We start from the raw sequence: 288,358 nt of genomic DNA on the forward strand, positions 1-288,358 counted from the left end.
CGTGATACAAGGCAGAGGATTGTTTTGACATGTAACAATTTATTTAGTCAAAGGTTCTTTAAAGAACCATTTCTTTATACATAATCTGAAGAACTTTTTTTCACCTTAAAGAACCTTTTCTAAAAAAAGGAAGGTTCATCAGATGTTAAAGGTTACTTTAAAGAACAGAAGAGGTTCTTCTATGGCATTGTGAAGCACCTTTATTTTTAAGAGTGTAGGACTGGGGAGGAGGAGGGATGCCGGATGAATCATCAGTGACAGTGGCGGCTCGTGACTGCTCTTCTGAGGGGCGCAAATTCAAAATATATGTTTGTAGTGTCATTTGTGTTGCTCATGTTTTCAAAATATGTGTTTGTTGCGTCATGTAAACCATGTGCATCACGTGTTTTGTCAAAATAAGTGCCTGCTGCACACGCCTCAAAACCATTTATGATAAAAGGTTCACAAAATACACACAAGACAGTAAACTGTGATTACGCATGAGATTATACTAGTATCTGACAAACGTGAGCATCTCTTTTATCATAAACCCTTTAGACTCTTCTGCAGTAGGCACTTGATGCACATAGGATCACTCGACGCGACAAACACATATTTTGAAATTACACATGATCAGCTACATAACCTGTTGTGAAGAACTTCGCATCGTGCTCCCTCGAAAAAAGAAGTCACCGGCTGCCACTGGTCAGTGGGAAGGCGTAGAGACTGACTTGCTTATATAAGCTCTCAAAGTGATTGACAGGACTGAATGTTTATTGTAGGTTTCTCCCAAATCCTATCCTTGGCATTCCACCACTTAAACATCCCCTCTTATAACTTTATTTGTGACTATCACTTTATTGATTTTCTTACCAAAAATAAGTATGAGGGGCCATGCGGCTAAAAAAAACATACTTCACTTATGAATACATATATAAAAGCATGCATACACATATATAAACACTCGCATATACATGCATACTGTTGCATGTTTAAGCAAATACCTATGAAATACATGTGCACACTAATATGAAATTCATACAAATACATCTTAAGTTAGTAATGCATACATATACACTTGTGAATAACTTGCATATACATGTAAACTTAATGCACGCATACACCTATAAAAACTGGAATATACATTTAAACTTAATACACACATACACATATAAACACTCGCACATAAATATAAACTTGATGCACGCAAACATATATAAACATTCGCACATACATATAAACTCTGTCCATGCATATACACCCATTAACCACTTGCATATATATATAAACTTGATGCACGCATACATATAAAAACACTCGCACATACATATAAACTTGATGCCAGCATACACCTATTAAACACTCGCATATACATACAAACTTTCAGTTTAAAAGGAAGTCATTTCAGAATAAAAGTCTCGATGGAGGGGAGGAGCTAAGGTGACTGCAGCTACCATGAAGCAAGCGCACCGCTATATTTGATGTAACTTGCAGTAATTAACAAAAAACCGAGCCTTATTTGACAGCAGCACTAATTGAACTATTTGACCGGATTTGATATAAAGACCGTGACCGGAATGCACTCACAAATCGCGCTGTTATTAGAAATCTTTAACTGTTTCCAGACTGAGCATGGACACAAACAAGCAGAAGACGTTTATAAAAGCAGCTGCCTATCAGCGTGTATGGAATCAAATCAAAACTTGACTTTTAGACCCGCAGTCTGCCTGTGCCATTCCACCCTAACCCGGACTGCAAATGAAATGTTAATATTATTCTACCCGTTACAATAAATATTAACAGCTCACTCGCTGGATACCCGTATCCACCTGCCTGCCCGCGTGCAGGACTCTGCCATGGAGTATGCCTAAATAAAAAAATCCCTGCCACCCATCTAACAGACTCTTGTAACTCTTGTAATAGATTTAGAAGGAACTTGATCATAGTCTATCACATTCCGTCCTGTAGGTTCGTTTGGCACAGCTCCAGTCAGGACAGATCAGCCACCAGCGAGATTAAAAGGTGGGCTTTGTTTAAAAAAAAAATATGTAATGCATTTCTTTATATTACAATAAATATGATGAACAAGTCACCCATTTATCAAATATCGATTAATTATTTTAGCTTTTTACAAAAAGTAGAATAGGCACGCATATTCTAAATTCTAGCCTCCTTCTCCAAGGATGTCTCCTCTGCAAAGACCCTATACTACCATTCAAAGATTAACAACTCACCTGACTCTCACACTCTCTTCAAGACCTTCTCTACCCTTCTTTGTCCCCCTGCCCCTCCACCTTCGTCCGACCTAACGGCTGATGATTTTGCTTCCTTCTTTGTGAAGAAAACGAAAACTATTAGCAGTCAGTTCTCCGAGCCGCCGCTTCTTGCGCATTCTCAAATCCCTGAGACATGCTCCCTTCCCTCCTTCTCTCTCCTATCCGAAGCAGATGTTTCCAAGGTCTTGGCTTCTAATCATCCGACTACCTGCCCGCTAGATCCCATACCCACCCATCTCCTCCAGGCCATCTCTCCGTCTGTTATCCCTGCTCTCACTCACATTATCAATTCATCCCTTTCCACTGGCACCTTCCCTGTAGCATTTAAAGAGGCCCGGATAACCCCGTTGCTGAAGAAACCCACTCTCAATCCTGCTATGCTAGAGAACTACAGACCCGTTTCTCTTCTTCCCTTCATTTCCAAGACTCTTGAACGCATTGTGTTCAACCAGCTCTCCACTTTCTTCACACAAAATAACCTCCTGGATAGCAATCAGTCTGGATTCAAAAGTGGTCACTCCACTGAGACTGCGCTGCTATCAGTCATTGAGGCCCTAAGGCAGGCAAGGGCAGCCTCCAAATCATCTGTGCTGATCTTACTGGATCTATCTGCAGCTTTTGACACCGTCAATCACCGCATCCTCCTGTCGACTCTCATGTCTATGGGTGTCACTGACACAGCGCTTTTATGGTTCAAGTCGTACCTCTCAGATAGGTCATTTCGGGTATCCTGGAGAGGTGACGTCTCCGAACCCCAACGTCTAGATACCGGGGTCCCTCAAGGCTCTGTGCTTGGACCGCTGCTCTTTTCGATATACATGACATCCCTGGGCTCTGTCATTCGGAAACATGGCTTTTCCTACCACTGCTATGCAGACGACACTCAACTCCACTTGTCGTTCCACCCTGATGATCCTACGGTTTCTGCCCGCATCTCGGCATGCCTGAGGGACATCTCACTCTGGATGAAGGATCACCATCTCCAGCTTAACCTTGCGAAGACAGAACTGCTTGTCATATCATCCGAACCAAAGATTCAGCACAACTTTTCCATTCAGCTAGGTTCCTCGACCATCACGCCTTCCAAGACGGCCAAAAACCTGGGAGTGGTCATTGATGATCGGCTTAGCTTCACGGAGCATGTTGCCAGCACCGCTCGCTCTTGTAGATTCATCCTCTACAATATTAGGAAAATTAGACCTTTCCTAGATGAGCATGCTACGCAGGTCCTGGTCCAAGCTCTTGTCCTGTCCAGGCTGGACTACTGCAATGCGCTACTGGCAGGACTTCCAGCCTGCACGACCAAACCCTTACAGATGATTCAGAACGCAGCGGCAAGAGTGGTCTTCAATGAGCCAAAGAGGGCGCACGTCACTCCTCTCTTTGTCAAGTTACACTGGCTTCCTATAGCAGCCCGCATCAAATTTAAGGCTCTGCTCCTGGCCTTTAAAACCACCACTGGGTCAGCACCCCCTTACCTTCGCTTGCTTATAGAGCCTTATGTACCCTCTCGATCACTGCGCTCTGCCACCGAGCGACGACTTGTGGTACCATCTCAAAAAGGGAAGAAAACACTAACGCGTACCTTCTCAGGAACTGTCCCACAACTGTGGAATGATCTGCCGGTCGTGACACGATCAGCTGACACTGTAGCTGTCTTTAAGACTCGGCTAAAAACCCATCTCTTCCACCATTACCTAACTTCCTAATTACAGATTTACTATCTTTATTTAGTTACCCTTCTCTTTATCTCTTTCTCTATCTACCTTCCTCTTTATCAAAAAAAAAAAAAAAAAAAAACTACTAACATACCCTTGGCTATGTATATTGTGTTGGACTTGATGAGACTATTTCCAGTGCACTTATGTATTGCTGTCTTATGTTGCCATAATTGCTTCTATTGTTTACCTCACTTGTAAGTCGCTTTGGACAAAAGCGTCTGCTAAATGACTAAATGTAAATGTAAATTTAACCAAAATAATGGCTGTGGCGTTGAAAGATTTTTCCTGTTTTATTGAAAAAAAAAAGAAATTCTATTGCTGTTATTATGTAGCATATATTGGTGATTTTTTGATAACAAATATGACAGTTTTAAACAAACTGTAGCCTATTTATTTATTTATTTATTGGCAAATGCAGAACAACGAGGAACAAGTAGCCTAGAACAAAAGGTAGGCACAACATGCCTTTCTACCTTGCGACAAAAAGACTAATCATAGCCAACTTAGGCTAAATATAATTTTAACATTTCGTTAATTAAAAAAAAAATTAAACCGAAAGCCCATTGTTTATGCTTGTCAAATTTATGCTGACTCCGTCACAAAATTTCGTCACGCAGTATTTGATATACAGTATTTGTTATATATTATATTATATACAGTATACTTTCCTAAACAATTATGATTTTTGCCATAATCGTGCAGCCCTAGGTATTTTAATATTATTTATGTAAACTTATTCAAAAATACTAAAAGGGAACAAATGTGTTTTTCCCTATATTTCTGCATTGTAAAAAATCCAATTAATAAAATGTTCGACGGGGAAAAGTATATAAGTTAACTCAATTTTCTTGTTTGGGCTTAGTTGAGAAGACATATTATTTTAAGTCTAGATAAATCTGTGTTTAAAACATTAAATGAAGGGTTATTTTCAAAATGGCTAGTGTTGACTGAACTAATTAAGACAAATCTGGTAAATATGTGGACTTATGACAGCTATGTTTCCTGACCACAAAATGCTCAAAATATTACTGTTATGTGGTAACAAAATGTAATTGTAAGAGTTGTTCAGGTGTGAATGTATGTGCTTAAAGTTTAAATATGCAGTCGGTAAATAAAGATAGCGTCTATAAAAATGTGCTCGGACACTTTCGGACGGAGATGAGCTCCAGAAAATCACCAGCGCTTAAGCGCTCACACCCCGCCCAGTGCAGCCTCTCCTCGGCAAGCCCATCAGAAATCGACTGCTGGCTCTGATATCTCTTTGCCGTTTAAACGTGATTTAATTCATTTTAATTTCTTATACTTAACAATGAAAGGGTTATGTTTTAAATCATATTTTAGGATTGCACTTAATTGATATCGCTGTTAAGTGATGTTTCATATCTTTTACATTTGTTATAACCGGGCTGCCTGCGAATTTGAACTTCAGAGCTGAAGGAGCGGGTGGAGAAATAGTCCCAATATCATAACTAGGGGTGTGCAGCGGAGTCATTATTTGTATCTGTAACAATCTCAAAATTATTTGTATTCGGATGGAACCGGAAGTGGGCGGGTCTTAAACCGGAAGTTTGTCATATTACATGAAAATGGCAATTTTTGCTTTATTATAAATATAACTTAAATAACTGTAAATATTTATTAAAAATAATATTACAAAATTTTAATCAAAAAGACAAATAACTTGATTCTCATTTATAATAGGCATGGAAAACAAACTTCTTATTTTCAAAGCCTCATACAGCTTGTGCCTATGTGCGTTGAACTTGAGAGCGTTGACTGTACATCACCTTTAAGTGTTTATTGTGTCTTTTAGCACAGTTACATATCTGTCCCATTCTGTCTAAATGACTGGAAGGATTTCAGGAAAAATAAGTAGCCTACATTAATCCCTCATCTAGCGATTCAAATACTCTAGTAATTAAACATCTTTCTGAGAGTGAAATTATTAATACTAAGATGCGTGTCATGTCTGACATCTTGGTTTCGGTTTAAAAACATGCAGGAATTTGAAAATAAAATGCAGGACTTGCTTGATGTTTAAAGAGTTATTAAGAGAGATAAATTCGGGACTGATTTATGTTAAAAAGTTATTAAGATTGACAAGACTCGCGCTGACTGACAGATCCGAAACACAACGCACAGACACACAAGTACGTGCACTGTCAGAATAGTTCAAAAATAAAGGTTTTGACAAGAATTTACGAAAAGCATAATAAGCATTACAACAACTTGGTGAGAATATTAACTATGTCCATAGCCTACAGCGTTTGCGTGAACAGAACGAATTGTTTAAAAAAAACTCTCATTAATCTTCATCTAAATTAATAAATAATCAGATATTCGTTTAAAATGTCAAATAACAGTATGCTCTATTATTAAAAAATAATAGTTATTATTTATTAGTTTAAAACAAGCAATATGATTTTAAACAAAAAGGTAATTAGAAAAATTTAATTCAAATGTTTCAGTTGTTATTTACTTACTTTATTACAGAAATACCTTGCTTACTTTGACTTTGATCATCTCTGTATTCACTATAGCTATAGAAACACCTGTATACACCTTATATTATTATTTCAGGAATTTATTTTCTATAATTTGAAAGTGAACACCAACCCTATACCTTTTTTGCTTTCAATACAAGTAGTGTACTATGACTATCAGATGAAGAAATGATTACTTTGAACCTAAACTGTGTCACACAATTAAAGTATTATAACAGAATGAATGGATCTATACTAGAACAACAGCATCCCTGTCATCAGATATCATCACTGAACGTCTGTTGTTTCTGTGTTAAAGTCACAATATAAGACATCTTCCCCAAGAACAAAACTAAAGGTATTGATTTCTGTGGCCTGAACGATTAGACGTATATAATCCGCTCTGATCTCGGCTGCTATATGCGGTCAAGTAATGCGGTCAGTATAGATTTGTGGACTTATTTAAGATTTTATCTTTTTAAAATCTATTTAGGGCCCAAGCAGCGAGGAGGAGGCCAAAATGCCCCTATTGTTTTCCTAATTTTTTTTTTCAACACGCTTAACATGCTTGAAAATGTTTGAAATTTGGCACACACACGTCAGAGTCGTGTGCCACTAGGCCCGTTTGCCATTATGGCGAAATCAGAAAAACAGGAAGTGTCCAATATCTAAGGCAACAAAATGTATTGTGAAGACACGCGTGGTGTTTGTTTGGCTCATGATTCCGATCGCATCGATGTGCCTATTGTGCTGCCAACAGGAGGGGTGGCACATCAAAATAACATTGCCCTATTCCTCCTATATTTACTCACTTAAATGCATATCGCCCACTGTTCACTGCTTTCCTAAAGCCATCGGCTGGCGGTGGCCATACAAAGGCCCTTTCATCACTGCTTGCATCTTTAATTATTATATTTCATCTTATTGCAAATTTGGAGATACAGGCTGCCGCATGTTAATATGCTAAGACGACATACAGCTGAAATATGAAAATCATAGTTCCTGAAGAAATGCACAAATGATGGGAGATGTTTAAGATAAGATACAGTATAATATAAACATCAAGTCAGAACTTTCCAAGAAATCTAACTGTGTATTATACATTGTTCTTCAGAGGGGAAAACAACAATGACCTTCCCTAAACACTGAGCTGTAAGGTAGAAATTCACAAATAAGAAAGAAATGAAATATGAAAATGAGTTTTTCAAAACAAAAATAAACAAAATATATCTGCAAGCAGCGATACGGGGCCAAGCTTTAAAGGTCCTGCATGAAGCCGAAAAGAATGCAATTTAGCAGATATGTATGAAAATTTCAGCACATGGGATTCAGAAATGAGAATCAACATAATGAATAAATGAAAATATTGAAGTATATGCATGCTGAAAGATGGACGGATAAGTCTAATGCTGACCTAGAAAACAATTGAACCGCCACAACATCATGGGCTCTATCTTACACCCGGCGCAATGCAGCCCAATGCGCGACGCAAGTGTCTTTTGCTAGTTTCCACCCTGCGCAATTATCGTTTTCACGTTGTTTAAAAAGCAAATGCATTTGCGCCCCCTTTTGCGCCCATGGGCGTTCTGGTCTGAAAACGAGGTGTGTTCAGGCGCATTGTTGGTGTGTTGCTATTTTGAGTCAACTAAAATAGACTACGCCATTGACCAACAAAAACCTGCTCTAAAGTCTAAAGTCAATGGCGCAATGTGTTTTATTGTTATTTAAAGAGCGCATTAGTAATATGCACCTATAAATGGGAGGACAACGCGGGTTTGCTTATCAGAAACATGAATGTGCAGCAGCACAAAAACGCTTTTAAATATGAAAGATTAAAGGATTGAATGTAAAAGATTATTATTGAGTCTCTTGGACATAAATGAGGACTGATTATCAGACGTTAGAAGGCGCAAAGAGTTGCTTCACCTGCAGCCTGGTAAGTAAATAAATGCTTTGCTTTAAACAAATGCGTCTGTTTTTTTAATGCTACCTCACGGATTTATTGTATATGATGACTCTGGACCTGTGGATGTGGTAAGATGAGAAACATTTTTATGTAATGCTTAAAAAAAACTCAGGACGCTGCCCAAGTGCTGAAACGGCTTTGTTTATAAATTCTTTATCTCCTATTTGTGTCATAGCTGGTTTCTGGGGTGATGATGTAAGGACGCATGTGCAAAGTTCTTGGATAAATAAATAACATTTAATAATGACACTGAAAATCAAACACGAGAAAACAAGACAACGGAATCAGGTGAGTAAAACTTGAACACTAAACACACACAGGAACAGACAGGGTTGGAGTGAAAATCATCCGGCACAGGCTGACGGAACAAAGGCGTATAAATACAAACACAATCAAACATACAACAGGTGTGGTGTGTTGGCTTAATTAGTCCATGAGAGTCCAGGTGAAACGGATAAGTGCGAAACACAAAACATGTCACGGACTAGCCGTGACAGTTTGTTACAAATAAAGTATTTTTAAAGTACAAACCTTTTCTTACTTGTAAATTAATTTTTTATGATATTGGATAGCCATACATTTAAAGCAATTAAAAGCCTGCTTTTTTACTTTTTACTTTTTTACTTGTGAATAAAATATAAGTTTATGAGATCTGTAAATTCCATTCCTTTTTTACTCCCACTGTAGTGTCCCACTGTAGTGTCCCATTATATGTATATAATTTTTGTTATTATTTTTGTTTGATTAGCTCACTGATATATACTGCATAAGAAATGAGCATGTAGGCTAATTATTCATATAAATATTACATCAAAACAGTGCCATTAAGCCATAGCCTGTAACTTAAAAAAAATTGCTTAAATTACTATGCAACTAATACAACAGTAACAAAAGATAAGAAATTGTCACATAGTAAATACCATTTTTAGTGACCAGCAAACTAAAAGCTTTTCCAGTGCTTTTCCAGTTTTTTTCCAATAGTTTTATCAGTCAAAGACTTAAATAAAAATTCAGAAAAGAAAAAGAATCAAACTACTTAAATTACTCTGTTTCCTTATTTAGGATGAAGATATTATGGCACTGCATAACAGTGTATTATACTCATACATACAGTTGGCATCTAGTCATAGTTGAGGGCGTGGTCTGGCGTGGAACATTGTGCGTATTTGAATGACAAAAATGTCATATTGTGAGTCATCGATGCCTGCAGACCGGCAACGATACATTGCAAAATTAACTGCAATAGCTTATGATTGCTCTTATTTAATTAAAAACTGGGTCAATGACCCAAACAAATGGCCAGAGGTGTCGTTTTCAGACATATTCTGTTATCTGGTTGTAAAACGTCGCTGTAGCGTTAACATTAGCCTATAACTCAGTCAACTTTCGTATTCACCTTATTCCGCCACGCCCCTTTTCAATTCTTCGCTCTTCCGCATTTTGTCAACCGACTTCCGCTGCTAATATGGCACAGTGCATTCGGTAGCTAGTTTGGTGTTTAGAAGATTGTTTGTAGTTCACTATAACTTTAGCGAAATGACAAATATCGCAACTGCTGTAAATGTTTTAAATTAGGAGCACGGAGAAAACTTCATACGAGGCTCGAATAGTCTTATAATGTCCCATCAATCGTCTCGTGGTTAGACGATATGAAGCAGCCGCGGCAAGTAACCTATGGGACATAATTTATTACCTTGTCGTGTCAGGGGCCGTATTCACAAAGCATTTTATCTTATCACTAAGAGTACTCCTAAATCGCACTAAAAGATTTTAGCTAGGAGTTTTCTCTTAAAAGTTATTCACAACGCCTTTCAGACCTACTTTTAGTAAGGAAAAATTATTACTCCTAAACTAATGCTGCGTTCCAGGCAACCCGTAACCCGTAACTCACGAGTTCAAAACCACGCCTCACGACTCTGAACTGGGAGTACATCGATCTAGTACGAGTTCACGGGTGGGAAGTCACGGGTTTGACTGCCGTTCCAGTGCACTTTCACCGGTAGAAGGTTGTAAAAACACGAGTTACGGGCTGCCTGGAACGCATAAGGTCGTGAGTCGTGGTTTTGAAGTCGTAACTCACGGGTTTAAAAACCTGCCTGGAACGCACCATAAGAGTGAGTCTTCGTTGCTACGGATGACGTCAGTTCTCATGCACGAGCTGCCTCGCAATGACCACGGTGATTGGTTGTAAGATGACAGCTGTCATGCGTAACATAACACAGACGCACCAAATCATGGAATTACAACATTGAAATATGTCTGTGTCCTACACAAAATAATAATAGTAATGCCATCAAAATGCATATATTAAAGAAAAGTCGTGAATGAAATTAAATTAAATCAAGGTAGCCTAATACCCAAATGAAAACCGCCAATTGCCTAATAATAAAAAACGACATTACATTAACACTTGCTTGATTAATTGACATCCTATTAGCCTAAATAGACTACTTAAAGCAAGGAAATGTTGCCCATATTGAAGAATCCTAATGTAATAAATAAATGACGGTGGATTATGAACTCGCCAAAACGGAAAAGAAAAGCCCAACTGGATGCAGGATCAGTTACTGCTGCTGTTCCAGTTGGTGCTGGAAAAAGAAACGTAATAAAAGGGGAAAATTCGGCACTGATATAGCAAGCAAAACTAAGCGTGAGACATGCGATACAATGATGCGCGGGTCAATGTACAAAACAACCGGCACCCGACCAACGTTTTCAACTAACCCGCCCGCAACTCGGACCGCAAAAAATCCGCGGGTGACCTCAGGCATCCGCTCATTTCGGATCAACCCGCGCATCACTGATGGGAGAGGATTTGTTGCAGATCAATGCAGCATTCCCGCTTATGTCGCGGACCCTGGACGACTGCGAGAGGCGGTGGTATATGCATTACAATCGCAGTAGAGGGTTGAGATTGCAGCATTTAAACAGACTAGCATGGCAACAGGTATGCCTATAATATTAAATATTTAATTTCATTATTGTTTCATGTAATTCTAAAAAACTTCCTGCTTGCCATGAATGTAATGAATTATGAAACAAATGTTATAAACAATATTCTTACATTAAAGTGTGCTTTTAAGTATGTGCAATGCTTTTGAGTTGGTGAAACTGTCCATGTTAAGGAGGATCAGCACCTAAGACATTTTAAGATCCTTTGTGAATAGGTCTTAGTGAGTTAGGAGTCCTCTCGACTTCTTTTAAGCTGTCCCAGACTTAGGTGCTACTTTTAGGGCTAAAATGCTTTGTGAATTACTCTTAGTGAAAAAAATTAGGAGTCCTAAATTTAGGAGTGACACACCCAGTATTTTTAGGAGTTGCTCCTAAATTCGCCAGTTAGGAGCTACTTTTAGCCTTAAAATTCTTTGTGAATACGGCCCCAGAAGTTGATGGAGCAGCATTGGAAATTATTACAGTACTTATGCCTACCAATATTTACACAGTGATTTCGTCTTTTTTAAAGCAAATGTGCACCTTTGCCAGTCCAATAACTATTTCGTTTTTATGTGGTAATGTACCATGATAGAATTCATTTGCAAACTTGCCAACACTTATTCCTTCAAATCAGGAGACTTAAATCCTTTTAAGTGGAATCTACAAAGCTCACACATGGTTTAAGAAATTCCTTACAGATAATATCTGATCACACTGTAAATGTTTAATATAACTGCACAACATCTGATCACACTGTAAATGTTTAATATCACTGCATGACATCAGGGGCCGTATTCACAAAGAATTTTAAGGCTAAAAGTAGCTCCTAACTGGCGAATTTAGGAGCAACTCCTAAAAATAATGGGCGTGTCACTCCTAAATTTAGGACTCCTAATTTTTTTCACTAAGAGTAATTCACAAAGCATTTTAGCCCTAAAAGTAGCACCTAAGTCTGGGACAGCTTAAAAGAAGTCGAGAGGACTCCTAACTCCCTAAGACCTATTCACAAAGGATCTTAAAATGCCTTAGGTGCTGATCCTCCTTAACATGGACAGTTTCACCAACTCAAAAGCATTGCACATACTTAAAAGCACACTTTAATGTAAGAATATTGTTTATAACATTTGTTTCATAATTCATTACATTCATGGCAAGCAGGAAGTTTTTTAGAATTACATGAAACAATAATGAAATTAAATATTTAATATTATAGGCATACCTGTTGCCATGCTAGTCTGTTTAAAGGCTGCAATCTCAACCCTCTACTGCGATTATAATGCATATACCACCGCCTCTCGCATTCGTCCGGGGTCCGCGACATAAGCGGGAATGCTGCATTGATCTGCAACAAATCCTCTCCCCAGTGATGCGCGGGTTGATCCGAAATGAGCGGATGCATGCGGTCACCCGCGGTTACGAGTCATCCAAAAATATTTTTTATGATATTCGGGTCGCGTTCGGTCGGGTCGTTTGAAATAAAGATGGCAATTAACTATTAAACAATTACTACTTAAAAAAAATGCTGGCCAGGGAGCGGGTCGGGTACACTATTTTTATTTTTTGCGGTCCGAGTTGCGGGCGGGTTAGTTGAAAACGATGGTCGGGTGCCAGTTGTTTTGTACATTGACCCGCGCATCATTTTCTCGCATGTCTCACGCTTAGTTTTGCTTGATATCTCAGTGCCGAATTTCCCTTTTATTACGTTTCTTTTGTCCAGCACCAACTGGGCCAGCAGCAGTAACTGATCCTGCATCCATTTGGGCTTTCTTTTCCGTTTTGGCGAGTTCCACCATCATTTATTTATAACATTAGGCAGGCTTCTTTAATATGGGCAACATTTCCTTGCTTTAAGTAGTCTATTTAGGCTAATAGGATGTACATTAATCAAGCAAGTGTTAATGCAAAGTCGTTTTATTATTAGGCAATTGGCGGTTTTCATTTGTATTAGGCTTGATTTAATTTAATTTAATTCACGACTTTTCTTTTATATATGCATTTCGATGGCATTACTATTATTATTATTTTGTAAAGGACACAGACATATTTCGATATTGTAATTCCATGATTTGGTGCGTCTGTGTTATGTTCCGCATGACAGCCCTGTCATCTAACAACCAATCACCGTGGTCATTGCGAGGCAGCTCGTGCATGAGAATTGACGTCATCCGTAGCAACGAAGACTCACTCTTAGTTTAGGAGTAATAATTTTTCCTTACTAAAAGTAGGTCTGAAAGGCGTTGTGAATAACTTTTAAGAGAAAACTCCTAGCTAAAATCTTTTAGTGCGATTTAGGAGTACTCTTAGTGATAAGATAAAATGCTACGGCCCCTGATCACATATGAAGGTTTAATGTAACTTTACAACAGGTAAAATCAGGTCACATTGTAAAGGTTTATAAAAATAACTATGGACTAAGAAACAACTAACTTTTCAGCAAGACCACCCTGCAATGAATTAAGACCCAATTTAATCATCATATCAGGAGCTGATCCCAAGTGTTTATCTGGAAGCTGTTGGTGTATGTACTGGTGATGTGCTTAGCGACTGTGTAATGGATGCAATATCAACCCTGTGTAAAGCTGACAAAGATGGTTGTTTCTCAGCAGAGATATGTACATTTGTGCCAGCTCAACACATGAAGCAGGTTGTCATTCAAAATAATTGCATTTTATAAACTAACATTGCTGATCTTAAGTGTATTCGTAGAACGGACTTCACAAGCACATTTAGCTAAGATAGCTTACCTGACACTGACCACCTTTTCAACACCCGGCGTGGTTTAAAGTTACCGGAACATCGTAGTCGAACCATTACTTGGGATAAGGGTGTTCCTCAGTCGACTTCCCGTCCGTATAAATTGGTAAGAAACAAACATAAAGGCGCTTGAGTGAGCTTTTAAAGTTTAATGCGTCGCCTTCAGCCACTGCCTCAGCTGCTCATCATATGCAGCCGGAAGTACGTTGACAAAATGAGCGCAATGGCGCCACCCTTGTTGTCGTGAAAAATAAGGTGAATAGACCCCTTAATCTCCTACGTCACTGTGACGTCACCGCTCTAGCTGGAGGCAAAAACATAAGTAGGAAATCATAGCAGGCGTGCTAAAAGTTTTACATTTATTTACTTTAAAATGTCATCTTGTTGTTTCTTTGACTGCCAGAATAGAAGGAACAGCACTTTTGGTTCAAAACTTAAGTTTTACCGGATCCCGGCAGACATTCCTTCACAGAAATCAAGACAATTGTGTTGGATACAATACGGCGTACAGACTAGACGGAGACGATCATAAATAATGCTTCTGTTTGCAGTGCACACTTCATAATCTATGCATAATAATCTATGTACATACATATGTACTGGTGTGTTGGTTTTATCTCTGTAAGCATATTAACATTTAGTAATATTTAGTTTGTTTGCCATGACACACAAAAGGTGTTTTCTCCTATGCAACAATAATTACACAAAAACACAACATAAATTCACAAAATATGTACATTTTATTTATTCACTGTTATTCACATCTTTAAAATTCATATGATTGCGAGGAACCGATCCAAATTCAGCCCTTTATCCAACGATCTTGATCAGTTCTCGTACCGTAAATGTAAAATCAAATTATTGCATTCATTATGAATTTAAATTCAAATATCGTGCCTCAAGAAGTTTTATGACACGTTGCTTTACAGCAGTGATAACCAAAAGCTCATTGCTCTTAACACATTTATGTTGGTTACATTAAAAAAAGATATAATTATAAACATTAAAATACATTATGTATTTTAAAATTTTGGTATAAAAAGGTTTTGTGGTTAGATTAAGGTTTGGTGATAAAACCATTTTATTGATAAAATGGTTTAAGGGAAATTATCCAGCAATTCTTATATGAAAGATTTGTAAATGTTTTACGTTTTTAGCTGTAAAAACTGAATATTGCTATGATTAAATGTTGCATGTGTCCACATTGTACACTTCAGCATCAATTTAAACATACATAAAAGTTTTATGTTTTTGAAACTAGCTTTCTTTGTACGTCGCTTACTACATCCGAGATCAAATGAGACATCTAAGGCTTTGTCCACACGAAGCCGGTGCATTCCCTATCCGATTAGGGTTAGGGTTAGGATTTTTCCTCGTCCTAAAAAAATAATCCGTAAACACGGTGTCGTCTCAAGAAATATCTGCGCACAAACGAAACCACTGAAACCGACTGAAAGCGGTGTAGTATATATGCCAGACCAGTATGGGGCGCTGTAATTCTGCCACAGATATACACTATACACGGAGAAGAAGACTTTGAGCATGCGCATAACCTTGCGCGCTGTATACGAACCAAGAAGAAGAAGTGATGGCAAACGCAACAACTTCAAGGGCAAAAGCCTCTTTTTGTCTTTCTCCTGGTTGTCTTCCGCGGTGGATCAAAGAGCATGTGGCGTATGGTGTTGACCTTTATCGCTTGTTGGTCACCACAATTGCATAGAAGCAATAGATTTTGCTGTAATAAAGCTAGTAGGCTTAGTAGCTTCTGTAGCACGAACACAATCATGTAGTCCGCCGTTATTGTTGTTGCTGTTACGTGTGATGCTGCCGACACGTGATGTGATGACGTTTTCGCTTCACAAAATATACGGATAGGCTGTACACACGAAACCGCAAGGGTGTCGATTTCAGATTTATCCACTTAAGGACCCGGTTTCAAAAAATAGCGGATTCAGTCTCCCAAAATGCCAGATCCGTGTGGACTAAATGCCAATACGATAAAAAATGTATATGTATACAGTGAAAAGCGTCTCCGTGTGGACAGTCCCTAAAATAAACGTTGCAGGCCTGATCGCAGCTGGGGTGCGTTGCAATAACAAAAAGAAAACCTCTTCACTCCGTGGAGCATTAAATGGGAAAATGTACCTTAAATCCTCTTTTAAGAGAAGCGTGCTTCACCTCCCGAGGTCCGGTATACCGTTATCACCGTGATGTTCTCACTCAGCGATCTAATGGTGTCACCTTTCACGCGAATTACCATGAATCTCCATGACGACGATTCGTAATGTGAACAAATAGTCCACCTGATTAAGCTATGTTCAAGTCTCCGTCTCTGTAGTAAATATATAGTTCTCAGGTAGACAACCATTAACAACAGACACAAACAGTAAATCAATACAGCATTATTTATGCCACATTTATGCCATATTTACACCAGTGAGTCACACGCTTCTCTACCTCGTGCGCTCAGAATTTACCTTCCTACTTCCGCTATACCTCCGCCCCTTTCACCTTGACTTCAACACGGATTGGACCCCCTCCCATGAGTGAGCACATGAGTAAAATAAAGAAATTTGTCATTGATAAACATTATTTAAAGAACCAAAAATACAAATAAAATTAACAACATCATGGTGTTTATATATAATAACAATTATAACAAATACAACAACAGAACAAATCCAAAAGAGCATTGAAACTTTACACCGGGTTACACTAGGACGGGTGTATGCAAGTTCGGTCCTACAGAGCCGCAGTCCTGCAGAGTTTAGTTCCAACCCTAATCAAACACACCTGAACAAGCTAATCAATGTCTTTAGGAATTAGAAATCAGGTTAGATTATCAGTGCTGAGGCTAAAATATGCAGGACTGCGGCTCTCTAGGACCGAACTTGCCTACCCCTGCACTAGGATCAGCTTCAAAGAACCAAATAATCCAAGATCAAGCCAAGTCGTCAACAATACAATCCTGCTAATTGAGTAATCCATCTATGAAGAACGGACCCCAGGCTGAAAATAATAACGTTGACCCTGTTTCCAGATGACAGGTGTGGGCAGGTTTGAGAGACTTGCTGTGCTCTTGATAAACTGGCAGTTATACAAATCATTGGTTTGACCAAAAAAAAAAAAAAACTAGAAACAGCCTGGACCTGAAAGAAACACTCATGTTACACTCATCTCTAATGACAATGCAGATGGCGCACTTACAACATAGACATAGCACATATTAATCAGTTTCTCTTTAATTTGTTGTGATGAAATAAATTGAAATGTGAACAAAACGTTCATGGTATCAATCAAATGAATGGAGCTCTGTTCTCAATGTCATGTTATTATTCAGATTAGGAGTTTAAGAAAAGCTATTACCTGAAGCGAGCTGTATGAGAAGCATACTTTACAATGATCTGAGTTTCATCAATGTAAAATCATTGTAGTCATGAAAGAAATAATTTTAACTGCTAGTTATGTTTAGGGTGACTTTATGTTCTTATTATACTCTTGTTGCAATAATGTTTAGTTAGTTAAGTTATAACAGATGTGAAAGATGTTATGTTGTGTGAAGTAGATAAAGTAATGATGACGACATTACAAGTGTTAGGATCTGGGTTTTACTCTGTTCTTTATTACAGCGTATTGCAGATACAGTTATGTTTGTATTGCGTGCGTGTTTTGATCTATATCTGGATTTGATGCAAATGTTGATTTGTTTGCGTGTGACACCAGGAAAAACATCGCTGAAAAACCCTGCATCAGTCCTGAGTGTCATCCACACAAACTCACCTCTTGTCTGTTCTCATCTTTATCTTTATATCAAAGCTAAACAATGATAGTTATTTATTATGACTTAACTTTGACAGTAGGTTACAAATCTATCATACTCAGAGTTTAACATGATGGCGCCTCAACAAAATTTGCAATCAAAGTTTTTGTCAAGAATGTGGCAAGTAGCTATAAATCAATCTTTCATTCTTATGCTATACAGGTGGCATGAATGACATGACTGACCACCTTTAGTTCATCTCCTCTTCAGTCCACTGATGTGCTGCTGCTGACTCTTCTCACTGTCAGTTAACTTCAGTCTTCTTTAAGCAGCTGAAATAATAATAAACTTCATGAGAAAAGACTGTTAGAGCATTAAACTGGTTATGTTTGAATTACGAACAATAACAACAATATTGTTATTTTTATTGTCACCACATTTTCTCCCCACTCAAATAGCTGCTTTTTAAATAAAAAATAAAGTGAAATGTATTAATATCATATTATACTGAATTTAATTTAATATAGCCTACTCAGATCAACTCGACTAAAGGCAATTCAGTAAGTTTAACTAAATACATTTATCTAAAATCATCTTTAATTCATTTAATTCAACCACTTACCTTACAAAATTAAGGAAGTTTAATAAATCATTATTTTCTGACCTGAGTTTGAGACCTGTGCTCTATATCAGTAGCTGGGTTTCCATTGAAATGTGAAGCGAATCTTTTCAAAATTCGCAAAAAAAGAAAAACAAACAAATGTGAATTAGGAGCGATTCCATCAAGTTGAGCACTCAAAAAAAATGTTTGTTCAATCAACATAATTGAATTAAGGAAAACTTTTCCACGAAATTAGATTAGGCTTGTACAACAAGAATACAATAAGTTAATTTAAACAAATAATCTGGTAACACTTTATTTCGATAGTCCACTTTAGACATTTTACTAATTATAAGTAACTTTGCAACTACATATAAACTACCAATCTTTAGAGAATTAGTAGACTGTCTGCTTAATATCTACTGACACTTTATTGTGATGATATCTCAACAGACATTCAACTGTCTATAAGTATCTTTTCAGGTGCATGTCAACTTATTCCACTAACCCAAACCTCTTCCCTAACCCCAACCCTTACAGTCTACTAATACTCTAATGACAGTTAGTTGGCATGTAGTTGCAAAGTTATTTATAGTTAGTAAAATGTCTAAAGTGGACTATCAAAATAAAGTGTAACCAATAATCTTTTGTTGCACCAACTTAACAAATATATTTATATTGGTCATAAAAATATCTTGTTCAATAAACTAAATTCAGTTAAGGAAAACTTTTCCACGCAATTATTTCTGGTCTGTTCAACAAAAACAAAACAAGTTCATTCAAGCAAAAAAGTCTAGTTAAACCAATTGTCAGTTTCTATATAGTACTAATTAGCATAAGCACACGTTAGCATGCTAATGACACATTGGATGAACATGTGAAAAGAGACTGATCTTCAAACAGTCATTAACACAGTTAGTGCTTTTTAAAATCAGTACGTATGTCACATCCACAACTTAACCACAAGCGCCACTCTTCTGTACGATGGTAACCAAACAATTCGTAAAAATATAACACAAAATCTTCTAAATCAATAAGATAAACCAACATTAAACACTATAAAGTGTTTCTCTTTACCTAAAAATGCATATAATAACACTTGATTAAAAAAATTACTCTCCAAAGGCAGTTGCATGCAAAGCATGCTGGGAAATACAGATTCACGGCCCAGTAAGTAATAGCAACAAAAATCATTAATGTGGTCCCAATATAAAATTATTGAGTTCATGTAATTTTTTTTAAATTTAAGCAGATTGAACATTATAAAAATAGGTTGAGACAAAAAAAATAAAAAATTGTGTTGTATTAACTTGTTTCATTTAAGTAAATTAGACAAGGTGCAAAACATTTTTTTTTTGAGTCAGACTTACAGACATGCAAATAAGAAAACTGACACCTGAAATATGAAAATGAGTCTTTTTAAAGAAATATGCAAATGATGTGAGGTGTTGAAGATTAGATATAATATAATAACATCTAAACACACAGACAGAGAAACAGAAGATTCAGGAGAGAAACACAAAAACTCAACAGTAAGAACTTGATTTACTTTCTCATTCCTATTAATTAAAATAATAATATTACAACTTTATAAAGAATTAATAAAGGCTTACTGAAGAGATACACTTGTGAAAGTGAACAAGTGCATTTGCTGCTTTAAGGAGTTATTTTTTACCTGATTTAACCTACAAAAACCAATGTTGCTGTTGTAACTGAATATACTCAAACCCATGTCATTTTTGTTTTAATTTAGGTTAAATTGCTGAAACTGTCAGGATCCTGTCAGAATCTTGTTTTGAATTATATCTAATCTGTGTGACGGGGTCCTGGCAGTACCTTGTTTTATGTGGGAGATGCGTGGTTTTAGGATTGGTTTATTTAGACCACGCATTTCCCGGGTCACTTTTTGGTAACACTTTATTTTACGACCCGCAAAGTACCGCGTAATTAAACCGAATTTACAGCGTACCTATTTGTAACAACAGGGTAGGTAACCTGTAGGTATAAGGAAATAATATTTTAAGTTTGGGGTAATAAGGGGGTAAGAATATGAAGAATTATAAATTATTTATACTCTAAGTATTTTATAACAACAGGGTACCTATTGTAATATTACGTGGTATGTATGACTTAGTCAAGTCTATGGGGAAATTATGTTTTATTTATTTTTTATTGTGAATTTTTCATATTGACTACTGAATGTTGTATACAGTCAATGTCTACGAGCCACATCGGCAAATAAATATAACAGCATATCACTTTTATTTTAGTAGCCTATATTACTTGCTTTTAATAACAAAAGTCAAGCTGATTTAATGTGGTTATCTTTTTTTTAAGATAAGTACAATAAAAATAGCAACTTATTCCCTATTTACCAGGAAACTCCTACATTTGCGGACATATTTGAAGTGGTGCTTTGCAATTTATTTACTGTAAATACAAGTATTTTAGCCAAATATAATTTATGCAATGGCAAACCAGAATGAAACAACAGCAGATGGTTCCAGCTCGCGCTAAATCAAAAGACGACTACATGCGGACTGCGCAGGTGTAGAACGCGCGGCCGTCTGCAGGAGGTTTGCTGGAACGCGATCCTGAGGTGAAATTTCTTTAAGAGGTTTTAAAAACGTTCTACACTGTGGAGTACGGCTGCGAGTGATGTTAGCAGGATCCGCATGCTGGATAAGGTGACTGGTTTTGTTAATACATGACTCAAGCATTTCAAACAATGTTTTTCAAGAAAGTTGCTAGCTAACGGTAGCAGGTTAGCTAGCACATAAGTAAGCCTGAAGTTATTAACGTAACTGGCTCAGAAAACTCTGTTTCTGTCAAGGCACAGTGAAGAAACATTTACTGAAGGCTTTCATTTATGTTTTTTATATGTAATGCAGAACAGCATTTGTGAGACGACATCAACTCAACATCCGAGTGGACAAGAACACCAACAGAGGAAGCCAAGCCGCAAAAACAATGAAAAATTGTCATGACTTTTTATTTTAAATAAAAGTTATGTGATATAAACATTAAGTGTTGGCTTAATTATAGTGTTTTAAAGATGTTTTGAAATAAGTTGTTTTAAAATAAAAATAACAATATTCTGTATGTTTATGGTATTTACCCTATAACATTTATTAACAAGAGGTGAACAAAGCACCACTTTAGTTTACAGCCCGCAAATATGAGAGTTACCTGGTACATACACAGAACAAGCGGGGAATAAGCCCCACTTCAATTTACAGCCCGCAAATATAAGAGTTACCTGGTACATACACAGAACAATCAGGGAATAAGCCCCACTTCAATTTACAGCCCGCAAATATAAGAGTTACCTGGTACATACACAGAACAATCAGGGAATAAGCCCCACTTCAATTTACAGCCCGCAAATATAAGAGTTACCTGGTAACTCCTGTATACATATACAGATCAAAGAGGTACAAGTTGCTATTATCTTTATTGTGTGTTATATTTTATTTGCCGACGTGGCTTGTAGACATCAACTGTAGGCTATACAAAACACTTCATCAGGTAAGTAGCATATATGAAAAAAAAAAACTATTACACATAGACCATATTACCCATAGACGTAAGTCATACATACCACGTAATATTACAGTAGGTACCCTGTAGTTATGAAATACTTAGAGAATAATTTTCCATATTCTTACCCCCTTATTACCCCAAACTTAAAATATTATTCCCTTATAACTACAAGTACGTACTGTAGAGGTACTCTGTTGTTACAAATAGGTACGCTGTAAATTCGGTTTAATTACGCGGTACTTTGCGGGTCGTAAAATAAAGTGTTACCCACTTTTTCCCCGATCCCTTACTTGTAATGATTTCCAGGTGTATGTAATTTATTTTGTCCCTATTTAAAGTCCTTGTGTTTGATGTTCTTCACTCGTGCGTTTTGGTTTCTCTCTAGTTCCTGTCCTGTTTCCCGTGAGTTAATATCGAATAGTGTTTTTGTGCCTTGAGTATCTTGTCTTGTCTTGTTAATTGTGTAGCTTGGTGTTATTTATCTTGTCTAAGTTTAGTGTCCTGTTCTTAGTGTTCTGTTTTGCCCCCTCGTGGGTTTTTGTTTTCTTGTTATTTGTTTAATAAATTATCTGTTAAACGTCATCCGCTGTCTGCGTCTGGGTTCGTCCTTTTCAAAATCCTCACATCCAACATCCACAGTAAAGACATGAGTGTTAAATGAATACTGTTTACTACAGAGAGTTAAAGTAACACTGATTCACTCTTTCGGTTCATTAAATCATTAAATATAATCGATACAGTAGATAACACTTTGGTAAAGTTAGGGCTTGTATTGTGAAGAGCAGATACAGTCTGTGAACTTCATTGTTTAAGTAGAATAAAATAATAAGGTCTGTGTCTAAAATAACACCAGTTATGGAGCAGTCTGGGCTTTTTCTCTACTGTCAGAGGACCATCTCATGCTAATTTGTGCACATGTTTTGATGTGTTACTGGGCATAGAGTTTTTTTGAGGCATGAAAGTAAATTTCTCCATCTTATGTTTTTGTTGATGTCTGCGTTGGGTGTCGCAATCTAATCTTATATTATTTTAATCACTATCTTTACCTACCTAAAACATAACACCATTTTGAAACCTGTCAGCTAAAGTAACTGATAGCTTGAATTGAAATAAGTTTTGCACAGCACAGGGGTTTACAGCAACACAACAGCGCTAAAACTAATTGCCATTTCACACGGTACGCGGCTTCAGCTTTTCTCTTTTCTATTGGAAGCGTTTTGTGCAGCATTTAGTGTAAATATGTTTATCTTCAACGGCGCCTTTCATGAAATACCATGTCTGGAGAAGGGACAGAATTTTGGGTGCATGAGCAAGGCGTGTGGACCAACTCCGCTTCACCTCTGTAACCGCCCCCGTCTTCTATTGAAAAAGAACTAAACACTCGTGGTTGACGCGTACCGTGTGAAACGGCCTTAAGCCCCAAGTACAGTTAGGGTTAGAACGAGACTGTAATGAAATCAATGTAAATACCAATAATCAAAATGATAACTGTTAATACAATATCAGAGAGAAAAAAATGATAATTATGTTTGTATTGATTTTGAGGTCCTTTCAAAAGGGTTACAACTGTCAGGAACGAGTCAGGAAAACAAAAATTGAAGAATAAAAAAACAGGACTAGAGAAGAGGCGAGGACTAAGAACAAAATCAAACAGTCACGCACAGAACAAGAGATGGAGGGGAGCTCAATAGTGAACTAATGAGGTGATGGAAAGCAGGTGTGCAAGAAGACGCGCTGCAACCAATTAATGGAATGACAAGAGTAAGGAGAGAACGCAATGACAGATACCCATGAGGAGATCTGTCAAAACATAAATGCACACACAGAAAGAAAAAGCATTAGTAACATTAGCACTTCTGTCACTTTGTTTTGGTGTAATGGTACAACAAAAGTGTGTGTGTGTGTGTGTGTGTGCGTGCGTGCGTGCGTGCGTGCGTGCATGCGTACAAAAGGTGGGTCTGAAGGATGGGGGTGATGTCCAACATATCCAAAGTCTTCTCTCTTTGAAAACCACATTCTGCTAATTCAGTAATAAAAACGATAAGAGGGCAGAACCGTAATAAAACCAATCTTTGTTTTGATTCTCCCTCATGTTGTTTGTTTATTCATGGCCATGGCTATAAGTATGAGCAGTATGTCAGGAGTAGTGGCAAGGCATTACAGCATATATAAGGCTCTAGAAATAATCATGCACTCTCAGAGCGATTATGGCTCCTCATCTTCCTCCGAGGATTCTGAGGCTGACACGAAGGAGGGCTCCGAGGGGAAAGTACCCTTCCAAAATCACTCTTAGCCAACTATGGTCGCAAGTTTCATTGTTTCAGCATAGTTTAACGATTTGGGTGCTGTTCTAGTAGACATTCGCAAACTGCATCGCAAACTTGTGCGGTTACAGTTGCTGAGCTGTGGTTAGTAGCATAGTTCCTTCTTATTATGACAAGTAAACTGGAATTAATCATGCTTTTAAACTAAATAAACAAGCAATGTGCAGTGCATTCTATAGCCATCATTCTAAATATACAAAAGTCAGTTTTATGTTTTTAAGTTTGTAAACAGAATTAAAGTGCTGTTTTTAAAACTGAAACTTGAGCATGAATTAAATATCTTGAAAATAAACAACAGAGGACTAAATCACAATAACAAAATCAGTCTTGTAAGGAACCACCCATTGGCCCAATGACAGAATCCAATGGTGTAGGTGAAGGGATCTCGTGTTCTTGTCTTGGCACTTCTCAAATAATAATTCCATTTATCAGGATTAAATTTAAATTATTTGACCTCTGTGTTTAAATTATAATCTGACTCCAATTTAATATAGTAAGAATTTAGTGCATTATATTAATTATCTGTTGATCATAATTTAGATTATAATTTAAATAGTTTGATTATTTATAAATTCTCATAATCTTAATTATTAGTTCATTAGGGACCTGATATCGCACCAGATATATGCCGGCCGTTGCGTACATCTCACAGACACAAAATTGCCAGTCTGATCTTAGTAAGAGGTTGCCGTGTAAACTAATACTTTATGTCTGGCCGCCCCATGCTTGCTCCGATCATAAAAATAGTTACTTTAGTCACGATCATGCAACTTGCTAAGTCAGGTGATAGACATAAATCTGAGAGTCTTGATGAATGTGCCCCATGCTCCATTCAACATCAAAACACCAGTGTGATCATATCCTGACAGAATAATCTTGCGGTAATACCAGACTCCTTCTAATCTACTAGTCATAATAATTTCTGAAAGAATTAAAATGAATCAATAATAACAATTTATTGTGCCAGGCAGGTTACACCTTATTCAGTCATTTAGTTTTTCAAATGAATCAATCAAAAACATCAACATTCACATCTAAAATAACAGTAGTAAATAAAATAAAAATCACACAGTCAAATCATACATGGCAATTAAAGTGACACACAGCAGTGCGGGAAGTACTGAATAGAGATGCTTTCATGATGTTTTAATACACAGAGTGTGGGAGCTTCTGGTTACAGAATGAATCCCTTGCCAATGTACCTTAAATACTGACCAGAACAAAGACATCGTAAAACTACAAAGAAATCCAGTTTGACCTGTATCAAGTGACCTTAAAGTACACCTGGTCAAACTAGCCAGAAGTATCCTGGCAAAACCGCACCTCTACAAGAAATGCATCTTCTATCCTAAGTTCTAAAACCTTGATCCCTCTTATCTTAGATTTATAGAAATGAGACTTTTTACTCATCGCACCATGACCTTAAAAATAATACTAAACATGAATATAAAATTGCAATCTCAGAACAACATAATATATATATACTTAATATCATATATATTCAGCAGATACCCAGTGATGTGAGCCTGAAGGCTAACAGTGCAAAAGCCTTTGTCATGAAGAGATTAGGAGCACAAAGAGATTCATGACCAGTTCAACTTGAGGGTCAAATTTGGGTTAACAACACCACTTGAGGTTTAATTGTTTTACAGTGTCTCTTCTTAAATAAACTTAACGTTTATTGTATACCAGCTGTACTACAGTCTTCTGATGCAATATACATTATTTACAGCAGTAATCTGGCCTTAAATCGATTTAAACAGATTAATTAGTACTTCACCTTCCACGTGACATCATCAACTTTGTTGTCTTCAAACAATGAATGTTCAACAAAGTTACTATGTTTTCAGGAAACAGTCTTGACTAGGTAGTTAGTTTCTTTAACTGGTGGTTCAGCAGCGAGTTACATTGTTGTTCAGGAAACGCACACCTGGTCGTCAGGTTCCTCAGGGGCGAGGAGATTAAATCCACCTTGTCCTTCCTCTATACCCTCTTGGCACCTGTCTCTGCTGCTGAAATCACTCCATGTGCTTCTATTTATACTCCACGGTGGGGCCTGGCTGGCAGATACAAAAATTGTATGCCAATATTCATTGGCTTTTTATACTTACACTCCAAGCAGATTGGTCTCTCTAGGGAGTTTTCAATTCGTCTGTGTATTGGTTGCTATTTTTTATTATTATTTTTTTGCTGTAGTAAAACAATGGTTATTTTTCATAAGGGTATAACTGAATTCATCTAAACTGATAATTGATAAAGATTTGATTGAACATCTGACATCTGATTGAACATTTCTGTTTGTTTGTTTTTCAGGAATGACTCAAACTTTATATTTCAGCGTTCTTCTCATCGGTGAGTTTGTGTTTGTGGTTTTATGTTTGTTTTATAATCTCATGAGATTTGACTCAAACTCTTTCTTTCATAGCTCTCTGTTCATTATCTGAATGCATTCAGCGCCGCTATCACCACATAAACATGAATAAGACCTGGACTGAAGCTCAGAAATACTGCAGAGAAAACTACACAGATCTGGCCACAGTCAACAACATCAATGACATGAAACAACTGATCATGAGTGTGAATAACAGCCTGTTGACTAACATTAAGGATTTGTTTGTCTGGATTGGATTGATGAATACAGGTGTTTATAAATGGAAGTGGTCTCTGGGTGATCCTGTGAATTATGTAAACTGGTCTAATGGAGACTCAAATGGTCCAGGTCATTGTGTTTATATGAGAGATGGATCATGGCGTCATCAGGACTGTAGTGTGAACAAGAGATTCATCTGCTACAATGGTGAGTGAAGCTTCATAAAATAACATCAAACCTTTATTTTAGATTAAGCTCTTATTGTTGGTGACTTTAATATCCACAATGATAAAAGACGCCTTAAGATTAGTGCTGCCACTAACGACTAACTTTCTAACAACTAATCTTTCGACAAATTTTTTGAATAGTCGACTATTCTAAATGACTAATTATAAACAATATAAATAACTTAAATGTTACCAATTAAAAAAATTACAATGTAAACAATATAAATAATAATAATCAAAAATTCCAGTGCAAAGTAGTTGCTTAACAGAAATATGAAATGTTTCACTACTCTTTGATCTATAACTGTTGCCCTTCTCATAAGTGTTGTTGTGTTTTGAGCCATTTTTGATTTTAAATGCGAGTGATATAGTGCATACAATTCAGTGCAAATTCAGAAATATAAGAGAATACACTGTTTTTGTTGTGTAACAGACTACAGAACACGTGCACGGGCGTATCGCATCATAGAGAGGGAGAAAGCTCGCACACAGACTCACACTACTGCTAATCTTTCTTCAAGTCATGTTAACCAATCAGTCATCATTAACATCCGTGAATGTTGATGTTTACGCAAAAAAGAAAGTATACTGAGGAACATACATTAAAAACACTTTCACTGTCACGTGAGAGAGATGCACGCGCTGTCGAGGCGCTGCACCCAGCATGAGTGAGAGAGAGAGAGAGAGAGAGAGGGCGCTGAGCACTCGCAACAATAAATTGAGCAATTTAAAATAGTAAAATAAAAATGTAAATGGGAATCATGAAAAATCTATTTATGGCGGCCAGTGTTGATTTTGTGGCGGAATCACGAACAAATCAATGTATGGGAAACACCGATCACCTTTAACATCCAAAGACAGAGTCATTGTACTTCTCAAAAGAGTTAATAAACAGTACAGACTAGCTCGCGGTTTCATTAATAATCATATAACAGTTACTTACGTTGTCCTGTTCTCTGTGGGTGCATCGTCAAGAACTCCCGAGTGTTTTCATTTAAGATGCTCGTGCATCGTCGTTGTGCTCCAGTGATAAGCCAGCGACGTTTGGCACAGTGTACAGACCACTCTTTTATCACAACTTGGCTTAAAATACTTTCATACTTTGGAAGTTTCAGACGCCTAATTCCATAGACTCACCTGCCACTGCCAATGTTTCAAAATTAAAGCAGTAAAGGCAGGGAGAGAGGGAAGAAAGATGTTAGCGTAGCAGATTAACCAACAGGGCGCGCACAGACTGGTGTGGAGGTGAATTACATTGAGCCACTTGAGACAGGAGACTAGACTAGAATAGTGGGCCGTTGGAGAAAAAATTTGCCTAATTTTAATTATGTCGACTATTCACGGCAGCACTAGTTAGCATTAGCTGTTATGGATGTTCTCAACTTTCTTGGTATTAGGCAAAACGTGACAGGACCCACACATATTTGTAAACATACATTAGACTTAATTCTGTCACTTGGGCTCAATATTAGTAACATAGAAATATTACCTTAGAGCGATGCTGTTTCATTGCCTTATCTCATAGACGGTACTTCTAGATAGAATGGCCCAGTCCACACCACGCTACCTTATTAGGCAGAACAATAATTTGCACTACTAAAGATAGCTTTATTAGTAATCTCCCAGATCTGTCACAAATTAAACATGTAGCAGATAACTTTAAAAACCTGAATGCTGTGGTCAAAACCTTGAACAATGTTTATTCTAGCACACTGGAAGCTGTTGCTCCCATTAGATCAAAAAGAAACAAGATGGCCATCATACCGCAGCCCTTAAAAAGGCAGCAAGAAAAATGGAGCGTAATTGGAGGAGCACAAAGTTAGAGGTATTGTGTGCTGCATGGAAAGAGAGTGTTCAACACTACAGACAGGTTATAAAAAACGCCAGATCTACCCATCTCAACAAGCTCATCGAAAAAATATCATAATTATCCTTGTTTCCTCTTTAACACAGTTGCAAAACTGACTAGAAACAGAGAACAAACAAAAACAGATACTAAACTACAACACAGTGGTAACGAATTTTAATTTGCGTAAAGTCTACGTCAGCTGGCTGCAGAAGTAAACTGTTGCCTACAATCCTTGTGTTCACTGTAGTCCAAGAAAAGAGATTTCAGTTGGAGCCGATAACTTCTGTCATTGTTTACTTTAGGATTTTTAACTTTGCATATCGTTAACGTACTAACACACACTTACAGTACGAAGGAAATGTAATCGTGATTCAGATAATAGGTGCGCTTTAAACAATCTTTAATTTGTCAAACAGAGAACAGTAAAGGATTCATCATTGAAACATCTGTTAAAACATGGAGAAACGCTCAGATCTTCTGCAGACAGCATCATACTGATCTGACCAGTGTGAGGAATCAGACTGAGAATCAACAGATTCAGAAGATCATGAATGACACAAACATATCTGAAGTCTGGATTGGTCTGTTCAGTGACTCATGGGAGTGGTCAGATAAGAGCGACTCCACATTCAGATACTGGAACTTTGGTGAACCTAATGGAGGAAAGAGACCACAATGTACATCAGTCAATGTAAAAAGGCAGAAAAAAATGTATGATGCAGGTTGTTATAAACCCGTCACATTTGTGTGTTATGAAGGTAAGTAAAAAAAGTAAATGTTTGTTTTATTATCCATAGCATTTTCTTTAAGCTTTATAATATGTGAAAATTTCATTTACAAGCTCTTTCTACACCTTCTGGATTGGAAATAAACACCTCTTTGGGAACGACCCCTCATGCTGAAGATCTTTGGGAGGAAGAGGTGGTGACACAGTTACCCGAGGCAGACGGTGAACTTTATAGAAAATAAGATTTATTGATGTTTAAATTGACTGAATACAATTCAATAGTTTAATTGGTGTGGAGTTGTACAGATGTGGTGATTAGGAATGCATGTTTATATGTATTACTGCAGGCACGTTTTCTTAGAATTTAAATAAATTTGTTATCGCACAATAACAAACAAAGCCAGGCAAGGGCGTAGTTTGGATTTTGACATTGATGGGGACGCAAATAATTTTATTATATTAAAGGTGCCATAGATGAAAAACTGTATTTACCTAGGCATAGATGAATAATAAGAGCTCTGTACATGGTAATGACATATCTTGAGCCTGAAACGTATTTGTTTCCTCATTTTTATATGAACCGCGTGCACACAAAAGACTGCTGGAAAACAGAACAATCTCAACATAGCACCAACTGTGACCTCACAGTCGAGATGTACACCCTAACATTAAATTACACATTAAATTAAAGGAGCATTTCACCCATAGAAACATTAATCTTTATTGAAAGTGTGTTATATTTGTGGTCGAAATGTAACATACATTTAGAATTTGGTGCCTATTTGACCGAGAAAAGGGGTGTTTGTAGTCTCACTCCCTCAACAAAGACATTGCACTTCCTTCTTTCAATGATGCAAAATGATGATTTTTACATCATTGAAAGAAGGAAGTGCAACACTGAAATCTGTATTTCTCCTGTCTCACTGGCGACTGAGAAAATGATGCATGACCATACAAAAACATGACTGGGGTTCTAACTATACAAAGCTTAATGCTAATGGGTGAAGTGTCCCTTTAAGAACAAAGTTGTTGAAATGCTAAAAACAAACTTGTGACTGCTGAGTTAGCGCTACATGCCAATAAATGCTATATGCTAGCGTTTAACTGAAGTTCTATTAGTTAACAATAAGTTGTTCCTCAAAATCTGTATTTACGTCTGATACTGGCTCTGTTATGTCGTGGAGTGAATGACACGCGTGTAAATACATCATACACCGACACCGTCTTGTAGCAACATAACTCTTTACTGTTGTTAGCAGTAGCAAGCATTACAGACACACTGCGCATGCGCACAGCACATGCGGGAACACATAAGGTCCTTAAAGGGGTAACACCAGCATAAAGAAATACATAACATATTCCTCCCCTTTTACTTTGAACAACAACCATAACAATTTTCATTATTATTATTTAACATTTTCCTACTATTTGAGAAAGAGGGTAGACTACCTCATTTCTCAGGCTAAACCCTGGGGATTATTCTGCCCCAATGCTGTGGGTTAGCCACTAAACTAAAGATCTAACCTCTGCGGTGCTTTCCGCATTCTTGTGGGATAACGTGGAGACACAGGCACCTGTGGTGTTTTTACTGGAGGCTTGATAACAGTTTCTGGGACAGGAGATGTGTCTTCAAGCGGGATGATTTCAGTATCCGTCACCACTGGTTTGCTGGTAAGTTGTGTAGGAGACATTTCAGGTACTCCTTCCTGGCCAGAATTTAAGGATGTTTTTGGTAGGTGAATCTGGGTTTTACACGGAACATCACTGGAGACCGCTGCAGACAACATCTGATCAACATGTCTCTTCCAGGTCACATTGTCCTTCGTTTCGACTGCATAGGAAACAGGGCCTGTTTGCGCGATCACTGTAGCAGGGACCCATTTGGCTCCTTTTCCATAGTTACGAACAAGGACATTGTCACCTCTGTTAAAGCTCCTGAATTTTGCCTTGCATCTCCTCTCCACCTGCTTTTGCTGTTGTAACAGTACAGTCTGTTTAGTTTTCACAGGTCTCAATAAATCCAGTCGGCTGCGGAGTTGTCGTTTCAGCAATGCCGTAGCTGGAGAGACTTTGGTGATGGCATGAGGTGTGTTTCTATATGCCAAAAGAAAAGCGTTTAGTCTTTGGTTCAAAGAGCCCTTGCCCTGGGATGCCTTTATGGCTTTCTTCAGAGTCTGCACAAATCGCTCTGCAAGGCCATTAGTCGATGGGTGATAAGGCGCGGACCTGATGTGCTGAATCCCATTTAAGCTTAAGAAAGACTGAAACTCATCAGACACCAGTTGGGGACCGTTATCACTTACAATCTGTTGTGGCAACCCAAAACGACTGAAAACAGATCTGAGCTCCTCAATAGTTTTCTCTGAAGTGGTGTTTTTCATGATGGCAACTTCAGGCCATTTACTGTGAGCATCGACCATCACAAAGAACATGTTATTCTCCAGTGGACCGGCGAAGTCGATATGCACCCTTTGCCATGGCTCCTCTGGAAACTCCCATGGATGTAAGGGGGCTGTCTGGGGCATTTTTCGCAGATTCTGACAGTCTGGACAGATTTTGGCTTCCTCTTCAATCTCAGCATCTAACCCAGGCCACCAGAAGTAGCTGCGTGCAATTTCTTTCATCCTCACTACGCCAGAGTGGCTGGTATGCAGTTCCTTAAGCAAGGGTTTTCTCAGTGGTGGGGGTATAATGACCCGATAACCCCAAAGTAAGCAGCCAGATTGTACCGTCAGCTCATTTTGGCGATTCATATAAGGTCTAAGATGGTCAGACATCTTTCCTCTCTTACCCTGTGAAATCCAGTCCATAACTTCAGACAAGACTGGGTCATTTCTTGTAAAACGTTTCACTTGTGCAGCCGTGACCGGTGCATTATGCACTTCTTTGAAGTAGAAGATATCAGCTTGTGAACGTTCTGGAGGTGTATCTGGCAGGGGCAATCTGGACAAACCATCCGCGTTGCAGTGTTGCTCGGATCTCCTATACCTGATGTCATATTGGTGAGCTGACAGCAAAAGAGCCCAACGCTGCATGCGACTTGCGGCCAGTGAGGGGATGCCAGATTTTGGACCAAAAATTGAGGTAAGTGGTCTGTGGTCTGTCAGTAGCGTAAATTTGCGCCCAAAAAGGTACTGGTGAAATTTCTTGACGCCAAATACAATTGCCAAGGCTTCTCGTTCGATTTGGGCGTAGTTACTCTCCGCTTTGTTCAGGGTCCTTGAAGCAAATGCAATTGGTCTCTCATCACCGGACGGCATCACATGAGAAAGTACAGCGCCAACACCATACGGTGAGGCATCGCATGCCAACTGTACTGGCAGTGATGGATTAAAATGTGTGAGTACCTCCGATTGGGTTAATGTGCACTTCACATCTTTGAAAGCCTTCTCGCATTTTTCAGTCCATTTCCATTGTTTGGACTTATTCAACAGCTCATGTAGGGGCCGTAGCTTACTCGCAAGATTTGGCATGAACTTTGCATAGTATGTCAATAGACCCAGAAATGAGCGAAGCTGGCTTACATTCTGTGGATATGGTGCTTCGATGATAGCCTTTACCTTGGATGGTGCTTTGTGAAGGCCAGCGCTGTCGATGACGTGTCCTAGGTATTCGACAGTTGGACAAAAGAATTCGCACTTGCCTTTCTTTACCCGCAGACCGTATTCACTCAGTCTCTGCAGTGTTGCATTCAAGTTTCTGAGATGATCTTCATCATCTTTTCCTGTGATGAGCAGGTCATCGAGATAGCACTGTACTCCATTTAAGCCACTTAAGATCTGGTCCATGGCCCGCTGGAACAAAGCCGGAGCCGAAGTTATGCCAAATGGGAGCCTCTGGTACCTGTATAGGCCTTTGTGGGTTACAATGGTCAGCAGTTCCTGGGAAACAGGATCGACATGCATTTGAAGGTAAGCTTGACATAAGTCTATTTTGCTGAATTTTTTACCGCCTGCTAAACCAGCAAAAAGATCGTCAATTAGCGGCAGAGGGTACTGTTCCACGGTTAAGACAGGGTTGATAGTGACTTTAAAGTCACCGCAGATTCTGACTGATCCGTCTTTTTTCATTACAGGAACAATTGGTGTTGCCCATTCGCTAACACTCACCTTCTTTAAAACTCCTGTTTTCTCCAGACGGTCAAGTTCCATTTCCACCTTTGGCTTAATCGCGTATGGAACAGGGCGGGCTTTTAAGCACTTTGGTGTGCTGTCCGACTTAATGGTCAGCTTTACTGTAATGTCTTTCATGCTGCCAAGTTCCTCAGAAAATACCTCTGCATGTTTCCTTAGGATGTTTTCTAGGCTGGCTGACTCTTTCACAACCAAATGTACTTCTTGCCAATTTATTTTTATTTTCTCCAGCCATGATCTGCCCATCAATGTTGCGTGACTGCTACCTTTCACAATGTAGATTGGTAGTTTTACATTTTGCCTGTTAAGCTCCACAGTCACGTCCATGACTCCTACTAGAGGTACCAGCTCTCCTGTATATGTCTTTAGGGTCAGCTTAGGCTTCTTTGGAGACAGATCCGGCCAGTTCTCTTTGTATGTTGATTCTGCCATGAGCGAAACGGTGGCTCCTGTATCCACTTGCATGGGAATGGCCTTACCATCCAGCAGTGGTGTCACCCAGTATCCATCTGAATTTGAAGGCACAGACATTACATGTGCCAATTCATTTTCATCTGAATCATCTGATTGCTGCATTGCAGTATAATCCACTTGATGAATGTGTTTCTTTTTTACTTTTCTGGCATAGACTTTCTTTGCTTCCATAGGCTTGCTTGCGTTCACTTTTTCACTTACATTCAACTTTTTGCTTTGACATGCCCGTTCAATGTGTCCTTTTCTTCCACAGTTATTACAGTCTTTGTCTTTAAACCAGCATTCTTGTGGCAGATGCCCACTCTTTCCACACCGATAACAAGTTCTCTTGCTGTCTTGTTTCGGTTTTTTCCTGTATACTTTGTTCACTTGGGTGAAAGTGCTCAACTCTTGTGCTTCTTTTGCAGCCATCTCCATGGAAACGCTGATTTCCATTGCTCGTTCCAATGTCAAATTACTTTCGCACAAAAGACGTTTCTGGATGGTTTCACTTCGCAGTCCGCACACAAATCGGTCTCTTATAGTGTCGTTCAGCGTTGCTCCGAACTCACAATGTTCAGAGAGACGTTTCAGAACAGCAACAAACTGCGCGATTGATTCTCCCTCTAACTGGTTGCGTTTATGAAAGCGAAATCTTTCGGCAATAATGAGGGGTTTTGGTGCGAAATGTTCTTTGAGCAATGTTACAACGTCCCTGAATGAGCAATCACTAGGCTTATTGGGCTGGACCAGGCTACGCAGTAGATTGTATGTTTTGCTTCCCATTACACTCAGAAAGGTCGGTACGAGAACTTCGTCTTTAATTCCGTTAGCCTTAACAAAACAATCAAACCGCTCCGTGTACGAGCTCCATTGCTCCGTATTTTCGTCATATGGTCCAATTTGTCCCACTAATCCAGCCATCTTACAAGTTAATGCACTTTTCACTCACTGTTTGTGTATGTTGATTTTCCTTTCGCCGAGCATGTGTCGATCGTCCCTGACGTCGTGCCCTTTTTAACTTTCTCTATTTCACTCGGCGGTGTCACAATGACACAATATCGCGTTCATCCTCGTCGCCAGTTTACTTTGTTATGTCGTGGAGTGAATGACACGCGTGTAAATACATCATACACCGACACCGTCTTGTAGCAACATAACTCTTTACTGTTGTTAGCAGTAGCAAGCATTACAGACACACTGCGCATGCGCACAGCACATGCGGGAACACATAAGGTCCTTAAAGGGGTAACACCAGCATAAAGAAATACATAACAGGCTCAAAATATGAATGGAAGAGTTAAAGTCATGTCAAAGATACGCTCATATATTACTATGTAACTTGTGTAAATACATCATTTATTTTACATTGTGTTTGTTTTGTGTTCACGCAGCACATTTGACAGATATCTGTTTTTGGATCATTATAATTCATTATATCATTATAAATTTGGTTAAAGTGCATTCTGCATAATAATTTGGAACAGCATATTTTGCATATTTTTCAAAGTATTAAAGTATCTTTTGACATATTTCATTAAAATGAAATAACATCCACACTGTCATATAAGTGTTGAGGGTAAAATAAAATGTGTAAACTAACCCAAACTGACTGTATTGGAAAAATATAAAAAAATAACATGTGCATAATAATTTGGAACGCGGTTTAATATCCCCTCAAGAATACTCAAGAAGCCAGGTGCAGATCCTACTAACTACAATAACTTCAGACCTATTTCTAATCTACCATTTCTCTCAAAAATTGTAGAATATTAAATGTAGATTTTTTTAATGTTGCGGCTTAGATCTACGATCACTTATCTGTTAAAGTGCCCGTATTATGAAAAACTCTGGGTTTTGGGGTGTTATTTTGTGTCTCTGATGCTCCCACACGCATACAAACTTGGAAAAAAATCCATCCATGCTGTTTTGAGTGAGATACAGGTTTCTGAATGTCCTCTGCCTTGAGTCTCAGATTGTGCCAGTTAAAACTCAGCTCCGTTGTGACGTAACAAAAAGTTTCGTCACATTCAGTTTGAATTTTCCCGCCCACCACCCCACTCGCAGGTCTCCACCCACCAGGTAGCTAGAGAGCATAGAGCAGTCACTTGAATGAGACCCTCTGTGCTGTTATCATGTCTCACGGAAAGAACAGCGCTATTTGGATATTATGGATTATACTCCCACCTACTTTTAAAAACAAAGTTTTAACGTGTGATTATTGGAACCCGGAGTAATCTTATATACAGTGTGTTACGACGTAAACAGTCCTCAGATTGTAGGCAATAAGACCTTCATGCGAAATCTGATGTAAACAACAGACTATGTATCTATATTTCACGGATTATAAGCATTTGTGGACAAAAATGGTAATTGGATGTATTTTATTGGACTTTCATGGATCATTCACACATCTGAAACAGACTGGATTCGATTCGCGATCTTTGTATATCAACAAAAAAAGGTAAGAAGTCACGTTATATTTTGCATGTTGTCATCTTCTGTCACAAAATACTACATTTATGATGTTAGAGCTAAAAGCTTTTTGCCAAACTAACCGAGACCGTACGCCCCGGCTTTTCTGACAAGGTGAGCCTCTAATAACTTTACGGTCCGCATAGATATATACACGGTCCGGACCTCCCGCTAGCTTCTAGCAATTAGCATGCGGTCCACAAGCAGTATACATCCCCCGCCAGGTCTTAATTTCTGTAATTTGCGAAAATAATGCGTTTGAAAATGTTTATAACGGGAATATGTTAGTATTGTCCAGGGAAAACGAGTGTATTGTTCAGACTGCTACATCACAATTTACACTGGAATCTTTGTGTGTCATGATGAGTTTGACACACTGAGACCGTGCCTTACAGCCCCGGCTTTTCTGACGATGCTAACCCCCGAGCCTCTTAAAACTTTACGGTCCGGACCTCCCGCTAGCTTCTAGCAATTAGCACGCGGTCCACAAGCAGTATACATCCCCCGCCGGGTCTTAATTTATGTAATTTGCGAAAATAATGTGTTTGAAAATGTTTTATAATGGGAATATGTTAGCATTGTCCAGGGAAAACGAGTTTGTTGTTGTGACTGCTAACGTAACATCACAATTTACTCAGGAATCATTGTGTGTCATGAGTTTCTTCTCCTGTAGTGTACTTATTAGTGATACTTTTCTGTATGATTTGTCTGTTGGCAACATAAACCGTTAATAATAATAATAATAATATATAAAATAATAACACAGTATGGTCTGTACTGCTCACGAGACCACTGAGCATGCGCACGGGCACATGACGTTAGTAGTGGGGCGTGATCAAAGGAGCAGCAGCTCATAAATATGTAATGACTAGCTCAAAACGGCACAATCTGAAATGCCCTAAAAACAGAGGCTACTAGAGATGGGTAACAATCTTTTCCTACAAGCTATTTCGAGCAAACAACTTTTGAAACATGCTTCATGGAACTCATACACCTATATAACTTGTGGAAAAGCAGTCATAAGATGGGCACTTTAAAAACCTATATGAAGGATTTCAATCAGGATTTCATACTCAGCACAGCACGGAGACGGCGCTTGTCAGGATCACTAATTACCTCCTGGTAGCATTTGACACTATATCACACAACATCCTTTTACATCAACTCCTGTCCATTGTAATAATTGACACTCCTCTGGCCTAGTTTACATCTTATCTAGCTGAGCATACCCATACTGTTCAGCTAGATATATTTAAATCTAGTCCCTTACAAATTGCTACTGGTGTTCCACAGGGCTCAGTTTTGGGTCCTTTACTTTTCATTATTTATCTGTTATCGCTCGGTATTATTTTATGAAAGCACGGAATCCAATTTCATTGTTATGCTGATGACACCCAACTCTATCTATCTTCAAAACCTGCTGCTCATCTCCCTACAGTAAGTTTACTTAATTGTTCATCTGATGTTACAGCTTGGTTTTCAAAAAAAATTCTCAAACTTAACAGTAGCAAAACTAAAATTCTTCTTGTTGATACAAAAACCAATCTTACTAAGGCTGGTGGTTTTTCCATGTGTATTGATGGCTCGATAATTGTTCCTTCAGATCATATTAAGAGCTTGGGGGTCATCCTCGATAATACTCTATCCTTCAAAGCCCATATAAACAAGATCACTCGGACAACATATTACCATATTCAAAATAAAAATTGTCTGCGTCTTGCCGTCTCTACAAACAGTACTGCTATTTTTGTCCACGCTCTTGTCACCTCGTGCTTGGACTACTGCAATGCTCTTTTTGCTCAAACTCCTATGAGTGACCACATATCTCCAGTTCTTTAATATCTGAACTGGCTTCCTGTCAAGGAGCTTATTGAGTTTAAAATCTTACTCCTAGCATACAAGGCACTTCATAACCTGGCCCGACTTATCTAAGATATACTCCCTCTTGTTCTTTAAAATGTGGAACAGAGTTTAATTTATTAGGGCATTTCTATCTAGTAGAATGAATTTGACTGATGCCGCCCATGTATTGCTCCTGTTTCTAATAACATCTGTGCCAACTCTGTAAACATGGGTGTTTCAAACATGCTAAAGGCCCTTAAATCCTTTGCGCAGACTTTTGTGCATTTTTCCAAAATAGCATCCTTTGCTTTTTTTGGAAATACACCCAATCTAACAAATGATGCTGTCACAGGTCTTAGACAGGGACTCCCAACGTATCGTGACACAGTCCCTCATCAAAGCAGAGCCCTTGGCTCGAAACTAAGGATTTGCAGCAACACACACAGAGCTTTATAAGCGATGACAATACTTCAGTGAGCAGGTAAATACGAATACATCACCACTGGACTCGGCCCAAGGGAGCAGGTGGAAGTAAAAGGCAGGTTGCTGTATGTCGGGCCTCACACGGCCACAGATAGGATCTCTCAGGCGGGTATCCCAGATTGAAGCACCGCACCAAGGATGTACTATATGAGTCGGCCTAATGCTTCCCTCTCCTCTCTTCCACAGCGTGACCAGAGATCTAGATGGGGCGGGCATCTGAAACACTCACAGCGTGTAATCACACACAATACAGCACGTCCACTTCTCCACACAGTAGTTGATCTAATTTTTACGCCTTAGTACTTCACACAATACTCACAGCAAACTCCTCTCCTTACAGAGTTCACAGCACCAACAGTTGGAAGGGATGGATTATAGATCGCCGCCTGGGTTAGCCGTCAGTTCCCCGTCACACAACCGAAGCCTTGTCCACTGACCCAGCAGTTTGCGCCCCAGCCCATATTGGGCTTGTTTTTCCGCTGGGGTCGGCTCCCGGCCTTGTTCCAGCCAGTAACTCAGTGCTCTCACTCAATTGTCTTGCTGTTGCCGCTCTCTCCAGCGACTGGGGTCCCAGCCCCAACTTGACGGCACTGTCTCTTGCTGGCCTCCCGGCGCCTCTACAATGCCCACCATGTATCCTTCCTCCTGGTCGGGCATTTGCTCCACTGGGTCCCTCCGGCCCCTCTCCTCAGGGAGCCGGGATAAAGCCTCCGCATTGGTGTGCTCTTTTCCAGGCCGGTACTGTAGCTGGTAATCATAATTGGCCAGCTGGGCCACCCACCGCTGTTCTACCGCCCCTAGTTTGGCCGTCTGTAAGTGCAAGAGAGGATTATTGTCTGTAATGACTTGTACCTTGGCACCCCACAAATAATCCTTGAATTTTTCACTGAGTGCCCACTTCAACGCCAGCAACTCAAGCTTAAAGGAGCTGTATTTGGCGTCGTTCCTCTACGCTGGATGGAGGCTCCTGCTAGCATAAGCTATTACGCGCTCCCCTCCTTCCTGTCGCTGGGCCAGCACTGCCCCCAGGCCAAGGTTACTAGTGTCTGTGTACAAGACAAAAGGTTGGTTAAAATCGGCATATGCCAGAATCATGGCTTGTAGCAGCCTTGCTTTAGCTGCTGGAAGCCTGTCTCACACTTGGAGTCCCAAACTATCGACGGGGACCCCCTGCCTCGAGGACGTCCCGTTCCAGCCAAGAGTTGGGGGTAGGGGCTTTGCAATTTTCGAAAAGTCTTTGATAAAGCGCCGATAGTATCCCATAAATCCCAAGAATGATCTAACCTGTCTCACCGTCTTCGGGGCATCCCATTCCCGTACTGCCGACACTTTTTCTGGGTCCACCACCACCCTAGCGGCACTAACACAATGGCCCAGGAACATAACTCCCCTACGCAGTAAATGGAATTTGTCAGGCTGTAGCTTTAAGCCATATTTCTCCATGGCCTGGAAGACTTTTTCGAGATGTTGCAAATGGGACTCAAAGTCAGGTGAGTAGACTATGACATCGTCGAGGTACACTAGTGTGGATTCCATTTGTTGACCTCCTAAACAGCGCTGCATGAGCCGCTGGAACGTGGCGGGAGAATTGCAAAGGCCAATCCCGCTCTCCCTGGCCCGGAGAGTTATATTTTTAGTGTCCCCGTTCCCCTGCCCTTTCTTAATTTTAAATAATTTAATAAAGTTTGTTTTAATTGTTACTTACTCTCTCGTGTGTCTGGTCATTGGGGTGCTTTTGGGACCTCCTCGAGGTGGAAACTAGGGAGGGGCGAGACTCACAACATCTGTGGTCCGCTCCGACCCACTGAAGACTGGGTCAAAACTTTTTTCCACATGACCTGGAATGCTTTAAAAAGATGCAACGTGCCTGTTTTTGCCGAGTCAAACTTTAACAATGTATCACAGCCAGTAGACTTAACCGTGCCTACTTTTTTCTCGCCTTTTTCCACAATTTGCATACAGGAGGCCCAGACAGAAGAGGTGCCGGTTGGTTTAACCTCTTTATATTAATTTTCTTCTAGCTTTTTCCTCAAATCACTCATGAAGGTATACATTATCAACGTGCATGTGCATTAACACCTCTAGTGTCCTGTGTATGGCATACTACCCAATTGGTGCCCCGTGTAAAAAGAAAATTCTAGTGTTCTTGATGCGTTTTCTGGTTTTAAATGTAATTAGAATGTGATGTATTTGGGCATGGGTGTGGCTTCTAATGACACACTTGAATGTGGGCAGGGGTTGGATGTCCTCCGGAGGCTGCAGCAAAACGCTACACTCTACACTAATCAGTCTTGTGCAATACTGCATAAAGTTGAACACATCTATTCTTTCTTTATTTGTTTCTTCTTCATCCATTCCATCATTTATGGCTATGTTCATGGCGAGAACTGGTTAATTCATACACAAGTTGATCCACACAAGTTAATCCACACACAAATTCACCTAACTTGCATGTTTTTGGCCTGTGGGGGTAAACCCATGCTGACACTGGAAGAACATGCAAATGCCACACAGAGTGTCCACCTGACCCAGCCGGGGATTGAACCGGAAACATTCTTACTGTGAGGAAACAGTGCTACCCACTAAGACACTGTGCCGCTCACCTACGCATCTACTGACTTCAGTATTGCAGGATCGTTGTCCGTCAGGTGCATTCTCAATGACCACATCTGTACTGTCATTCTTTCAAATAAGCAATTATGCATAATGAATGTTGTAATAAAGATAATACAATTGGAAAGTGAGTTTCTTCCTAAACTCAGTTTATCCAAGGAAATGTTTCTGCATATTTACTTTGACTGATCTGATGTGTAGCTTGTGTTTGTGGTTTGTTGTGTCTTCAGATCATCTGATATTGATCCAGAAGAATCTGAGCTGGTCTGAAGCTCTGAGATACTGCAGAGAGAATCATGTGGATCTGGTTTCAGTTGATTCAGAAGAGATTCAGCGCTGGGTGACAGACGTGATTGATGAGTCCTCTACTGACGCCGTGTGGATGGGGTTACGTCACTCCTGTGCTGTTGGTCTTTGGTTCTGGGTGAATGGAGAGATGGTCTGCTATCAGAATTGGGCTCCAGGGAACGAAACCGCAGTGGACGACTGTGACCATGAAGTGAAATCTGGAGCAGTACAGGCCAGTGATGACGATCTTCGCTGGATCGGCATTCCTGAATCTGGCAAACTCAACTTCATCTGCAGCAGAAAATGATCAAATCATTTGTGTCTATCACTTCACGTGAAACAAGTTTTTGTTCCTGATATATTTTCTGTTTTAGAGTTTGTATTTAGATTTGTTGTTAAAGTTGAAGAATTTTACAGGCATTTGTAGATTAAATACAATTTTGCATTGTGCCATCTCAAGCTAATTTAGTATATTTTTATTTTGGGATAAAACTTATTTTCTATGATCATTTTGTAATCAAGTTTGTAATCTTTACAGTTCCTGACCATTTTGTGAACTGTTGAATTAAGTAAAATTAATGTGTAAGTTGTATTTTGGAGTTAACTCATCAATTAAGAGAAAACGCTTCCCTGCCAATGACAAGAATTTCCGGCTTTCCGCAACTTATACAACCCGGAAGTAGCTCCTCGAGTGAAAGAGAAAGAACTCTGTGTATCTTTTAAAGATCGCTCTGCATCTGATCGCTATCAAAAGTCCTTCACAAAAATTATCTCAGCTTTTTGTTCAAAATTTTGTGTTTTTGAAGAAACCTACCCATATTTGAGAGGTGATAAAAAAAGAACTACTTAAGGTGGGATGAAATGTGTTTTTTTTTTTTTTTTTTGAAAGCAGAGGGTCTGTTCTTTCATTTGATATATTGTTTGTTTATATATTTAAAGAAAAACATTTTCTGGAAGGCATTAAACTTTTGTGAAAATCATGAAAAATGCTGTCGCTGGCTGGCAACTTTTTTAAAAACAATGGCGGGGAAAATATGGGTATTTTTCTTCAAAAATACAAAATTTTGAGCAAAAAGTTGAAATATTGCATTTTTGTGAAGGTATTTTGTTAGAGATCAGAACGATTTCAAAACATACACAGAGTGTAACATTAATAAAAAAAATTGCTTTAGTTTTTTTTTTATAAATTGGGTAAGTGGATAATCGCGGTATTACAGATTAAAGGGGCAATGAAGCTGTTGGTTTTATTGTTTAATACCGTTGTCTGAGGTCTACTTATGATGTTCGCATGGTTTTCACAATCAAAAATATTAAAAGCAATAAGTAATAGGCTATTTTGTAACATGGTTCTGATGCTGTCTGGCAAAATAGTTTGTTTGAAGGGGCGGGCCGCATTGAAGACCTGGACGTAAACGCCCACAGCTATGATTGGACAGCTTCATTTCCCGTCATTACATGTGGGGAAATGTTTTAAAAACATTAATGTGTGAAAATAGCAGCCGAACACATATATGTTTGAGCCACAAAAGATTCTGTGTGCTAAAGATGATACATATACATAACAATACGTATAGTAAACAGAACTTTAAACTCGACGTGACTAAATTACCCTACACAACACAGTAAGCGCGCATCAGAATCTAAACCGTGGCTGGTAAGTCCTTATCACTAACTTTGTATAATATCATTATATTCCAGTTGTATTATTAAGTGTTGCACCTTTATTAATCGTTTAATGTTTTAGTAAATTAAAACAGTCAAACATACGTGTTTAGAGACGGATGTTACAATCAGGACATATCAAGCGATCTCTTCTAACAAAGCAATAGTGAAACGCAGTAACTTATTGATGGTACAACGTTAATGGTACATCTCTGCGAAAAATTTTGATTAATTTATTCGTGTTTGATGACACGAATTTCCGCTGTTTTTCATGTCTCTGGAGAAGAATGTCTTTTTTCGTCCTTCCCAGCACGAATTTCTATCAATGGCTGTTCATGTCTGTGGCACGACTTTCTTTATCGTGTCATTTTATATGTTGTTTTCTCATCGTTCTTTTCTATTTTTAAATCATTGTCGCTTGGGGTTAGGGTTAGATTCGGGGTTTGCGTTATGATGTAATTTTATGTATTGGTTTCTACATGTTTTTCGTTTGCTTTTAAAACTATTCTCACCTAGGGTTGGTGTTAGAGTTGGGGTTTGGGTTAGGAAGTCGCAGAAAGTGATTCTAACCCAAACCCCAAGCGACAATGGTCAAAAAATAGAAAACAACTATGAGAAAACAAAATATAAAATGACACGATAAAGAAAGTCCTGACACAGACACGAACAGCCATTGATAGAAATTCGTGCTGGAAAGGACGAAAAAGACATTCGTCTCCAGAGACACGAAAAACAGTGGAAATTCGTGTCATCAAACACGAAAATAAATTAATCAAAATTTTCGTTACTATAACACGACTTGCCTTGAGACTGGGTTGGAATCTGCGGCACACAAAGTAAACAAGCACTTCAAGTAACAACTATGCATTCCTAATGTTAGCTTCCGAAGGAGGGTTATACAGCGATTGTTTTCTTCCACAACCGAACACTCCATTTCCATGGGTACTTATAACAGATCACTGCGTCAAAATAAAAGTCTCTCAGGAAAAATGTATTTAAAAGTCATTTTGGTTACATTTGGCAATCTTTAAAGACATGTTTACTGATTGTTGAGACACTGCATACGGTTTGCTTTGCCCCTGGCCAACACGTGTGTCAGGCGAACCTGTGGGCGGGGTTACAAAAGCAGTTCTTGCAATTTGAATTTGAAGGTGGGGATAAAATCTCTACAACATCGCATATTGGCACATTCCTGAACCAACTGTTTTCTTGGCTTGGTGCCAAAAACTATATTTCAGTAATGAGGACGTTAAAATTGATTCTTTGATTCACCGCTCCTTTAACATAAAAACCTTTAAGAAACACGTTTTTTCATGCAAATGTTTTCTTGTAATTAACGAGATAACTCGTCAATGGCGGGAAAGTTTTTTCAGTCTTCCTTCCTGGAAAAAACAACAAGAGAAGCAGGTGGAGGAGCTGATGAAAAGACAAGGGTGGCGTGGTTTGCCCATTCAGGAGAAAAAAATTACTTTTCAAAACATCCCTGCATCAGCGAGAGTTGATTAATGCTTTTATTTATTTGATTAATAAAAGCAGTACTAACCACCTAAACTATCTTGTTTTCATGCTAACACTGTCAAACTAACTTGTACATGTAAATGATGTATTTCAAAGTAAAAATAATGTAATGTAAAGTATTGATTGTAAATTGTGTATTCATTAATTTCTAATAAACATAACCACATGAGTTGTCCACAAGCAAAATAAAACTGGGTTTTTAGACAATTTTTGACAATTATAACAAAAGCTTTTTTATTAAATGCAACTACTCAAACCCACTACTTATGACTCTTTAAAATAACATAACTTTAGCTGAATTTTTAGCATTTTGTTTGGCCAATCAAATTGCATCTCATTTACATTCACACAATAAATGAAACAATCAAATGCTTTGTAGAGTCTTGATGCTTTACTACTAGCCAATATATTCTTTCTAATCACAGTCTGGCCTAATTCAGAGCTGTTGTAGTTTGTATAAATGTGGAAACCATCTTTAGCTATTTCTATACAGAATAATAAATGAGCAGTATGAAACATGTTTATCTCTAATAAAATACTGCATGAATTCTGTCCTGTAAATATAGGGAATCATTCAAAAGAGCAAACGATCAGATGATGATATTTAAGTGGCTGCTGTGATTGTAAGGAGCATTAGATGAACAGCACTGTGTTTATGTCTATGTGATGATCTTTGACGTTGGAGAAAGATGAGCGAACCCCACGCGATTATGACCTCTGTCATAGATGCTGTAAAACTGAGACAGGAAAACATCTCCCAGAATCCACATGGGTCCGGCTGGAGACGGGACGTCTATGGACTGAAACCCACTGATGCAAATCTCATTATTGTTCAGGATCTCCTGCAGACAAAATCACGGAGTTTATTTAAGCATTTCTCTGTGTGTATATCATCTATACCTGTAGTGTTTACTTACTCTCCTGACATACTGCTCCCCAGTCAGTGAATACTCAACATCATTCAACAGGAAGGACACCACAGGCAGACTACTGATCCTGGCACAGTCTAACAAATACTGAAACACAGAAATAAAAACACTTAAGGTTGTAGATTAAAGCCTAATAATATTACTGCATAAAGAGCTTAAAGGAAAACATTAGTCATTCAATAATGTCTTGTAAAATGAGTAAAAAACCTGCAGATAATCATTTTGTCTGAGTTAGCAGTGCTGTGATGTTTCTTGTCTAATCTCTGGCCATCAAGTCAGCGTGACCAAGTCTTTACAAATGATCCAGAATGCACCAGTATGTCGGTTTTAAATAAACTAGATCATTCCTGGTCCTGGAGGGCCACTGTCCTGCAAAGTTTAGCTCCAACCTTAATCAAACACACCTGAATAATCGAATCAAAGGCTGCAGGGTGAACTGATAATGACTTTCAGTAGTGTTTAATTTAGGGTTCCCACACCTCAGTTAACGTCAAATTCAAAGACCTTTCAAGGATTTTTCAGGTCCAATACAATCAAATTCAAGGACTAAATGTGGGGACACATTTCAAGTGAGAGCAAGGTTACATCGTGTTATTTTTTAAGATACATTGTAACAGTTTCCTTTTGAGGGAACTCGCGCTGCATCACTGCGGTGACACTTTGGGGACGCCTCCAGGGGTAAGTGCGTCAATGTGTATATCAAATTCAACCAATGGTGAGGCTTAATGACAAAGACAGGGTGATGCAGGAGTCAGGAAGTATATCGCTATATGAAATATTGCCAAAGATGGCTTTACAGGGACGCAGGAGGTATGGCAAGTGAGACGCAGCGTCTCGTTCCCTTCTCAGGGAACAACAGTTTTTGAGACATTTTTTTTTCAAACACAACTATACAAAAAAACGTTTTGGTATGAATCAACATTCACATACAGAAGATATAAGCATTTAAACAGTTTAGCACATGTGCTTAAAAAGTCTACAATTTTTATGATATTATCCTAAACTACACAGGGAATAATATGGATTATTTTCCAGAAAACTTCTTGCATAAAACATATACGGGTCATTGAAAGTGCTTGAATCTATGTATGAATATTTTCAAAAACTTCCCATGGCCTTGAATTTTTTCCCCAAAATTCACAAACTTTCAAGGATTTTAAGGACTCGTGGGAACCCTGTTAATTAGGGTTGCAGCAAGAATGCCCACCCCAGAACTAGACAGGGCTCCAATCAAACCCCTCCTGATCTCACTTCACTAGTTACCACTAGTGACCACCTGAATCAATTTCAAGCTTTCAGTACCTTCAGAACTCAATCTCACAGGTTTATCAAACATCTTAAATGAGGTTGGCCCTCACCTCTCCAATGGCAGTGGGTGTGGCTCCGATGAACTGCTGAAGCATCAGAATGTCTCTGCTTGGGCCGCCAATCAGTGAAGTTCCTGTGTCTACTACAGCTTGACATCCATGAGAACTACGATAGCAGAAACTCAGAGCTCCCTGGACCTTCACACTAAACACAACACAATTACACAAATATCTGTCTGTCTGTGAGAGTGAAAGTTTGTAAGATGAACTCACCCATCCATTTTGATTTGCCAGTAGCCCTTCTGCGTGACGGAAACCCAGTTAATAGGAGGAACAAACAGAGTTTCATCTACACCTCCAAACAAAAGCTCTCCACCAAACCCAGAGCCGTTGTTCCTGTGATTGAGATACAAGAATCATCTGTGAGAGTTTTCAACATCTACAGTGGGATTACAGAAGTCGGACTCTGGTTCTGAATGGTGTATGTTTATTAAATGTCCTACATCATGTATCTGTAGTGTTATCTTACCTGAGGTAGAAGGAGAACACCGGCTCATCCACGCTGTTCTGCGCTATCATGCTGTCAAACACTGGAGAACCCATCTCTTCTGCCAACTGAGGGAAACCCAAACCCAAAACCCCATCAAAGTGGGCCATGACGAAAGCAAACCCGGGCTCATACACAGCCTCTCCAAAGATCTGATTCTGAACCGTCAAAGAGCCCACCTGAGTCAAAACAAACCCAACACTGATGAAGACGAGGAAGATGAAGAGTGAAGCAGTGATGAATGGTCTTTACTTTAACTGTAGATGTGCTGCTGACAGTAAAATGAACGCATTGATCTGACTGAGGGTTGTAAAAAGCAGAGATAAAGATACACATGGTTAAAGAAAACCTGATCCAGACCACATTAAACCCACCTGCTATCTATTTATTTCTGTGTGTGTTGGGTTAACGTTTGATGTCAGAAGTGAGTTTTATTTCTGGTTTTGAGCTCTTTACAAACTAATCATTGAGTTATTTAATAGAAATGCAGAAGAAACATTACTTGATAAGATTACCATGAGTTGTTCTCTGGCCATGACCCCCAGCAGGTGTCCAGAGCCGTAATGAATGCCAAACACTCGTCCGTCATGCGTGTAAGTGCTGGACTTGAAGGCCTTGAACTTGTGATGCATCGCTGTGCCAACAGAAGAACAAAATGACCCAGCAGCACAAATAAATCAAATAATCTCCACGTCATTTCATCCACATCATTCGTTCAGTCTCAGCATTCAGAAAGACACAAGAAATAAATAATGAAGATGAAAGTTACCACACGCTTGACTGACGCAGTATGATGAAGGGACCCAGAGATCAGAGGAGCCGGTGTCAAAGATTACTGTGAAGTTCTGCTGTGGGTTTCCCAGACTGATCTCACCAAAAAACTGAGCCTTTACACACAATATCACATCATCACATCAATCATTATCTATCCATCCATCCATCTGTCCATCATATACATGACCAATCAATGACTTCAACAGGTTAACAGTAGATTCAGCAGTTTGGCTGAACAATAATCTGGATCAAATCACTAAAATACATCTCTCATCTGTAAATTCATAAATACAGAAACTGTTAAACTAAGTTAATATAAATCAGTCATGATATGAAGAGATTAATGTTCATTTTTAAGTGCGGATGCTGGAGATTAATGATATTTGTATTTTCATTTTGCTTAACCCTGTTAATATGTATAATTAATAGCAGTTTATAATTACGATAATTAAAACAAACTTTAATGTGTTAATAACTATTAGTATTTTTAGACAAACCTTTGCATTCATGGAAACATATTGCAAAACCCCTAAATAATTACTAGAGAAGTTATTTAGGTTGCAAAACCACATTTTATAAAGTAGTTTAGATATTAATTTATCTATTTGTTACGTGTTGTTTGGAATAATTTAATAAAATACTGGAGAATTATCTCTTTATAACCAGAATAAGAGATAAAGAGAATAAAAGAATCAATTTCATCCCCCTACTGAAAAACTGGCATAAGCTGGTGAGCTGGTTTTAACTGGTCTCGTAGCTTGGTATTAGCTGGTCTAGCAGTATTTTGGTCACTTTTTAGCTGGTCAGGCTTGAAGACCATCTGACCCACCAGCTTTGCCAGGCTGTGAGGACTATCTTAAACCGGTTCATGCTGGTCTTGTGTGTATTTTTCAGTATTCGTGTGTTTAAAGAACATTAGAAGTCATTATCGCTCTTTAGCGGATTTAATCTTTAAACCTCACATCCATGAAGCTGTAAAGTCGCTCCACAGATTTTCCCGGCAGTCGAATGAAGTCACGCGCGGGAGGGAAACACTGCGCGTAGCGGCGCGAGTAGAAGTCCGGCTCGTGCTCGCGCATGAACTCCTGCAGCTGCTCGGCGGCGCGCAGTTTACTCCGCACTGAAGGCGCGCGACTCAACGGCACCCTGAGAGAAATAAGAAGAGCGCATGAGAGGAGGACACTTACATTTAATGCGGAATAAATGATTTCATTAAAGATTTTACCTTATTAGACTTTCAACAAAGCCCAAACTAAACAGGATCAGAAACGTCCTCATGCTGGTGTGCGCGTGTGTAAAGTGCTGGTCAATGCACTGACCACAGTAACTAACCTCCTTATCTGAGAGTAAACCAGGTCACGGTTAACATCAGGTCAGGTCAAGAACAACCCATCTGAAATTTATCATCAGCCAGGACAGTAAATAAATAAAGCGAAGACCAACAGATCCAGAAAACGTTTGATTTACTGTAGTTAATGTATTAAATGTTAAAAGAATGATTTAACTTGACAGATATCAGGTCAGTTTGACCCTTTTCATGTGCTGTGTTGATTTAACACTTAAAGTTACACTAACACATCTTAGGACAACATGCATTAAAGCATAAACTGTGTGGCGGTTCTCACGTAAAAGTTGTCATCATGATGCAGTTGTGTTTGATTTGAGTTTTATTTTTGTCTCTTTAGAGAAATTGACTGGGTTCTCAGTTTTCATACAGTGAGTCTGAAATATCTGCACAACACAAACTACAAGATCTGAGAAATCACATCTGTATTACAAACCACTCAGCATAAACACTAAACTCCAATACTTGGTTTGTTCAGTTAAAGGGGCCATGGTAGTGGTGGGCAGAGCGAGGCTTCGTGAAACACTGAAACAGTTGAATCAATTGTGCCGTATGTTTCGAGGCTTCGAAACATCAATCCGAAACCGCCTCCACAGTGACACCTAGCGGTCGTTTGCATGTCTTTACATGAAGCAGCCTTGACAAGATTGTAGACGAGCGCTAACAAATTGTATCCCACATGTTGTTTGATTGACACACAAGTGATCGAATGGGAGAGTGGATAGTGCTCTCGACTCTCATGCGTAGATCTTAGGATCGAGCCCGAGAAATACATGCGCTACGTCATCATAAAAAAATGTTTTTTGTTGTTGTTTTAACATCTGTTTGACAACTACATGAGCTTTTAGGCTCACAATTGTTGATAACTATAAGCTATTCGGGTCTATTTAATGAAAAAAAAAAATAGAATAGAGATATACCAAATAAATAATAAGATATTCATAAAATATATCAAGCCATAATATGCCACATTGTTTACATATAAAGATCTTTATTTAAATATATAAATTGTTCTGTGTTGATAAACTCAACCAGCTTCTTTTTTACATATAATTTCTCCAGCCTTTGAAAACATTCTCACACAAGGGACACTTGTTGCTGGCATGCATTTTTTGTAAGTAGCCTAAGTGTTACATACCTATGAGGAAAAAAGCTTCTTTTCAGTAATTTATAGTATTTGATCTTGCCAAAAACGCATCTATGAGGTATTGTCAGTTTTGTTTCCTACCCTGTCAGTTTAAGATTCGACGCAGATTCGACAGGTACGCCACCTTAAAAAATACTTGTGAAATGCACCGCTTGGTGTTTCGAATCACTTCATCACGTGACATGGGTGTTTCGAATCACATTTTGGAGCAGTGTTTCGAAACATTTACGCTTCGGGATCTCGACACAGTGTCGAAACGTCAGTTTCGCGGGAGCCATCCCTAGGCCATGGCAGAAAAATCTGACTTCATGTTTAAGTGCTATAATTGAGTCCCCAGTGCTTCTGTCCACCTAGAAAATGTGAAAAAGATCAGCCCTGTAACTTAGTTTTGGTAAACCATTCTCTACAAGCACATGAAAAAATAGGTCTTTAAAATTTGGCTCTCCTTATGTCGTCATAAGGAGCTCTTATTATAAAAATACCACCCCTTAATCTCTGGGGACACAACTATGACTGAAAGTAATTGTGTGGCCTGACTTAAAGGTGTAGCGGAGGATTTTCTCGAATTTTAGAAAGGAACCGCCTTATCCACTTTTTTAAAAAATGCAATTGTGCAACACTCCTGATTGACAACTAGGAGGACCAATAGTCTTGATGATCCACCCGGAAAAAGAAAATCCTCTGCAATACCTTTAACACCACCAACAGCAATCAAGTTCCATTTTGTTTTCATACACATTCAAATGCAATAAAAACAAACACAACATTGAGTTGTTTAATGTCTGTAATGTTTTATTCAGTAAACAAAAGAGCAAGCCGTCATTATGCTGAATCATGTAGCGAGACACATTCAACACTTGTCAAGTGCGACTACACAAAAACTACAAACTGAAGCGCTAACAGAGGCCAAACTTCCTTCCTGTTAATAAATACACAAGATCAATCTGTGTTTAGCAGGGATGATGATCAGGTACACGTTTCCTGTAACACACAACATGACAAACATGTAAACATCTGACATCACTGATATTATACATGTGTAGTGTCTGTGGTGCATGTATTTTGGCCGGTCACCAGTGTGAGGCAGTCTGTACACAAATGATTTATAAACCGGTGTTTCATTCATGTGAAAGAGAGGCTTGATGGAGGGTAACACACAGGTTTTACTTTTCTTACAGCAACTATTTTGGGATAAACGTAAGCTTGTGCACATTTCACCATCTCATCATTAAGATGTTTGTATTGTTTTCATCAATAACTTATCAACGTGTTTAACAGACACAAGACTGGATTTGTGTGCATACAGCTTTACTGAAACAACATTCATAGAGCAGTCGTCTTGTGTGATATGTGTGTGTGTGTGTGTGTGTGTGTGTGTGTGTGTGTGTGTGTGTGTGTGTGTGTGTGTGTGTGTGTATGATGCTGATGTCATGATGATGTTTACCTGGGAGCAGCTTTAATGATGTTGTCCACACGCAGGATCATCTCAGCTGCTTCTGCCGCGCTCAGCAACACCTGTCTCTTCACCTGAAAGCTTTCTGTGATGCCCAGAGACGCCATATCACCGATTGTGCCCTGCATCATATCTGTAAACCACACAGGTCAAAGGTCACTTGGGAGGAAACTCTAGTGAGAGTGTTGTGATGCACATTTGTCATTTAAAGCAGACACAGAAGGTTATGAGATGTGATTGGTGTTCGTTACCCAGTCCAAACGTGTTCTTGTTCTCCTGGTGAGCCGCTCTCAGTTGAGACACCAGCTCTGCGCTGTCATATCCGGCGTTATCTGCAATGATGGTGGGCAGCTGAAACACAAACAGTCCTGCAGCTTTAACAAACACCGAAACGTCTCTGTGTTCTTAGTGGTAAAATAATGATCTTTAGATTATAAACAGGAATGGTTCTTCTCAATGGCATCACTGTGAAAAACCTTTAAACATCATCATATTTAAACGTGTGTTTGACTGGAATCTTTGATATGTCTTTATGTATTTGACAGATGTATTTACAACAACACAAAGATACACAAACATTTACTCAGTTTACTGAAAACACATTTGTATAGTATATCTATTGAGAAGAGATGTTGGAGTATTGACAATCTGATGTCATACCATCCTCAGAGCTTTAGCAAACGACTCCATGGCAACCGCCTCTTTACCAGCCGTCCTGTTAGCCAAATCTGACACCACTTTAGCCATCAACATCTCAGAGCATCCTGAAACACAACAGATCACATTTAAAACTAGGGTGTGCAGTTTACTAGCAGTTAGCAACAGTAAGATAAAACCGGGAAAGCATAAATGGGGAAAGATCCCACACTCCTATTTGACCTCTCTCTCTAAAGCCACACCCACTCCCATGAGACATCATTACAGTGAAGCCATACCTACCCTAGTTTTAATGTTATCGCTACACATCACACATTAATACACAACATTACATGAAATAAAGTTGACAGAGCTGTACATCTTTCATGTGATTGTAGAATAAACTGACCTCCACCATAGACGGTGCGCGTCTCTTTAACGGTCTGAGCGAGGACACAGAGAGCATCATGAAGGGAACGCTCCGCCTCGTCCAGGATCTGCTGAGTCGCTCCACGCAGGACAATAGTACACGCTTCACCTACACAAAACACCACAACATATGTTTAGCAAACAGAAAAATATATCATCACAGGCTTTGATATGATGTAAAGTAATGTATTGTGTTAAAACAGCAGTTTGTTTCACTTAAAGAGATGTAATTTTAACTGAATAACTACTGAAGTCTGATTGATTCATTTTATTTATATGCACAAATCTAATGCTTTGTAATAAGCAGCAATATTAACATGTTAGAGGCAATTCAATGAAATCGACTGTATGAAAATTCATTAAAACGAATCACATGTTATTTAAAGACATGTCAAAATCAGCAGAAATGTACTTTGAATATTGACTAGTGCCAGTATAAGTCAGATGTTTATTTACCCATGGTGACTCCAGAGAAATGGATGAGGAGATCTTCACCGATCATCACCTCCTCTATGAGCTTACAGTGACCGATCTTCACCAGCTCTGGATGATCAAAGGTGGAGGTGATTTCACCTCCTGCAAGAGTAAAGGAAAAACAGAGCTTACCATACAAATCAACATCTCAAAGGAGGCGTCGCATCTGCAAACTGTCATAGCTAGATATTCTCTCATCATGTGCACACAGAATATAACTAATAATACTTAATACTACACAACAATAAACATTTCAGTTTTGTGTTATATCATCACATGACGTCGATATGAGCATGTTAATGTACGTCGCTTAAACATCTGAACACAGCTGATTGAATGTTTCTCATGATCTTATAAACAGCTTGTATGGTATATTCACGCTATATAGTGCAGATAGAGTAATACTGAAGTATTTCAAACACAAGTGTGGTGTTTGTGCGATCATACCTGTAACCAGAGCCAGACGCTCAACTCCTACAAAGTCAGCGTGTTCAATGGCCATCACACCAGCCGCACCAAACAGCTGCTCAGGATAGTTATAGATCAACTGCCTGGTGATCAAAAACATCACATGCTTTAACCCTACATCACATACATGACAGTGTGGATTAATTATAATTATCACCAAAAACCTTTAGCCCGTGTTCACGCAAGAATCTCACTGTGAAATAAACCATGCGTTGACACCTGTTGATGAAGCAGTTGATGCCGTGTTTGAGGATCCGCTCCACCTTCTCCTTCATCTTCTCCTTCTCAGCCATCTCGATCTCAGCCACTTTAGCCGTGGAGTCCACACGAACCCTGGAGCCGAAGATCTGCGGGTGGATGAGGTCAGCTGTTAAACACTGATAAAAAACATCACGAGAGAGAGGAAATCACTTCATGTACCTTGATCTTATCTGTGTCCATCCCAGTGTTAGCGATGAGAATATTGGCGTTCTCGATCCTCTTGGGTTGATTGACACCGATCTTTTTGTCCAATAGAAACCCTGTGCACACATTCATAGCCAAATACACAAGAGTAAGATGAGTACACACGAACATCCCACATACGCAGGGTAATGGAGAAAATTAAATCTTGCCAATAAAAATTTCAAATTAATTACCTTTCAAAACTCTAATAAGTTTTTTTATTACTAAATGAATAAATGTAAAATATAATAATGCTTCATTGTTTAATTTCAATCAAACATAAGCACCTTCATCAAGGTAGGAGTCGGTCAAACTGCCTCCGAGTTTCTTGATGACGTGAATGGCCTCCAGATTTCCTGACCCCTTCAGTCTGAGCACAGCTTCAACGGCCAGTTTAGAGAAGTGATTCTTATGATGGGTGAGCAGCTTTGATGAAAGAGTCGTGCGGGCGATGTTCAACAGATCCTCCTGGAATTTAGCTTCATCATTCCTACAGACAAACTCAAGAGATTTAATATTTCACACAAACCACCAGCAGCGTATGCGCCACAGGACAACACACTTATATCGTTACCCATGATCCACTGCTGCCTCTCTGAGGGCATCACGGGCGGCTTGAGTCGCCTTTCTCCATCCAGAGATGATGATCTGAGGATGAATCTTCTTGGCGATCAGAAGCTCGGCTTCCTAAGGCACAGACAAAACAAGAAAACATCAGTAATGATCATCACAGACGTCCTGAGGATTCATTATATGACACGTGTGTGGTGATGTACCCGCAACAGCTCAGCGGCCAGCACAGTAACTGATGTCGTACCATCACCGACTTCATCGTCCTGAACTTTAGACATGTCTGAGATATAAACACACACACACACTTATAAGAAACTCACAAACAGCAAAGCAGGAAATAATATCAATATATATAAATAGTGGTGTACACACCCACGAGCACTTTAGCGGCAGGGTTATCCACACCGATGGCTTTCAGGATGGTCGCTCCGTCATTCGTCACCGTGACGTTACCTTCCTTACCGCCGCCCAATAGGATCTTGTCCTGTAAAGTTGCACAGTTAACATCATGAATGATCACAAACCGTATTCACAACAGCATATGTGATGATGACTCTTACCATTCCTTTAGGACCCAGCGTGCTCTTCACCAGATCTCCAATAGCGATCGCACCAATGAAAGAAGACTGAAACACATCATAAATTAACCATTAATTATCTGAAACATTTAATGATGATGATGATTGAATCTGTTTGAAAGCAGTGTACGCACCAGTCGAGCAGTCTCAGCTTTTTCTTCATCAGCTCCATGTCTGAAGATGTTCACTGGGGCCATTGATAAAGACGCCTGAAATAATTACATCATAACATTATTTATCATCAGTAATCTCATATTCTGACACCACAAACATAAAGGTTTGCATTTTGGTATTGTAAGATGTTTCTGAATGTTTTCTGATGTTAAACTATGAATATTAATGTATAAGAGTGGTAATATATGAAGAGGACAGTGTGATGCTCATATATAGATGTGTACTGATGTCAGGGCGTTTAGACTCCTCCCTCAGAAAACACTAGAAACATCTGATGACACTACTGAAGCATCACACAAACACACATCTGACATGAAAATGTTTTAATAACATAAACACTCTCAAACATTATAATACTCATCATACAGGGATCATTTATAGATAATATTAAAGATTTAGAGCGCATGCGCATCTCACTGTCGCACAAAGGCAGAGCCGTTAGCCGGTTAGCGCACATGAGAGTTTAATGATGAATATTTATAATATTTACACTTGTACAATTCCTACTGTAACAAACTGTTTAATCATCTGCATTTTGTGAAGTAACGCTACTGACGTTTGTATATTAACTTTTTCATTGTTCACGCGCATATGACGCGCCGGGCATGCACGCATTCACAATGAATCAGCTCTATATGATTAAAGTCCTCGTAAACCCGCTACATGTGTCCTATAACACGATATCATTTCTAGTTCGGTTAAATTAAACATTTTAATGCTATTTAACTCAATATATCGCTCACCATGGTGATTCTGGGGTGTGCTGTAAAGCCGCACGCGACCGGAAGAGTTGGAACAGGGAAGCGTGAGACCGACGATCCGCTTCCGCCCGATGATCTTCTGACAGACTTTTTAAAATAAAAGTCTCTTTAGTAAACGTACAAGTTTATTGGACGTTTAAAGATAGCTTCTGTTTCAGTTTAGGTGTTTGTTAGTAATACTAATGTAATAAAAAACACGTTACAAACGCATGCTTATAATTAATGATGCTTGCTGGGTTAGTGGTTCTTCATCTGTTGAGAAAATGATGTAGCATATGCATGTACCACATACTGTGATCTTTTCCCTCAAAGAGACTTTTGATATACCCTTAGGGTTAGGTTTAACATACGTATTATATTATGTAAATATATAAGTATGCATGTTATTACATATTTACAGTAATGTTACTAATGTTATGTATCCACACAATAATATTTACTGTACACATACTTAGTGCACAACATTTTTATTATATGATTTCACCCAATTACATCAAACGTTTATGCAAACATTATTTTCATTTTGTTAAGCTCATTCAACCCTAGCTGCTACCACAGTGTTTTATTTATGAATATACGTATGTTGGTGTAGTTATATATGTATTATTGTTAGGATGTGTTTTGTGTCATGAATGGATGCCATTATCACTTCACTGCAAAACAAATTTACTTATGGATATCAATAAAATAATCTAAACAAACCTAATTTTCTTTAATTTACAGGACATTTAAGTTTATTACCAGCTGCCAGGCCAGGTAGCTAAATCTGTCACTTTAAATGGGGCAGGTTTTTGAGTTTATAATTATTTTCTTCATTCAAATGTGATATATTAACATCAGGAAGATATTTCTGAACACTAAACATTAAGAATGAACTGAAATGAGTTGATGGAGAGTTTCATGTATGGACAGAGCTGTGTATAACATTTAATGTGAGGCAGTGTTGATGACTACATTTCCCACAATGCAGTAGGTGAACAGGTGGCCCTTTCACCTGCTAAACCTTGCTGTGAAGGAAAAGTGAGAGATCACGAGACTCAGAGAGACCGAACACAGAGACAGAGACTGTGTGAGCGACTGTAGAGATCTTCAGATGGAAAAACTTTAACACCAGCAGAAGTTTGACCTCTAAAAGCAAATATCAGTGAGAGCTGATCTCAGTTCAGTGGTTTGCTGGGGAAAATACAGATGGGAAAAGCTGAAGGTCTCAGGGGAAGTTTAATATGTGAGGAGGGTTTGTTAAGAGCAGCACCTGAGCACCAGATCAACACTTTGAACTATGGGATCTCAGATGAAGATTGATTCATGGAGTCTTTTACACACAGGATTATATTAAGAGAAGAACATCAGGAAGAAGATGGAAGAACAGGATCAGACGTGGAGTGATCAGATTTCTGGATCAGAGTCTGAAGACTCCTTTGATTTCCTTTTTAAGATTATTCTCATTGGAGATTCAAACGTGGGGAAGACGTGCGTGATACAGAGATTTAAATCTGGGATCTTCTCAGAGAGACAACAGAACACGATTGGAGTGGACTTCACTGTTCGGACCATCAACATCGAGGGCAAGAGAGTCAAGGTCTTCCTTCTTTACATTCATTTATTACTACAACATAAATCATTTCTCACATTTATACGCTCATTTTATTTGGCAGAACTCAACTTGTATGTGATAAAGCTGGTTATACACGAGGTTATTTTGATTACATCTCAACGTCACACTGAACTAGTTTAACCAGCAGGAGTTCTGCAGGACCGGTTGTGCAGGTTTATCCAGGCTCACGCATAATCATCAAATATGTCGTACATCACGACTCAACAGGATCTGATGATTTAAATACACACAGTACTACTCTGTTAACATCAGAAAGAAAGACAGAGAGAGAGAGAGAGAGAGAGAGAGAGAGAGAGAGAGAGAGAGAGAGAGAGAGAGAGAGAGAGAGAAAGAGAGAGAGAAACTCAGACTGCAAACAAGAGATTAGACAAAACCCTTTCTTTAGTTTCCTGAGGGGATGAAAACCGTCACCCAAACCTTTCCTTCAAGAGTAGCTTTTAGTTTCTTTAGTTGTCTTTCAAGTTTTACATGGAAATCAATAAGATGTAGGTAAGGGGCTAGTTGTCAGATACAGATCCTCAGATACAGTAACATAGAGTCATATTATATTCACTTTTTGAGAGAAAAAATCCATCAGAGTCATCTAAAACTTTAAAAAGAAATGAAAAACCTCAAAAATGTAACTAGAATAAGTATCATAATAAAGCTGATGGGTAAAAGTAAACAAAATAAAACCACAAAAAATCAAAGATACATGAGATTTAAACTATCAATAAAAAAAATAAATGTGATTTTAATAAAAACTGTTTAAATGTGTGAAAAAGAATAAAACAAGAATAAAAGTCACAATATATAAGATATCTTCTTCCCCTGCTCTGCTTTCACCGACTCTTTCACAATTACTGCCGTGTTAGTCTAAACACCCTGGACACAGGGGCATCAGTTTGTGTTGAAAAGTGGTGGGGACAAAAGATCAGATGAAAAAACATTACAGCAGGACAAGAAAAAATATTGAATAACGGCGCATCAAAAATGGGCATAGCGTAGGCCAGTCAACAACACAAAAATACTCAAAAATACATAAATCCCTCAGTAACAGTCCCTGCAACACCAGCTCAACCGAACAGTGCCAAAGCACCAGACTGTAGAAAACAGCAGCACATTAAGTCAATACAACGCTACATATGTGACCCTGGACCACAAAACTAGTTGTAAGTCGCATAAGCATCACTATCATTTTAACCAAATGCATTCAAAAATTGGTTTGGACAAAATCAAACATTTCAAAAAGTGGTGGGGACATGTCCCCAGCGTCCCCAGTGTAAATGACACCTATGCCTGGACATGAATTACAATTAAAAGAAGATCAAGAAAAGGAAACATTAGAATATAAAACAGTTAAAAATAAGAATAAAATCAAGAGAAATAAAAAGAATTAAAATAGTGCATACAAAATATAGTGCAATCAGTTCGGACGCAGCATAGTGCTCATTCAGTAAATGTATAGCTAAACAGATGTGTTTTGAGTCTGGATTTGAATGTGGCTACTGTTGGAGCACATCTGATCTCTTCTGGAAGCTGGTTCCAGCTACGACTGGCATAATAGCTCAAAGCTGACTCTCCTTGCTTTGAGTGAACCCTTGGTATTTCTAGCTGATGTGATCCTAATGATCTGAGTGATCTGTTGGGTTTATATTCAATGAGCATATCAGCAATGTATTGAGGTCCTAGTCCACTGAGTGATTTATATACCATTAATAATACTTTAAAATCAATCCTAAATGTAACTGGGAGCCAGTGTAGAGACCTGAGGACTGGTGTGATATGTTCATATTTTCTGGTTCTGCTCAGAATCCTGGCAGCAGCGTTCTGAATGAGCTGGAGCTGTCTTATGGTCTTTTTGGGAAGGCCAGTGAGGAGGCCATTACAATAATCCACCCTGCTGGTGATGAAAGCATGCACAAGTTTCTCTAAGTCTTGTCTGGAAACAAAGCATCTAATTCTTGCGATATTTTTGAGATGATAGTATGCTGATTTAGTTATTGCTTTGACATGACTACTGAAACTAAGGTCAGACTCCAGAATCACACCAAGATTCCTGACATGATTTTTAGTTGTTTGACCCCTAGCGTCAAGGTATGCATTCACCTTGAGAACTTCATCTTTGTTTCCAAACGCAATGACTTCAGTTTTCTCTTTGTTTAACTGAAGAAAGTTTTGGCACATCCAACTGTTAACTTCATCAATGCATTTGCACAGCGAGTCAATGGGGCTGAAGTCATAGTAGATCTGAGTGTCGTCTCCATAACTGTGATTTTGTTCTCTCTCATTATTTGGCTCAGTGGGAGCATATACAGGTTGAACAGGAGTGGCGCAAGAATTGAGCCTTGTGGGACTCCACATGTCATGGATGTCCACTCAGATTTATGGTCACCTATACTCACATAATAACCTCTCCCTTCTAAGTATGACCTGAACCATTTTAGGACCACCCCAGAAAGCCCGACCCAGTTTTTTTGGCTTAAACCAAAGCTTTATATTTTTATTATCATTTCTGCACTTTAATAAATTTATTTGTGTGTTATAATAATTTTTAGATTAAAAAGTTATTTTAATAGCAGGGGATACTGTGATGACTTGCCCCAAACAGTGGGGCATGTTGTCACAAAAGTTTAACACATGATAAAGAAACAGAAATTTTCTTCCTAGGCATTAATGGTAGAAAAGTTCAAATCAGAGAGGTAGTGACTGGAGTAAAAACTGCTCACCAGGTTTTGAATAACAAGTTGATATTTGAGAGAAAACATTGTTATGGGTAAAAAGACATTCGAGAGAGAGAGAGAGAGAGAGAGAGAGAGAGAGAGAGAGAGAGAGAGAGAGAGAGAGAGAGAGAGCGAGAGAGAGAGAGAGAGAGAGAGAGAGAGGAGAGAGAGAGAGAGATGAGAGAGGAGAGATGAGAGAGAGAGAGAGAGAGAGAGAGCAAGAAAAACAAACAGTGATAGAGAGAGATATGTGGTGAGCAGTGCACCTGTTACTATGATGATGAATTAAAGTTATCACAGTAGTGGACACCTCAGTGGAGCTTCACAGGAACAACCAGACCTGTCAGCAGAAACATAATCAACATCTCTACACAACAATACAGAGAGATCATATCATATCTTACATTCATATTTTATTAAAGTTTTATCCTTCCATCCATCCATCCATGCATTCATCCATCCTTCATGTTGATGTGAATGATTTGAATTCGAGTCATGATAGTTTTTGTCTTTTGTCTTTGTGTCTTACAGATGCAGGTTTGGGATACGGCCGGACAGGAGCGTTTCCGCACCATCACACAGAGTTACTATCGCAGTGCACATGGAGCCATGATCGCCTATGACATCACCCGCCGGGCCACGTTTGATTCTGTCCCCCGCTGGATTCATGAGGTTCAGAAATTTGGAGCAACAAACGTTCTGATGGCTTTGATAGGTAAAACAATACACATAAAATAAACTCAGATGATTATCTCAATACACTTGATAATAAATCCTGAAAATAAAAAAGATAAAATCTGCTGCAGGGACCCTCGTGACCCCGTAGCCTCTCAGTAATACAAGATCAGCACTTTTATATTCATACCATTAAAAATAAAGGTGCTGTAAAGATTCTTCCTAAATCGTGTTAAATAATTATGTGACATCTACACATCATTTTAATATCAAGATAACATTTACACATCCATACGGGTGTGACAACATACCACAGGGTATACACACTGTATGGAAGGAATAAAGCTCAACATTTATTTCATGAATATGATCTTGTTTTTCAGTGTTATAAATGTTCTCTGACCTATGATTTTACTTAATAATGGATTAAATCTTTAAACTGTTGTTCACAGGTAACAAGTGTGATCTGGAGGCCGAGGCGGCAGGTTGAGTTTAAAGATGCTTGTAAACTAGCAGATGAGAGAGAGATGGTGGGCAGCGCTGGAGACTTCAGCTAAAGAGTCTCAGGGCGTAGATGAAGCGTTTGTGATGATGGCACGAGAACTGATGATGATGAATGGGATGAAGGTCACACAGGAGGATATCTGTCATGATTCACACACCGTAACACTGAAAACAAACTCAAGATCCATCGATCATTCAAACGCATTTACTGCTGACAGAAAGAGCTGTGACTGCTAACCCTAAGATATATGAACTTCTCTTCTGAGATTATCAACACTGTGACGGTTGTGAATTGTTTTTTTCTTTTTACAGTATTGTTTCAGTCGATTTATCTGTGAGGTGCTTTAAATAAGAATATATGCTAAAAAAAATGAATGAGCTTTGAAACATTAGCATATGCATTTACTGTACGAGAATCTATATGAAGTGATTATGTCTAGAATTAAATCATAATAAAACCCAGAACGCAATCATTTTACAAAGCATTTAGTGATTTTTTTGGCTTTTAACTTTAAGTTAGTGATTTAACTAAAGCTATTTAATAACGCAAAACAATATTCCAAAGTCTTATTTTGCATCAACATTTAGGTTTTCTATTTTTTGATAAAAAGCTCAATTCTTGATGTATAAACAGTGTTTAGATTGCTTTATTGTGCTGTAAGAGATTTAATGTTATTATATCACAGTCTAGATACCAAGATTGCTGGAAAACTGTCACTGTTTCTCATATTTTTGGTTATCTGCTTGAATTTTAGTGCTGTGACCAGCAGATTTGTAAGATATTAAACAACAGGTGTAGCTGAAGTCAAACACAACCTGGAGTTAAGATGATGTGCGTTTCCACCTGACTGACAGGGATGAATTTTTTATGTGTGATGAAGTGTCACAGACGACACAGATTCTTCTGCTTGTATAAATACACATAAAGTACATTTACATTTGCGTTGATTGTCATTTTCTTGCAAAGTTGCACACAAACTGTTGAACTTCCAGAAATGAGATGTGTAACTTTATTTACATACTACACCAGTTAAATGTGAATGTTCAGTTTTAATTAAACACTAATTCTTAAAACGCTGTCAAAACAACATCGTTGCACAAATGTGTCAAACGTTTAATACAAAAAAGAAAAAAAGTAAAACTTTTTTAAAATAGCATTTAGGAACAATTTACAAATGTTTTTTTATAAAAAGGTATATTCCAGTATTTTTTTAACCCAGTGAAAAGTTAAGAGCTTGACAGCAAATCAGCTGTTACACAAGTTTGAGTTTTTTCATGGTTCTCCAGCGGTCCTTCAGGTTTACGGGTGTGCGGTCTTTAAATGGGAACGCCGAGTGAATTTTTCCCCATCGGCCCTCGCCGAAACGCAGCACGCCGTCCTTTAACCAGTTTGACTCTTCAACCGTCCACTTCTGCAACAACACCACACAAAACACAATTAAACATCCCTCATAACTTTAACCAGAAATCAAATTCAATTTATCTCTGAAAGAATTAATGACAACAAATTAGGGCTGTCACTTTTTATTCGATATTCGAATATGCATTCGAACATGACGTGAAATATCCGTATTCGAACTATAAATAAACCATCCGTTTTTTTAAATGCCATGTGTAGCGCATTTTTTACAGTAACACCTCGTAATAGGAAGGAGGCTGAGAGTGAGACCGACGACAGCAACTGTGCGCACGAGAGGGAATCAAATGGGACTAAAATGAACCTCATGTGCATGTCAAGATAGAATTATAGTTTGTATATAAAATGACATATTGTTTATAGTGTTAAATATTATAGCAGAATACCTTGTGTTAATACGTTCGCATTATGAAATTAGCATGTATGAAGATAATTTCATCATTTTTACAACGCAATGTAAACTTTATATTAAACAACAACAGCATTTGTCTTGTAAACGGATTTTAAATGATCATGTGCTGACTGTCGCGCGTCACATAGACGACAGATTCAAGTGAGATCTGATTAACTCATCTATAAGTTTAATTTCATCTTAAGTATCAAAGGGTTTGTGCTCTCTATAATTGAAAACGGGCAAGCAAACAGCACGCGCAGGGTTAATGTACTTGTGAATGATGGCTCACAAACGCGGGGGATAGGCTTTGTATAAGTGTGCTTGTTGTCAATGACAGTTCTGGTCACAAACACGCTCAAGCGTGGGATATGTGTGCTTGTAAATGATGGGCATTAAATCCGCGAAATTCCGCGGAGTTTTCTGCCGAAATCTGTGGGCGCGAATTCCGTTTGCGTCTGCATATACTCCTGCTCCTATTTAAGTTGTCACGTTATTGTTTGTAACTGTTCTGAATCATTTTTTTTATATATATAAGTTTGTTATTCATAAGTTGATAACCTGCTGTTTAAAACATTAAGTAAAAAGTAATCCAGACAACCCTGTGTATGACTGTCACTGTTAATAATTTTGTGATTGAATCTCCATTACGGTGGGTTTTTGATGCGCGTGGGGGGCGGCGCCTAGATATTCGAATATATTCGGATACATTGCATGATATTCGAAATCCGTTCGAATTAGATTTTTCTCAAAAGTGACAGCCCTACAACAAATATTCATTCTCACCTTTCTGGTTTGTTTCTCTTTACGTGATGAACCTTGAAACAGAGAAAGAGATGCAGGATGAAGAGATAAGCTTGCATTCACATCTTGAAATATTAGGAATGCACCACAGACTGTAAAAAATATGCAGTCGCCATCTTGGTAGCGTGTCCCCGCACATCACTCACGGATAACCAAAAATGGTTAAAGAGGCGGGACGTGAGTGAAGCTGAGGGGGCTGGTTGCTGAAACCACACCCACTAGCGCGACTCTTAATGACAGAAGGGAAGTTCACCCGTCACTCAAGTGGCCACGCCTTTAATTATGCAGAACTTTAAAGCGTAATATAATTTAAACCCATGACTTACAAAGAAGTTCACCGCCCTCACAGTTGTCATGATGGGCAAAAAACACATTTTGTACCAGGCTGTAAACAGATTATTTTCTGCTGTAAATGGGTTTGTGGGTATTGACTGACTTTTGGAGTGACCAGGGATGAATTGCAGTTTAAGTCACTTCTGTATTGGCTTCATCAGAGAGATCTATAGGTTGCCCCTCGGGATGCACTGATTTATCACCATATAATCACTTTCAGCAGCAATGTTTCAGGTGATGATCAGGGCAGATTATATCCTTATGATTAAATCAGAGCTCATGATGTGAGATTATTAGGAATTGAGTCAACAGAACTGCAGTTTGTACGCTCTGGACTCTTAGTTTTCATCATCATAATTTGAACATAATTTTGCACATATATGTAGTTTGTGTTCATCCCTTATAAACACAGCAACATCATCAGCAGCAGCACAAACTTCTGATCAGTGTTGTGTTTCTAATGGATAACCCATCTAACTAACTAACTACACATCACCTAAAGGATTACACATGAAAACATGATCAGTTAATAATACTGAAAGATTTACCTGCAGCGGGGCCAAACAACGACTCCTCATCACTCCAATCCTCACGAGTCCCTGAGATGTTCAGCCATCTTTTGGTCCTGTCACAAACATCAGAGTCCACACGCTTCATTCATTTATATGACATATGACACACACACACGCACGCACGCACGCACGCACGCACGCACGCACGCACGCACGCACGCACGCACGCACGCACGCACGCACGCACGCACGCACGCGCGCACACACACACACACACACACACACACACACACACACACACAATAAAACATCTAAGACAGATCAATGACCTCTCACGCTGTTTCTCTGTGTGTGTTTCTATGATGGAGGACAGATGTGAGTTCGTCTCTCGCTGTGAATCAGAATCTGAATCACTCACAATCCTCGGCCTGAAATACAGAAGATTCATGTAGAGAAGTCTTTAAAACAAACGACACTGATATAAACCCAGGTCAAAAAGACGTAGTATTTAATGTATTAAAAATATACTTAAAATACAAATAGTATGTTTATAATACATTTGTATTTCCAACATACTTATTTGAAGTGTATTAAAAATACGTTAAATTGCATTTAAACATATTTTTTAAAAGTATACTAGAAGTACACTTGTAATAAATATATACTTAAGTACATTTTTAAGAAATATGCTAAACTTAAGAATATTTTAAATGTATTTATATTAAGTGTACTAGAAGTACATTGGTAATAAATATATACTTAATTACATTTTAAAGAAATATGCTAAACTTAAGAATATTTTTAATGTATTTGTATTAAGTGTACTAGAAGTACATTGGTAATAAATATATACTTAATTACATTTTAAAGAAATATGCTAAACTTAAGAATATTTTTAATGTATTTATATTAAGTGTACTAAAAGTATGCTGGTAATAAATATATGCATAATTACACTTTTAAGAAATATGCTAAACACAAATGTACTTCTAGTGAAGTTTTAGTATATTTGAATAAACATACTTTTTTCAAAACATGATTCATTAATTGTAATAAGCTAACATTGAACTTTCCTCAAGCATTTCAACATTATATCATTCCGATTGCACAATAAACTATTTTTTCAAAGATTTGCTTAAAATCTTACGTTTGCTAGTGTTTAATTTCAAACAACACACGTGACACACGTGACTAAACCTGATTGGTTGTTGTCATAGTAACACGTCACGGTGCTATTTGAAACTTGTTCAGTTTAGTTCAGTTGTTCACGGTGCATGCGGTTGCTTGCATTAAACGTATAAACTGTTAAATTAGATGCCGACTCTGCATTAAACGTATTTATTTAATTAATCGGCGATCATATTTCACCAGAGGACTAAGATAAAACAACTCGATTTAAAATATGAGCAGTTTTAGTGGATCTGACGTTGAGGGAAAAAGTATTTCGCTTTTTGTTTGGAGATGAACGAGACAACACGAGGGTAAGTGATGACAGATTTTCACATTTCTTTATTTAGTTAACTATTAAATAAGTAAAACATTACATTACATTTAACCCAGCTTCTTTATGTTACGTTATGGTTGCGTGTGGAACATCTTTATTTTCTGACTAACGTTAGGCATTTCTCTTAAGCATTTCAGAAATCATTAAAACCTTTCATTTTTTTTAGCACAGCGACATAAATATGACCAACCAGATCCCAAGTAGACAGGAACAAATGAAGATATAGCGCATAGAAAGACTTATTCTTGGTGGTAAGTTTGTTGTTGCTATTTGATTTCACGTTTAAGTTTTTCTAATGTTTCTCTTGCAACGCTAACGTTAGTTTAAAATGAATGTTTGAGCTGTCTTACCTGAAAATACCATGATATGACCATATGGTTATTAGAACTCCAGTAATGTTCAATGGCTAATGTTTATATCAGTTCAATCTTGACAACCTTATTGTCTTTTTTGTTTATTTTTAAATGTATTTCTAATTACATATGGACACAAAAATGACATTGTAAGAAGGGATACTTTTATGAGAGATTGTAAAACTGCAGAGGCTGGGTTTGATTATATTATATTGTCTTAATATATTGTACTCGGGGTAAGTAAATCTTAAAACGAAAACAAATCATTATAATCATCATTTACCTGCCTGTTGTTTTTCAGATCAACTGCTATTGAAATTTTTGAATCGGGGCAAATGTGGAGTGAAGAAAAACGTTTGCAACACATCCATTCCAGATGGCTAATTTCTGTCCTTTTGAATTATTCTTATAAAAAAAAACGTTTTTTACTGTAAAGCTGTAAGGGACTTGGCCTAGTCATCATTGCACCATTTGGCAGGGCACCAGACTAACTTTTTTTACTAGGAGCACAGTGGCCCCCAACTGAAAATTTTAGGGGCGCAACCAGAAAATTTAGGGGCACACACGGTAAAACAACATGCTAACCAAATATTCACATGTCTACTAATTTAGACTGTATTACTAATAAATACTTTAATTATAGATTCAGAAAGTACAATGTGCTGTTTCAAATTAGTGTCATATCACAAAAAAAGGTCAAATTTGCTGGTCGCACATGTGCGACCGGATGTAAAATTCAGTGGCACACTCTCAAATTTAGGTGGCAAAATGCCACCATTTGATAGCAGTCTGGAGCCCTGTTTGGCATCATTTCTGATTTCCTTAAATCTCCTTAAACAGAGGTGAACCTTAAGTTTGCAAGACCACAATAGACAAACAATGGAAAATGATCTAGGTTCAAATAAAACACAATTATCAATGTAAAACATATCCTGTAATACACACAGGTTGCTTTATTTCATGAGCCTGTTCTAATCCTATCTTCATTCCCACTTGTAGAGTGCTCTGACAGATAAAACTGACACGCTTGATGAGGACACAGTCAAGCTTTAAAAGGTAAACTGAGAAGTTAACAAAACTTCCATACATGCATATCTATGCCAATTTATTTTAAACATGGATATCCAAATGTTCATTCATTATTGGTTAATTGGTATATTCTGTTTCCTTTTCACAGCCCGTGTGATAAAGCAGTCTTCAATTAATACGGTGTCTGAATTGCAAGAAGAAGTCACCCTCCACTTAAACATGTGACATCTAAACTGTTTTGTGTTTTAGTTCAGCTTTTTATAGGTTTATCTTAAGTTGGTTAAAGGCAGAGTGCACTATTTTTGAAAGCCAATGTTAACATTTGAAATTACCTAAACAAACATGCCTCTACCCCAATAGAATCGGGACCTTCTTTTGATAGAGCCACCACACACATACGCAACCCCGGCAAGGATGTCAGTTAGTAGACACGCCCCTTACTGCTGGTTGGCTACAAGTGTGTTTTGGTAGTCGGCCCAATTTCCTTTTCCAAAGCGTTTTTCAAACATTGTGCACTCCGTCTTTAAATTGCACTTAAACATTTTTTTTTCATTAACTTTTTATGCAGAGATTACATTATGATTATTATATAATCATTGCTTATGAATATTTAGTGATTGCATATTCATAGTGTACTTTTCATTAATACATTTAATGTTAATGTTGTACAGTTTGATAGAAGTAGCTCTGTAATTGCATTTCTCTGATATTTGTTTTATATGTTTCTCTTTGGTCAAGAGATTATGTATGTCTCTGTGCTTGATTAATTTACTTTAGGTATTTTTGTAATGTACACAACACAATATGAAGTATATTAAATTGTTCTGTATTCAAAATCTGTGTATGTGTCTTAAAATTTAATGATTTTAATATAACATTTTAAATATTAAAAACAGCTTTATAATAAAATAGAAGTGTAATGCTAATACATTTCTATTAATGTAATGCTAGTATATTTCTAATATGCTGAAGTACTATTAAAGTGTTCTAAAGCACAGTTAAATTAAGCTTTAAATGTATTCTAACTGTATTTTTAAGTGTATGAGAAGTGCATTTCAAATGAATTTTAAAGAAGTACACTTAAATTGCACTAAATATATTTGAAGTTGTTCCAATTTAACACAATTTCAATTTATTAAATATAATGCAAATAGATTAAAATTGACTTTAAATATATCTTGAAATGCATTTAATATATTTGAAGTGGGTTCAATATAATACATTTAATATGCATTTAGTATAGTAGCTTTTAAATATATTAAGTATGTCCCAAAAAATACTATTTAAATATATTTCTTTTTCACCTGGGAAACATTCATATTTTTTTTAGAGCTTTTGTTTTTGTGGGCTTTTCAGAATAAGACATTTAAATGCAAGCATTTATTTACTTCTATCAGTTATCTCTGTTTTAAATGTGACATGAACACAGTGCTTTTCACTCATTGATCTCAATCTTTGTCATGATCTTATTCAGTCTATATTAAAGATAACAAGATGATTTTTCACTGAATGTTCTTCACATGATTTAGAATGAGTTTATGTTACAGAAAATCAGTTTTAGTTGGGTTTTCACAGACAGGATCACATACTACAGACTGAATACAATCACAGATGCTCAGTTATGAAGATAAGAAGAGAAAGAGAATCACACATTCATTATTCTCCTCATCACCTCTTGTCTTTATGTTTCTTCCCGCCGCTGTTATGTGTCCCTCTCTGTTTCTCTGGATGTGAATGATTGACAGATGCTGTGATGTCATGATGAACTTCTGTCTGACGCTCAAAGTCTGAGTCTGAATCACAGACAACTATCAACCTGAAATACAAATAAAGTTTGGTTACAGTGCTCTTAATGTATTCACTTATTGACTGATTTGTGTTTATTGTGAATTAAACTAAAGTTACCGACTGCAGCTTTAACTAAAGTGAATCTGAAGTGACTTTATGACACTGAAAAGATACAAACACATTAAATATCATCTCTCAGATGATGAATGCACCTCTTGTCCTGTTGTTTGTCTGGTGTCTGATGTACAGGAGTCTCGGTCTCATCTTCTGTCTGTTGATCTGAATCAGATTCTGGACCAGGAGCAATTCTGTTCCTAAAAAAACACAAACACACTTCACATTTCTGTCCACAGATAAATAAATAAAAACAACAGATGAAGCAGCAGCTGTCTCACATCACTTTAGAGAAGTCCATGATGCACAACTAAAGTAATTCATGTAAACCCTACAGTATATTCACTAGAAGACTCATCTCATGTTTTAAGATGTGACGGATGCTTTTACAGTGGATTAAGTAAGGGATAATCCACGGCTAGCCATGCATTAATGGGTTTTAATGCACGACGTAGAGGCGAAGAACCACCCGACGCGTAGCGGAGGGTGGTTGCCTCTGCGAAGTGCATTAAAACCCTTTAATGCATGGCTAGCCGTGGATTATCCCGCTTATACCTTGGTTATTTGCCAAGTTAAAGCTGTAATTAATGTTTACAGTGTATTTTTTTAACAGACGGGTAAAAATGACGGTCATTTTCTTAAGTTAAGGCTCGCAGTCCGTCCGCTTAAAATAAAGTAGTGCCATTGTATTAGGGCTGTCAACGAATATTCTAAATTCGAATATATATTCGAATAGTAAAAAAAAAAACGAATTTCGAATATGAAAATTAATATTCGAATACATTTTTTTTTTTAAAGCCCGCGGTAGTAGAGGCGTGCCTGTCTGCTTTGTAAGTGGGCGCACTAATGCGCCTGGTTCAGGAACAGGTCACAGTAGTCACACTGTCTGTCACTGTTAAAAGTTGACGTGTCTTGCATGGAAGATGGCAGAAATTGAAAGTAATTTACGGGACTGACAATCGCATTCTACAACCGCATTAACTCCCGCAAACTGCAGTGACAACCGCGTTTACAGAAACTTTGCATGGTGTGTAGCCTACATAACCGAAATGAACAACTAGTTAATAAAGTGTTTAAACGTGCATCATGGACATGACAGGTCTCTCTTCTGAAGAAATAAATTATTACAAGGGGGAAAAGTCTTCTGTATGCGCGGTACAAAGAATGACAGAGGCACAAGCGTTTGCTGACTAGTGTTGCCAGATCTTGCACTAAAAAAACAGCGAACAAGAAAAATCCAATAATAAACCAAAATAAATCCAAACGCTTTACCTCAAAGATCAAAATATTGGGACAGGCACCTTCACATTTTAACAACACCAAAAACTTGATCGCTTCATGAGCCAAAAGCCATAAACGGTTAAGCGCTAAAATGGTATGTGAGTACAAAAAAGACGAGGACCTGGCAACACTGCAAGAGCGCGCGCAGCCTCACAAATGCGTACAATACACAATGACACGACGGAGGTTTATTGCAAAACATAATGCTCTTAAATTATTTTCATCAAAGCTGTGAGTGATAAGCATGTGAGACGGCAGACCGTTGCTATGGTTATCTCCGTGTCAATCATCATATTTTCACATTTAAATGCGGTTGTCACTCCTGAAAGTTTGCAGTGTGTACGAGACCACAATTGTGGAACTCCAGCTAAACAGTCACGTCAACACTTACTTTGCATCGCCCGCCACAAGCTATTTGTCTGCAACACAACAAGAGGTCATAATGGAGAAATTAATTTCGTTCATTTGTAAGGACATGAGACCGATCAGTGTCGTGGATGGAGCAGGCATCAGGGAGTTTTGTCAAGCAATGTAACCGAGGTACCATATCATTTTGATGTCTCTTAATTTACTTGTTTTGTGTATGTAATATACGTTGTCAAATATGTTTAAACTTAAATAGACTACCTATAGAAGTAGTTATGTCTCTTTATATTAATTTGTCCTGTTATTGACGTAATGCGTGGTTAAACGTCGTTAACGTCGTTGAAAAAATGGGCAACCAGATATTCGAATAGTTCGAATATTCGTGGGTTTTTTAGGGAGAATATTCGAACGTCATTTTTGAGCAATTTTGACAGCCCTACATTGTATTGCTTTTATTTTAATGAATTATCATATTTATTTAAATTCATTATTAAAAGAGCGAGACAGAGAGAACTGAAAGGACCCGAGGGAGAGAGAGAGAGAGAGAGAGAGAGAGAGAGAGAGAGAGAGAGAGAGAGAGAGAGAGAGAGATGCGTGAGCGAGTTACCTGTGGCTGTCTATCCCCTCGTTGCTTAAGCCAGGGAATTTTCCCGGGGCTTGAGCCCCGAATGTATTTTGAAAAGGTGATTGACAAATATGAAACCGGACAATGGCCTATGTAAACCTTTTAAATCATGTTGTATTTTTTCATTGTGCTTTGGCTTTACTGCATACAGTCTGTCAGAAATAGACATAGGGCTAGGTCTTAAAAAAATCTAGCCTATAGAATACGTTTCTTTGCTGTCGGTAGCCTATGGGCTACTATGGGCTACTCCCATAGTAGCCCATAGTAGACACCAGACAAACAACAGGACAAGAGGTGCATTCATCATCTGAGAGATGATATTTAATGTGTTTGTATCTTTTCAGTGTCATAAAGTCACTTCAGATTCACTTTAGTTAAAGCTGCAGTCGGTAACTTTAGTTTAATTCACAATAAACACAAATCAGTCAATAAGTGAATACATTAAGAGCACTGTAACCAAACTTTATTTGTATTTCAGGTTGATAGTTGTCTGTGATTCAGACTCAGACTTTGAGCGTCAGACAGAAGTTCATCATGACATCACAGCATCTGTCAATCATTCACATCCAGAGAAACAGAGAGCGACTCCAGAGCCTATGGGCTACTCCGTTTCTGCCACTCTGTTGAATATGCAACAGGTAGGGGAGGAGCTAACGAGATCTTATTTAGCTACGGGAAAGGAAACACTGATCTACAAAACGGTAACTTGAAAAAAGTATCTTTAATATTTAAATCAGATAATTTAACGCATTATTACATTAAACGTAATAATATAAAACATAATACCATGAAACAAAATAATATTTATAAAAACATCCCCAAAATAGCCCCTGTAATCTTTTCTTACACTGAACTCATTATTTATTCAATTACAACAGCCAATGGCAAGTCTCCAGCAGCAATACGTTTATATTTAGTTTTAGACGTTCTGTATGGTGCATAAATAAGATGGTTATACAGTAGGTATACAGTATTGTAGGTTTATTTATCACTTGATCGTTATTCCTTCGGCGCAGCAGTTTAATAATCTAATTTTGGCGGTTATGTGACATCATCAGCTCATTCAGGTCATCATGTCTGAGTAAAACTCACGTGCAAAAATCTACTTGAGAGAAAAGTTCTTATGGAAATAATACTCCTGCGACCCGCCGCGATTAGGTGAGTACACTTTTATATGCTGCAGATCACGTTAATATTCTTATTATACACTTTATACACTCTTTGAGTGTTCCCTGTATTTAATATGGTCTGGGCTAAGCCCCGAATGTCCTTCAATGCTGGATACGCCTCTGCTTAAGCATATAGCTAACTTAATGATTCTTTAATTGATTTATTAAAATAATTTATGAATGACAGGCAACACTGACAGTGACAAGGCAATCTTTATTTGAACTAATCATGTCATTTATTTATTTATGTAAATTGTGAAATAAAACCGGCGCACTTTAAAAAGAGACGCACTTACGTCTCGCTCTGTCTCTCTCGCTCTCTCTGCAAGTGTAACTGTGTTACTATGGTTACCAATGTTTATGGTAGCGGATTAATTTCTAACTGTAATCAAACTGACTGGAACTACCTGTGCATTAAACGGTTTTGATGCACACCTTCCAGCCAATCAGAATCAAGTATTTAATGAGACCATGGTATAAAGGTGTTTATATGATCAGTATGTGGGATTTAAGAGTGATTTATAGTTTATAGTCTATGACCTGTGTGTAACTAGTCTTATTGAAGTAATATAATCTGTCTGAATGTGTGTTAATGTGATACTTGTTTGATTGTATATGGTTATATTCTGTCGTGATGCACTAGTTTGTATGTTGTTGTTGTTTTTCTGCCTCGGGACTACAGGTGAAAATTAGCATTTATGCTATAACCTGGCTCATTTACAGTCTTTACAGTAATGTTAGACTGTTCATTAATGTGCACTGTCCCGACTAAATAAATAAATAAATAAAAATAGCAGATGTAATCAGATTAACACAGAGAGGGAGCATCATGTAAGAGACCACTGGTGTAGAGGTTATAGCAAAATAATAGGGACTTTAAGCAACAGCTGGGAATGGAACGGCTACGGCGACTGGAAGTATACTGTCAGACTGCCGTAGCCAAGAACGTAAAAATCACTAAGCAACCGTAAACATGACAGCACAACGCGGTATTAATTCATTTATTAAGATACAAAAATATGTCATTTAAAAAAGCAAGAGAAGGATTGCTTTTGGCATTACATGACAATCTTTTGTCAGAAGAAGAGTTTTTACTATTGTATGATGTAAATAAGTCTAAAAACCTAGATTTAAGCAATACTGAAAATGTTGAATACTTAAAAATCTTTAAAAGTAGCTTACATTTAAAACATTTGAATGCATATTATATAAAAGACTTGAGGTAGAATCATAAACTGATGCAATTACAATGTCATATGCCATGAATCATAACATTTATTTACATAATCTGTCACATTGTAGCGACTACCACAAATCAGCTGTTCTCCCGTAGTAGACCGTTACAGTAGAACGTCGCAAAGTAGCAGTTAAATTCGCGCATGCGCAATACATCGCCAGAATGCCGTTGCCGTTCCACCAGAGGCTGTTGCTTAAAGTCCCTAATAAACGACCCCTCGGGGAACAAACCTTTTGTTCTGTCGTTTCTTTCTGTGTGTGTGACTGACAGACGGAGGACTGCTGTGACGCGCTGAAGTTTCTCTCGGTTTCTCTCCAGATGTAGATCTGCTGTTATGAGTTTCTCTCTGAGCTTCTGTTTGCTCCTCAAGTTCAGATTCTGGACTGCTGACAATTCTGGGCCTGAAAGATTTCAATGCAGAAAACCTTTAAGTATGGACTGAATGCATCACAAAAACAACAAGAGAGAAGAATAAAACAAAGAGCACATTTATGAACTTCACTGGTTTACAACATAAAGCAGATAATCTAAGTCTAGTTTATGTCTTGCTGTGTGCAGCTGTAATATTTTAAGATCATGGACAGTAACCAAATACAGTATAGAAAGATCCAGATAAAGGGTCTCTGCTTCACATCTTCAAGCTCTGGGGTTCTCAACCTTTTGTTCACGGCCCACCAATGATTGTTAAAAAAAAAACATCTGAGGACCACCCTTCCAAATATAACAGTATAAAAACAGAACAGTAGAAAATTGATGCCTTTTGCATCACTATGAAGTATATTCAAATTAAAAGCTAGCCCTGGGTGGTACCATGGTGTAGATGAATGAGAAATGATTTCAATGAATAACCCAAGCACAGGCGTCATTGCCAGTGTAAAACACTTGCACTGTCATATATTAAAATACATCAGCGCTCTTTGTTTTGCCCCCAAATGCACACAAGTAATGCATCTAAACATCTCTCAGGATCCTTACAGAGGTATTAAGCCACGCCCCTAACAACACAAATTCAAACAGTTATATCAGAATGTCATGGTGACATGGAGGTGGAAATCAGCCTATAGAAAATCATCATTGGCCACTGCCAATCCACTCCCTACCACCAAATAAAGTACCCTAGCAACAGAACAACAAAGACTTATATTTCTGCATCAGAAAATCATAGAGACACAGGGCTGGATTGTTTCTCTTGTGGTTGAAATAAATTCACAGATGCATCAGATGTCAAATTCACTCCCTAGCAACCAAACAAAGGTACCCTAGCAACAGATTAAAAAAGTCTGTTAGTCTGCCTTTAAAATGTCCACCTCCACTCCATTTATTATCCTAAATTAAATGCCCCTGTTTGAAGTCGTGAGCTGCATAAAGACACCTGTCCACCCCATACAATCAGTAAGAATCCAACTACTAACATGGCCAAGACCAAAGAGCTGTCCAAAGACACTAGAGACAAAATTGTACACCTCCACAAGGCTGGAAAGGGCTATGGTGAAAATGGCAAGCAGCTTGGTGAAAAAAGGTCCACTGTTGGAGCAATCATTAGAAAATGGAAGAAGCTAAACATGACTGTCAATCTCCCTCGAACTGGGGCTCCATGAAGGATCTCACCTTGTGGGGTCTCAATGATCCTACGAAAGGTGAGAAATCAGCCTAGAACTACACCGGAGGAGCTGGTTAATGACCTGAAAAGAGCTTGTGCCACCGTTTCCAAGGTTACTTTTGGTAATACATTAAGACGTCATGGTTTGAAATCATGCATGGCACGGAAGGTTCCCCTGCTTAAACCAGCACATGTCCAGGCCCGTCTTAAGTTTGCCAATGACCATTTGGATGATCCAGAGGAGTCATGGGAGAAAGTCATGTGGTCTGATGAAACCAAAATAGAACTTTCTGGTCATAATTCCACTAAACGTGTTTGGAGGAAGAAGAATGATGAGTACCATCCCATGAACACCATTCCTACTGTGAAGCATGGGGGTGGTATCATCATGCTTTGGGGGTGTTTTTCTGCACATGGGACAGGGCGACCGCACTGTATTAAGGAGAGGATGACCGGGGCAATGTATTGCAAGATTTTGGGGAACAACCTCCTTCCCTCAGTTAGAGCATTGAAGATGGGTCGAGGCTGGGTCTTCCAACATGACCTGAAGCACACAACCAGGATAACCAAGGAGTGGCTCTGTAAGAAGCATATCAAGGTTCTGGCATGGCCTAGCCAGTCTCCAGACCTAAACCCAATAGAGAATCTTTGGAGGGAGCTCAAACTCTGTGTTTCTCAGCGAGAGGCCAGAAACCTGACTGATCTACAGAAGATCTTTGTGGAGGAGTGGGCCAAAATCCCTCCTGCAGTGTGTGCAAACCAATTTTAGACCCCTACATGATTCCTAGGAGGGAAAACTTGCAAAATAGCAGGGTGTTCAAATACTTATTTTCCTCATTGTATATAGAGCTTTCACAGGTTAATTGTTTAAATCAGAAAAATGGGTGGACAACAAAAGTTGTAGAGTACAGTGGCTAAGATTAAACTGTACTAGCGAGCTTAACCAGCCTATAACTCTGCATCAGAACATTGTAGAGACATGGGGGTTATATTGTTTCACTTGTGGCTTGGAGTACAGATGTGGCCTTTAAAAATGCGCGTTTTCTCCCGCGGCATTCGCCAAATCGTCTCGCGGAGTCACGCAGAATTCTGCAAGTGTTTTCGGGGGGGCTACTTTCCCTTTTCCCTTAATGTGTTTCGCTTCACAGAAAATCCACCAGGTGGCGCATAAAAAACTACATTTTTATATGCGTTGTCATTGCGGTTGTTTCCAGAAGTTAATAAGGGCATTGCTGAATATTTAACATTTCTATTAAAACAGCAAAGTGACGTCAACCACTTCTTGCCAGCATAACAGCGCATACATATATTAAGATGACTGTACGTGCAATGGGCATTTATACTAAGTGCAACAAAGAATTTAGTGTGAGCCTAATACACTTAACTCTATTTACAATGAATATCTTAATTATTTGTGTTGTCGAATTTTGACACCGTTTCATTGTTTGTTCATAATATTAATAATTATGTCAGTTTTTCTAAAAGTATTAATATTTTAAAGAGATTCATGTGGTATAAAAATACATGTTTTAAAGTTAAAAATGTTGTAAAAATATATTAGTATTATTGTTCTTAATATATTAAGAACAATAATATGACACATGTATATTGCGCTAAATTGCTTTACATATGGAAAGAGGAATTCTTCTCAACCACCACCAATAAAGTTTAAAAAATATTCTTTAAAAACGGCGTTTAAACCCACGCAGAGCGAACAAGAAAACATGGGCCTATGCTTACATACTGTACAGTGGGCATATGATATCTTTATTTAGTTTGACATATTTAAAACTTTAATAATACCTTTCTTGCGCATATAGGCAGTCAGTGTTATGATTTTTTTTAATCCTTTTAGCCGTTATTCATAACAGTAAAAATATTCAGTGGCTTTGTAAATATATTACTAAAATAATGGATTAAAGTAACTTTATAAAATCTCTTAATGTCACTTATGTATTTTTTAGTTGGTCAAAACAAAATAAATGGCTAGAAATAGAACAGACATTTTAATTTAAAACGTACATATATTATAGGCGTATATTATAGGTCCTTCCAGATATCTTATCTCAGACGTTCGCAGTCAACACTTTTAAAACGTATTTATATAAAATCTAATATATATATTAAAAAACAAAGTTTTAAGTTAAGACAATAATAAATATGTTTATTTTTATTGAAAGAAAAACGTAGAAAATGTTATTATGGGTATAGTTGATGCAAATAAAGTGTGCAGTATACAATAAATGCAAACAAATTATTTCTAAAAGTGGCAAGATTTTAAAAAGATAAAGGTGGTATAAAGAAAGAAATGAGAAAAGTAGAGGTATGCAAAAGAGCACAGTTTAGTTATTGTTAATTAAAGCGGTTTTATACACCTTTGTTTGAATTGACAAGCATTTTATTCGCCACTTTCAACACATTTTGTGGTTGATTTACTGATTTATTACAGAAAATTGTTGTCAGAAGCAAAGCTATTGTACAAAGCATCTTTATATGTATGTTTTAAAGTTAAAAATGTTGTAAAAAATATATTAGTATTCTTTTATATTAAGAATAACAATATGATACATTTATATTGCGCTAAAATGCAATATACATTATTCTGCAATATAAATTATTCTCAACCACCACCAATAAAGTTTAAACATTATTCTTTAGAAAAAAAACGGCGTTTAAACCCGTGTTGCGTGGAGCGAACAAGAAAACATATGCTTACATGCTCAATCGGCATATGATATCTTTTTTATTTAGTTTTACAGTTTTAAAAGTGGCAAAAAAGTTCTTAAAATCTAATGAATACTGGTTTTGTAAAATGTATATAACTGCAGATGCGTGCGTGGGATCCGGGCAGGTATCCTTTCCTTCAGACCTTGAAGCATGGTCGCGGGAAAGCGAGAAATATATATTTTTTAAGTACAAATATTTTGCACAATTGATATATTACTTATGAATATTTTAGGAAATTATTTTTGACACACGTAGGTTATTACGTGTGTTTTGGATTTTAATTTCATTACTGTCTGTGCCTATCCGTGGCCTCATCCGAGCGCACTTTCTTTGCCTTGCGTCTTTTGAAGACATTGGTAAGCAGCACCATGACCCAGAAAAGACTCACACACCTTCCCCTGATGCATGCCCACACAGAAATACTGAACTTCCTGGACATTCGTCCCCTAGCTCATGAAAACGCGAGTTTTTTCTGCGCGAGTAAAGAGCGCATTGATAATATGCGTATTAACGGAATGACAACGCGGGTTTGTTTATTACATACATGGATGCGCAGCAGCACAAAAACGCTTTTTAATATGAAAAATTAAAGGATTAAAATGTAACAGATTATTATTGAGTCTCTTGGACATAAATGATGACCAATTATGAGAGGTTAGAAGGCTTAAATAGCTGCTTCATCTGTAAGTTCATCTGTAAGCTAAGTAAATAAATGCTTTGTTTTAAACAAATGCATCTACTTTTAAATGTTTTTTTTTAAATGCTACCCAACGGATTTATTGTATATAATGACTCTGCACCTGTAGATATGGTGAGATGAGAAAACATTTTAAGTAATTCTTTAAAAAAAAACATTTCGATGTCCAAGTGCTGAAATGGCTCTCCACACGTTTGTAAATTCTTTATCTTTTGTTTGTAACAAATAAAGTATTTTTACAGTACAAACCTTATAAAGCCTATTCTAAAAATGTAATTATACACCATGTATTTCTTTATAAAAGTATACAATATCAGAACTAAACCCATCATTATTTTTGTTCAAATTATGAATTATTTATAAGTTTAAAAAAGACAGTAATAGTACTATTTAGTAAAAAAAAGATCTATATAAAAATATACTAGGTATGTTAATGTGAGAATGTTTTACATCTGTCGTGTGATTCTAACTTAAAAACGAAAGTAAAATATGTTCGTCCGCATGGACATTGAAAATTGTGAAGTTTAATTAATATTATATGTTGTTATAATATTATATGTTGTATGTAAATTGTAACGAAAGTAATTCCCCCTGGGATAAGTATTTTTGCTTCTGATTAATAGCGTATATTCATCTGAGAACTGATGATGTCTGTGTGTTTCAGACCCTGGCTGTGTGCCCTGAAGTGTATATGACAATAAAGTAGTAAATCTCAATATATTTATTTTTAAAATGTATTTTAAATAGGCCTATAGGCTCATAGGTTTTTTGGTAAAAAAAATTCACAGCACCCCCTGTTCAAAATGACTTCCAGCGGCCCTGCCTTGACGCTTTGTGTGTTCGACTTTAAATGGTGCGGCGCTGACTTGTCGGCGTATGACATCAGAGTACCGCGAGAGCAAAGGTAAAGTCGGACCATTTGTAACATTTCGACTTGCTCTCGCGGTACTTTGATGTCTTCGTTGCCGAACTGTCTGCGCAGCATAGAAACGCCCTTTGACTCTTTAAGGCAAAGTACCAGCAACATGAGCAACAAGGGTTAAAACATAACCCTTTCATTGTTAAGTATGAGAAATTAAAATGAATTAAATCACGTTTAAACGCCACAGAGATATCAGAGCCAGCAGTCGATTTCTGATGCGCTTGCCGAGGCTGCGCTGGGCGGGGTGTGAGCGCTTAAGCGCCGGTGATTTTCTGGAGCTCATATGGAGCTCATCTCCGTCCGAAAGTGTCAGAGCACACGTTTAAATAGACGCTATCTTTATTAACCGACCGCATATTTAAACTTTAAGCACATACATTCACGCCTGAACAACTCTTACAATTACATTTTGTGACCAAATAACAGTAATATTAGGAGCATTTTGCTGTCAGAAAACATAGCTGTCATAACTCCACATATTTACCTGATTTGTCTTAATTAGTTCAGTCAACATTAGCCATTCTGAATGTTGACTGGATTTGAAAATAACCATTCATTTAATGTTTTAAACACAGATTTATCTAGATTTAAAATAATATGTCTTCTCAACTAGCTCAAACAAAAAAATTGGTTTAACTTATATATTTTTGCCCGTCCAACATTTCATTAATTGGATTTTTTACAGTGTAGGTTATATCAACATATGTCAAATTAAGTTACCTGATATCCACTTAATTTTATAAGTTATAAACATTCATTTAAAATAACATACAGCGTATGTATTAGGCCTATTTGCTTAAATTACATTTTAACAAAGAAACTGCAAGGGTTGATATTAAAACCCAACACGCTGCTGAAAACTGGATAAACCGGTTTTCTTTGATGAGGTGATCGATTAGCATTGGGGGTTGGCAAAGAATTGGCAGACCTAGGAGTGGGTGGTTTTTAATTTCTTGACTCTGTGTCACTGGTAGCTGCTAAAACAAGCAGCTAAACCATGTACAATTAATTACATTTTGGAATTATCTTCCTTCATGTCTTTTTATTTATACACTGTAAAAAATATTTTCTGAATTTTTAAGTAAAGTTAGCATTAAATATGTTTTACAAACAATTGGTTTACAAACTCTGGGATGTTTGTGATTATCATCATTCAGAAAAGTGGTGCTTGTGTTTAGACTTGTGTTTTACGTGATTAAATCAGGAAGATTACATTAGTTTCTTTTCAGTGTTGAACAGTTTGTCATCAAAATGCAAAAATATAGTATATTTATAAACATCGCTGAAACAAAGAGTGAATTAAAATTAAAAAAGTAATAAAGTTAAAGCTGCTGATAATTTTGTTTATATTTACTAGCCTTTTCTGAGTGAAAAATGCTTAGATTTTGTTAAGTAGCCTAAATCCTACTCCAATTTATTTCAGTGTAGGTTTCTCATTTTTATCAGCTTTCTTTTGCTTTTTAAAGGGCCGTCTACCTTTGCTACCACCAGTGCTTTAATGTGGGCCGGTAGGCGCCAGTACTCAGTACCGCCACTTCCAAATATAGCTCTTGAGCGTACCACTCTCCCTGCGTCCAGAACGTACTTCTAGCGTACCAGAACGCTCATTTGCACATCTGTTTAAATCAGAGGCTTAATTTAATTATTTGGCTGCGCTGCCGCTTTTCAAAGCGCCCTTCACAATAGCTACCTAATTCGTCCCACCGAGAGCAGAGACTACATTACCCATACACCATTGAGTTTTACAAGTTAAAAGCGCATGCGTAGCTTTTGCTGCTGTCAATAGGCTTGTTCGACTTCATGCGGCGCCCCGAGAATCGACAGCCGGAAGACGTCACAGTATCGCGAGAGCGAGGCGAAATATGATTTCTTGAATCATTCTCGCGGTACTCTGACGTCATCCGGCTGTCGGTTCTTGCGGCGCCGCATGAAGTCGAACAAGCATGGTGTTAACAACGTGGTTTGGAGAGGTGTGTGAAACGCGCAACCATAGCTGCTCTAATACTTAATATGGCCTCCTGGTTTTAGACTCTGAGGAGTAAAAGAACAAGGTCAGAATCAGAGGACTCTCGCTGGCTGACATCCCACCAAGCCAGAATGATATCGCTGCAGGTCAGATGCAAACTTGTTCCAGTACCCTTTTGTAGGTACGTGACAATCTCTGCTGTCGCGGCTGTCAGCTTGGTTCCCCTCGACGCAACTTCGGATTTCCTCAGACGATGTGCAGTGTAAAAACATTATTGAAATTGTATTACACATACTTGCTAAACTACAAGTGAACGAAATTTCAATGAATTTGAACGACGCGCACAGGAGTTTTACCACACGCAAAATGGAAAACAATGGGACAAAATAAAGTGATGACTTTCGAGTTTCAAATGGCCAATATTTTGTTATTCTTGAACCCATAGACATGGTCTTGGTGTCCAGAGAGTATCTTTGCCCGACAGCGACAATATGTTATTAAAAAATAAATTACATCATTATGGATAAATGAGTGCTTGCAGAATATATATATATATATATATATATATATATATATATATATTTGAGAATGCTTATCAGTACTTTTTTGTTTCTTAAACTTTAAAGATGAATATTCTCCTTTAGAGATGGGCAATTTTCAGCAATAGCACATTATATTCAAAATTTTGAGCTCATAAAAAAGATTTTTCGCTTATTTAAATGACTTTTTTATGTTTTTATGCATGTTTAGTTTTGGTGCAATTTCATCAAAAGCTTGTAATTAGGAAATACACACAACATGCTTAACGTATATTTTATATATGTTAAAAATGTTGTAAAAATTGCGTATTCTTATATAATAAGAATAACAATATGATATATTTATATTGCGCTCAAAATGATTTAGAAATGGAAAAAGGAATTCTTCTCAACTACCACCAATAAAGTTTTAAAATTCTTCTTTAGAAAAACGGCATTTAAACCCACGTGCACCGAACAAGAAAACGTATGCTTACATACAGTCCGTGTATGATATCTTTTTTATTTAGTTTTACATATTTTTATTTATATGCATTTAATAATAGTCTACCGTAAGGTCATAATGTAGCTACACACTGTTAAAATTGATTCAGTGGCTTTGTAAATATCTCTAAAATAAATGATTAAAGTAACTTAATAAAATCTCTTAATGCAGTAATGCGATTTTTTTAGTTGGAAAATAAATTACTAAAAATAGAACAGATATTTTGTGTAAAATGTACATATATTATTTGATGTATACGCCTTAATAATATAAGTATTACATTTACAGATTATTTTAGTCAATATATTTAAAAAGGTCAGAGTAATATATTTAAGTTTTTAAAACTGTAATAATTGCATATTTCAAATTATTATTATTTCTATTTGACATAAAAAATGTGTTAGTTTTACGCCTAACTTGAAGTATGATTTACTTATATTTTCACATTGATATTATTTGAGTAAATGTAGGCAAAAAATTAATTAATAATAAGTAGAAAAAATGTCAATTTTAAACAATCACATAGCCAACGGTTTTTAATCGGCAACAAAGAAACTGCGCATTTTGCCGATGACAAACACCTCAGAAACTCCTCGAATTTATGAATATTTACACTCACAATATGATTTTATTTCCTTAGTACAAGTGTAACATATTATACAAATTCTCAGTGAAATGTATTAAACACCAATGCATACTTTTTATCGTGTTTCATACAATGTAAAGGGAAACATGATAATATAAAAAGTAGCCTACTGTTCAGTAATGCAGAAAAGCGCACCACAACCATGTTAAAGCTATTAAAACGTTCAGATGCAAAAATGAACTAAATGTAAAATTAGATAAACTAGTTAATGATATTGCGTAAATGCGCTCGGTCTCTTCAAAGGTCTTCGCGAATTATTTTGTTATAAGACTCGATTATCATACATCACGTCTCTTCTACTGTAAGTACACGGAAAAAAATAAGACAAATGATGCGCGTTTGAGTCGGATTTTTATGAAGAATATGTGACTGTTTATGTAACTGGCAAAAGAAAACTTCGCCAACAAAATGTTTGCCAAAAAGCATGCATTTGTATGACATCAAAGTCTATCGATAATCCGTGTCATGTTACTTCAATATCATACAGTATACGCTCAGCATGAAGTCGAGCACACACATTGTCGTCAGTATGGCCTACAAGAAACACGCCTGCCCTCTACAGGTTTTTATATTTCCTGCGTCCCCCACCGAACCCCCCTTTTGCGGGATCTCGCAGAATTTCGGAAGTCTCCGCGGCATTCTGGTCTCAGAGACGCGCATTTTTAAAGGCCACATCTGTATAATCACTGTTGGATGACAATTCACTCCCTAGCAACTAAACAGAGGTCCCCTAGAAACAACAACAAAAAAATGCCTATATCTCTGCGTCAGAAAATCGTAGAGAAATGAGGGTTTGATAATTTCACTTAAGGCTTTAAATTTTTTTTTACAATCAAATCATCTAGCAGGTCATTGAAGGGCTGAGACTCACCTCTTGTTGCGATGCTTCTTTGCATGCATGTGACTGACAGACGGAGGGCTGCTGTGACGCGTCTGACGTGCTGGAGTTTCTCTCTGTTTCTCTGCATGCACGTGACTGACAGACGAAGAGCTGTTTTGACGTGCTGGGGTCTCGTTCTGTTTCTTTGCATGCGGGTGACTGACAGACGAAGAGCTGCTTTGATGGGTCTGACGTGTTGGAGTTTCTATCTGTTTCTCTGCATGCGCATGACTGACAGACGAAGAGCTGCTTTGACGTGCTGGGGTCTCATTCTGTTTCTCTGCATGCATGTGACTGACAGACAGAGGGCTGCTGTGATGCGTCTGATGCACTGGGGTATTGCTCTGTTTCTTTGCATGCGTGTGACTGACAGATGGTGAGCTGCTGTGACGCATCTTACGCACTGGAGTCTCTGTCTGTTTCTCTGCATGTGCATGACAGACAGACGGAGGGCTGCTTTGACGCGTTGGGGTCTCTGTCTGTTTCTCTGCATGCATGTGACTGACAGACGACGAGCTGCTTTGACGCGTATGACGCTTTGGGGTCTCTGTCTTTTTCTCTGCATGCGCATGACTGACAGGCGGAGGGCTGCTTTGACGCGTTGGGGTCTGGTTCTGTTTCTCTGCATGCGCATGACTGACAGGCGGAGGGCTGCTTTGACGCGTTGGGGTCTGGTTCTGTTTCTCTGCATGCACGTGACTGACAGACGGTGAGCTGCTTTGATGCGCCTTACGTGCTGGAGTCGCTCTCAGTTTCTCTGCATGAGAGCTGCTTTGACGCGTCTGACGTGGTGGAGTTTCTCTCGTTTGCTCTGCATGCGTGTGATTGACAGACAGAGGGTTGCTTTGACACGTCTGACGTGTTGGAGTCTCTTTCCGTTTCCCTGGATGTGTGTGACTGACAGATGTAGAGCAGCTGTGACGCGTCTGACGTGTTGGAGTCTCAGGATGAGACTCTGGACTAAGAACTCTGCGTCTGGAAAAGACATTTCTATTTCAAGTAACTTTTTCTGAAATGACCAATTAAAGGAGGAGTGCACGATTTTTGAGAAACGCTTTAGAAAAGGGAGTTGGGCCGAGTACCAAAAGACACTTGTAGCCAATCAGCAGTAAGGGGCGTGTCTACTGAACAACATTATTGCCTGGGTTGCGTATGTGTGGGACGGGTCTATCAAAAGAAGGTCCAGACTCCATTGAGGTAGGGGCGTGTTTGTTTAGGTGATTTCAATTGTCAAAATTGGTTTTCAGAGATCGTGCACCCCACCTTTAATTGTGCACAATAAAACCAGGACTGCGAGTAAGGATGGTAGATAGGGTTCATTGACATACCTGCCAGATTGTGTCCGTGGAGAGGATCTGACCGGCGTGATCTGTGTGGACTCTTCATCTTGTGCCATGACATCATCCTGAGACTCGTTCTCACTGACCTGGCTGTCATCCTCCAGTACTAAGCGAGATATGGTCATTCCATTGTAGCGGGGCTGTACAGGAGCACACTGTTCTCCGGGGACCTCCATGTCCTTCACAGCCTCAGAGTCCTGCTCTCGGTTGTTCTGTAGCTCCAGGTGGACCTCCACATCCTTCATCCTCTCAGAGTCCTGGTCTGTGTCATTTGACTCCGGCTGCGTCTCAGACAGCACCAGATGAAGCTCGGTGTCGGTCTGTCTCTTGTACTCGAGCAGGGCTTTATTCTCCACCTCCTGCTGCAGCTGTGAGAAGGGGACGCTCACCCCGTACACCTCGCTGAGTTTACTGTAAACCAGACGCAGATTCTGCAAACTCACATGCGCTGAGGCCGCAGGAGGTAACGTTGAGCTAATGCACAGAAAATACATAAAAATAACACAAGAATGACAATCATACGGCAGTCATAGACACATAATCAGCAAATACTGTATGACATTATCACTACAAACATGGAGTACAAGAACATATCTGATTGACAGCTCTAATGCAAACAGATGACATAAAACACTGACAGACTGATATGCACAGGCCACAGATCAGTGTTTGAGTAGTGATGTAAAGAGCGTCTGTACCCAGATGGAGGTGATGTGGAGCAGATGTTGGTGTTTTCTGCTGTATTGTGATTCTGTACAGAGCCGCTGATCTGAGGAGACTCATCGCTCGCCGTCCGTATTTCTCGACTCATCAGCATCTTTAACACAAACACACAATCATCTTTATAATGATGTCAAATACATCTTAGATGTCTTGAGGGGGAGTAAATAAATTCATTTTCGGTAAACTCTCCGTTTAATCCAGTCATATAAAGTTATAAAATATAAATGCCATCCTGCAAGGATCTATTCTTGTAGGCAAAACACAAAAATGTGTTTAAGCATTTCAGTTTTCCTCTCAAAATCAATGTTGTTGTTTTTTTAATGGGGTTTAAATAAGATCTTGGGGCAACACAAACTCAAGATAATTTAACATTTCAATATGCAAAATAAACACACATGTGCCTTTTTTAACACTTTACGTGTCTTAAAATGTGCGATGGCTTAAAAGTTGCTACATGGGACCACAGATGTTAAACATCATCATGCATGAAAAACTCAAAAACATGGACAATTCCCAAAAAAGATTCATCCTCTATTTCTTTGGTGGTGATGATGTTGGAGTCGAATGTCTGTGGTGTAGTTTGCTTGTAGCTGTATGTTCATTAGTAAATTAATTTAGACTTCAAAAAAGTTGTATTTATTTGTGAAGATGATCTTAATGGAGAAAATCTGTAAGTGTTTTAAATTTTTATTTATCGCAGAATCCATAATCCCATTGATTAGATGTTTATGGAGCCCATGTGAAGATAACTTCCTATAAAAATATCTCATCACGTGCTTAGCTTTTATAAGCAATAAAAATACTTTAAAAGCTCCTTAGTTTTTTTTAAAAAAAAAACATTGACAAATTACATCACAATAATATCCACAAATGATTATCAAACGTGTGATCCTGTTTTGTTTTAAATCTACTAACAGCCTGATATGAAAACAACATAAGTCTGAAATGTCCTCACGAAAAAAAAAGAGACAAAACTGGAACGACCTAAGTAAGCCTGTAACACTGCTAACCTAGAGGTTTATATTTATCATATAAAACATCATGAATAGAGAGATTAATAAGAGACGGATCAGACCTTGATGAGGAAAGGTTCAGGAATACTGTAGAGTCTCTCAATGAAATCCAGCATGTCCTGTTTAAAGTCACTGTATGAATTTATCTGCAGTATTGAATGAGAACGACGCCGATTTCTGATCAGATTCATGTACAGCTTCTTCTAACAAACACAAAATAAACAACACGTTAGAAACCAGTATTAAAAAAGACAAGAAGCAGAAGAAACTCACATATAAACTTGTAAAGGGTCGTTCACATTTTAATGATAAATATAACAATAAATATATTAGCATCCACACCACTGTGTGATAACTTTATGTTGATTCACTCCTGCGCAAATTATTTATCTTAATGGCATTAACTAATATTATAGATATCCTTTAATTAAAAACATATGCAATTGTTTACATCATTGAATGTTTGCACTGTATAACTCAGACCTCAGAAATCTCTTTTCTAATAGTTGCTACTTGATATTAACCTAAACTTGACCAATAGTCGGTTTTACTGATATTTAAAACTTATTTCATTTGAATTTTAAGTCAATTGTAAAATATTTACAGAATACTGCCCCCAAACTCCACCTCAATCATGTTTGAAACCGTGTCTGCACTTTAACATTTCATAGCTATGAGAAGTTACCTTGCCAGCTGAATCCATCCCTTTGGGAAAGTGTTTATGGATCATCTGCTGGGCTCTCTCAAACTCTCCACCCTTGATACAAACAATAACCAGCTGCAAAATAAACACAATCATCTGTTAAGTGTCTTGAGGATATTTAACACCCAGTATTTATAGATCATGTGAATGTCTTTGCAGTGAAGAATACACTTTATACTGGTTTATAGTATAGAGCTGATAATATAGGTGTACTATCAAGTGTAGTGTACATGCAGTGTGCAGAGCATTATAAGAACATCTATCGATGCAGAATAGATCTAGTAGCACAATCTGAAGAGCTGGGTTAGTTTTAGTTATGATCTCACCATCTCTTTGATAGAGTTTGATATGTGATCATGGTCTCGCTGAGGGACTTTCATGTCTCTGCATATGGACTTCAGTACATTGAGAGCAGACTCAAGAGGAGTCAAGGGGTCTTCAAACGTGATGTCTACACCAGAAACAATCACAGACATTACTCTCAACATCACAAACACACATCTGTTATCATCTGATCACGTGCTCTCACTCACCGAACCGATCTCCATGATTGATCCTGGACAGAAACTGCAAGAAGCGAAGCTTGACAATAATGTCACTGCGTCCATCCATGGGTCTGACCACCACATCTGCGAGTTTACATAATGCATGAACAACATCATAACCTGACTAAAATTAACCGTGGTTTATTTGTTTAACTATGACATTTTAAGTGAACCAAAGTTTGAATCTTAACACAATGATCTTTACGGTGTTATTGGCGTAATTCGTAAGTTAAGCTACATGCTAAAGCTAACACACATGCGCGCTCGTGCTCATGTAAACAAACTGGCGCTCGTGACACTTACCCTCAACAATGTTAATAAACTCCGTGAACGCTGTAAAATTTCCATTTCTGAAGGCGTTAAAGGCTTTAAAGACCTGATAGTCAAAATACCATCTGTTCAGTATCTGCTCGTAATGAAGACTGTCCGAACTGTTTCTACACTCGCTCATTCTGGCGGGTTTAACGCGAACGCGCCACAGCGCGCAACAACTTCCTCAATGAACGCGCATTGAAATTCCACCGCGAAAAGCGATGCAAAGCCTACATTAAGGTGGGCGGGACACAGCGTAAAACCTCGCATCTGATTGGTCAGGAGTGACATAGTTATAATAAAAAATACTTCATAAAACATTTACACACAACGGAAACTGGTCCGGATTAAATTTCAGATGAAAAACCGAGATGAGCTGGATTTTAGGGACTTAATTTTTGCCATTGCAAACTCAAACGCATTGTAATTATACAGTTAAATCTGAGAGAGGACTATGAGAATTATTCTTGTTTTAATTCTAACATAATAACTTGTTTTATTCGGGTTTAGATAAAATTAAATCTCAATGTAGTCTACTTTTCTGTATGTTTTGCTGTTTTTGCTGATCTAAATGAACCATTTGATGGCAGCAGCACTCTGTGATGTTTTGCACTGCTAGACTTATATAATATGATGATAAAAGCTTCACATTTCAATTCATACGACATTGGAAACAGATCTAAAAAAAACATATTTTAGTTTTGAACTAAAGATGAGAGGACGCACTGATGAAAAGCCATTGTCCGTTACCTAACCCGAAGGATGCAGCCTGCGGAGGTCGCATATGCAGGCTCCATACGTCATCAAGCCTGGTTTATTTTAGTTAACTGAGCATTACATTCGCAAGTCATAAACATATTACAATAATTTACGATTAACTAAGAATAACAGTCAACTTTATAATTGGTAATATTCTGAAATAAGTATGCAGCCTAGAAATGCGACCTCAGGAGGCTGCAGCCATTGCCACGTCGGAGGAAGGGCGGGGCAGATGAGGGGCGGGGCAAATGACATCACACAATACAAAACGTTTTCGTTACATTAAACTTATCTAGTCAATATCCTCTTTCTTACATGCAGTCCTTATTACATTCATTTTAACTCGTCTGCTTTGCAGCACCGGTCCATTCAAATTCAGGAAAAATACAGAACAATATTTTAAAGTTAGGGATTTAAGACTTAAACGCGCTTGAAAGTGACTACAACGACTTTCTATTCTATTGGTGAACATATTGAAGCCCTCAGAAAAGTAATTTTCACACAGCACCATCATTCAGAGCTTAGTGACGTCACCTCGCGTCAGGCGTTTAAAGATCACTGGGCGCGGAGCGTCAAAATTGTCCGGACAGATCGCAACGATGACCGTGAAGAACAGAAATAAGAGCAATTCACAACCAATCGCCGAGAAAATCCCCGCCGTGAAGCAGCAGGATGACGTGGCGAAGAAAAGCCCCAAGAACGCGCCGGTGGTCGCAGGTCCGAGCGCGTTCATGAAGTTTATTTATGCGATATTTTATCTGACGCTCGCTGGAGGCGCGGGGCTCGCGGCGTTTTATTTGCAACAAGTTTTATCCGAAGTCAAAGTTACAACCTTGAGAAATGAAGAATCAATGGAGAGATGCAGAGAACTGAGCAGTGACGTGGAGCACGCACTTCAACAGGTCTGTTATCTTTAGAGATGTTATTATCTTAACTAACTGTTCTTGACATCCCAGCAAACTTGTGTTTGAGTTAACTGCAACAGAGAGTCATTGTATGTAACACTGAACTCACTTTTATTACTTTCATGAACTTCATTACAACAGTGGGGAACCTGGGCTCGTCTTACATTGAGGTTGTGCTATTTTTCTGTTCATTTAGACCTGAATGTTTAGAAATAAAGGTAAAAAATGTTAATAGTTGTGCACAGACATCCTATAATCTCAGGTTTAATTCATTCTCACCCAGTATTCAACAGTAAAACTTCCTCCAGAAGTCCAGCAGATGTGGTCATCTGTGATTGGTTGGTTAGATCAGAGAGGATTTAGTTACCCTGGGGTTTCCCATCATCATCATCTTGAGCTGTTGTTTACTGAATATTACTATCAAATGCATGCAGGGATTGAGGACATGAGCGGTACAGGACACTTGATTCAATAATAAATGTGTAAGAAGATCCTTTACACCTCGTGTGATGTGATAAAGTCCAAGATAAACAACATCCAGACCGGCAGCCTTTATAGTGCAGATGATTTGTGTTGTTGTCTACAGATCAGATGTGTGTGTCAGCAAACTTCAGATGAAAGTCTGATGTGTAGGTGTCCTGTGTTTTTACAAATCAATGCTTCCAGGACAAAAATATATGATACTGATCAAAATATTTAACATTAATTGTTTTGGGAGATTGAGCATCATTCAGAATGAGCTCTGTGAGCAGGCAAAACAAACTGCATTCGGTCAACACACGCTTAATAACTCAGATCTACATACGAATATAAGTGCACAAACTCCAATGCAGATAAAAGAGAAACAACATCGCAATATAGCAGTTTTAAATAATTACACAATAGAGCTAAAGAATCACAATATTAACACATCATCATCACACTTATATTCACATTAATGCAGAGATGCACGATATAAAGTTTCTGTGCCGACACTGACTTTGTTTTTTACTCTTCGTTTCAAATGATTATGTTGTGAACTCCTAGAATTGCAGAGCTTTTAATCTGTAGTTCTGTTGTCATTGTGACTCAATTCAATATAATCACACAATATGAGATCTGATGGGTTTATTGTCAGGATATAATCTGATCCCTGATCATCGCCTGTTTTTAAACAATCAACCAATGTCCAGTTGTAGGTAAAATGCTTTTATTTAGGCCGATATATCAGTGCATCCCTAAAAGCAGAGTGATTTGCTGTTTCATTACTGTTAAGGGAAACCACTGATAAACCTCTGTGTCTCTCCTCAGATAAATTCATTAAAATCATCTTTAGAGGGTTTGGAGACAGCAGTGGTCGATGCTAAAGCCGATCTACAGGGCACCAGCCGTGCAGTCCAGAAAGGAGAAGACAAGAACCGTCAGATGGAGGAAACGTTACAGAACCTCCAGAATAAAATCTTTAGAGATCTGACAAATGGGATTGAGGAGGTGAAGGATGCTCGTGAGAAGGACGTCTCCTCTTTGGAGCGCACCCTTGAGGAACGTCTGTCCCAGCTGAGTCGCTCCATCAGTGAGAGCGTGGCGGAGTTTGCAGGAGAACAGAACCAATATAAGAGTGAACTTCAGGAGCTTAAGGCTCGTCTGGAGGAGCAGCATATGCCTGCGTTCCTCAAACAGGAGCTGACGGCCATCAACAGCGCAGTGGCCAATCTCAACACGGCTAACGAGGTGGCCGAGGGAAACGTGGAGGTGCTCAGGGAGCAGATCGCCACGGTGGGTGCTGAGCTCCAGACCAGGAACAAGGAGGTGGCGTCTGTGTCCGAGGAGATCGAGGCCGTGCGATCGCTAATGCAAAGCACCGTGGGAGCGTTACGAGAGGAGGTGTCTGCGGCTCGGGCCGGCGTGCAGGGAACGTCCGACCAGCTTCAGGCTCTGACCGACGGACAGGACCGGTCCAGCGAGGCAATTCAGACCCTGGAGAAGCAGCTGAGAGAGGAACTGCTTAAGGTGGAGAAAAGAGGAGAAGATGTGGAGGCCAGACTGAAAGCCACGGAGGAGAGCGAGGAGTTACTGACATCATCGTTGTCAGAGCAGACAAACCGACTGGACGTTTTTATATCAAAGTATGAATCTCATGAGAGCTCACTGAATGAGTACAAAACATCAGCAGTGAAGGATATAGTGACACTGAGAGATGATCTGGAGGAGATGAAGAGCAGTCTGGGTGAGATACAGGTGAGCATTGCCGCTCTTGATGAGACTCAGGTGAGATTACATGCATTGGAACAGAAGCTTGATGGACTTAAAGATGCTGAGGGTTCAGAAGAACCACAAGAACTCGAAAGCACAGCTGAAAGTCCATCTGAAGATCAAGATGAATCTGAATGATCTTGAGATACATCATGAAAACATGATCGTTCATGATATTTGACACACGGTAGAAATGTGAAAATGAATCCAAATTGAGATCCAGTAACTGACAAAGAAAGCTGAATCGGTGAACTGCTGTTTATTATTATTAAAAATATCTCTTTTTTTATTGTTTCTTCCATCACAGTAAGACAAACACTGTCTCTGAATGTATCAAGAGTTGTTTACCAATAAAAATGTTTACAAACTTTATCAACTAATGTGTGGTTATCTCCAATTCAACAAACACCCATGGAAACATACGCACACACTTCTGTATATCAGAGGTCTTTAAGGTTTAACAGGACATTTTTAAGATGTAAAATAAATCTTTGGTGTCCCCAGAGTCTGTATGTGAAGTTTTAGCTGAAAATACCCCACAGATCATTTATTATAACATGTTCACTTTGTAAGTGTGAGCAAAAATGTGCTGTTTTGGGTGTGTCCTTTAAAATGCAAATGAGCTGATGAAATGCAAACACTGCCTGTTGAAATTCAAACTCATTTGTGCTGTCAATTATTTTCCTCTCTCGTCCCTGAGCTAAATGGCAGTGCCATGGTTGGATAGTGCAGATTAAGGGGCGGTATTATTATAATAAGATCCCCTTTTGACATCACAAGGGGAGCCAAATATCCCTCAGTACATGTATATAAATCAAGAATGGATTTCTTAGTATTTATTCCAGACGAGCCCCCATTTATGGTCCCGCACATTACTTGCTAGGAATTGAGGGACACGCAACATAATAGAAGGACAACAAGGGTATTCCAAATAAATAATTTATTTAACCATACTCACAATAATAACAAACGAAAGAATGAGACCTAAAACATAAGACCTAAACGAGAACAAAAACTAAATAGGCAAACAAGGACTCCCCGCTCCAAACTAACATGACAAACAAAAACTGAAAGATGAACGCATGTGGCTGTGCCAATGGCCCGCGGCTGTGCCAATGGCCCGCGGCTAGCAGAGACTCAATAGATCCGCCTCCTTTACCTTCATAGCCTCGTGTCCCAGCACAGCCAATAAGGAACTAAAGAAGACAAATGAAATATAATTAATTACAGTAATTATTTAAAACTCTGGGTGGAGTGTTCGTGACACACATAACATAACTATATCTTACTTTATTATGATGGTTACGTTACAAAGATGTAGAAAAAATACTTTTGGCAACATTTTAATTTAGCTGAATTGATTTTATCATGGGAATGTTATGCTCTTCATTTTAGCTTTTTATTATTAGGGATAAGTATTTTTAATTTAATTTATCCCTCAAAAGTTTTCGTATTCAAACAACATTTGGAGGACCCCCGATTAAAAACTTATGTTGTTTATTGTTCTGTCTCTCAAAATAATCCATTTGTTACATCTGAATTTCTCTTTATACATTAAAGATTTTTAGACAAACGTCTAGTAGTGTAATGTAAACACATTTACTGTGACTCATTGTTGATTCTTTGATGAATGTGTTTGTATTGAGATGACTGCAGTCATGTTTTATTTACATGAGGATCTGTTGTGTAGTTTGTGTACTACACTGATGTGTCTAATGATTTGATTTTGTTGACATTGAATGGGTGAGGTTAGACATCATTACAGATCAGATCAGATCAGACCATTTCCTCTTCTGGAAAGATTTGGCTGTTCTGTGCCGCACTTATGTGCCGAATCTTCATTCATATCTCAAATTAAATACTGTTTTAGGTATTCAATATCACATTATACTTTAAAACAATACCATGGTAATACTAAGGTGTTCTGTTCATGGATGTCATGCTAATCTATTAAGTACCATGTAAACTAAAATAATCTAATCTAATAGCATGGTATGATGGTCCAGGGCATATTAATGTTCTTATATAAATCTTGCTTTAAAAGTTTAATAAAACTGTATTTGTTAATATTAGTTAATGCATCAGCTAACTGAACTAACACAGAACAATACTTCAGTAGTTAAGCTTATGTTAATTTCAGCATTTACTAAAACATTTATAAAATCAAAAGATAAAGCTAAGTTAATTCATGGTAAAAAAATAACATGAAAAAGTGTACTGGCATTAACTTACATTAACAAAGATGAATACATTCTGATCAACTATAGGAATCATTGCTAGTTTATTTTAACTAATGCATTTACTCATGTTAACAAATACTCTCTTATTGTAAAGTCTTAGTGAAAGTTCATCTTCACCTGTCTACAAAAAGACTTCCAGCAGTAAATGCACATCTTGAATGCTGATAGAGATTGAGTTCATGTTGTCAGGAGATCTTTCTGCTCCAGTGTTTGATATTTTATCTCCCCTGAACTCTTCTTCATCTCTGCCAGCTCTTCTTCTCCTCTCATGACATCTTCAGCGATCTGTCCGATCCTCAGCGTCAGCTCCGATAGTTTGGATTCAATTATGGTAAAGTCCTGTCTGATCGTAAAGACTTTGGGCTTCAGGTCAGTAGCGAAGGTGGTCATCTTCAACATCTTGGCTTGAGCGCTCTCCAGCGTCAGGATCCGATCAGAGAGCTGTCTGTCGGCCGCGGAGAGCCCTTGAACGAGTTTGCCGATCTGATCCAGCCGCTGAGCGCTACTCTCCGTGGAGCTCTTCAGACCAGAAATACGGTCAATACTGCTGGCCAGAAGATCACCGATGCGTTTGATCATCAGCTTTTCAATCTGCGTGACCTTTTCCTCCAGGGTGTCGGTCTGGCTGACGAGAGCTTCCACTTCACCCTCCAGACCGCCCATGCGCCTCAGGTCCGTACGGACGGAGGCGACCTTTGACATCACTTCACTGGAGATGACCAGACTTCGGTTCTCGACGTTCTCCACGGCCAGGATGAGATGAGTCAGATTCTGTTGGAGTTGATGTCGCTGTCCAGTAAAGTTTGAGAATCTCTCCTTTAAATGAGAGACCTCCGCATCCAAACTCTTCAGCTGGGAAACGGGCGGTGATCTCTCCAGACCGGACATCAGTGCCTGAACACGGTCACACTAGAAAAATACACAAGACAGAGAGGGGCTTTAATGGACTTGTTTAATAAAATAAAAGTCACCTTACAGCTCCCCATCCATTCGAGGTTGATGTCTGCTCTATAGACGTTGAGCGAAGTGATCTCTCGGTCTCTATTTATTCATCAGTCTAACTGATCTCTGAAACAAAGACCTTGTTGACAATAAAAAGTTTTGGTTTCTTAAAGATGAGCGGAGATGATGAGCATGGATCACAACACAGTAACGTTAAAGGGACAATAAGTAGGATTTACCCCATCTAGTGGTGAAATTGTATTTTGCATTCAAATGAATAGTGCTCTCTGGCGCCTCGCTTTTCCAAATGCGTGTTGCAACTATGATAGCGTTATGTACTCACTGATCTCCAAGGTGATTTACTTCTCATTTATTTTCCCTGTTATTAGAAATAAACAACTGTAAAAATACTCTGTTGTTATCGATTATATGTGGAAGTTTACCGGAAGTTGCGTTTAGTCTACAAAAGCTGTTCGTTTATGTTGTTACTGCTGAAAGCATCTTTAAGGCATTCAGCATTTATGCATCTGCAAGTTGGTCATTTGAACTTGAGCACAGTATTATTTCATATGCACATTGAGGATTGTCTATATATGTGTGTGTTTATTTAAAGACACAGAAGTTCAGATAGCATTTAGTTTTATTAAAATCAGCAAAACATCTGGAGCACAAATCATCCATAAGAGACACAACAGCAGTAATATCAAGATAACCAGAGATATGTATAAAGGCTAGATGTGTTACGGCAGAGTCTCTAACGTCATCACCTGGCGGCCATCTTACTTCAGACAGCTCGCTCACTCGTAGCATTGAGATTAATGGTGCAGATACTTTTAAATGACCATAACTTGCTCAATTTTCTACCAATTTTCAAATGGTTTGGTTTCTTACAAACATTATTAACGTGGCTAAAATTCTGGATGCTTTGACATGTTTAATGAAAATAATTTATTAAGTATAAGTATGCAGTGTCAGAGGTAAATCTTTGATGTTTATAACAAACCAAACCGTTTGAAAATCGATTGAAAATTGAGCAAGTTATGGTCATTTAAAAGTACCTGCACCATTAAACTCAATGCTACGAGCGAGCGCCCTGTGGTAAGATGGCCACCAAATGCGGACGTTCCACTCAATTGGCCAGCAGCGTGGACTAGACATCTAGACTTGATTATACAAATCTATGAAGATAACATCTAGAAATGCTAAGAAATACCGGCTTCTGTGTTCCTGTAGCTCAACTCATAAAGCATTGGATTAACAAAACAATATGAGAAAATATATTGAATGGACCAAAACTCACATCTGCCAAATGCAAAAATATAAATGGCTCTGAACAAAAATAAGTGTGTAATAAAGCGTATACAGACCAGCACATTAGATATCATTAAAGTTAAATATCACTCATGACCTCTGTAAACAACTTACATACTGAAATATTTGAGTCCTGTCACAGTAAGAATGACATCATGTGATGTACAGGAATGCTAAATATATACATTTATCAATAATAATAATAGGTTTTATTCTTCTTCTAGTACTGTATTAGATCTATAATCAATCATTTCCTCTTGTATATTTGTGTTTAAACATCTTTGGTCATGTGATACACAAGAACCCGAGCTTAAACTTCATGCACAAATTAAATGTCCGACAACAACACAACACACAATACTGACAATGACTTAACTCCATAATGAAAACATTCATGTGCAACAGCAGATAAACACACATCAGTACTATGGGCTCAGATTGTTTCTGTGATGTCATTCAGACTGTAAGTGATTGCGATCTCAGGTCACTCCAGGATCACATCATGTGATGAGTTCTGTTGGAGTCCTCAACATCTTCTCCTCTGTGTCCTGCACCTGTAGCGTCAGCTCCTTTAATCTCCTCTCTGTGTCGCTCAGCTGAGCTCGGAGTTTAAGCATAGATCGGACAGACTCCTCTACGTCCGGCAGCCGGCTCTCCCACTGTTTGACGCGAGGAAGCGTCTTCTCCAGCCTCTTCTGGAGGTCCTCACGGCTCCTGGTCAGAGATCTGAGCTTCTCCTGGAGTTTAGAAACCCGTCCAGAGTTCCAGTCCAGAAGCTCCTGGACTTTCCTAGCGTCCTCCTCCTCGGTCCGATCCAAGACTCGTGAGTTTCTCTTGATGCCGTCCTCCACCTCCTGCAGACGTTCACTCAGGACGCGCAGACGTCCGTCTACGGCATTGACGTGCTCCGTGATGCGTCCATGCGTGGACCGTGATTCTGTCTTCAGCTCGTTCAGGTCGTCGCTCACGTCTGTCTGTCTGCTCCTCCACGTCTCTGTGATGTTCTGGAAGCGGTTGTTTATGGTTTGGTACTGGAGTGAAGACGTCTCCTGGTGCTCCTGCAGTACTGTGGACGTGTCGTGGATGAAGGCGATGTCGTGTTTGATCTTTGTCATCAGGGTCGTGGAGGTCAGAATCTCATCATATTCATCTATGGAAGCCTGCAGCTGCATCCACAACACATGAAATCATGGTGTTTGTGTGACCACATTCAGTACTAGTGTTCTTCTTACAGCATATCTTCACTATATAGTGTATACTGGTTTAAAAACAGTATGTAAAACAGTACAGTGTATTTAATGCTTTACTAGTACTCAGTTTAAGTTATTCTGCCTGACGTTTATTTTTCTTGATCTTATTTCTTTGTCAGTTTGGTTAGGAAGTCAGGATAGTTCATTTGTAAATGTATTTTATTGATTGTTAGGTTATTTTTTTAGTAACGGATGTTTTGTTTATATTGGCCTCGCTGAATATATTGCTCCTTTACATTTATTATGTTTCTCTTTGATAAATGATTTAAACTTAAGTATGGTGTCTTTGGTGATCTGCTGCCTAAAGTCAGAATCTGTTGTTTACGCCTTTCCCTTTTTAAACAGGTCTTAACAACAAACTTAACAAACAAACTTAGATTTACTTCATATTTCAAAGTGATATAAAACATCATGAAGTGATTTTCTTACAATATAAATATTGCTGTGCATACAGTGAAGCCTAAACATCTGAGATTATTTGAGAAATGTTGAATTCATGTTTTACTGAAATCTAGGAAACAGCACAGACCAGCATAATATCCATACTGGTTTAGCTGGGGGTCACCAACACCAAAGCACAACATATGCTGGTCTTGCTGGTATTATGTTTTTTTTCCAGCAGGGACAGTAAATTATTTATTCTGCCATAGATCAGTAAACAAACACGTGAAATATGAAGCTTATGAACTCTTAATAATAACATCATGTCAAATATCATCCAGGAGACCTTCAGCTTTGATTCAGAGCTTCTACCAAAATATAACAAACTTAAATTTCCCTGCACATAATATAATCTGTAATAATATAAAACTGTACTGAGAAAACCTCAGACTTTTGTACCTCACTGTATTTCAGACAGATAAAATGATTTAATGATATAAATGAATTAAAGTGTTAAATTGAGACCTTTTCTGAGACTGTGGTCATCTGTGACTGGAGCTCGAGGACGCCTCGTGTCTTCTCAAATAATTCCTCGTATTGTTCTTTCATTTCTGCAAACTTTACATTCTGTTGATAGAGAGCACTGCAAAAACAAAAACAATATAAAGATCAACATCTAAATCTGAATCAGGAATATAAGTTAACTGTTAGTTTAGTGTAAACTCACCACATTAACACTAAAGAGACCGCGAGAGACATCAAACTCATGACGAGCTTCACATCTGAACTCTTTTCTGAACTTTTAATCGTGTTTTCTTTCTCTTCTGCTTCTCTTTTGACTTCATCTTTAACTTTATCTTCTGATTTTCTCTTCTTTCCGTTTTCTTGGGCATCTGAAGTCTTTTTTCGTTGTTTTATTTCGCCGCTCTGCATGTTTGAACTCAAAGTCTTTAAAACTCTAAAAGCGCCCTCTGTTATAAATTTATATATGCAAATAAATAAGAAAACATTTGACATCTAAAGTCATTATATATTCATTAGATTGCTGAGATCTCGTCAGATGCTGAAGTCGCCACGCAGCAGAACAGAAACAACAGAAAAACAGCGCAGCGCCACACATAACGTGTTGAGTTCTGAAGTGGGCGGGATCCAGGGCCCGGAAGTTGCCTATTATTGGTCAGACAGGACGCGAATATTTCTTTTATTTAAACCTTTTAATGTGTTTTCAGTTTTAATGGCTATAAAATGTAAAAGCGAGTGTCATTATTGCGGTGTAAATTGTTGTTAAAATTTCTGCAGAAATCCAACGATACCTATCACGTGACAGATGTGACATTTCTCTGCGCTGCTCCATAAGATAGTTTATTAGTTTTTTCAATGAGACTGTTGAGAAATTATTATATTTGTATGTCAAATGTTAATCCTCAAAATTAACACATTTAAATCATAACAGTTTCTAGTAAATATATTTGATCTGAAGACATAAATGCGTCTCGATGTTGTGATCCGCCGAGCGCCCCCTGCAGGACTCAACAGCGTCAGAGATACTCAAATCTTTCATACACACTCATCTTTAGTTATAAAAAAACAAAAAAACACTCATCTTTAGTTTGTTTAGTTCATAGTTAGGTCTTAAACCACTATAAATGCTGTTAATGTTTGGTTCTCCACCTCTTTTGTGTATGTAGAGGGTTAATGTACCGCAATAACCTCTAAAATATAATCACAGTTATAATCTTTCTCCACAAAAACTAAACAGGTTTAAATGCTTGACAAGTACCTTCTTTATTCAATCGCTTCATGGAAATTAAACATTACAATAAATCAAACCTCAGATTTATAAGAGAAAAGGTTTACGTCAATTATACATTTATTTTAGATATACAATGACATGAATATGAGCCATATAAATCCCTTTCAGTCAACAAACATACATTAATTCTCATGAAAATGTTTGTAATTCTTATGAAAATTATTTTTCTTGAACATTGATGTTTTTATTATTATTGCACTTTATAAACACATCTTATGATGTAATTATTGTCTTGATAGTGTAGATGGAATAGTGCACTTGAAAATAGTAAACATAAGAGACGTCTCGTTCTTTAAGAGATCCAAGAACAAAACGCCAGTTGACCCTTCTCCTTTAAAGTTATAAACAAAATGTATAATAATGACAGTAAATGTTGTCAGGCTAAATAATTCATATATATATATACAGCAGACATTATAGTGACCTAAACCCCAAACTAAAGCAATCCACTCAATAAGAGTTGAATAATCATTTGGTCAACAGCGTGCAAATGAAAGCTCGTACATACAGGAGATCCTTCATAATGATTGATTTAAAGCTACATCCCTTTAACCCTTTAGTGTCTGTGATGTGAATCTCTCTGGGGTCCAGCGAGGGATCAAGTATTATAACGGTCCTGCAGTTAAATCAGACAGAATAAATGATCAATCACAAAGAAAACTTGTTTATATTGAGTGATGATAACTACAGGAGACACACCTGTATATTTGACACCACGTCTGTGGCCATGACGGACAGTTTCCCTGCCACCGAGCGGACGCCCGTCTTAAACTGAGTCATGTTGGGCACGGAGGGCAGAACGTTACTCAACCTGTATGAGCTGTTGGGGGCTGACACACACACAAACACACACACACACACACACACATTATTGTGTTTATCTGGTGGTCATGACCTGAGCTGAAATATTTAATATAGTGAGGATTTGTTGTTCACGCATTATTAAGGTCATGTGCTGTACATTCTGCAGTGTTCATGTCTTTCCTAATATTACATAAAGCAATAAAATAGCGTTGTGCCTTTATAAAAGTGTGATTTCTTTGCTTATATCTGAAAACTTCTTAAGAACAACTTTCTCCAACTTAATTTTGACTTTGTACAGTTATTAAGAGATAAAGGGTGAACTCGATGAGAGATGCGTTGCCAAGTCCTCTGCTTTTTTGCGGACATCAGATTTGGGCTACTTTAAAACTGTTTCAGCGGTTAAAGAGTTAAAGATTTAGTTTATTAGTTTGGGCTGTGAATAGTCATGCTTTTGGGCTAGTTTTGAATAGTCATTGGGATGGTTTTGATACGCAAATCTGGCAACCCTGGCTGTGTGCTTGTGCAGATGTTTGGTTCGAGTATATATGTGCATGTAAACCAACATTTTAATCAGATTGCAATGTTAAGGGACATGTAAACTGTATTGTAGTAACCTGCAACCGGATTAAATGTTGTGCATGTAAACATAACCATTAGTTGATTAAATGTCTCTCTGGACTGTAAGACTCTGATAAGGGTACAGTATATGATGTATAATAAAGTCTTATTTCAGTTCAACATCAGGTCTGTATTTAATCTGTATTGAGTAATGAAAGTTACCAGATGATTTCTTCTGCTCATCAAAGAGATCTGCTGAACTGATGGAGGAACTCCCTGAAAAATTCTCCAGTCGAGCTCGAACTTCATACTGAAGATGAAAAACAACAACAATCAAGCCAAACACAAACACTACACAAATCAACAACACAAACTAAAACTTACTCAGTAAATTAATCACAATTATAAATCCTTCACCTCCTGAAGTCGAGCGATATTTCAGTTTTACTGCACAATCACAACGTTTGTTATCATTTATTCATTTTAATTAGTAAAGTAGTTATTTTATGACTTTTTCATTGATATGTATTTGAGTTTGTCTGTATGTGTAGCCTACTTGAATAAAACATTTAATGAAAACACATTTTTATAGTTCATATGTTACTATTGAAGTTTGATTTTTCTATTGAGAGGAAAGTTTGATAATATTATTGATTAAAAACATCAGAAAATCTATCAGCCTGCTGTATTATCTAAGATGCTGGTGAACTCTCTGAAACTGATCCTGGTCAGTTTTTTCTCTTATAGACGGTTTTATCAGACACGGCTTGTTATATTAAGTACTTTAAAAGTACTTTGTTGTTATTTATTCTTAGTGGAGTTTTCCGGAAGTTACGCGTTGACCACGAAAGCTACTTATTTATGTTGTTACTGCTGAAATCGTCTATAAACATCACACTTTACATGCAAAACAGGTTAGTGAAGACGTCACCTCAGAGTTGTCCTGTTTGTTGAAGTACATGTCTGATGAAATCGCTTTAACGTCTCCAAATTTCTTGCGAGCGTCATCAGAGACCGACCCATCAGGTTGGGTTTTCCTCCTCGCTGAGGCTCTGTGATGACATCACAACATTATAATAGCAGCGATGTCATGTATTTATTAGTGCGTGTGTGTCTGTGACCTCTGACCTCTCGCCTGATGATGATGTTTTGGTATCCAGATAGAAATCAGCCTCTGGTTTACTGTGCTCTTGTTTTTTGCCTCCTGCCCACTGAGAGAAGAAGAGATCGGACGACCCAGGCGTGTCATCTGTAAACCTGTCAAAGCACAACATAACAACACGACTTCTTTGTACATGCAGTTGTGAGTCCTAAAAATATACAGATACAAGTTTTCACCTAACTCACTGAACATTAAAGACTTGAGTGACTTTAACCTCCGTGTAAACACAGAGAGTGAATATTTTGTATAATTGTTTATATATTTTAATGAGGGAAATTTGTCCTGTGATGTTTATACACTGACACCACAGGACCTAAAGTAGATATGTGACGACTGAATGAAGCTTTACTTTGAGGAGAAGCGTCGATCTTCCTCATCATCATCATCATCCTCATATGTTCTGCTCTTAGAGGATGAGGAGGAAACATTTGGAGACTCCTGCTGAATGATCTTCATGTCGTCCATCACGGAGTGAGACTGTCCACTGAAAAACAAAACCTTTAAATGAAGACCAGCGCTGTTGAATTAAAGCATTGACACACAGATCATCAGAGACTTTAAGTGCTGACCTCCGGCCACCGAAACCCATCCCCAGACGCTCGGCCTGCTCCTTCTTATTCCCCTCCAGACGGTTGATTTTCACATCATCTCTTTTCCTCTGAACCTCAAAACTCTCATACGCCAGACTGAGAGATGAAACCCTACAACAGCAGATACACTTCACTATTATTACACAACACACATCTACTCCACTAACTCGTGGAGAAAATATACAACATTGAGGGATTTATGATCAAGAATCTGAGAGATTTATCAGATGTTTGTTTACAACTATAATGATTTACACTGCATGTATCAGGGATCCATAAAACACACACAGTAATGTTTAGTAAAGAGAGCTTACGGGAGATCATCAGTTTGATTGTTTCTGTTGAGATCTTCATGAAGTTTCTCCTCAGCTTGAGCTCTCTTCTGTTGGGCGGAGAAACTGGCACTGCTCACCTTCTGTGCACCCAGACCCGCTTTTCTTGAGCCCATCTGATTCATACAGACACATCATCATCATCATCATCATCATCATGTCCCAGTACACATTATTCATCATTAGATTTAAAGTGATTTAGAGTAAACAGACCGTTTTCTTGGCCGTGTTTTTTTTCTTTATGAGAGAGGACGGATCTGTGAGGTATGAAACACAATCATTATAGTTATTATAAGATGATATTATTATTATTATATGATATGACTGTAGGGTTAATGATTGATGATCACCTAAAGTGCTGTCTGAAGAGACACTGAGCTGATGGACACTTGGACCCGCTGGACTGTCATCTGTTCATAAATACATCATCATCATCATCATCGTCATCATCACAAACACTAACTTACACTTCACATCTGAATAAACTCTCTTACCATTGTTATTTTTATCCTCAACTCTTGATTCCTTCGGCTGGTTGACGTTCAGCTGAACAAAAGGCTTTTCGGGTTGGGCAGTCTGGATAAACAAAGGTTTACATGAATAAAATTCCTAAGGACTTAACCGGGTTAATTTAAGAGATACATTGAGTCCTTTACTCATCATTGTGTCATTCAAACACCCTTTCATTAAATACTGAATGATTTTATAGTTTATTTTTCACCAAACACTCGTGTCATTTATTCATGAAGCTTTAAAGATCCTCACATCCCACTCTCATTACAAACAGATCAACTAGTTGTAAACTGTTTTAGTACTGAACAGCAACGAAACTTGTGGGGTTAGAGACTGACACAGTCTGAGTAAATCATGACATCAGTTTAATTTGTGGCTGATTTAACCCTTTAAAACTCTTCTTTTGGATTACCTATATTAATCTGCAATCTAAACTGATTGTTAGCGTTAGAAACAGTTTTGAAAAGCTCAGTCGTATAACTGAAGTGTTTAAACAAATGTCAAATATTCTCACATGTCTTTATAAAGAGCTTTTTAATATTCTTGCCTTTGAATGAATGCACAACATCCTAAAACACAAAGTGCATAAAATGAAATGAAATGATTTGATTGGCTGATGAATCTCACCTGAGCGAGTTGAGTAAAGAAATCCTGGTGTTTGTCCAGCGGTGATGTGGGTGAGAGAGGAGCTTGACTGTCCAACCATAACTAAACAAACACAGTAATGCCAACAACTGTCATCATCTGAGAGATTATTCAACTTTACAGTACAGTATGATATTAAATCACAAATTATTATATACTACAGATTAATATAGTATAGTATGGTACAGTACATACTAGACTATAGTTCAGTCACATCTAGTGAATCTAGTACAGTACAGTAGTATGTGCAGTACATTAGGGTACAGTACAGTATAGTGTCATGTAGTATAGTAGATTATAGTATAGTGTAGTTTAGTGTAGTAATGTGTTAATGTCAGACCTCTGTGCCGTGTTGTTTGGTTGCTTGTGTTGCCAGGTTTTTGATTTTCTCTCTGTAAAGCACCGCCGCTCTGCTGTTGTATTTGGTGTTGGCTGCGTTGGCGTTACACCCGTGCTGACTGAAAAAAGCGCTCTGCATGAGGAAGGAGGGGTCAAAGGTTAGAGATAACATTTGACCAATCATGTGATTTGTGTTCTGTCCATACAGCATTAAATGAAGTGTGTAAGATAAGAAAGACCCACCGCACTAGCATTACCACCAACTTGCATACAGCGCAGCTGAAACCACGACCAGTTTGAGTCCAATTCAGTCGATCTGTACAAAACAAGAGAAAACACCTCAAGTCACTTGATTTATGAATAACAGAGTAACTATGTAGAAAAAAAAAGGTTTTTGTGTGTCATAAATCAAAACACTTAAAATCAGCCAGTTTATAAATATATTGTACATTTACTTATTTGCAAACATGCCCTCTTCACTTTAGTCATGTGGCATAATTTAAAGAGGACATTTCACAAGACTTTTTTAAGATAAGATCAAATAAATTAATCTTTGGTGTCCTCAGAGTACGTATGTGAAGTTTTATCTTAAAATACTGTATAGATAATTTATCATAAGATGTTAAAATTAACTCTTTGTAGTTTTGATGAAAAATGTGCTGTTTTTGTGTGTGTTCTTTAAAATGCCAGTGAGCTGATATCTGCACAAAATGGCAGTGCTGTGGTTGGATACTGCAAATTAGTATTAGTATAATAAGATCCCCTTTTGACATCACAAGGGGAGCCAAATTTCAATGAGCTACTTTTTTCACATGCTTACAGAGAACGGTTTACCAAAACTAAGTTTGATCTTTTTCACATTTTTAGGTTGATAGAAGCACTGGGGACCCAATTATAGCACTTAAACATAGAGTCAGATTTTCATGATATGTCCCCTTTAACACGAGCTTAATTCTTTAATGCTTTATTTCTATAAACTGACATTTACAGTACACATTTTATTTAGTTGTTCATATAAAGGAGGTGTAATGTATACCTGATGAAGGACAGATGAACCCCGAGCGAGCGATGAGTCCCTGAACAGTCAATACACAGAAATACACCGTATGTGATGCTCGCCCAGCTCGGGTTCTTCAATGAACAATCAAAACAAACCTAACAAAACACAACAATAACACAAACTTTAACAAATCTCTTCTCAATACAACACAATGAAAGAACTTATTTACATAATGATGCATGTAATGGATTAATAAATACTGTCTAACTAACTTTAACTCTAATTAACTTGACCCTTTATTCATTTAATCTCAGTTACTAGTACTTGCATAACAAACTATATTATAAATAATTCACAAAGTAAGTTACTTAAAGTTAGTAAAACACTGAAATAAGCATGAAACAAAATGACCAATTAAAAACTCTGTATTTGATGACAGCGTATAAAGCTTTAAATTCAATCAAATTACCATGGTTTTACTACAGTAACTATAACTTTACTCCAGAGATGGCATTTGCGTTTAAACCACAGTAACCACAGTTTAACCGCGATATCAACCTCGAGTAAATGATTTCTACTCGTGTACTATAGTAAAACATTGTTAAGGGTTATTTATAAGAAGTGTTGGTGTTATTATTGATAAAAGATGAAGAGCGTCGGCTGCCATATGTTTGATATAAAAACATGCGACGTGTCCAGACTTCCTCCCTTCCTCCACCAGCACGATAAAACATCGCGATTATCCGCGTGTCCGCTCTTGAACATCTCACCTTATTCGTCGGTAAGGATCGCAAACGTTTGAAAATAGCAGAGATGTCGCTTTTCGTCGGTTCAGACATTTTTACAGCTGCTGTAAACTCTGAAGTTTAGTCACTATAAGCACACAACTAACGTCGCACTTCCTGATGTCGTTACGTCACAGCCGTGCGTGCAGCAGCTGCGCGCTCATTGGTGGAAAAACTCACATCGTCTGTTTACAAACAATGAGATGAAAGTATTGCATTCTTGGCACTTTTTGTTTGCTTTTTATTAACACACAGATCGAAATGTCTTAAACGACTAATACAATTATTTTTTTTAGAGAAGAATTTTAGTGAAAAGTTAAAACTGCGATCTGTAACACTTTAAAATAAACAAAAATTAGTCATTAAATAAGTGCGTAAATAAATCTGTGTTTAAAAGTGTAAGTTAACCAGATTTAAACGGTAAGATTATAGTACATTTACAAGTTTAGCTGTTAGGTACGATTTGATAGGAAAAGGTGTGGTTTAACCTACAAACAAATTATCTCAATGGTGTGGTTTCCCGGACAGGGATTAGTTTAAACCAGGACTAGGCCTTAGTTTAATGAGGAAATATAACTAGTTTTAACAAACATGCATTACTAAAAACATTACTTGTGTGAATTTTGAGGCAAATCAAAATGCAGTATATGCAGTATATGTATATCAGTTTGGACAGCTCTTACATTTATTTTAGTCTAGGACTAGTCTAATCCCTGTCCAGGAAACCACCCCATAGGTTAAACTTTAAAGTCTTTGTGGAATCCTACATTTAAATTCTACATTCAAAGTGTCTGCTTCCCTTTTCTACTCTTATGAAAAGAAACTGTAGTAAAACCATTACAACAATTTTACCAAATTGTCTTTGTTTCTTATGTTTCAAATCCCTACTGAAAAATCCAGTTTAGACCAGTATAAGATGCGGAGTTGGTTTAAGCTGGTCTAGCTGTGTTTTGGTAATTTTTTAAGATGGTCGGGACTTACCTGTTCAGGTTGGAAGATCAGCTCACCCAGCTTTGCCAGGTTTGGAGAACCATCTTAAAGCAGCTTTTGCTGGTCTTATCTGTATTTTTCAGTAGGTATGCTTGTATATTGGCAAATAAACCATGACAACATAATTGAACTTTCATTTATTTATTGCCAGCTTGACAATTTACAAAATGAAATAAAGTGTGGTGTGGGTTTTGAGATGTGATGTAAAAGCCAAACAAACAATTCATTTATATCAATGTTTTATTACAGCACGGCCCAGAAGCTTCAGTAAAGTCATCACACACACACACAATAAACAAAACAACACAAACATCATCTGACTTTAACGCTCATTCACCACCTGAGACGCTGCATGAGTTGGGTTGGGGGATTTATATACACAACCCTAAAATAATAAATGTGTAACATTCACATGGCATAACGCTCAATTCATTTACATTCTGAATCACAGCATTCCTGTACTGGAAACATCTCAAAGCACTTGTGGCACAAACAATAACAGTCCATATTAAAACTAGCACTCATATATTCTCTTTAAGATGATTACTATGTACACAATAAACAGACATTTTCTTTCTTAACTTCTTTGTGAACTATAGAGAATACATGTGCACTTTATTTTAAACATTCATCATGTGATCGAACTTACAGCAAGTTGTCCAGTGAGGACGAATGTGAGACAGTTTGTTTCTGAACAATATAACAACGACAAACAACTGAAAATAAAATAAAACACAAAGCAGAGTCACTCATTGGCCTCCGAGGTCAGCGCTTCAATCCAGCAGATAAACCTTTACGACTGCCCTGATAAAATCTAATATGGATTCGCTTCATACTCAGACACGGGTCATAAAATAATTTAGATTGATAAGATTTGTCTGCTTTTACAGCTAAATCTAATTTATAAAAATATATTTTAAAAAGTGCCACATCGGCACAAAATCCAGCCACAAACATCAGACAGAGCAGCGAGTCGTCCTGAAACCTTCAGCGCTTCGCTCATCGCCATCAATCTGTGGCTTTGATATAAAATAATTATGAACACAACTAGAGTTCATAGTGACTGGCACATCTAAACACGTCTTACTGTAATGTACTAAAATATTATCATCCAAATATAATAAAGTGTTGCTAACCGCTATTTGATCTGTGATTTATTAAAGACTTCTAAAGGCCAATAAACATTTGGCAACCAATATCAGGACTAAGGGCAGCAAGTTCCCTGTGGTGCTGATCTGAGGTCAGTAATGAAGTTTCTCTATAGGCTGCAGTATGAAGAGCACGTGAGGGGTTAACTGTTTCTGGTTAAGCACAGTTTATCAGTCAGATGAGCTTAAGGATGGTGGAGAGTAACGATCTGGCGTCTGCAGTCGTCGTTCATTAAATTTCTTGAACGTAATTGGCTGGATAAAGTCCAACGGTTCCATCCATCAGACGTCCTTTACACCAACCCTGCTCGTCCTCTAAACCGATCTTAGTGAACTCTTCTCCTGGGAACGAAATAAAACCGTCTCAATATGAAAAAACAACAACATTAGTTAACCAACAGATTTCTCTCAAGTCACTGTAAGGGTGATTATTTAACTGCAAATATATTTGGTGTTCAAAGTCATGATCATGTTGAGGTTTTTATGAAATGTTTATATGTGAATGAGTTAATATGGGAAGTGTTTCATTCTCATGTTTAGAAATAAAGTTATAAAGAAAAGTAAAGTTTCACACCTGCTTTAAAACTGAGCTCATCCTGCTCCTGTCCCTCATATTCATACAGGGCGCGGACGAGCACGGACACTTCGGGAGAGGAGGGCTCATCCTCGTCTTCAAACGGGTTCCCGTTGGTATTGGAGCCGGCAAAAGGATTCCCCGTTTCCTCATCCGACACATCAGGAGTTTTCTCTACAGTGCTGACGCTGGAGGAGAGAAAATAAGAGAGATGAAATGAATGAAGTTTACAAAACCCTGCCAGAATCCTCACAATGTCCATCACAGAAACAATTCACTCAAAATTAACCCATATTTATAAAAGATTTTATTATGTAATTTAACTCTAAATAAGTTTGGCTTATACACACATTATTATTATAGGATAATTTTGTTTTCTGGGTGAATTATTCCTGAAGAGAGGTCACAAAATTGTGCATGTGTATGTATAACACAACTCAATTTACACATTATGTTCCTGTATTAATGTCTGTTTGTCAAAGATGCTATCAATTCTTTGGTTTCCCAGCATGCTTTGCACATTAAAGTTTTTCCTTACACAGATGTAGAGCTAAAGATTTGTCACACAATAAACTTTTCAACAGGATGATGTGTGTAAATGTTGTGTTTAACATTTTGATGATCTCTCTCATGTTTTGAATTTAAACATCATGTGGATTCTGTAAGAGTTGAGACAGAATATAAACCTCTGAATGATAACTTTCAACCCAATAAAGATCAATGCAGGACAGGAGAAAGACAGAGGAACACAAACACCTGAAACAGCTCTGGATAAACAATCACACGAGTACAGCGGTCAGATTATAATATATGAGGAAGTGTGAGTCTGTTAACCCAGAGCTGTGTGAGGAGCAGCAGGAAAAACACTGAATGCAGTTCATGACATCACCACCAGATGGCCAAAACATCATAAAATAAGAGCACGCTTCAATACATCTGCTGTGTTCAGAGTAGCATACTGCACAGGGCACTTAGTTTTTATGTAGTATGCATGGGACGCACCGATGATGCAATGCATTTGACAAAACATGCAATATAACAGAGCAAACATCGTATCCCACAATGCTGTGCTGGACCTCTGACTGGATAAACATAATCTGAAATCTTGTTCAGGCTTGTTATGTCTATGCTACAGGAATGTGGGATACTCCTGTTTGAAATCCTATTATTGAATATTACTGCAGTACGCTGCTTCTGAACACAGACACAAACATGCAGACAGACAAACCAGACGTCTGCACATTTATCCTGATTATAAATGTGACGGACTGTGTAAACTTGCAGCATTGCTCTGTTCAATGTGTAATATATCTGAGACACACAGGAAGAGAGAGAGAGAGAGAGAGAGAGAGAGATGTGTATGAGCGCTCATCAGCCATGCAGAACAAAAAAACAGCAACCTGAAGACCGAAGGGAGTCGAAAGAGAAACGAGTGTGAGAGAAACAGATAAAGAGACAGATAAAGAGAAAGAGAGAGTAATAAAAACAGGTGCTTTGGGCTTCACCAACGTTTTGGCAATAACTTCCTCTTTTTTGGCATTGACCGGGCTGCTCTTGGGCTGATGAACTGCTGGTTCTTCATCCTCATCTTCATCATCGTCGAACGGGTTTAAACACTGTGGCTCTGTGCTACTGGGCACAGTCAAACTAATAACATAGAGACAGCGTTGCATCACACACACACTTCAGACCAGATCAGACCAGACCGGACCGGACCGGACACTCAAGCGTGATCAGACTTGACATGCCTCAAGACCAGCATCATTTACATAAACAAACCTGTCCTCAAACTCAACAAACCACAGACTTCAGAAGAAAACACAAGAGTTTTCATGCTCTGATATTCATACACACACACACACACACACACACACACACACACACACACACACACACACACACACACACACACACACACATATAATGTAGACACATATATATATATATTCACAGAGAAACGGGTCGGAGCGTGTGGTACGGGTTGAGTCTGTATCTTTTCAGCTCTTTTAGTTTAGGTGTGAGTATAAACAAACGACACATTTGTGTTCAGTGCTCCAGAGGAAATAAAACAGACTCAAATCACAAACACGTTAAGCTCTCGTCTATTAAGCGTCTGTTATTTGTTATGAAATGAACAGCATTTGTTTATAAAAGAGGGCATGGTTGTCATTAAAGAAGCTACAATGTTTACACGACTGGACAACCAGAACTGAGTTCCCTTTAAACTTTATATTTAAAAGTTAAACTTTAGGTGTTTAGATATAAACCAGGTTTGGGCAGAAATCTTAATGTCAGATTTTGGCTTCCTTTCTTAAGCGTGATTCGATTAATTTTTGCCACAACTCAAAGGTGCTTCAAGAATTTAATGAATTATAATTTAACTAAATTCAAAATTAAATTAAATTTGAAATAACATATCAATTTATTAAAATTTTAACAAATAACTTGAGCCCGATTATGGTTAACCTCTAAGATCAGTTCTCTGATGGGAATTCGTTGACGTGAAACAAAATTTTTACCTAATCCGCTTTGTAATATTTCACAGAAAAATAAATCCGAAATGTATTTAAATAATTACAACAATCGGGCATTTTAAGACAAACACTGCTGTTCATTGTATTACTGCAAAATCTGGGCATTTCTATTGAAGATATTAAACAAGATTTGCTTTCACACGACGCCTGTTATTAATCATATTAATTTACTTAATGTTTGAGTAAAAAAATAAATAAATAAATAAATAAATAATATATATATATATATATATATATATATATATATATATATATATATATATATATATATATATATATATATATATATATATATATATATATATATATATATATATATATATATATATATATATATATATATATATACACAGTTTTATTAGATTATAGTATATTTATAAGGACAACTACATTTGCAATAATACTACATTTTCTATTGTATGTGTATCTATTATAATAATGATTTTTCTTCATGTTTTTAGTTGTCTTAAGTGCTACACAAATAAACTTGACTGCTGACAGACTGTAATAACTGAAGACACGGCTCATATTATCATTTACCTGCTGCTGGTTTTAGAGACTTGGTCACTGGTTTGATTGATTCCCGTCAGTGTGACTCCATCCACGGGTTTCCTCTTAGTTTCTCGTCGACTGAGAGTTCGATTTATATCTATGGACCATTCCTACAACACACACAACTTTAGTCAAATAAATAATTGTCTCTTTGGTAAAACAGATGAATATTAGACAGACTGATTCATGACTCGATCACTTTCAATTCATCAAACCTACACAAAATTAACAGGCAGTATTTTCAATGAATGCTCAAATCATTACTATGATGACAGGTACAGATATGGGTCGATTAACTGGGTTATCTAAACAAACTACATCAGATGAATAAATGAACGTGTGACTATCATCGATATCAGACCAGATCAATAAAATCAGCATGTGTGTGTACCTCAAACTGAGGCCAGTTCATACTCATGCCGGGTCCGTGGTTCGAGCTGAACCATTTGAGGTCGTCCTGTACGCTGGCGCCCTGGATGGTGTCTTCTAGCGTGTGATAAATAGTCTTGTATCTGATGGGACAGAGCAGATGTGAATTTTTAACCGGCATCACTACTGTACATGTCAAACGCTAATGCTAATTCTGACACCTCCATGAAGGAGGTTTGTGTTTGTGTTTCACTGTCACACTACTAGACATCAACATCATTTATCTGTGTGTTCTCACTTGTGATTGTTGGAGAGATCGAGGTGTTGTTTGACACTGAGCAGCAGATCTTTAACGAATGAAAGTCTCTTGTCTTCAAACTGCTGCCACTGTTCAAACACCTGCTCCATGTTCTCCATGTACTGAGGAGTCATCTTATCCAGCTCCTCCAGAGACTTCTCGTAACGCTCCTTAGACTGAAACACAATAACACACGCTTCATATACTGTGAGCACTCATCTCCATTCACATCACAGATTAAACATGATGATGACATCACAAGCATCAGCACCAGATGACCCAAACACCCATATTTATCTATCAAAGTATATTTTAATGTGACCTAACCCTAACTGAAGAGCAACAGTGGGGAAATATGCTAGTTCACAAATAAATAGCCAATGATAACAATGTTTATTTAAATACAGAAGCCTTAAAGGTACAGTAGCAGTAATAATCATGTGAAACATACACAAGAAGTGTGCAATACTTAAGTCACACGTGATTTGTCACAGCATGCACACACACGCACACACACACGCACACACACACGCACACACACACACGCACACACACACACACACACACACACACACACACACACACACACACACCTTGTGAACTTCCTGTTGGCACTTCTCCACTTTCTCTTGCAGTTTCCTCTGGGCCTCGGGGTTGTTGTTTTCGAGTTTACTTGAATTCTCCCGGCTGGTGGCTGTTTTCTCCTCTTTGCAGGCGTTGTGATACGCTTTCTTAAATCCATCCATCTACCGACACAAGCATATAATACACTTACAAAGTCTACATTATTTCTGTGCACACTTTTATTTGGCAAAGATGTGCACCACAGTGGTAAAGTATGCCTTAATGTACAGATGGAGAGAGCTGTTGTTCTTATCTCAGTGCCCACTGAATTTAGATAACAACACCACAAATGACCCTCAACGTGTCATAAAGCCATAAACTCCCATCATCTTTAAGACAAACACAAACATTATGATGGTAATTCACACTTCATCATCTACCTTGAGAGAGCAGGTGACACCACACAGTAAATCGAGAGGTATTTGAAAAGGTATTTATGTGCTTAAAAACATTACACCTGATTGTCCTTTTGTCCTCTCACAACATTTCTTTCCAATACAGTTCTCTGAATTATAACACAGATATAATATTGTGCAAATAAGCAAAGTTAGCACTAGCTGCTAAATATGAACACAATTCAAATGTAATAAACAAGCATATATTCTTTGTGCGGCATGTTTTTGATTTGGTGCGCTTAAGTTTGTACCTCTTTGAGCTTTTTGGCCCAGGGTTTCTGGGCTTTGCGAAAACCATCTTCTGCCTCCTTGGTCTCCTTGAAGCCCCCTATCATCTGCTTGTGGTAGGCATCTTTCTGCCAGTTCTTTACTTTCTCAAAGTCCTCAGCCATCAGAGCAGTTTTGACTTCTAGATGCAGGTCGCTGACTTTCTCTGCCTCGGTCATGAGAGCGCACCATGCTCGCTCCACCGTCCCGTACTGAGGCCCTACAGGAGCCAACGCAAGGAAAAGAATCAACATCACATGATTAAATCAACTAAAAGATCTTCAGCTTACAAACAGTCCAGTTACAGGTGGTGAAAATGGCCAGCCAATTATAGTCAACCATCACTTTGAACACAGGAAACCCCCACGGTTCTGTCTTGAGCCCTCCAGTGTTTTCAGAGTTTGGTCTTACATGACTTCTACTCTGTAGACTTTCTCAATGAAACAGTTACGGATGGCCTGATCTCAGTTGTGAGGTATCACAGTGACTAAAAATACTAGCTACATGAACAAATGCTACTAATTTACACTAACTAACCCTAACTAAGTTTTTAAACTTTTGATTTCCATTTCAGCAGAACATCTGATACATTTAGATAGTGATAGTTGTCCATGGGCCACCAAATGAAACTTTTTCAGGGAAATTTATCAGATATTTGAAGTTATAATAGCATTGCCATAGCCTGCAAGACAACTGTTTGCTATCCAAAGTTCAGCTTTTCAAACAGAGAAAAGTCAACACCTATGTTTCATAACATTCAGTGACTAATAAGGTCTGATGATGCTATGATGGGACAACACAATAATCATATTTACTAGAAACGAACAATGACTAACTACAAAATCTGGATTTAAGAATGTTACAAAACTCAACAAGATAACAACGCAATAACAGAGAGCATTCCTGGGATATCTGGACCAAAAGTGGGCTGTGCATTGTAAGACCTTTTCAAAGCCTTTCCTGAACACCGGTGTCAATGTGAACTCAAATCACAAAGTCTGGCTGAATGAGTCGTGTTTTTGGCCATGTAAAATAATCTACATATGTGACACACCCATGAGTTCTGTAAGCAACTACTAAGTAAACTTGTAAACAACCTGTATTCAACCCTCAGTGAGTATCAATGCAGCTGCACTGAGATACCAAACCGATCTCAGGTTTCATTTCCTCATCATCTCGTTCCTCTCCATGAAAACTCAATCCTGTTTCTAGTGGTATGTGTTAAAAAAGTGTCCCTTCTCTGTGGTTGGACCTCTTCACTGGAGTGTGTTTAACAGGAAGTGAGGTCACGCTTCATGGCTTAACAGCAACTGTGCGTGGTAACTTGACCACCATGCAGTTGATTAAAGTAAGGTAATCAACATAGAGATAACTACATGAACAAATGCTAAAGTTCCTCTAACGGATGCTGTTAATAGAAATGTCAAGATGACTCAGTTATTGCGGAAAACTTCACAAAGTCAGCAGTGCTTTTTATCCATTTATACCACAGGGCTGTTGAATGCTTTATTCTGATTGGTTGAGAAATTTTTTGATAAACGCACACCTGACCTGACAAATATTTAAGGAATAATTGACGATAGACTGTTGAATTATTTGAAAATAATGCACACCTAAGGTGATAATGTGGCATGACGCAAAGCAGAGTTACACTGCAGATGTGCATTATTATCAAATTATTCAAAGGAAGAGAGTCAATAAGTTAGTTTTGGTAAACCATTCTCTGCAAGCATGTGAAAAAATATCATTGAAATTTGTCTCCCCTTGTGATGTCAGAAGGGGATCTTATTATAATAATACCACCCCTTAATCTGCACTATCCAACAACAGCACTGCCATTTAGTGCAGAGATCAGCTCATTTGCATTTTAACAGACACACCCAAAAGCAGCACATTTTTGCTCACACCTACAATTTTAACATGTTATAATAAATAATCTATTATATTTTGAGCTAAAACTTTACATACATACTTTGGGGACGGACACCAAAGATTTATTTGACATCTTAAAATTGTCTTGTGAAATGTCCCATTTAAAATCAAGAGAAGATCGAATAAAGCCGTTGAGGGTTGTTTTCCAAATCAAAACACAATATTTGCATAACTGAATGAGCTCAATAAATACAGACAAACTTGAGTCCAGTGATAAGTTAAGTCAGGTTTAACCTTTCTCAACGAGTTGCCTCCAGCGTTTGGCCCACTCCGTCAGCTGTTGAGCGTAAGCCTTCTCAATGCGTGCTCGCTCGTGAATGCAGTTCATCAGGTCATTGCAGAGCCTGTTCCCATCTTCCACACGCTTCACCGCACGCTTGTAGTTCCCCACCTGGGACGAGACATCACGGCACGATTAAAAAACATCAGAGTTTACGCAGAAATTCAGACACGGGTGTGAAGTCACATACCTCCCAGAAGCTGTCACTGGACACATCGGTCATTGAGTCGTTGAAGTCCGACATAGCTGAAAGAAAACAATATTGGGATTAGTTTTTACCTTAAGCTGGTAAACAAACTGGTCACAAGACTCCAGTCCAGAAAAGCTACTGACCAGTGTAGGTCAAACCCTAACCAAACACAAACTGAAGTAACTAAGCAAGTTTTTAAGCGTTATTTGAGAAAATAAGTCTGGATCAGGGCGGATCGATCTAAGATGATTCAGAGATGTGAATCGATATACAAACTCATTTGCATTTAAAGCATCAAGAAATCTGACAGAAATTACACAAACAGGACGTCAGAGTGTATCATGGAAATCTAAAAATATTAAAACAAGCTGAAGTAGATCACTGCTGAGACAGCGTGAGCTCGTGCTTTAACTCATGTGTGGAACATTCAAGGGAAATGATGAAAATTCCTCTCATTCTTCCACAAGAGTTTGACCTCTACAACCTCTATAAGCTGATTTATTACCAAAATACACTGCTTAACCTCCCCACCCTAACATACGTGCACGCTCACACACACACACACATACCTCTGAGGTGCAACAAAAAGAAAGCTGATAGTTTCCATGATTTAACCTCTCAAACAATATTACATAAACTAAATCAGATAGGTGAAAGAGGAAGAGTGAAACATTGAGAAGATTTTCACACTCTTAAAGGAACAGATCACCCACAAATGACATCACTTCCTCATTGTCGTGGTTGTTTGAAACCCATATCTCCTGTGAAACAATATTTACATGACTCTTACCCACAAAGAAAGCTTATAGTGATTAACTGTCAAACTATGTGGGTCCCCCAGTCACTTTTGTCACTTTTTCATTGGATAGTATCCCATGGGTGGGGTCAGCTTACTTTTCTGGGTTTTTCCACTGGGTACTGTACATCCCTGCATAATTCCCATGCTGGTTTAGCTGGTGTTCACTAGCACCAAAACACAACATATGCTGGTCTTGCTGGTATGCTGGTTTTGCCATTGCAGAATACCCCACGGTTTGGTTTGGGTCAGATCAGGTCGGGTCAGTTCACCTCACTTTTGCTTGGTTAGCTTTTTCATCAAGTTTAGTAACACTTCAGAGTGGGAGGGATTATAGACGTGTCATTATATTTGCACTGCCTACTTCTGTGACATCATGTGTGAGCGTCGTTGCACAAAATTCAAATTAAGCACCACAAATACATGTTGGCACATTGCGTTTATCACTATCTCTGTCTCACATGACAGTTTCTGTACAAAACCTGTCGTGCCCCATCAGTTGACGCGCTCCGCTGAGCCTCATTGAAGTTGCATTTAAGCACACAAACTGCAAGTCTGGAAAAAAATTTTATGGTGTTCCTGATTCTCAACCTGTGGATGCTTTTCATCACTTAAAGGGAGTTTGGGAACTTACAGTAAAGCACAGATGACAACAGGTTTACTGGAGACAGCGCAAGCTAGCACTGAGGTAAAGCTTATCTTTTACATTATAGACGGGTTGCACGGCGACGTCACTAACTGGTTGCGCGCGCAACCGAGGGGCAGAAAGAAGAGACACGTGCATTGTGTTGTATGCTAGTAGCGGTGTCTGTAAGTCAAAATGCCAAGGAATTTTTGCGTGGAAAATAGTACCAACAGAGTCAGTGCTGGGTGCCTGATGTTAACATACCAGTAGATGCGACTATTACGTTACTAGCATTATAATTATAAAATTATAATTCATACATGTATCACAGTAACACTGCAAAAATAAAGACAGAAAAACAGATACAACTAAAATCAAGTCTTATTTATGTACAAACATTAAAGAACGCTTCAATAATTAAGGTTGTTGCAGTAGCAGATCAGCTCACCAATCGGTCTTTCTGCCCTTTGGTTGCGCGCGCACCCTGCAATGTTTGTAAACTTGCAACCCCTCTATAGCGATGACGCTGGTAGTGACGATTCTCTCAGACCAATCAGCGATCAGCATTTGCATCATGTTTTGGTATCAGCTCAGCTCGCTTGGAACCCCGATAGAGGTGATACTAGAAATAGCATCGGGTACTTCGTACTGCACCCGGTGTAAAAGCCCACAAAAGTAAGCTGACCTGACCCAAACCAAACTGTGGGGTACTTTGCAATGGAAAGCGGCATTAGTAACACTTCAGTTGAGGTTTCAATCGAGCTGAGCTGATATTAAAACGTGAGGTGAAAACACTGAAGATCAATGATTGGCCTGAGAGAATCCTTTCTACCAGCATCATCGCTATAATGCAAGATTAGGGTTACCTTCGTGCTTGCGCTGTCTCAAGAAAACCTGTTGTCAACTGTGCTTTGTTGTAAGTTCCCAAACTCTCTTTAAGTGATGAAAAACATCCACAGGTTGAGAATCAGGAACATCATACCAGTGTTTTCCTCGCAGTTTGTGGCGGCACATCCACAACACGCACGTTAGCATGTATGCACAGCGTTTTTGCAACTTAGCGGAGCGCATCGACTGATGCCACTGGTGTTTGTACTGTCATGTGATACAGAGGTAGTGATAAACACGATGTGCAAACATCTATTTGTGGTGCTCAATTTTTATTTTGTGGCGGACTGAAAAATAAATGAATGTATGTATGGGAAACACTGCATTACAACGACGCTCGCTTCCACGCAGCGCAAATATAAGAACTCGCCTAAAATCCCTCCCACTCTGAAGTAATATTAAACTCAATGGAAAAGCTAACCAAGTCAAAGTAAGGTGAGCTAATTCGACCTGACCTGTGGGTTCTATGCAATGGAAAAGCGCCATTTCACAGTGGGCAGATTCTGCCGAAAATATGTTTCATACAATAAACCCATAGAGACCGACATGAGTCAATGATGATGGAAGAATTATTTCGGGACCTCAACATTTGTCAGCTTTGCCTAACATGGAAACACACACAGACACACACACAGACACATACAGATGCACACACAGACAGACGCACACACACAAATGTCTTAAAGTGTCTTGAAGTGTTGTTGAGCAGCTGTCAGTGAGCTTTATTACAGTCAAACAGATCTTAATGTTTTACCACAGTCTTATGTAAATATTTTCCATTATTACTCATTCACATTTTTTGGGAAGTATTCACGTCACTATCTCAACTCTTATCAGTGCTCTGATGTAAGGTCACTACACAAATATGTGTTGAGATTATTATTATTATATTATTAAAGAGCAGTGGAGGATATGTGTCAGACTTCATCCAGCACTGGTGTACTGAAAGTGATGTGACGTCAAAGATGTATTTACAACTACAGCATTGTCTGGTTTGTTTAGGTTTCACACACACACATTGTGTTCCTGAAGAGCTCAGTGGTAAAGTTTAGCGAAAGCAGTGCAAAAGGTCATGGGTTTGAACCCAGGGATCACACATAAAAATAATAATGGATAGCTTGTAAAGTCGCTTTGGATAAAAGTATCTGCCAAATACATAAATGTAAATGTTTTAGGCGAAAATGACTGGGAACTGACTCATATTTATGAGGCTCATTGACAGAAAGGTTAAAGAAGTGAATGTTCAAGCTGATACCTGTATGATATTTGGATGTTGTGATGTAAGCGCTCTGTTCTGTTGTCAAAGAGTTTAAGCCAATCACAAAACCCTGAAGGAGCGATGACTTCATTCTGTTTAGTTTGTGTCATGATGAGAGATAAACATCTATTATCTACATAATGAAACACTACCGGTCAAAAGATTACTGACACCTGACTAAAAATTCATCATGATCTTAAAAATGTTTGATCTAAAGGCTAAGCCTTACATTTTGTTATTTGTTTTGTAGACAAAATAATATTTTTTATAGAATTATCTATTCTACTAAAAATGTTCATTTGTACTGAATGATAAAGAAAACTATAATACTTTTATAATCATCATAATTTACCCAATTTTCAGTCAAGAGAAGACTGCAGTAAGAATGATAAAAGGTTTTGGTTTATTTTGGATGTTTTTAGTCATGACATCATTCCCATTAGTTAGATTTGTGTTATTAAATGAGTAAGTGACAGTAATCCTTTGACCAGTAGTGTTGTCTCAGATGCTGACAGAAAAGAGCTTCACTTCATCTGACAGCCTGGAGAAATAACCTCAGATGTTCCTGAATAAACCAAAGTCAGTCAATCTCATGTCCAAAGACCTTCATGACCGACACCAGCATGAAGAAACATCTGGATGAAGATCTGATACTGACCAAAACCAAAACCAATCAGTGACCTTGAGCTTTGTGGCCACAAAATACATCATGTGTGCTTTATAAACACCATACACTTTACAAACAGAGACATTTCCTAATATAACGACTGGACTCCACTCCATAATGACAAACAACACCACCATATGATTTAATATTTACAGTCAATTGATAGCTTCATGTGAGAAACACATCCAAAAACAAAGTTGATTTTCATTGATAACCAAATCAATGAGTTTGTTCAGTCTGATGACTCACATCATGTTAGCTAGATCAACCGCTTTAGACTTGAATGAATTGCTCATTTACAAATATTAAATCTGTTCCTACACTATTCTCTTCACTGTATGATATGCAACTGATATTATTTACTTGTCCTGTGTATTGCAGAGAGAGACAATGACAGGATTATCATTTTAGGTAAACCATCACTTTAACACAACCTGCAGCATCTCATACATGATAAAACTCATCATCATCATCATCATCATCTTCACTAAAGCTTCAACCATCAGAAATCTATCACATTAAATGACTGAGACTTCAAAAGAGTGACTTACAGTAATGATTATATTTAATAATGGCATATAATATTTTATATTTACTTATGTGATGTTTCTCAGGATCAAACACATGACCATTGTGCTGCTGATGCAATGCTTTACCAAATGAGCTTCTACATGAACACATTTAACAAACTAAACACAACAACACATAAAAAGAAAAGAGTATGATGCATTGATAATGTTGTTGGAAACACATCTGTTAACCAAGTAAAGGTGTGTCTCTGTTTACATTAGCTTTTAACCTAAAGGTGAAATGTGATCATTTGTTTAACAAAAAAAATCCTCTAATCCGCCATCAGTCTGTCAAATAGAGAAAGTCACGCCCCCAAACTCCCGTCGCTGTTGAAGTGTGGTTAGGATACTCAGCGCAACTTAACTATAAATATACAGTCGACTCTATAAGAAACAGAAATGTTTAGTTCATCAGCTGACAGGACAGGTCACACGGGTTCATACTGACGGTCACTCATCTCTAAACCCAATCACTGACAGGTGAATAAACTCATGATAACTAACTAGACTGAAACTCTGTGTGTATGTTTCTGCACTTCAACATGTTTTTAAGCGATGAGATCTCACACATCACTAAACTCTCATCGACACACACACACAACATTGACACATGAAGTATCCTAAAATAACAACACCCCTGCTGTGAGTCGCCACAGAGGTTTCTGTCATACAGGAAACCACCACAGACATGATGATCAATGACAAAGACATCTCACTACGATCACTCACTTATCATACATACTAAATATCTTTATAATAACCCTTCAGCATTATCTAGATACATATTGTAAACTAAATCTGATTAGTGAATATTGAGAAGATATTCTTTCATTGAATGAAACTCGATTGTGCTTCTCCATTGTTTCGTTTGTGAGGCGTTTCAATGATTTCAAAATCCTGCTTCAGTTCTTCTAACGCAACTGTGTGACTAAACATAACACAACTTCATCAAACAACACCATGACAACAACTACATCATTTTATATCCTAGAGGAGATGTGTGTTGTGTGGTCCTGTAGTTTAACTGGTGGGGTGCTGCACGAGCAACAAAAGGTGACAGGTTTGAGTCCCAGATAACAACACACTGATAAATGAACTGTAACTCCACATTCTGTCAAACGTTTTTAAGCTGTCGGCGCATGCGCAGCTTTTCTGAGCGCAGCTTTTCTGAGCTGTGTTTTGACCAAAAGCAAAGTAACTTAATAAGGTAAAACTCAATACAGTCATGAAAAGTGAAGAAGACCTGACGAGGTGAAGTTTGACAATAAACACTAAACATAGAAACCACCCCACCCTGCTGCTTAACACTCACACAGATCAGATCTGCTGTATTTATACACTTAAACACACTAATAATCATCACAGGTACTAGCGAGACCATACCGCGATTATTGATGAAGGCGTGCCGCTCACAAATCCAGTCAGAGTCGTTTTAACTGAAGCCTCTATGACTGACCCGTCCGGAAAACTAAGGTTAAATAAAACCTAGTGGTGTTTAAATGTTAAAGGACAGATCACGATCAGTGTTCAGTTACCGAGCAGCAGGACATCAGTGATAATCAGATTTAATGTGTGATCAGACGACTAACAGATGATCAGAAAAGTTTTCACAGAAATGAGAAAGACGCGTAAAGCCGCGGTTAATCACTGAATCGCCTCAGACACGGTATAAAATCCTTACCTGGGCGGGTTTTAGTCCAAATCTCTCGATCTTGCGTCGATGTTAGTTTGACTTTCTCCGATTTTCGGCGATATTCAACGACAAGCAACCAGAGGCGCGCCTCTCTGACGTCACTTCCGTCCGAGCCGTCATTCTGCCGTCACTACCGTTAGGACCATTAGAATAATTCCCCCTACTTGAGTAAAAATGTATTAATTGCTTTATGTCTATGTATGTTTTTTTCTTTCTTTCTTTTCTTTTCTTTTATTTAATTAATTTTTATAATTATTTTATTTTTATTATTGTAAATCCCTCATAACAGAATGTTTGTTCTTATTATTGTATAATACTATGTTTTCAAATGTCAATTGTTACTGGCATAATGTTAATAAAAAATAAAAAGGACCATTAGAATAACTCTTATTGTAGATAATAAAAAAAATTAAAATAACAAACTCTTATTGTAGATATTAGTGCTTGCAACAAAGTTTTTACTTACAAAGTAAAATAAATATTTTTCAAAAGACTTCATAATAATACATTTTATACAAAGATAAAAATGTATTGATTTTATACCTAAATGCATGATCTTTGTCAGAATGACACTGAACTTCTTCTTTATATGTTTTTGTCATGCAACTATATTCAGCAATTTTGGAAATATGTTGGTTTATTTATCAAACAATATCTTAAAAAGTTTTTTAGTTTTTTAAAAGGGGATTCAAAAGCGTGTTATATAATAAACCTTATTATTATTTTATTATAACAAAAGATAAAACAGCATTTAAAGATCATTTTATGTTCTCTTGGCAAGAAAGCCCTCAGAAAATGTACAATTTGCAAAGTTACCAATCTTTTCAATGTATTTAATTTCAATGTATTGATCTTTTATAATTTGTACAATGCCCTCTTCATGTTTTAATTGTATACTTTTGTTTTGTTTGTCTAAAGTCATGATATTTTTTATTATTTTTTTCTTCTGATGTTATTCTTTATTGTTATGTTCTGGTTGTAATGCTATAACTAAATGTTCAATAAAGCAACAAAAAAAAAAAAACGTTTTGTAGATGTACACAAAACCACTGGGCATAAATACAATTAAAACAATTAGTTTGTTTAATTAATAAGCTTATTTGAAAGTATGAAGTATTTTAGGGTATTTCCCCCTTCAAATACATTCTACATATATTATAAACAAAGACTAAAATTTAGATGAGTCATATTTGTTTGTTTCTTTTTTTATATCTGTTTGTTTCAAACCCCATCACCAGCAGCACACAATATGAAAATGTTTGTGGATTTTATTCATCTGTTATTTCAATAGCATCATATGTTTGAGATGAGGGACAACTATTGGGATATGTTGTCACAACATGATTGGGCTCATGGTGTGTAAAGGTCAAGGTGTTTTGAGGTACAGTATGTGCAGAAATTAAAAGTATTTTTAAAGCCCCAGTCTCTTTTAGTACCTTTATGTAATTTATTCTTCTATATGTTTATCATGTTTATGTGTAAAGTAAACCCAAACTATCAATAGTAGATTCAGTATTATGGCTGTAACTTTCACACAATACCTCTGATCAAGTTTAACATCTAACAGAAATATAAAAATACTAAATGCATTTTGCAAACCCACAATAACAGCATGATTCAGGCTTGTGCTGAAATAAACTATAAAGATAAATCTACAGTATGTGCTGCAGATGAGCGTTTATACTCGCTGTGTTATTTTAACCGCTTCTCTTTCCAGTCCTGAATTAGATGGAGGTTTACCCCCACATACAGACTCATATTTCACTGCTTATGTATTAAACACACAAACACTCTCATACTCTGTGTATTAACAGAAAGAGTTAACGCTTTATTTACTGAATACGCAGTGGATTTGAACTGGATTTATTTTATTTGATTGATTGTAATTCTGTTGTTGTGTTTTAGAAAGAGAGACACTTCTGGTGTGAGTTATTATATCACAGTACATCCAGATGAATGAAATAAAGTCTTCTGCACTTATAACGCATGACTTTAGATAAACACAGACACTCAAATACTGCTGTGCAATCTTTACATAGAGGTCAGTTGAAATACTGTATTACACATTAAATGATATAAATAAATAAATAAATTATAAATTAGACAAACATATAAAAAAGGCTAAAATCATATTATTTCAAACATTTAGGGGTGTCCAGTGTGTTGCTGTCACATTGCCTGTAAAGGCACGTTTGGTATCATGCGAAAAGGGTTTGTGTGGGACATTAATTTATATCCTGGTCTTTCTGTGGAAACCATCAGATCATGCAGGGCAGCTTCACGACCACATCCAATATTTAAGTGATGTGCAGAGAGTCGTGTGATGCTTCAATCATGAAGGAGGGGCTACAGTCAGACAGCTGATGTCACTTCCAGGTGGCTGGGAAGGGTCGGACGCTGCTTGATCTCGCGCCCTTTGATCCAGATGACTGACCGGATCGGCTCCGGAGGTCACGCTCGGCGCTCTCGCTCACAGCCTGTTCCTCATCGTAACTATAAAACAGAGAGATTGATTTAGATTCTGATTCACTTTATCAAATCCCTTTTTACTTAACCTGTGTCTTTGTTACAGTCTGGTCTTATTAAAGTCTGAATGTTTTTAATACTTGTGAAAGACCAGATTTTCAGATGTAATTCTTGATGCGCGGCGTCACTTACAGGACTTCATAGTGTCCCAGAGCCTCTTTGGGGAGGCTGCGGTTCCAGCGGCATTCTGGGATTTCACCGTTGGGTGTGACGATGTTCAGCGTGTCGTTGATGAGGTTATATTTCAGGATCCGGTCGTTGGCTGTGCTGGAGGTCAAAGAAGGTGACGCATTCACCTGAAACAAACATCTTATGTTAATACTTTTCTTAAACACGCCACCGTTAGATGATATATGAAGTAATTGTGGACCAAGAAATGCTGACCTCGATTAACCAGGGTTTGAGTCTGTCATCAATAATGATGTCATAACCGTAACACTCAAAGCAGTGTTTGTCATTGTTCATGACCGGCTGGAGATCAGAAAAGAAAAAAACTTTAAATTAATACTGGATTTAGTTTGTATAACAAGAGTTGACTAGTCCTGCTACTGGAGGTCCACAGTACAGCAGTGTTTAAATTTAATCCTCATCTAACACACCTGAACTTTAACCAGATCAGATCTAGGACTCAGGAGGTGTACTGTATGGACCACCAGGAGCAGGGCTGAGATCAACATGATGTTTAATGCAGCAGGATTCACACTGAATAAAAAGACAGCGCATCACTTACAGCTACGGCCTTTAGGGAATGAACGACGATCCAGTTGATCTGATCAAACAGGTGATTGGTGACATCATGTCCTCTGGTGCTCTCCAGATAGAGACGCAAGTTACTGATCGCCCACTTTCCTCCATGGACGTGATTATAGTCATCCTACAACAAAACGATCACATATATAACTGACAAACATCCTCCATATATACACACAGTACTATACACTACTGAACATTTGACAAATATACATTTATTGTTATGAATTTAACCCTAAATATTTAAAATATTCTAAAACCACATGATTATGGCTATAATCCAGTAAATTAAAGGTCCCAAAGAATACATGTTAATAATCTGTTAAATTCTTCTCTGATATCTACACAGAAGGTTTGTGTCTTTATTAAGTGCAAAAATGATCCAGAGTCAGTTTTTCATGTCCATTTACAACCCTAGGATTTGTCTTTATAATGAAATGATATATTATTACCATATTTGTAAGGGTCATGAATAATAATGTTGAGCTCTGCTCTGATTGGCTGTTTCTCCTTCAGTAGCTCTGTGTGTGTGTAAACAGATCTTATGTTTGAGTCTGGATCAGATTTTGAGGAATAATCAATTGTTTGGAGATTATTAGTGGACGTTTCTAAGTGGTAAGTTTGTGTTTTTTCAGTATGGACCTGCAAAACATAACTGTAACGTCAATAGTAGAAGGTCAGCTTAAACACTAGCATATAGCGCTAACTAGGATAAAGCATTAACTAGCATTTTACATTAACTAGCATATAGCTTTAACTAGCACATAACGCTAACTCGGCAGTCACAACTTTGTTTTTGTCATTGTAACAACATTGTTCTTAATTTAATGTTGAGGTGTACATCTTGACTGTAACATCACAGTTGGTGTTATGTTGTGATTGGTCTGTTTTCCAGCGGTCTTTTGTATGCATGAGGTTTACATAAGAAGGAGGAAACAATTGTGCTTGAGTCTCATGATGTCATTACCATGTACACAGCTCTTATTATTCATCTATGCCTAAATAAATCCAGTTTTACACTCTACAGCACCTTAAAAATACTTTTTAAATACAAGTTGCTTCATATTTATGTTTAATTTGGTTGTACAGCTAAAGTTCAGATTATTCGAACACATTATCATCACCAATGTCATGTTGTGTAACACTTAAAAATAAATAGGATTGTACGAGTCACATTGTATAATAGCTGCCGTCTGCGTGTGTGTGATCATAAAAGCATGTTTTGTATGTGAATGACTTACTCCGTGTTTCTGGATGGCAACATTTGTGAGATGGACGAACATGTTGTCCAGTTCGCTGGTGCTGGGAGTGTACTTCACTGTACAGAAACGACAGAATCCCAGTTTATACCTGAGAAACACACGAGCTGGAGATGAACGGATCAATGATGTGAGGTGAATATGATGAATATTGAGTGATCGTGAGCTTACATGTAACATTTCAGAGGTCGATAGCTGGTCACCAACACATACAGACGCAAGTCAAACTTCTTCCCTCCGATCAACAGCGGATTGTCAATATATAAAGAGATCACGTACGCTTCCTTACCGCTGTTTGCTGCTACAAACCTATAAAACAACAGTTTCACACATACAGTATAGTCCACATGTTCAGTGTTTATAGTTCTTTAAAGAGTTTAAATGAGTAATTACATTCTTCAACCTCTCCCAGTTTATATATTCAGTGATGATATTAAAGAGCTTACGAGGATGTGCGACTGTCACGAGACCATTTCTTGATCTGTGAGAGCTTGTTGATGAGGAAGATGCCTTTCCCTTGAGCTTTTCCACACGGTTTCATGATCCACGTGCTGGATGGACTCTTCCTGAACTCCTCCACAAACAGGTTATAGTCCGAGGGCAACATGAACGTCACCGGCACAAAATCTGTCAAAGTAAAGTTGATGAAAGAGTGAAATAGATCTAATAGATGAGCTCTTGTGTATATATTAGACATATGAAGAGTACATGAACAAGATGAGCATGTGTGTAATTTGATGGATGAATTTGTTATGAATAAAGAAGTAAATAAAGAAGTAAACATGTGGTTATTTACCCAGGTGAAGGTATTTTCCGCTCTCATCTTTTTCTGCTAAAGGACTGCTCTCTTTCTCCAGCTCTTTTCTGTAGCGTTTGATGTTTTTGATCATCAGGTCTTTTCTGGTCAGCTCATAGTGATTGGGGAAGTGATTGACCATCTGATCATCTGACAGACGATAACCCGTGTCCACGCTGAAGACGTTCCTGATGGTCTGAATACTCATCCTGTCAATAAAATCATTTTATACAGATTGCTGGAGTGGACCCCATTTGCAACGTCTGGTATACTTTAAATAAGTAAGGGATAATGTAGAGGCATCCGGTAGTTATCGAGAAATAAGCCCCGACAGTTTTATCAGGACCCGACGCGAAGCGGAGGGTCTTGTATCACACTGAAGGGGCTTATTTCCCAATAACTACCGGCTGACTCTACATTATCCCGCTTATTACACGGCTACTTGCCACATAAGAAAAAAACTGGACATGAATATGAATTTGACACATTTTATTGGCATATTTGTTTTAAATTAACATTTTTATCCTTCCGCGAAACTTTGCACCGATGCATAAAATGATCGTAATACCTTATTAAGATCCTCTGCTTCATACTCTTTTAGCCAGTCTTTGAGAAGTTTTAATGCCCATTCTGTATTTTTTTGTGTGTTGGCTTCGCTGTCATGCTCTATTTTGTCAAGTTCAGTCTCAGTAAGCTGTCTGTGTCTTGTCGTTGTTGTCCAGTGTTTGTCACAAGATGGCGCCAAACAGTAATCTTTATTGGCACAGAGCGATTTTAATCGTAAAAGTAGTACCGGCTATGCGTTATTACTTTGTAGCGGTTATTATTTGAAAAGAACGAACCTGCAAATGTCTCAACTGACCAATCAGAATCAAGCATTCCAGAGAGCCGTGTAATAATCAGATTTAAGTCTTGACATCTCACATGAGGCTTTGACTGGCATGTAAACATTTATAAAAATTTTTTAGAAAGCAAAGAGATCTTGATCGTATACCAACATTTATCCTAAAATTACTGAGATGTGAATTGAGTCCTAATACCACTTAAAAGGACTACGTCAGCTGTAGTCTGCTCGTGAACGTGCACTAAACAACCAAGAGGTGAACAGTTTGTTCAATAAAATCGTTTGTTTTGTTTTCTTTGTGCACAAAAGTGTTCTCGTCGCTTCATAATATTATTATTAAACTACAGATGGCACATGGACCTTTTTGGTGATGCCTTTTATTCTTTTCAGCTAAAAATCTAACTGCAGTCAATAGGACAGACAGAAGTCTTCCGGTTTATATCAAAAATATCTAAAAATGTGTTCTGAAGACAATCAAAGGACTTGATGGGTACAGGGGTAAGTGATTTATAATCAAATTGTACTTTTTTGGGTGTCTTTAATGTATACTGTGGCCGTGCACAATATACATTTTCTTTTTTTAACCATATATCACTCTGCATTACATTATAATAAGTCAGGTAGACTAGATTAAAGGTGGACAGTCTAATGTATCACCATTAGTACTAAAAAAAATCACAATATCACCTTACTACTTCTGTGTGCTACTATACAGACACTCTTTTACTGTATGTGTGTGTCTGTGTTTCACTGTATGTGTGTGTATGTGTGTTATTGTGTAAGAAGACATTAAACATATCTTACCAATAAAAGTTCCAGTCATCGCTGTCGGTCACTTGTGTCCAGCCTCTCTTCTCAAAGTTATTAATGAGCACAGATTTCTCAATGTCTGTGACCCACTTCACTTTACCAGCCATCACACAACACAACAACAACACAACACCACCAGCCTACAACACACAACAGATTTTGATTTTGTAAACATGCCCTTAAAGCCACAGTTTTACTACAGTAAAACAAAAATCAGGGTTACTGTATTAAAACCACGATTTTGCTGATAGAAATCAATACACAAAAAACACAGCTACTACACTTTATCACAAAAAAAAAAAACATGGTTAATTCTCGTAAGGGTGCCACAGTTCTGATTCCTGGTGTAGTTTAAGAAACAGAGGTAAGTTAGTAGCTTACAAAATACATCAGACAGGTTTATAGATGAAATGAATAGATCTTTATTTGTACTTACAGTCACAGAGCTCTCATTGATAACTGATGATTAATTCAGAGATGATTTCATCTTGACAATCTGACTGTTTATTTGTTTCTTCTGTCGTTTATCATAACCACAGCACTAGAACAACCATAGCAACGACTCTTCACTTCCGTAATGACGTCATTTCCGAAACGAGAACGTCATTTCTCTTAAATGCGCGGCGTCATTAAACATTAGCGAAATCTCTTATTTGAACACCTTTTGTGTAATTTTAGTTTGATGTGTAGTGAGGTTAGTTTGTGTTATTATTTAGGTGTGTATCATTGTGTAAACCGCTGGTGAAGCGCGGAAGTTATGATCACGCGACAGTTGATAGTTTTCTTAGCGCTGTTCATGATGACCAATCACAGAAGACCTTTCAGTAGCGATGATAAGCGCTCGAAACACTTAAATATGGCGCCACCTGCTGGTGAAAACGTTGTAAAAGCAACAAGATCTCAGTCCAAACATTTTACACTTTTTACAACATAACTGTAAACATATAAAAATATGTTTTTAAGAAAAATGAATTATTTAACATAATTTAACCATTAAGTAAAAGTGAATTTTGTGTTTTTTGTTTTATTTAAGGCAAATGGATCATTTACACATTAAATTAATATTTTACAGGATTGTTATTTTAAATATATTAATATATCTCATCAGATCAACCTCACTTGTATCTTCTGATATTATTTACTATTGTTGTGACACTGACTGACACATACTGTATCTCAATATGCAAATCAAAGCACTCGCACCTCTGAGAGTTTTGTTTATTACTAATGTTAGACACAAAGCAGGAAGGTGAAAAATAAACAAATAAGAAGGAAATGAAATATGAAAATGAGTCTTTCAAAAGAAATAAACAAATGATGTGAGGTGTTAAAAAGATGAGATATAATATAATAGCAACTAAACAACACACAGACAGAGAAACAGAAGATTCAGGAAAGAAACACACAAACTCAAAAGTAAGAACTTTATTTCTCATTCCTATTAAAATAATATTTATGATATCACTATGAAGACTGAGTGCCATTTAACATTATGTATTTTATATATTTGTTATCATATTTTATGATTATTAAAACTTTAAACAAACAGAATAAATCACCATCTGATGTTTTCAATGTGTTTGTTTTTCAGAAATGTCTCAAACTTTATATTTCAGACTTCTTCTCATCGGTGAGTTTGTGTTTGTGGTTTTATGTTTGTTTTATAATCTCATGAGATTTGACTCAAACTCTTTCTTTCATAGCTCTCTGTTCATTATCTGAATGCATTCAGCGCCGCTATCACTATATAAACACAGAGATGACCTGGACTGAAGCTCAGAGATACTGCAGAGAAAACTACACAGATCTGGCCACAGTCAACAACATCAATGACATGAACGACATGAATCAGCTGATGAAGAGTGGTGTCTGGATTGGCCTGATGAATACAGGTGTTTATAAATGGAAGTGGTCTCTGGGAGATCCTGTGAAATATACAAACTGGTCTAATGGAGACTCAAATGGTCCAGATGATTGTGTTTATATGAGAGATGGATCATGGCATCATCAGAGCTGTAATATGAAGATGAGATTCATCTGCTACAATGGTGAGTGAAGCTTCATAAAATAACATCAAACCTTCACTTAACAAAACATCATCAGATGTAAACTTTACAAGACAACAATAATAAACATCACAGAAACACAAATATCATGTGAGATTATCCTGTGGTGTAGCCAGAAAGTTTTTTCAGGGGTGGCCAGACATAATTTTTTATACATTCTATAAAATGTGTAAATCACAAACATACACAAAGGATTTAAGTTAAACAATTTATTTCTAATACTATGAAGGAAAATATATTCTGCAGTTCTAGCAAAGCACATCAGACCATTAAATTATCACATGCCCAGAACTTATAAACCTGTTTACATTTTAGAGAATGTAGATGATATTCCATTGTCAATGGTTTAACGCATCCGCTTGCTACCCACCAATTAAACATATTTTTAATTATTTGACCCACCCCACCGGTGGATAATCCATGCATTTGACTCCTAGGCTGTGTCTGAAATTATGAAGCAGGTAACTTACTGAATTACATGAAGTATCTACTCATTGACCATTAAACCAAGTGAAGTCAAGTTAGTTGTTAACTGGAATAAAGTTAAACAAGCAAATTAATGTGAAAATCACTCTGGGTAGTGACTTTCTTGACGCTGCACAGATAAAAAGAGAGAGAAAAGCAAACCCACTGCAGTAACTGAAGAGTTGAATAAGTAAAGAGTTTCTGTAGATTGACATCTATACTGTAAGTGTAGTAAGAGTCAAAGTAAATCATGAAAAAATCTTTATTTTCTTAAACAGAGAGCAGTAAAGGATTCATCATTGATGATTCTTCAGTATCATGGAGAGACGCTCAGATCTTCTGCAGACAGCATCATACTGATCTGACCAGTGTGAGGAATCAGACTGAGAATCAACAGATTCAGAAGATCATGAATGACAAACACATATCTGAAGTCTGGATTGGTCTGTTCAGTGACTCATGGGAGTGGTCAGATAAAAGTGAATCTGGATTCAGAAACTGGCATCCTAATGAACCAAATAATCCTTATACTGAAAAATGTGCAGAGTTCAATCCGGGTCAATGGAATAATGTGGCTTGCAGTAACTCTCTGACCTTTGTGTGTTATGAAGGTGAGTAATAAAAGTCAATGTGTTTGATGACAGAAGTTTCTTCATGATTAAAATGATCTCAGTTCAGTGTTTGTTGTGTATGTTTGTTTTGATCTGATGTGTAGTTTGTGTTTGTTGTGTGTTCAGATAATCTGATATTGATCCAGATGAATCTGAGCTGGTCTGAAGCTCTGAGATACTGCAGAGAGAATCATGTGGATCTGGTTTCAGTTGATTCAGAGGAGATTCAGTTCATGGTGACAGACGTGATTCATCAGTCCTCTACTGACGCCGTGTGGATGGGGTTACGTCACTCCTGTGCTGTTGGTCTTTGGTTCTGGGTGAATGGAGAGATGGTCTGCTATCAGAATTGGGCTTCAGGGAACGGGACATCAGATGTGAATTGTGACACTGTAAAATCTGGAGCAGTTCAGTCTGGAGGAGATCATCTATGGATCAGCCGCCCTGAATCTCAACAACTCAACTTCATCTGCAGCAGCAAAGATAATTAATAAAATTATTTGTGTCTATCATTTCTTTTTTGTTAATTTTCTGATTTTCATTTAGTTTTGTTCTTTAGCATTAGGGTCCATTTATAAACATATTACAGATAAATATAACACTATGACTTAGTTCAGAATCATTTCATGTATACTAAAAAAGATTTATTTTATTCATGTTAATCTCCTTACACAGTATATTTTCTTATGTTTCTTTAATAACTGTTGAATTATACGAAATAAATGTGTTATATTTTGGGAGTGTGTTAAAGTTCATGATATTTACTCATCAGATGTCACTTCTGTTCTGTTTCATGTGTGATTAATAAAGATTATCGGCTCATATCAGAGTTTATTGAGATTTATTTCTGGATCTTTAGTGAATCAAATGAGTTTGTAGATTCCTTGAATTTACTCTTTAGAATCGTTCAGTTGATTCTGATATTTGTGTAATGAAATAGAGTAAAGACTTTAAGACTGTAAAATAAAGATGAATAATATAAGCTCTTAAAAAAACTCATCTATAACCATCATCCACAGTAAAGACAGAGAGTCCAACTGAAGCAAACACTGATCACCATAATGACAACTTTAAATCAGAGGGCTCCAACTTTTTTGTGAACAAGGGCTACCACATTGGATAAAACAATCTGGAGGGCTTCTTTTTGATATTTATCTACTCGAAATGTTTTAGTTTTACTTGTTGATTCTATTTTATTTTACTTGTTGATATGTTTTAGTATTGTTTAAAAATCTTATACATAAACCAAGCCAAGCTAATATAAAAAAAATGCAATAAACAAATATTACAATCAAGACTATTAATATAATGTGCCGGCACCACGTTGGAGTCCACTGATTTAAATGAAACAAAACAACAAGTAAATACTGTTTTCTACAGCAGTATACAGAAATAATTTTATCTAACAGTTTTTGAAAGTAATGTTTCTCTATCACCTTGTTAGCAAAAAATTTTAAGATTTACAAAATAAGTGTTTCTTTGAGGGAACATTGAACACAAAAGGTGTTTTGATAAATGATGGTAAACACACAGCTGATGGTGTCATGGTTCTGCCATCTTGTCCTTTGTTTTATCTAGTCTTGTGGCAGAATCATGACAGACCCATGTTTTGTGTGGGTTCACGTGGTCTTAGTATTGGTTTACTGGACCACGTGTTCCCTGTGTCTTGTCTCTTTTACCCCGCTCCCTTGTCTTCCTCTCCTCATTATTGTTTGATTTATATCACCTGTTCCCCTCTTGATTTGCTCCCCTATTTAATCCTCTTGTATCCATTGTCCCATGCTTCAGCATTGACGTTTGTTTCTGTAATCCTGTGAGTACGCTGTCTTGAAGTCTAGTTCATTGTTTAATGTTATCCTGTTTAGTGTAGTCTTGTGTCTTGTACAGTTTAGTGTTCTTTATATTATCCTAGTTCATGTTGTTTTGCCCCCTCGTGGGTTTTTGTTTTCTGTTTATTCTTTAATAAATATTCTGAGTTTAACCCCTTGTTGTCTGCGTTTGGGTTCACCCCTGAAATCCCTGACATGATGGTACCCATTGATTTGCATGTATTTGTATTTCCAGCTATTAAAATAAACAAGCACTGTTAACTTTCTGGTTACCTTCATTCATAAAAATTCAAAACTTTAGTTTAGTTTAACTGAGAAAGGGTTTAGAAGATGATGATGATGATGAAATCAGGACAGAATTGACATTTTTTGGTAAAACTATCCTTTAAAACACAACATTGTCAAATGATAGAATGTAACATTCCTCATAAACTTGATTAAAAGATAAAAACTGGACATTTTGAATGTTTGCATAATGTTAAAGGGAACATAAGCAACTAAAATAAAGTAACACTACACACAAGAATAACTCTGTTGGCTAGAATGACATCTTTATCAACAACAATGACAACACAGTAATAAACAATACAATAAAACACACACACATTTAGTTATAGTATATTTTCTTTAGGCTCCCAGGTGTTTTTCCACTCCGCCCCACTGTAAGAGAGACAGAAAGACAGCAGAACAACATTAATATACAAGTACTGTATATAAGCACAGTATCTGTTTGAAAAACATAAATCACATCATGTATATTATATTTTATATGATAATTTAATTGTATATGAAGATGCATTCAGCTGCCCATTTATTACATATCTCATAAGAGTGATATAAAATATGTTCAAGATTATGTAAAGATATATAATTGAGAAGCTCAAATGTAAGTCACAAGATGCCACCTCCGAGATAATGATATTAACCGAATGCTTTCAGCACATATTACATTTACATCAAATACTTTTTAAAATCTGCTTCACCCCAAACTCAGCTCATTCAGAAATACCAGTTTGTTGACCCTTCATATATCCACTGTACATTATCAGTCAGCTAACATGTAATACATGTTTACTATAACCATTTAATTTTCCATTTTTTATGTTGTTTTGATATTGATACCCAACAATACAACATTTAAATGATAAACCTAAACTACGTAAATATTATTAGACTGTTTGCATGACAATCAGACTTCATTGTGACTGATCAAACTGCACTTAAAGTTGAATAAATGTTTGTTTTTCTGTTCTCTTTATCAACTACAGTGAAATAAACATGTTTATGTATAAAGATGATAAAACACACCATCCAGAGCAAGGATGCCATTGCACCAACACCTCTTCATGACCCTTAACAAACACAGAGAGACATACGGTTAAATAAATGACTTTATATAGGTAGACTATAATGTACTGTATGTGCTGAGCCATAAATATTCAGTGTTAAGACAAACAAAGTGAAACAATAGTCAGAGTATAACGTAAGTGATATAAAACTATGATATTATTAATATTAACTAGAAGAACAGAATACTGAAATTATAACATTATAGCACTCTTACTCACTGAATGTTTTGACATTACAATTAAAAATAAAATCCGGTTAAAGGCAAAATTCAAACGTTTTCTTTGTTCAAGAAGTATAATTACTCAGATTTCTTTCAGAGGTAAATGATTTTAAGACAAACCTCTCTGATCCTTTCCCTCAGTATTTTTTTGTAGGGGAAACTCGATGCTTCATGATGAACGGGACATTCTGAAATAAATGAAAAGAGAAGAAGAAGTTCAGACATCTTGTAAATATTACCATAAGAGTCAAGAAACTTTTGAAAATCTGAACAGCTGGAAACAACTAAAAGGACATTTACATATTTATGTTACAGTAATACAACATGCCAAAACACGGTACAAACAAGTTAACCATGTTAGGGTCACGTTACAACCCCAGGCTAAAATATTCTTATTTCATGTTAAACCTCACTACCTTCACAGTAAATCATACTAACATTATGTTTAAACATGTTCATTTCACGTGTGAAGTATATAAGAATCATAATAAAACATGCTAACATCATGATAAATAATGCTAAAATATAACTAGCTTTTAATTGCCTATATAATATTTAAATTTAAAGCTTAAACTATAGTGTTACGGTGAAAAGACCAACAAAGATGTTTAAGATATTAAAGATATTTATTTAAGATATTTATAAGATATGTGATATTTAAATGAAAAAGTCAGAGATTAACTGATCTGTTCAATCTTATTTGGTTGAAGATAAAAATGTTAAGAGAGTATAAAGCTGTGATTAGATCAGTATGTGACACTTAAAGTTACAAATCATCATGAGCTCTTTACAGTAAATAAACTGATTAATGTAAAAGATGATGTGAGTCAGATGAAAGAGAAATATTTGTACCAGTGATCAGAGATGAGGAGGACACAGAGTCTGATGTTGGATCAGGTTTGATGTTAGATGAGAGATCCTGATGATCTAATGATGAAGTCTGTGTGTCTGAAGTCTCTTCACTGTTTGATGCTGAAGTCTCTGGATCAACTCCCATACTCACTGCTGATGATGGGATCACACAGACATCAAAATCTACTTAAAGCCTGAGATAACCTACACCACTACACACTTACAGAAAAACATAAACATCATGCAATAAATGAACGAGGATCAAACACAAGAAACAAATCAAATATACGCTCAATATAGACTACACGATTCAAGTCAGTGTAGTCTTCAAGTTTACAGAAGTCAGTCATTAGCTCCGCCTTCTCAATGACATCATGAACATCATGTGATGATGATTGATCGTGCAGCAGTGTGTAATCTGACATCTTTCTTTTTCACGACACCTCAGGAGAAAATAATGTCATAATCTGACATAGATAAACATACTGGTGTAGACTGAACCAGGAATTAATCATTTACATTTTTTGTCATCACCGTTAAGAAGATTTTCATAAATGCTCTTTATGGTGTCAAAAGCATCTTTAGCTTCTTCTGTATCCATCTGCCACGGACAGAGACACTCAGCTGTAAACCCATTTGATGTTCTTCTGGCTAGGAGCAGGGCTGGATATCTCTCCAAAACTTCCCATTTGTGGAGCTGAATCAAAATTACACCAAAATAACAGTGTTATGACCCATAAAGTAAACAATAGTACTGTTTAACCAGAAAATAAAACTTTACCATTCACACTAAAGATATTGTCTGAAAGAATGTGTTTAAATATAAAATATACTTTGAGATTGCTGCAGTTTGAGGGCACGGGTGCAGCCTCTGCATCTATCTTTATAAAATACTTAAAAATACTTTTTTAAATGTAAAAATACACCTCAGTATTTTTGTACATTAACCGGATGAAATTATGACAAAGTGTAAATGATTAAATATTTATTTAAATTATTAAATGGATAGAGACAAGCGAGGTGGGTTTGAACCAGGGACATCACATCAAAAGCCAGTTTCATGAAGCAGACACTATACAACATACAGTACACCACAGTCCTGCATCTGTCTTTTAAACTTTAGTTTTAGTTAAATATCAGCTTTGTGTAAATAGTGTTTTACAACAAGGGAAGCTATCTCCACTTACAGACACTTTGAATGAATAAATATAAATCAAACTAAATTTGTGTTGTTGTGTTTATAATCCTATAAAATAAGGGGTTGAAGCACCCTCAGCACCCTAGTGATGGTCGCTTTCTAAACACTACTTCACGAGAATTTGAACATTTCATAACAAAAGATTCGTAATCATCAGAGCATGATTCAAACCGGCCAAGTCATGTGATTTTAGCAAACAAGGCTTCTTTACATTTCAAAAATCTGATGATTCACAACTAGGGGGAGTTGATCAGAAATGATCAGTGTCTATATAGTTAAGTGAACTCCAGTCTGTTTTATAAAAAAAATTCATCCTTCTGACTGATAATGCTACAATTTTGCCTACTTTTGTTTATAAACAGATTTGATGAAAAACATGTGATTAATAAAAAATGAAGTTAGTTTTAATGATCTGTTTGCCCTAAATAAAACTAAAAACACTGAATACACTTTTAATTATGTCTTAATTAAGTGAAATATTTATGACATATTTTTAAGACAAATCTTGCTATTATTTTGTAAAAAGTGTCAAATGTTTGGACAGATCTTGTTGCTTTTACACTATTATGACCAGCAGGTTTTGCCAGCGTGTGTGGTGTTTTGAACGCTTTGAAAACTGAATCATTTTGCAAAGCAATTGATTCAAAGCTTTGTTTCTCTCCTCACTAAGCATCTCTACTTCATTCATGTGCCCCTGAAATATGGTGATTACAATAATAATGCTTTTACATTGCATAAACATAGGTGTGATTGGCAAAGGACAAAAAAAGCAGGAAAATATATGGCACACCTACCATGACGTGGCGACATACAGTATTGTTCAAAATAATAGCAGTACAATGTGACTAACCAGAATAATCAAGGTTTTTAGTATATTTTTATTGCTACGTGGCAAACAAGTTACCAGTAGGTTCAGTAGATTCTCAGAAAACAAATGAGACCCAGCATTCATGATATGCACGCTCTTAAGGCTGTGCAATTGGGCAATTAGTTGAAAGGGGTGTGTTCAAAAAAATAGCAGTGTCTACCTTTGACTGTACAAACTCAAAACTATTTTGTACAAACATTTTTTTTTCTGGGATTTAGCAATCCTGTGAATCACTAAACTAATATTTAGTTGTATGACCACAGTTTTTTAAAACTGCTTGACATCTGTGTGACATTGTGGCACCTCTCAGCTGTTATTCCACTCCATGATTCTTTAACAACATTCCACAATTCATTCACATTTCTTGGTTTTGCTTCAGAAACAGCATTTTTGATATCACCCCACAAGTTCTCAATTGGATTAAGGTCTGGAGATTGGGCTGGCCACTGCATAACATTAATTTTGTTGGTTTGGAACCAAGACTTTGCCCGTTTACTAGTGTGTTTTGGGTCATTGTCTTGTTGAAACAACCATTTCAAGGGCATGTCCTCTTCAGCATAGGGCAACATGACCTCTTCAAGTATTTTAACATATGCAAACTGATAGGGGTGCACGATTCAGAAAATGTCACGATTCGATTCGATTCTGATTTTTAGGCTCAAGATTAGATTCAGAATCGATTTTCGATTCAAAAACTATTCACAGTATGTAAATGTAGTTAACTTTTTCCTATGTGACTGATTGTAGTAGATATACAATTTTAAAGAAAAGAAACATAACAAATTAAATGTAGTTTGATATTACTTTATGTTTTTATGCAAAAATAAAAACTGTTATGAAGCAATTAAATGACCCCTTTTATCAAACTCTATTAAATACAATCACGCCCACCGACAGGGGGGGACAAACGGGTCTGTTGTCCCGGGCCCAGGGTGAGGGGGGCCCAGAACTGGAACCTATGGAATAATTGTTAAAAAATAAAGAAAATATTTGATTCATTTGATTTTAAGTTCAGTACGCTCAAAATGTCCGGTCAGACTCAGCACAAGTCCGGTGCTCAGAAAATAAAATAAAAGAAGAAAATATAGGCCTTATAGAGGAAAATAGAATTCCTAATTCTCCCCATTAGGAATCTGTGACCGCAGATATAGTCACTGCATCGCGTGTGTTTAGAAGTCTGTGCTGTTTGCTGTGAGGTTTTTATGAGAGAAAGCACAAACTATTTAATATTTAATATGTAAAACTTGAATTTGAAATAAAACTTACCGCGGAGAAGATAATGAAATCTCTATCGTCTGCTAAGTGACGCGACAATTATTTATTATTTCAAATCCGTTTACAAGATAAATATACATTGTGTTGTTAAACAGATGAAATTATCTTGATATAGGCTACATTCATTATGAGAAGCTTTTTCTTTTTACTGTTACACTGTAGACAGTAATATATGTAATTTATATAAAACTCTATGGTCGTGACAGCACATTATCCATTATCTGTTGGTTCATGTTGGTCCAGTTTAATTCAGGGTAATCCTTTAATAAAATGTAATTATAAAATATTTTATTGTTTTGTAATATTCACAGCGCACATTCTCTCAGATCGTTTTAAAACATTTTTAATTATTCTGCAAAATTCCGCATAGATTTTGCAAAAGAAATCCGCAGAAATAGCAAAAAATAACTCCTTACACAGATTCCTTACACAGCTGTACTACTCTTGCAGAAATTAAAGCATTTCAGATTTGTTTTAAACTCCGCCTAGGCCGGTACCAAGCCCGGCTGCAAAAGGAGGAGGGTTGGGCGTGGGGCTAGCAACCCCACACCGTAAAAAAAAAAAAAAGCTACAGAAACTGCAACGAAAACAACTACATTCCAACAACTGCCTGGATGGGAAGACTTCTCTTCAGTGGGGCCCATGACGCGTGCTGGTGAAAGCCTTCAGGAAACTAGCTCGCCGACAAGTCTTCTCACGACCAAGGCTAAGACCAGGATAGGGACTTGGAACATCAGAACCCTATATGAGAGTGGCAAATCAACACAGGTGGCCAAAGAGATGGAAAGATATAACATCAAGGTTCTCGGACTATGTGAGACTCGATGGAATGGGCGTGGTCAGACCAGATTGTCTTCAGGAGAAACCATCATCTACTCTGGACATGAAGACATGGAGCACGATCACACCCAAGGAGTCGCACTACTGTTGGCATCAGAGGCTGCGAGAGCGCTGATGGCGTGGGAGCCCGTCTCACCAAGACTTATGTCAGCCAGGTTCAACTCCAAGGGAAGGAAAACCACCATCATCCAGTGCTATGCACCTACAAACACAGCGCAGGAAGCGGAAAAGGAAGACTTTTACAGTTCCTTACAGTCTCTGTGGGACAGGACTCCACGCAGGGACATGAAGATTGTCATGGGCGACTTGAACGCCAAGGTGGGTGACGACAACACAGACAGGGAGCTCATCATGGGTAGACATGGCGTAGGTACCTGCAATGAGAACGGATATCTGCTTATAGACTTTTGCTCTTTCAACGACCTAGTAATAGGTGGCACTATTTACCCTCACAGAAGGATCCATAAGACCACTTGGACTTCACCTGATGGGAAGACGGAAAATCAGATTGACCACTTCACTATTGATCGAAAGTGGAGACGAAGTATGCTGGACGTCAGAGTAAGGCGCGGCGCTGACGCAGCCTCCGACCATCAGTTGCTGGTAGCAACATTGAGGACCAAGCTGAGATCCTTCCGCGACTCTGCAGGAAGAGCATTCTACAAGTTCAATGTACAGCTTATAAAAGACAAAAAGATAGCGGAAGAGTTCAACTGTGAAGTCAGGAACAGGTTTGAGGTGCTGGCAGAGCTGGCCGAAGAGTCAGTAGAGAGCCACTGGACAGAGATAAAGAAGACCTGGAAAGATGCGTGCACCAAAGTTCTGGGGAAGAAAGTGAGGGAGCAGAAGGAGTGGATGTCGAAGGGAACATGGGAGAAGATAGAGAAGAGGAGGGAGCTGAAACAGAAAATCAACAGATGCTGTGATCAACAACAGAAGACAGACCTCAGAATACAGTATTGGGAGGTAAATGGGGAAGTGAAGAAGAGTGCAAGACAGGACAAAAGACAATTTGTACACAACTTGACAGAAGAGGCAGAAAGAGCAGTAAAGCAAAACAACATGAGGAGAGTATACGAGATTACCCGGGCTTTGTCAGGGAAGAGCTTTAACCCGAGCAAGTCAGTCAAAGACAAGCATGGGAAAACCATCACAAGTGATGAGGGGCAAAGAAAAAGATGGAAGGAACATTTTGAAGAAATTCTCAATAGACCACCACCGCAAATAGTTCCTGAAATACCACCAACAGAAGAACCCCTCTCTATCAACACAAATCCACCAACTAAGAGAGAGACCATCAAAGCCATCAAGTCCCTGAAGAACGGCAAGGCACCAGGCGCTGACGGCATCCCCCCAGAAGCCTTAAAGACAGATGCGGTGGCAGCAGCAGAAATGTTGCACCCCCTCCTGGTGAAGATATGGGAACAGGAGCTAGTGCCGGCCGACTGGAAGCTTGGGTACTTGGTAAAGCTCCCCAAGAAAGGTGATCTTTCCCAGTGCTGCAACTGGCGAGGAATCATGCTGCTGTCCATACCCAGTAAGGTGCTGAACAGAATCATCCTAGAGAGACTGAAGGAAGCTCTAGATAAGAGGCTGAGAGTAGAACAAGCAGGATTTAGACAAGATCGTTCATGTATAGACCATATCGGCACTTTGCGTATTATTATTGAGCAATCCATCGAATGGCAGACTCCTTTGTACATGACTTTCATTGACTTTGAGAAAGCGTTTGACAGTGTCGACAGGGAGACTATCTGGAAGTTGATGCAGCACTACGGAATCCCGCAAAAGCTCATAAACATCATTCAGCAGCTTTATGAGGACTCATCTTGCCAGATAATCCATAATGGGAAGTTGACAGACCCCTTCGCAGTAAAGACAGGAGTGAGACAAGGTTGTATGCTCTCACCGACAATTTTTCTGATCGTCATAGATTGGATCATGAGAAGAACTACAGAGGGCAGCAACACCGGCATCCAGTGGACCTTTACCAAACATCTAGAGGACTTGCATTTTGCGGACGACATCGGCCTCCTGTCCCACAAACAGCTGCATGCACAGTTAAAGCTAATGCGGCTAGCGAAGGAGGCAGAGAAGACTGGCCTGAAAATTAACATCAAGAAAACAATGGTGATGAGGATGAACAATCGATTACATCAGCCACTGCAACTGCAGGGAGAAGCCCTGGTGGAGACCGATCGCTTTGTGTACTTAGGAAGCGTGGTCAACATTGATGGCGGAGCAGATGAAGATGTCAAGAGTCGGATAAGCAAAGCAAGAGTAGCGTTCAATATCCTGCGGCCCATCTGGAACTCCAAGGCCTTATCCCAGCACAACAAAGTCCAAATCTTTAACACCAACGTGAAAGCAGTCCTCCTCTATGGGTCTGAAACATGGCGGGTTACAAACACCATCACCAACAAGATACAGACATTTGTCAATAAGTGTTTGCGCCACATCCTCAACATCAGATGGCCTGAGAAGATTTCCAATACAGACCTATGGAGCAGAACTAACCAGAAACCAGTCGGTAGGGACATCAAGGAAAGAAAATGGAGGTGGATAGGACACACACTTCGCAAACCAATAGATAACATCACAAGGCAAGCACTAGACTGGAACCCACAAGGAAAAAGGAAAGTGGGACGGCCCAAACAGACGTGGAGAAGGTCAGTCGAGTGCGAAATGAAGGAGGCCGGAATGACATGGACTCAGCTGAAGAAAATAGCCCAAAACAGAGTGCGTTGGCGTGGTGTTGTTGCAGCCCTATGCTCCATAAGGAGCCTACAGGAATAAGAAGAAGAAGATTTGTTTTAAATGGCAAACTAGTTATATTTCTTTTTTTATTTACATTTTAGAGTATTTTGTTTGTTAAAGTTTTTTTATTATAACCAACAAGCGGTTATAGCAGCCGAAAGTAAGTTTGATGAATTTAACTCTCAAATCAACACTTCACTTGTCTATAAGGCTACAAGAACAACTATATAAAATATATATTTTCAGCATATCACAGTGTTAGTTTAAACGTTTATTATCAACACACACTATTTTTAAAAAGCGGAGGCAGATTGCTCTGCTGCAACGGGTGCAGAAATAAAAAAATGAAAAGGGCTATAGCCAGGGGCAGGTCTAGACAATTTTTCATGGGGGGGGGGCCGGACTGGGGCACAGACTTAGAGAGGGGTGGCACATTTAAATACATATAAACAGTGAATTAGTGTAACTTGCCCTACATTGAAGGTAATAATACTGTATACTGTATCCTGATACATTCAGTACATTTAAACCTCCTGATGTGTATTTCTTTTAAAGAGTAACTAAACCCTAAACCAACTTTTTTTAGTTAATGATCTGTAAGAATGATGCTTTATTAGTGCTGTTCATTGATTTTAGTAACTTTTTTGCCATTTGGATATAAAGTGTTTCAATACTGCAATATATGGTGTGAGTGCTGCCCTCTTCAGGTTGAACGGTGGCTACTGCAGTTGAATTTTCCTATTGGGTATTGGGTCCAAAAAATGACTCGTGACGTAAGCAGGTTTAAGATCACCACGCCCTTGTTACGATCTCACCACACACTTGATACGAGCTTAGTTCGTCCCCTCTATCTCCGTTGGGATCTGCCCACTTTTCTTGCATTTTTCAAATATTGCCAGTGGGCGGAGTCAGGCTCTGACCAGGGGTTTAGTTACGCTTTAACCTCCCTCTGGTCTCTGCATGTAATACACATACCTTGGTTTGCAGAAAAGTCAGTGGACTGATGCTGGGTCTTCCTCTCATCCCTCTCCTCATGCCTTTCTGCTTCTATCTCTCTTTTTTTTCTTCAAAATGAAGAAATTCTGAATTTTTTGAGACCTTTTCATTGGTCCTATTGCCTGTATCTGACTGTCTGTCTGTCCCTAAAGAAATAATAATGCATTTTTTTCAGTTACTTTGTCAAATCATAAACTAATTTATTTCCTAAAGTAGAATGTTGTCCGCATATCATCTTAATAAAGATATTACATTTGGTTGTATTACATGGCATATTGCACAGAGCCCCAGTTAGTTGTATAGAAAAAAATAATGTTTCCTATGTTGTTTTCTTTAAATATACTACTGAGACTGTGGTCTGTTGCATGAAGCTATTTGAAAAACAAACTCTTAATTTTCAGAATTCAGAGTAAGTTTGGAGTCGACAAATCCAGATAAATCCAAACTGGTTTAGATCAGGATCAGATGTTAGACAATGCTTGGTTTAAACTTTGTGTTTTATCCAGAGTTTGCAAAGCCTGTGCACCTGAAAGCAGTGGCGGCGTTTCACGAAAACCTAGGGTATGGCAAAAATTCTTCGTACAAAAGGCCATTGAAATAACGGATCTATGAAACCACATTATATCCATATGTGTACATACTCCACCAACCTGTATAAAATCATACTATGATTGCACGGATGTACACTTACTGACAACAATACGGAAGCAATACAAATGAAAAACAAAATAGAAATCATGGTTGTTTAAAATGCTTTTTAAATGTTGTCATTCTTATCTAAGTGCAACTCCAGCAACAGATAAACTAAAACAAGATAAAATCAAAAACTGTAACATCCCTTCACAAATCTTGTCATGACAGCCGCCAATAAACACTTATAAAAACACAATAAAGACTTTTAATGATGTGATGGAGCACACGTAGTTAACCCAGCCAGCTAAACAACTAAGACTAAAACATCAAATAAAACTCTTAGTAAAACAGGGCTAAATGCAAAAAGAAGTCTTACCTTTTGTTGTCGTGCAGTTTTTATTCCACAAGTCGCCATAATCAAAAATGCGCGCAAATAATTAATACAATTCACTTCTACTGCGCTACAATGTCCCAGTGTAAGAGAACATGTTTATTTATCCACAGAGAACAAATCATTTTACTTCTGGAATAATGTATGCAATATGCATAGCGCGAGTGTGGGGGAGAACCGTGAGTCTGTTTGAATGTTAAAACAAAAACATTATAACAACAGCGGTCATCATGAAACCTCCTGCACAATTCAAGCTGCGCTGCAAGAACGACAGGTTGATGACATCAAAGTACCGCGAGGGTGAGGCGAGAAATCATAGGAAGAGTTTGCTTTCAGACCGCTCTCGCGGCACGTTGATGTCATCCACATGTCTGTTGCTGTATTATAGCATGAAGTCGAGCACACCCGTAAATTATCCATATTAGTGATGTACTAATGTTCAGATATGTTCTACTGAAAATATTTAACATTATTTTTAATGAGCTTCATTATAGCCTGTTGATTTCTGGTGTTTTGTCTGAATGCTAGGGTATGGCAACTGCCATACGCAAACGCCGCCCCTGCCTGAAAGTGAAACCAGCTTCATGCAACAGAAAATGTAGTTAACAAAAGGAAAACAGTTATAGCAATGAAAGTTTAGAGGCTGAGGAAATTGTAAACGTTTATTCATAGTCTTATGACATGTTAATGTTTTTGCATGCGCCGAATCAATGCAAAGCTCTCTCAGTGTGTCGACTATTGAGGGCACTTGTCGTCTTAAATAAACCCGCGCACAAACAGACGGCGCAGCTTAAACAGTCACTCCACATAAAAACGTTACGTTGTTTTTCATTGATCTATTCCATACACTATGAGACACAATAGCGCAACTCTCGCGATCGAATCGCATGCGGGTCGAAACGTGGGTTGTGATCCGTATGGATAAACTGCGATCTGTCACACCACTATTTATTACAAACGCAAAGGCAAACGTGACTTTATATATAATTTTAATGTACTGTTAGGTTGTCTTCAACTTTAGTAATGAGCATTCTCGACAGTAACAGAGAGGACTTAGCTCTAACTTACTAATCGTAGCTTTCCACATTTAAGAAAACATATCAAAACTCAGCTGACTTACCTATGACTTTGCTGTCCTTTTTCACCATCTGCATAAAACTCCTTTCTCCGTCCTCTGTTTTTTCCCTTGTTTTTCTTGGGCCACCACCGTTCGTTACTCTAAGTGTGCGCCTACTGATTGACTCCGATGACAACATGTCATGATAGAGTGGTTCCTCCCCAATGCGGACTTGCATTTTAATATTTTAAGCTAATATTTTTTTTTTTATATAAATAAATCAAAGCCCTGTAAATATGAAGTTTTATTTGAAGAAAAGCAAAACCACTAGTACATAATTAATACTGACGAGACTGATGGAGTGGGAGGGGGGCACTTGGGGTGGCCAATCAAATTGTGGGGGTGGCCCGTGCCCCCCCCTGGCCCCGCCCCTGGCTATAGCTACAAAATGAAACGAAATAAACATGAAACCGAATAAACATGCAACCTGCCTTATCTTACAACTTCGCTATGCATATTATAGATTATGTCTTGGATGCTGTTTGCAAAGATTATGCGCAGTATCCAAGGTTTTAATCTAGTCCTCCATTAATATTTTTTCCCGGTGCGCTGAAGGTCCTGCTGTTAAATACGCAACAGCTGCATTGTAAATGTGTGGCTGGCTGTGCTTATAGCGCACTCGTGCTATAGGATAAAAGTCTTACTACGTTTGTTTTGCAATCATCGTCTGTCAAAAGGTTATTTTAATTAAATTGAAAAATATAAACAGATGGAGAAGCCTATAAGCCCGAGGTCCGCCCGCGTATCAGCTGTGACGTTAAAATTGACCGAAACCCGACCTGAGGGGTGTAAAAAGGTCGGGCTTGGGCTGAAATGCAGGGCTCTACCCTCAGTCGCATTAATTGAGAAAAATGTAATGCATGCTCATCATGAAAGCTCTTTACAAATTAATATCCCTCTGGGCTTTTGGTTCAAAGGCGTGCATGTTTGGAGAAATATTGATTGAGTTTATATGTTTACTTCAAATTTCTAAAGAGAGGAGTAATATTTATTCAATTTTTAGTCCAAACACGGCATAATATTAGCTGAAGTTGTTTTACTGATATTTCCAATAGTCTGTTCATAATTTATACATGATTATATGATATTTTGTGTCAGTATACAGTGTCAGTACACTGAAAAAAATTATTAATTGAATTTAATCATTTTTTAAGGTAAGTGGTTGCAATTAATTTATTTAAGCTACATGTAAAATAAAAGTTTTATATTTTATTTTACTTTACTAATCTTTTTTTTTTGTTTAAATGTAGCTTAAATAAATTGATTAAATTCAATGAATATTTTTTTCAGTGTACTACATTTAAAGGTGCAGTGTGTAAATTTTAGAAGCATCTAGAGGTGAGGTTGCAAATTGCAACTAACGGCTCAATACACTGCTCACCCCTCGCTTTTGAAACACATAGAGAAGCTACAGTAGCCGTCACCGGTAAAACATGTCATCGTCAGAGACAACTTAGTAAAAAAAGTTTGTCTGTTAAAGGTTTCTGTAGAAACATGGCGGCACAAAATGGCGACCTCCACGTAAGGGGACCCTCTGTGTATGTAGATAAAAACGTCTCATTCTAATGTAATAAAAACATAATGGTTAATTATAAAAAGGTCTTTATACACCCCTGATAATATAGTTTTGTATATTATTTTGCATTTCTGTCAAGAGATCCTTCTAAAAATTACACACTGCACCTTTAACTAAATGTTTTATACAATGTATAATATGCAATATTCGTGGGTCCTGAATCTGATAATGCCAAATGTCTTGTTACCAGTAAAAAGTAAGGGGTGGGGGGCCCTCTAAGATTATCTTGTCCGGGCCCAGGCAAGACTGTCAGCTGGCCTGAATACAATAATATAGTATATGAATGATAGACAGTGCAGGTCTATAGATTATAAATGTGACTGGTGTTATAATGGTTATTATTTCTATTAGATAGAGCAGAAGCAGGAAAAGTGCCTCTCTTTCTATTTCTTTCTTGCCGATAAAAAAAAAAGCTAAATCCACTCATTATTTCAGATTCAAAAGTCTACTTGCTGTCCCAGTGACAGGGGACTTTACATTACAGCTTTGCGTTTTGTAAATCTTGAGTCAGCTTGAGCTTTGCTCGTTCACTGCAATAGGTTTTAGAAAATATATGGTTTATTAATAATAGAAAAGAGCTAGCTTTAGCGCGGTAGCGCTCATGGCCACTCTCCGTTCGACTCTGGTTTTACACACAATATTAATCAGACTCGGGACCCGGAGTAATTAACTATGACTGACCCGGACCCGACTGACCATTTCAAATACAAACCCGCAACCATATTGGCCGCGGGTGCTCCTTGAAGTCCTCTAATGGTAAAACTTTGCTCAAGTTCAGAAACATGAAGGATACAATGTGACACGAGCTTGTTCGCGTCGCATCCCAATTCATTGAGAAACAGAGAGCACGTGAATGCACACCGAACTCATTATGTCGCACACAAAATGTCATTATTAAAGAGTGTCATCATCACGGAAAAACAAAAAAGACAAAATTTGATGCCAGATATACTTGGGCACTTGTTAACCTGGGCAGCGCTGCACATTAATGTGTGGGGAAACACTGTGAAAAGAGTGTGCAGGCGTCAGTGTGACTTCGACGCGCCATCTATGGGAATACTGAGATAAACTCATTTCAGGACAATAGTAACATGGCGTTAAAAAAATATATATTAATCGATTTTTGGAATTCTATGAATCGATTCTGAATCGGCAATGCTTGAATCGCGATTCAAATGTGAATCGATTTTTTTGCACACCCCTACAAACTGATCCATGATCCCTGGTATGCGATAAATAGGCCCAACACCATAGTAGGAGAAACATGCCCAAATCATGATGCTTGCACCTCCATGCTTCACTGTCTTCACTGTGTACTGTGGCTTGAATTCAGAGTTTGGGGGTCGTCTCACAAACTGCCTGTGGCCCTTGGACCCAAAAAGAACAATTTTACTCTCATCAGTCCACAAAATGTTCCTTCATTTCTCTTTAGGCCAGTTGGTGTGTTTTTTGGCAAATTGTAACCTCTTCTGCACATGCCTTTTTTTTAACAGAGGGACTTTGCGGGGGATTCTTGAAAATAGATTAGCTTCACACAGACGTCTTCTAACTGTCACAGTACTTACAGGTAACTCCAGACTGTCTTTGATCATCCTGGAGGTGATCATTGGCTGAGCCTTTGCCATTCTGGTTATTCTTCTATCCATTTTGATGGTTGTCTTCAGTTTTCTTCCACGTCTCTCTGGTTTTGCTCTCCATTTTAAGGCATTGGAGATCATATTAGCTGAACAGCCTATCATTTTTTGCACCTCTTTATAGGTTTTCCCCTCTCCAATCAACTTTTTAATCAAAGTACGCTGTTCTTCTGAACAATGTCTTGAACGACCCATTTTCTCAGCTTTCAAATGCATGTTCAACAAGTGTTGGCTTCATCCTTAAATAGGGGCCACCTGATTCACACCTGTTTCTTCACAAAATTGATGACCTCAGTGATTGAATGCCACACTGCTATTTTTTTGAACACACCCCTTTCAACTAATTGCCCAATTGCACAGCCTTAAGAGCGTGCATATCATGAATGCTGGGTCTTGTTTGTTTTCTGAGAATCTACTGAACCTACTGGTAACTTGTTTGCCACGTAGCAATAAAAAAATATACTAAAAACCTTGATTATTCTGGTTAGTCACATTGTACTGCTTAGTGTTGTTAAAATTATCGATATTTCGATACATATCGATACTGAAATTTTAAAACGATTCCAATACTCCAGTCCCGCGGAATCGATACTCCGAGACGAGCTGCGAGTTGTTTTTTATGTAACTCTGCAAACACCAGCTGCGCGTTCTCGCTCTCTCTCTTTTTCTTTTAAACGGCGCCGCACACAGAGTGCACGTGAATACAGTGCTCCGCCTCCTCTCCTCATCTCGTTCGCTCTGGTTTAACAGTACAAGAAAGCCAAGCAGCATTGCTGTGTGGAGTTTTTTTCGGATGCGAGTCAAATAAACATGCAAACCCGAAGGACACAAGTGAAGTAAGCCAAATATGCGTTGCTACAGAGCCGCGTGCTAACGGCGCTAGCAAAGCACTGAAGGACCGACACGCCGACGAGAGATTGATAATCATCCCAAAGTATTAATTCTAGACTTACCAAATTGTTGTTGATATGCGTGTTGTCACGTTTTGCCTGTAATGATCCAAGTTAATACAATCGCCTCACAGTTATCAGACTTAGGAAATTAGACAGCATTTTAGCTGACAAGAAAATACTTTTACTGTGGTAAAAAGTAAATGAACCCAGATACTGTTGTGCTTTAAGTTCACAAAAACACATCATTTATTAACGCTCATGTCGTTCAGTGAGGTATATTTTCACATTTACACTATAATCTGTTTATCATATAAATGTTAATGTATTAACATTAACAAACAAAAAGCAATGCATTTGTTTAAGTACTTGTTTATCTTTTTTTACTATGCTGATGCTCACTAGAGAAAAACTAAGAATGCTGCTAAAATTATTCTTTTTTTACCTTGAATGCCATTGCTCTAATTAATTTTTTAAATTTTGATATATTTTATATTTTGCTTAAATGTTTAATATATCTGCTGTTCATATGTTCATTTATTAGTGTGTTATATGATTAGAATGTTGTCCCGTTTTTAATATAAAGCACAGCAATGAGATTTGAGAGTGTTTCTCCCTTTTCAGAAAAAGTATCGAAAAAGTATCGGAATCGAAACCAGTGACATAGTATCGGTATCGAACCAATAATTTTGGTATCGTGACAACACTAGTACTGCTATTATTTTGAACAATACTGTACATACGCACGCACGCACGCACGCACGCAGAGTAAAAATAAGTGACTAAATCTATGAGGATTTTTATGTTCTTGTAAACAAATTTGTGCCCTTTTAGTAAAATCTTTGGTTACATATTGTAATAATAATAAGGCACACAAACCACATAAACAACTTGATAAATGAGATTCGCCATTGGTCAAAACATGTTTAATGTTTATAGAATAATTAGTGGGGGCATTTAATACAGATTAATTATTGATTACAACATTTGATCGCTGAATTAAAAGTGGATACTGTTACATTAAAGTTACTTAATTCAAATGATGCTGTGACTTTCTGGAAAGACAGTCAAGTGCATTTGTCTTATTTTGCATAGTTCTTTTGGTAAAGCATCTAACAGTCAAGAGCTAAGCGTTTCACAAACCAGGGGTGTATTTCAGAAAGCAGGGTTAACTTAACCTAAACTTTGGGTTGATCAACCCCAAACTTGCTTACTCTGGGTATGTCGGTTCCTAAACACAGTTTAAGAGTTACTAGTTCAATCAACCCGCTGAAAGTAACCCAGAGTTAACGCACGCTCACGGTAACAACATAAAGGCATTGTCAATGGATCACAGATTTCACGAGTCACCATGGAAACGGCAGAGAACTTTAAAGTTTTTAAATGAGAAATAACACTATAAACCAATACTTTCTGGCAATATCTACGTTTTATAACGTTACAAAAGTGCGTGATTACAAAACAAATAAAATTTATTAATAAAATAATTAATTAATACGAACCTATTTTACCCCATTTAAGTCCAATATTATATGTGTCTCAACGAAAATACACATATTAATTAAATATTATTTAAAAGCCTGTAAAAAGAATCATATATGTTATGTATGATTTTAAATATATTAATTATATCTAATTAGATATAATTAGACATATTTAAGATGATCTTTTCTCTTACAAAAAATTAACCATGGTTTTACTACAGTTTAAACAAAAAACATGGTTACAGTAAAACCATGGTAACCACAAAATAACCATGGTTTTGACAAAATGTTAGTGTAGTAAAACCATGGTTTTGCTGATTGTAATCAATGCACCAAAAAAAACATGGTTACCACAACTTTACACCAATAAAACCATGGTTAATTTTTGTAAGGGTTGTGGCACATAAAGTGCATAAATCTCTCATAAGGCTTATTTACAGTTTTTAAAATGCACTATGATTATATTCACTATATTGTGCTTATTTCACTTCTGCTCCTTTGGGTGACCCTGTTTAGTTTTTGGACTTTCCATTGTATGACACTGTATCACCATCTTTTTAAACATTTACTTAGCTGATAAATGAACCCTATTTTAATTGTAAAGCTACCTTACAGTTCTTACAGATTGTCAATAATTTTGTGTAATGCTTTTCAGTACACTACACTAAAAATTATCATTCATTTGCATTGGACGATTAGGATCTGCTATGACAGAAGTGGAGAATAGAAAGGTTACATAAGTGCTCATAGTAACATGTTCTAATATGTCCTGTATCATCTAATATAACCAAATATCTCAATTTCCCTTTGGTTAAAAAATTATTGCTCAGGAAAGCAGCTACAAAAGGCCCATTTTAAAGTAAAAAAAGGTGATTTAGAAAAAGACTAAAGATCAAATGTAGAGAGGGGGCTAAGGATCTGAGGTGCATGTTTAAGAAATAAATATTATACTATGAAATATATATATTTATAATTTTATTTCATTATGTACATGATCTAACTGATGAAAGAAAATCTCTGACCACTATGCCATGTATGTGATTCAATGGTGTTTCATCTTATGAAGTCTGTGCTTCATGGGTGTCATTCTGTGGGTCAGGTTAGATGCACAGACACTGCAGGCAGGGGTAACTTCTGTCCCTTAGTAATTATTATTATGTTTCTATTTGTTATACCCATTTACTGTAACATTGCCACATTGTCACTTAAGTAACATAAGATTTCTGCCTCAATAGGCTCCGTGCACGCAACTAAGGAGTTCTACTTCCGCCTCCTTGAGTGTAGGGGCGACCATTTCCGGTTTTAAGATATTAAGTAAGGAAGATATGAATCATGGCGCTGTTTTACACACAATTTCGGCAAGATTTACCAAAGTTAACAATCATCGACGAACATCGGCTAGTACAAGCAGCATGCTCAGCCCCGAGGAGCAAAAGGATTATAAGATGAATATATTAAGTTACATCGACAACTATGACGGTAAGTAATAGCATTAGCGAACTGCCTAACTAGCAAGCTCCAACAGTTTGTAAACGTTACTGACTGACTTTGACAACTTGACAGGCTATTTGATCCAGTGCAATGGGTTTTGATGATTTACGATTAAGTGTATGCATAACATGAATGATGTCCAAACCCTCACAGTTTCAATCAAAGATTCATAAGGGAGGGTAAGCGTCAGGGCTACCTGCTACAGAAATGGCGAGAACCTCCGAGTAGGGAGTAAAAAATAAGAGGTGTTCATCAGTTCAAAGCCTTAATCAGGTTTATGTTCTGTAGTTTTGATTTACCTAAGGGAGATAACGTTAACCTGTAACGTAGGATTCAAATAAAACTATCTGGCTGGTGTTTTGCAAAAGGTTGCATGTATTGTAACATTTGCAAATCGAATCTTAACGTTAGCAGCTATTTGTGTGTAGTATGACATGACTAGGTTATTTCTTTTTTCCGTTTTGCAACCCTGTGATGCAAAATGACGAATTAATTACCTAAACATACACATAGCTTTCATGGAAACCACAGAACTTGGATCTGACGGCTGCTGTTATTTACTGTGTGGTTATTATAAACCATGTACAGTCAGTTATCTTTAAGCTTCATTGGCCAGTGGTATTCCAGTACTGATTTTGCTTTCAGTGTTTTTAGAAAACAATATGAAAGTGTAAATTGAGACAGATGATTTATTTGGGTGTCCTTAGATTACAGTATTGTTTACAGTGTTATGCAATTGATAACCTGACATGATTTTGCCTATTTCCATAAGTGGCCCACAACTTACCTGATCAGTATACTCATTTTCTGTGAAGTATTGAAATTGTGTCCTGATTCTGAATGTGAAAATGACATATATTGTGTTAATGTTTAGATTGACTGCTCAACAGTTGACATTTCAGTGAAAGACTGTTCCTGTGTTGCTGGAAGAGCACCCGACTGAGAACCCACCCTTCCGACTGATGGAAAATAAATGTCCCAACGCAAAGAGCTATGTGGACTGTAGCTCCTTGAAAATGCCATGTGTAACGATGAAATTAAGCAGACTCACAGCTACTACTGGCAGGTGCAAGGCCAGCCGTCGCTTACAGTGATGTGATTTTGGTGTGTTTGCAGAGGAGGATTTTTTCATACAACACATCTACAGAGAGACTGTGAGGTGGCTATAACCATAAGGGAGATTATTTTTATTTTTACATGGATGTTGGAATCACTTATGGCATGTAATTTTGTTAATATGCACTACATTTTTCCTCTTTAATAAATAGATTACTTTAATGTGCTCATGTGTGGTTTCCTCTTAATGCTATCAGGTCAGTTGTATAAAGCAATGCTAAACTTTCCTTAGTTGTAACGTGTAACTGTCCATCTAATACGTTTTGGAGAATGAGGTTTGAAGGGTTCATATACATGTATACTGTTGTTTGAAAATAATTATCTTTTTTAATAATGTAAAAGATGTAATCAAAATATTGTTTCATTAATCAATTCTGGTATATAAATGTCTAACAAAATTATAGAACATTAATTATAAAGTATTTACAAGACACTATAATAGAAACATTCATTATAAAATATTTACATGAAAACATTTTAGAAATACATTTATTAGAAGGTTTTTTTAAGTATAAAAGAGTCAAGTCCGGTGTAAGAGAACCGCTTAAGCTTTTTTTATTAATCTCCTCAACCCCTTAGTAGTCACTACGAAAGATGCCTGCTACACGCACATACAGGTAGGGCTGAAGCTGTCCCTACGGATCTTGACTTACCGCAGTATCTACAGGACTGAAAACGTATCTCTGCGTTATTATAACGTGACGAATGGGAACACAACAATCTAATGCTGACTTCTTTACCCATTGGAAGGCTAGTCGCCTTTCTCTAAACATATCTCTTTGTCGCTGTTTGTTGAAGTCGGTCGCTTTTGTCTCTCTGTCTACCACTCTCGCTGTCAGATCACCGCACCGGAAGTTTTCACCGGAAGTACTGGGCCTCACAGTCAAATTCGAAACGTCAGCGGTCGCCATATTGTGCACAGAGCCTACAATGTATTTGCACACACATTTATTAGAATTTTAGATTCATCTCAAACGATCTAGTAAGGGAAAGAGATTGATGTGGTTATTTATGAATTGACAGAATTGATATGGAAAAGTACTTCATTGTTAACATTAATTACTCTGATGGAATTGTGTTTCATTAATAATGGACATAATTAAATGTTTAGTATTTAGTCCGAACACATATATGAATCAATGTTTATTAATAATGGGCATAACGAAATGTACAATCACAAAAATCAATCCATGTTATTTAAAATATCATATATTTTCTAAGACAGCAATAAATATTTGTGACTGTAAATGTAATAATAAATGCTTTAACATTGTAATATTATGCAAAATACATGCTTCCACCCCCGCTGCACGCTCATAAGTACACGCATGCGCAGTCATCCTCCGGAGCCTCGTTTTATTAACTAAAATGAACTTACCCTGCAACATAACCTGCTCCGGAGCAGGTTATCTTCAGGGAGTCAGTTGCTATGGTTACATACATAACCTGAAAGTTACCTCCGGTTTTGGAACCGAAAGCAGAGGTTATCCGCTTACTTACTCCTAAACTTACATAACCTGCTTTCTGGAATACACCCCAGATCCATGAATGTGTGTGTTTATCATTATATTATTCTGTAATCGCAAGCATTACTGCCAGATTCACAAACCATTAAGAGAAGCAAACGTATGCGTGTGTTCGTCAGGATGACGTTGGACCTGATTCGCGTATATGCGTGCGTTAACGTATGTGACTACAGTATAATATAATGAAAGCAAACTTTTTGACACAAACGCAACTTTATATTGATATCGTGAGACCGCATTTCACCTCGATGAGAAATCTGATATTTACATTACTGGCATATAGCGGTCTGATTTGAAACGGACAGTTTTGTCAAAGCAGCAAACACCTGGCTGGCTCTCTTAATTTCTTACCACTAAAATGCTGTTTGTCTCTGCCTATTCCTTCTATCCATGCCCAGCGCCACTGATTTAAGTCCTTTATCAATTAGGTCGTCTTACCTAGGCTTCATATACTTTTCATCCTGCTGACAAAGTTAACTTGTTATGACTTCTACGCGCCGCGACCACGCGGCATCTGCAGCTGGATCTCATCAGAGCCATATAGACAGGGTTGCCAGGTCCAAGAAAAATTTCCAGCCCAATGACAACTTAAAACCCGCCCAAAAGGAATGAGAACTAGCCCAATTTTTACATTTGTCAAATCACAGTTGAAAACTGCGGGATTACAATAAAAGGCTGTAAAATAAACTCTTACATTAATTACTTTTAATGTACTTTCCAGATGAAAATTTTCTTAATGCCCTTAAAGTGCTCTATTTTCACACACTATTCTGTTCTAAATATACAAAAAATATACTTTAGTACTTCTTAAGATTATCTTAAGTACATCTAAGTGTACCCAACCGTGCCATGTTGAGACAGAATATGAACTCTGCCCTTTTAACATACTACCTCTGTTGTAAAAAATTTTTTTTTTCTTGAAAAGATCATACAAAGATGGGTTCACATGGTCTGTAAATATCCTCTCAGTTTAGATGTAACTTCTTACGTAAGGTAATTTCTTGTGTCTGACGTGATATTAAGAGCAAAACGCACCCCTCCACTCAATTTTCCACTGACTTCCTGATGTTGCAGCGGTGACAGGTATTGCTTAGGGGATTAATGCACGTTAGGAAAATAAAGAACGTTCATGTTATAAGTCTACAGATAAACATTTTCGCGGCCGCGACACATTATAAAACTAGCCCAAAAAACCACAACCCGCGGCTCCGAAATTTTTCCCGCAACTGTATTTTCAAAATAGCCCAATTGTGCGGGAAAACCGCAAACCTGGCAACACTGCATATAGATATAGAGAGTTATGTCAACTCCGTTGACTCCAATGGAACGTTTTTTTTTTTTACAGCAATGGCGGACCACGGAGTCTCTCCAGAGTTCCCGGAAGTCACAGTCAGCTCCATAGAGTTGCATTAGAAAGATTGAATGTGTTGAACTTAATACAAGTTTTAAGACTTAATACGCTTTACAAATAAGATTGTATGTTAGCAATACATGTGAATCAAATTACTTTATGCATCAGTGTGTTTGTAGTACAATTTAGGGGGTGTTAGTAGAAAACGGGTCAGGCTAGGACAAGCTGTGGATAACTTTAGCAACACACAACAAACCACAAACAGCCTTTTATTGGTAAATTTTGTTTTCTTAATGCAGATTCATCCATTATTGTAAATATTGTGTAATAAGAGAGGCTATTAAATAAAGTGATGGTGGTAAGTGCATATTTATGCATCAAACGTATATGTTTTTGACACTGTGGTTTTGCTGGTTAATAAATTAAATAAGTTAATTTATTAATAACTTGTCAAATGTATACTTACATGGTTAAGAGATTAGTAATCATTTAAAGTGATGATGTTATTTCCCATCAGATGTTTATATTAACAACAAAAAGAAAACTACACTAAACCAGAAATATTATTATAATTTATAATAAATTAAACAAAGTGCTTTGTAAGTCTTTTTTTATGTTGTGCTTTGTATATTAATAAATTAAACCAGTATGAGTTACATACACAGCACATTCACTTTGTATATTATTAACAGGCATAAACTTACATTAGTACACAGTGTGATGCATTTTAAAGCTTTAAAGTTAAAGGCAGCGTAAAACATGTTAACAAGGGACATACCAGCAGATGACCATACAAATCTTCCTATATTGGTGAATTTAATTTGTCAAAAAACATTGTTTATATAACTACATAACAATACTACCTTCACATTTTGATGTGATATATAAATATTGTAAAAAAATACGTTTCTTGACAATAAATTAAGAAAAGCAGCTCTTTGCCTCTAACTCAATGTATTTCAATGGCTCACTATGGGCTTCTAGGAACTAACTGAAATCTCCGTGAATCACGTGACGGGTGAGCTTCTGGACTTCCGATGGCACAACTCTGTTTTTCTATGGCTCTGGATCTCAGCCACACCTCAAAGACCCCTCCCTATTCTACTTCTTATTGGCTAGTTTGTTAGTTTGGTTGAGAGTGAAAGATGTGTTCCTCTCATATTCTTTGTAGGCGAACGCATGATTTTTTTTATTCGCAGCGAACACCACACGCCGGAGATCCGACTTTAAGCTCTTTACCCCCCAGTCACATTAGCTACAAGCGACAGAGACAGAGCGACAGGCTACCATTCATTTTCAATGGAAGTGGCCGTTTGCCAGCGACAAGCGACGAGCTCGCCGCTACGCGAGCAAGGCGGGGCCAAAATAGACAAGCAGGCTATTTTATGCAAATGATGAGCGATGCGACAAAGCGACTGCCAATCGGAGTGAAAAGGAGCAGCGTGACGTAGGTCTGTAGTCGAGTCTGAGAAAATAATTCAAGATGGCGGAAAATTCGTATTTCTGTATATATCTGATAAGTTTGGCATTTTATCTCATATATTTTGTTACTATTATCGAGAAATAAATACTTTTAAATCCAAAAACACCGCTCTTGTAACTTAACAATACCTCTAAAGTGACTTTTGATTCCGCTTTTAGAAACTAGCCAAGGAACGCCCATCAAGCGAGTGTGTGTCGCTCGGTGTCGTTCACTTTTGTAGCTAATGTGACTGTAGAGCTCTGGGGCCCGTTCTTCGTACGTCGCTAACTCAGTTAGCTGGATTTGATTGTTGATGATTTGGCATGATCTTGGATTATTTGGTTCTTCGAAGCTCATTCTAAACTTGGTGTCATAGCAACAGGTCCGTAAGCTCAAACCTGCTCGGGAGCAGGCTTATTTCATGTAAACAAGATTAGTTTGTACCTTTTAAAGCGGATGTGATACGGAAAGTCTGACGCAGTCGCGTATTCTTCATTATACGAGCGCAATCTGCGTAAGATGCATGATTAATATAAAGAGCTTTTCAAATTCAACACGTAATAAAAAAAGAATATATTAATTAAATCTTTTAGCGATGTTATTTAAAAAATATATAATATAACAAATATATTTTCCTGTACTTGTGCGACTTGTTTAACAGGTGTTTTATTATTATTCTTAAACGAATGACATGCTGATCACATTCATTTTAAATTTGTTTGAATTTTCCTTAATAAAAACAGCAATTAATCATACCCAGCACTAATAGATGTTATGTACAATAAAGACTATTACTCTAATTTTCATTTGAATAAACTAATCTCCTATTTTAGTTTTGTCTGTAGATTGTCAAGTAGCTTACAATGTCATGCATGAAAGGGTTTTCTATGAAGGTATATTTGGTGCAAAACAACTTCACACCTGTGACAGTGGAATTTGTATTTGTAGAGATTATCCACACATGTGTATCAGTAAATTTGAAGTCACAGATGAAGAGTTGCAAACTTGTAGATTTTTTTTCTTTCCCTCAAATACAACACAACAGTTACACATTCACAAATCCTTCAGTGCAGCTGCACAAATCCCATTTTACAAATCACAGATTAAGAAACTCACAAGCTCACGTTTTTTGCTACAATTGCTGCAGTAAATATGGTGCAAAACCTACTTGAACACCTGCATCAAAGTATGTGAAGTCACACACAAATTTTGTACATTCGCAAAATCAGTTTGTGCATCTGTGCGATGAGAGTTGCATGTGTGTAAAAAAATTTTCACAAATATTTTTTTATTTTTGAAATATTTTCTAGCACAAACACAAGTACATAAATACAACTGCTTGAATCTGCTGCTACGAGTTTCAAACACTCTTTTTCGTGTGCTCTCTGTTTTGCACCAAATATCTCGAGATAAATGGTGCGAAAGTGATTTGTATACCTGTAGGCTATGGCGAGCACTGTTCAGCACTGCCCACCAGGTGGCGCCTGACACTCACTGAAGCAGAGTTTATTAATTACCAGCAATGTTTCAGCAAGGTAAATCGCCTTTATCAATGTATTATTTTCACCAAGTGGAGAACAATACAAATGGGAGTGCTAATTATACACAGATGAAGGTAATTACATACAATATTCCAATGATTCATTAGTAAACAAAATATAAGTTCCATAAATCTCAAACCATCAATATAAGTAGATTAAAAAATACAAGCAGCAAATACACACATAGGCCTACATTTAACTAAGATACATGCTTTTTCTTCTAATATACTAATTTGGATGATTATTTCTGTCTTTTTGAATCGGGTAACTGAACAACTAAATTGTTTTTATTATTATCTAAACAGTTGTTCTGATTTCTTAACATTTACCCTGGATGCTAACCCAAATCAAATCAGCTTTTTAGACTTGTGGGTAGCTTGTAATTTTTTACATAGGGATCCGATTAAAAAACCTAAAGCTCGTCATACACTATTGAGAGTGGATTCTTATTGTCATGAGCAGGGCCGTACAGAGGATTTTATAAATACCAAGGTCCATATGTATTTTTCTAATAGCAATTGCACAAACAAAAGAAACATTTAAAATCCTTACAATTACCTGCAAAAAAAGTTAGACCCTGTAAAGTGAAACAATCACACTAACATAAGCACGCTAAAATACTTACCTGTTCCCTTAAAGAAAGAAGAGTTAACTCAAAAGAATAGTTTAAAAATAGTTAAAGCAACTGTTCTAAAAGAGCAGATTAAAATTTAATAGACCGGTCTAAGAACAAAACTAACCAGAATAAACCCATACTTAAACCAGTTAAATCCATTTAAACTTATTTAAATAAGAAAAGATTAAATATAAAGGATTTAAAATTATTTATTATACATATAATTAGCACTCCCATTTATATTGTTCTCCACTTGGTGAAAATAATACCTTGATAAAGGCGATTTACCTTGCTGAAACATTGCTGGTAATTAATAAACTCTGCTTCAGTGAGTGTCGGGCGCCACCTGGTGGGAAGTGCTGAACATAGCCTACAGGTATACAAATCACTTTCGCACCACTTATCTCGAGATATTTGGTGCAAAACAGAGAGCACACAAAAAAGAGTGTTTGAAACTTGTAGCAGCAGATTCAAGCAGTTGTATTTATGTACTTGTGTTTGTGCTAGAAAATATTTCAAAAATAAAAAAATATTTGTGAAATTTTTTTTTACACACATGCAACTCTCATCGCACAGATGCACAAACTGATTTGCGAATGTACAAAATTTGTGTGTGACTTCACATACTTTGATGCAGGTGTTCAAGTAGGTTTTGCACCATATTTACTGCAGCAATTGTAGCAAAAAACGTGAGCTTGTGAGTTTCTTAATCTGTGATTTGTAAAATGGGATTTGTGCAGCTGCACTGAAGGATTTGTGAATGTGTAACTGTTGTGTTGTATTTGAGGGAAAGAAAAAAAATCTACAAGTTTGCAACTCTTCATCTGTGACTTCAAATTTACTGATACACATGTGTGGATAATCTCTACAAATACAAATTCCACTGTCACAGGTGTGCAGTTGTTTTGCACCAAATTTACCTTCATAGTTTTCGTTTAGTAATTTCTATCTGTTCTATCTTTAAAACGTTGTCTACAAATATGTTACCCTGTCCCTGTTCTGTGACAAAAATGACCAAAATAACCAAATAAGTTTTTTGCACATATTTTCACATATCTTTATCTTCTTTACTACACTTTTCTGTGCAGACTCAGCAGATGCAGGACTTTCAGTTAACGTGGAATACTGCTAATATAGTCAGAAATCAGTTAAGAATAATGCAATTGAAGTAAACTTATTTAACCACTTGCATATAGTTTCTCTAAAGGACTACCATCTGAGAGGATTTCTTTACTGTCATGTGCATTGCTATCAGAAACGGTTGTATTTTATAATCTTTCGATGTAGAATAACAAATACCATTCCCTTACTGCACATCATACTTTATTTACCACATTATTGTAAACTGCTAAAAGTGTTGGTGTATTATCTACAACTGCACAAAAGAGAGGAAAACACAATCTTATAATACACTACAATTAAAATTGTATTTATCAGGAATTAAATTGTTGCATTGGCTGTCGGTTTAAGAAAGAGCAACTGCTCCAGAGATTATCTGTACAATCAGCCAGTTTAGAGACATCACTCCTGCCAGCACATCACATGAAGATGGAGGGCCACCACCTGTGTTTTTTTATTCTGCTTTTTAAGTTGCTGTTACAAACAGACAAAATAGCATTTAACTGTTTTTAAAAGAGACTTAGAGTACTTTAGGAGCATCAAATTTTAATTACAATCATTAATTTCAATCTTTGACAAGCATAGTAAAGATATCAAGATTATATTTTTACAAAAAAAATTTACATTATTTATGGTGATTTATGTACTAAAGTAGCTTTAACTGGGTTTTTAAATTCAGTCACATAAAAAGTTCACAACCTTCCATCAATAGCTCTCAGACTGCAGGGGTTAAAAATGGGCGTGTTCTTGGCCATTGTAACAACTGGCCAATCACAGCGTGGCTGATCAGTGTTTCTACTATCGATATGTATTGACTTTTCTTGCAGTGCCCGAACGCGCAGTGATCTCAGATAATTCAATCCTGCCATAATAATCATCAACAGCAGTGGTGTTCAAAGAACCAAATAAGCGAGATTATAATTAGCCAGATCTAAACTTCTCGGATGTCTCATTTGATCTCGGATGTATTAAGCGACGTACGAAGAACGGGCCCCTGCTTTGAATGAAGTTCCATTGTGAAAAATAAATAGACTACTTGCGGAGTGATATGCGGTCATTTATAACGGTGCCTTGCACCCCCCCCACACACAAAAAAAAATTGGATTTGCATGATTCACGAAAGCCTCATTTTCAGGTCGGAAAAGCCGGAATTCCGGATTTATCCGGAAGAATCACACCCCTGTAATAAAATACAGTACACATACACACATCTGTACTTCATAGGTTAACTTGATTGAAAATGCAGGACTGTCTTACACAACAAAACATGAATATCGTCTGGAATGTTAAAAAAGTCAATTATGTGAAAGCAACACAGTAATATAGGGCGTGTAAAAGCTAAAGATCTGTGATTATTTAGTATTTTATGACTTTATGTGTGCCCAGCAAACACAGAACGTTCCCCTAACGTTAGTTTTTGGTTATTTTTTGGGAACCAAATAATAACTTACTGGGAACGTTCTTTTTAGGTTTTATTTTTGCAACCATAAAATAACGTTCCCATAACGTTGCAGGGTGGGTTATTTTTAAATAACTTAAAAATAACTTATACAGAACGTTATTTCTTGGTTATTTTTGGAACCATAACATAACATTCCCATAACGTTGCAGGGTGGTTATTTTTAAAATAACCTAAAAATAACTTATACAGAACGTTATTTTTGGGGTATTTTTTGGAACCATAAAATAACGTTCCCATAACGTTGTAATAACGTTAGGAGAACGTTAGTTTTAGGTTAGTTTAAAGTTTTTCTAACGTTTTCCTAACTTGTTCCAACGTTATAATAACGTTAAAAGAACGTTAGTTTTAGGTTAGTTCAACGTTTTTCTAATGTTTTCCTTATATTATTCTAACCTAAAACTAACATTCTCCTAACATTATTATAACGTTATCATAACGTTAGAATAACGTTAAACTAACCTAAAAATAACATTCTTTTCCGTAACCAAAAACAACCCTAAAAAAATAACGTTATGGAAACCAAAAAATAACGTTAGGGGAACGTTTTTAGAACCAAAAACTAACGTTAGGAAAACGTTTTTTGGAACCAAAAATTGTTAGCTGGGTGAATGCATAAACGTACCAATAGATTTGAAGCATCATAAACTTTGTTGACGCTGCTGTTTTTCTTCTGTCTGGTTTTCCATTCGTGTGAAAGATGTTTCTTTCTTGTTTCCAGCTTTTGTTTGTACGGCTGCTTGGCATGACAATATTGACAAGTTTTGCTTGCTACCCCAATTCTTTCCCCACAGATATGACATTCTTTTTGAGTTGGCATCTGGACATAAAAACAAATCATATTAATAATAAAAACACTCAATGCTGTGATATAAAGCGAGAAGAAAACATTATTTACACTCATACTAAAGAAGCACGGTCTCCCTTATGAAAATTAACTGAGATTTTACCACAAATAAAAAACCTGGTTACCACAAAATAACCATGGGCTTGTTATAGTAACCATAGATCTGAGCTTCTCTTCATTTTTGTAGTAAATTCATTTACTTTTTACACATCGCAATCAAAACACCAAACAATCATTGTTACTGTACTTTTACTTTAATAATACCATGGTTAACATTCGTCTATGCTAGAAAACAAAATAAAAACGGAAATTTCCAAACAAAAACTAAGACTAGCTTGCACTGCTTTAAAACCAAATAAAACGAAAAATAAATCATTATAAAACATTTTAAGCTTTCGTTTTAAATCCTTTTAAATCTCTCTCACCTCGTGTTTGTACAATGCAGCACAGATCTCTTTACACGCACTGCGCATGCGTATCTACGGCTGCTTCTTCCTGCATTTAAAGAGTGACTAATGCACGAGCCAATCGCGTTCGAGTGTAAGCTGTGACGAAGCGTTTGATTGGTTGAATGTACTGAACGAATACGCCCCTCATTGAACGAACCGTGTTTTGATTTTGAGAGAGAGAGAGAGAGAGAGAGAGACGGACCTCCTGAATGAAATCTATCAAATTATGTTCATAATTAATCAACAGGGAAGAAAAGTGGAGTTTGTATGGGTTCCCGCACACAAAGGTATTGAAGGGAATGAACAAGCTGACAAACTTGCAAAAGAGGCAATAAAAGAAGAGGAAATTCAAATAAATGTTCCACTCAGTAAGTCAGAGATAAAGGTAATAATCAAACAAAAAGTGAATGCAATGTGGCAGTCTGAATGGGATAAGGAGAGGAGGGGTAGACATTTATATAATTTGCAACAAGAAATATCAAGGAAAAAGACCAGTTACACAAATAGACAGGAGGAGGTTTGGTTTAACAGATTACGAATAGGGCACACTGGTTTAAATAGTAATGTATTTATTATAAAGAAACATCCATCTGGGAATTGTGAGGTTTGTGGAGAGAGTGAAGATGTGGAGCATGTCCTTTTAAGGTGTAGAAGGTTTAATGGGGAAAGAGAAATACTGAAAAGGACGGTTAATACAGCTAAGAAAGTATTCTCCTTGGAAACATTATTGGCAGAGCCCAGGTCAGGAAGCATAAACAGCGCTATAGTAGCATTCATTAAAAATACACAGTTAGCAAGTAGGATTTAGAATCAATTGTTTTTTTTTTTTGTTTTTTTTATTATTATCTTTTATTTTATTTTTTATTTTTTTATTCAGTTTCTTTAAAAACCCAAAATGAATTGCACCTCAGTCCAGCAGATGGCGGTAATACACTTTGATTGTAAACTGCCATAAAACTCAACAGAAGAAGAAGAAGAAGAAGAAGAAGAAGAAGAAGAGAGATCTGAACTGACTTAATGTTTCTATTATAGGGGTGTTTTTTCAGGACAAGAATTATCTTAAACCAGGACTCGGTTTTAATTTAATTATGAAATATAACTAGTTTTAACAAAAATTTCTTACTAAAAACATTACTTGTGTGTATTTTGAGGCAAAACAAAGAGCACTGATGTATTTTAAGATATGTCAGTGTAAGGTGTTTTCAGTTTGGACAGCTCTTATGTGTATATTTTAGTCTGGACTAATCTAATCCCTGTCCGGGAAACCACCTAATGTATATTGCTGCTTTATTCTATTATGTAACATTGTATTTAGCTTTTTGTTATTCTTTTATTTTATTTTTAGGCTACTATTTTACTTTAAATTTTGCACTATATACTTTGTTTAATTTTTTATTTGCAGTATTTGTACACAGCCCAGCTGTAAATGCTTTGTCAATACAAATATACAGTGTAGGAGCCAGTTGTTTGTGTTTATTTAACCTAATTTTAGTATTATTATTTAACTTTAATTAAATTGTATTTCTTTATTTCAATGTATTTATTTTTAACTTAAGTATCTGTGCTGATTTGAGTTTGTGCTCCCCCTGTAGGTAAAACGTTACCACCAAGCCAACAGGTGCTCTATAAATTAATGATGGATTACAGACCAATCAGAGAGTGGGGGAGCAAGCAGAAACAATCATTGACCGTGCTCACACACTAAAAGAATGATGATATTATTTGCTTTGTTTTCAAGTTTATTTTGCATGTTGTTGACAAATAAATATCAAGATCAGAACGAACATTAATGGAAACCAGTGTTGATTGAACATGAGTCAAGAGGAAGCTCGACTGTCTCAAAGCCTAAAAGTTTGCCAGAACATACAGTGTTTGTCATTTCAGTAAATTACATTGAAAAATGAAATTAAGAGAGTGAGCTCATTCATTAAAGCAGATGTGAAGCATAATGCACAATCCCATATTTATATTCTCAAATGTATCCTCATATTGAACATAATTCATGAATCTGTAAAAAATATAAACCAGTTAAAAGTGATGTTCTATGGACTTATTTTAATGATTCATTTAGACATTATGTATTAGTATTTTATCAAATATAGGTTAATATTTATTTCACCAACTCTTACAAAAATACACGATAGCATGTTTGAACGATTATTTCACTTCTCCAGGATTATGAATCAGAAAATCCCAAAACAAACAAAAATAATATTTACAGTATTTTATGTTAGAAGTCAGTAATGGGACACAACATCACCCCAAGCACCAGCTGAGAAGCAAGCTGTGCAACATTAAAGGGGAGGTTTTACAAGACTTTTTTAAGATGTAAAATAAATCTTTTGGTGTCTTCAGAGTATGTATGTAAAGTTTTAGCTCAACAGAAATACCCCACAGATTATTTATTATAACATGTTAAGATTTACACTTTGTTGGTGTGAGCAAAATATTTTGCTTTTTGTGTGTGTCCTTTAAAATGCAAATGAGCTGATCTCTGCAGTAAATTTCATTGCTGTGGTTGGATAGTGCAGATTAAGGGGTGGTTATATTAAAATAATATCCCCTTCTGACATCACAAGGGGAGCCAAATTTCAATTACGTATTTTTTTCTGCTTGCAGAGAATGGTTTACCAAAACTAAGTTACTGGGTTGATCTTTTTCAAATTTTCTAGGTTGATAGAAGCACTGGGGACCCAATTATAGCACTTAAACATGGAAAAGTCAGATTTTCATGAAATGTCTCCTTTAAAGCAAGGAAATCAGGGCCTCATTTACAAAACCCTTTTGTAGATTTCCTCCGTAAAGTCTGCGTATGCACATAAAGCAAATGTTGCATATTCACAAACATTTTCAGATTTATAAAAGCATACATACATCAGAAGCTGTAGAATCCCAGTCTGTGCTTATCTCTCTGTGTGCGTTTGTGTATCTCCACCTCATCTCCTCTCAGGGGCAAACACAGCTTAGTTTGACTATATATATAATGTCAACATCATGTCATTTACTGTGTGAAATGATGGTACAAAACACAAGATGAATATGAGATATGGACTATAAATGCTTTTTATGCTGTCAAAAATCTTCTTGTCTTGTTTCAAAATAAACATCAACTTTCTGTAAAAGTCAAACTGTATAAAATACTTTTTAAGGCGTTCAGAGATGAGTTATTCTCATTCTTTTCACTCACCAAATAGTATTTTTAATGGTTTCAAACAAACATGTATGCAGATTTGATTGTAAGGTGTTTAGGATGTTTCTATTTTATAATGGGAATTGTTTTCCTGTGTTATATAAACATAAAAAGATTAAATCAGTCGAAACATATTTAACATGCTAAGAAATTTATTTTTATACCATGGCATTAATGAATCTGGGATAACAATATAGACTGTTAGGTGATACGGTTTTCTTAATGAGATTATGACAGAAATTAAAACATGAAGTGCTCATCACATGCGTTTGAAATACCTGCAGATATCATGTAAAAATAACTTACAGTCACATATACTTTTGCTGATTTTTGAGAATATTAATATTTGATTGACTGACCCCCGGCATTAGTTATATGAAACAGTTCTCACTAATATAGAGCCAGGCGAAAATTAACTTGATAAAAGATGACTTCTAACATATAAACAACATCAAGATTTGATTGAAAAGTGAAAAGTTTTAACCCATGTGTTTATTTTACCATTACCATCACCCAAAGTAATAAGGAAACTGTTTAATTTATCTTATACTCAACTTTAACTTAATTAAAACTAGCAGAGGTGATAGTACTGAGTAAAGTTGACTAATTATGTAATTCAGAACAGATATTAGAAGTTAGTGCAGCATTGCTGTAGATCACCACAGAAAAAAGAAATACAATAGAGAAAATATACAGTATTATTTAATTATTTTCTGCTGCAGATGAAGTTGAGTTGTTGAGATCGAGGAAGGCTGATCCAGAGATGATCTCCTCCAGACTGAACTGCTCCAGCTCTGTGTTCAGTGTTGCAGTCCATCAGTTTTGTCCCGTTCCCTGGAGCCCAATTCTGATAACACACGGCCTCTCCTCGTATCCAGATCCAGAGGTTCATTTGGCAGTAATAGTGTAACCCCATCCACACGGCGTCAGTAGAGGACTGACGAATCACTTTAGTCACCATGAACTGAATCTCCTCTGAATCAACTGAAACCAGATCCACATGATTCTCTCTGCAGTATCTCAGAGCTTCAGACCAGCTCAGATTCATCTGGATCAATATCAGATTATCTGAACACACAACAAACACAAACTACACATCAGATCAAAACAAACATACACCACAAACACTGAACTGAGATCATTTTAATAAGGAAGAAACTTCTATCATCAAACACACATTGACTATAAGAACAGTGGATTTTGTAGTGGATTTAGGAAGACACTTTTAGCAAGTGACCCAAACCAGACTTAAGATATTCCAGCGTAAGATGCTTTAACTGAAATATTGCACATGCATTTTAGTCTGGGACTAGATCTAAGCCTTGCCTTGGAAACCCTGAGGGTGCTTTAATATTTGCTTTAAATGTCTGATCTGAACGCAAGTTTGACTGTTCCCTCTCAATAGGGGTTTTCACACTGCGCTTAACCCTGGGTTATCTTCATTCTAAACCCCGCTTTTAACCCTGGTTAAGGAGCGTTTCACACCTTTAATTATGAAACCCTGCTCCGGAGCAGGTTTAGCACAGCATTTGTGGTGTTAACCCCGCATTGCGGTGCCAAACGCATGCAGTGTGAAACGAAGCAGGGTTCGAATGTTATGACCCTAATTAAACACAGCTGAAGTAGCTAATCAAGGCTTGATAATTACAGACAGGTGTGTTGAAACTGGGTTGGAGACTCCTGACCCAGGGTTTAGGAATGCACAGTGTGAAACGTCAAATTATGAATATCCAGGGTTATCTCTTAACCCCTGGTTAAGTTTGAAAAGTGTGAAACATGAAAAAAATAACCCAGGATTCCGTTAACCCTGGGTTTAGAATAACCCAGGGTTAACAATTTCAGGTGTGAAAAGCCCTTATCTCTTCCCCTCCTGTACTCTCTTCACATCATATTATTTGACTCTGAACCACGGTACACTTGCATCATCAAACTGATGTTGCTAATCATCATCGGCTATGAATCAGAATGCATCTAATACCCCATAAAGATTTATTTAATACATCATGCTGCGTTGCTGTATGACAACATTTATGTTAAACTGTGCAGCAACCATAAACTTAAACATGTCTATGATTTCTACAAAATCACATTTATATGTATTAGTTCAATCTATGATGTAAGATAAATTAGGTGTATACTTACTGGGTGGTGGTGATGATGATGATGGTATGATACATTTATAAGACACATTCAGGTATTTGTAAGTTCCAGAACAGGGTTGAGAGAAAGGTGGAGCGTTCACATCAATAGAACAGCTCAGCTGCCCATCACATCTGTGAGAAAATGTAAGGGATTTTGTGTTGTGTTTTGTTTGTTTTTGTTATTAGGACTTTTATTTTGACACCCTGTTCTGTTCTGGCTTTTATTTTGATATCATGTCATGCCATGCTTCACATTCCACTTCCTGTTTGTTTCTATAAAACTGGCCCAAACTCAGATCACGGCGCGAAGTATTGTTAGCCTGTCTACTTACTACTTATTCAACCTGTTATCCTGTTCAGTGTCTGTCTGTTTTTGACCCGTGCCTGTTATTCTGGATTTTGACTGTTTGCTGCCTGCCCTGACCTCTTGCCTGTTTATTTGACTACTCTTTTGGATTGCCCTATTTGGATATGTTTGCCTGCCCTTTGTGGATTTTACAATTAAAACCTCTTTTGCACATGGATTCATCTCTCTCTTGCTTTATGTGAGCAACCCACATTACAGAAAAACAAACAATGAATACAAAGATGAACATCAGGGGCCCGTTTCAATAAGGAGGTTCAACCAACTCTGAGTTTAAACTTGAACTCTGAGTTGACTTACTCTGAGATAGGAAACTCGGAGTTTTCGGTTACAAAACAGCGGATCTCAGTTAGTTCAATCAACTCTGAGTTAAGCGCGTGCACAGACACAATGAAAAGCCATCATCAATGGATCTCAGATATTACGATTCACCATGGAAACAGCACGTGACAAAGAGGTATTAATACTTTATACTACTAAAACTGAAAGTGTTACTGCAAGTGTACAGCAACTACGAGCATATATTTTAAAGAAAAGAATTGTTTTTGGAAATTGCTATAGTAAATGCGTACATTTAATTTTTCATCACGGTATAAATATCAGAAGTTAATAAACTGAGGACTGTACGTTATTATATTCATTTTCATGCAGATGCAATCCCATGGACAAAAATATGACAGCAACTCAACTAAAAATGAAATTAAGCATAATACGTTGGCATATAAGGCTACGAACTTTACAAATGTTTGTTATGAATAAAACAGAAATTCGCTGAGCTGGGATTTGAACTCAGATCACCGAACTCAAAATCCTCTCGCAACATAAATCTAACTTTCTACAAATGAATGCAACATCATCATCTGCAGGATTCTCTATAAAAGTACATGACATTTTAGTCACTAAGCCGATCTATGCACCTAAGTATATCATATTAGCTTTACAATTTAGCTTTTTCAATTTACTGTTTTAATTTTTTAGTTGAAAGTTTAGTGTATATATAAAATAATAATATATAAAAATATAAAGTAGTAAGTTAAAATGGTTTGCACTGGCAATTTAATTATAATTTAAAGACAGCTAAAAACATATTTTACAGTGTACATAATAAAAATGTGCACAATGAATGAATGTACTAAAGCAACTAACAATATTAAACACAGCTTCTCCTTTAAAAATGGGGAGGAGACTGCCATAAACTCTGAGTTTACAGGATAAAACCTGCTCCCGACCAGGTTAGGTTCAGAGAGTAAGTTACTCCGGAAACAGACTCTGAGTATAAGTTACCTCTCCTTCTGAAACAGGCTTGATTTACCCCGCTGTCTCAGGTTTAACCTACCTTCCTTTTTGAAACAGAAAACTCGGACTTCCGTTTTAGAGAGGATGTGACAAGTCGCATAGCTTAAGCTCTCTGCCGAATTTAATCTAAACATATACGCTAAACCCAAATATAAAGAAAAAAAACGCGGTGAAAGATGTCGAAACAGTCAAAGAACTCGGGCTCGGGTAAATCTTCGACAAGTAAGCAATCTAAAATAACAGATTGTGCCTTCCCCGGAATCGCGGCGGCCCAAGCTAACGCTGCTAAACTAACGAGGTCAGAGATTGATGACGCCCGAACAGACAACGCACTCGAAAGGGTGATTGAAAAGCTGGACGACGTGTGACGTAGTGTGGAGGGATGGAGAGCTGAAATAAGGGCCGAAATTGTAGCCTTGAGGACTGACCTGGGAGGAATAGAGAGACGTATCCAGACCGCAGAACCCGCATCAGCGATACAGAAGACGAACTTTCCGAGTTGAGGGAACTAAAGGCCCTGAAAGCAGAAGTGGCTCAGATACGCGAGGAAAATGCTCAGTTGTGGGCCGAAAATGCGACTATAAAAAGAAAACTTATCGATCTCGAATCACGGGGACGCAGAAAAAATCTCAGACTCATGGGAATCCCGGAGGGAGTGGAACCAGTAGAGGTAGAGGGCTTCCTCGAATCGCTGATCCGGGAGCTGTTGGAGGTGCCCCAGCTGACGATAGAACGCGCACACAGGCTTGGCGCAAGGAGAGGTGACGTGGATCCCCCGCGCGGTATCATAATGAGATTCCTGAATTATCAGGACAAGGAACGAGTCATACGCGCAGCCAGGCTTAAGAAAAACATCCAGTATAAAGGGAAGAAGATCTATTTTGCCCAGGATTTACCGTACCCCATACGTCAACAGCGAGCAGAATTCCAGCAGGCATGCGAGGAATTCAGAAAGAGGAAGCTAAGGCATGGTTTCGCCTTCCCCGCAACATTGCTGTTGACATATGAAGGAAAGAAATACGTGTTTAAATCACCAACAGAAACGGAAAGTCTCTTAAAAAAAATGCAACAAAGCAACGCGAAGGATTAGGCAAATGGACTAACTCCCTTACCAAACTATGCGTTTAACAGGTATATATGGATTATATACAAATAATGAAGGGTTTGGACTCAAGGTAATTTAAAACTTTACCAATGAAGGCAGCAGAGTACAGAGGCATATTTTTGTTGTTATGGATTGGACGGCAACTAGAAGTCCGGGTATGGAGGGCTTTCGTTTAGAGATGGCTCCGCCTCCAAGTTTTGATCTCTTAATTGATCAAGTTTTGGAATCGTCACATGTTTTTTGTACGAATCCTTTTTTTTTGCGGATTTTCTTTTTCTATGTTATTATTTGTTGTTCATGTTCTAATGTATACTGTTTGACCAGAGAGTTTACCATACTAGTGTTCCAATGGTGGTTAATTCAAAACAAGGGAAACAATGGCATCTGATAAGTTATTAGTAGCCTCCTTTAATGTTAACGGCATATTAAACCCAATCAAACAGTCAAGAATACTAACGAAAATGAGGAAAGAAAAAATAGACATCATTTACTTGCAAGAAACACATTTAAATGAATCAGAACACCAAAAACTAATTAGGCATGGTTATAATAAACTATATTTTTCCTCATTTAAGGGTAAACATAAGAGGGGAGTTGCAATATTGATTTCAAGCCGAATAACTTTCGAACAGAGCTTTGAGTATAAAGATAAAGAAGGCAGATTAGTACTTGTTAAGGGGGCTATTAACGGAGAGATCTTCACCTTTCTAAATGTATATGCCCCACCACAGAGCGACCTCAATCTCTATACTCATATTATGGATCTGATTGTAAACCATTCAGAGGGAACCCTTATCTGTGGCGGAGACTGGAATCTTCATCTCCAGCCTAAACTGGACGTTTCAAATTCAAAAACCTTAGAAAAAACGATAAGCAACAAATTTTTCAAATTGATAAAAAACATAGGATTGATTGATATATGGAGATAGATGAACCCCAATACACGCCAATACACCCACTTTTCTAACCCGCATACAATATATACCAGAATAGATTACTTTTTTGTTTTCAACAATGACAGATCGAAATTTGTGGAGGTGAACATAGGCACAATAGACCTAAGTGACCATGCCCCCATCTACCTTACTATGGACCTGGAGAAAAAACGTAAAAATACTCTCTGGCGGTTCAATGCCAGTCTGCTTAATGACCCCCTGATGAAGGAAAAGCTATCAGATGACGTTTAAATTTATTTAGAGAAAAATGATAATGGTGAAACTTCCCCAACCATTCTTTGGGATGCTGCTTAGGCAGTTCTGAGGGGGAAAAATATCGCCATAGCCTCATTAAGGAAGAAACAAAGACAAAAAAAACTGAATGATTTGCAAGACAGACTAAAACAGTTAGAGATCAATCATGCAAAGAATAGAAATCCCCAATTGTTACAGGAAATTAAAAAGATAAGAGAAGACATTAATGAGCTGACCACACATGAAATAACCAAGAAAATGCTATTTATTAAACAAAGATATTATGAATCTGGATCATGAAATTTTAATAAAACAAGACCAAATCCAATCAACATTTGAATCTTTCTATAAAATCTTTTCTCTAAAATCTCAATAGATAAGGAAGATGAAATAGAATCTTTTTTGGAAAACCTAAACCTACCAGTTATGACAAACGAACAGAATAAAAAATTAAAGTCGGAAATTACTGCTCTGGAAATACAGAATGCAATTAAAAGACTGAAAAACAATAAGTCTCCAGGGAGTGACGGATTCACCTCTGAATGGTATAAAGCAGTGGTTCCCAAATCCAGTCCTCGGGACCCCCCTCCCAGCATGTTTTAGATGTCTCCTTATATGAAACACCTGATTCCACTAATCAGGCTCCTTCCAGCCGCGTGATTTTTTTCCCAAACCAGTTTAGATAGGAGTTTTACTTAAACATGAGCTCAGGGGCAGAAAGAAATTTGATTGGTTCACAAAAATGACCAATGAAATTCCTCAACCGGAGCCTTCAAGGCAGCTTCTGCAGTGAAGCAGTTCGAGCTCACCGTTGGTCAGGTGAGTAGCGCAGATGGTTAGATAGGAATGTGACTGGTTTTGAATTAGTGATGGGATTTATGGCTCTTTCAGGGGATCCGGATCTTGGCGATCCGTTCCTTTCAAAGAGCCGTTCAAAAGAACGGCTCATTTGGCTCTTTTTAAATATTTAGTCAGTTTTAAGAAGCCAGCTTGGGGGCATCTCAGTTTATCCTGTAAAACTGTAAATAATCACTGGGAGGAATGATGAGGTTAGATTTGTAGTCAAATCATTAAAATTCAGATATCACACACCAATATCTGAGTTTGAATTATTCTGAAATAGTGATCATTACCTCATTTGTCGTGTGTAGACTATATTCCATAGGGTTTCACAACATTAGACAGTGACATCACTATTTTGGATTTATCTTTAGTACAAAGTGTAAAGCTACGTTGTCTTATGTTATTCATACAATACCTGCTCACAAATAAATATCAAAACAAAGCCTGCTGCAATGAATTTCTGTGCAAAATAGCTTTTACTACAAACACTTCCACAATTTAGAATAAATAAAATGGAAATGTCTACATACAGTCCAATATTACTACTATTACTAATGTAAACTTTGCAAATAGGACATCAGCCCCTTCAAGTCTTAAATGAACAACCCCTCCGCTGGGTGCGCCCCTCCCCCTATAACTGTTCTGTCTCGCGGAGGAGCTAATTTGTGTGCATCTGTGTGAAACACGCATAGGAAAAAAGAACGACAGAAAGAACGGCTCCCCTCCAGCCGCGACTCGGCTCCCATCGTTCATGTTTGTGAGCCGTTCAAAAGAATCGGTTCGTTCGCGAACGTCACAACTCTATTTTGAATTCAGCTCGAAATGTTTCGAGCGTTTAAGTTACGTGTTTCCACGTTTTCACGTGTCCGTGGCACGACCTTCATTTTCGTATCAGATTCACGTGTTGAATACTCAATTTTTTTCCTTTTTTCAAACCATTGTCGATTGGGATTGGGGTTAGATTTGTGGGTTTTTTAATTTTAAACTGTTTTCGCGTGAAGATGAAGTTGGGTCTGGGTTAGAATGGCAGTGGTTTATACGTCAGAAATTTAAACTATTTTCACTTGATGTTGGGGTTAGAGTTGGGTTTGGATTAGGATGTCATTTTTTGTAACAAAGTTACTAACCCCAATCCCAAGAGACAATGGTAAGAAAATAAGATAAACAATTGAGTAACTAACACGTGAAACTGGCACGAAAATGAAGGTCGTGCCACGGACACGTGAAAACGTGGAAACACGTAACTTAAACGCTCGAAACATTTCGAGCTGAATTCAAAACCAGTCACATTCCTATCTAACCATCTGCGCTACTCACCTGACCAACGGTGAGCTCGAACTGCTTCACTGCAGAAGCTGCCTTGAAGGCTCCGGTTGAGGAATTTCATTGGTCATTTTTGTGAACCAATCAAATTTCTTTCTGCCCCTGAGCTCATGTTTAAGTAAAACTCCTATCTAAACTGGTTTGGGAAAAAAATCACGCGGCTGGAAGGAGCCTGATTAGTGGAATCAGGTGTTTCATATAAGGAGACATCTAAAACATGCTGGGAGGGGGGTCCCGAGGACTGGATTTGGGAACCACTGGTATAAAGCATTGAAAGAAACACTTACTCCCCTGCTTTTAACAACTTTTAATTGGGTCCTTAAACATGCTCAGATCCCCCCAAGTTGGAAAGAAGCTATTGTTTCTTTAATACCTAAGGAAGGGAAAGATAGGCTCGAATGCGCATCTTATAGACCAATTTCGATTCTGAACGTGGATTACCGTATATACACCTCAATTATGTCCAAAAGAATGGAACAAATACTTCCAAATTTAATTCACAATGATCAAACTGGGTTTATTAATAATAGACAGACTCAGGACAACATAAGACGATCCTTACACATAATGCATTATGTACAAAAACACCAAATTGAAGCGGTAATAATTAGTCTAGACGCGGAGAAAGCCTTTGATTCGGTTAATTGGCTCTATCTATTCAAAGTACTAAGCAAGTTCCAAATAGATGACCAAATAATTAGAAATATAGGGGCTCTCTACGACGGCCCAACCTCAAGACTCAAAATTAACGGCCACTTAACAGATCCAATGACCCTGGAAAGAGGGGTGAGACAGGGCTGCGCCTGGTCCCCCCTCCTATTTGCCTTGTACCTGGAACCATTGGCCCAATACATTAGACAATCAAGCACTATCAATGGTGTTGCAATAAATGGGACCGAACACAAAATTGCATGTTACGCAGATGATGTCCTATTGTTCTTGACAAAACCAGAGATTTCAATACCTAACTTGATGCATTTCCTCAAAGATATTGGTCCAATGTCGGGATACAAACTGAACATCCAGAAGACTGAAATTCTTTCATACTGGAGCCCCCCATTGTTTTTTAGCAATACTTACCCATTTAAATGGCAAACAGAATCTCTCAAATATTTAGGTGTAATTCTCCATAAAGACTTATCAACAATTTTGGAAAAAAATTATACCCCTCTTTTTTCCAATATAAAGAAGGACCTTGAAAAATGGAATCTTATTCACATATCTAAGCCTAAGCCAAAGAATTGAAACAATTAAAATGAACGTTTTGCCCAGATTCCTCTACTTATTTCAGACTCTCACAGTTCCTATTCCCACCCGCCTAATTGACGAGTGGAATAAAGCAATCTCAAGATTTATATGGCAAGGCAAAAAACCTCGCATCCGAAAAGATAAAGGTGGATGGGGTCTACCTTGTCTGAAAGATTACTTTATCTCAGCCCAAATCAGAACATTGCTGTATTGGTGTGACTCAAAATATGATGCCCAGTGGAAAAATATTGAATGTAATGTTTTACCAGAGGTCCCTGTTCAGGCCTTAATGGCTGATGATAAACGGTTGAATCAACTGGAAAAAATTGAAAATCCATGGGTAATATCAGTACTTACAACTTGGAAAGAGCCAACCCAGTCTCACCCCATGGCGTCAATATTTGACGACACTTGACCATGCGTCAATATGCGGAGGGTATACCTTTCGCGTCATTTTTTGACGAACTGGGGACTTCAATACTATTACGTCCGTTGCATTCTCTTTCCTATTTCCTTACCATTTTCGCGTCGGTTTAGGGTTAGATTTACATAATGACATCCCTACCCAAACCTAACTCTAACCCCAATGCCAGGTGACAACTGTTTAATTTCGCGTACCTAACTCTAACCCCAACGCCAGGTGACAACTGTTTAATTTCGCGTACACTGTTTAATTTTGCGTAATCTAACCCTAAACCGACGCGAAAATGGTAAGAAAATAGGAAAGAGAATGCAACGGACGTAATAGTATTAAGGCCCCAGTTCGTCAAAAAATGACGCGAAAGGTATACCCTCCGCGTCAACATATTGACGCATGGTCAAGTGTCGTCAAATATTGACGCCATGGGGTGAGACTGTGTTACAAGAGCTGATCAAGACATACAAACTGAACAAAGATGTTAAAATCTTAAGTTGGTTGGCTTACGACCAAGGTTTTGTACCAAATAGAACTGACCAGAGATTTAAGGTCTGGGTTAAAAAGGGAATAAAGATTTTCTACCAAGTAGCAAAAGAAAACCAAATGAAAAGCTTTGAAGAGTTGAGGAAATCTTTTGGCTTGGAAAATCAGGATTTTTATAGGTATCTACAGGCAAGAAGTTATTATAATAAAGAAATTAACCAACAGGTTGACCATTATAACCCTCTGATCGAAATCTTTATTAAGGCATATAAATCAGAACTTTCAAGGGGAATAATATCAAAAATATACAAATGCCTTAAAGCAACACTATGTAGTTTTTTTACCTTTAAATAATGTCTCTAAAGTTATTTCAGAGATAGAACAACTTTTAACTGGACAAATTGTACTGTTGCTGCAACCTGAGCAGCCTCCTAGCTGCTACAAGCACACTCTGAAAGTGGCGGTGGAGGGTAGGAAACACAGCCCCGCCCCTCCCCCTGCCTGCAGAAGAGTGTCTGATACCAGGCACTGTTGCGCTTTTCAACCACATGGGGGAGCTGTAAGTCATTTTTACATCGAAACTACATAGTGTTGCTTTAACAACTTGGGAAACTACTCGACTCATTATATTAAAAATAAATGGGAAAGAGAAGGTAATTTCACTTTGACTGAAGCGGAATGGAAGAGTATATGTACAGTACAGTGGAGAACCACAAATTCACATGTATGGAAAGAATTTTGCTGGAAAAATGTATCTCGGTTCTTTATAACACCTTCCCAAAGCGCTCATTTTTCACAAGGAAATGCAGAGTGTTGGAGAAAATGTGGTTATCAGGAGGCGCATCACTACCATGTGTTCTGGGACTGTTTGGTGATCCAAAAATACTGGTCCGAAATCAACAAAGTATTACAAACTGTATTTGATGTCCCCATTCTGATGGATATCAGAACTATGTACCTGGGTATTAAAACTTCTGACATGAACACCGTCAATGGTTATCTTTGGACTATACTCCTGGCCGCAGGTAAAAAGGCAATTACAAATAAATGGATGACTCAAGCGGCTCCGACAATCAGGGAATGGATAGACCTTATTATGGACATAAGAAAAATGGAAAAAATCACATTAGGCCTACATCTACAATTGGACAAGTTTGAGAAACACTGGAACAAATGGGACACTTATTTTGATTTACATTTGTCTTCATTATCTTAAGAGGAATTGTTTTTTTTTTATTTTACTCTCTGGTCATGTTTTGTCTTGTTTTGTTTAGAAAAAAAAAGAAAAAGAAAAAAAAAAAGAAAAAAAAGACACAGAACACTCAGAGTTTCCCTCATTTCAGGGTTAACAAACTCAGAGTTGTCACTTAACCACCTTTCTGAAACGGGCCCCAGATGAATATAAAAAAATGATGATTTGAATATCTCTATAAATGTAATGATGTGAACTCTTCTTACTGTTTGATCAGCACACTTAGGGTTGAGTTCAGACTGCAGTGAACATTTGAGATGTCATTAGATGGTTTTCCATTGGAGCAGGTTGTGTTGTCTGTACGCCCAAAATTGGCTGAAATCACTTTAATGTTTCCCTCATCTGTTGATAAAATAACATTAACTAGAGATGTATTATTCATATTTATTTAAATTACATCAGTGAATATTTATTTTATCATTATGTTGAAAGGTCTTAAACCACTGAACAGCATGAAAATTAAATGAACTCACCACAGCTGAGACGGGCAGTGTAATCTTCACAGGTAACTAGTGTCTCCAGATCTAGAGTCAGAGATGAGTAATGAGTTAGTTATGGTGTAGTGATGTTAACTTTTATTAGCTGAACACCTGGAGTTAGAGTACACATCTAAAGACACTTCTGATATTCACAGCTCCTGTCCAGTTCTTCTGTTTAAATTAATCTTCATCAGACACGTATTACCAGTTAACTACTAGAGTTCATTTGTAAATGAATACAGGACAGATTAATATGATGATGTTTACAGACACTGTTTGATCAAATCACACTACATGCACTGATTGAATGTTATGTTGATGTGTTTTTAATTCAGGTGTGATGACACTTACTGTATAAATCACACATGGATCACACATATACATCAACACAACATTCATTCAGTGCGCAGACACATGTAGACAAAACCTCATTCTTAATTTTGCTTAGAAAATCAACGAGTAATAGTCACAAATGAAGTAATAAGAGGTGATGTTCAAGTGGTGGGGTGTGGAGAATAGATAACCTGGCGTGTGAAGGATAGATAATCCGGCTCTAATGTTGACTCATTGTTTCCTTTACCGAGAAAATAAACACTTCTTTAAAACTGTGAAGCACTTTCACTCAACAGTAACGGTGCATACAATTTTTTTTTATAGTACATTACTGTAACTAGGGTTAAATTCAATATCTAGAGTTAGATTTCACTTATAAGTCATCATTAAATCTGTGGTGGACTTGAAATTAAGTTCTAAATGGAGGTTTGGGAGGAGTCTAAACATTTAGTGCTGTCAATCACTTTGAGAGCTTATATAACTGAGTCAGTTTCCACTCCTTCCCAGTGACGGCATCCCTCCTCCTCCCCAATCTCATCCTTCATTCGCCCTTTTCCTCTCTCAACACACTTCTACTATAGGGGTTGAGCTGAGTGGCAGGTTCGAGCTCCCTTCAAGGATAGCAAGCCAAGTTTATTTACTGTTATTTATGGGGTCAGTGCCCGGTTGCATGAAACTCCTTAAGTGAGGGTTTCCCTGAGGGAGAAAAAATCCCTGAGGTAAGGGATTTATTTAAGAGCGTTGCAACAAAGGTCTTAACTGTCACCCTTACCTAAGTGTTGATCATAAGTATTTTACGATAGTCTCTGCCAAAACACGGCAGCGGAGAAGCAGTTGCTACGGTTACAAAATCTCACAGCGTAAACAAATCAACGCACGCAGCTCAACAGACGGCGAATTTGTGTACAATGAAACATCGCAAATAACAGACTTTAAAGTGCCGCATGCATGAATACTCAAAGTAATTCAAACTGGAAACACTTTATTTTGACGGACGATCAAACCGCCATTCTTCTGATAAATGCGCATCACTTTTCTCTAGGGATTATTTCGATTGTTAGAAATGCGCGTTTGTGCTTCATTTTCTTAAAAGAAACATAAAATCAGCCATCGCGTGTGACGTTAAGGGACCTGTTTTAGTCCCTTAAGTTTTTAAGGGAAAATGGGACTTAAGGACTTTGTAGCAACGCATAGCAGAACTTAAGGTAATACTTTAGCATTCAAGGGTAAATACTTATTGACAGCCTTAAGGTTCACTTAAGGGTTTTTCTTGCAACCCATTTTTTATTAAGGGTACCCTTAACCTTATATTTAAGGGATTTCTTAGCTTAAGGACTTTCATGCAACCGGGCACAGATTTGTTTCGTATTTCTGAATAAATATACTATGATCCACAAATAAATATAGAGAGTTTCATAAATATTTTTTAAATCCACAAATGCACAATAAGGGAACCATAAATATATGTTAGACATTTCATAAAAAGGAAGGAAATTCACAAATAAATAAAATGGGATTTGCAAATGAATTTTTTTTTATAAATATATATTTTTATTTTATTTATATGTGAATGGCTTCCTGCGCATTTGTGGATCGCTTTCTGTGCATTTGTGGATTTGAAACATTTCTAACGTCAAGACGTGCACAAGAATCCACAAATAGGTGGACTCCGCCCACCGTCTACTCCAGCCAATCAGACAACAAGCACATTGTGCTGACCAATCGTGGCACGATCTCCCTTTAACCAATCACAGAGTCTTTTCTAGAAACATTGTGCAAAAGACCCAGACGGAGGAGGACTTTTATTATGACAGCGAGTATCGCTCACTCAAAGCAATGGCGGAAGAGCGCTAGCTTTGTACAAGTGTCTCGCTGTGTGAGGCATGAATCGTGTTGTTGTGGAGACAATAGCACCAGATTGTTACGCGGTGTGTTCATGTGCGTCATTAAAGTGAGTACAGTTAGGTTTGCATGTTAAAATTTCCGTTATTAATAGCGCTAACATGTTATTAGCTAAACTGTGAATCTACTACGCTGTAACGTTATATAAATCACTTTCTTTTGCTGTTCATCAATGTGTTTATCCTGTAATAATGTCAGTTATATTACATACGTTGTGTAAACACTGCTAATGGTGTAAAATGTGTCATTTGAGACACGTCTGTTTATGTTATTTTGATGATGTATGAGGGGAGAAGCTGTAGCTAATTTGTCAATGTTATGTATGTTTATTAGCATTAGTGTTACTTTGGGAATCCTGTTGTAATCTGTTGCAGGAAAACCACATCTACACCTGCCTATGATCTGGCTAAGCTCTCAAATATAGCCAGGCACTCATGCATCTCCATTCACATGCCATGCAACCAAGCTCATAAATACAGCTCTGGCCTATCTCTCTTAAAGAGCACCAATTATGCTAATAAATTAGCATGTTAGCACGTTATTGTAATATCCCATAGTACATACATGTTATTAAAACTTAAAACTAATGCACTGTGAGTCTTATAAATTGCTTACATACCTCACCGGTTTCTGCATGTCTGGAAAACGCTCGGATTTAGTTCCTGTCTCCGCCTCCCAAAATGTCTAGTGTATTCGGATTGGTCAGATGACTACTCAACTGTTATTGGTCAACTGGGTTCGGCGTGTGTTTGAAAGGTTACGCCCCTGACTACGCGTGGGTTTTCCGGTTCTGACTGAGAGTCACAGGCAACGTAAACAAGCGCTATATTTCTCTATAAACGATGGTGTCTGTACTGCCTTACCACTTCAAGCTCGATCCAGAGAGTTCAAACTGCCGTTACGATATAAACGATCTCCGTCAATGAACGTGATTGGATTTAACTTTTTTAGGTGTCCTTAGCTCTGCCAGAATGCTAAACGAAGACGAAAATGTGTTGCAAAGACATCCAAAAGGTAATTATAACGTACTACATTACTTTGCAAACTATATGGAAACACCAAATGTAGCACATAGAAAGTATTTTTTGAAATGATTATAAAACTATTTCACTTATTAACATTATTTTACTATAGTAAACTTTATTATAAAAGCCTGCTTACATACTATATTACTGTGCAAACTATATGGAAACACCAAATGTAGCACATAGTTTTATAATAATTTCAACAAATACTTTCTATTTCATTTGTTAACATTATTTTACTATAGTAAACTTTATTATAAAAGACTGTTACATACTATATCACTGTGCAAACTATATGGAAACACCAAATGTAGCACAAAGAAAGTATTAATTGAAATGAATGTTCTACATTATTTCACTATGGTAAAGTTTATTATGAAAAACTGCTTACTTATAAGTGCTATGTTTTTACTTATTAGGTTTTAAGGAGAATGCAACAGGTTCCAGGGCCTCTTACCTGCGTGATTCATCATCCAGGTTTTGCACAAATTGTCTAAATCCCTACACACAGAACATTTATTGTACCGACTATAAGCCTTTGAGGTGCAGGACTAGAGTAAGTTTTATTACATTTTTAAACCAATAACACTAAAGTATCATTATAGTAACAAAGTACCCAAAAGAACAAAAGATGTAACTTTAAAGAAAATATAATAGTCAGTCAAAAGTTTGTTTTATTTATTACAAATATATATTTAAATGTTAAACAATATACAAATAAACATACTTTAGTAACCATATTGTGCTCTTGTTTCAAAAATTGTTCAATTCATTTCTTACAGCTATCTATTCAGATAAATGGCATATCAAAGCTTTGTCAGCTGGTGCTATTTAAGACGACACTAAAAGGTTATCATCCTGTCCTGTGTTGTTCTCCAGATACGCTTGGAGCTTCCTGATCAGATCGGTCACAATTTTGGCTTTCGACGACCCCTGCACTGAAGATGGCATGCAATCACGTCCTCCTTTGAAGGTCTCTCAAACTGTGATGCCAGGTCCATTGGAATCGGGGTTTCCTTCAGCTTATCTTCAAATACCTCATCAAACACAAGCCTGATCACATCCTCCACATAACTGTAGAAATATTGCAGTCAATAAATCTTTTGTTTTGATCATTTATTTCCCTGCTTCATACATTAAGTTTTTAATTATGAATGTATTTGAAATAAAACATTACTGCTTACGGTATGTCACTTGTGTGTTTTGGGAACATAGCCTTGTACTTTCCCTCTCCTGCTTTTGTTACGGCTTGGTGACATTGTAATGGATGGCTGCAAGGTACAAATACCTGTAAAATATAAACAAGCAATTAATTTATTGTAAAAGTAAATACTACTTTATTTAACAAAGTTACTAAAATACTTAAATACCTGCACAGCATTCCAATAAATGAGAAAATCAAAAATTTTTTGCTGCAAATCTGAAATCTCAGGCTACAGACGGCAAAGGCATCCACTGATGATGGTGATGGAAACATTGTGAAACGATGCTACTGCCTGGGTTCCTATTATTATGCAGAGAAAAAAAACTTAGTCATCATCAGTTATACATCTAAGACTGGTAGTGGTATCACTAGCTAAATACATCATGTGTGTTACACACCTTTGCTCCTCATATGCCAGTCTGACTCCTTGTACTGTGTGTAATGATGTTGCATGTTTGCATACAGTGTAGAAGGATGTGTACAGCTGCGAATCTAGGATATAGACAAATAAAACAAACATGTATTCAGTCAAAAAGACATATTATAACAATAGAGTACCATGACTATAAATCGTTAGACTATTCATTAAAACGTAAATGTATTACATATTACGTGGCCCAACATTAGCAACACACATTACGTGTTTACTTCGTTTCAAAATCTAAGAAAGCTTCAAGTAAATACAACAGTAAAATACATATAACTTTAAACAAATCATCTGTACTTAGAGTTTCTTGAGTTTGATCATGAGAACAAATTTTACCGGTAACAGTTTAACGTTAGCTGGCATTTGTATTTATCTTAGCAACTTAGCAAGTTTGTAAACATGTCTAAACCAACATCGATAAAAAAAACGATAGTCTGCATAATTCAACATACACGTGTGTAAATATGGTACGTTGTTTATGAAATACAGTATTACAACACAAGACAATTAGCTTGCAAGCTTAGCTCTACACGCACATTATGTTAATCTCCGGTTACCGGTTACGTAATGTACAGTAAAAAGCAAATAATAAATGTGAATACTTACAGCCTGTGATCCAGAAGTGCACAGTAATCCAACTTTCAAGAGGAGACGTCGCGCAAATCCAGCTTCGGTTCATGAGAAGCAGTTATTGTGAAAACTCCGTGAACAACTTCTGACTGGATTTTTCCGGAACCGTATTAAACATGATGTCCTCTGTGTAAGTCCATAAAGTGCTATTTTGCCCTCGCATCTAAAGAGACAGCGTCTACTCGAGAGATTTAATCGCTTAAACAATGAAACAAGAGTTTGCAAACAGAGTCAAAGCAGGGACTCCCAACCTCCGCCATTTTAGCTCTCCTCTGACTCGGCGCTCCCCACCCCACCCTCGTCTTTGAGGGCGTACCCAAGCAAAGCAGAGAGGGCTGAACTATGATAATGTTGGTCTTATCTACGTCACTAATCCCAGGAAGTAAACTGTTGCCTACAATCCGAGTGTTTTTTGTAGTCCTCGAACGTTAGAGACGATAACTCGCGTCATCGTTTTCTTTGAGGTATGTACTTTTTGAATATCGTTAGCATGTACTAATGCACACTTACACACAAAAGGATGTTTAAAAACGTGTATCCCATAATAGGTGCTCTTTAAAGGAGCATACCCTCATCCTGTGCAGAGCTTCATTAAAGGACTTCTACCAATATTCACTATTACCTTCATCAACGACTGCTCTGCTATCCAAGTTGTGCCTCTCATTCAGAGTTCTGTGCTGTGTGTGCTACCCTTATAAATACTGAATGCTGGATCTCTCCTATCTAATGTATGTTCTCTTGTGTGCCTAATAAACAGCTCAAGTTGGTTCAACGCTTTCTATTGTGTTCTGACAGACACCCTGGTACACTGCTATATTCATTCGTAACTAGCCCCCTACACTTCAGAGTAGTCTTCGCTACCATTATAGTTCTGTAGTGACATTTGCTTACAGATAGTTTGTATCTAACGTGGTACATTTTATTATGACATGACAAAACAAATGTGTTTTACCTCGTCTCCTACTACAGAACTGATCATTTAATTACACATTATACATTATGGTATCTTTTAAATGAACAAGAAATTTCTGTGGTGTCTACATCTTAATGTCAAGAAGGTTTAATATGTCAAAGCTGTTAGATAGTCTTACAGTGTTGTTTTTATTTTCCCTTTATGCTCTGAACAAGCTTATGCTCTTACTTAAAATTCATAGAAGTAAGATGGATTTTTACACAAGTATGCAATAAAACAACTGGTATGTTATTTGTTTTTTATTGTGTGTGTGTTTTTTAGGGGTGGGGGTGCATTCAGCTGATAGATGTTTGCCTAAAAGGGATATGACAGACGCTACATATCATTTCATGTGATTTTTATATGTTTTACGACTTGCATCTTTACTTGACCAGGTGTTACAGACGATCAACAAAATGCCCTCTGGAAGGTCCTGAGTGGGGAATTCTCTGAAGTAAAGGATGAATTTGTGTTCATATTTCAAGTTCAAGAGGATATTGATTTTTTTTGTCATACTGTGTTAATGAACAAGGCCTGAAGGTCAATGCCATGTTTCTCAATCAGCAATTGCAGTAGACAGGAGTGAATGAATGAAATGTGTAATGAACTCATTTATTTATGAATCAATAATTTGAAGGAATAAATAAATAAGCTAATCCTTTGTGTAAGCTTAGATGCAGACATTTGTTAGAGTGTGCTGAAATAAGTAGTACAGATTTATATAGAACACAATATCTTAAGTAAATTAAATATTAAATGTAAACACACACACACACACACACACACACACACACACACACACACACACACACACACACACACACACACACACACACACACACACACACACACACACACACACACACACACACACACACACACACACACACACACACACACACACACACACACACACACACACACACACACACACACACACACACACACACACACACACACACACACACACACACACACACACACACACACACACACACACACACACACACACACACACACACACACACACACACACACACACACACACACACACACACACACACACACACACACACACACACACACACACACACACACACACACACACACACACACACACACACACACCTACCTGTAATTTCTAAATGGGGTGTAAATTTGTTTTTAAGTTAAGCCAAGCCAGATTTATTTATATAGTGTTTTTATTACAAAGTTGCACTGCTTCAAAAACCAGGGAAATTACTAAATTAATAGTAAATATATAATGGGTTATATATAGTATTATTCCAAACTATAGATTATAATCTAATAAAACAGTATTTTGTTCTTCAACTATTGATAATTTAGTCAAATAATATTAATAATCAGGAACAGACCAAACTATACAAGCCTTTCCAATTTCCACCTCACATTAAAATGGAACCTTAAAAGGATTAAAATTACCCGAGAACAGGAGTTTAATATTACATAAGGGATTAGCAAAATTGAAACCAAGACGTCTTTAAGATTGTAGCCGGATTATTTCAAGAAAGGCTATATGCTATATTAACAGAATTTACAAAATGCTAAACTTAGTTAATGTCAGCCAGGAAACAAACCAACACGGCAACAGAAGGAACCAAAAAGCCACGTGTGGAGTAAACTACTGCTAAAACCGGTTTTAATCAATTTAATTTGACAAATATTAACCTTGACATACCTTACCACAAAGTGTATTAAGAGAATCCCTAGTAAAGAATTATTGACAACTGTCAACAGTGCCCGTTCCTCAATCGGAAGGCTGCAACCTCCGGAGGTCGCATATGCAGGCTGAATAAGTCATCACGTCTGGTTATTTTAAGTTAACTGAGCATTACATCCGCAAATCATAAGCATTTTACAACAATTACCGACTAACTAAGAATAATAGTCAACTTTATAATAGTTATTTTTTTTTAAATAAGACAGTCTTGATGATGTATGCAGCCTACAAAAGATTGCCTGATGAAATTCAACTGTGTTCCCAACCTAACAGTAAAACAAAATGTGATTGGTTGGAGGGAAATCTTGCCACGATTGGTCAGCACAGTGTGCTTGTTGTCTGATTGGCTGGAGTAGACGGTGGGCGGAGTCCACCTATTTGTGGATTCTTGTGCACGTCTTGACGTTAGAAATGTTTCAGATCCACAAATGCACAGAACGCGATCCACAAATGAGTGCAGCAATCCACAAATGCACAGAAAGCGATCCACAAATGCGCAGGAAGCCATTCACATATAAATAAAATAAAAATATATATTTATAAAAAAAAAATTCATTTGCAAATCCCATTTTATTTATTTGTGAATTTCCTTCCTTTTTATGAAATGTCTAACATATATTTATGGTTCGCTTATTGTGCATTTGTGGATTTAAAAAATATTTATGAAACTCTCTATATTTATTTGTGGATCATAGTATATTTATTCAAAAAATACGAAACAAATCTGACCGTTATTCATTAGACTGAATGTGCAGGTGAACTAGTGAAAGGATATATATGGAGATAGGTAAGTGTTCAATTAATGTGATGTGTTTTGACACTCAGATTTAATAAATCTTATAGTTTGTTAATATAAATGTTTTAAACAATTATTGTAGCTATCGTTTAATGTTAACTACATGACAAACACCTAACCACCTCACAAACTATGTGACCACATCATCCTCCATAAATGTTTTTAGATGTTGAGCACTGCTGAGTAATGTAATAAACTTTAAAACTTTATATATTAAATTAAATAAATAAAAAAGACTTGACTGAGTTAAACAGAGTCAACAAATACTTTACACTGTCTACTAGTTACATTACTAATACAGATTAAGCAGAAAACTGTAAAATACTGTATACATCATTCATATATTCAGAGTATTATACTGTAAAATTACTGAGTCTTTCAGTACTTTTACAGTATAATACTCTGAATGGAAATCACAGTACAATTATTTAAATACAAAATGTTTTACAGCGTGTGATGAACTGAGATCATTTTAGTAATAAAGAAACTTCTGTCATCAAACACACATTGACTTTTATTACTCACCTTCATGACACACAAAGGTCAGAGGGCTGCAATCCAAGTCATACCATTGACCATTTGTATACGTTCTAACATTTGTACAATCTTCAGAACCACCATTATTATCAGGTTGACCAGAACCCCAGTTTCTGAATCCAGAGTTGCTCTCATCTGACCACTCCCATGAGTCACTGAACAGACCAATCCAGACTTCAGATATGTTTTTGTCTTTCATAATCTTCTGAATCTGTTGATTCTCAGTCTGATTCCTCACACTGGTCAGATCAGTATGATGCTGTCTGCAGAACCTCTGAGCGTCTCTCCATATTTTATTAGATGTTTCAATGACGAATCCTTTACTGCTCTCTGTTTAAGAAAATAAAGATTGTGTCATGATTTCCTTTGACTCTTACTACACTTACAGTATAGATGTCCATCTACAGAAACTCTTATTTATTAAACTCTTGGGTTACTGCAGTGTCTCTCTCTTTATCTGTTTGTATTCCTCTCAGTTTACTGTAAGCAATACAGAGTAAAGTTTTAGGTGTCAAACTGTGGTGCTCATGTCGATCATGTTGATCATCCTCTTTCAATGTTTGTTAATGAAGTTGAGAGAATAAACTGATCTGAGTGTTTTTTACTTTGTTGTAGTTTCCAGAAGAGTGAATGTTTCAAACATAAAGTCACATGATATTTGTGTTTCTGTGATGTTTATTATTGTTGTCTTGTAAAGTTTACATCTGATGATGTTTTGTTAAGTGAAGGTTTGATGTTATTTTATGAAGCTTCACTCACCATTGTAGCAGATGAATCTCTTGTTCACATTACAGCTCTGATGATGCCATGATCCATCTCTCATATAAACACAATGATCTGAACCATTTGAGTCTCCATTAGACCAGTTTGTATATTTCACAGGATCACCCAAAGACCACTTCCATTTATAAACACTTGATCTATGCAGTCCAATGAAGAAAATAATCGGATTTTCATGCACACTGTTCTTCAGTTGATTCATGTCATTCATGTTGTTGACTGTGGCCAGATCTGTGTAGTTTTCTCTGCAGTATCTCTGAGCTTCAGTCCAGGACATCTCTATGTTTATGTGGTGATAGCGGCGCTGAATGCATTCAGATAATGAACAGAGAGCTATGAAAGAAAGAGTTTGAGTCAAATCTCATGAGATTATAAAACAAACATAACAGGACTCTAGACCAGGGGTTCTTTGCTACTTTACAAATGCATATTAAACTTGTAAACCATTCGTTTAGTTTTTTTCATCTTAAATTTAGGAGTATTCCTGGTCCGAAAATAAAACAAGTTATTTAAAAATGTTTTGTGTGACGCTGTAGCCATCACACCCAGATATTATGCACAGCTATTTCATGTACTACGGCTTTTGATCAGTAAGTCCTTATCAATCTCTAAATCACTGTTGGTTTGAGTCGTTTAAAACATGCATTTGAGAAAGCAACACTCGTCAAACATAATCTTTATACATATTCTTTATTATCATGAAAATACCTGGAAAGGTTTGAAGAACAGCAATATAAATATATCCTTAAGACATTTCCTGGAGCTGCGTGTGTCTGGTTCTTCGTCTGCAGCGCATATTAAGTTTCTGCCCGAGCGCGCCCCCTGGCTTTTGGATGTAGTGGCATTTCACCGTAATTTATAGGTGCACCCCTAATTTAGGTCAGTGTCTCTGCCTACCAACCACACTTTTTTTGCCATGGTTTATGCATCTGATGAAGAACAAACTGTGCCATTTCTCTAATTAGGTTGCTCTGTATTTTGCACCTGGAGGTTACTTTTGGAATATTTCTTGTGTTTGTTTTAATTTTTTTTTTTTACTTTAAATGCAAAATACACTTATGTTTTTCCCAAACTATTTGTGTTGATTTGTTATATAAACAAATGATTTACATAAAGTTTTTCCGGACCTATGAAAAGGATGAGAATTCAGATTTGGACCTTTGAATGTAAAGTTTGAGAACCCCTGCTCTAGACTAACTTTTTGCACTGGTTGCACTGGTGCGCCTAACATTTTTTCTTAGGTGCACCAGCACAAAAGTTAGGTGCACCCTAATTTTTGACCGCATCGAATTTATAGTTCACCCAAAAATGATAATTTACTCACTCTCATGTTGTTACAAACCTGTATAAATGTCTTTGTTCTGGTGAACATGAATGAAAATATTTTGAGGAATGTTTGTAACCAAACCATTCATGAGCCCCATTCACTTCCATAGTATTATTTTTTCCTAGAAGTGAATGGGGCTCATGCTTGATTTGGTTATTAACCTTCTTCAAAATATCTTGCTTCGTGTTTATCAGAACAAAGAAATTTATACAGGTTTGTAACAAAATGAGGGAGAGTTAATGATGACAGAATTGTCATTTTTGGGTGAACTGTCCCTTTAACACAGCAAGTTTCGCGCCCATGGTGGTTTAATACAGAATATAAACATGTAGGCTATTTTATAATTTTCCTTATACGAGTCATGCACAGTCCTGGGCCGGGTTTCCCAAAAGCATCGTAAGGCTAAGTAGATCGTAAAAACGATTGTACGAATCATCTTAGAATTACGGGCTGTTTCCCAAAAGCTTCGTAGCTTAAGTAGTACTTGAAAATCATCGTAGATCTACGAGTTGTCTGGAGTAATCGTTCATTCATAAGTGCATCGTAAGACAACAGTGTTACAAGGTCACCTGCAGGACAACCAGCTTATTGCACTCCTGCAATAACGATAATGTAATGTTTTAAATGTAGGCTATATTTATTTATTGGGGTTTTCTTTGTTTATTTGTTTTAATAACTTTAATATAATATATTTAAAATTCAAACGAGAAATACAATTTAAATGACTAAACATAAATTAATAAAGAAGGAAAACGTATTTGGTACAATTCTGGTAAAAGTTGGTACTAGCAAATTGATAAATGGTTCCTACCAATTGCTGCTATAATTCATCTAGGCTACAGTAAAAATAAAATGTTTTGAAGGGTATGGCATCTGATTCAAGAAACCAAATAAATATTTACGGTACAATGCAATAATCCCTAATATTAAATAAACATAGATAATAAAAAAACAAATAATAATAATAATAATAATAATCTAAACTATAAGATAAAATGCAGAAGGCATTTTGCAGTGGGAGAGTCCTAACTAAATACGGAAAAGAATATTTCATTATGAACAATTTTAAAACATTTAAAAGGTCATTACAATAAAAAAATATTATAAAAAATATTAGTGCACCTCGGCTAAAGATCATTAGCCTAAACAAGCTTCTGCTACAAATTCGAGTCATTCTATTGGTGACATTTCAGCACTTGACAAACGGATAGCGACTCGTAAGTAGCACTTAAAACTAAGCTGCGAACGATCGTTTCACGTGCATCTTTGGGAAACGCACGTAAATGAACAACGAATGTTCGTTAAGTAGCTCGTAGAAAGTGCTCTTAAGTGCTAAGTTTAATTGTTATCGGGAAACCCAGCCCTGGGCTGCGTTCCCCGAAACATTCTTAGCTCTACGTCGTTCTTAAGTTGTAGGCTACCTTAAGCTGTACCTTATCGTTAATACGTGTTTCCCGAAACGTTCTTAGTTACGTATCCCTTCTGTAAGTCATTCGTTCGGAAGGTTGGTCTGGAGCACTCTTAACTTTACCTTATCCCACTTGACTCCGCTAGGGGCCATGACTGTGATAAAAGCTTACATTGCAAACTAAATATTTGTAAAAAAAAAAAAAGTTGCACACTCCCAGCAAACACAGAACGTTCCCCTAACGTTAGTTTTTGGTTATATTTTGGTAATTTTTTTGGGAACCAAATAATAACGTTCTGGGAACGTTCTTTTTAGGTTTTATTTTTTGCAACCATAAAATAATGTTCCCATAACGTTGCAGGGTGGTTATTTTTAAATAACCTAAAAATAACTTATACAGAACGTTATTTTTTGGTTATTTTTTGGGAACCATAAAATAACGTTCCCATAACGTTGCAGGGTGGTTATTTTTAAAATAACCTAAAAATAACTTAAACAGAACGTTATTTTTTGGTTATTATTTTGGAACCATAAAATAACGTTCCCATAACGTTGCAGGGTGGTTATTTTTAAAATAACCTAAAAATAACTTAAACAGAACGTTATTTTTTGGTTATTATTTTGGAACCATAAAATAACGTTCCCATAACGTTGCAGGGTGGTTATTTTTAAAATAACCTAAAAATAACTTATACAGAATGTTATTTTTGGGAACCATAAAATAACGTTCCCATAACGTTGCAGGGTGGTTATTTTTTAAATAACCTAAAAATAACTTAAACAGAACGTTATTTTTTGGTTATTTTTTGGTTATTATATTGGAACCATAAAATAACGTTCCCATAATGTTGCAGGGTGGTTATTTTTAAAATAACCTAAAAATAACTTATACAGAATGTTATTTTTTGGGAACCATAAAATAACGTTCCCATAACGTTGCAGGGTGGTTATTTTTAAAATAACCTAAAAATTATGGAAGGTTTTTTTGGTCTTTTTTAAATTAATTAATTAAATTATAAAATAATTAATTAAATTATAAAATAATTAATTAAATTATAAAATATTTAATTAAATTATAAAATAATTAATTAAATTATAAAATAAAAAATAAAATCGCAAAATATGTCCCAAATTTGAAAATGAAATGCTAAAATAAAAATTAAAACATTATATTAAATTATTTCATTTTCATTTTTAACGTGATGAAGCATTATTCTGGCCAAATTGAAAAATTTAATTAAATTGATGATTTGACATTTCATTTTCAATATAATCTTGAGTCAAGACTGACAATATTAAAATAAAAAGGCAAGCTTGAAAAGGAATCTTTAAATACATTTTTTTAAAGGCTTTTTATTCATGCCCAAGCAATAATAGGGACAAAATTAAAATGTAAAGTTTTAATTTCATGTTCTGTTTTTCTTTTTCATTTACGTTTTCATTTTCGTGTTCATTTTTATTTTCAACTTGTATGCAAATTCAATGTTAGTCAGTGGGTGGGGCTTACTTGCTTACAAAAAGGGGATTGGCTGAAGGACTGTTCAGTGTTGCCAACTCAGTGACTGTGTTGCTTGCCAACATAGCGACCTTATTGCTACATCTAGCGACTTTTAGACTCATTTAGCCAAACTTAGCGACTGTTTGGATGAATATTAGCTTCACATCTGTACAGATAGGCTACTGTGTCGATTGTACTGGCCCACGAGTACCGGGTGGCGCTGTCACGGTGAAATGTGCGTCTACCCTCTGTGCATGGAGCAACATTTTAGACTGTACGAGCTGACGCGTGGATGAGATTCGAGTACATTGTTTACATTTCAAAGGAGGAACAAACATTAAAAGAGGCTGGTCCCCTGTTATGAATATGCGTATTTTCACACATTTGATCCGATGAGGCGGCAGTTCAATTAATTGCAGACATACACAAACAGCCACTTACTTTTAAATGAACATTATCTGTGCTGTCTGTACCACCCCACAAGTATCACCCCTATGTGAGTCTTTCGGGGTCTAATCTGTACACTGCACTGGACACAACATAGGCTGCAGTTCTGACCATAGCTGAAGTGTGAAAGACGAGCTACGCACATAAATGCGGTGCGGTGATGTCACGGCATATAGAAATACATATTATTTCATGTTGTTATTGCTAATATAATTTGTTGTTTTAATAATATATAAGATTACTGCTTTCCTGGGGTGGGTTGTTGTGCTGCAACACCCTACCGCGTGATTTTGTTGCTTCTTCACCCCGGTAAAACAAAATCCCGTACGGTCACAGCCAACAAATCAGCGTTACAAATGAGGACCACTTACAAATATGCAGGGTTTAAAACTGGGCCGAAGCTGAACCCCGTCTAAAGGCTGAAGTCTGCTCCGGTGTGCCCGCTGCAAAAGTAAGTTACGCTGTGTATGTCCATTCTCATAAAATGCATACAAATAACACGCAGTGTGATTATAGTGCTATACAGCAAATTTCAATTTTGAGAGCATATGATGCACCAGTCCTTCCCGGATTTCGGCGAATGTATTGCACGATTATCACACTGCATATGAGAATGACTGACGCCTCACCGGATCAGATGTGTAAAAATATGCACATACATAACAGCGAACCAGCATCTTTTAATGTTTGTTCCTCCTTTGAAATGTAAACAATCCACGCGTCAGCTTGTACAGTCTAAATGTTGCGTTGCCCAACTCCATGCACAGAGGGTAGACGCACATTTCACCGTGACAGCGCCAACCGGCACTCATGGGCCAATACAATCGACACAGTAGCCTATCTGTACAGATGTGAAGCTAATATTCATCCAAACAGTCGCTAAGTTTGGCTAAATGAGTCTAAAAGTCGCTAGATGTAGCAATAAGGTCGCTATGTTGGCAAGCAACACAGTCACTGAGTTGGCAACACTGAACACTGCTTCAGCCAATCCCCCTTTTTTAAGCAAGTAAGCCCCACCCACTGACTAACGTTGAATTTGCATACAAGTTGAAAATAAAAATGAACACGAAAATTAAAACGAAAATGAAAAAGAAAAACAGAACATAAAATTAAAACTGAACTTTACATTTTAATTTTGACCCTATTATTGCTTGGGCATGAATAAAAAGCCTTTTAAAAAATGTATTTACAGATTCCTTTTCAAGCTTGCCTTTTTATTTTAATTTTGTCAGTCTTGACTCAAGATTATATTGAAAATGAAATGTCAAATCATCAATTTAATTACATTTTTCAATTTGGCCGGAATAATGCTTCATCACGTTAAAAATGAAAATGAAATAATTTAACATAATGTTTTAATTTTTATTTTAGCATTTCATTTTCAAATTTGGGACATATTTTGCGATTTTATTTTTTATTTTATAATTTAATTAATTATTTTATAATTTAATTAATTATTTTATAATTTAATTAATTATTTTATAATTTAATTAATTAATTTAAAAAAGACCAAAAAAACCTTCCATAAAAAATAACTTATACAGAACATTATTTTTTGGTTATTTTTTGGGAACCATAAAATAACGTTCTGTTGCTGGGTGGTTATTTTTAAAATAACCTAAAAATAACTTATACCTAACGTTCTCTAATGGTTATTTTTTGATTATGTTTTTTTTTTTAGGAAATTAAGTAAAAGCATAATTAAACCCATTATTTCTGAAGTGAGCACGTCTGTTATGCGCGTGCTCCTCTGCACGCGCTTACCTCGCGCTCTTCACGAGCACCGCTTTCTCTTGTACGCTCTTGTTCTCTTGTTTTCTTTCCTCAGAGACATACATTATATTAGCGTTTCTTTTTTTCTCTTTCTTTCTTTCTTTCTTAAGTAACTTAAATATGTGAGAAAAAAATGTATATATGAGTGATTTCCGATCGATTTGAGGAGAATATGAGGAGAATATGATGTTAGAAACTTTTTATTGTCGAATAAACGAATAGCCGCCTAACTGTGGTAAGATCTTTTTACCTAAAGTGAATGAAATGTTTATTTATTTGGCATTTGGTTTTTACTTCAGAGTCTAACATTATTTAAGCAATTTATTTTCTTTCTTCAAAACGAAAATATATTTTAATGATTTCCATGAAGGAGAATGTGATGTTAGAAGCTTTTGATTGTTGAAAAAACTGAGAGCTATTTGGCTAACCTTAAACTGATCTGTTAACCTGAAGTGAATTAAATGTTTATGTATTTGTTGTCAATAGGTTTTACCTCAGTCTAACATTTATTCTAGCGTTTTATTTTCTTTCTTCATTTATGAACTTATATGTGAGAACTAATATATATTTTAGTGATTCCCGTCTATGAAGAGAGGATGTTTTTGATTATTGTAATAATGGAGAGGCGGCTAACTGCTGTGGTAAGATTTTTTGATCCAAAGTAAATTAAATGTTTATTCATTTTCAATAAATATCTGTTTTAAGTCTTCTTTATTGTATTGAAGTCATTTATATATTTGATAAAATACAATGCTATCTAAATTCAATGTGTGGTGGGTTGAGTTTTTATTTATTTAAAATAACCTGTGTTATTCATCTAATGTTTCAATAGACATTTTTTCAGTAATAAAATAATTTAATTGTTATAAATGTTGTTATTAATATATTGGTTTATTCCTTTTTATATGGAAATGTGTTTAACTTATTTTGGATAGATATGATAGAAAAAAACACAACATGGAATGTACCAATAGACGTGCCATACTTCACTGCAGCTAGAATCTTGAGCTCTGCGCGCTCTTTCAGTGCGTGCACGGAGCCGCGGCAACGCGCACTGTCCTGTAGATCATTAAACTGTTTTTGTTCCATGTCAACTGTGCATACTCCCAGCAAAAATGTTTGGTTCCCAAAACGTTCTCCTAACGTTAGAATAACGTTCCCGTAACGTTAGTTTTTGGTTCCCATAACGTTATTTTTTTAAGGTTTGTTTTTGGTTAGCCAGGAAAGTTTTCTTTACGAAAATAGAACGTTATTTTTAGGTTTATTTAACGTTCCCCTAACGTTATAATAAAGTTAGGAGAACGTTAGTTTTAGGTTAGTTTAAAGTTTTTCTAACGTTCTCCTAACGTTATTATAACTTTATCATAACGTTAAACTAACCTAAAAATAACGTTCTATTTCCGTAAAGAAAACTTTCCTGGCTAACCAAAAACAAACCTAAAAAAATAACGTTATGGGAACCAAAAACTAACGTTAGGGGAACGTTTTTAGAACAAAAAACTAACGTTAGGAAAACGTTTTGGGAACCAAAAAATGTTAGCTGGGCTCCGTGTTTAATTGGGCAAATTTTTTTTATATTTAAAGAATAAAACATTCACATAATTAGACATCATTACATTGATGGTTGTTAGATTTTTTATTATGTTTCCCAAAGGAACATCAGCTTTGAACTATGAAATGCTACAAGCCTAAGAAACTATTTAAAAAATATATTTTTTGGGTGGATGAGTTGGTGAAATTATGGCAGCTATACCGCGAATCTCACTATTTCATTTGTGCATTTCATATCTGTTAAATCTTTAGTCTACCGGCTAGTATTTTAGCTGCAAATAAATAAATCAGGTTAAAATCGCATGCCACAGGAGCACATTCATCACAAAATCATTGTTGATTTTCCTAATTATAGCAATGCTGACATCGCGGGCACGCGCGTCGAATTTCTGGGTCGAATAATCTGTTTTCATTAATTATCTATTAATAGACTACAGTGAACGTTCTGTTAGAACGTCCACTTGCAGGAATCGTTCTAAAAATCATGGTTACCATGGGTCTGATGCACATTCCAAGTAAAACAGTAAAAGTTTATAACTTATTTTGAAAGTACTAACAAAATTCTACCTTCTGTTAAAATTTCATGCAAATATCTGATAAAATGAGAAAGTTACAAGCAAAAATATGTGAATACGCAGCATTTCGGTCACACACATTCCATAGACATCCATATATAACTTTTTCCTCTGATTTCTAATATTAAAAATAGCATAACTTTCTCAATACTCAACAGATTTTTACAATCCTGGTATCTTTGTAAATGGGAACGTCTGCTCTGACTAGTCATGTGATACGTTTTGAGTATTGGGGTTTTTGAAAATTTTGTCATCATACCTACTAATTATGATTATTAATATTAATTCGACTTTGCATTGAAGTGTTTTAATGTTTTATAACTTTGAGGCAACTGCATGCCATATTCTTTATAAACATTCAAAATAAAAAGCTAAAATCTAAAGCAATATATATTTATATATTTTATAATATATATTTTATATGTTATATTTGAAGGTAGACAGACAGGCTCCAGAAATGCGTCCATTAAGCATTATCCGCATTGTAACCGCGCGGTATGCGCATCCAGTGTCCAAGAACAATAAACGCGTGAACTAATGAACAATGACACGCATTAGATACGCCAAATTCCGCTTTTGCGTGCATAGTCTGAAATCTAACCCTAAACCCAAGCGAAAATGGTTTAAAAAACAGAAAACAAATGAGAAAACAATAAATAAAACGACACTAAACGATTCGCCATATAAGTGAATGGGAAGGGCTGGCGTATCATATGCACGCAAAAGCGGAATTTGGCGTATCTATTGCACGATAATCACACAGCGTGTCATTTGTACGCATCTTGTGAGAATGGGTTGCAGCGCCAGGTGACTTGCACGACCCACCTTATTCCCCTGTGCAACGCATTTATTGGGAACCCCTAATATAAATTATCCTTTAAAGTGAAGGAATAATGGATGCATTGGAGCAGTTTATGCATAATACTTTTGGACATGAAATTGCGGGTTTTGCATGGGTTTCATACAGGGGCGGGTCTAGAGAATTTTTCATGGGGGGGGGCCGGACTGGGGCACAGACTTAGAGAGGGGTGGCACATTTAAATACATATAAACAGTGAATTAGTGTAACTTGCCCTACATTGAAGGTAATAATACTGTATACTGTATCCTGATACATTCAGTACATTTAAACCTCCTGATGTGTTTTTGTTTTAACCTCCCTCTGGTCTCTGCATGTAATACACATACCTTGGTTTGCAGAAAAGTCAGTGGACTACTGCTGCGTCTTCCTCTCTTGCCTCTCCTCATGCCTTTCTGCTTCTATCTCTCTTTTTTTCTTCAAAATGAAGAAATTCTGAATTTTTTGAGACCTTTTCATTGGTCCTATTGCCTGTATCTGACTGTCTGTCTGTCCCTAAAGAAATAATAATGCATTTTTCTCAGTTACTTTGTCAAGTCATAAACTAATTTATTTCCTAAAGTTGAATGTTGTCCGCATATCATCTTAATAAAGATATTACATTTGGTAGGGATGTTAACCGATGACCGTTTGACCGATGGTTGACCGTATCAACGTTAACCGGTCAAAGTTGTCGGTTGTCGGTTAAAAAAAGGGATCTGTAAATTAGGCTATTATAGACAGTGGACTAAACCCTACTACAGTTAGTCATCTCTTTCTTTCCAAGATCTTTTTGTGTGAAGTGAACAAATCCCTCACACTCAGTTTTTCATAACTGGTCTGTTTGTACTTTATAAACCAATAAAAAAACATTTGGCGCGAGGTCACTGCTTTTGGTTTCGCATGTTCACAAGGTTTGCGAAAAGTAAATGCTACAGGCTATTTTTTGATAAATTCCTTTATTCGAATAGTAAATAAAATACAGTAATACAATAATTAAAATTAAAGTCTCTCCTGGTTGTGTTCCAAATTATTAACATTTATGTCTTTTAGGCTAACAGTAAAGTGCAGAGTAAGTTTTGTTTCTGTAAATCCTCAGCCATGATTTTTACCACTTTATTAAGTTTTGCTTTGTAGAAAGCATTTCTTTGAAGTGAATTTCGTTTTGTATAAATTGTATCTTAATTTTAATAAATGTTTAATCAACCAAATGAATGTATTTATTAAATAACAAGCAAATATAGCAGAGTATATAATTACCGGTCCGTGCATGAAGGCGCCGGCACTGCGCGTTCACTTGCATTGCATTGTTAATTAGAACGCACCTCATCATAAATAAATAAAACTCAGCGTAGGCCTATATGCCTCATACAAGCATTAAATATCTTTGCTGCATTTGTTCTAGAACAAAAACAGTGCGAGACCTGCTTTGGCCGGTGCTTTTACACATTCTGAAGGTGCCCGTTTAATCCATTGGTTTTATCGTGTTGCAGTCTATTAGGCAACATTCCGCATAAGATGGGTTTAGATTTGGAAATACATTACATCTATATTTCAGTGGTAACAGAAAAGGTGATGATGATCATCCTATGTCTTTAATATTACTACCCCAAACTAAAGCGCAGTCTTCTGAGCTGTCATTTTATTAAATGAGCCGCGGCAATTTTCAAATGAGCTTCACAAACGCCTTTATTTTCAAGTTCAACGTGATCACCTAGTACCTAAACTATTTCGAAACTAAGCACGGCGCCGTTTGCGGGACTCATGTTTCGCGCTGTAGGGGATTTAAAAAGTATTGTGAGGTCTGTGTGTGTGTGTGAGCCGGAGGCAGAGCGCAGAGAGATGCGAGTTGCGAAATTGCAGGCGCGGCTCGAAATGGCTGTTTATTTTAAATAGCATAGCATATTTTAAACTAATAGGCCTATCAGTTAACCGGTTTCAAGAAATTTTTTCGTTTTCGCCATCCCTAACATTTGGTTGTATTAAATGGCATATTGCACAGAGCCCCAGTGAGTTAATGTATAGAAAAAAATAATGTTTATGTTGTTTTCTTTAAATATGCTTCTGAGGCTGTGGTCTGTTGCATGAAGCTATTTGAACAACAAACTCTTAATTTTCAAAATTCAGAGTAAGTTTGGAGTCGACAAATCCAGATAAATCCAAACTGGTTTAGATCAGGATCAGATGTTGGACAATGCTTGGTTTAAACTTTGTGTTTTATCTAGAGTTTGCAAAGCCTGTGCACCTGAAAGTGAAACCTGCTTCATGCAACAGAAAATGTAGTTAACAAAAGGAAAACAGCTAATAGCAATGAAAGTTTAGAGGCTGAGGAAATTCTAGACGTTTATTCATAGTCGTATGACATGTTAATGTTTTTGCATGCGCCGAATCAACGCAAAGCTCTCTCCGTGTGTCGACTATTGAGGGCACTTGTCGTCTTAAATAAACCCATGCACACACAGACGGCGCAGCTTAAACAGTCACTCCACATAAAAACGTTACGTTGTTTTTCATTGATCTATTCCATACACTATGAGATACAATAGCGCAACTCTCCCTAAAGTTTACACATCAATATTTGAAGGATATAGGGAGGATTACGTCTGATTGGAACGGGACCGGACACATTCAACCTGTTTTTGCATACAGCTACTCACTTAGTGCCTTTTTAGTGTTAAACTGCTTAAAAGCACTTGAAGGTTAACATTTTAAAACACGTGTAAATTATAAACTATCCCTTTTTAATCCGCGATCGAATCGCATGCGGGTTGAAACGTGGGTTCTGATCCGTATGGATAAACTGCGATCTAACACACCACTATTTATTACAAACGCAAAGGCAAACGTGACTTTATATATTCTTTTAATGTACCGTTAGGTTGTCTTCAACTTTAGTAATGAGCATTCTCGACAGTAACAGAGAGGAGCTAGCTCTAACTTACTAATCGCAGGTTTCCACATTTAAGGAAACATATCAAAACTCAGCTCACTCACCTATGACTTTGTTGTCCTTTTTCACTATCTGCATAAAACTCCTTTCTTCGTCCTCTGTGTTTTTCCTTGTTTTTCCTTGCTTTTTATTGGTGTCACCACCGTTCGTTACTATAAGTGTGCGCCTACTAATTGACTCCGATAACAACATGTCACGGTAGAGTGGTTCCTCGGGTCTAGACAATTTTTCATAGGCGGAGCCTCCACAAAAATTTATATTTTAATATTTTAAGCTAATAAAAAAAATGTAATATAAATAAATCAAAGCCCTGTAAAATATGAAGTTTTATTTTAAGAAAAGCAAAACCACTAGTACATAATTAATACTGACGAGACTGATGGTGTGGGAGGGGGGGCACTTGGGGTGGCCAATCAAATTGTGGGGGTGGACCGTGCCCCCCCTGGCCCCGCCCCTGGTTTCATATAAAATAAAATATACAAGGTATATATTTAGTTGTTTGCAATTTGAAATATTTTTACCAGATATTCCTAATAAATGTAACTTGAACTATTTCTGAAATGTTTCTTTAATAAATAACACCGCTCTCTCATAACGCAGCGAAGTACCTATTACGTAAAGTGAACAATTGATTGTCGAGCAATCGATATCAACCTATTCAGCACCATCGCCAAGGCCGCCTTAATGCACGGGCTTACCTGGGCTGAAGCCCAGGGGCCTCCCAAGTTCAAGGGCCTCCCAAGTTTGCGTTCATGTTGAGCTGAAAAGGTCATATTGTTTTGTAACTTGTCAGGTTTTCTGTCAATCACTCTAATTGCACGTTACATGGCTGCTGATTGGTCCGTTGTAACTTAATGTTAAATAAAATGTTAGACGTAACATATTTTTTTATTCCGCGTAATGTAATTAAGTGCGCGTTGTCAACTTGACATTCCTGCACGTTAGACTGAGTGTGACAGAGAAACGGGAAATAATCCACAAACAAATGAAAGAGTAATTTCTGAAATTTCATAATAAGCACTAGTGAGGTGCAGGTCTCTCTCTTTCGTGCGCGCGCTCGCTCGTTCGCTCTCTCTGTGCTCGTGCAGCTGTCTCTGGCATACAGAAGTCTCTCCAAACATGCACAAGAAACTGTGCCGCTAAATTAAGAAAGGAGTTCCCGCACATAATGCTGTTAGTTGTTATAAAATTTAAGTCTACTCGCGTTTATATCAGTGACGCGTGCGCAGCTGGAGCGATGTAGTTTGACGCGACGTTAGCTCACAGTACACACATCTGTTGGTTTAGAAAGACGAGAAAGAGACGCAACGGTAAAGGTGCAAGTCTAAGAAAGTAAAGAGCGACAAGACCATCTCAAATGATCATCCCCTGATAGCACCATTATAATCTCCTTATCTAAAGATCTTATATACAGGTATGTTCCCTGTCTGTCTTGTGCATATTCATACTTGGTCGTTTTACATGTGTAGCGTAGTATGCATAAATACTAAATACAATGCATACTATATCTTCAATAGCCTACAAAATAAATAACTGATTAAAAAACAAGATTCTGTCTATAAAGACTTATCTTTTGTTATCATTAATGCATTTTCACTTTAAAACTAACTTTAACTTATTATATTTTTAAAACTGTGGTGAGCATTTAGTTATGAGTGGCAATTTTCTGCAAATTTGTATATTCCAAAAACTATATAAATATAAAGCTTATAAACATATATATACTTTCACACATTTTGGTTTTATTATCACCACATGTTGCTGTGTGTGGTTGTTAAATAAAGTGTCTTGTGTTTATGCTCAAGTGGGCTCAGTGATATGTTAATAATGATATTATGCTGTTTTCTGGGTCAAAGAGGGAAAACTCACTGTTGTATGTCTCGAAAGAAATTAATGCATTTTGTGATGTAGATTACCTAGATATTACACTTTAAAAAAAATATAACTATAAATCTAGGGGAAGGGGGGCCTACAAAACCTCTTAGCCCCGGGGCCTCACATTAGGTTAAGGCGGCCCTGACCATCGCCATGGACAGCACCTGGTAACGTCGTACGTAAGGAAGTATACCTTAAGAAATCCGCTAAGGTACAGTTCGGGAAACACGCCTAGAAAAGGTATAACTGTAGTTAAGCTTTAACTTAAGAGTCTTCGTAGCGCGCTAAGAGACAACGTTATCGGGAAACGCAGCCCTGTTTGATAACCCGCATCCGCGCGATTAAAATAACACTTGACCCGTTATCCGACATCATCATCAATTTATTTCATACCCGCCAGTTTACATAAAGACTGCAACCGGCCGCAGAACATTCATGCAGAACATTGACAGAAATAAGCACAGGACCATGACTGGACAAATATATTAACATTTATTGTGAAACTTTGTGAGGGTCGGCAGATTGACAGCTGATCGGTCAGCAGTGTTTGAACAGTCGCGCTGCGTTTATATTTATACCTTTTAAATTGATGATATGATTGCAGTGATTCCAAAGGGATGTCCAAAAAAACTCAAGTAGAATGTTAAATGTTTATAGTTTAATGTATTTTTCTCGCTGCCCTGCGTAAACCCACGCCGGTGATGGCATGAAACGCGTGATGAGATTGCATAAAAAAGTTTTTTGTGCTGCATCGGATTTGGAGCGCGTCACACAAAAAATAAACTCATATAGGCTATAGAATCCATGTATCGTTCGTTCAATCGATTTTTCAAATTAAAAACAAAAATTATAAAATGAATAACGACTTGTTATTCGATTTTTTGATTGTGCATTCAGATCAAAATACAAAATATGAATAACGGGATTAGGACAAATTATAATTTTTTTATTTTATTTTATACCTTAGCAGACATATGTCAATGAAATCATTTTAAACAGATCAAGTAGGCCTACTATTGTAGTAGCAGATTGCAGAGATTTTAATGAGGTTGTGCATAATAACAGAGCAATCATGCTCTCCTGTAAGACTTATTCTATACAAAAAGTATATTTTCCATATTTAGTTAGGACTCATTGTGCATTGCCTTTTGAAGTTTATATTATTACTTTTTATTGGTATCATTGCTATATTAAAGGTGCAGTGTGTACATTTTAGTGGCATCTAGTGGTGAGGTTGCGAATTGCAACCAATGGCTCAGTTAACTGCTCACTTCTCGCTTTTAAAACGCATAGAAAAGCTACGGTAGGCGCCACCAGACAAACATGTCATCTTTGGAGACAGCTTCGAAAAAAAACGTTTGTCCTTTAAGGGCTTCTGTAGAAACATGGCGGCACAAAATGGCGACTTCCATGTAAGGGGACCCCTCGGTATGTAGATAAAAATGTCTCATTCTAAGGTAATAAAAACATAAGGGTTCATTATAAAAGGTCTTTATACACCACTGATAATATAGTTTTGTATATTACTTTGCATTTCTGTCAAGAGATCATTCTAAAAATTACACACTGCACCTTTAATATCTAATAAACAATTTTAAACAATTTTCGTCCCGCACCCACTTAAAATTAACTCTGTGTTTCACCGCTTAAATGCTTTTTTCCACCGGTCTGTGTACATTTTGATAGTTAGTTTTTTCGTTTAAACCAAAAAACAAAATAACGAGAAACCACACATTTTTTGTTTGTCGTTTCAAAAAAAAAAAAAAAACGCTAAAATAAGGGTGTGGTGTACCTTTTGATAGTTTGTTTTTCAACTTCAAATGAAATAAGCAGAAACGAGAAAACATCCCCTTTGTTCGTTTTTTACCGAAAGACGAAAAACGAGATTTCGGGTTGATTTTTTGTTTTTTGGTACAAAACGAATAAACCACTCTAAAATTCGTTGTGACATGTGGGCGGTCGCTAGATGCACCTCTCCGCCAATTGGTCAACCAAAATGTGAATATGTGACATCATCCGTTGTTCCTCAAGTCTGTTCAACAAAATAAAAGTCCTCCGCTGCTGTAGCCTACTGATCTGTTAAATGTACAGGTCCTAGATTGAGCTATCTTCTGTGTAACCTAAGTTTTGAATAAATATTTATTTCAGAAATATTAATCTGCACCTGGACTGTTTAATGTTATTATGTTATTATATTTTAGATGTTTGGTAAAGCGCGCTTCCCATTATATACAGCGCCGACTAGAGGAGGTAGATAAATGTTCAGCCAAGTGTAATACAGTCATAACTTTTATTAAACTTCTTAAAATCATGGAGGTAAAAGTGAAAAGTTTTATGGATGCTGCAGCAACAGCTAGCGTTGCCACATATCACATAAAATACAGGATTTTCCGGAATTATTTATTATATTTGATGTGATAAATAATTGATGTGTACAGAATCTTACCGTCTCTTATATACAGTACACAAATTTAATAAACACACAAATAAAATAATTTGGACCTAATAGTAAATAATAACTAACTAATTTCTAACCCTAACCCTAACCCTGACAAAATACCCCCCACCCCTGTTTTCAATTCCACATTATTGTCCATCTGCACCCCCGCATATCCTCACTCAATTAAAAAAAGGAGTATTTAGCATTAAATGGGTTAAATACAATTTATCAGCATGCATATAAAATGGGTCACTCCAGGACTACAGGCAGCACTGACTCAGATTACTGATCGGAAACCAGGCCCGGGGTGGGTAATCGGGAGAACCAGGAGAATTCCCGGTGGGCTGCTTCACTTTTGGGCCGGTCGAGTTTTTTTTTTTTTTTGTCACGTTAGTGAGTCTATCTTCTCTTAAATGAAACTTCACACGTTTCGCATTGACACTGCAGCGCGCAGCCTCAGCATGGGTTGTACCATGTGAAGGAGTTTTCCCCTCCCCTCCCATAGAGTTGGTTCGGTCCATAGCACGTCCAAGAAAACTTTTCTCCGGTAGTCTGGGCCGGCCCTACCGTAACAATACGCGTCTGAGAGGAGGAGGGCGTAAAAAACAGGTTGAAGAAAAAATCCATTGGAGGAGGATGCTGCCAAATGTGCCAAACTTACAGATTTATTTTCAAGAGGAAAAACAAATGTGACAACAGGTAACTTAAAGAGAAATAAGCTTAGTAATGATTAGCATTAGCAACGTAATTATTCGGCTAATACCGTTGTCAAACTATTTACAAGCCAAACATTTTTTTTGTTAAAATATTACCCTTTTGTGTATACATGGCGATTCATAGACTTTGCAAATATTATGCAAGCAGCTTCTGAGCAGTCCCCCGCTGAAAATGAGGAGGCCATGAGTGTCATGACTGCTGGGTGATCGATGGCTGTTTGATCTGTGTGTGTGTGTGTGTGTTGTTTACCTGTGGTGCCGGTTCCTCGTGTATTCACTAACTCCGCCCCCTTGTTTCGGTAATTGTTCACCGGTGGTGTCTCGTTTACCTTTTCCTTTATATTGCACGTAGTCCTGTCCTTCGTTGCGCGCTCATTGTTTTATCACAGTCCTGCTGCCCTGCCTTGTCTTGTCAGTCGTTCTCTGTCTTCTCCTCTGTTACCCCAGGTTTGGTTTCGGCGTTCGGGGGCGCGTCTTCACCCGGATCGCTCGCTTATGGAGTACTGGATTTATTGACTTTGTTTGTCTCTCGCAACAGCTGGTTCGCTTCGTCTCAAGGCGGTATACCAGCTGTCTCCCTTTCTCTCCGGTTTGCATCATCACCCGTGAGTGGAGTTCACCTCATTACCATTGTGGATTATTGACTCTACGACTGTTGTTTCTCGGAACCGCTGGTTCGCTTCGTTTTTAGGCGGTGACCAGTGGTTTTCGAGCGGTCCTACTACATCAGGATTTCACAGTGGATTACCCGTCTGAGAACTTGGAGTTTCCATCTTCCATCTCCGCCTGTTATCCACCTTCAGGGCGGCGTGTATCATCCCTCTGTTGTGTGTGGTAATTGTGCTGGCGTTCTCGACGGAGTGCGTGGGTGGCTCTCTCTCTCCCTTCGGATCTGTACTGGACTATTGTGTGCCGTGTGTGGATCTATCAGTGACTTGCTCTCCTATTTTCTATTTTCTAAATAAATTGTTAACTTGCATCTGACTCCTGAGTTCATTTCGTGACAATGAGTAAACAATATGAATTAAAGTTATTTAACCCTCAGGTTGTGTTCAGAACCCTATAACACCTTTTGTTTTCCCAGTCAAAAATGACCAGCCTAAAAAAGCTTATAAATCACTTGTTATGCTATATAACCAATATTGTATTCAATATTTGTGTCAAATTGTTTTCTTTTTTAATTAGGACTTTTATATTTCTATTTGCATTAATCATCGGCCTCATAGCATTAGCAATGCTAATAATTTATCAACCTTTCCTTGTGGAATACACTATAAAAAGGGCTGGGTTATTTATATATTTTATATATTGGACAGAACACGCTGCTGCGTTAAAATTTACCCAGTGCTGGGTTGTTTTAACCCACCTGTTGGGTTATTATAATCCATGGTTGCATAACAACAACCTAACATTGGGTTATTTTTAACCCAGCATGTGTTCTGTCCAATATTTACCCATTATGAGTAAAAAGTAACCCAGCCTTTTTTAGAGTGTAGAGGAATATTTTTGTTAACTTCTTAAGTGAAATATTATTTAACTTTTACCTTATTTGTTGAACCATGATATTAATAAAAACTATGGTAAGAGCTGAACTGTTGCTTTATTTATCCAATTTGAAAAAAGTTCTAATTTGGAATAACACTATGGAAAAAGTGGGCCGGTCTTGGGCCTGAAACTCCCGGGCTGAAAAGTGGCCCCACTCCGGCCCTGTCGGAAACTGATCATGTCAGGAACTGTAGACGAGGAACAGAGAACCCAAGCGCAAACGATATCGGGGAGTGAACACAGAACATTTATTACATGAAACATGAAAACAAAAAGCCCACGAGGGGGCAACACTACATAAAACATGATATACAAAATACAGACACAACTTGATTAACAAGACTAAAACTAAACTAAAGAACAGCATGACATACATTAACATGGCACGAATGAACACAATGATCCAGCACTAGACAAGAGACAAGAGGAGCTTAAATAGAGAAACTAAACGAGGGCAACACAGGTGCAAGGGATGAACTAATAATGAATAATTAACAGGGAGAACAAGGGGGCGGGGCCTAGAGACGGGACACCAGAGGCCATGCCACACTTAACAAGGCATGAACCTCCACATGAAACAAGAGACTGTCAGAACTCTGCCACCACAATAAAACATAAATATAAAACAGACTCTCGTGGCAGAATCCTGACAGATCAGTTAACGGAAATTGATAAGAAAAATTTGGTTGGTACAGTTTTGTTGGATTTAAGTGCTGCGTTTGATGTTTTAGATCATAGTATATTAATCAAAAAATTATGTTGTTATGGATTTGAAGCAGCTCCTATTAAATGGATGGAGAGTTATCTCAGTAACCGAGAGTATACTGTGTATTTTAATGGTAGTTACTCTGAGGTTGAAGAGATGAGGTGTGGAGTGCCCCAAGGTAGTTGTTTAGGGCCTGTTTTATTTTCTATCTTTACAAATGATTTTCCCCTTGTGATGGAACATGCCACCATGGCAATATATGCAGATGACAGTACATTATATGCATCTGCAAGAACAGTAGATCAACTTAATAACATCTTAAATAAAGAAATGACCTTAGTTACACAATGGATTAGTGCTAAAGATTAGTCATCAATAAAAAAAATACAAAATGTATGGTAGTTGGGTCACATTTTTTTTTTAAACACGACACCCACATTAAACTTGTTATCTGGAGATACTTTGATTGAACAAGTAGAAGAAACTAAATTATTAGGGGTCAAGCCCAGAATGGGCAAGACCCCTATTGGGATTGTTAGTTTTTAGGGGTCAAGCCCAGAATGGGCGAAGACCCCTATTGTATCCGTTAGTTTTCTTATTATTCTTCCGTCTTCTTCTTCTTCTTCCGCCATTGCGGTCTATGGCAGCCCATAGCAGCATACATAGGAAAGTTATGAAATTTGTCACACTGATAGAGGCCTGTCCAAAAAGTCTCCACAGCAAATTTGAAGTCTGTATCTCTAACCCGCTAGGGCCACCAACAGTCCAAAGTTGCACTTATGTTTTTGCTTATAACTTCTGATCCATAAGTCCTATAAACAAAATTCTTGCTTCCTCTGATTCCTTGGCTCAAGACGATTGGATTGGTCATTTTCCGCCATTTTGATTTATTCATAAAACCTACTTTTGCGAACTTGTCCTAGAGCTTTTGCCCAATTGGCACGAAAAACGGTATGTAGCATCTAGAGACACTCAGGGCAAAAAGTTATTTAAAGAATTTTGATAAACCATTCCATTTTCATATAGCGCGTCAACAAATTTTACGTAGAGCCCAAAAAAACAGGTTTTAGTGTATATCTTCGCCAATCTTATGTCTATTGACGCCACACTTGGTAGTTGTGATGCCAGTGAGGATCTGAGGGGGCATGCAGAGTTTCGTCACAGCGCCACCTAGTGGTCATACGAATGTTGTACATGCTTATAACTTTGGCTCTGATCTGTGTTTTTCACGGGACTTGTTTCGCTGAAGTCCAGAATAGTTGCCGAGTCCAACGTTACCAAACATGCCAGATTTTGCCTTACTGCCCTGCGCAGCAAAACAGCACTTAAAAAACACGCGCGAATATCTTCGCGAGCGTAATTCTGATCGACTCGAAAACACCATAGGAAGAACATTGCATTACCTTCTGAACAAAAAGTTCTATTGGCGTTATATTAAAATTTTCATCAGAAATGGCCGAAAATTGCAAAAAACGAAAAATTACCTTTAGATTTTGTGTTTTTACACATAAATGGTTATAACTTCGTAACGCAAAGAGATTTTTTCACCATATTTGATACGCTGATGTACGACCACAGTCTGAGGCTACACAATTTTTTTTTATGCTTGCACCACTAGTTGGCCTTATAATTGAACAAAACCTTTGAAATCAAGCCACCCTATGGTCATACAACTGTTTCTTCACTAAACTAAAGTGTATAGTCATAAAACTGGCTAGATGTAACACAGTTATGACCTGAGGTTGCATGCACGAATTTTGTCATTGCGCCACCTACTGGTTTTGAGATAGAATATGGCATTTTTTGCCTAAAACTACTGCAACAACACATCTAAAACCATGAGTCATCATGGATTAATCCTTTCATGGCTTTGACTATAATCACTAGTGGATGTCTATTTACTCTCTAGCAACCAATGAGAATACCTTATCAACCGTTTTTGCAAGAGCTATATCTCTGCGTCAGAACATCGTAGAGACATGGGGATGGTCTCTTTTGACTCTTTTAACTTGTTGTAACATGTTGTGACCCATGTTTGCCCACTGCAAGCATCACATACATGTCCTTCAGTGCTCTAATGTTCCATGATTGTCAATAACCGAAGGACAGTTGCAGTAGACAAGAACATAGATTATTTTTGTTGATTACTTTTGCATTTTTTCATCTGAAATCATTAGGTTTACCTAGGTTCTTCAGTCTGCTTATCCAAACGCAACTTTACATCATTCTGTGCCCTTTTCGGCTTGACCCGGTATTGCTGCTTGCAGCTATATTTATTATTATTATTATGATCTATTATTCTTCTTCTTCCGCCATTGCGTCTATGGCAACCATAGAACCGTACGTAGAAAAGTTATGAAATTTGATACACTCAAAGAGGACATTCCAAATAGTCAACACACCAAATCTGGAGTGTCTATGTCAAACCCAATAGCGCCACCAACAGTCTAAATTTTCTCAAACAGTTATTGTATAGCGCATCAACAAATATGATGGCGAGCATGCCGAAATGGATTCGAGGCTATATCTTCGAAAAAGTTTTGCATATTAATGTGTGTATTTCCAGTGGTTCAGTGATTAGTGTAGGTTGTCTACAAATTGGAAGGTTGGTGGTTCAAACCCCAGCTCCACGTGAGCAAGTGTTTAGGTATCTTTGAGTGAGACACCTACACCCCAACTGCTCCCGATGAGCTGCATGGCTGACACTGTATGAATAGGTGAATGTTTCACAACTTGTAAATGTCATTAACTGAGGGTGCATGGAATGCTTTGTTACAGCACCACCTATTTCATCAGCAACATTTTTTGAAAGCCCTTGTAAACTTTTCAGTGTCCCCTAGTGGTTAAGAGTTTTGAGGTTTTATCTCCAGATCGCTTTATTGTGTGTACACCATATTTGGTGGGTGTCATCAAAATCATGACCTGAGGCACCATCTATTGTTTCGGTGCAGTGCCCCCAGTGGTCAAGTCATTTGAGGCTATATCTCAACATTGCTTAATCATATGTATATCAAATTTGGTGGGTGTCATCACAATCATGATCTGAGGCACCATCTATTGTTTCGGTGCAGCGCCACCTAGTGGTCTCAAGATTTTAAAAATGGTTATTTTTGCCTTAATCTACTGAACACTTCATCTAAAATCATGACAGTCATTACTGATACTTCATTCTGTGCCCTTTTTGGCTTGACACCGGCATCGCTGCTTTGCAGCTATATTTAGGTATAATTGTTGATAGCAAGTTGTCTTGGAATAGTCAAATAAACCAAATTTTACAGAAAATGGGTAGAAGCATGGCTATTATTAGACGATGTAGGAAGTTCATTCCTTGTTGGACAACAAAACAACTGGTTCAGTCATTAGTGCTTTCTCATTTGGATTATGCCTCAGTTTAGGGTTGCCACCTGTCCCGGTTTTACCGGGATTGTCCTTTTTTTTAATAACCTGTCCCGGGAAATGTATCAACTCTCCTGGGACACTGAATGTCCCGGTTTTCAAAAAGCTATGTGAATATGTAATTTAGCGTGCGCACGGCAGAGAGGGAGGCCTTGCGTCTGTGTGTGTGTTTTTGCCTCATTTAGCGCATGTAAGACAGAGAGTATCCTGATTGGCCTGTTTCAGGACATAAACCAATCAACTGAATTAATCAGTGTATCTAGAAACAGGAGCGCCATGGCAGTGGGAGAGTGCCCCAAAGCGAAAATATAAGACACATTTTACACCAGACTACACGAAAGTGTATCCCTGTCTTAAAAGAGTTAAAATCTTGCATGGTGTACAGTTTGTAACAGTGACTTCAGCTTTACCCATGGCGGCTTTACATGTTGAGGTGAGTTCCACAAGTTTAATTTGATGTGCATATTTTTACAGGTCGGCTAGTTGCTATTTAGACCTGTTTAAAGTTGCAATGGAATATAAATAAAAAACAGTTTACATAAATAGTATAAGCAGCTTTAATAAATTGTAAAAGTGATTTACATGAAATAATAATTAACTGCACTTATAGCATAAAGCAATTTTTTATCTTTGTTAATGTTAATAATACATTTATTTAAATCTTGTTAACATTAGTTAATGACTGTGAACTAACATGAATAAACGTTAACATGATTAACAAATACAGTAACAAATGTACTGCTCACGGTTAGTTCATGTTAGTTAATACATTAACTAATGTTAACAAATAAGAATGAAAAAAAAAGAATTGTAAAGTGTTGCCAATAATTGCATGGGCCTATAGAAATATTATGCTGGGGGGGGGTGGTAGGGGGCTTGTGAGCAAACCAATTGGCCGGATCATCGATATGTCCAGGTTTTTTATCAGATATGGGTGGCAACCCTACCTCAGTTGTTTGATCAAATACAAGTGAAACACAGACTTCAGGTTGCTCAAAATAAAGCAGCTCGAATTGTTTTGGGCTGTCCATATAGAACCAGTGTGATTGTTATGCATGATAGTTTGGCTTGGTTAACTGTAAAAATTAGACTTAAGTATTTTTAGTAACATTTATTGAGAAATATTATTGTATCCAAAACTCCAGAAACAATTTATAATTAATTGTCCTTTTTTCCAGATACACATAATTATTGCACTAGACAAACGGGTGAGATGCGATGTGTGTTGCCTTTATGTCGAACGAACCAAATACAGCGGTCAGTGTTTTATCGAGCTATGGTGGCATAGAACTCATTACCAGGATTTTTGGTGCTGGAAAATAATAAAAAGCGCTTTCAAAAGAAGTTAAAACTTTTCTTGTTCACACAGTGATTATTGATAGTTGTATACTCTGATTTTTATGAAGATTTATGTTGAATTCAATGATTTAGTTTTGTTTGTGAATATAGAATGTGTATTGGAGTATAGAATGATACCAGAAAATGAGCTGTTTTTGAGTTTTTCTTTTCTTTGACATTGAGCTGCTATGAACTTATGTATGTCTTGTATATTGTTATTGTGTGTAGGTGTGTGAATGGTGTAAACATATAAGTGAAACATGTAATGAATTTTGAGGAGACCCCAGGAAGAATAGCTACTGTTGTTACAGTGGCTAATGGGGATCTTAATAAACTAAACTAAAACACAATACAGTCAGTCGTTTAAATAATGCCACCTGCTGATAGAATGGGGGAATAGTTTGGTGGAAACCACATTAAATATTAATTTAATTATATAATATAGTGCTAACAGTAACAACTCTGCACTAACAGTAACAACTAAGCCTATTTATTTATTGATTTTTTTGTTCGATCGTTACTCTGGTGTTACGTTAGTGCTGCATGACCGGCTTTTATTTTGATAGGCTCTATTTATCATTACTTCCGCGTCACGTGGCCAACCTGTCTTTCTTTTAATGTAGATCTTCAAACAGAGAAATGAAAAAAGGAATTTCCAAAACCCAAAATCGGTCCGTGTATCTTTTGGTCATTTGATATCTAATATGAAATCAAATAACGAAAAACAAAAAATGGCTCGTGTTTCGTTTTTCCGTTTTATTTAACAAACGAAAAACTAGATTACGGCTCAATTTTTCATTTTTTACTTGTGGTATAAAAATCAGTTCATGGTTTCTATATTTCATTTACAGCAGTGGTCGGGGCTAAAACGCCCCTTTCATCTGATTGGCCAAACCACGGCTGGATTTTTTCTGTCAGGCAGAATAAGAGTCCGCAGGGTGCTGTCAAGTTCCTAGTGAAGCAGCATTTAATGTTTACCCCGCATGAACTGATGGAGAAATATTTCTGAACACATAATTAGTGCTGCGAAGTTTCGCCTCTGCGACATTTGAGAGATCAGAAGCCATATGCTGACACATAGTTTGATGTATCATTTATTATTTCTGTATAGCATAATTTTTGTTATACGTGTTCCAGTGATAAGTGTAAAGTATAATGATACTGTAACATTATTACAATGACGTCCATCTCCCACGTGTATTTTAGAGAGCTTTAAAGTATCTGAATATGTTCTGAAAATTTATAGTAATAAGACGGTAGCGGTCATAACCCCGGTCTTTGGACGGGAGCGGGCAGTCTGACTGACAATAGCCCAGGGCCGGAGTGGGGCCACTTTTCAGCCCGGGAGTTTCAGGCCCAAGACCGGCCCACTTTTTCCATAGTGTTATTCCAAATTAGCACTTTTTTCAAATTGGATAAATAAAGCAACAGTTCAGCTCTTACCATAGTTTTTATTAATATCATGGTTCAACAAATAAGGTAAAAGTTAAATAATATTTCACTTAAGAAGTTAACAAAAATAGCACTTCTCTGCTTCCTGCTTCGCTACTGTTCGGACGCTTTTACTTGCGCTCTGTGCTTTGCGCTTTTGCGCTTTTGCTTTTTCGCTTTTATCTTTTGATTCAACTACCAGCAGTTCAGCACAGTGCTCAAACTAAACAATTGGGCACTCACACTAAAACTACAAATTCCTGGAACTATATTGATATTTGGAACATTCAACAACTTGGGGATTTTGTCAAAGCGGTCTAGCAGTCTGCTATTGCCGGCAGCTGACAATCCTAAAACAGGACAACACAGCTGCCCACACTCAAACAGAAGAAAAGAAGAAAGAATGCCTTCTTCTGGATATAAATCCACCTGCTGCTCAAATTGCCACAGACTTTTACAAAAGATTGCAGTTCTCGAAACAAAGTTACTTGTGGCGCTGCCGACCCTGCCAGAACATACAGCGGAGCTTCATCGTGGTCCTTCTCAACATAAAGCTGGTGAGTCCTGTGAACCTAATGCTTTTAAACAGGTCATAGTGAGCTCAGAGAAACCTAAAGAAATTGAGGACACAAACCGATGGCATAAACAGGGTGCGAGACCCAAAAGTGCTCAAGACATTAGACTGTCACGAGTGTCACAAATTGCTGCATTAGCATCATCTACCCCAGATATGGGTACAACTCGAGTAGCCAATATTGGTATTCTACCACCCCCTGTACGGCTTGAAAATAGATTTGAAGCACTAATGAGTTTGGGTGAAGAATCCCCAAATGTTAATGGACACAGATCACGTCAGCCTGTAGCTTACAGAGCTAACAGACGCTCAACATCATATAGGCAGCGGCGCTTCGCTCAGACAGCAGCCGAGCCAAACACGCTGATAGTGGGTGACAATATTATCAGAAACTTTGAAAGCAAGGCTACCCGTACATACTGTTTTCCTCGGGCAACGGTTTCTGATGTTAACAAGGAACTTTGCAACATTCTGATGAAACATAAGTCTGTCAGTCGGATTGTCATACATGTGGGAAAGAATGATATTCGAAAAGAGCAGTCTGAGCTCCTTAAGGGGGATTTCAATGAACTTTTTGAAACACTTACAAGACTGAAAGTTCAATTTTTCATCAGTGGACCTCTTCCAGCCCGAGGAACAAATATGTTTTCTCGTCTACTAAGCTTAAATTCATGGCTGCAAAAAACCTGCACCATGAGAGGACTGAATTTCATTGACAATTTCAATATCTTCTGGAGTCAAAGGCAACTTTTTAACACAGATGGTATCCACCCAAACAAACTAGGTGCTAGGTTGCTTAAAGACAATATCTTTTTCTCCATGCATCATCCATCAGCTGAGTGTGCCAGTCCACTACTGAACAGCGGAAATGACCACAGGATTTTACACCAGCATCTGGATGGACATTCAGATGACAAGGATAAAACTCTGCAGTCACAACTACTGTTCACAGACACAGCTCAGGCTGAGCCCTGCCCACAGACCTCGCTACAGCTGGATTGTGAATCAACACCCAAGGACGTTTCTGTTGATAATGACCAGAGGAAAGATAACACTCCCTCCCAGCCTTCAGGAACACCAGAATCACAGCTGATGTCGTCACACTCTCTCTCCCTCTCTCCAACATCACCACTTCTGGGCTTTTCAGAGAAAATGGAAAAACTGGTATCTGCTGGAACAAAGCTCACCCACTCTATTGCTGCGAGTCCCCAAATATCAACCAAGAAACGGCGGGCTCCTCAACCACCAAAGCCTTCGGGCCCAGCCCGCCCTCCCCCTCCATCTCAGAGAGCACTCCGACCTCTGCCTCAACGTCAGGGATCACACCAGCCCTCATCTGCAAACAGCACTGGTAACTGATGTGTGTTGGGTTCCCGCTACGTCAGCAGTAACAATCAAAAATATTTTAAGAACAAGCGGGCGCCCGATGTCCCTTTAGCTTTCCCTATCTCTGTCCTGACATGTGATAGAAAGATGAAGGCCGTCTCCAGCCGCACAGCAATTCTATCTAATCTACTGCCTATTATACGTCATTCTGAGATTGATACAGTTCCAAAACCAGTTACTGTTAAGTTAGCACTTCTGAACATCCGTTCACTAAAGAACAAATCCTTTTTAGTTAATGATCTTATCACCACTAACAACCTGGACTTTATGTTTCTAAATGAAACTTGGTTAGATGACAGCTGCAGCGCTACAGTCCTCAATGAATCAGCCCCACCCAACTTTACCTTTATAAATGTCTGTAGAGCTGTTAGAAGGGGTGGAGGAATAGCTGCTTTATTCAAAGATGCCTTTCAATGCAAGCAAGTGTTACTTGGTGATTACCAGTCTTTTGAATATTTGTGTATTGCTCTAAAAGGTACACCACGCATTCTGTTTACAATTATTTATAGACCTCCCAAATACACCTCAGCATTTGTTGATGAATTCACAGAACTTTTATCAACAATTTCCTCTGAATTTGATTATTTTGTTATTGCTGGAGATTTCAATATTCATATAGACAATTCAGAAAACAATACTGCGATTGAACTGTTAAATGTTTTAAACACTTTTGATCTGACCCAGCACGTGCAAGGTCCTACACACAATCGGGGACACACTCTTGATCTGCTCATTAGCAAGGGTCTAAACATTTCATCCACTGTAATCAAGGATGAAGCGCTATCTGACCATTTCTGTGTTTACTTTGATTTATTGATCTGTCCTGCCACTGATGCTAGATCTGTCTATATCAAAAAAAGGTTCATAAATGAGAACACCAGTGAGGTATTTATGAATGCTATGTCAATGTTGCCAAACATATCCGCAGACTCTGTTGATGTTCTCCTTGAAAACTTTAACATAAAAGTTAAAGATGCTATTGATGGTATAGCTCCAGTTAAGGTCAGGGTGATCACTGGCAGACGTAGAGCACCCTGGAGAAACACAACAGCAGTACTGCACATGAAAAGAACTTGCAGAAAAGCTGAACGTATGTGGCGGAAAACAAAACTTGAAGTACATTATAGCATCTATAAGGACAGTCTTTGTGCTTTCAATGTAGAACTAGGCACAGCTAGACAGACCTTCTTCTCCAATATTATAAATAACAACATAAACCACACTCGCACTCTTTTTGCTACTGTAGAGAGACTAACAAACCCCCCAAATCAAGTTCCTAGTGAAATGCTCTCTGACAACAAATGCAATGAGTTTGCTAAGTTTTTCTCTGAGAAGATCAGTAATATCAGAATGGCAATCAATACGACCTCAAATTGTACTGTGGTCAGTCAGATATCATTGCAACAACCTCAGAAATTAGCCATTCTCTCAGAATTTGACATAATTGATATAAAAACCTTGGAAGAAACAGTACAACATCTTAAAGCATCAACTTGCAGCCTTGACACTCTCCCCACATCTTTTCTCAAAAAGGTGCTTAACTGCTTAGAAACTGACCTCTTAAAAATAGTAAACACCTCTCTGATCACAGGCACTTTTCCAGAGTCATTAAAAACAGCAGTTGTAAAGCCTCTCCTAAAAAAGAGTAACCTAGACAAAACCATACTTAGCAACTACAGACCTATCTCAAATCTTCCGTTTATAAGCAAGATCGTTGAAAAGGTTGTTTTCAATCAGCTGAACAAATTCTTAAACTCAAATGGCTATCTGGACAACTTTCAATCTGGTTTCCGTCAGCATCACAGCACAGAGACAGTGCTCATAAAGATAATAAATGATATTCGCTTAAACTCTGATTCAGGTAAAATATCAGTGCTGGTGCTACTAGATCTTAGTGCTGCCTTTGACACAGTAGATCACATCATACTCTTACATAGACTGGAAAACTGGGTAGGGCTCTCTGGGATGGTTCTCAAATGGTTTAAAACATACCTACAAGGAAGAGGTTACTATGTGAACATAGGTAACCATAAATCTGAGTGGACATCCATGACATGTGGAGTCCCACAGGGTTCAATTCTTGCACCGCTTCTGTTTAATTTGTATATGCTCCCACTTGGTCAAATAATGAAAAAGAACCAAATTGCTTACCACAGCTATGCAGATGACACCCAGATATACTTAGCCCTGTCACCCAATGACTACAGCCCCATTGACTCTCTATGTAAATGCATTGATGAAATTAACTGTTGGATGCGTCAAAACTTCCTCCAGTTAAACAAAGACAAAACCGAAGTCATTGTATTTGGAAATAAAGATGAAACTCTCAAAGTTAACACATACCTTGACTCTAGGGGTCTAAAGACACAAAATAAAGTCAGAAATCTTGGTGTAATTTTAGAGTCTGACCTTAATTTCAGTAGTCACGTGAAAGCGATAAGCAAATCAGCTTACTACCATCTCAGAAATATTGCCAGAATTAGATGTTTTGTCTCAAGACAGGACTTAGAGAAACTTGTTCATGCTTTCATCACCAGCAGGGTGGATTACTGCAATGGACTCCTTACTGGGATCCCCAAAAAGACCATTAGACAGCTGCAGCTCATACAGAACGCTGCTGCCAGAATTCTGACCAGAACCAAAAAATCTGAGCACATCACTCCAGTCCTCAGGTCCTTACACTGGCTTCCTGTTACATTTAGAATAGATTTTAAAGTATTGTTACTCGTTTATAAATCACTTCATGGCTTAGGACCCAAATACATGACAGATATGCTAACTGAATATAAACCTAACAGATTACTCAGATCATTAGGATCCGGTCAGTTAGAAATACCAAGGGTTCACTCAAAACAAGGTGCGTCAGCATTTAGCTTTTATGCCACGTCTAGCTGGAATCAACTTCCAGAAGAGATCAGATGTGCTTCAACAGTAAACACTTTTAAATCTAGATTAAAAACACATCTGTTTAACTCTGCATTTACTGAATGAGCACTGTGCTGCTTCACACTGACTGCACCTTTAACTCAAGTCACTTTTTACTCCTGTTTTATTCTTTTTAACATTTTAAACTGTTTTATTAAAATCACATTTATTCTCTTTAATTGTTATTTTAAATTCTCATGTATCTTTGTCTTTATTGTGATCTTATCGTGTAAATCTTATTTTTACTTTTTCTTTTTCTTTTTTATATATTGTTTTCTCATTTCTGTGTAAAGCACTTTGAATGACCTCTGTGTATGAAATGTGCTATACAAATAAACTGCCTTGCCTTGCCTTGCCATAAGCTTTTTTTCGGCTGGTCATTTTTGACTGGGAAAACAAAAGGTGTTATAGGGTTCTGAACATAACCTGAGGGTTAAATAACTTTAATTCATATTGTTTACTCATGGCCTCCTCATTTTCAGCGGGGGACTGCTCAGAAGCTGCTTGCATAATATTTGCAAAGTCTATGAATCGCCATGTATACACAAAAGGGTAATATTTTAACAAAAAAAATGTTTGGCTTGTAAATAGTTTGACAACGGTATTAGCCGAATAATTACGTTGCTAATGCTAATCATTACTAGGCTTATTTCTCTTTAAGTTACCTGTTGTCTCTTTTGTTTGTCCTCTTGAAAATAAATCTGTAAGTTTGGCACATTTGGCAGCATACTCCTCCAATGTATTTTTTCTTCAACCTGTTTTTTACGCCCTCCTCCTCTTAGACGCGTATACGGTAGGGCCAGCCCAGACTACCGGAGAAAAGTTTTCTTGGACGTGCTATGGACCGAACCAACTCTATGGGAGGGGAGGGGAAAACTCCTTCACATGGTACAACCCATGCAGAGGCTGCGCGCTGCAGTGTCAATGCGAAACGTGTGAAGTTTCATTTAAGAGAAGATAGACTCACTAACGTGACAAAAAAAAAAAAAAAACTCGACCGGCCCAAAAGTGAAGCGGCCCACCGGGAATTCTCCCGGTTCTCCCGATTACCCAGCCCGGGCCTGCAATAGCCCACTCCTGACATATTAACATAACAGCGTTTCCGCACTGACCTGGGGCACGTTCAATCTCACACCGGTGCGCAACGTTTTGCTACGGTTTCCGGGTTGAACAACATGTTTCCTGGAAACGGTGTGCAACGGAATGCAACAGGTTTTAGAAGCGTTTTCTCTTGTTTGGTGGGTGTGTCAGAAATGTCGGCCCAATCAGCGGCAAGATTTATAAAACCACATGGTAGTAAAGAGACAGCTCCCTCAATGGGTTCAAGTTGGAATGTTGTCTTTCATTCTGGACAGCAAGGTCAGTGACTGTAACATCGAGGGTATTTTACAGTTTTAAACACACATTTATAACGATTTCATCAGGCTTCAGAAACATTTAAAAAAGAACACAAAGAATGGCCTCTCAGCTACCGTAGTTGCAACTCTTGCGTCATCACAACAGGGTGTTCAATGCATCACCGTTTCAGTTTAATAAAGGTTGTGCAACGTTTTGTCGGGGCTGAACGCAGCCCTGGCTAACTCAGGCGGCTGATCTCGAATCGCTCTCACGGTACTTAAAAACCACATGACACAGTCACGTGCCTGCAGCGCCAGCTTAAGTCGGACAAAAGTACTAACCGGAATGCACTGCTTCAAGTCTGCCGCCGATCGGTCTGCGCAGCGCCGCATGAAGTCAAACACACCTGGGGCACGTTCAATCTCACACCGGTGCGCAACGTTTTGCTACGGTTTCCGGGTTGAACGACATGTTTCCTGGAAACGGTGTGCAACGGAATGCAACAGGTTTTAGAAGCGTTTTCTCTTGTTTGGTGGGTGTGTCAGAAATGTCGGCCCAATCAGCGGCAAGATTTATAAAACCACGCGGTAGTAAAGAGACAGCTCGCTCAATGGGTTCAAGTTGGAATGTTGTCTTTCATTCTGGACGGCAAGGTCAGTGACTGTAACATCGAGGGTATTTTACAGTATTATACACACATTTATAACGATTTCATCAGGCTTCAGAAACATTTAAAAAAGAACACAAAGCATGGCCTCTCAGCTACCGTAGTTGCATCTCTTGCGTCATCACAACAGGGAGTTCAATGCATCACCGTTTCTGTTTAATAAACGTTGTGCATCGTTTTGTCGGGGCTGAACGCAGCCCTGTATAGCCAGCTCCAAAAGGAGCTCTGGAGCTGTGTGGTACTGAATCCGTTGTCAGTCAACGACTTTCTTTTGCACGAATGTTTGAAATAGTTTGGCAAAAAATACTTAATTTGCCAGTAAGGCTATATGGTTTTCGTTTATGTTGGTTAGAATTTTAAATGATAGACAATGTCCTATTTAATTTATGTTTCTCTGTTACATTTTGAGTTGACCCTAAATGTTGTTTTTTTATTCTGCCCTGTAAATCTGGCAAGATGTCTTTGCATCCCAGTGTTGCCACGAGTGCACCTTAAAAGAGAGCAAATCCATCGTGGAGAGACGCTAAATAAACTGTCTTCTGAACATGATTTTGTTAAATAGGCTATAGATGTCGGTTAAATAGTTTAAAGTTAATTTCACTTAGCACTAAAGTTACAGTTTATTTTCATATTTAGCTAATAATGTGAGACTGGGTAGCATAATGAGTGAAAGAAGTCATATTAATTTTCTTTATTTTTCCCAATTCTGTTGACAGTACAATGTTAAAATAATTTTTATATTGACACGTCGACAAGCGCAGAGCTCTATTCATACCTTAGGTGTGGGTGTCATAACCGAATAAATAATAATAATAAATAAATTTTCAAAAGTTGGACTGTAAGCAAATGCGACTTAGAGCATGATTTATTTGTCATCTTTACACCCTTATTAAAATGAATGCAATCTGTTACCACACTTAATGTTTAAAATTATTTCATTGGTATGTCTGCTAAGATGGACAGGACAGGATTTCAAATGGAAACTGTTTAAAAAACATATAAAAACATTGAGAATATTACATAAATTGTTTAATGTTTTATTTAGATTTTCAGCTGATTTTGTTCTGGGCCATTTACCTGATAATTTTATCGCTTTAACATAACCACTGTTGAACAAATATATAACTAATAACACATTTTAAATAACAAATATCACATATAAAGAAAAATAGGCATAACATAAAAAGAAACATAATCTGATGATTTATTTCAATTTCACAAAAATGCATGCACATAACTGAGCTTAATTTGACCTCACAAAGATGTTTATGATGCTCATACAAAAATAATGCAGGAATTGGAAAACACAAACTTTTCTACACATAACTATACCAGAGCCCTTTGCGATTTCTAGAAGATTAATTGAACCTTGCTAATAGTACAGAGCAAAAATTGTCACATGAATGTTATAAACGTCCAAAACAATTATTTTCGTTTAAACAGGCATACAGTCTGACTTTTGAATTTATTTCTATCTTTTATTATTATTTTTATTCGGGTGTGACACACGCACACCGAGGTTGTGTATTAAATACGAGTGCCGAGATATTGTAATATTTAATTTCATTTTACGTTAACTATACTGCTCCTGGACACATTAATGATACACCAAACTATGTGTCAGCATACTGTTGGCTTGCGATCTTTTAAATTTCGTACATTAAAGGCAAAGCTTTGCAGCAGCACTAATTATGTGTTCAGAAATATTTCTGCATCAGTTATCATGCGGGGTAAACATTAAATGCTGCTTCACGTCAGAAACTTTAACAGCACCCTGCGGACTCTTATTCTGACTGACAGAAAAATTCCAGGCCGTGGTTTGGCCAATCAGATGAAAGGGACGTTTTTGCGCCGACCACTGCTGTAAATGAAATATAGAAACCATGAACTGATTTTTATACCACAAATAAAAATTGAAAAATCGAGCCGTAATCTAGTTTTTCATTTGTTAAATAAAACGGAAAAACAAAACACGAGCCATTTTTCGTTTCTCGTTATTTGATTTCAGATAGGATATGAAATGACCAAAAGATACACGGACCAAAATCGAACCGTTATTTGAATTTGGTTTAGTTGTTTTTCGTTTTTAGATTCAGAAACCAAAAACGGAAGAACGGCTCTTATTTTAGCGGTTTTTTTTTTTTTTTTTTTTGAAACGACAAACGAAAAACATGTGGTTTCTCGTTATTTTGTTTTTTGGTTTAAACGAAAAAAAAAAAACTATCAAAACGTACACGGACCTCCAACCTTTTTTTTCCCTACGACGTTTGTCATTACTTATTAGCAAAATATGAATAAGGGAAAACGTAGGTTTGTATCTAGTGCTGTGTAAAAAATAACTTTTAACTGAACTAACTATTTAACCGACATTTAGCCTATAAACAACGTTCCTATAAAAGACACGTTTTAGCGTATCGCATTAAAAAACCGACAACGATGACTGAATGCGCTCTCTTTTAAAGGACAAGTTCGGTATTTTAGACTTAAAGCCCTGTTTTCAGATTGTTTATGGTGAAATAGAATGGTTTTGACTGAAATTTCGACATATGCGGGTGCCCCGAGAATTTTCGCGTGTTTGTGTTTCAGCTCAGACCTCTACAATGGGTTTAATGGTGCACTGGAACAATTCAATTCAATTCAATTTTATTTATATAGCGCTTTTCACAATTGTCAATTGTTGCAAAGCAGCTTTACATGAGTAGATGTAGAGGAGAACACTGAAAATCAATATATAGTATAAGAAGTAGAATATAGCGGCTATGGATAAACCGTGTAAGCAAGCGTATTAATAATGTCACGTATACAGTAAAGTGCTAAGTTAAGCCAAAGTTGGCTGACTCTCCCTGGGACTAAAAAAACCCCCTTAGGAGAAAACCCGGTGGGAAAAACTCCTAGAAGGACAAAAAACCCTAGGGAGAGATTATTTATATATATATATGTATATATAGACACGGTAGGGATAGGAAGCGGGTAAGCGGATTAAACTGGTTCAGCCGGTGGTTGTTGGTCGCGCATCGGCTGGGCATCACGTTGAAGGACAGCCAGTAGATAAGTGGTGCGATGACCTTCACTGCAACAGGAACTGGGTCTGTTTGTCTCATTGTCCACGGGGTCGAGGACGAGACAGGGAGACAAAAACAGAATTCTATTAGCGTAGGGGCCGTTCGCATGTAATGCAAGTGTCAAACATTATAGTGGTTTAATTCAGCTCGGTTCCAGACAGGCTAACTATTGCGGCAAGAGTAAATTACCCATATGAGGTATGTGAGTGCTTTGTTCTAGACAAAATAACTACTGCGGGAAAAAGTACATTTATTGGACATTCTATGTGAATGCTTTGTTAAAGAAGAATGTCTTAAGTTTAGATTTAAATTGCTCGACTGTGTCTGATGCTCGAACATTATTTGGTAAATCATTCCAGAGCTTAGGGGCCAAGTAGGAAAAGGATCTACCACCTTTAGACACTTTTGATATTCTAGGGATAAGTAAGTAACCAGAATTTTGTGATCGCAGTTTACGTGGTGGATTGTATTCTGATGGTAGTTCTTTAATATACGAGGGCGCTAGGCCATTTAAGGCTTTGTAGGTGATTAGTAATATTTTAAATTTTATGCGATATTTAACTGGTAGCCAGTGTAAAGATGCCAGAATTGGACTAATGTGGTCATACTTTTTAGATCGAGTAAGCACTCTTGCGGCGGCGTTTTGAACCAGCTGTAGCTTGTTTACCTGATTTGCGTGACATACCCCGAGTAACGAGTTACAATAGTCTATTCTAGAGGTCATAAAAGCATGGATAAGCTTTTCTGCATCTGATGCAGACAGCATATGGCGTATTTTTGAGATATTTCTAAGATGGAAGAATGCTGTGCGGCAGACGTTGGAGATATGACTATTGAAAGATAGATTGCTGTCAAACTTTACGCCTAAATTCTTAACCGTGGAAGATGGCACCACCGTGCAGCCATCTATGGGCAACTTGTAATCTGACATATTATGTTTGGAGCGATTTGGTTCAATAAGAAGTATCTCAGTCTTATTGGAGTTTAGCATAAGAAAGTTATGTGCCATCCAGTCCCTAATATCACTAATGCAGTCTGTTAGTTTAGCAAACTGGTGTGTTTCGCTCGGATGTGACGAGATGTAAAGCTGGGTATCATCCGCATAGCAGTGAAAACTTATGTTATGTTTCCTGATAATGTCTCCTAGAGGTAACATATATAGCGAGAATAGGATAGGGCCTAGAACTGATCCCTGAGGTACGCCGCATTTAATGGGGGAGTGATAGGACTAAACAAAAAGTGACATAAACAAAGTGATATCGATTGGTTAGATACGATCTAAACCAGGCTAGCGCCTGACCACTGATGCCAACATAGTTTTCTAGTCTATTGAGTAGGATTCTGTGATCTATTGTGTCAAAGGCTGCACTAAGGTCTAGTAATATATGGATTGAGATTTCACCACGATCGGATGTTAATAGGAGGTCATTTGTAACTCTAAGCAGCGCTGTTTCTGTGCTATGGTGGGGACTGAATCCTGATTGGAACTTTTCATATGTATTATTATTCGCTATGAATGTGCGTAGCTGGCTTGCCACTACTTTTTCTAATATTTTAGAAAGAAATGGTAGATTTGAGATTGGTCTAAAGTTATTAAGATCTCCCTGGTCAAGGTTTGGTTTTTTAATGAGTGGTCTAATAACTGCTAGTTTGAAAGCTGTAGGAACGTATCCTAATTCTAGCGATGAGTTAAAGATATTAAGTACCGTGTCGGACACTACATGAAATACCTCTTTTAGTAATTTTGTGGGAACGGGGTCTAATATACAGGAAGATGATTTTGATGATGTTACTAATTTAGAGAGCTCTTCTATTGTAGTAGCTTTAAATGACTCAAGATGTTCGTATGGTAAACTAGTGGTAAATGTACTATTGGGTAGAGTGGTGGCTGCTTGCGTAGTTTCTATGTTTTCCCTAATAAACATAATTTTGTTAGTAAAGAAGTTCATGAAGTCGTTACTATTGTGTTGGAGTTTACTATTTGTTTCTGTTTGTTCTTTGTTTCTAGTCAGTTTCGCAACTGTGCTAAAGAGGAAACGAGGGTTGTTTTGATTTTCTTTAATAAGCGTACTGAGATAGGTAGATCTGGCGGTTTTAATAGCCTGTCTGTAGTGTTGAACACTCTCTTTCCATGCTGAACGCCATACCTCTAACTTTGTGTTTCGGTAGTTTCTTTCCATTTTTCTAGCTACTTTTTTAAGGGCTGCAGTATGATGGTCATACCATGGAGCTGGCGTTTTTTTCTTTGATTCTCTTTTTTCGAATGGAAGCAACGGCATCAACCGTGCTAGAGCAAACGTTGTTCAGGTTGTCTAATATAATAACCAGATCTTCACGGTTATATGCTACATGTTTCATTTGAGACAGGTCTGGAAGAGTGCTAATAAAGCTATCTTTAGTGGTGGAAATTATTGTTCTGGCTAATCTGTAACATGGTGTAGACTGAACGGTCCTATCTAGAAGTATTGTGTATGACACAAGGCAATGGTCTGAAACGGCATCTCTCTCGGGTGATATTTCGATGTCATTAATATTGAGTCCGAGTGACAGAATTAAGTCTAATGTGTGCTTACGAGTATGCGTTGGCCCTGACACGTTTTGTTTAATACCGAGAGAATTTAGAACATCCATAAACGCACGTCCTAATGCATCTTTGGAGTAATCCACATGGATATTAAAATCACCAACGATAAGAGCTTTATCTACAGTGACTGTAAGCTCAGATAGGAAGTCCGCTATTTCTTTAAGAAAATCTGTGTGGTGGCCCGGAGGCCTATATATGGTAGCTAAAATGAACGAAAGCTGTTTGTTGTTACGATCAGTTATTTCCATGTTTAACAGTATTATTTCAAAAGAATTAAATTTTAGTACTGATTTATGGTTTACTTTGAACATTTTGTTATATATTGTAGCTACACCACCCCCTCTCCCTTTTAGACGAGGAACGTGTTTATAATAATAGTCTTCTGGGGTGGATTCGTTTAAACTGATGTAATCGTCTGCTTTAAGCCAGGTCTCTGTTAAACAGAGTGCATCTAAGTTTTGGTCAGTAATTATTTTATTGATAATAGGTTCTTTATTGGTAAGCGATCTAATGTTAAGAAGGCAGAATTTTAACATTTGAGTTTCATCTGCTAATGTATTGTGTTTTAATTTTATGTTAATAAGATTTGTACGAGACGAGGTAAACGGTGCTCTGTATTTATTTGTTCGAGGAACAGACACAGTCGAGATGTGTTGGTACTCTGGTAAAAAAGGCTCTATGTGCTGGGATATATGTGATCTAGACAATCCTTCCTAAAATGCATTAAACTTTTGTTTACAAAGACGTGAAACTCACCGAGTGGTCAGGGGTGTTTACTGGTATGCTCACACAAAAATCGCTCCAAAAGACGCATTCCAACAGGTTTTATCGTAGTTTTTTACCAGCTCCATGGACTTGTATTAGATGTCCTGTGAGGTACGATATTACTCCGCGCCGGGAACTTTGTTTCTATTCTTGCTATAGACCCTTTTACAGCTTACGTAATCAAATAGCCTGCGCGCGCATTTGGGCAACGGAAGTAGTGTTATTCCCCATTGGTTCTAACGTGGTAGCAACTCAGAACGTTTATTAAAACGGTTTCCCAGCATCAAATTGTCTGGTTGTTGCGTTTGGTTGCTCAAATATAATATACTAATATACGTATATATGTATCTGGCAACTTTATTTTTGGCCATCTGCTAACGTCTTCTATCCACTCCACTATAGTACACGGATCTGGTAGCTGTGTTGAAAATGTTGATAAAGTCAACTTTTTTAAAATAACTTACTGTTTGTGTTGCTTCACTGCTGATTCTTACGATACTTCCGTTGCCTAAATGCGCGCGCATACGCTGCCACGTCATCATTGTGTACAAACAGTAAAAGGGTCTATTGGCAAGGGCGGATTAGCGCCACCACCTGGGCTGGAGTGTCTATTATTCAAGCTCTCAGCGGAAGAATGTACGGGTGTGAGGCGTTTGGAAAAATAGGTCCACAAGTTAACAACGAATGCTAAAACAGCTGTTGGAAAGCATCTTTTGCAGCGATTTTTGTGTGAGCATATCAGTGAACACCCCTAACCACTCGGTGAGTTTCACGTCTTTGTAAACGAAAGTTTAATGCATTTTAGGAAGGATTGTTCCAGTGCACCATTAAACCCATTGTAGAGGTCTGAGCTGAAACACAAACACGCGAAAATTCTTAGGGCACCCGCAAATGTCGAAATTTCAGTCAAAACCATTCTATTTCACCATAAACAATCTGAAAACAGGGCTTTAAGTCTAAAATACCGAACTTGTCCTTTAAGGTGCACTAGTGGCATCATCGGGATGCAAAGACATATTTCCAGGTTTACAGGGCATATTTAAAAAAAACATTCACGGTCAATGCAAAATGTAACAGAGAAACATAACCTAAATTAAATAGGGCAAAGCATATCACTCAAAATTCTAAGCAACGAAAACCATATTAGCCTATTTTCTGCCAAACTATTTCAAACATTCTTGCAGGTGTACATGTGATCAGAATCAGGCCCGGATTGGCCATACGGAGAACCGGGAGAATTCCCGGTGCCGGTGTGTTTTTTGGAGGCACGAGGGCTGGTGTCATCATGCCACCAGGTTGAAGGTTGCTGTCCCTATGCTGACAGCACTCACAGCAGCCTCATTCGCATAATTTGCGGGTGGTATACGCCCCCACCGCTTTATGCCCAAATTGATTGTGCCCCGACTCCCGACCATGGAGTAATTCTTGCGTTCATAATAATAATTAGGGCCCGTAAACATCTAAAACGCACGGACACCGCACGACGCGCCGCTTCTGCTTTTTAAAGCGCTCGCTTGTGAACACGAAACGGCCTCTAAAAGGTAAATGATCTACAAATCGTATTTTTTAAATCTAAGTTATACATGTAACAATGGATAATCTATTAATAGTTATTCTTCATCTATTTAATGCAAAACTCATCAGTTTTATTGGGGGGAAAAACGATGTTTCATATCAATATGATGTTTTCTCAAGTAAAATGTTGAAAGTCCATTATATATTTGTTCTTTTTGACCCAAGAGAGGCCTACCATACATTATTTGGCAATATACAGGATCTAAGTACTACTACTAAATAGATTAAGATAAGGATTTTTATATTTCCATCTGTTTCCCCTGAATTGATAAATCTTGCTTTATCAGTTTCCAAACTTTTTCAACCCAACAGGTAATCTCAAGACCCACCATTTATTAAAAAAAGAAATATAGGGGAAAACACAAACACATTTGTTCCTTTTCAGCAGTTTTTGAATAAGTTTAACTGAATAATATTAAAATACCTTATGGTCGGGCTGCACGATTATGGCAAAATCATAATTGTTTTAGGACTACTGTATTTGCACTGAATTGGAAATTTTATTTTTGGAAAATATATTAATTGCAAGGCTGCAGAGAATATAGTGCACTACTGCAGACTTATAAACTACTGAGGATTTAATTATATTATTTTAATATAGTCAGTTGTGAACTAAAGTGGGCCAGTCTAAGACATGAAACTCCAGGGCTGAAAATGAGTCCCACTCCGGCCCTGATCAGAATGAAGTGCGTATACGCCAACGCTGTCAAAAGATGTCGGGCTGCATTTTCCAAAAGCATCGTAACTTAAGAAGCACTTAAAAATCGTTGTAGATCTACAGCTCTACCGTGATGATGTTGTGCCTTTCATCTATTATTTTAAATGTAGAAGGCAATACTTAAGGAGACTAAAGACATTGTATTGTTAAGCTCTTATAATTCATTCTTTGATTATGAAGTGAATAATGACCAAAGGTTGTGCTTAATATAATGTGTACAGTATGCATAGAACAGTGTGTACATCCGTGCTGGTAAAATAAATGTAAAATAAACATTACATAGAAAGGAATAAGATATTAATATAGCAATGATAGCAAAAATAAGTAATATAATAAACTTAAAAAGGCAATTCACAATGGAATGAGTGCTAACTAAATATGGAAAAGATGATTTCACATACCATAAATTATTAAAACGTGCAATTAGTCATTGAACAATATTAAACAATATTATTAACAATATTATTACTTGCACATTGGGTGAAGATTAGGCTAAACTTTTAACAAGCGTGTGCTACAATTAAGAGTCATTCTATAGGCGACATTTTAGCTCGGATAGCCAAAACGGATAGCCAGCCACTGTGTGTGATCTTATTTAAGTGCATTTTTGTGAAATGCACGTGAAAGAATAACTAACGTTAATTACGTAGCTCGTAGAAATTGCTCTTAAGTGGTAAGTTCAATTTTATCGGAAAACCCAGCCCGGACCGCCCGTTCCATCACGGAAGACCAGAGTTCCGACCTCTGCCGTATTTATACACTTAAATTTAATCCCGCACCACAAGAATCCTTATAGGCATTTTACACGATATGCTGCAAACAGTGAAATCGCAATGCAACCACATCTTTTTTCATGTAGTGGAAGAGTTTTGTGCAGCATTTATTTTTTAAGGCAATAGCCTACATAATTTTTATCACTGTGCCATATCCAAATAAATAATAATAGCAGACAAAAGTTTAAAAGTCGGCCTGAATAAGCGAATAAGACATACAGGAGGGCTCTGTTATTATGCACAACCTTATTAAAATGGCTGTAATCTGTTACCACAATAGTAGGCTACTTGATCTGTTTAAAATGATTTCATTGGCATATGTCTGCTAAGGTATAAAATTAAAAATCTAAATAAAAAATTGTCCTAATCCCGTTATTCATATTTTGTATTTTGATCCGAATGCACAATCAAAAAATCGAAAAACAAGTCGTTATTCGTTTTATCATTTTTGTTTTTAATTTGAAAAATTGATTGAACGAACGATACACAGATTTTATAGGCTACTTTTGAATTCGTTTTGTTAATTTGCTAATATTTAAGTTAAACACATTTCATGTAGGCTTATTTATTTTGTTATTTTTCACAAAAGAAAGATGTAATCATCATGTTCTATTCACTTTAATGCTTTTTGCGCATAAACTAAACCCTTGGAGGAATTATTTATGAATCAACAACGCAAATCAAGGAATTAAAGGACAAGTTCGGTATTTTAGACTTAAAGCCCTGTTTTCAGATTGTTTATGGTGAAATAGAATGGTTTTGACTGAAATTTCGACATTTGCGGGTGCTCTGAGAATTTTCGCGTGTTTGTGTTTCAGCTCACACCTCTACAATGGGTTTAATGGTGCACTGGAACAATCCTTCCTAAAATGCATTGAACTTTCTTTTACAAAGACGTGAAACTCACCGAGTGGTCAGGGGTGTTCACTGATATGCTCACACAAAAATCGCTCCAAAATACGCATTCCAACAGGTTTTATCGTAGTTTTTACCAACTCCATTGACATGTATTAGATGTGTTGTGAGTTACGGTATTACTCCGCGCCGGGAACTTTGTTTCTATTCTTGCAATTGGCAAAGGCGGATTAGCGCCACCAACTGGGAAAAATAGGTCCACAAGTTAACAACGAATGCTAAAACAGCGGTTGGAAAGCATCTTTTGCAGCGATTTTTGTGTGAGCATATCAGTGAACACCCCTGACCACTCGGTGAGTTTCACGTCTTTGTAAACGAAAGTTTAATGCATTTTAGGAAGGATTGTTCCAGTGCACCATTAAACCCATTGTAGAGGTCTGAGCTGAAACACAAACACCCGAAAATTCTCAGGGCAGCCGCAAATGTCGAAATTTCAGTCAAAACCGTTCTATTTCACCATAAACAATCTGAAAACAGGGCTTTAAGTCTAAAATACCGAACTTGTCCTTTAACTTATTTCTCTATTTAAGACAGTCTGGCAGGGCGGTAATAGCGATACAGCAAACACCGAAAAGTTTATAGGATTAGATTTGTAAGTAAGATTATGAAGAAAACAGCGGTCCTGACTCCTGGCTTTTTTCTATAAATTTGGCGCACGGCACGCAACATTGCTGTTCGGGGTTACGTTCAAATAATTTTCTTCAAAAGAATTATGCTCTGGCTCTGACTCGATTGTAAGAGGCTCATTACCTAATTCCGTCTTCGGGTTCGGACCTGATGTGGGAGGTTGATGTCAGAGCATTGGTTAGGATCTTCGGACGGATCAGTAACTTAACATTCTTAACGAAAAAGTTATCAATCGTTCTTTTCCTCTTCTCTTATTATCTGCGGCTACATCCACTCTGTTTATCCACGGACTCACCTCTCTCTCTCTCTCTCTCTCTCTCTCTCTCTCTCTCTCTCTCTCTCTCTCTGACTGGAGCGCACACGCATTTTTAAACGTACACACACGTAGATCTGGACCATGGCTTTTTCCCTCGGGCTCCTGGTCGCACCAGTGCGACCTGATATTTTTTTAAGTCGCACCATTGATAGATTAGGTCGCATCTGCGACCAAATTGGTCGCACTCTAGAGCCCTGAATAAAACCACAAACTCACCGATGAGAAGAACGCTGAAATATAAAGTTTGAGACATTTCTGAAAAACAAACACATTAAAAACATCAGATGTTGATTTATTCTGTTTTCATTTATTGTTAATGTGACAACAAAAGACCAGCTGTGGTAAAAATGAAGTTTTGAATGTTTATATGTGTGATGTAAGTATGAAAAAGAAGCGGAAACACAAAACTCAACTTTATTTTTTACAAAAAAACTCTTCCCTCTCTAAACACTTGCAGTTAATAAAAGAGAAGAGAAAGTGGAGAGAATCAGTTTACAGTTTTTTACAATTGCTAAAACACATTTCTTAAAACTACTGCCCATTGTCTCAAAACCTTAAACACACAAAAAAACTAATCTTCAAACAATCTCCTCAATATCACTTCATAACATTTTCATTTCAATATCTTTGCACTTTTAAACAAACTAGCACAATGAGACAAACACTGAATACTGAATATTATTTATAATAAAACATCATTAAATGAGTCTATGTAAGAGATTGTATACATATATGAAAAAAACTCTGGTTTTATCAATAAAACTGGTTTGTTCCAAATCCCTACAAAGTTTCATTAATAGTCATTGAACATTAATACACAAACCTTATAAAACACTGTGATATCATAAATATTATTTTAATAGTAATGAGAACGAAAAAAAGTTCTTACTTTTGAGTTTGTGTGTTTCTCTCCTGAATCTTCTGCGTCTCTGTCTGTGTGTTTAGATGTTATTATATTATATCTCATCTTCAACACCTCCCATCATTTGTTTATTTAATTAGAAAGACTAATTTTCATATTTCATTTCCTTCTTGTTTGTTTATTGTTCATGTGATGATAAACAGAATTCACAGTGGAAAAGTTAATTCTCTTTATTTGCATATTATCATACAAGTATATGTCAGTGCAACACAGTAAATAAAAGAGATTAAAACATACAACTAAAGTTTTCCCGTAACACAGATGAATGGAGAGTAAAACTGTATACAGGATTATTGAAGCATAGTAACAATGTAAACAAGACCAAATACTTACAAAGAAATAAAATATAAAAAATGCCTTTAATTATGTTGGCTTGACAAAACGTCTCGGTTACGTATGTAACCCTCGTTCCCTGAAGGAAGGGAACGGAGACGTCACGTCGTGACCGACGAATTGGGAAGGGGTGTAGGGGGCGGAACCTGAGGCAAAGTGCAGAAGGCCGGTCACTACCCGTTCCTTAACCCACGATAGTGAACCAGCGAACTGGGGAAGCAACCTAAACTGGGCGGAGTTAGGAACACTGCGGAAGCCATTCCCTAAGAAGATAACTGGATGACATAGAATATGAAATAACCGGCTGGTTTCCCATATAGAAGTCTCTGAACAGTACATGGTATGACAGAGAGGTGCAGAGCAGGCTCTGCTAAGGGAAAACATGGAGGATTTTAACCCCACAGACTATAAACACATAGGAACCCCACATAGGGGACACAATGTGGACGCCTATAGCCTACACAGGTTTTTAGAGAATTAATCTGTGATAGGCTGACAGTGGATGTTCCGCAACATCGGCCATCAGGGGGGTGGAGGAGGGCAAAAACAGTTTTTGTGACGTTTTTGTCTTAACAGCCTTCCATAATGGTGCAAATGAGCAGCACCAGCTCTGCCGATACGTCTCCAAATCTGCTGAACCGCTATGGGGTGGAGTTGCCATTCGCCGGGGCGCGCAGCTCCAGAGAGTTGAATGTAAATGGCACAAAGAGACCTCAGATTCTTCTGACTCCAGGTGAGGAGGTGACGGGTGAGATGTGACAGGTGACGCGAGCGTAAACCGCCTTGGCGATTGATGTACGCAACAGTGGCAGTATTGTCTGTGCGAACTGATACATCTTTGCCCCGTAACTCGTTGCTGAAACAGATGAGCACAAGATATACAGCCCACATTTCTCGGCAGTTTATGTGCCAATGCAGCTGGGGTGTCGACCAGACCCCCAAAGCCACAAGCCCGTCGTACGTGGCTCCCCACCCCGTGTCTGAGGCATCTGTGCATACTATTGCATGCCTGGAGACCTGTCTCAGAGGCACATCGGCCCGGAGAAACGCACGGTCCGACCACGGGACTAAAGTGCGACGACACGCAGGTGTAATGATAACACGGTGAACGCCGCGCAGCCACACTCTCCTCAGGACACGGTCGTGAAGCCAATGCTGAAGCGGTCGCATATGGAGCAGCCCAAGCGGTGTCGCAGCTGCTGCCATATCCACCAAGAGCTTCTGAAATTGTTTCAGCGGCACCGCGCTCTCACTCTTGAACGTATTCAGGCAAGTCTGAATCGACTGTATACGCGCTTCTGTTAGACGAGCTTCAAATCGACCGAGTCCAGTTCCATACCGAGAAAAGAGATTCTCTGCACTGGGCAAAGTTTGCTCTTTTCCCAGTTGACCCGAAGACCCAAACGAGCGAGGTGTTTTAGAGTTAAGTCTCTGTGATCGCAAAGCATATGACGTGTTTGAGCTATTATGAGCCAAACGTCTAGATACGTGAGAATGCGCACACATTTCTCTCATAGGGGTTTTAAAGCCCCTCCACTACTTTGGTGAATACACGGAGCAAGAGAGAGAGCCCGAATGGGAGGACTTTGTATTGATACGCTCGCCCCTCGAACGCAAAGCGGAGAAACGGCCTGTGCCGGGGAAGAATCGATACGTGGAAGTACGCGTCCTTCAGGTCGATAAATGCGAACCAATCGTTTGGACGAATGCATGGAAATATGCGTTTGGGCGTCAGCATCTTGAACGGCATTCTGTGAAGTGCACAGTTCAGCGAACAAGGTCCAGGATCAGTCGCAAGCCGCCGCTTTTCTTGGGTACAATAAAGTAAAAGCTGTAAAACCCTGACCTCATCTCGGCTGGAGGGACCGGCTCGATCTCGTCCTTCGCCAGTAGAACAGCAATATCCGCACGGAGGACGTGCGCATCGGCAGCTCTCACTGCAGTGAAACGAACGCCGGAGAATTTGGGGGGGGGCGCCGGGAATGACTCTGATGAGTCGGAGAACGAGGGGGGTTATGAGCCTGCTCTTGTCTCCGGTACTCTTCTGAAGACCTGGAGATGAAAGTGGAATTCACTCTTTTTGTGACTGAGTGGGTGCCGACTGAAAAGTCGGTGGAACAAAAACAAAATGAAACCAAGGATTCCCCAACCGGCCCTCCTCCGGTGGGGGAGTGGTGCCTTCACCATCTCCCAAAGACCGATCCCCTCCATTTCCAGGTCGCCTGTGTGGAGAATGACTCAAACAGCAATGTTTGTTTTTGGATAACTCTTTGAATTTTTTTTACTTTAAATACATCACTCTTATTATTCACATAATCACAATTTTCTCACTAGTGGAGCGATCTTTCATCCCTTATTATTAAAAAACAGTTTAGTTATCTTATCCTTGAACACTTGATTGGATCATAATGAATACAGTACACACTTGACTCAGCATCTATTTCTTCTCATGTCTGTATTGAATGTTGAAATGTACAGTAGTGTTCTTGCACTTAGGAAGAATAGTTTTCTCATTTTAGTTAGTCACATTTGCTAAAAGTTAACATTAAATGGTAACTTACAGATGATGTGCAGCACATTTATGCTAAAACAATTATAAAAAAAACACAGACTATGATTAGGGGGCGGCAGTGGCTCAGTGGTTTATGTAGGTTGTCTACAAACCAGATAGTTGGTGGTTCAATCCCTGGCTCCACCTGACCAAGTGTTGAGGTGTCCTTGAGCAAGACACCTAACCCTAGATGCTCCTGACGAGCTGGAGGGCGCCTTGCATGGCTGACACCGCCGTCGGTGTATGAATGAGTGAGTGAATGGTTGAATGTGAGGCAAATTGTAATGCGTGTTGGATGGCCATTGGTCTGTAAAAGCTCTATATAAATGCAGTCCATTTACCATTACAGTCAATTTAATAAAATGTATTTTTCAGTCCCATTGAAATTGTCACATATCCACTGTAAGAAATGCGAAAAAGTCAAGAATACAAATAACAACCCCCCTAGAAATTTTACGTTCCCATAACGTTCTCAGAATGACCCCGCTGGTGTTAAGGACGTTGCCCAGTAAAGTTCCCAGAACGTTACGAGACGGACGTGTTGTGGAGTTCCCTAAAGGGTTGGAGGACGTTATTTGGGAGACCTCCACGGAACATTCAGGACGTCCCGGGAATGTTAAGAGAACCATATTTTAGGTAGAAATTTCATGTTCCCATAACGTTCTCAAAACGACCCTGCTGGTGTTAAGGACGTTGTCTAGTAACATTTCCAGGACGTTATGAGACGGACGTGTTGTGGAGTTATTTAAAGGGTTAAAGGACGTTATTTGGCAGACCTCCACGGAACATTCAGGACGTCCCGGGAATGTTAAGGGGACCAAATTTTATGTAGACTTTACGTTCCCAGAACGCTCTCAGAACGACCCTGCTGGTGTTAAGGACGTTGCCTAGTAAAGTTCCCAAAACATTCTGAGACGGACGTGTTGTGGAGTTCCCTAAAGGGTTGGAGGATGTTATTTGGCAGACCTCCACGGAACATTCAGAACGTCCCGGGAATGTTAAGAGAACCATATTTTAGGTAGAAATTTCACGTTCCCATAACGTTCTCAGAACGACCCTGCTGGTGTTAAGGAGATTTTCAAGTAACGTTCCCAGAACGTTCCGAGACGGACGTGTTATGGAGTTCTTTAAATGGTTGGAGGACATTATTTGGCAGACCTTCATGGAACATTCAGGACATTCTGGAAATGTTAAGGGGACCATATTTCATGTAGACTTTACGTTCACAGAACACTCTCAGAACGACCCTGCTGGTGTTAAGGACGTTGCATAGTAAAGTTCCCAAAGCGTTCTGAGACGGACGTGTTGTGGAGTTCTTGAAAGGGTTGGAGGACTTTATTTTGCAGACCTTCACAGAACATTCAGAACTTTCTGGAAATGTTAGGGGACCGTATTTTATGTAGACTTTACGTTCCCAGAACGCTCTCAGAACGACCCTGCTGGTGTTAAGGACATTGCCTAGTAAAGTTCCCAGAACGTTTTGAGGCTCACCCACAACTTATCCAGAAGCCCCAAAAAATAGCCGTGACTCAACAAATATATAATTATACTGTGAAGTTTATATGTAGTGATGGTCGTTTTCGAAGCACTGCTTCATGAGGCTTCGAAACATTTACGAATCTTTTGTTTCGAATCAGTGGTTCGGAGCTTGTTTCAAACTGGCCCAAGTCACGTGATTTTAGCAAACGAGGTTTCATTACGTCATAACTGTTTCGAAACGTTTCGAAAATCCGACGATTCACCACTAGGGGGAGTTGATCACATGACCAGTGTCTAATATGTTTCGGTGAACTCGGGCCAGTTTTATTATAAAAGTTCATAAAACATTTATCCTTCTGACTAATAACACTGCCATTTTGTCTATTTATTGTTTATAGACAGATTTAATGACAAAAATGTGCATAATTAAAAGGGTAGTTAGTTTTAATAATTTGTTTGCCCTAAATAAAACTAAAAACACATAATACACTTTTAACTATGTCTAAATTAAGTTAAATAATTTTTTTAAACATATTTTAATAAAAATCTTGCTATTATTTTGTAAAAAAAAAGTGTAAAATGTTTGGCCATATCTGCTTTACACTATTTTGACCAGCAGGGGTCGCCAGCGTGTGTGGTGTTTTGAACTGCTTCGAAAAACTGAATCAATTTTCAAAGCAATTGGTTCAATTGATTCGAAGCTTCGAAAAGCTTCGTTTCTCCCATCACTATTTATATGGTTGGTGTGGTAGAGGATAAAGGAGGAGATAGAGATGATGAATCCAAAATGATAATCTTTAATTGATATTAAACAAGGAACATGGCAACTGGTAAACAGCAAAACTCACAACACATCACTATAAACAAGAACTGACCTCGACAAAGGGAACAGCGGGGTATTTAGACAATTGAGTGATGAGGGGGATGACTGTCAGGTGGGATAATAACAAACACAGTTCAGGTGAGAGAGTGAAGAGGATTATGGGAAATGAAGTCCAAATGAATGATGAACGGTGAAACATGGAGAAACAAGCTTTAACAAACTGGGACTGTGACAGAAATGTATAATTGAAAAACACAGAAAATAATCGAAGTGGGATTACAGGAAAAATAAATAGAATGTCAAAATCTGGCAAATAAACAGAATGATAATAAAAAAGCTACAAATAAATAGCTATTAAATTAAATTGTTTAAAACAATAAAGATGCAATTAAAACAAAACATTTACAGTTGAAGTGCATAAAATGTATTAACAGAAACCAATATTTAACAACTGGTTGAATAAAAAAAAACCCACGAAATGTAAAATTTATTTTTATAGATGTGCAAATGTGTATTAGATATACAAATGTAAAAAATAACACCATGCAATAAGGTCACAAGTAGGGCTGCACGATTACAGGAAAAATGATGATCACGATTGTTTTGCTCAAACTTTTGATCACGATTAAAACTACGATCATTCTTTTAGTGAAGAACTTCTATTTACTTCAGTATTTTTATTACACTTTACAGCCATTTATATAATATTATATACATTTTATAGGCCTATATTATAAAATATTTTATTGTTTTGTAATATCCACAGCTCCCATTCTCTTAGATCTTTTTAAAACATTTAAAATATTTCCGCAAAATTCCGCATAGATTTTGGGAAAGAAATCCGCAGAAATAACAAAAATAACTCCTTACACAGATTCCTTACAGCTGTACGACTATTGCAGCAATTAAAGCAGTTCAGTTTTAACTGGCAAAATTATAAAATATCTTTTATTTATTTTAGAGCCTTTTTTGTTTGTTAAATTAAGGTTTTTAATAATGACCAAGCGGATAGCGGCAATTCAACAATTCACTTGCCTACAATAACGTCTATATAATATATATATTCAGCATATAACAATGTTAGTTTAAATGTTTATTATCAACACACTATTTTTTAAAAAGCGGAGGGGGCTGCTCTGTTGCTCGCAGTCGCGGCGGGGTGCAGAAAAATAATGAATCAAAACAAAACGAAATAAACATGCAGGTTGCCTTACCTTACACATTCGCTATGCATCAATTAAAATTCAAGGCTTTACACCGCATTTTTTAACATGACTACCGAAAGAAGTCTTTTATAGATTATGCACAGTATTTAAGGTTTTTATTCAGTTCTCCATATTCCCCGATGTGCTGAAGGTCCTGCTGAAGAGACGCTAAACACCGTTGCAACAGGTGCATTGTAAATGTGAGAAGTGGACTCGTGCGATAGGTTAAACGTCTTTCTTTTATAATTTATCAATGTCTCAATGTTTCTTTTAATTAAATTATTATATATATAAAGGTGGAGAAGCCTAAAAAATCCAGAGGCCTGGCCGCATATCAACTGTGATGTTAAAATTGGTCCGAAACCCGACCCAATTGGCGTAAAAAGGCTGAAATGCAGGGCTCTAATATATATTTATATCAAATTAAAATTAAACTAAAATAAAAACAAAACATTTTTGAATAAAAAATGCCTATGATATGCCTTTTATGTGGCAATATTTTTTTTTAAACCCCTTGCTGCTCAAGGTGCTTATTGGACACATATCCTTGGCTACCTTACATGATACGCGATCCGTTATTGTTGTCTGTGTCGTGGATGGTCGGGGATTTTTTTATGGTTGCGGCTTGTGTCTTCAGCTTTTGAAACTCTTGATATTTCACGTTTGGACGAAACAGGAGCACAGTTTGCACAAGACTCGTGACTTACCTGATCAACATCACTTTCCTCAAATCCAAAATATCCAAACAATGGAGTAAGCCTATATGACCCTTTTTGGGAATTAAACATACATATTTCTGCACTTTCTTCTTGTTGCTCTGCCATTATGTTCGAATGACTGTAAATCTTGTGATGCTAACGTATTTCTACCTTAACACAGACTGCACTTGCAAAGAAACATTCCGTTTACTCTGACTCCGCCCATAACAAACACTTTGCTTGATTCTAGACGTGTGTTTTGTGCTTGGTCTTTGCACATTAATCGCGACGATTGTCATTAATTAATCGTGGGGCACGCATATCGTTATCATGATAAAAATACGATTAATCGTGCAGCCCTAGTCACAAGCTTGATAAACATCAACCTTTAGGAACTTCAATCTCCAGGTCTGGAGCCTGCCGAATAAGAGCATACAAATACAAATCCAGTTAAAAAATACATTTACATAAAATGCATAAGTAAGGGCAAAAACACATAGTACAAAACATCACAAATCCAATAACTAAGATTTTTAACATTCAAATGGAGATGTGAAAAAATATGTTGGAAGATTTCAGACTTCCAGAAAGATTTTCAAATTACCAACTTAAAGAAAGAGCAATTTCAAACTACAAAAATGTTAAGCTCCAAAACTTCTTGGTCAAGTATTTTTTATCGCCTGCTTCATTATTTGCCATTATTCTTTTCAACTTCAAACAATGCAAGCTCCAGTACCTGAAACATTTTTAAAACATGCTGTCACTTTTAAGCCAAAACACTTGTGCTTTTGTATCTAATATGAATATTAGGCAAATTAACCCATACAAGAAATTAACCCATACAAAACTTAACAAATTCAATACATTCAATATTGTAATTTAAATCAAATTGCACAAAGATAAATAATGAAAATGACTATTAAGTTTTTAAGTAAAGTGTAGTAAACTTACATCATTCTTTACCCAGATTGCAGGAAGAAACACTTCATCAGGTTTGACGAAGTGTGGTACACGACTTCTGCAAACCAAACACAAACATGATTTCATTTTAATTGTAAAAAAGTAAAGTAAAAAAGTAAGACAAACACAAATTTATGACTCTTAGGTATTAAATTCCTTTACAAAAGCATTTTCAAAAAGATGTTTGTTTTGTAAACAAAACATATGATCTTCGGTTGGCTTCTTTGTGGTCTGAGCATTAATTTATTTTGTAAAGATCGAACATCTTATAGATTTCTTTAACATCCTCTTTATGCATATTGTTTTGTAAGCCTGCATGTTTATCGTTATACTTTAAATGGCAAATAAGAATATAATACTAGCACTTACAGCCTAACATAGAAATAAAAAACATCACATAAAAGAATAGCAAATAAACAGAAAAAACATTCATGTAACTCGCTGTAGAACAACAAATGAAATCTATGTAGGTTTAAAAAGAAAAGTATCTTAACTTACCTTACAGTATATTATATAAAGACAAACGAAGATCACACGTCGTCAAGTGTGGCAGTTTGAATTTCATGCGACTTCCAGGTCCTCTTGTAAGCTGTGCCATTATGGGAAAGGTAGTCCTTTTCATAAAGCGGATTGAACGCTGTTGCTGTTAACTGACTACTGTTTCCAAGATGCATTGCAATCTACATCATCATATTCGGAGAGTACAACATATTCCATATGAGTAGCTTTGTCTGATGTACGATAGTGCAGACTAAATCACTCATTTATTTTTCTTCATTCTAAAATCATTTATTTATTACTTTGTTTCTTTGGTCCACTGCATTTTGACATATCCTTTGTATTAACTGCCTATAAAAATAAAATGTTCTAAGCGTAATTTCATATTTTGTCCTCCTGGTGATATCAGGAACATTATTAAATGACCAACAGAGGACCATGTGGGAACATTCTATTAATGTTCAAAATGTCTTTGTAACGTTGCCATGTGACCACAGAATAAGCATAAGGAACCTTGAACTGCAAGACTTTTATAACCAACAAAGGACGTTTTAGGAATGTACCTAATGTTCTCTAAAGGTTCAGGTCTTTTCATCCTCTTTAGAGAACTTTTAGGGAACGTTGCCAAAGGTCTCGAGAACGTCACCTTCTACGTGGGAAGTTTACTGATGATCAACATAACGTACATGGCATACACATTCGAAAGTAACCGACAAAGGATGAACAGAACAAGGAGTATAAATACACAGTTTGGGTTGCATTCATGGATTTCTTCATATAAAGTGAACATATAGAGCTTCAGTTCACAAGGTTTGCAATGCAAATGTTTGTAATACTTTTATATTGCTGTTTTTTTGGTCAATTTATGCAATAAACACCTGTGACTGTACTTTTGCTTACGTGTTGTGTTTTATATGGTTAAGAACTGGTTGGGTTTAGGGTAAGGGTGGGTTTATATGCTCCAAAATATCTTTAAAACCATAAATGTTTATGAAACCATTTCTACATTTACAAATGTACAAAATAAAATGCATCTAATCTGATGTATAAGGCAAAGAACCTTAAAACAGTAGTTCTCAAATCCAGTCCTCGGGACCCACTGCTCTGCACATTTTGGATGTCTCTCATAACTGACACACTCAGTTCAGTTCATGGAATCTAGCCTAACGAGCTGATGATCTGAATCAGGTGTGTTAAAGTAACACTATGTAGTTTCCATGTAAAAATGACTTACAGCTCCCCCATGTGGTTGAAAAGCGCAACAGTGCCTGGTATCAGACACTCTTCTGCAGGCAGGGGGAGGGGCGGGGCTGTGTTTCCTACCCTCCACCGCCACTTTCAGAGTGTGCTTGTAGCAGCTAGGAGGCTGCTCAGGTTGCAGCAACAGTACAATTTGTCCAGTTAAAAGTTGTTCTATCACTGAAATAATTTTAGAGACATTATTTAAAGGTAAAAAAACTACATAGTGTTGCTTTAAATAAGGGAGACATGCACAATATGCAGAGCAGTGGGTCCCGAGGACTGGAGTTGAGAACCACTGCCTTAAAACATAACTACAGGTCGTATAAGCTTTGGCCGCTAGAGGGCACTACGTTCTTATCTGTCGTTATTATGGTGCTTGCACAAACAAACTATTAGGTTATAATTTTTGGAGGACAGTCTGTAATTAGGACAAACGATAACAGGTGCAGTCAATCTGTTACCAGCCGGAGTGGGCCACTGAATGCCCCTCCGGCGTGTTCCACCTCGAGGAGGTCCCCAAAAGCACCCCAATGACCAAACACACAAACAGGTAAGTAAGAGTTAAAACAAATTTTATTTAAATTATGTAAAATGCTGTTAAGCAGGGGGGAAGGGAGAAAGGGAAATTTAAAAGATCTCTTCGTCTGTCCTCCACAGACTCTTCAGAGGAAGAGGAGCCAAGTGCCGGGCAAAAGCACTACTGAGGAGGGGAGGGAGCAGGGGAGATGGAGACTCTTTCCCTTTGTTTCTTGAACCCGTGGCGCCCTCCTTTGCTCCTGGAGGCAGAATAAACAATAATTAGTGGAATGTAGGGGGTATATGACGACTACCTGCTCCGTAGCCCTCCAGCAGTTCCACGGCTTGTTCCAGTACTTGACCGTGGTGAATCAGATAAGTATAAGTAGGATTCTTTCCGTGTCCGTAACACTCTCTCTCTTCCTTTCTCTTACACAGGGTGCCGGGGCCACTCCTCTCCGTCTACGGCCAGCTGGAATCCAAGCTCGTCTCGGGGATCTACTGCAGTCACACACACACAAGAGACAGATTAAGGGAAACCTCACTATTTTGCAGTGCCTCCCTCGGGCACTGGGGGATTGCAATGGCAGGCTGCTGGAATAAACACCACTCTGCTTTCTCTTTTAGGTTTCCTCGAGGATGTTACTCTACTAGGCCCATGGACGTGCCAGGCAGGTGTGGACTTCACTCGGTGCACGGAACTGCATCTACGGTCTCTCAGGTAAGTTTAACTTTACTCACTCTAGGGTGGCTCGGTGGTCAACAGGACAGTTCAGGTACGTACAGCTTTGACTCTGGCTCCGATGTGCTCTGCGCTTCAATGGACGTGCCGCTCTAGAATGACAAGACAGTTCAAGTACATGTAGCTCTTAGCTCTGGCTCTGCGATTCAATGGGCGTGATGCTCTATATCAACAAGATAGTTAGGTTCATATAGCTCTTAGCTCGGGCTCTGTTGTGGCTCTGCGGTTCAATGGGCGGGCTACACTGTATCGACAAAACAGTTCAGGTTCATATAGCTCTTAGCTCGGCCTCTGATGTGGCTCTGCAGTTCAATGGGCGTGTTGCTCTGTATCGACAAGACAGTACAGGTTCATATAGCTCTTAGCTCGGGCTCTGATGTGGCTCTGCGGTTCAATGGGCGTGTTGCTCTGTATCGACAAGACAGTTCAGGTTCATATAACTTTTAGTTCTAGTTCAATAAGTTCTTCAGGTAAGTATGGTCTCTAGCTTTACTCTTCCTCCCTCACTCTTGACACATCACAGGCGAGTATTACAAAATAGGTGAAAAAGGTTGTACGTCACCTGGCCTTAATCCTCGAAGAGCGAGTATGATCGTTACCTCCCTTCCACACAGTTGCGGCTGGCCCGTCATGGACGATGCCATCCGGAGAGGCGGTGAGAAGGCAGATGGGGTTGCGAGATGGTCTCCGTAACAGACCCGTCAACTCCGCTTCCTCCTCAAGGTCAGAGCGATCCCTATACTGATGAGACAGGCGGCTAGGCTCTCCCTCCGCACAGGGCTTACACACAACAGTTAGTTTGCGTCTCCACAATGTCTCTACTTCCCTAACTTTCTACTATGATCTCTTCCACAGCATTCAGATCCAGTACTCACACAATCTCATTCGTTGCTTGACACACAGGCGGGGAGAATAGATAGGTAAGTCCACGATGATGAACACACCACAGCAGCTCCACGACACACCTCACAGCAATTGACTTGACCTGGGAACGGTATGAGCAACAGGAGACATGGCACAGCACTGCAAATACTCCAGGTACACACACATCAATAATGCACACTCACCCACGGCAATCCACACTTTAGTTAGTGATAAAAAAGGTCCATACCTCCACGCGGGGTCAATGCACTTCACTGAGAAGGGAGATGTTTACATTCGCTGCCACAGGCGATTTGGACAGATGACACGAGCCCCCGCACAGCGCTCCAGATGTCCTGCAATCCACTGGCTCTCCTACCGGCTTCGTCCTCTATGGTAGGGCCACTACACAACAACACACTCCTCACAAGTAGTCACTGTCTGTTCCTCCGATGCTTTCAGGATAAATAATAGACCACTGGTACTCACAGTCTGATGACGATTATTTCTCTCCTTCTGTGTTGTTCTCCTTCCTTTTGCAGTCTTCCACAAAGCCACTCGACTCACGGAATCTCTGCCAGAGGTCGTACTTCACGTTGGCCTTTAATGCAATTGTATACACACAAGTGAGAATGTACTGCTTCAATACGATTGATTTCCTTTCAAACCTGTTTCCATAACTTATTTCTCCATCCTCTTTCCTACAACAGATCCTCTCTTCAGTTCCTATTCGTCCACTTCACCACATCAACACACCGCTTGCCACAACGCCCGCTCCAACATTCACCAACAATGGAACAAAACAATGAACAACATACTGGCTGAATCCGAAACCTCATACTGCCATACTATATAGTAGGCAAAAAGCAGTAGGCGAATGAATAGTATGTCCGAAACCTCAGTATACGTAAAAGGGTAGGCGAGAATTAGCGGGATTTTGGACTATTTCTCGCAAGATTTAGAGGCACGTGTACTTAAGTATCGTCCGAAACCGCCTACTTACTGAAAATGTAGTAGGGGAAACAGCACGTGAACATAGTAGTACGTCCGAATCCTCAGTATCCATAAAATCAGTAGGCGAGAAATCCCCGGATGCCCTACTGAGTCCGCCCAGCTTCTGAAGCGTGCATCGGATGGACACTTCTATCCCAGCTTTCCCATGATGCCACGGGAAAGCAAAGCAATCGACCGGAGACCAGCCAACCGGGTGATTTCGATACATTACACAGGGCTGTTCCAGCTCCCTGACTTCACGCACAGACCCAGGATATACCACAAAGTGCTCAGCTGATTCATGAAAATAAAGCTGTAGAATTGTCACTTCTATACGTTTTCATTTATTGTGATGGTTTTATTCATTCATTTTTTATTCATGTTTCCTGTTGTTTTAAGTAAATACAAGAGATTGCTTCAATAAAATGTATATAATCACATTGCCTGCATTGTCTAGTTTGTATTCAAGCACAGCTGAGATCTGACAATAGATATTAAATTACAATCTGCTTGTTTACTTATTTTTTTCCACTACAAAATTATGTAATATATCTGTAACACTGACAGAGACCGTAGTAGAGTTGTCAAGTTACTGATGCAATCAGGTGTTAGTGCACCTGTCCCTCATACACACGCACACGTTTTCATGTCATTATTAGGTTTGTTCGAGTTTATGCACCACTGTAAGAACCAACAGGTGGATGACATCAAAGTACAGTGAGAGCGATTCCAGAAATCACACGGAGAAGTCTGATTTCGAGTTGCTCTCGCGGTTTTTTGATGTCAATTCTCCTGTCGATTCTTGTGGTACCGCATGAACTCGAACGTCTACTACGTCATATGTCGCATGATAACGTCAACATGGTGAATGCTGTCCATACTTAAAGCGAATGTAGGTACTGTCTTAGCGCACGTTAAGTAGGTACCCAGTGAAATTCAGTACCTACACAGTAAGTATGCGATTTCGGATTCAGCCACTGTGTTTCACATGCTCTATTTATACTTCCTCTTCCCTTGAATCCTCCAATCAGCGTTCGCCACGCCGATGCTCACACCTGTCGCTGGTTTCCGCTGATTACGTTGCCCGGGGTTACCCGGAAGTGCCGGTGTTCGGGTAAATCGGTCCGGGCGGAACTCTTCTTTAGTTCCGCCCCAATAGTCACTCATGACAAATATAAGACGACAGAATGTGACAGAAATAAAAATAAATTTTGTTTTGTTTACTGTAGCAGCAGCTAACACATTGCTGGCTGCTTGGTAACAGACCTGAGAGTTGATAGCCAAACATGATTAAAGGGAATTAAGATTTTCTTCTGTAATATGGAGCGGCAGTGGTTCAGTGGTTTGTGTAGGCTGTCTACAAATCAGAAGGTTGGTGGTTCAATCCCGGCTCCACCTGACCAAGGCTGTTTCTCAATATGCGTTCTTCAGCGATCTTGCGTCCTCGTGTTCTTGCTCTACGTCATCATTAACCGTCGAAGTTCATTCCAACTCTCAAGAACGCAAGTACAGAGGACGCATGAAAATACCCAGATGTGTTTTTGATATCGAGGATGCATCGAGTGCAGACTTGCGCGCTGAAATCGCGTTACGCCCCAGAAGTCATTGCGGCAAAACAATGGCAGAGGTCAGGTGACCAACAGGAAGATCACACCTTAATTTTTCCGAGGTCGCCTGGCAAGACCGATCTCCACAAGAATGCAAGTCTGTTCTTTGCGTTCTTGGAATTGAGAAACAGCCCAAGTGTCGAGGTGTCCTTGAGGAAGACACCTAACCCCAGCTGCTCCAGACGAGCTGGATGGCGCCTTGCATGGCTGACCCCGCCGTTGGTGTATGAATGAGTGAATGTGAGGCAAATTGTAAAGCGCTTTGGATGTAGCCTGGTATAACCAGACTCTCGTACATTCATTTAATTTGTACAGAGAGTCTGGCCAGGCTCCATTGGAAAGCGTTACTTCCGTTAAGGAGGGTCCATTGTTGAAGTTTAAAACTATTGGATCTGCCCAGAGTCACTCAGGATCTGCCAAAGCCAATCGCTAACATGTGGTCGTGACGTATATCATGCACCGAAACCGTCCGGAAACAACAAGTCAGAATAATCAGACAAACAAAAGTTAGCAAACCTGGTTCTTGCTCCGGCTTTAACTTCTGTATATTCGGCAGTTTTGCAACAACGGACCGAATAGCTTTTCTCTCGTCTTTCTCTGCTGCCATTACTGAACTACAACTCAAACTGACGCACGACCTCAACGTCATCGTTCTTAGCCACCCCCATCTGTTCGCTGATTGGTCCTGCAGATTTTTGCAGGAGAAAACGAAACTCTATAGGGCCATCCCAGACGTACTGCTGAAGCGAAATGAAAAATAAGCGGAAGCACGTAGGAGGGCCATTGGTCTATGAAAGTGCTATATAAATGAGTCTATTTAACTCTTTTACCGCCAGCGTTTTTAAAAAAAAGTTGCCAGCCAGCACCAGCGTTTTCCATGATTTTCACCAAAGTTGAATGCCTTCCAGAAAATGTTCTTCTTTAAATATATAAACATACAATATACCAAATGAAAGAACAGACCCTCTGCTTTCAAACAAAAAACCCATTTCATCCTACCTTCAGTGGTTCTTTTGTAATCAGCTTTTGAATATGGGTAGGTTTCTGCAAAAACACCACATTTTGAGCAAAAAGCAGAGATAATTCCATTTTTGTGACGGACTTTTCATAGAGATCCCATTCAGAGAGATCTTTAAAACAGACACAGACATGCAGTCGCTTGCCATAGGGCAATACTTCCGGGTTTAAAAAGTTTCTGAAGATAATAGCGGTATTGCGGAAAGACGGAAAATCTCGTCATTGGCAGGGAAGCGTTTTCTCTTGATTGACGAGATATCTTGTCAATGGCGGCGAAAGAGTTATTACACCCCCTGGAGGCGCCTGAAATTCCCCATTGACTTATAATGGGGCAAGGATCATACCCATATAAGGGAATAAAAACGTTCCAGATGGGATATCTTCACATTACAGCATTTTAGGGACAAGGGTGTGGGCTCATTTTACTCAGGCATCCAATCAGTCACTCAGGATCATCCCAAAGCTATTAAGCCACGCCCCTAGCAACCACTTTCGAGCACCCTTGCAACCTGAAATCAAACAGTTATATCTTAAAATCTGAATGTCATGGCAACATTGAGGTTGGTTCATATTATTCATGATGGCAAGTAACCTATGGAGCATCATCATTGGCCACTCCTAAGCCCAACCCTAGCAACCAAATCAGTACCCTAGCAAACAGATCCAATAGACTGCCATTATAAAATGTCCAGCATATCTTTACACCACAGTGTCATAAAGACATGGGGGTGGGCTGATTTTACTCAGGCATCCAATCAGTCTCTCAAGAACCTTACAGAGGTATTAAGTCACGCCCCTAGCAAAAAAATGAGCACCCTTGCAACTGAATAAACAAAGCCTTATATCTCCGCATCAGAACATCGTAAAGACAAAGAGGTTGGACGGTTTTAATTGTGACATGGAGTTCGATCACTAGTGGATGCCAATTTTCTTTCTAGAAACCAAACAGAGGTATCCTAGCAACTGAATAATACAAGCCTTATATCTTTGCATCAGAACATTGTGGAGACATGGGTTTTAGGTCTTGTAATCATGTTGGCTTCATGTTAAATCATGGTAGGATCATGCTAAATCATGCTGGCATCATGATAACTTTATTTTCATGCTTTAAATGAGAAGAGATAACATCAAATATGACATATATATTTACATGATGTCTTTCATGAATGTCCTCACATTCAGCTCTGTTCATCATTCAAATGAAGTTTGCCTGATGCTCTTGCCTAACAAAAGGAACTTGTACAAAGTCTTTCCAGGATATCTTTCATCTTCCTGTGATGGTTTGCATAAAACATGGATGAGACACCAGGAGCGTGACAGAGATAATGAGACATCACGGATGAAAAGCATCTCAGTCAGGCTGAACTTTTTTAGAAACAGATTAACCAAAATGCATGTTGGGAATCATGGATTAGTTTTATACTGTGCCCTGGAAGTGTCTGTGCATGTAATGGATTTTCCTCTATATTTTGTAAACTCTGTGTGTCAGTTTAATCTCTCCCTGTAATGACATAACCCTAAACTAAATTAACATTCCTTTATCAGAAAAAATGTCTTTAAACATTCTGTTCAAACATTCATTCTGTTAATTCTTAGTCTTTTTCTGGCATTTTAGCTTTTTTCATAAATTTTACTCCACATTTTTTTCAATGTAGCTTAACATATTAAAGGCGCAAAAGAGCATGTTTCCGCCGACTGAGAATCCAAATAAGCGCATGCATAAGAACAGCCCCCCTCCTTCACAGCTCATTTCTAGGGAACGCCTTCCAAAACTAGTGCACGAGTATTTGAACACGAGTGTTTGTTTACCACTGGCTTATGCTTTGTCGCATCAGTGGATTCATTATGTGAAATGATATGATAATAAACACATAAGACGTAAAGTTAGATCATTCGACGCTACTCCCATTTCAACTAGCATTTAGCAGACTGGTCACTGCCTTACAACTACAATACAAGAACAACGTCGATATACCTGAATAACAGTACAACAATAATTATTCCACAAAGAAAGAATAATCACTGTTACCTGTCGAGGAGAATTTTTGCGAACTGCGCGTCTGTCTTGACACCTCTCTGTTCCTTCATTGCTCTCCAGTGTTGAAATGTTTCTCCAATAACGACTCTGGTTAGATTACGTTATTCTGACAATTTTCTCCTCCTCTCAGCGACTTAAAAAGTCTTTCTTTTACGTCCTCCTTCGAGTTTCTTCTCTTCAATGGTGCAAATTCGAGGAGGAAAGCAGGAGCGACAATGCAAACAAACCAAAACTAAAGACGGAGTTTCATGCGTTATGCGCATGCGTCACTCGTGTAAAGTTACTGGAGCGTGCACGTCTCTCACAAGGAACGTAATGGCAGTGATTGACAAGCCAGAGGGCCAATCGCTCATGCGATGATTACGTCAAAGATTGGCTGATGTTTTTAAGGCCCTACCTTATGCACAGATGACATATATTAATATTATTACTTTCAGTGCACCTAATAAATAGTCTTTTATCATTTAGTAAAGACAGTTTCAAGTAATATTGCAAAAATGTATTAAACAAACATCCTCTTTTCCACCTTTAAGACCGTGACAATAAAGTATCAAATTCACTATAGACTCTATAAATGCAGCATTTATTCTGGGTGCATTTTGCCTATGCAAACTAGCAATATTTTAAGTTTTATGGTGAATTTACACAGATAGATGTCTTTCACAACCTGGAAAAGACGGCCTTTCACTTTTTAATCATATCTTAATGTTTCTGAGATGTCTGGAAAGTCGTCTCTTTAATGTCTTTTCACAAGTTTTTTGCTGGATGGGATTGTCTTGAAATAGAACCCAGATGCAGGTGGTGGATAAACACAAAAGCTTTATAATTAAAAAACAGGAAACAAAAACCTGCGAGAGGCCAAAAACTCAACTAAAACAGACTTGGCAATGAACACAATAAGACCAGAACAAAATGCTGTCCCTATGAACTAGATGTAGTCGTATGCACTCTACTGAAACGGCTCTTCTCAGAGTGCAAAATTATTTATTAATGCAAGGTGATGCAGGAGAGTGCTCAGTACTGGTTTTATTGGACCTTTCCGCGGCCTTCGATACAGTTGATCATCCCATCTTAATTGAGAGGATTAAAGAAGCTGGGATCACTGGAACGGCGTTAAGTTGGTTTTCATCATATTTATCTGAGAGATCTTTTTCAGTTAGAGTGCAAAACTTTGTTTCAGCCACTGTGCCCTTGTCCTATGGTGTTCCACAGGGCTCAGTATTAGCTCCGTTGTTGTTTGCACTGTATTTGCTTCCTTTGGGGAAACTTTTAAATAATTTTAATTCTGTCCGCTATCACTGTTATGCGGATGATATATTGTTGTATATCTCTTTTAAACCTAATGAGTGTAAAAAATTGTCTATTCTTTTAAACTGTTTAAAGTCTGTTAAAGCTTGGATGACAAACAACTATCTTCAGTTAAATCCAGAAAAAACTGAAGTTTTAATCTCTGCTCCTGATGATATCCTCCCGAAAGTGATGACACATCTTGGTCCATTAGCACACTCTGTTAAGTCTTCAATTTGTAATCTTGGTGTTCATATGGGGGAAGCATTTAGTCTTGACAAACATGTAAGTCATTTAGTTAGAAATTGCTTTTATCAACTGAGAAATATTTCTAAACTGAGGCCAGTGGTAACGACTGTGGAGTTGGAATTGATTATTCACGCCTTTATTTCCTCTCGTATTGACTATTGCAACTCTCTTTTTACTTGTTTAAATAATTCATCCTTGAAACAGTTACAAGGGGTACAAAATGCGGCCGCGACTCTTAACAAAGTCCCCAAAAAGGTCTTCAGCAACTCAGATTTTAATGACGCTACACTGGCTCCCTGTGAAGTTCAAAATTCAATATAAAATCTTGGTTTTAGTATTTAGGGCTTTACATGGGCAAGCTCCTGCTTATATAAAGGACATGTTGCAACTTCATATTCCTAGCAGGAATCTGAGATCCAGCAATTCCGCCCGGCTAGTGGTTCCACATACTAGACTAAAGACTAAAGGTGACTGTGCATTTGAAGTTGCAGCTCCTAAGCTATGGAACACTCTTCCGCTGGACTTAAGATCAATAAACTCAGTGGTCAATTTTAAAAGGCAGTTAAAAACATATCTATTTAAAGTGGCATTCATGTAATCGCTTGGTTTTTTATCTTTTTTATCTTTTTATATTATTTTTTTGTTTGTTTGTTTGTTTTTGTTTTAGTCTAATGGTATTGTGTATGTGTATATTTCTGTATTTATGCTGTAAAGCACTTTGTGACACTGCTCTTGAAAGGTGCTATAGAAATAAAATTACTTACTTACTTACTTACTAGATAAACTGTGACCTGAAGACAGGACCTTTACAGGGATAGATTGAATATTTGCTCTCATTGGTTTTCATTTACATTTATTCATTTAGCTGACACTTTTATCCAAAGCGACTAAATTGCTATATATGTCAGCCTCTGGAGCAACTAGGGGTTAAGTGTCTTGCTCAGAGACACAATGGTGTGTCACAGTGGATTCGAACCCGGGTCTCTTACACCAAAGGCGAGTGTCTTATCCACTGCACCATTACCAATTCACATTTCACATTAAATTAAGTTTAACCAGCACAGTATTATCATCAGTTGTCATCATCTGTATTTACGATATGTGCTTTAGGAGCAACACCAACTGCATAGAAATGATTTGCATTAGGAGACCAGTAGTCAACGAGCAGCTTTTATATTAGACTTCAAATTAGTTTTAACATTTCAGCATGCTTTTGGTTCCTATTTATGTGTTTCTACTGAGATGTTTGCCAGATCTGCACCACAAGCAATCCAAAGCAATGCAGCATGCAGTGGCAGCTGGTGCCAAAAAAAATTTTGTGGGCGCATACAAACTTGAAATTAAACTTTTCCTGTAGTAATGCAGGTCTGTAAATAGCCATTTATCAGGTGATGAATATCATTATGGCTTTGCTGAAATGCTGAAAAGAATTAAAAAACAGTATTGATTCACTTACGACATAAGTGGAAGGGTTTGGGGCGAACAGTCCTGCGCCCCAGGGCAGATTCAAAACCAGCCAATTAGAGCTCAGCCTCAGGTCACATGTTTTTACCATTTTTTCTAACCTACATAGATACTCATTAGGGGTGCGCCCCAGACACACAAACATGACACACACTAAACAAACGCAGTTTTGATTTGGATTTTTTTAAATAAATGATAACATGACCAACAGTGAAGTAGTACCATTGAACAATTTTATTTGGTATTAATTTGCATTATATATTTAACTTTTTTGTAACATGTTGAAGTAGCTTTCCTCTCTGGTCAATTTTAGGGGGGCAGCGCCCCAGCGGAAAAAAACTAAAGAAGGTTTAAACAACTCCACATGAACAATAACCATCTACACTTCTTACAAACAAGTTTGACTTTATTTCTGTCATACATCTACAAAAGTTCTTATTGAGAATGAACAGCGCTTTAGCTGGAGTTTATGTGAAATATAAATGTTTATGAAGCTCTTGAACTGACTGAAATATTGAACTGTTGATGCACTTTGTGTTCTTGATCAAATCTTTGTTTTTCTACCTGAACTTTATGTCAGCTCTTAAGGTTATGTCCACACATATACTTTAAGTGTCTGTTTGTCAGATAATAAACTGATAGTTAACTGAGATCAGTAGCGGAGTGGCAATCGGGAGAGTCAGGACTTTTCCCGGTGGGCCGGTAGTATTTTGAGGCCGCAAGGGCCGGTCTGATAATAGTTATATGTCACGGGTCGGGGCGGACCCCAGAGTGTAACAGGCCACGCCCCTTCCTAGTTCCTACCTCGAGGAGGTCCCAAAGCCACCCCAATGACCAGACACACAAGGAATGAGTTATACTTAAAATAAATCTGTATTAAGTAACTTAAAATCAACGGGGAAAAGGGGAAAGGGCAATTTAAAACAATAGTTTCTTCACGCCTCCAGGCGGGGCTTCCACGGGGGCAGGGGGACCGAGCCCTTGAGGTTTGCTCTCTTGAACCCGTGGCGCGCTCCCCTTCTCCTGGAGGCAAAATCAGAGAAAGTGATTACTACGCTGTATACCAATACTAATGCCGGCCTTCTACTTCCTCCTACAGGCCCGTGTTACGAGCAGAGGCGCGTACTACAAGGCTGGGACGTTTCTTCCTTTTTCCAGGTTCGTGCTGTAAGCAAGGGGGAATGTTACACAAGACTGGGGCTTTTTCTTCCCTTTCTAGATGCGTGCCGTAAACAAAGGTAAGTGTTGCACAAGTCTGGTCTTTTCCTTCCTTTCCTAGGTACGTGCTGTAAGCGAAGGTAAGTGTTACACAAGACTGGACTTATTTCTTCCTCTTCTAGGTTCGTGCTGCAAGCAAAGGTAAGTGTTTCACAAGACTGGACTTTTCCTTCCTTTTTTAGGTACGTGCTGTAAGCAAAGGTAAGTGTTACACAAGACTGGACTTTTTCTTCCTCTTCTAGGTTCGTGCTGCAAGCAAAGGTAAGTGTTACACAAGACTGGACTTTTCTTCCTTTTCTAGGTACCTGCTGTAAGCAAAGGTAAGTGTTACACAAGACTGGACTTTTCCTTCCTTTTCTAGGTACGTGCTGCAAGCAAAGGTAAGTGTTACACAAGACTGGACTTTTCCTTCCTTTTCTAGGTACGTGCTGCAAGCAAAGGTAAGTGTTACACAAGACTGGACTTTTTCTTCCTCTTCTAGGTTCGTGCTGCAAGCAAAGGTAAGTGTTACACAAGACTGGACTTTTCCTTCCTTTTCTAGGTACCTGCTGTAAGCAAAGGTAAGTGTTACACAAGACTGGACTTTTCCTTCCTTTTCTAGGTACGTGCTGTAAGCAAAGGTAAGTGTTACACAAGACTGGACTTTTTCTTCCTCTTCTAGGTTCGTGCTGCAAGCAAAGGTAAGTGTTACACAAGACTGGACTTTTCCTTCCTTTTCTAGGTACGTGCTGTAAGCAAAGGTAGTGTTACACAAGACTGGACTTTTTCTTCCCCTCTAGGTTCGTGTTGTAAGCAAAGGTAGGTGTTACACAAGACTGGACTTTTCCTTCCTTTTTCTAGGTACGTGCTGTAAGCAAAGGTAGTGTTACACAAGAATGGACTTTTCCTTCCTTTTCTAGGTACGTGCTGTAAGCAAAGGTAAGTGTTACACAAGACTGGACTTTTCCTTCCTTTTCTAGGTACCTGCTGTAAGCAAAGGTAAGTGTTACACAAGACTGGACTTTTCCTTCCTTTTCTAGGTACGTGCTGCAAGCAAAGGTAAGTGTTACACAAGACTGGACTTTTTCTTCCTCTTTACTCGAGGGCAGTGGACTTAACAACGAGGAGGTTTACACAATGTGCTTCGACTTACGGCCTCCAAGGGCAGGGGGAAAGGACGTCGAGAACAGCAGTGTAGAGCTGAACACTTCCCTGGCTCTTCCTCCACTCACGGCGTCGGACGCACAGAACAGGGGCGAACCTTTGAAGAGGCTCCACACAAGGGTAATTATCTCTCACAGCCGTCAGCCCAACAGCCCCTTGGCACAAGTTTTGGTCGTAAATTGGTCTACTCACTTCAACCGTCCAGGTGCTTCACCACTGCCCATCCACTCGTCGAGGGAAAAGGTTTCGTCACTACACACTCAAGGAAATCCCATTTTACAAGTTTCTTCAACCCACACTTCACCGGCCTCAACAGCTAGGCTCTCCTCACGACTCCTCTGGTCTCGAAGTGGCTTCTATCGACATGGACACAGCATGACACTGCAAGCTGTTAGGTGTACACACACAAATGAAGACAAGGACTCACCCACGGCACTACACACACACACTTCGTGAATTACGGATGAAGCCAAACTCGACCCGGGCCCGCCGTGTGGTTGGTGGGGTAGTTTTTCTTGGTGGAGGGGATGAAATGAATAGGAGAGGAACACGGGACCCCCCTGTGGTGATTTTGATGCTCCCCGGCTCACCCACACTTCTTTCTCTCCAGTGGGGCCACAACGCTACGGGAGGACTCTCACACAAGGTCAAGTATTACCTTAGGTCTATAATTTACAATACAGGCTTTGATGTTACTCACACACGTTCTCTGCTTCCAGTGTGGCTCCCCGGCTCGCCCACGCTTCTCTCTCCAAAGGGGCCGCAACGCTACGTGGCAACTCACAACACAGGATCAGGTAATACCTTTTGCATTCACAATACACACCACAGACTGAAATACTAGTCACGTATATACTCTACTTCCAGAATGGATCCCCGGCTCACCCACGTTTCTCTCTCTCCAGTGGGGCTGCAACGCTGCATGGCTACTCACAACACTAGATCAGATAATGCTCTTTGCTTAGTAGTTCCTAATGGTAGAGTTCGTTTTACTCACACTTACTGAGGCTCCCGGCTATCCGCATTGAAAACCGCAACCGTCTTCAACTTAGCCGTCTTGGTGTTTCGCTTTAGCAATGTTCCTTCACTCCGTCCATCCAACTCCAATTCCTCCTTAGTAGCCACAGCACAGCAGCACAGCACAACAGCACCGACAGAACACAACACGAACAAACTTCACTTTTTCCGTGGGGCTCCGCTGTACTACACTCCTTCCTTTCGCCTCTCTTCGCCCCGCACTCTTTCCGCTCGCTTCCAAAGCGATCCCCGGATCAACGGCGATCTGGGCGCTTCACAGGAAGTGTTTAATCCGCCCTTGGAAATCTACTCTCTTCTCAACCACACCCATCCTGTGTTTCTCTGGGCCTATTTATATGTCTTTTCTTCATACATCCTCCAATCACAGATTGCCACTTTCAAATCCACACACCTGTTGCTCCTGAAGCCCTGATTGCGTTGCCCCAGAAACCAGGAAGTAAAAAGGTGTTTGAAAAATGCAGTCCGGGCGGAAACCATCTTCAGGCGGAACCACTCTCCACCGCCCTATATAGTCACCCGGTGACATATACATTGTGAGTTATATTAGCAACATCGTCTGGCAGCCTGATGTACGGCTGCTTCCCGCTGGTCAAACTGTGCACCCTCTCTGCTTAACACAGTATATAAAAGTGCTCAACCCATTACGCAGGTCCAACCATGTAGAATGTTTTAAAAATATAGGGGGGGGACAGTGAGCGGCCCCTCCACAAATGGCAAAGGCTGTCGGCCTTTGATGTAAAAAGCCACCGAATGCCTGTTTATTGCAGTATGTATGCGGTCGGATCTGTCAAGCACCCGTTGTGCTTTCAGGAATACTCTGTTGAACGCTGATTCTGTGTAATATGATTGTGTGATTGACACTTTCTGTGGAAAAGCCCATAAATAATATACTTTAGATATAATGGGATAAGGAAAAAAAGGGGGAAAATTTGCTATAGACCAAAAACACTTTTTGTACCAGGCTGCAAACATATTATTTTCAGCTGTAAAGTTGGGCATTTTTAACATGTTTAACAAAAGTGCTTATTCCCCGCTTGTTCTGTGTATGTACCAGGTAACTCTTATATTTGCGGGCTGTAAACTAAAGTGGTGCTTTGTTCACCTCTTGTTATAAATGTTATAGGGTAAATACCATAAACATACAGAATATTGTTATTTTTATTTTAAAACAACTTATTTCAAAACATCTTTAAAACACTATAATTAAGCCAACACTTTGTTGTTTTTGCGGCTTGGCTTCCTCTGTTGGTGTTCTTGTCCACTCGGATGTTGAGTTGATGTCGTCTCACAAATGCTGTTCTGCATTACATATAAAAAACATAAATGAAAGCCTTCAGTTAATGTTTCTTTACTGTGCCTTGGTGGGATGTTCATATCAGATAATTTTCCCGACCGACAAACGCAGCTTATGAACCGAACATTAACCGTTAACTTATAAGATTTTAATATTAAGTTTTCATTGAGTAAAAATACAGTTGACGGTTGACTGTGACCTAGTAAAAACAAAATATTTCATTTGAACGTGCAAACAGCAGCGACAGATCAACAACAGAACCAGGATTCATACATTATCATTCAAGCAACTTTATCTTATCAAAGAGCACGCGATCAGTCCATAGGATTTATATCTAAAAAGGGCAGATTGTCTCTTTTTCATCTACCACAGTGGTCATTTCTAAAGCAAAACGCATTTTAAAAAGTTTCGCTTTTGCGTCGTCTTTCTCCGTTTGTGCAAAAAGAGAGATGTTTATGGACAGGGTCAGAGGCGAAGGTCTGTCCGGATGTGCGCGAGACGGAGACGGACTGCGCGCGTCTCCGTTCAGCTTCCAAACACGCACACAAATGATTTCTCATACAAATAATTACTTTATCAGACCGTCAGGGCAGCAATAATTTGTGTTATTTACAGGACATTCACAAATTAAAGATAGAAAAGTGGCAAAATGTCTGTCGGCTCATGAAGACACGCACCGTGAGTTAACAAATATTTTTTCTTTTAACTGATAATGTTAATCGGTCATACATTCTTACCTTCGGTTAACGGTTAAACGGTCAATGTGAACATCCCTAGTGCCTTGACAGAAACTGAGTTTTCTGAGCCAGTTATTAACTTTAGGCTAACTTATGTGCTAGCCAAGCTGCTGCTACCGTTAGCTGGCAACTTTCTTGAAAAAACATTGTTTGAAAGACGTTAGTCATGTATTAACAAAACCAGTCACCTTATCCAGCATGGGAATCCTGCTGACATCACTCGCAGCCGTACTCCACGCAAGTACTGTACGGTGGCACTCATAATGAGAGGGAGAGAAAGAGTGTTAGGGGCCAGTCACACCAATAGCGTTTATGGCAGTTGCAGGCGCCTTTTTTGAATGATATTCTATGGGCAGGGCGCGTTTGCGCGCTGTTTATGCGCGCCGAGCGCCTTGCGGTTTTTTGCCGCCTGCCGCGGACGCGTTTTTGAAGGAGCGCTGAGAGCGGAGAAGCGCCCGACGTCATTCGTGTCTTTCCATTGTCCAATCGAATGAGGGGAGAGGCGGGCCTTACGTTGTGGCGAGGGAAGTTTACAGTTGCTTTGAAGAACCGGACTCCACTCGCTCACTCTCTCCTGCGTGTTTGTGCACCTCTCATCCTCAAACAAGGTCAGAGCAAGCGTCCTCTTTTTAAAGTTTCTGCTGATATGACAGTTAACAGCAAAAGAGCGCTCACGCTTCAATATTTGATTGACAAGACAGCTGACTCGGTGGTTGCTTAGCAATATGAAAAGCCGCGTCGCACTGCTCTTTTTTTTAAAAAGGCAGTGCGTCGCGCCTTGCGTTTGCAAGCGTTTAAAGCGCTTTTGGTGTGACTGAAGCCTTACTGCGCTTTATCTCTGTTTGGTACAGTGATGAAGTGCACGCACTAAGATGATAGAGGGATGTATCAACTCTTCTTAATTAAGGTAATAACATAGTTTAATATGGAAAAAGGATAGACTATTCCTTTAAAGAAATTTCACCTCAGGATTGCATTCCAGCAAACCTCCTGCAGACGGGTGCGCGCTCTACACCTGTGCAGTACGCATGTAGTCGTCTTTTGCTGCAGCGCGAGCCAGGGGCGTAGGCAGAAATTGAATTTTGGGTGGGCCGGGGCAAAAGTGAGTGGGCCAATAGTTTATCCTAGAATAAAATGACTTAAATAATAATTAAACCTTAGAGTAGAAAAAAAGAATAGACAATCTGAAAAAACACTGACATCTTTACTTTGCAATTTTCGGCGAAGGCAATAATAAAACACTGTCTAAAAATGTTCAACCAACACAGAGCTCAATAAAGGCTGGACAAACCAGGCCAGGCAGTCTTATTCAGGCTAGTAAGTAGTGCAAAAACAGTTCACCTGAAATAAAGTAGGCTAAAACTAACAGGAAATTTAAATAATGAAAACTCTCAGCAGAGCACGTCTGAAATAAATAACAACACACTGCCTAATTTATATTAAATCAACCATATACAGTGCAATCACCCTGGTGGAAATTAAGCTTTTGTGCCAAAAAATAGCAACTCGTTTAAATTAAACAATGTAAGTTAACCTATAAGGCATACATCTATACACAACACACCACTTAGTTAAATCACTTCACGAGCAAAAATTAAGGAAATGAGTTAAACAACAGGCCTACCTTTGTTGTTTTCATTCTACAAAACAAGACGCAAGCCCCTGGGTTTATTGTTGAAAACAGAAATGATCTAATTATAGTCCAAAGAGTCACAGAGTTATTTTTCAAAAAACAAAAGGCACAGGCGGGTAGTACTCATGGATTCAAATTGGGTTGTACGTGGTTCATCAATTGCCGTTAGATCGACGGGTCAACCTGTGTCAGGCTGACCGGTAGAGCGCACTGGAACGGAACTGCCTCCAGGGAGAGAGCGGCAACCGGCGCCACCAGCGCCTGACTAGCCGCCTTGTGGGTTGATGAGTCTGAAGAACTGAGCTGGTAGGACTCGGCAGATGGAGGCAGTGGCGTATCGTCTTCCTCAACTCTTGCTTTTTTTTAAATAACACATTAGCCATTATTGTGGCAAAGCTAAAAAAGCAGTTAGCAAAGTTAGCTAGCTGGCTGGCTGCCAGAGCCCGCCGCTCCACCCACAGAGCCTACCGGTCAGAACCCCTAGCAACCAAGCAACCAATTACGTTCCGGAGGCTTCCTACAACTTGCTTTAACAATTCAATTTTATTTAGAAAGCAAATTAAACACACACCAGTCAACAATAAATCAGGTTTATATTAATATATTTTCTTAAATACATTTGAATAATAAAAATAAAAATAAAATGTATTTTGATTAAACTTGCCTGGGTGGGCCAGGGAGTTATGTGGGCGGGCCAGTGCCGCCCTGGCCCATTACTGGCTACGCCCGTGGCGCGAGCTGGATACCCATCTCCTGTTGTTTCATTCTGGTTTGCCATTGCATAAATTATATTTGGCTAAAATACTTGTGTTTACACATGTTGCAAAGTTTTATTCTACCAGTGATAACACCTATTAAAAAAACAAATAGCGTGCTGCTTTGTGGTCATTATTGTGTCCTTTGAAATAAGCATATCCAATGGCAAAGCACCATTTCAAATATGTCAGCAAATGTTAAAGTTACCTGGTAAATAGGGAATAAGCTGCTATTTTTAGGGTAAAAAGGGTTTTTAGGGTTAAAAAAGATAACCACAATAAATCAGCTGGACTTTTGTTATTAATAGCAAGTAATAAAGGCTACTAAAAATAAAAGTGATGTGCTGTTATATTTATTTGCCGATGTGGCTTTAGACATCTACTGTATACAACATTCAGCAGTCAATATGAAAAATTCACAAGAAAATCATAAAAAATTCATACATAATTTTATTACATAATGAGCTGATCTCTGTACTAAATGTCAGTGCCGTGGTTGGATAGTGCAGATTAAGGGGCAGTATTATTATAATAAGATCCTTTTCTGTCATCCCAAGGGGACACAAATTTCAATTACCTATTTTTCACATGTTTGCAGAGAATGGTTTACCAAAACTAAGTTACTGGGTTGATCTTATCACATTTTCTAGTTTGATAAAGCACTGGGGACCCAATTATAGCACTTAAACATGAAAAAAAATTCCATATTCACAAACATTTTCAGATTTATAAAAGCATACATACACCAGAAGCTGTGCAAAATTCCCTTTATGAATCCCAGTCAGTGCTTATCTGTGTGTGTGTGTGTGTGTGTGTGTGTATCTCCACCCCATCTCCTCTCAGGGGCAAACACAGCTTAGTTTAAATATATATGTATATATATATATATATATATATATATATATATATAATGTCATCATCATCTCATTTACTATGTGAAATGATGGTACAAAACACAAGATGAATATGAGATATGAACTATAAATGCTTTTTATGCTGTCAAAAATCTTCTTGTCTTGTTTCAAAATAAACATTTTTATCAACATTTCTGTAAAAGTCAAACTGTATAAAATACTTTTTAAGGCGTTCAGAGATGAGTTATTCTCATTCTTTTCACTCACCAAATAGTATTTTTAATGCTTTTAAACAAACATGTGCAGGTTTGCCTGTAAGGTGTTTAGGATTTCATATTATGATGGAAATTGTTTTCCTGTGTTATGTAAACATAAAAAGATTAAATCAGTCGAAACAGATTTAACATGCTAAGAAATTTATTTTTATACCATGGCATTAATGAATCTGGGATAACAATATAGACTGTTAGGTGATACGGTTTTCTTAATGAGATTATGACAGAAATTAAAACATGAAGTGCTCATCACATGCATTTGAAATACCTGCAGATATCATTTAAAAATAACTTACAGTCACATATACTTTTGCTGATTTTTGAGAATATTAATATTTGATTGACTGACCCCCGGCATTAGTTATATGAAACAGTTCTCACTAATATAGAGCCAGGCGAAAATTAACTTGATAAAAAGATGACTTCTAACATATAAACAACATCAAGATTTCGGATAAAATGTGAAAAGCTGTCTCAGCTAAAGTAGTGTGGTTGTAGTTGTGTTTTAACCCATGTGTTTTTTTACATTACCATCACCCAAAGTAATAAGAAAATTGTTTAATTTATCTTATACTCAACTTTAACTTAATAAAAACTAGCAGAGGTGATAGTACTGAGTAAAGTTGACTAATTACAGATGTGGCCTTTAAAAACACGCGTTTTCTCCCACGGCATTCGCCAATTCGTCTCGCAGAGTCTCGCAGCATTCTGCAAGTGCTTTCGGGGGGGCTACTTTCCCTTTTCCCTTAATGTGTTTTTCTTCACAGAATATCCACCAGGTGGCGCATAAAAACATTGTCATTGCCGTTGTTTCCAGAAGTTAATAAGGGCATTGCTGAATATATTATATTGCTATTAAAACAGCAAAATGATATGTGAACTCCTTCTTGCCAGCATAACAGCACATACAACTATTAAGATGAGTGTACGTGCAATGCGCATTTATAGTAAGGGCAACAGAGAATTTCGTGTGAGCCTAATAATCGCGACTCTATTTACAATTTATATCTTAATTATTTGTGTTGTCGAATTTTGACACTGTTTCATTGTTTGTTCATAATATTTATAATTGTCAGTTTTTCTAAAAGTATCAAATTTTTAAAGAGATTAATGAGGTATAAAAAGACATGTGTTAAAGTTAAAAATGTTGTAAAAATATAGTAGTATTCTCATATTTTACGAATAACAATATGATACATTTATACTGCGCTAAAAATGCTTTACATATGGAAAGAGGAATTCTTCTCAACCACCACCCAGCTAACAATTTTTGGTTCCCAGAACGTTCCCCTAACGTTAGTTTTTGGTTCCCATAACGTTATTTTCCAAGGTTTGTTTTTGGTTAGCCAGGAATGTTTTCTTTACAGAAATAGAACGTTATTTTTAGGTTATTTTAACGTTTTCCTAACGTTACAATAACGTTAGGAAAACCTTAAAATAACGCTAGTAAAACGTTACAATAACGTTAGGAAAACGTTACAATAACGTTAGGAAAACGTTAAAATAACCTAAAAATAACGTTCTATTTCTGTAAAGAAAACTTTCCTGGCTTTCCAAAAACAAACCTTGGAAAATAACGTTATGGGAACCAAAAACTAACGTTAGGAAAACGTTAAAATAACCTAAAAATAACGTTCTATTTCTGTAAAGAAAACTTTCCTGGCTAACCAAAAACAAACCTTGGAAAATGCACAGTTGACATGGAGTGAAAAATGATCTCACCAGGGTACGAGTGCGCGTTGCCGCGCCTCCATGCACGCACTGACAGAGCGCGCAGAGCTCAAGGCTCCAGCCTCAGTGAAGAAGTGAAGGCTTACAAAAGTACGGCACGTCTATTAGTACATCCCATGCTGTGTTTTTATCTATCATATCTATCTAAAATAAGTAAACACATTTCCATATAAGGAGGAATAAAATAATTTATTTAATACAAAATCTATAATAATTAAATTATGCTATTACTGGAAAAAATGTCTATTAAAATATTATACCATTATATAACACAGGTTATTTTATATAAAAATACCTCAACACATCACATATTATGTATTTAGATAACATTCTATTTTATCAAATATATAAATAACCAGTGACTTCAACACAATAAAGAAGACTTAAAACAGATATTTATTGAAAATATATAAACATTTAATTCACTTTAGTTTAACAGACCTTAAAGCAGCCGCCTCTCCATTATTAAGTAACAACAATCAGCATCTCTCTCTCAGTTTTTACAATAATCAAAAGCTTCTAACTTCATATTCTCTTCATGGAAATAATTAAAATATATTTTCGTTTTCACATATTTAAGCTTCTAATGAAGAAACAAAAAAGAAATCGCTAGAATGTTATACTCTGAAGTAAAAACGCAATGACAAATAAATCAGTCACTTTAGGCTAAAAGATCTTACCGCAGTTATTCGGCTATCCGTTTTTACAACAATAAAAAGTTTCTAACATTATATTCTCCTCAAATTCTCCTCAAATCGATTGGAAATCACTCGTATATATATTTCTTCTCACATATTTAAGTTACTAAATCAAGAAAGAGACAAAAGAACCGCTAAAATAATGTTAGTCTCTGAGGTAAAAACGAAAGGACCGTTATTTTTTAAATTAACGACTTTTCCTGAGCACAAGATAAAGCGGGTACTTGTGAAGAAGGCGGTAAGCTCGTGCAGACAAGCACGCGCATATTAGACGTGCACACTAAAGGAATAATGGATTTAATTATGCATTCACTTCATTTCCTAAAAAAAAACATAACCAAAAAATAACCATTAGAGAACGTTATGTATAAGTTATTTTTAGGTTATTTTATGGTTCCAGAAAATAACCAAAAAATAACCAAAAAATAACGTTCTGTATAAGTTATTTTTAGGTTATTTAAAAATAACCACCCTGCAACGTTATGGGAACGTTATTTTATGGTTCCAAAAAAATAACCAAAAAATAACGTTCTGTATAAGTTATTTTTAGGTTATTTTAAAAATAACCACCCTGCAACGTTATGGGAACGTTATTTTATGGTTCCAAAAAAATAACCAAAAAATAACGTTCTGTATAAGTTATTTTTAGGTTATTTAAAAATAACCACCCTACAACGTTATGGGAACGTTATTTTATGGTTGCAAAAAATAAAACCTAAAAATAACGTTCCCAGAACGTTATTTTTTGGTTCCCAAAAAAATAACCAAAATATAACCAAAAACTAACGTTAGGGGAACGTTCTGTGTTTGCTGGGATCATGCACCGAAACCGTCCGGAAACAAGTCAAATAAATCAGACAAACAAAACTTAGCAAACCTGGTTCTTGCTCCGGCTTTACCTTCTATATATTCGGCAGTTTTGCAACAACGGACAGAATAGCTTTTCTCCCGTCTTTCTCCGCTGCCATTACTGAACTACAACTCAAACTTACGCACGACCTCAACGTCATCGTTCTTAGCCACCGCCATCTGTTCGCTGATTGGTCCTGCAGATTTTTGCAGGAGAAAACGAAACTCTATAGAGCAATCCCAGACGTACTGCTGAAGCGAAATGTAAAAATTAAGCGGAAGCACGTAGGAGGGCAGAGCCAGGCTACTCTCATGTGTCTGCATCTATGAAAAAAATTTGCACCACCTGCATGCAGAGAGCACGCGCGCTGCCTGCACGACATCCAATCACTGCAGTCCCACGTTGGTTTGGATGTTGGGACCTTACCAGCAGTACAGCTCAGCAGTGGTGTAGTCTATGTGATACGCAGGTACACGCCTTATACCCACTAGGAATTGTAAAGGATTAACGTATACCCGCTAAAAATAGCGTGAGGATGCGTAACAGCATGGTTTTGTGACATTTCAAATATTTAGTCATAGTGAAGCACTGACCATTAGCATGCTACACTTGCTACTTTAGCGGGTTGAAATGCATATACATATTAGGCTATATATTTGGTGTGTTTGACTTTCTGCCGAACTGCGCGATCCGATCGGCATATGAAATTACTATAGCGGCACGAAAGTGACTGAGGGGCAGACTGGTGTGGCGCTACAAAAACCCACAGGCTAGTGACAGCAAAGTACCGCGAGAGCGATTCCAGTTACCACGTGGAAAAATCCGCTTTGAATCGCTCTCGCGGTACTTTGACATCACCAGGAGGTCTGCTTAGTGCAAATGAAGTCGAACCTGCAGAGTCGCTGCTCACGCGACACTGTAAACAAACAGTCCATGTGGAGAATTGAACGAGTGGATGAGTGCTGTAACATAAAATCCGGAGAGTTTTACGCACATGTGAGTAAACAACATTTAAATCATCAGTCCAGTTTATTACTTTGTCTGGAGATAAGGCTCCAAATACAATAAATAAGCCCGTGATTATATCCTGATGGTTTTTAGCTGCATGTTAGCTTGTGCTTCACAGTGTTAAACTTCCCTTCTCTGTGTTCATTTATATATTTAACCCTTGTGTGGTGTTCGGGTCTGTGGGACCCGTTTTTAATGTTTACTAAAAGAAAAAGTATGCAATTAATTGATATTTCAACCTCAGATTCATTGGCCTTGGCTCATTTTCTATAAGAACATAAAAATAATCAACTTTATAATGACTGTACACTGTACACCCCCCTACACATTTATATTATATATGTGGTGTTCGGGTCCACTGGACCCGGGGGTAATAAGAGAGTGAAAATTGAACATGCTATGCAGGGGCGCCGCTAGCAATTTTGGGCCCTATGAAAGAATAGGGGGTCAGGCCCCCACCATACCCATTTCGCACCAAACATACAATCTAACCTACTGTAGCTATTCAAAATCTTTGTCTGTAATTTAATAATACAGAACTATTTATTTTGCTATTATTATGACCACAATTATCAGTATTTATAGACACCTACAATGACTGCAGCTAAGATAATTTATTGTGCAATGTAAATTTAATTGAAAAATACAGTACATTAATCGAATATTCAGAGAAAATGCAACGTTCTTAAAGATTAAAGATAAATGTGACCATGCCTGTGAAAACCCAGCTGAAGTATTTCTTTGTGATTTACTGTTTTCCACATAAATTCATCCTACATAATGTAAAGAACATTTTGTGAAAATATAAACTTGATATCTTTAATATTGACTGAGTAATGTCATGTCAGCGATTGAAATCATAGTGAAATTAATGCTTGATATTAAACTGTGATGTTTTTTATTTCACAATAAGATTTGAGACTTTAGTCTGATTTTCACAGGAGTCTCAGTGACATACTGTATACTTGAGCTGTTACACACACCAATAACATTGTAACATTTAAAAATGGCGAACAACAACAAGGCATCTTTTCTATACAGTTACCTTATGCCAAATAAGACTGGGTCAAAAATGCTTGACCAAAGCTTGTATTATAATTATTAGCATTATTTATAAGGTAAAGAACAAGTTTCACACACCAGTAGCTTCAGTAAAGCAAAAATAACGACAGATCATTGAAACTGTGAACTTGAGAAAACAGCTATACTGTTATTAAATGATTCTTCAGACTGTTTTTTAATCAACGGGACTCTAAAATGAAATGAATGACAACTATAGCAGATTACAACATAGATTTCCATTGATTTCTTAAACCTGTTGCAAGGTGAGAAGCTATACATAACTGGACTAGTTTAGCCTTCGTTGCCTTTCAGTTTTATCACAATCAACTCGATTCACAACTGCATAAAAATCCTTCCTTGGCATATTGCGTTACAAAACATTAAAGTGTGTAACCGATCGCATTTCTAGTTTATGTTAATTAGCTTATACGGGCTACGTTAATTAAACAGCTTATAAGGGCTGACTTCGCGTTAGAATCATAACATAAAACAGGGAACGTAAATCACCTTGTGTTTTTTTAAACTGGGGTGAACAGAGCGAAGACTTTACAGTGGAAAGAAAACTGCATTGTATTGCTCCAGCGTCACATTGTGTAAACTGCATTTATAGTAAGGAAGTGCAAATAATGCAGATATCATAGGAAATAGCAGTAAATAAACACACCTTGTTCTCTTCTGAAGTTCACGCACACTGGAGACTGTGGATTAAAGACGGCGCTAAAACGCAGAGTAAAGACGGGGGCGGAGCTAAGAGGGCTCAGCTTAAGGGGGTTGCGTTTGCGGAACAGTCCTTGGCTGGGGCCCTCAAAAGTTCATGGGCCCTTAGAATCGTCCTAACTTTTCCCCCCCTTACGGCGCCCCTGATGCTATGTAACTTCAATCTGTTTTTTCTCTTATCTGGGACTCCTGTGAGTGCATGAGTGTGTTTTTATATATGTCTGTACATATGTGATGGATGTGTCACGGCTAGGGGCTGGCTGCTAACCCTAAAGCCACGCCCCTTCTCAACTTCCACCTCGAGGAGGTCCCCAAAGCCAACCCAATGACCACACAACACGAGAGCAGGTAAGTATTAAAACAAACTTTATTTAAATATTTAAAATAACTGGGGGAATGGGGAAGGGGCAATTAAAACTAGCTTCCTCTCTCTGCCTTCCGGGCAGACCACAGCACGGGAAAGTGGCAAAAGGGGGAAGAGGGCAACGGGGGTTCCAGGGGCGGGTGACCCAGGTAATGAGCGGAAAGGGACAGGGAACACAGGCTCCTGCCAACTCCGCTATCCGTGGCGCCCTCCTCTTCTCTCTCCTGGAGGCAAAGACAAAATAATGTGAACTTGGGGTTTTCCTCGTTCTCTAATTGCAGTACCTGTGTCACGTTGGGCCGATACTTCACTGCTCACTCCACTGGGTGTTTCTTTCCACAGGCTTCGACTGGGACACGAAGACTCGTTTGGCCTGGACGGGGATCGTCCTCACCTGTCAGTTTACTGGTAGCTCTTGGTAAGTATGGTCTTTTTCCACAGGTCACTCTCCTAACATCCACACCCGTCTTATCTCTCTCTGTACAGGCCGCTTGGACACAACGACACAGTTAGTGCAACTTGGATACTTCTCACCTCTCTGCTGCTTACAGCTCGGGCATATGTGACTGTCCACAGTTCGTTCTACTGACGTTCACTCTTGTTCTCTCTCTTCCTTTACAGGCAGCTTGGACACAATAACACAGTTAGTGCAACTTGGATACTTCTCACCTCTCTGCTGTTTACAGCTCGGGCATATGTGACTGTCCACAGTCCGTTCTACTGACGTTTACTCTTGTTCTCTCTCTTCCTTTACAGGCAGCTTGGACACAATAACACAGTTAGTGCAACTTGGACACTTCTCACCTCTCTGCTGTTTACAGCTCGGGCATATGTGACTGTCCACAGTCCGTTCTACTGACGTTCACTCTTGTTCTCTCTCTTCCTTTACAGGCAGCTTGGACACAATAACACAGTTAGTGCAACTTGGATACTTCTCACCTCTCTGCTGTTTGCAACTCTGGGTAAGTGCAGCTTTTCCTCAGCTCGCTATGCGGTGTTTTGGTCGACAATGCACGGGGGCGGCTTACGACAGCTGGCCCGCACAGAAGGGCAACAGCGACGATTTCCCCAGGGGGCGCCGGGGGCCAAAACCCTCTTGGCGAATTCGCTGGTCAGCAGGGGGGGTGAACCGTCACACCGTCTCACCGGGCCGAGCGCTGCCCTGTCCTCAATGCCCGTAGGCCGATCGAATACCAGAAAGGGGCGCCCCTTTGTAGAGACCACGGGGCGGCGGAACTCCTTCACCCCTCACTCTGCCACAGATAGAACACACAGGTAAAGTAGCAATATACAGGTTCGTGTTTGTACTCACACACACACACTGCCAACTTCCAGGTCTTCACTGCCGCACTCTGAAACTGTCAACACACCGACGGGGCAACTTCCAAGGCCCACACCGTCACTGTTCACTTAAATCGCACACAGCATACAATAGTTAATGTTACACACAGCCGTCAGCCTCTCCGTCTCTTCCTCAGTGGAGGGGATGATGCGGGGTACGTCTGACAAGACACACAGCACTTGCACAGCAACCCACAGCAAATACACAGCACCACTTCAACGTGAAAAGGTTTTCAAATGACATGGACTCACCCACCACACTACAGGTGCACACACGAGATGCCCAGCGTCCTCCACTTCGCTAAGGGCAGACGGGGGCGATGACACTACGGCCGGGACTTTTAGGTCTGCTGCTATGGCGAATGTAATCCACTTACTCCTGCGGCTCACCTACCACGCTCGATCGGGGGTAGGGCCGCTTTCCTCTCCCTGGAGGCGTTCAATAATACACAGGTTAGTAGTATGTTTTCGGATCAACTCCAGAGCCAATACTCACAGCAGTCCTCTTGGTAAATAGTTCACAAACTGCTTCGTTTACTTCCTCCTTGGTTACTCCAAGCGTGTCACAATCTCCATTGTTTTCTTCTACCCACAGGGTTTCTTCTTACAGTAGCATCCACAAAGCGTCCTCGTGGTGCAGTGCTCCTTTAAATATCACAGCTCCGTCCTTTTCGCCTCTCTTGGCTGCCGCACTCTTTCCTCTTGCTATAAGCACTCCGTGGATCAACGGCGCCCTCCGGCTCCTCCAAGGACGGAGCGTGTGAATTTTCTCTGCCCTAGGCAGCAAATGGAGCTTGTGCCCAAAAACAACTCTCCTTCTGTGTGCTGCTACAGCTCAATTTATGTGGCCCGTCCTCATTCCTTTCTCTAATCAGGGCTGCTGCATAAATTGGCTGCACCTGTGGCTCGTTGCTTCCTGATTCATGTTGCCGGGGAGACCAGGAAGTGAAGGGTGCGTTTAAAAATTTTGTCCGGGCGGAACCTCTCCTCTCCATTTTCGGTTACGCCCTAAGTCACCCTGTGACAGATGCATGTCAGAGTTTTGTCCTCCTGCACTTGCTGTAACAGTGCAAGGATACAACATGTTATATATCAAGCATGAACACTCGTCTTCTTCCACTGTCCCAAACACTTTGGTTCCTGTTAGACAGAAGGTATTCAACATTTTCCCATTATCTTCCTTACAAAAAAAAACATGGTTGTATTGTAGTAAAAGAGTAGTAATCATGGTAAATTGGTGTATTGATTACCATGTGTAAAACCATGGGTTTACCACAAAACCCGATGGTGTGTGTGTGCGTGCGTGCGTGTGTGTATTGAGAGAATGAGAAATAGAGAAAGTAAAATTTCATATCCAAGTATTTTCATCATTGGTTGTGGCTAATAGCAACACATTTTACTGCAGTGTGTGTGGACATAAGATGGACAGGAAGACACAGTATACATGTATAAAATACAAGAAATGCCTATGCAACACAGCTACACAGTAAAAATCTGCTTCTTATGTGTTGTGTAGGCTGGCAGGAACAGGTAATGTGTTCAGTGTGGATGATGTGTTATGATACAGCATCTGTTAAGTTGGGGCCTGTGCTGTGTAGACTGACACAAATGTGTACGATTTCAAACTAAGTTCAAAGAATTAAAAATCAAAGTGATGAAAAACTTATTTAAGATGAAGAAGTGATGAAAATACTTATTTAAGATAAACATGTTTAGGGAGAATATAATTTTCTTCTCTTATTTCATATTATCACAAAAACGAATAGCACTTTAATGTATAAATAGTCCTCTAAAAGTGGTAAATGACAAATATTAACCATATATGCTATCTATATTACTTGCAATAAGGCTAAAGTAAACATCTGTAACAGTTATACATAAATTTGTATGACTGCATTGGCTTAAGATACTAATAATGCACAAACATTGTCTAAGGATCAAAAATATGAACACCACACGAGGGTTAAGATCAAGATGTATATGATCTTAAATTTCTGTTTGGTTTGGGTGTCTAATATTAGGTTACATGATGGTCTTGTAATAATAATTAAGTAAAAGCCTATTTTTAGACAATGCTTGTATTATACGCAAAAAAATAAGCTTTTTTTTTTTTTGAGACGCAAGAGAGAGAGACGCAAGAGAGAGACGCAAGAGAGAGAGACGCAAGAGAGAGAGACGCAAGAGAGAGAGACGCAAGAGAGAGAGACGCAAGAGAGAGAGACGCAAGAGAGAGAGACGCAAGAGAGTGGCAACACTGTTGTCGGAGCTCCGTCGAGATCATCATCTAAATCCTATTTTTCTACTATCTTGTTCCTATCTATATAATATAACTCACTAGTTCATCTTAGGAATACCTTACCGTGACGATTATTCAACAGTATCAGTAACTGAAACGATTTATCGCTGGTAAACACCCAGTATTAGCATTTAGCCCGCTAGCGTAAACAAACGGGGAAACGCTGCTCCGTGCATTGGAGCTCCGTCGAGTTCATCATCTAAATCCTATTTTTTTACTATCTTGTTCCTATCTATATAATATAACGTACACATTTATCTTAGGAATACCTTACGCTGATGATTATTGAACAGTATTAATAAGTAAAACGATCTATCACTAGTAAACACCTAGTGTTAGCATATAGCCCGCTAGCACTTGCTCACTGTCTGTTTACTGTAAATCTGCCTTCCTTTTCGATCTAATGGCGGACACATCCATTGTATGTTTTTCAGACCTATCCTCACCAGAGCGGGAAGCTGTGGAGGAGTTGTTGCCCGGCATTCGCACCAGGCGGTACAGCGTGCCCCACATCACCCTGGCTCCAGGCACCCGGAGACGACCGAGGCATGCAACGTGCGAGCACCCATCTCGATGCAGCTTCACGGACCGCGTTCGGGCGAACGGAGACGCTATCGCCCAGCATGAAAACGGTAAGACTCCGCTTGTCATTGTAACCTGCACTACTTGCCACATGTACAGTTTAGCTTCTTCCGTCAGCACAGAGGGGTTTACATGTGTTAAATGTATTGAAGTAGTAAGGCTAACGGAGAAGGTTGCAGAACTAGAAGCGCACATCCGAACGCTCGTTGAGGACAGTAAAACCGCTAATGCTAATGTTTCAAACACTGTTTCGGGTGCGCCTACGGTAACGCGTAGTACTCATAGCTCGGTTTCGGCAACTGAGTTAACACGGCCGACTAACTGGGTGACTATCAGACGGCGTAGTCATATTCAATGCCCATCGAAGTCCCCCCTCGTAATTTCTAATAGATTCGACATCCTAAGCAATACACCGGCTGAGACATCTGTTAAAGGTGCCCTTGTTATTGGAGACTCGATACTTAAGAACGTGAACATTGAGGCACCAGCCACCATAGTTGACTGTATACCGGGAGCCAGATCGTCAGACATTAGATCCAAACTTAAAGTGCTGGCTAATGCTAAGCGTAAGTTTTCAAAAATTGTTATTCATGCCGGCGCAAATGACACCAGACTCCGCCAGTCGGAGATCACCAAAGATACTATTAAAGAGGTGTGTGAAATTGCAAAAACAATGTCAGATAATGTAGTATGCTCTGGTCCCCTCCCCGCCTACCGGGGTGATGAAACTTATAGCAGATTAGTGTCTCTTCACCACTGGATGTCAAAATGGTGCCCTCAGCATAACGTAGGGTTTATAGACAATTGGAAGCACTTCAGGGGGAGACCTGACCTGCTAAAGAGAGATGGCCTTCATCCATCATCGGAAGGAAATGCTATACTCTCTAGAAATCTGACCAATACTCTTAATTCTAATACAGTCTGACTACCCAGGGCCCAGGTCAGCAAACAGATAGATCGGCCTACCCGTCCATCTGTTAGCTGCTCTGACATGTCAAGATCACATATATCCCAGAACTTAGAGTCTATCTCACCAGAGTATCAACACATTTCAACTGTGTGCGTTCCTCGAACAAACGAATACAGAGCACCGTTTACCTCGTCTCGTACAAATCTTACTAACATAAAATTAGAAAACAATACGTTTACAGATGAACCTCGAATGTTAAAATTCGGCCTTCTTAACATTAGATCGCTTACCAATAAGGAACCCATTGTCAATGAAATAATTACTGACCAAAACTTAGATGCACTCTCTTTAACAGAAACCTGGCTTAAAGCAGACGATTACATTAGTTTAAACGAATCCACCCCACAAGACTACTATTACAAACATGAACCGCGATTAAAGGGGAGAGGGGGTGGTGTAGCTACAATATACAACAACATTTTTAAAGTTAACCAAAAATCTGAACTAAAATTTAATTCATTTGAAATAATGCTATTAAATATGGAAATAACTGATCGTAACCATAAACAGCTCTCTTTTGTCCTTGCCACAATCTATAGACCTCCGGGCCATCATGCAGATTTTCTTAAAGAAATATCAAATTTCCTGTCTGACCTCGTAGTCACTGTAGATAAAGCTCTTATAGTTGGTGACTTTAATATACACGTTGATAACCCAACAGATACATTAGGATTAGCGTTTATAGATATTCTAAATTCTCTAAATATTAGACAAAACGTGACAGGGCCCACGCATACTCGTAGGCACACATTAGACTTAATTCTGTCACTCGGACTCAATATTAATGAAATCGAAATATCACCTCAAAGCGATGCAGTTTCAGACCATTGCCTTGTCTCATACACGGTACTTCTAGATAGGATCACTCGATCCACAATATGCTATCGACTAGCCAGAACAATAATTTCAACCACTAAAGATAACTTTATTAGCACTCTTCCAGACCTGTCCCAAATGAAACATGTAGCAGATAATCCTGAAGATCTAGATATTGTAATAGAAAACCCGAACAGTATTTGTTCTAACACATTGGATGCCGTAGCTCCAATTCGAAAAAAGAAAATCAAAGAAAAACGCCAGCTCCATGGTACGACCATCACACCGCATCCCTTAAAAAGGCTGCTAGAAAAATGGAAAGAAACTATAGAAGCACAAAGTTAGAGGTATGGCGTGCAGCATGGAAAGAGAGTGTTAAACAAGACAGGCTATAAAAATTGCCAGATCTGCGTATCTCAGCAATCTTATTAAAGAAAATCATAATAACCCTCGCTTCCTCTTTAGCACAGTTGCGAAACTGACTAGAAATAAAGAACAAACAGAACCCACTAATAAACTCCCACACAATAGTAACGACTTCATGAACTTCTTTACTAAGAAAATTATGATTATTAGGGAAAACATTGTAGGTACCCAAGCAGCCACCACTCTACCCAGTAATATATTTAACGCTAGCTTACCATACGAACATCTTGAGTCATTTAAACCTACTACAATAGAAGAGCTATCTAAATTAGTAGCGTCATCCAAATCATCATCCTGTATATTGGACCCCGTTCCCACAAAATTACTCAAAGAGGTATTCCCTGTAGTGTCTAACCCAGTACTAAATGTATTTAACTCATCACTAGAATTAGGCTACGTTCCAACAGCTTTCAAACTAGCAGTTATTAGACCGCTCATTAAAAAAACAAACCTTGACCAGGGAGATCTAAATAACTTTAGACCAATCTCAAATCTACCTTTTCTTTCCAAAATATTAGAAAAAGTAGTGGCAAGCCAGCTACGTACATTCTTAGCAAATAATAGTACATATGAAAAGTTCCAATCAGGATTCAGGCCCCACCATAGCACAGAGACAGTGTTGCTTAGAGTTACAAATGACCTCCTATTAACATCCGATCGTGGCGAAATATCACTCCTTATATTATTAGACCTTAGTGCAGCCTTTGACACAATAGATCACACAATCTTACTTAATAGGCTAGAAAACTATGTTGGCATCAGTGGTCAAGCGCTAGCCTGGTTCAGATCGTATCCAACCAATCGCTATCACTTTGTTTATGTAAATGAGGAGGAGTCACATCACTCCCTGGTTAAATACGGCGTACCGCAGGGATCAGTTTTAGGTCCAATCCTGTTCTCGTTATATATATTACCTCTGGGAGATATCATCAGGAATCATAACATACAGTTTCACTGCTACGCAGATGACACACAGCTTTACATCTCCTCACATCCTAGCGAAACACACAATTTTTCTAAGCTATCAGACTGCATCAGCGATATAAGTGACTGGATGGCACATAACTTTCTTATGCTAAACTCCAATAAGACAGAGATACTTGTTATCGAACCGAATCGCTACAAATATAATATGACAGACTACAAGTTGCCCATAGATGGCTGCACTATGGTGCCAACCTCCACGGTTAAGAATTTAGGTGTGATGTTCGACAGAAATTTATCCTTCGACAGCCATATCTCCAATGTCTGCCGCACAGCATTCTTCCATCTTAGAAATATCTCAAAAATACGCCATATGTTGTCTGCATCAGATGCAGAGAAGCTTATCCACGCTTTTATGACCTCTAGAATAGACTATTGTAACTCGTTACTCGGAGGATGCCATGCAAATCAGGTAAACAAGCTTCAGCTAGTTCAAAACGCTTCTGCGAGAGTTCTTACTCGATCTAAGAAGTATGACCGCATAAGCCCAATTCTGTCATCTTTACACTGGCTACCAGTTAAATATCGTATACAATTTAAAATATTACTAATCACCTACAAAGCCTTAAATGGCCTAGCACCCTCATATCTTAGAGAATTATTATCAGAATACAATCCATCACGTGCATTGCGGTCACAAAATTCTGGCCTCTTAATTATCCCTAAAATATCAAAAGTGTCTAAAGGTGGCAGATCCTTTTCCTACTTAGCCCCTAAGCTATGGAATGATTTACCAACCAACGTCCGAAAATCAGAGACAGTAGATAACTTTAAATCTAGACTTTAAACTTTTCTCTTTAACAAGGCATTCGCATAGTTTGTTTTAGCAATAGTACTTATCTCCCAATAGCTAGCTTGTACAACCTAATAAATAAATAAATTAATGAATAAATTAAAACCTTTTTTTCGTCAACACTCCAAAGCATGGTAAATGTCACTAATACATTTTAGTAATATGCTGAAACTTTGAATTGGTTGTCGATTGAGTCTTAATTGCCAAATATGGTCGGTTTGCAATTTTGGCCTTTTTTCCCATGGCCTTAAAAATAGTTTGTCATACAGAACCGTTTGCCACTGTACGTTAGTATTAACGACGGCAGTGGGGCCTCTGGCCTTAGTCAAACGAGTTCTGATTCTGTTTCTAAAAATCATCAACTACATGTAATACACTTATTTCCCAATAGCTAGCTGGTACATCCTAATAAATAAATAAATTAATGAATAAACTAAAACCTTTTTTTCGTCAACATTCCAAAACATGGTAAATGTCATTAATACTCTTCAGTTATATGCTGAAACTTTGCATTGGTTGTCGATTGAGTCTTAATTGCCAAATATGGTCGGTTTGCAATTTTTGGCCTTTTCCCCTGGCCTTAAAAATAGTATGTCATACAGAACCGCTTGCCACTGTACGTTAGTATAAACGACGGCAGTGGGGCCTCTGGCCTTAGTCAAACGAGTTCTGTTTCTGTTTCTAAAAATCATCAACTATATGTAATACACTTAACCAGCAATAGTTAACCTGCCCGGAACCAAGCTGACTAAAACCACATTACTGTGTGACACTTGCTTTTTATGTGAACGGCCCCTACGCTAATAAGATTTTGTTTCTCTATCCCTGTCTCGTCCTCAATCCCGAGGACAATAAGACAAACAGATCCAGATCCAGTTCCGGTACGTGTGAAAGTCGGCACACCTCTGATCTACTGGCTGTTCTTCAACGTGATGCCTAGCTGATGCCTGACCAAAGACCACCGGCAGAACCCACTTAATCTCCGCTTAATCTCCTTCCGTTTCAATGTGTATATATATATATCTCCCAAGGGTTTTTTCCTCCTAGGACTTTTTTTTACTTCCCCGGCAAAAATTCCGGGGTTTTTTTTCTCCTAGGGGGTTTTTCAACCCGGGGAGGCAGCCTTTTTGGGCTTAACTTCTATACGTTACATTAGTAATACGTTTGCTTATAATGTTGATTTATAGCCGCAGCAAATTTAGCTGCTTGTGCTATCGTGTATTATGTTATGCTATCTGTCGATTTTCTGTGCTTTTCACTACATCTATTATGTAAAGCTGCTTTGATACAATTACCAAATTGTGAAAAGCGCTATATAAATAAAATTGAATTGAATTGAATATCAATGACTATGCAAATTATAGTTAATTCATGGTCATCTTAAATATGTATTAATTAAAAACATTTACACCATTAAATTACACATGGTAATGTTATCAATATTTGGCAGATAATATCTATTGAAAGAGTGGATATTTTTTTCTCCTTTAATGCTTGCGTTGAAGGACGGCCAGTAGATCAGAGGTGTGCCGACTTTCACATCTACCGGGACTGGGTCTGTTTGTCTCGTTGTCCTCAGGTCGAGGACGAGACAGGGAGAGAAAAACAAAATCGTATTAGCGTAGCGGCCGTTCATATGTACTGAAGTGTCACACAGTGATGTGGTTTAACTCAGCTTAGTTCCAGACAGACTAACTATTGCGGCATAATTAAGTTATCCACAGTTGAGGATTTAGCTAATTGGGGGCCCAATGCGAGGGTATATATGGTAAATAAGGGTCACCTTCCGATCTTTAAGAGAAAATGAAACCTGACGACCCGTTTGACTAAGGCCTAAAGCCCCACTGTCGTCGTTAATGCAGGTTCAGTGGCAAACGGGTCTATATTGTATACCATTTACAGGACCAGGAGAAAACGCCAAAAACATCGCAACCCGACCATACGTGCTAACCCGTTTGACTAAGGCCGGAAGCCCCACTGTCGTCGTTAATGCAGGTTCAGTGGCAAACGGGTCTGTATGGCATACTATTCACAAGACACACAAAAGCGCGAAAAACCCAACCCGACCATACATACCAACCCGTTTGACTAAGGCTGGAGGCCCCACTGTCGTCGTTAATGCAGGTTCAGTGGCAAACGGGTATGTATGGCATACTATTCACAAGACGCACGAAAAACGCAACCCGACCATACATACCAACCCGTTTGACTAAGGCTGGAGGCCCCACTGTCGTCGTTAATGCAGGTTCAGTGGCAAACGGGTCTGTATGGCATACTATTCACAAGACACACGAAAGCACCAAAATCGCAACCCAACCATACGTGCCAAAACTATTTAATGCAATTCATTTTAAGTGTTCATGCAGAAAAGGTTTTTATTTATTTATTTGGTTGGTCTGTGTTATGACCGTGAGTGCTTTGTTCCGTGAAAATAACTATTGCGAGTTAAGAACCTTTACTAGACAAATTATGCGAATGCTTTGTTGAAGAGAAAAGTTTTAAGTCTAGATTTAAAATGATCGACTGTGTCTGATTCTCGGACATCGGTTGGTAAATCATTCCAGAGCTTAGGGGCTAAGTAGGAAAAGGATCTTCCACTTTTAGACACTTTTGATAGTCTAGGGATAATCAATAGGCCAGAATTTTGCAACCGTAGTGTGCGTGATGGATTGTATTCTGATAGTAATTCTCTAAGATATGAGGGTGCTAAGCCATTTAAAGCTTTGTAGGTGATTAGTGATATTTTAAATTGGATGCGATATTTAACTGGTAGCCAGTGTAAAGATGCCAGAATTGGGCTTATGTGGTCATACTTCTTAGATCGAGTAAGTACCCTTGCAGAAGCGTTTTGAACTAGCTGAAGCTTGTTGACCTGATTTGAATGGCATCCCCCGAGTAGCGAGTTACAATAGTCTATTCTAGAGGTCATAAAAGCATGAATAAGCTTCTCTGCGTCAGATGTAGACAGTAAATGGTGTATTTTTTAGATATTTCTAAGATGGAAGAATGCTGTGCGGCAGACGTTGGCGATATGACTATCAAAGGATAAGTTGCTGTCGAACATCACACCTAAGTTCCTAACCGTGGAAGATGGCACCACAGTACAGCCATCTATGTGCAATTTGTAATCTGACATATTATGTTTGTAGCGATTTGGTTCAATAATAAGTACCTCTGTCTTATTGGAGTTGAGCTTAAGAAAGTTATGTGCCATCCAGTCACTAACATCGCTAATGCAGTCTTTTAGCTTAGAAAACGTGTGTGTTTCGCTGGGATGCGAGGAGATGTAAAGCTGGGTATCATCCGCATAGCAGTGAAAACTTATGTTATGTTTCCTGATTATGTCTCCTAGGGGTAACATGTATAACGAGAACAGGATAGGACCTAAAACTGATCCCTGCGGTACACCGTATTTAACCAGGGAGTGATATGACTCTTCCTCATTTACATAAACAAAGTGATAGCGATTGGTTAGATATGACCTAAACCAGGCTAGCGCCTGACCACTGATACCAACATAGTTTTCTTGTCTATTGAGTAAGATTCTGTGATCTATTGTGTCAAAGGCTGCACTAAGGTCTAGTAATATAAGAATTGAGATTTCACCACGATCGGATGTTAATAGGAGGTCATTTGTAACTCTAAGCAACACTGTCTCTGTGCTATGGTGGGGCCTGAATCCTGATTGGAACTTTTCATATGTACTATTATTTGTCAAGAATGTGCGTAACTGGCTTGCCACTACCTTTTTTAATATTTTCGAAAGAAAAGGGAGATTTGAGATTGGTCTAAAGTTATTAAGTTCTCCTTGGTCAAGCGGTGGTTTTTTAATCAGCGGTTTAATAACTGCTAGTTTGAAAGCTGTTGGAACGTATCCTATTTCTAGCGATGAGTTAAAGATATTTAGAACCGGGGTTGACACTACAGGGAATACTTCTTTAAGTAGTTTTGTGGGAACGGGGTCTAATATACAGGACGATGATTTGGATGATGTGACTAGTTTAGAGAGCTCATCTATTGTAGTAGGTTTAAATGAATCAAGATGTTTTGTATGGTAGTCTAGTGTTAAGTGAACTAATGGGTAGAGTGGTGGCTGCCTGGGTAGCTACGATGTTTTCCCTAATAGCCGAAATTTTGTTAGAAAAGAAGTTCATGAAGTCGTTACTATTGTGTTGAAGTTTACTATTGGTTTCTGTTTGTTCTTTGTTTCTAGTCAGTTTCGCAACTGTGCTAAAGAGGAAACGATGGTTATTATGATTCTCATTTATAAGCTTGCTAAGATATGTAGATCTGGCGGTTTTAAAAGCCTGTCTGTAGTGTTTAACACTCTGTTTCCATGCTGCGCGCCATACTTCTTACTTTGTGCTTCTATAATTTCTTTCCATTTTTCTAGCTGCCTTTTTAAGGGCTGCGGTGTGATGGTCATACCATGGAGCTGGCGGTTTTTCTTTGAATCTCTTTTTTCGAATGGGAGCAACGGCATCCAATGTGTTAGAACAGACATTGTTTAGGTTTTCTATTTCAATATCTAGATCGTCACAGTTATCTGCTACATGTTTCATTTGGGACAGGTCTGGAAGAGTGCTAATAAAGCTATCTTTAGTGGTGGA

The 288,358-nt window shown here is 38.0% G+C and overlaps 13 protein-coding genes and 2 long non-coding RNA genes across 22 annotated transcripts; 5 read left to right on the forward strand and 10 right to left on the reverse strand.

Moving 5' to 3' along the window:
* The first annotated feature begins 26,656 nt into the window (after positions 1-26,656).
* Positions 26,657-44,391, forward strand: LOC135752513 (C-type mannose receptor 2-like). Its single transcript, XM_065271003.2, has 5 exons — positions 26,657-26,693; positions 26,767-27,138; positions 29,424-29,765; positions 29,849-29,956; positions 41,964-44,391. The coding sequence occupies exons 1-5, from the start codon at positions 26,657-26,659 to the stop codon at positions 42,326-42,328; spliced, it is 1,224 nt and encodes a 407-aa protein (XP_065127075.2). The 3' UTR covers positions 42,329-44,391.
* A 262-nt stretch (positions 44,392-44,653) lies between these two features.
* Positions 44,654-50,132, reverse strand: nots (nothepsin). The gene is made up of 9 exons (XM_065290081.2): positions 49,984-50,132; positions 49,721-49,904; positions 48,754-48,871; positions 48,500-48,618; positions 47,967-48,163; positions 47,711-47,833; positions 47,489-47,642; positions 46,119-46,217; positions 44,654-46,043 (listed from the first exon to the last, which is right to left on the reverse strand). Exons 1-9 carry the CDS (start codon positions 50,034-50,036, stop codon positions 45,861-45,863), a joined length of 1,230 nt encoding a protein of 409 aa, XP_065146153.1. The 5' UTR covers positions 50,037-50,132; the 3' UTR covers positions 44,654-45,860.
* Positions 50,133-52,021: 1,889 nt separating this feature from the next.
* On the reverse strand, positions 52,022-57,350 carry cct2 (chaperonin containing TCP1, subunit 2 (beta)). The gene is made up of 16 exons (XM_065290080.2): positions 57,223-57,350; positions 56,440-56,514; positions 56,288-56,353; positions 56,100-56,211; positions 55,931-56,007; positions 55,729-55,841; positions 55,442-55,644; positions 55,131-55,231; positions 54,930-55,057; positions 54,690-54,793; positions 54,225-54,344; positions 53,749-53,877; positions 53,364-53,467; positions 52,955-53,054; positions 52,695-52,836; positions 52,022-52,231 (listed from the first exon to the last, which is right to left on the reverse strand). The coding sequence occupies exons 1-16, from the start codon at positions 57,223-57,225 to the stop codon at positions 52,201-52,203; spliced, it is 1,608 nt and encodes a 535-aa protein (XP_065146152.1). The 5' UTR covers positions 57,226-57,350; the 3' UTR covers positions 52,022-52,200.
* Positions 57,351-58,227: 877 nt separating this feature from the next.
* On the forward strand, positions 58,228-63,678 carry LOC135779360 (ras-related protein Rab-19). The gene is given in 5 exon segments (XM_073814055.1): positions 58,228-58,819; positions 62,089-62,272; positions 62,685-62,710; positions 62,712-62,765; positions 62,767-63,678. Coding segments are annotated over 5 exon segments (693 nt in total). The 5' UTR covers positions 58,228-58,597; the 3' UTR covers positions 62,974-63,678.
* A 54-nt stretch (positions 63,679-63,732) lies between these two features.
* On the reverse strand, positions 63,733-90,975 carry terfa (telomeric repeat binding factor a). Of its 2 annotated transcripts, none has more exons than XM_065290079.2 (15): positions 90,748-90,975; positions 90,433-90,528; positions 90,226-90,350; positions 89,882-89,974; positions 89,259-89,396; positions 88,159-88,277; positions 87,449-87,934; positions 86,112-87,095; positions 75,890-76,060; positions 71,080-71,181; positions 70,752-70,895; positions 66,523-66,621; positions 66,230-66,306; positions 65,331-65,362; positions 63,733-64,148 (listed from the first exon to the last, which is right to left on the reverse strand). In XM_065290079.2, exons 1-15 carry the CDS (start codon positions 90,893-90,895, stop codon positions 63,990-63,992), a joined length of 2,973 nt encoding a protein of 990 aa, XP_065146151.1. In that variant the 5' UTR covers positions 90,896-90,975; the 3' UTR covers positions 63,733-63,989. The 2 variants fall into 2 exon arrangements, with proteins under 2 accessions (XP_065146151.1, XP_065146150.1); XM_065290078.2 differs by having other exon boundaries at positions 89,259-89,399; positions 90,748-90,974.
* On the forward strand, positions 67,310-70,058 carry LOC135779361 (uncharacterized). The gene is made up of 3 exons (XR_010544777.2): positions 67,310-67,674; positions 67,864-67,948; positions 68,352-70,058. It is a non-coding gene; the product is annotated as an uncharacterized lncRNA (long non-coding RNA).
* An 818-nt stretch (positions 90,976-91,793) lies between the features above and the next one.
* ckap4 (cytoskeleton associated protein 4) lies at positions 91,794-95,024 on the forward strand. Its single transcript, XM_065271011.2, has 2 exons — positions 91,794-92,417; positions 93,711-95,024. The coding sequence occupies exons 1-2, from the start codon at positions 92,115-92,117 to the stop codon at positions 94,788-94,790; spliced, it is 1,383 nt and encodes a 460-aa protein (XP_065127083.2). The 5' UTR covers positions 91,794-92,114; the 3' UTR covers positions 94,791-95,024.
* Positions 95,025-95,585: 561 nt separating this feature from the next.
* Positions 95,586-101,907, reverse strand: ikbip (IKBKB interacting protein). 3 transcript variants are annotated; one of them, XR_010533180.2, is made up of 4 exons: positions 101,504-101,906; positions 101,302-101,419; positions 97,010-97,801; positions 95,586-95,848 (listed from the first exon to the last, which is right to left on the reverse strand). XR_010533180.2 is itself a non-coding variant. In XM_065271004.2 (3 exons), exons 1-3 carry the CDS (start codon positions 101,791-101,793, stop codon positions 97,070-97,072), a joined length of 1,140 nt encoding a protein of 379 aa, XP_065127076.2. In that variant the 5' UTR covers positions 101,794-101,906; the 3' UTR covers positions 95,586-97,069. The 3 variants fall into 3 exon arrangements, 2 of the variants coding, with proteins under 2 accessions (XP_065127076.2, XP_065127077.2); XM_065271004.2 differs by having other exon boundaries at positions 95,586-97,801; XM_065271005.2 differs by lacking the exons at positions 95,586-95,848; positions 97,010-97,801 and adding an exon at positions 98,458-100,311 and having other exon boundaries at positions 101,504-101,907.
* A 629-nt stretch (positions 101,908-102,536) lies between these two features.
* arfgap3 (ADP-ribosylation factor GTPase activating protein 3) lies at positions 102,537-109,455 on the reverse strand. The gene is made up of 16 exons (XM_065270991.2): positions 109,303-109,455; positions 108,569-108,687; positions 107,776-107,848; positions 107,534-107,665; positions 107,176-107,256; positions 106,530-106,611; positions 106,386-106,445; positions 106,249-106,292; positions 106,018-106,151; positions 105,683-105,814; positions 105,463-105,597; positions 105,080-105,208; positions 104,883-105,003; positions 104,174-104,261; positions 103,289-103,419; positions 102,537-103,205 (listed from the first exon to the last, which is right to left on the reverse strand). The coding sequence occupies exons 1-16, from the start codon at positions 109,369-109,371 to the stop codon at positions 103,188-103,190; spliced, it is 1,548 nt and encodes a 515-aa protein (XP_065127063.2). The 5' UTR covers positions 109,372-109,455; the 3' UTR covers positions 102,537-103,187.
* Positions 109,456-110,432: 977 nt separating this feature from the next.
* pacsin2 (protein kinase C and casein kinase substrate in neurons 2) lies at positions 110,433-126,080 on the reverse strand. 2 transcript variants are annotated; one of them, XM_065270959.2, is made up of 11 exons: positions 125,955-126,080; positions 119,471-119,526; positions 119,235-119,391; positions 117,053-117,288; positions 116,376-116,528; positions 115,783-115,958; positions 115,507-115,627; positions 115,104-115,225; positions 113,539-113,676; positions 112,030-112,217; positions 110,433-111,797 (listed from the first exon to the last, which is right to left on the reverse strand). In XM_065270959.2, the coding sequence occupies exons 2-11, from the start codon at positions 119,522-119,524 to the stop codon at positions 111,688-111,690; spliced, it is 1,455 nt and encodes a 484-aa protein (XP_065127031.2). In that variant the 5' UTR covers positions 119,525-119,526; positions 125,955-126,080; the 3' UTR covers positions 110,433-111,687. The 2 variants fall into 2 exon arrangements, with proteins under 2 accessions (XP_065127031.2, XP_065127032.2); XM_065270960.2 differs by lacking the exon at positions 113,539-113,676.
* Positions 126,081-127,764: 1,684 nt separating this feature from the next.
* On the reverse strand, positions 127,765-133,546 carry ttll1 (tubulin tyrosine ligase-like family, member 1). Its single transcript, XM_065290066.1, has 10 exons — positions 133,388-133,546; positions 132,946-133,091; positions 131,298-131,506; positions 130,948-131,128; positions 130,673-130,810; positions 130,484-130,592; positions 129,223-129,366; positions 128,877-128,963; positions 128,625-128,788; positions 127,765-128,459 (listed from the first exon to the last, which is right to left on the reverse strand). The coding sequence occupies exons 2-10, from the start codon at positions 133,056-133,058 to the stop codon at positions 128,333-128,335; spliced, it is 1,272 nt and encodes a 423-aa protein (XP_065146138.1). The 5' UTR covers positions 133,059-133,091; positions 133,388-133,546; the 3' UTR covers positions 127,765-128,332.
* A 1,142-nt stretch (positions 133,547-134,688) lies between these two features.
* LOC135752649 (C-type mannose receptor 2-like) lies at positions 134,689-136,585 on the forward strand. The gene is made up of 3 exons (XM_065271141.2): positions 134,689-134,999; positions 135,761-136,093; positions 136,220-136,585. Exons 1-3 carry the CDS (start codon positions 134,711-134,713, stop codon positions 136,582-136,584), a joined length of 987 nt encoding a protein of 328 aa, XP_065127213.2. The 5' UTR covers positions 134,689-134,710; the 3' UTR covers position 136,585.
* Positions 136,586-138,260: 1,675 nt separating this feature from the next.
* Positions 138,261-169,029, reverse strand: LOC135779353 (uncharacterized). Of its 4 annotated transcripts, none has more exons than XM_065290069.1 (7): positions 168,957-169,029; positions 168,310-168,504; positions 140,879-141,041; positions 140,345-140,494; positions 139,613-139,680; positions 139,231-139,274; positions 138,261-138,582 (listed from the first exon to the last, which is right to left on the reverse strand). In XM_065290069.1, the coding sequence occupies exons 1-7, from the start codon at positions 169,002-169,004 to the stop codon at positions 138,534-138,536; spliced, it is 717 nt and encodes a 238-aa protein (XP_065146141.1). In that variant the 5' UTR covers positions 169,005-169,029; the 3' UTR covers positions 138,261-138,533. The 4 variants fall into 4 exon arrangements, with proteins under 4 accessions (XP_065146141.1, XP_073670180.1, XP_065146140.1 ...); XM_073814079.1 differs by having other exon boundaries at positions 140,345-140,497; XM_065290068.1 differs by having other exon boundaries at positions 140,864-141,041.
* A 1,683-nt stretch (positions 169,030-170,712) lies between these two features.
* On the reverse strand, positions 170,713-194,951 carry LOC135779345 (uncharacterized). The gene is made up of 6 exons (XM_065290062.1): positions 194,619-194,951; positions 193,848-194,189; positions 184,307-184,357; positions 184,040-184,175; positions 174,313-174,443; positions 170,713-173,238 (listed from the first exon to the last, which is right to left on the reverse strand). The coding sequence occupies exons 1-6, from the start codon at positions 194,914-194,916 to the stop codon at positions 172,877-172,879; spliced, it is 1,320 nt and encodes a 439-aa protein (XP_065146134.1). The 5' UTR covers positions 194,917-194,951; the 3' UTR covers positions 170,713-172,876.
* LOC135779351 (uncharacterized) lies at positions 188,506-190,385 on the reverse strand. Its single transcript, XR_010544775.2, has 5 exons — positions 189,810-190,385; positions 189,175-189,268; positions 188,943-189,076; positions 188,757-188,860; positions 188,506-188,646 (listed from the first exon to the last, which is right to left on the reverse strand). It is a non-coding gene; the product is annotated as an uncharacterized lncRNA (long non-coding RNA).
* Positions 194,952-288,358: the final 93,407 nt, after the last annotated feature.

The sequence above is a fragment of the Paramisgurnus dabryanus genome, chromosome 1, assembly GCF_030506205.2.
Source record: "Paramisgurnus dabryanus chromosome 1, PD_genome_1.1, whole genome shotgun sequence".
Classification (NCBI taxonomy): Eukaryota; Metazoa; Chordata; class Actinopteri; order Cypriniformes; family Cobitidae; genus Paramisgurnus; species Paramisgurnus dabryanus.

Bases quoted from the DNA above. Each gene is read 5' to 3' on its own strand.
- LOC135752513 (XM_065271003.2), top strand. From the start codon at position 26,657: ATGACTCAAACTTTATATTTCAGCGTTCTTCTCATCG. The intron at 27,139-29,423 runs GTGAGTGAAGCT...TTTGTCAAACAG, and splicing joins GAGATTCATCTGCTACAATG to AGAACAGTAAAGGATTCATC. The intron at 29,957-41,963 runs GTGAACTTTATA...TTGTGTCTTCAG, and splicing joins ACAGTTACCCGAGGCAGACG to ATCATCTGATATTGATCCAG.
- nots (XM_065290081.2), bottom strand. From the start codon at position 50,036: ATGAGGACGTTTCTGATCCTGTTTAGTTTGGGCTTTGTTGAAAGTCTA. The intron at 48,619-48,753 runs GTAACTTTCATC...CTGTTGGCACAG, and splicing joins CTGCGTCAGTCAAGCGTGTG to CGATGCATCACAAGTTCAAG. The intron at 46,044-46,118 runs GTAAGTAAACAC...TTTTGTCTGCAG, and splicing joins GGGAGCAGTATGTCAGGAGA to GAGATCCTGAACAATAATGA.
- cct2 (XM_065290080.2), bottom strand. The intron at 55,842-55,930 runs GTACATCACCAC...TCTGTGCCTTAG, and splicing joins TGGCCGCTGAGCTGTTGCGG to GAAGCCGAGCTTCTGATCGC. The intron at 52,232-52,694 runs GTAAACATCATC...TGTGTGTTACAG, and splicing joins ATCATTAAAGCTGCTCCCAG to GAAACGTGTACCTGATCATC.
- terfa (XM_065290078.2), bottom strand. From the start codon at position 90,895: ATGAGCGAGTGTAGAAACAGTTCGGACAGTCTTCATTACGAGCAGATA. The intron at 90,529-90,747 runs GTAAGTGTCACG...GTAAACTCGCAG, and splicing joins GTTTATTAACATTGTTGAGG to ATGTGGTGGTCAGACCCATG. The intron at 89,975-90,225 runs GTGAGATCATAA...TTTATTTTGCAG, and splicing joins CAAACTCTATCAAAGAGATG to CTGGTTATTGTTTGTATCAA.
- ckap4 (XM_065271011.2), top strand. From the start codon at position 92,115: ATGACCGTGAAGAACAGAAATAAGAGCAATTCACAACCAATCGCCGAG. The intron at 92,418-93,710 runs GTCTGTTATCTT...GTCTCTCCTCAG, and splicing joins TGGAGCACGCACTTCAACAG to ATAAATTCATTAAAATCATC.
- ikbip (XM_065271004.2), bottom strand. From the start codon at position 101,793: ATGTCAAATGTTTTCTTATTTATTTGCATATATAAATTTATAACAGAG. The intron at 101,420-101,503 runs GTGAGTTTACAC...TTGTTTTTGCAG, and splicing joins GTCTCTTTAGTGTTAATGTG to TGCTCTCTATCAACAGAATG. The intron at 97,802-101,301 runs GTCTCAATTTAA...GTATTTTTCTAG, and splicing joins TGACCACAGTCTCAGAAAAG to TGTGACCGTGTTCAGGCACT.
- arfgap3 (XM_065270991.2), bottom strand. From the start codon at position 109,371: ATGTCTGAACCGACGAAAAGCGACATCTCTGCTATTTTCAAACGTTTG. The intron at 108,688-109,302 runs GTGAGATGTTCA...GTGTTTTGTTAG, and splicing joins GATCCTTACCGACGAATAAG to GTTTGTTTTGATTGTTCATT. The intron at 106,612-107,175 runs GTGAGATTCATC...TTGTTTATCCAG, and splicing joins TCTTTACTCAACTCGCTCAG to ACTGCCCAACCCGAAAAGCC.
- pacsin2 (XM_065270959.2), bottom strand. From the start codon at position 119,524: ATGTCGGACTTCAACGACTCAATGACCGATGTGTCCAGTGACAGCTTC. The intron at 116,529-117,052 runs GTACAAACTTAA...TTGTGTCGGTAG, and splicing joins GGGCCAAAAAGCTCAAAGAG to ATGGATGGATTTAAGAAAGC. The intron at 115,628-115,782 runs GTGAGAACACAC...CTGTCCCATCAG, and splicing joins GATCTCTCCAACAATCACAA to ATACAAGACTATTTATCACA.
- ttll1 (XM_065290066.1), bottom strand. From the start codon at position 133,058: ATGGCTGGTAAAGTGAAGTGGGTCACAGACATTGAGAAATCTGTGCTC. The intron at 130,593-130,672 runs GTAAGCTCACGA...TGTGTTTCTCAG, and splicing joins CGACCTCTGAAATGTTACAT to GTATAAACTGGGATTCTGTC. The intron at 128,460-128,624 runs GTAAGTGACGCC...TCTGTTTTATAG, and splicing joins CTGGGACACTATGAAGTCCT to TTACGATGAGGAACAGGCTG.
- LOC135752649 (XM_065271141.2), top strand. From the start codon at position 134,711: ATGACCTGGACTGAAGCTCAGAGATACTGCAGAGAAAACTACACAGAT. The intron at 135,000-135,760 runs GTGAGTGAAGCT...TTTCTTAAACAG, and splicing joins GAGATTCATCTGCTACAATG to AGAGCAGTAAAGGATTCATC. The intron at 136,094-136,219 runs GTGAGTAATAAA...TTGTGTGTTCAG, and splicing joins GACCTTTGTGTGTTATGAAG to ATAATCTGATATTGATCCAG.
- LOC135779353 (XM_065290067.1), bottom strand. From the start codon at position 169,004: ATGCGCAGTGCGTGTAAAGAGATCTGTGCTGCATTGTACAAACACGAG. The intron at 141,042-168,309 runs GTACGTTTATGC...ATTTTGATTCAG, and splicing joins ATGATGCTTCAAATCTATTG to CTCCACAAATGGGAAGTTTT. The intron at 139,275-139,612 runs GTTTGTCTTAAA...GTGTTTGTTAAG, and splicing joins TGAGGGAAAGGATCAGAGAG to GGTCATGAAGAGGTGTTGGT.
- LOC135779345 (XM_065290062.1), bottom strand. From the start codon at position 194,916: ATGTCCTGGACTGAAGCTCAGAGATACTGCAGAGAAAACTACACAGAT. The intron at 194,190-194,618 runs GTGAGTGAAGCT...TTTCTTAAACAG, and splicing joins GAGATTCATCTGCTACAATG to AGAGCAGTAAAGGATTCGTC. The intron at 173,239-174,312 runs GTAAGTATACAC...TTGTGTGTTCAG, and splicing joins ATCATCATCACCACCACCCA to ATAATCTGATATTGATCCAG.